We start from the raw sequence: 255,021 nt of genomic DNA on the forward strand, positions 1-255,021 counted from the left end.
ACCCACTCCACTGCGTTCCAGCCCGGGGCCCTAACAGCGGTTGCTGCCGCTGCTGGTCAGTGGGGTATCCAGACCGCAACACACTGACATAGGCTCACATTCAGTTGCAGCCGGACCGGGGTCGGCTATCCCCGGGCCACTTCCGTGATCCCCCTCAGATCCTACCTCGCTCGTCGCGCCGGGCTCAGGCCAGTCCACCTGCATGGGCTCCTCTGGGCCGGGGCTCGGTGGCAGGTCCGGTAGCTCTGCCGGGAAGTCAGGCCAACGGTCCTCAGGCGGCTCCTCTGGGTAGCAGCAGGGGCGGAGGGGTTCGGGTACAGTCTCACCCTCGGGGTTGGTGGGGTGAGGCTCCCAGGGATTCTCCCAGTAGCGGGCGTGAACGGGCTCCGGCGGCCCCTCCTCGTAGCGGGCCCGGGGTAGCTCAGGCCAGCTAGGGTCTTCGACGGTCTCCTGGCCGGGAGCTCCCGGCCGCACGTCTGCTCCCTGTGGTGGCTGGCCGCCGACTGAGCTCTGGCGGCCGGCCTTTATACTTCCTGTCCCGCCCCTTGACTTCCGGGGGGCGGGGACAGGGGGTGGTGGTCCCACCCACTCTGGTGCCGGCACGTGGGCTCCCTCTTCTGGACAGGAGGGGAGCCACACCGACTCACTACAGTGGACAATACCTACAGTTAATTATGTTACTGCTTGGACCTTTCTGCATCAAAGCACGGTATGTCCTGGTGTCACGCAGGTCACTGACAGCAGCGTTGGGTCTACGTGAATCATCTGACTTACAGTAGCGGCTGGGTGTGGTTTGGTGTGATGCTTTGCAGTTACCTTGAAGCTCTTCAAAATAATCCTGGGAGAACATCTGACTCGATGTGGTTTGTTACCGTGAGAGGCTGTGCCTCACTATTACCACTTCAAGTCCACTGTCCTGAATTTGGGCACCCGCTTGCCCTTCTCTCTGGGCACGTCTGCGCTGCGATCAGGTGTGTGACTACAGCCTGTGTGAGCTTCAATTGAGCTAGATCCAAAAGCAATAGCAGTGAGGCAGTGGCAGCGCAGGCACTGGACAACCCCATCTGGCACCCTGGGTCTCTACTCGAGGAGCTAGCCCAGGCTGCCGCGTGTTGTCCGTCAGCTTCACGGATAGTTTTGTTCAAGTGAGCTAGATCGAAGCTAGCTCTGGTAAGTCTACTCTTGCTGCAGAGTAGACGGACCCTCAGTGCAAAACCAATGCCAGAAAAAGCCTCGCAGGGGTTAAAATATATATACTTTGTCATGTATGCAATATCACCTGCCGAGACTGCCGCAAGACACAAGAACACCACGGAGCAGCTGCAGCAGCATTTCGTAGGCAGAGAGTTTAGAGATGACAAGGACAGATGCTGACCTCTGCGATCCCTGCACACACTCCCCACTGCAACCTGTGTGCAGGGAGAGCAGCCATCATTTCGTCTTAGCATTCTGAGACTCTGCAAAAGTCATGTTTATTATCTGTCACAGTGGATGCAGTTCCCGGTCTTGTGCAGAGGACCAGCGCAAGGCCCAGGCACCACTCACATCTCACTCAAGCCCTCCTACCTTCCAGTTCTGTGCATTCACCACTTGGCAATATTCCTTTATAAGCTTCTGTGCTTACTGTTAGCTGGGTGCAAACCCTCTCCTGAAACCCTGAATATGTTCTAAACGAAGTGAGTGAGTGGATCGGGAACTGATGCCATCCAGAAAAGGAAAAGATTGAGCTTCCCTGGGAAGGCCTGACTTGTAATATAAACAAATATCTTTCCATTATTATGTTTTTTGTTTTTTTTCTTAAGCCTTGCTCGTGTGTCCTATATTTTCTGGGGTAACCACCTGCGCCGCTTCTCTTCATCAAGGATCATTTAATTTGTTCTCAGATCATTGTCTACATTAATTGTCTTAAACAAGACTAACTTCATTTCACTTTAGTCCTTAGTGGCCTCACTAGGTTTTAATTACCTTTAGGTGGTTCCCTGTATAATCGCACATCAGCTTCATTAAAGATCACAATATGTTCATCTAATAGGTTTCCCATTAAAATCCAATGGGTTCCCATCAAAATGAGTTATGGGAACTGACAGAAAACCCACTAAAACACAATATCTTTAATTAAAGTAAATTAAACATTATCTGTGTCTATTACAGAGGACTCCAAACAAATGCCAAGATTTAAAAAATAATCTCACAAATCACTAAAACAGGAACTAGGGAGCGTCTACAGGAAAGAGGAAAGAGTCTTCACGTATTCCTCTGCTTCTGTAGCTTTGTCCCGTTAGACACACCAGTCCAGCCATCTTGACCTCATGGAACGAATTCTAACTGAGACAGGGTGGCTGAATTCTTTGGATCATGAATTCCATCAGGTGACTGTGCAAGATGGAATTAGTAAGGGTGGAATTCACCCCAGTGCCAGAGGCCTAGGCACCAGGCAGGTGTCACTTTAGCCCTCCTCCGAATGGCCCCAAGTGGAAGATATTAATATATTCAGTAGGTCTGATTGTCTACAGCCCTGCCCCGTATCTCGTCATTTCTGCTGCTGCACAGTGTCCTGTGCAGTGTGGGTACAACATGCTAGCCAGTCAGAATGCTCACATTGTGCATCGAGTTTGCACGAGGGTAAACCATCAGCTGAGAATCCGATGGGCTGCACTGCCTGATGGCCTCGCCGTGGGGCTGCTCTGCTGAGAGCACTGAGTGCAAAGGTTCCCGCACAGGACCAAGCTGGGGGAAGGGCTGTACTCCGGTGGTCGACTGGAAAATGCTGGAGGAACTGGTGTGTGCGCTGAGCTCTGGCAACAGCAGACGGTGCTGGTACGGCTGGGCCCTTTGTCTTGTGCAAACAGAATATAGCCATGTGAGCTTGCCAACGCTGAGAGGGGCAGGAAAGAAGATAGCAAGAAAGCCCTACTTTTATTCAAATAAATCATTGCCTTTGCACTAGAACAGAAAGCTGCTCTGTTTCCTCTGCTGAAATTCACTTCCCTCCTTGCTTGCTGCTGTAGCAGGCCACTCCCTTGCTTCCTGTTATCCCTTCAGAGTGTGCGTTTCCCCTCTCAAGCAGACTGAGTCCTTATCGCCCCCAGGTCCTGAGAAAGGGTTTGCTTTGGAAGTGGGTCACAGCGCCTGTGCCCTGAGGTAACTAGCTCACACAGGCCCCCGTGGACAAAGGAACACAGCAACCACCCATCTAACCTGTTCAGTACTCTGCAGCTGTGACGCTGAAATAGCTTCTGACCTCCTGGTTTTGGCTCTGTCCGCAGGACAGAGGGATATGCATGTCCATTAGTTGCACCCTTCCTCCATCTCATTTCATTTACTGTCAGAGATGGGCTTAAACTAGGGTGCTGGGATCACAGACGCTCTAGTGTTATGGGGGACAGGGCTCTGGATCTGGGACTGAATTCTGCCGCTTGGCCCATATCGGCTGTCTCGTGTCACGTCCATTGGTAGCTAGCGCCATGTCTGCAGCAGGAGTGAAGCTAGCGTAATGGTACCTTGGACACCTACTTTGCCTCTTCCCTCTGCAATTGGCTCCCCAAGCAGGGATGGTTCAGACCTGGGTTCCATTGTATCCAAATGGCCAGCATTTTGGAGGAAGGGAGGATGGAAGGTTCCGACCTGTCCCATCCCTGCTGCCTTTCGACAGGCGCTTTGTTTTTACAATGGGAAGTGGAATAAGCATGTTGGTGTATCTCCCTAGTATCTCACCCCCTGTTGCCCAAGAGTCCTGCTCTGGTCCCTTTTATCTACCTCCAAAAAAAGACTGAGATGAAAATCTCATAATTCTGTCTTCCAGACTCTTTCCTTTCATTCCAGGTTTGCACAGGGGAATTCAAGGTCTTGGGATCTTGCACCCTTCTGGCTATAATCTGAGTCAGGATAATGTGCCTCACCTGACCTGCGGGCATTAGCCTGATTCCACTGCCTGTTGTATACTGTGCAGCTAGTTTTTATGATGTCTATAAATTGTTCAGTATAAATCTGCACAGTATATTCAGCAAAAGGCACAAATGAGAAACCCCCGGGCTGGGCTAGTAGGACGTGCTGTAGGTTGTGGTGGTGGAGGGCAGGACTGGAATAGAGGCATGATGGAGGCAGGGGTGCTGAAAGCCATTGACCCAAAGTATAAATGCTGTGTATGATGGAAGCTGTGCATTCAGTTGCTGCTATTACTTCAAGCCACGGTGCACTGTAGTTCCAGTGCCCCTGGATGGAGGAGAGAACTGTGATGCATTATCAGAGCTGAGGGTGGGGAGAGAGCCTGTGCTATTCCTCACCCCCCTTCTTCCTCCACAATGAAAGGTCCCACCTCTTTTGCTTTGTCCTTTCCTCCCTTTTTTCACCCACACTGCAATATCCCCAGAGACAAGTTCTCTAGAGCGACTCAGCTTTGCTCCCCTGCAGAGCGTGGGCTCCTTCCTTGATGCCTTGTTTCATGGCCCTCTCACCTCAACCTCTGCTGCTCCCACCTGTATCTTTATCTTCCTTGCCACTTCCAACTGCATTGTATCTTCTTGAGTCATTTGTATGTGCTCTTCTCAGGTCCCAGGAGGTAGACGCCTCCCCAGCCCACCCGACTACCCTTTGGTGATTTGACAATCCCATCCTAAATAAGGATGGCTCTGAGCTGTGAAGTGATATCCCTGTTCCCCCTGATGCTATAAACAGCCTTCTGATTCCCAAGGCTGGAAAAGCCAGGTCTGATAGATGAAGTGTGACTTTGACTTGAACCTGATGATGGACAGTCCTCTACAACCTTTTAGGAAGCCGTGCTCAGCTGTGCACCAATGGCCTCCGCTCTGTTTGCTCCCATTGACTGACTCTGCTGCTCCTGCTACAACAAGCAGGACCACGGGGGGGGGGGGCAGTAAGAGGAAAAATCAAACTTCTCTAAATTCCTGTAAGTGAAACTGTGATGCTTCATGGCAACTCCACATTATTCCAAGTGTGTTTGCTATTTTCTCTGTTCTTCCTTTCTTAGGATTCCTGCCACCTTCATTACTGAGCTGAATATCACTAGGGCAGCATGACAAGAATCCAGAGAGGCACATTATTAGGACAGCCTTGTTCATACTGCTGTACGTTAGTGTGTGTTAACATTTCTGGGCTACATGGGTAGCAGATAGTGGCTTTTAAAAGTTATGAGGATGAGTGTGTGTGTGTGTGTGTGTGTGTGTGTGTGTAAAACATGTAATACACAATCACAAATTGTGGCCATTCAGGCAACCTCACCGGGGTGACTGTGCTACACAGCATGCCCTCTTGGAACTTCATGGTCACAGCAGATAGAGCACGGAGATCATCCTGCTGCCGAAGCACTGGTCCTTACTACATCAACTAGACCAGAATTCCTGTTACCTGATAGCAGTATAGTTCCCAGGCCACATGCTTAATCCGTTCCAATTCCAATCAGTAGAGGGCGGTGGCAACACTAACATAAAGTCAGAAAAGATGGGTTGCTGGTTTTCCATTTCTAGTGTCACTAAAGGGTTTTTGCAAATGCAACATCTCTGCAGCAAATAGGCAGTGGGAGTTCTTAAAATTAGGCGGAAACGTCGTACTCTGCAGATCTATTCACTGTGTAGCAGGGCAGTTCTTGTGGTTAAAGCATTGTCTTGGGTTTCAGAAGATCTAGGTTCAACTCCTGGCTTTGTCAGAATTTTTGTGTCACCTTACGCAAGTGGCATAAGGCCAGATTTTCAAAAAAGCTCAGCTCCCATTTAGATGCCCTAAGTTAAGCTTTCTGTGTTGCAGTTCCTCATGCATGTCTAGTTTCGTTTGCAAGCCCTTCAGGGTAGGGACTTTTTCTTTCTTGTCTCTGCGAAGTGCCAGGAAGGCTTTTGGGGGCTCACAAATAACTATAGAAAGGGGAATAATATGACTGGCATACTGCAACACTGGGATTTACTGCCCACTCATACTTCTAAAGGTCCCTCTGTGACAAGGGAAGATGAAGAAAAGTTTTTCAGGGCAGAAAAGTGTTGTTAGCATCTCACAAATAAACTAAAACTCAGAAAATTAGCAAATCTTCATAGTCCCATTTGTGTATCTAGAAATGAAGTAACTTTAAGAAACTTAATTTAATTATTGGTGAGAACATTTTTTTATCATAGTTTTCTTTTTAGCTGCTGGTGGTAATTTAACATTTGACTTGGCTCGGTGTTGCAAATATGTGTCTGACTTTAAAAATAACATAAAATTTAATTCTGGTCTCTGGCTCTTTAAAGTAAAATAAAAGAATCACCTCCTCCTCTCCCCACCAACTTTTATTTAGTGCTGCTGAAAGGTGCCAGACTGTCAATCCTGGAGAGCAGGTACAGTCTGGTTGAGGACAGGACAAACTTCCCCACATTTCCCTGCCAGAGCATCTCAACCCTGTTCTGGAAAGACCACCTCTAGGGACCAGGACATTCCTAGTCTGCTGCTCTGTACAGTGACTATGGTCAGACAAAATAGACGGCTCTTAGGGCCTGCTCTGAAGTCCAATAGAAAGGTTAAAAAGGGTTTGGATCAGGCTTGTGGTATCTCAGAGTGCTATCAGTCCTTTCATTTCTCATCTTAAGACAGGCCCTGCTTATTACTGTTATCATGTGTCTGGCTTTAGTATGCTGAAGGCCCCAGCCAATATCTTGGCCCTTGTGCTAGCCAGCCACGGCATGTACACAAACTAAGAAAGAGTCCCTGTCCCGGAAACCTTACAATCTAACAAGACAGCTCAGATGAAAGGAGGATGGGGACCTGGGGCTCAGCTAAGGTGACCAGATGACAAGAACAAAATATCAGGACACATGGGGGGAGAGGGGAGGGACCAAGCCAAAAAAAAAGAAAAGCCGGAGCACCGCGGGACAAACAACTGAATGTTGGGACAGTCCCGATTTTGTTGGGACGTCTAGTCACCCTAGGCCCAGCGATTTGAGGATACGTCTATGGGAAGGGGGGGAGACTACAAGCTCAAGGAGTCATACCCATGCTAGCTCTGACTGAGCTAGTGCACTAAAAATGGAGGATAGCCGCCCGCAGCGGTGGGATGGGCTCGCTGCCCCAAGCGTGTGCCTAGCATCTCAAATGGGTTCACACTGAGTGCAGCCAACCCTTCCTGCAGCTTCCCTCCTAGTCTTCGTGCATTAGCATAGTCAGAGCTAGCACCGTTCCAAAACCCCTTTCTTTAAAATACAGATCGGGTGACTTTACTTGCGGGGTCCGTGTACGTGGCTATTCCTATGAGTATTGAGTTTAACTGTCGGGGCACCCATAACTAACTGGAGTTATTTAAATCTAAATAAACCAATGAGGTCAGGCCTGTGAGGTGGGACGGTCCCAGAGGTCGGGCTGCAGCCTGAGCCAGAACATGGGCACTGCAATTAAAGGGTCCCTTAGCCCAAACCCCACCAGCTCAAAGGGTTTTTCATTGCACAGAGACATATCCTAAGAAATGGCAGCAGTTAGAAGGAACAAAGGCCGGCTTTTGAATTACACAAGCTGAGCCCTCCCCCTGCCCCAGCTTCCTCCTCACTCCCTGCACTCTGCATTGCCCCCTCCTCCACCCATCCCCACACTGCAGACGTTTCAGACTAATTTCTATTGCTTTGTTCTCCATTGGGTCACATTTTTGTTGACTGGCCACTTTTTCTTTTCACAAGTGCGTATGCTTGGCTTTCTGTCCAATTCTGCCACTTTTTATTAACTCTAACAAAATTTTAGGCAAGTGAACACCCTCTTTGAAAATACTTTGGGTAACTTAATATGATACTGTCTGAAAAATTCTGAAAACTTTCCAGGGCTTTGAGCAGAACACAGACTCTGGTAGTGTCAAAGAGAATTTTACAGTGCACGCAGCTGGGGTCTGCAGCTCCCATTACAGAGTCTGTCAGCGCAGAGCCATTCACAGCCATGTTCTCCTCTTTATCATTGGCTGTCTGTTCATAAGGATATTTGAATAGAAACAGGAGGAGAAACGGCTGCTGCTAAACTTCAAGGTATGGGACAATGCATTGACATCATGCAATTGCTTGCACCAGTCTGTCTTTCTGCGACTCGCCTCCTTATTCGAGCAAAATCCGTGCTGACCTGCCTGCGTTATTTTGTGTGCTTCGCTTTGAAATGCGGTGGGTTAAGCAGCTAGCAATCGTGAAAGTAACACTTGCCTCGTAACTGGCAAAAGGAGGCATAGGGCTCAAGGGGCAGATCCTCAGCTGCTGTAAACCTGTGCCACTTTGTTGACTTCAGTGGAACTGCCCTGTTTTATACCAGCTGTGGATCGACCCTGAATCTCACAGTAAGGCCAGAAAAGTGGCTCACAATGATCAGTTTCTGACTCGAGCTGGCTGCTCCCTCTGCACTGACTGTACTGCAAAGGGCTAGGTTGATTTTATTTGTTTGTAACGCATGTGAGTCCTGTGGGCCACTAGAGATGCAGGGGAGCATGCTGGCCTCTCTTCTGCCTCAACTGACAGAAGTGCCAGCTCAGATCCATGATGACTCTCTGGCTGGTGATGTGGAAGGCAGAAATGGCCCAGCTTGGTTTGACAAATCTCAGCAGGACAGGCAGCAAGAAAGACCATCACTGCCTGTAAACAGGGTGAAGCTGGTCGTGGAGTCAATAAGAGGGAAGAAAACTGAAACCCGCAATGCCATCCTCACAGCGCCGCTTTTCGGAGTAGAGCTCCTCCTCCGAGACTGTGCGCTCCCCACCACTCAGGGCAGGGCTGGGCAGCTTCTTAGAGATGCAGAGCACCAGCTGTTCCGTTGACTTTCACTGGAGCTCAGCATTTCTGAAAATCAGGCCCTAATGTCTGGTGTGACCCACACAACCCTACAGTGCCGGGTCCTGCTCTGTGGGGACCTGCACCACTTCAACATGGCTAAAACAAGCCATTTTTACCTTAGTGGGAAAACTGCATTGTCAGGAGAGAACAAGGAAGCAAACCAAATATACAGTGCTGAAAAGCACCAAATAGCAGGGAGCTGAGGGCAGCAAGGATTCATGACAGCTAGTTCAGACACTTGACCTGCCCATTATTTGCCTGAATGAAATAAACTGGAAAATGGGGATGAGGGGGTGAAAATAGCCAAGTATTGGTTGAAATAAATAAAAGGGGAAACACACACCACGTTGAATTGTGATGTAATACAATATCTATTGCCCAGGTGATCTGTACAGCAAACGTACATCTCAGACGCAGAGCCCCCAGCCCTGGGCTGCTGTGGAATCCTGAGCCACCTTGCATGCCAAGAGAACAGGCTGGAAGCCCAGATGTTGCTCAAGATAAGGCATAAAGATTTTTTGGTGGAAGAATGGACGAGTGTGGCTCTGACAAACAGTACATGAAAGATGAAAAAATTATCTTTATCAGTTGCTGGCAAGTTCCAAATTCTTCAGCTTTTCATAATTCATGGAAGTGCCAAGAATTGAGAGGAACAAAGGGTAGAAAAAAATGTCACTGATCCTGTAAACAATGAACTAGTTCAGAACATGCATTGATAGCTTAGTTCAGAATGTACAGCGCTGAGCCCCTGGACCCAGCCTGGGCAGGAAAGATCCTTTCCAAGGCCCGCCTCCTTTAGACTTTGGAGGGAAAAAAGAGTATTTTCTATATTTTAAAGGGACAAATGGCACATGGGGTGTGAGGAATATAAGGCCAAATTGGTGATACCTGTGGGTTTTTTAAAAAAAAGTTGTATATCAAATATTCATGGCTGTATCTATGAAATATAATTAAAAATAATTTGTGCTTTAGAAAGCAGCTCACATCTTTCCCTCTTGTTTGAGCCCTATGCGCAACACACACATTGGAAAACTAGTTTTTTTTTAAAGTATGGCTGAAGTACAAACATTCTGTCTTAAAGACTGAGGGTGTGTCTACACTGGCAGAGTTATAGCGCCGCTCAGAGAGCGCTGAAGGGAAACCACAGCTTTGTGTTCACACTGTCAGCTATCTGCATAATAATGTGTTCACACTTGTGACACTTGCAGTGGTATTCGGAGTGGTGCACTCTGGGGAGCTATCCCACAGAGCATCTCTTCCTCTTCTGCCGCTAAGAGTTGTGGGAAGGCGGAGGGGGTCGCGGGGCATCCTGGGTCCTGTCCCAATGCCCCGTGATGCATTGCTTCGCATCCCAGCAATCCCTGTGCTTCTGCCTGCATTTGGCACCATCTTTCAACAATTTGTGTACTGGGGGCTCTGCCTCCCTTCGGTCTGCAGGAATGGATCCCGCACTGTTGAGTGGCAATGGAATTATTCCTTAAACTACAAAAGCAAGAGGAGTTTGACATTGATCTCACCACGCGTAGTAGCTATGACACGAGATTGCTTGTGGCATTCACGGAGGTGCTGACCACGGTAGAATGCCACTTTTGGACTCTGGAAACAAGCACTGAGTGGTGGGATCACATCATCATGTACGTCTGGGATGCTAGTAGCGCCTGGAGCATGTCCACTTGGTGCTCCATAACTTTTAAGAGCCACTGTGGATTCGTTCTGGTGCTCCATGTTCTCCTTTCGGTCCCTCTTCTTGCTGTCCCGCCACTCCTTCAATTCTTGTTTTTTGGCCATGGAGTGCATCATGACATCATGTAGAAAGTCCTCTTCAGTTCTTCGTGGCTGCTTTCTAATTCTGTTCAGCCGGTGATAACAAACAGGGAGGCTTGGCTCCCAAGGTCATCTCTGTGAAGCCAAAATGCAACGTTTTGTGGAAGCTATATTGTTTGCAACACACAGACCACTGATTTGGTGATTTTAAACACAGCCACTATTCACATACACCTCTACCCCGATATAATGCGACCTGATATAACACGAATTCGGATATAATGCGGTAAAGTAGTGCTCCGGGGGGGCGGGGCTGCGTGCTCCGGCGGATCAAAGCAAGTTCAATATAACGCAGTTTCACCTATAACACGGTAAGATTTTTTTGGCTCCTGAGGACAGCGTTCTATTGGGATAGAGGTGTACTTGTCACTAACTGGCTGACCCCAGGCAAACACACAAACACCCCCAAAATGGTGAGTAACCTCAGGGGCAGGGAAAATCAGTGTTCCAGGACTGTTCTGTACACTGGGCACGTGACTCTTGGGGACAGCCAGCACTGTAGGGGGGGCCTTATAATCATTCCTGTCCCCACATTTTCCACAGGCTGTGTTCATTATGGAAGACATCTTGCTGCTAAGGTGAACAGGAAAGCAAGGGAGGGTCTTCTCCAAGACTGCGACTTCCACCCGGCTCTTATGCAGCTCGCCTGTGTGTAGCAATGGTTTCTTCCCACCCCTCCACACTCCCCCAGTGACGGCAGAGTGCCGCAGGAAAGTTACCCTTAATGGAGCAAGAAACAAAGCAGCTCTGCCTAAGAACCAGCGGCAGCGGATTGCCCCGTATCTCCGTGAGAGTTTCCTGGAGATCTGAGGCAGATTGACTCGCTCACTTCGTGGGAATCAGAATGCCGTTCCGCTCTGGGTCCCCCTCCACATCCTTGTCCAAGATTTCCTCCTCCTGGCTTGGTCCACCCTTGACTGGCATGCAAGCCACCGAAGTATCCACAGTGGCCTTCGCAGTGAAAGTGAGGTCACCACCGAGTGTTGCGTCCAGCTCTTTGTAGAACCGGCAGCTCATGGGCACGGCACTGGAGAGACCGTTTGTCTCCTGTGCCTTGTGGAAGGCATTCTGCAGCTCCTTCACTTTGACGCTGCACTGCAGTGTGTCCTGGTCATGGCCCCTTTCTGTCATGCATTGTGAAATCTGTCCATAGGTATCATAACTCCTACAGGTGGCGCGCAGCTGGGACTGGATGGCCTCGTCTCCCCAAATGCTGATGAGGTCCAGGAGCTCAGCATTGCTCCAAGCGGGGGGCCGCCTGGTGCGTGGAGCAGGCATGGTCACCTGGAATGATGTGCTGAGACCACTGCATGCGTCACCAAGCAAACAGGAAGGGGACTTCCAAAATTCCAAAGGAATTTAAGGGGTGGGGCTCACAGTCACCTGATGGCAGGGCAGTAGAGTTCAAACTGATGACCAGAGAGGCGAGAACAGGGATTGTGGGATACCTCCTGGAGGCCGATCGCAGCACTGTATTGACCACGGTTTCTACACTGGCACCGCGGTGCTGTAGCCCTGGCGCAGAAAGCTGTATGCCTCTCATCGGGGTAATTTTTACAGCGCTGCAATGGTGCATTTCTGCGCACTAAATGGCTTGGCAGTGTGTACACCTTGGGAGTTGCACTCCAGAAAACTGCTTTACTGTGTAGAAACTTGCCAATGTAGACAAGGCCCGAGACTGTGAAATCTCAGCCTAAGAATCCAATGTAGATAAATCCTGTGTGAGCTGAACATCAGTCTAAAGAGTAAGATGCAGAAGGAAGGCTATAACGCCTCATTATTACCTGCAGCATCCTATTTAACACTTCAATAGTTATGCACAGGACAGTCCCCACCACCAATGCCCCAGCTTCCTTGGAGACTGCTACATTGAAAGGTAGAAAATTTAACACTGAGAAAAGGAAATATTTTTTCATGTAACTCTCAATTAGTCTGTGGAACTCACTGTCACAAGATATTAGTGGGGCCAAAAGTTTAGCAGGATTCATAAAAGGATTGTATATTTATATGGATAATGAGACCATCCAGAACTACAATAATAAAGTTGGGATTTTTTTAAAGCAAAATTGTTTTGGAAGGGACATAACCCTCTTTCGTTTGATGCATAAGCCAATCTCCGGCTACTGGGAAAGAAATTTTCACTGTGGGCAGTTTATTGCATAGTTGCAAGGTTTGTTGCTCCTTCCTCTGAAACAGATGCTACTGGTGGCTGTGCGAGGCAAGATGCTGGAGTCGAGAAAGCCTTGTCTGATCTAGTACTGCAATTTCTATGTTCCTGGATACATACCTGCGGAGCAGAGATTTTCTCCCTTGTGGCGAGCATTGCTGCTTCTCACACATGGTGCTTCTGCCCCTGCCACTTGGTATTTTAATCCACATGTTTCTGGTAGAAAAGTATTAGGGAACCCCCCACCACAATACACCACAGGCGCAGTCCGCCATCCCCAAAGGAAAACAAGATTCACGTGGTACTTATTAATTTATATACTGCCTTAGGTGGAGCTATGAAAAACGAAACTCATCGGGTTATGTTACATGCTTGAAACTTACCCCAGGGTCACTGAAAGGTTCCCAAACATTCTGTGTGAGCCTGGGCCGACTGGAGTCGTGATGCTCAGCAATTATATAGCCCCATACATCTTCAAAGTGCTGCACCCGCATTACCCCAGTAAAACTGAACACCGCTTCTGGGAGGCTGGTAAGAGTTTTCTGCGTTTCATAGATTGGGCAAATAAGGCAGAGAGGTTAATGGGCTGACTCTGAGGTAGAAAGTCCATGGAAATGGTGGGAGCTCAGCAAGAGCTATCGATGCTCAGCACCTTTGAAAATCAGACCCTAAGTGGATTGCTCAAGACCAGTGACTCTCAAACTTTTGTACTGGTGACTCCTGTCACATAGCAAGCCTCTGAGTGCAACCCCCCTCCCCCCCCTTATAAATTAAAGACACTTTTTTATATATATATTTAACACCCACTTTTTTATACATTTAACACCATTATAAATGCTGGAGGCAAAGCAGGGTTTGGGGTGGAGGCTGACAGCTTGCAACCCCCCCCCATATAATAACCTCACAACCCCCTGAGGGGTCCTGACCTCCAGTTTGAAAACCCCTGCTCAAGACCATACCATGAAGTGGTGGTGGAGGTGGGACAGGCACGGAGGAAGAGGGGAGTGCCAGATGTTCCTATTCTGAAGGGACAGCACCTATCTTTCAACACTTTATACCCCTATGTGTATCCGTCTTCATAAAGTTCTCTTACCCCAGTGTATTCCTGTGACACTAAGAGATTTTACTTCCCAAGTACCCTTATTTATAGCTCTTTAGTGGTGCTAATGGCTTTGTCCTTCCTCATGATACAATGCACCCAAGACCTCTTTGCAAAAATTACCTTCTGGGAAAACATACCTGCTTAGGGTTTACTATATGCAACAAAACTGGGGAACAGTTTCAGCTGTTCCCTAGAGAGTGATAGGACTTGACTTTGTTGGTCAGCCCAGCTATGCAACCGTTGGGAAAAATTAAAGCATGGTACTTGCATGAAACCTCTGCAGTGTGGGACAGACCATCCATAGGGATATGTGATGCTAACGTCCACAATTGGCACCCTACTGAAAGTGCTCCAGCTCCTGCAGTGACATACCACTCAGTGCCACGGTGGCATGGGGAGAAGGAACAGATGTGAGATGGCATGGGTCACACTTTGTGGCAAGGCTCCACGTGGAAATAATTTATAAAGGGTGAATAAAGTATTAGTAGTTGTTTTAATAAGTGGTTAATCATTTATTATAGAGTGTACCAGGGCAATAGGTTGCATATAACCATTATAACAATCTATAAAAACTTCTTCTGATGTGTTTATAACCATCTAGAACACATACTATTCATGTCTGTAACAGGTGTATTACATGGGTTAATTATCAATCCTTCATAAGCCATGCATAAATGAAACCATAATCTAAAGTGTGACCATGGCATGTATGCAAAGTGCTTGTGATGCTGCACCAATGATGGGGAATACTTAAAAAAGCACCTCACTAACCCAGGGGCTCTCTCTGTGATGGCAGAATGATGCAGAGCCCCTCCTCATGGCTTTCAGTGGGTCCCCAATGCCTTAGACTCCCTGAACAGACCGGTCCGTTTTTAAATGTAGTCTGATTCAGCCTAACCACAGCCTGCAGCTCTGTGCTCCCGTGTGAGGTTTGTTAGCCCTACATCCAAAAGCAAATGGGCTCCATGTCTGTTCGTCCTTTAAAGGTCCGTGCGCTCAGAGTGATTCAAGCTTACCTCACTGTTAACACTAGTTGAACAAAAGCAGCTAAAGAAACCTCTGAGCATGACTCACTTTTTCTCATTCTCTGAATCTTGAAGTCACTTCTTAGAATTTGAAGATAGGCAGATACCATCACATCCCCATGATAATCTGTTGCAAACAGTGACATGAGTAATGTGCTAATTCCGTCACCCTGTGGTTTGAAGAGCCATCAGGGCTACTTACGGATCTGTGATTAGCGTAGGCAGGCATGAATGGCTGATGCAATCCCTTCCAGCTCTGGAGAGAGGTAGAAAACGGGGGATGCGAAGGGGAAGCCTAGCCTAAAAGGGCTCACCAATTCAGCTGTCAAAAGTTGGTTTGCAGAAGTTACTGGAGAGTTGACTTAATAAATGTTTCCCGGTACCTAGTCATCCTGTGCTCTCTCTGCTCAGCTACAAAGCTGTCAGGATGTAATGATTAAACAAAACAGTCCAGTTGCACTTAAAACCCCCCTCCAGTGGTACTTAGATTGAGGGGAGATTTTTATGTGAAGGGTTACATTTAATAATTAATGATTTCTTACCTCCTATCAGCTTGTTTCAGCTTTGGCTCAGGAAACCCGCTGAGGGCAGGTCCTGAATCGGAGCTCACCCAGTTTGACATTGGGCTATAAGTGACTTTGGGGGAGTCACTCCTGACTCACATTGGTGTGGGGGGCGGGATTAGACAGCTTTGAAGAGCCAGTGTGGAGTGCAGGCTTCCTGCTGATGCCATCCCTTACACAGGCTTTCTCCTCAGTCCTTCATGCTTCCCTGAAAGCAAAGTTTGCTGTAGGTCCAGACTAGTTTGTTTATTTTTGTAACTAATCGAGGGCTGGGGACGGGTGCCAGAGTGACAGCCCCATCCAAGGGAATGGCAGACACAATGCCACTTTGCCCCACAACTGCCCCACTAATGGGCCTTGGCCCCTCATCCTATTGGGCTGGGGGCACTAAAGGTCAGTCTCTGCCCCTTTGCAACTCTGGCGCAGGGAGGAGCTTGAGGATTCTGTAGGGCGCAGGAGGTCTTGCACAGCTGAAGAGCCTGTCCACATTGGGGAAATTTGCCCTAGTTTAACCACATCAAAAGGGCTGAACCAGTGCAAAGCAGGGCTTGCACTGGGTGCCATGAACTCTGGGAACTCTCTGGAGTAAGCTGCACAGATCCAAACCCTGCTTTCCACCAGTGCACCACATCTGCAGGAAGGGTTTGCACTGATGTGGCTGTGCTGGGGCAAATTCCCCAAATCCCAGCTGTCACAGAAACATCACGAATCGGGGCTGATGGAGAGGTGTGGGGGGGCAATGGAAGCCACAGAGAGGGGACTGATCAGAGCTCCAGAGCATGTGGAAAATCGGAGGCACTTTTTTTTTTTTTTTTTTTTTAAGAGCACCTTTTGCTAAAACCAAATCAAACAAGCCCAAACCACCCCTTCCTTGCTGGGTCTGTCTGGTGAATTATTTGTTAAATAAACCCATTGTGGTTGGGTCCCTTTGCCTTTTGTTGTTCTTGAGCTAATTGCCTTTGGAGGAACTAGCGATTTACACGACAGTGCTAATAAAGTGTGCACAACCTTATTTCGCAGAACACCAGGAAAATGTGCACTTTTTGTTTATAGGAGCTAAGGAGCCAGCGGCTCAGATTTGACACAGAAAAGGAACCTTCTTCCTTCCCAGAAAGTAGGAGGGGGGCTGTGAATAAATCTTGTGTGTCCCGAGAATGCAGCCCTGGCTTCAGGCCTTTGTCTGAGCAACCTCCCAGGCCTGGGGGCTGGCAAGAGCGAGTCTTGCTGATCAATCTGGGGGCCATCCAGCAAAAGCCTTTCCCTGGTTCTCCAAGTGTTTGCATTAGCTAAATGGTTCATTAGGGGAGCTGGAAAGTGCATTGTTTGTGCCTTCGGATATGCCACACGGAGGAGAAAACGGAAACATAAGCAGAAAAATGACCTCTTAATTTCACGCTCTCAGCTTTTCCTAGCTCTTGCCCAAGGATTTAGGTGCGAACGAGAAGCGCGGAGTTCCCCGTCGTCCCGTCTCGGAGTAACATTAAGTATCAATAATGGAAGTGCTTACTGATACCCTGTACAGTTCAACCCTTATCTTTTATTTATAGCTGACAAAGCTCCGAGAAGGAAAAAAATCATCATACTTTAAATAATGGAAGGTAGAGGTATTAAAACTACCCAGGCAGTTACAGTAGTTGCAAAAATGTCTCCCAGCAGACCTGAGTGTGCATACACCGACTGCATTTTTAATTTTTAAAACATATTTCTTTCAAAATTATTCGGCAGTGCAAGAGAGCCACTTTTATGGGGTGATAAATTACTGTAATAAAGTGCCTTTTGTCCAGACGTATGGGAAGGAAGCCACTGCAAGCAGCAGAGACAGGAGCTGGCCCCTGGAGACCTGAGACCTGTAAGCACAGGAGCGTGTTGATTTCTCTCGCATCACTTTCATTATTTTCAGGGCATCCTCTCGACTTTTTAATAGTGGTTTTGCTTTAGGTTAAGAATTCTATTTGGCTTTGATTTCTCTTTGTGTTCTAATGCAGCATCAGCCCTTTTGCAGTGGTCCCAAACAGAACAGAACTGCCCCCTCCCCTCAAGCCCAAGCCAGATGACATGGTGCCTTTCACCTGTGTGCAATTAAAATGCACTGATGAGATTCTTTTTTTTCCTTTGAAACTTTAGAAAGTTCTTGGAAATATCAACTGAGCAAGACCTCATGGGTAATAATTAAGGGCTGATTCTGCTCCCCCTGGAGTCAATGAGGTTTTTGTCACAGCTGCATCCATCTCCTTAGCTGTTGGTTCCATTTGTGTGCTCAATAATTTAACAAACAGACGGGAACCCCATGATTCTTCTTGCAACTCTGGCCCTAGCATTAGTAGAAACAGGACTGAAAAGATGCCTAGATTTTTTTGCTGGCCCTCTGCGCAGGGGTGAATTTCACATAAACATGCATAATGCAACTTTTACCCTTTGCCTCTCCCTTGTTTGTTTGTTTGTTTGTTTTGTTTTTGTTGTTCTGTAAATCCAAGCAGATTATTTTTAACCCCTGATCTTGTATAAACCCACACTCCTGCTCTGCATAAGATTCTTGTCCTCAAAGCTGTGGTGTTTGAACTTCACAGAATAAATAAAGTACACTTAATTGGGCCTATTATTTCCCTGCTATGGTGAAACCTTTCAGATCCGGCTTCAGCATCCCTGTGCCAATGAAAATACACGTGCCTAATTATTTCTATTTTTCAAAGAACCTCAAAGGCGGCTGATGAAAGGAACCTATTGCAAAAGCATATGGCAAATAGAGTGAAGTCACCTAATGTGCAGAGCGAGCGAGTGCTGATCTCTTCCTGCATGCTTTTCAGTGATGCCACGAGTCATCCTGAAATGGGGAGTCTTGTTGCAGTCTCAGATAAGAAGATTGCTGGGAAATAGCTGAGTTAATGTTACCAAGGGACTTCTAGGCCTTCAGGTTGGGAGAATAGCATCGAGTCACCCGGGATGTCAAAAAAATTTGAGTTTTCTTCTGCTGGAATCACAGTTTTGCAGAAAGGACAGACTATTATCCTGAATATCAATCTGTCTGTCTCTTCCTCCTCTTGGTTTCTAAAAAGTGGATTTCTGTGCTGGAGAATAATAATTATTATTAATTGTGTTTATCACGGTAGTGCCTAGGGACCGCTGAGAATAGGGCCTCAGGGTGCTAGGCACAGCACAAACCCAGGGTCATAGACAGTCTTTGTCCTGAAGAGCTTACAAACTAAATGGGGAGTTCTATTTATCTTGAGGACAGGATCAGAGCAGGTGGTAGCACTGTAAGGTCCCTCCCCACACACACCCACTCACCAGTGGGAATCATTTCTGACATAAGCACACACGAACTGGGTCAGACTAACGGTCCATCTAGCCCAGTATCTTGTCTCGGACAGTGGCTAGTGTCCTGCTTCGGAGAGAATAAACAGGATAGAGCAATTTGCTTGTCTGCTAGTTCCAGGTTCTGGCAGTTGGAGGTTTAGGGATACCTGGAGCATGGGGTTGCATCCCTGTTCATCTTGGCTAATAGGCATTGATGGACCTATTCTCCAGGAACTTATCTCATTCTTTTTGAACCCAGTTACACTTTTGGCCTTCACAGCATCCCATAGCTACAGGTTGACTTTATGTTGTGTGAAGAAGTACTTCCTTTTGGTTTAGTTTTAAACCTGCTGCTTGTTAATGTCATCGAGTGACCTTGAGTTTTCGTATTCTGTGAAGGGATAAATAACACTTTTTTTTTCTCCAGACCATTTATGATTTTATAGCCCTCTAGCATATCACAGTGTTTTTAATCTCTAGGTGTATGGAAGCTGTTCCATACCCCTAATAATTTTTGTTGCCTTTCTCTGCACCTTTTCCAATCCTAATATATCTTTTTTTGAGATGGGATGACCAGAATGCACACAGTATTAAAAGCATGGGCGTACCATGGATTTATATAGTGGCATTATGATATTTTCTGTCTTTATTATCTATCCATTTCCTAATGATTCCTAACATTCTGTTCGCTTTTTTGACTGCCGCTGCACACTGAACAGATGTTTTCCGAGAACTGTCCACGATGACGCCAAGATCTCTGAATGGATAACGGCTAATTTTAGAGACTATCATTTTGTATGTATAGTCAGGATTATTTTTTTTCCAATATGCATTATTTTGCACTTATCAACATTGAATTTCATCTGCTATTTTGTTGCTCAGTCACCCAGTTTTGTGAGATCCCTTTGTAAGCCTTTGCAGTCAGCACAGGGGCCGACTTCCCCTCTTCCCGGTGGGTGCTCGAATCCTGGCCCCGCCCCTGCCCCGCCCTCGCCCCCCCCCCATTCTACCCTTTCCCCAAAGCCCCTACCCCACCTCTTCCTCGCTTCCTCCCCCGAGTGCATTGCGTCCCTGCTCCTCCCCCTCCCTCCCAGAAAGTCCTAAGCGCTGCCAAACAGCTGTTAGGTGGCGGGCAGTTCGGAAGCGCTGGGAGGGAGGGGAAGGAGCGGGGACACGGCGCGCTCGGGGGGAGGAGGAGGGGGAAGCTTGGCGGAGCACTCACTAATTTTTCCCTGTGGGTGCTCCAGCCCCAGAGCACCCACGGAGTCGGTGCCCATGGCAGTCAGCATTGGACTTAACTGTCTTGAGTAATTTTGTATTGTATGCAAATTTTGCCACCTCACTGTTCACCCTTTTTCCCCCAGATCATTTATGAATATGTTCAACAGCACAGGTCCCACTACAGAGCCTTGGGGGACCCCACTATTTACCTCTCTCCGTGAAAACTGACTGTTTTATTTCTATCCTTTGTTTCTGTCTTTGAACTAGCTACTGATCCATGAGAAGCCCTTCCCTCTTATCCCATGACTGTTTAGTTTGCTTAACAATCTTTGGTGAAAGATCTTGTCGAAGGCTTTCTGAAAGTCTAAGTACACTATATCCACTGGATCACCCTTACCCAGATGCTTATTGACATCCTTCAAGAATTCTAATAGATTAAGGAGGCATGATTTCCCTTTACAAAAGCCATATTGACTTTTCCCCAACAGATTGTGTCTGTGTGTCTGATAATTTTGTGGTGTTGCTATTGTTTCAGCCCATTTTCCTGGTACTGAAGTTAGACTTCTGGCCTGTGAATGCCTTTGGAGCCTTTTTATATTAGCTACTCTACAGTCATCTGGTACAGAGGCTGATTTAAGAAATAGATTATATTTCCACAGTTAGTAGTTCTGCAGTTTCGTATTTGAGTTCCTTCAGAACCATTGGGTGAATAGCATCTGGTCCTGGTGACTTCTTATTGTTTAATTTATCAATTTGTTCCTAAACCACCTCAACTGACACATCAGTCCAGGACAGTTCCTCGTACTTGTCACCTAAAAAGAATGGATCAGGTGTGGGGCTCTCCCCATATCCTACCAGGACCACCTCTAGGGAGAAAAGGTGAGTTGGTTTGGATGTCCCTTCAGGTCTTAGACTCAGGTAGTTGTGCTTATGGATTTTGTGATGTGGACATTGAGCTGAGATTAATTTCTTTTCATAACTCTTGTTTTCGCTCTGTTTTGATGACAGATGTTGTTGTTATTGGAAGGAAAGAACTGAAGAACTGGTTTTCTCCGGTTAATAGTGGTTTGAAAATGATTCCCCTACTATTTTTATTATAGTAAGCTTTTACCATCCTCATGTTTCCTGCATCCAGAAATATTGTTCTTTATTATGCGCTGTGAATTATTGGTAATGACTTTCCCCAAGACAAAATCCTTTTGGATCATTACGGGCTAGGGACACATGCGCATACAGCCATGGATTCATTGACTTGATGGCCTGTAACAGCTCTGTCACTGATCAGTGAGCTGAGAAAGCTGTAAGTGTTCTGACATGACACTAAATGAACAGGAGTACTTGTGGCACCTTAGAGACTAACAAATTTATTAGAGCATAAGCTTTCGTGGGCTACAGCCCACTTCGTCGGATGCATATAGAGTGGAACATATATTGAGGAGATATATACACACATACAGAGAGCATGAACAGGTGGGAGTTGTCTTACCAACTCTGAGAGGCCAATTAAGTAAGTGGAAAAAAAAACTTTTGAAGTGATAATCAAGATAGCCCAGTACATGTCTGAAACCTGACATGACACTGTAGATTCTCTAAGCTTATACAAAATAGCCCCAGCCACCTTAGTACCAGAAACCATCACTTAAAACTGCCTCCTGCAAAGCAAACATGATGCACTCACCATTGCTCCGAAGAGGAGGAGATCCACTTCAGTGGCCTGGGGTTGTCACAGCCATTTAAGTTGCCCAGACAGACCCGTTCTCTGTTTGCACAGGGACTGAGGACGTTTCCACATGTAACTCACTGCTGTTAATGGGAGTGTCTGCACAGCCCCACGAGCAGGGAGGAGGGAACAAGTATTAGATCCCATGAGGTGCTGTGTGCTAGGCTGCCAGCCCCATCAGCAGGAGAGGAAGGTGTGATTTGGACCTCTCCACAATCTAAGCACCATTTCAGAGAGAGAAAAATGTCAGCCCACCTCTCTCCACGAACCCTGGAGATCCTCAGTGGTTCATGCCATTGCGCCTCCTGCTGCTGAGATGAACCCATCTTCTCTGAAGAACAGTGGTGCTCTCCAGGAGCTCTGCTACCTTGGCTTGCAGTGGATAATACATCTAATGGATTTCTTGAATTCACAGGGTTTGGTTCTAGGGCTGGACAAAATGATTCAGGTAAAATTAAGAACTGCTCCAATCCCTTGCCCAACTTTTTAACTGAACCACAAATCCCAACCTTGTGCTGAGGTTTTTTTTTGTTTGTTTGTTTTTGTTTGCAAACATTCGTCTAACAATTTACAAATGGACTGTGTTTCATTTTAATACATCTGTCCTTCCTGGATCGGTCCTAACTGGAAGCAGAAAATACCGGAAATCTAATGAGTTTTAGACCAGTTTTACTTGCCCAGTAAGGCTGGATTATATAGATGAGCATCAGTGTCTAATTAGACCAAAACCACACCAAATTTAGGCCCCAATTTTGCAAGGCACTTAAATGCTTCCTTTAAGAGCGCATAAGTCCCTCTGAAGAAAAGTGAAGTTAAGCACATGCCTAAATGCTTTGCTGAATAGATTTAAATGCCTGCTTAATGTTAAGCAGGTGCTTTACTGAATCAGGGCTTTAGTCCAGTTTCTTTAGAGTTATTTTGCTGTGAGTGCATTTTTTGTTTATGAATATAAACTAAAGCTGTAATGCTAATAAAGTTGAATGTTCCACATTTCTTTTCATTCTACATGGAGATGATGATGGCTTCTTTTGTATCTGAGATTTACATGCAGTTCCATATTTTAGCAGTGACACATAATTTACATGTGATTAGATCAAAGTATTTATTTCCACATGTTTTTAAACAACAAAATCTGATACCAAATCTGCCTATTTTCCCCACCTTTTAAGTGGATACAGAATATAAATATCAGCTTGGAGCAGCAGAAATTTCAAGAGATGTGAGTTTAAATGAGAGAGAGGCATATCTCTGCCATATCCTTTCAAATAGTACTGTCGTGGCTGGGGAGTGAAGGTGGTAATGTATTTAAGAAGTGTTTCCATGAAATATTTTATAAGTACAGTTCAAAATTCTTTTTTAAGTTAGGTAATCTGTCAAGGCTTTAAAATGTTAACAGAGGGGGGAAATTGCTTCAAAATTTTGACTGGCGCTAGCAGGAGATTGGGAGGGGATTCCTGCCATGAATTCATTGTGCTTCACACAGAATTTGTTCCAGAATCTTTTAGCCATGTCAAGAATTATTCCTAACTGGAGAAGATGAGCATGTGTTCTGAATTGTGCGGGGTATGGTATCAGAATGCTCATCTCTCTCATGCAAATTACCCCAAACTGCATGTCTTCCTATAATGGACCTTGCATTTCTTTGACCAAAAAAGACTGCCCATATGACAGTCCCTTTCATGCTCTAGAAAATCTCTGCTGTATTTGAGATTAGAGACACCAGGAAATTTTATCCAAGAATATTTTCTGAATAAATAAAAAAAGTGATTTAACTTTTTTCAATTAGGGGGCGGGGGAGGGGAAGGTTTTTTGTTTTCTAACCAGCTTAGCTTGGGACTGGGATTTTGGAAGAACAGAAACAGAGTCCCTCACTAATCCATTACAGGTTTTTATGCAAGGCAGGGACAGGACATTTTTGGAGTATTTACTTGAGGGGGGGTGCATGCGTGCCACAATACAACTACTGAGTCCTAGTATAGTAATTAACTCCCACTTTTAAAAAGTATACTTTCTTTAAAAAAGAAAAGAAAAAAGAACTCACAATAACAATAAGAACGAAATACAATGACCTCTCTTATTAATCAAGTTAACAGCCAGCCTGTGATCTCCCTTACTGCTGCTAGTGATAGTGAGAAGTTACTCGCACAGGGCAGCTCACTGAAGTTATTTGTGTGAGTAACTGCGTATCTGTGTGAGTACAAGGTTCACAGCCTGGCCCCCAGTTCTGTACTTTTCATCCTTCCACTTGACTGAGAGCATTCTCCTGAGGGGTGTTCTGAGGTCTCTTTATATTTTCTTTATTCAATTCCCATTTACTGAGTTCTGCGTGAATAAAACCTGGGCTGCCATAGCGGCTGCCTCACCTGGCTCCTTCATCTGGAAGAGCCGCTCCGTCACATGCTCAGCTACGACTGGCACAGATGGCTGAGTTGAGGGTGAATTTATTTTAGTTGGGTTTATTTTCTCCTTTCTCTGAGGGGGGCAGGGCTTCACGCGGCAGAGCACGACTGCCTCTGGTACATGGACACTCATTGCCGGGTGCCCTGAAACCAGCATCTTCATGGCTGCCTGGCAGCAGCTGGCATTTCAGGTGTAGCATTCTGTGTGACCCATGGAACTAAGAGCAATGTCCGGCTCCTACAGCTCTTCAACCTGCAGACCTGACCAAATCAATAGGATTTCTCTGAGCAGGTTTAGCCCCTTGAAGTGGAAATCCTTTCTCGGATTCAATGCAACTGTGACAGACATGGCAATGTCCTGTAATATCGTTGGGAGATCTTACTGTGTTAAGCTGATGTAATATCGTTGGGAGATCTTACTGTGTTAAGCTGATGTATCATTGTGGGCCAGGGCCTCTCTGTATTTCTACGGGAGAGGGTAACCATAGACCCTCAGAACAGCAAGAGGGTGATTAGGTAAATTCATTCAGTTGTATCCTCTCCAGAGAGGCACCGAGCACCTGCTGGGGAGGCTTGCCTTTGCTAGCTCAAACTGAATTCTCCAGCGGCCAAAGACAAAGAAAGGACTTCGGGATAAACCGCCTGAGTTTAAACTGACTCAGGGTCACCTTTCTGATCCAGCAAAGAGACAGGAACGTCTGTCCAAGGGGAGGGCCCCATTCCTTAGAGAAGGGTTGGAAGGATGGTCACCTGCCAGAGCCTTGTTGGAGTTGGGGTGATCTCTGGTAAGCTTAGTAGCATGCGTGTAGGTTCTTTTATTGTTTTTTCTCATGTTTTCTCTGTAATGCTTTCACCTTAAGAATAAATGTGCTTGCTTAGAAAGAGCTGTATGATAACTGTAGGCAATTATGCCGTTTCTAGCCTCTGAGAAAAGCAAAGCAGGCCTGATGTGCTGGGGAATTTGCAGTGTAGGCAGGGAACTGTGCAGCCTGGAGATCTCCCAGTCAGCAGGGAGTGGGGAATTAGAAGCCCTGGCTGGACCATGGTAGGGGAATACAGGTGCAGTTGCCATGAACATTGTGTGTGTGTGTGTGTGTGTGTGTACACGCACATGCACAAACTATATCGTATAGGTCATGTGCAGATCAGAGCTATTCCATGTTAAGTTGCAACTGAATTTAAACACTGAGATAGACCTAATTCACCCTTCTCAGAATTTCTGCCTTCATACAAAGAAATCAGATCTTCCATTTTCTGCCGGAGCAGATAATTAATTCTCCAGGGTAGGGATCAGGATTTGAGGAGGTCTCAAAGACAGGAACCCTACCCATGGAGGCATGAACAGCTGCACTGGCCATGCTGGTAGGGGATTCTCTTCAACTCACCCAGAAGATGAGATCTTTCCTCCTCTTAACCTTTTATCTATAGTGCAATTAGACGTGAGCGGAGCTGGCTGTGCTGGAAAAAAGTTTCTTTAACCTGGCGAGAACAACTTCTTAATTAGTAAGCCAATGGTGGGGAGAATGGTCTGAGTCTGAGCCAGGTGAGCAGAAGATGGTTCTACTCACCGTGATCAGCACGGACTCCACTCGATGCTCTGCTGAGATTGGATGCAGTGAGTGATCCTTTGGAAACAGCAACCAGGCAGATCTAGTGTTAACCGAAGTGCAGTTGCCTATTCATTGCTCTACAGTCCTGGAGTCAGCATCACAGACTGTAAGTTAGTCAGTCCCAAAAGAGGACGATGTCTATCTGGTACCACAGGCCTTACGTAAGTGGCAGACGTTCTCCCCTTGACACCAGCATTGTGTGCAATGTGTATCCGTCTGTTTGTCCGTGCTGGATAACCGAAGACAGTAGTTCTATTACCATCCTCAAGGGAGTTAGATGGATCGCAAGTCACCCTCCATTCTTTGTTTTCCGTCTTACACTGAAGTGTATTTGCTCAGTCTCTACTATATTAGTGTCTGAATCACTTGTGCTCTTAAACCATTGTGCTTTTTCTCTATCAATAGCTATACAAATTGGAAGGAAGGATTCTGCTTGAGAGTGGGGTCAGGACTGGCCTTACCAAGAGGCAAACTGAGGCGGCTGCCTCAGGTGCCAGACTGTGGGAGGGCACCACTAGGACCCAGAGTGTAGAAAATTGTCTGGTGCATATGGATTCTCTCTGCTCTAGATGCACAGAGATGGTGGAGTGCTGTGCTGGAGGAAGGAGGGCACAAGAGACGTAACAGGCAGGCAGGAGAAAAGGTGAGAGGGAATAACAGAAAGCGGCAGGAGCTGCAGGGAGAGAGAGGAGGAGGAGCCTCATATGCAGGGCCAGCTCCAGGCACCAGCAAAGGAAGCAGGTGCCCGGGGCGGCCGATAGAAAGAGGTGGCAGTTGGTCCGTTGTTGGGGCGGCACCTCCGGGTCTGTGGCGGCACTTCAGCAGCGGGTGCTTCACTCCCTCTTCCTCTTCGGCAGCACTTCAGTGGCTGCTCAATCGGGTTTTCCTTTTTTTCTTCTTCACCGCTTGGGGCGGCAAAAAAGCTGGAGCCAGCCCTGCTCTTATGTACCTCTTTAACACCCCCAGGAGCCTGGACTGATTCACACCAGCGTCTCAGGGAGCTTCCTGTTTTCTGCTGCTTCCCTGAACCCACCTGAGGAGAACAGGCAGTCAACTGAAGTAGTAGGAGCCAGTTAGGCCCTTAAGATGCTGATATCTTCCCTCACTCAGGCCCTGCTACCAGCCTGCTTATTTGTCCCCTTCAACTGAGTGTTGAGAGACACTATAGCTGGTGCAGAACAGCAGTCATGAGTGAAAGAAGAAAACGCCCCTCTGGGGCAGCATTCAGAAAAAGAAAGAAAGCAAAGGAAGCTTTTCTATCTAAGCAGGAAGGAGCTCTCCTGAGATACATAGACACAAATGTTCCCGGTGAGCCTTCCGGCCCCAGTGAGGATGTGAGTGGTGAGGAGATGCCTGATCTTCCAGTTAGTCAGAGTGCAGGTGACCTGGCAGCTACTGCAGGATCCATATCTCCATCTCAAATGGGTGTAACCATGCCCATTCCTGAAGAAAAATGTAGATCAGCGAAGAGTGTGGTGGAGGCTGCTGAGTTTAGTTCCTAACGTCTAGATGATCCAGGACTGTGGACCCACTTGAGCAGTAGCCTGAGGGACTTCCTTGTACTGCATGGGCCACAGCGACTGAAAAACTTCATGTTCCCCAAAGACAATGAAAATAGAAGTTTCCATCCAACACATTACTGGCATGAAATCTCCAATGATGCCATGGCCTCTCCACTTTGTCTTATGTACTCAAAAACCCAGAATGCTGCATACTGTTTTTGTTGCAAACTCTTCCAGTCTAATGTTCCAGCCACATTGGGTTCTACAGGAACAAAGGACTGGAAAAATCTGGCTAGAAATCTGGCATGCCATGAGAAGGCAGCAAATCACCAGAGAGCATTCAATACGTGGAAAGAGCTTGAGATGAGACTAAAGTTAAAGGTCATCATAGATGATCAGCATCAAGAGAAAATTGCATCAGAATCTCTTTACTGGCAGAATGTTCTGAAAAGGCTCATTGCCATTGTGAGAATGCTTGCTACCCAAAACCTAGCATTGTGTGGCACTTCAGATCACCTGTATGTGCCAAACAATGGAAACTTCCTTAAAACTGTGGAGCTGGTGGCTGAGTTTGATGCTGTACTCCAGGAGCATCTAAGAAGAGTCACCACCCAAGAAATGTACACACACCACTACCTTGGAAAAACCATTCAAAATGAGATCATACAGTTACTGGCAACAGAAGTCAAACAGAAGATTGTGTCAGATCTGAAGTCAGAAAGATATTACTCTGTTATTCTGGACTGCACACCTGACATCAGCCATACGGAATAAATGACTTTAATGGTGTGTTTTGTAACAACATCAGAACCTAGTGAAAATGTCCCTGCAATGGTGACTGTCAGAGAGCATTTTCTAGAATGTATTAACCTTGATGATACTACAGGAGCTGGTATGACAAATGTGCTTCTTAGAAAGCAGGAAGATATGGGAATTGCGATAGCTGATATGATAGCTGTATCAAGGCTACGATAATGGTGCCAACCTGAGAGGAAAGAACAGAGGCGTGCAGACACGGATCTGAGAGTTTAAACACTCGAGCTTTTTTTGTCCCATGCAGTTCTCATTCATTGAACTTGGTGGTCAGTGATGTAGCATCAGCTTCTAGTAAGGCTGCTGAATTTTTTTAATGTAATTCAAAGCATCTATGTATTTTTCTCTCCATCAACTCATCGATGGCAAATTTTGAAGCAACATCTGGGAACATCCTCTCTGACACTGAAACCACCGAGTGCCACACGATGGGAAAGTTGAGTGGAGATGATAAAGCCTATCAAACGCCAGATTGGGAAGATAGATGTTGCCATTATGGAGGATAATGCTATGACAGGAACTGTTCATGGGAGAACAGTGGCAGAGGGAAATGGAATCACCAGAAACATACATAATTTCAAATTTCTGTGTGGCTTAGTGTTGTGGCATGACATACTGTTTGAAATAAATGTTGTAAGGAAGAGACTCCAAGGTGTTGACCTTGATATATCTGGAGCAATGGAACAACTGGACAAAGCAAAGTCATACCTACAGTCTTACTGGTCAGATGAGGGATTTCAAAATGTTCTGAAGAGTGCACAGAAGTTGGCAGAGGAACTTCACACTGAAGCTATTTTCTCACCCATTCAAGAATACAAGAGTCACGAAGAAGAAGACATTTGATTACGAGGCATGGGATAATCCCATAAGAGACCCCAAACAACAATTCAAAGATGAATTCTTTAATCAGGTGCTAGATTGTGCAATACAGTCAGTTGAAGAACGTTTCATGCAGCTCAAGGAACACAGCAGTATATTTGGGATGTTGTATGATATTCCCAAACTCCTCACTATACCTGAAGAAGACCTCACCAGCAATGCAGGGCAGTAGAGACAGTGTTGACACATGATGACATGCGCGATATTGATGTGAGTGATTTAGGTGATGATCCTGCTGAAATGTATCTTGAAAGGGCTTTCAGTTCAACTTCAAAGGCTGTTCTGAAATATATGTGCACAAATAAGATGACCACCCTCTTTTCAAATGCTTTTGTTGCTCTGCGCATACTTCTCCACTGGCAACAGTTACGGGAAGTGTTAGAACGCCGCTTCTCCAAGCTGAAGTTAATTAAAACATATCTACGCTCCACAATGACACAGGAGAGGCTGGTCGGCCTTGCAACCATCTCAAAAGGGCATAAGATGTCCCAGAACTGTGGACCTTCAGGAAGCAGTTCAAATCTTTGCAACCAAGAAGGCACCGAAAGCACCACTTTGATTATTCAAACAGATAAAAATGTCAGTGTTTACTATGCAGACAAGAAAAGTTACATTTGCTGTTCAGGCGTTTGAAAGTTAAGTTTTACTTAAAATTTTTGAACATGGTGTTTTAAGTTGTCAGGTCTCCTTTATTGGGGTAGGTAGCAGAGCAGTACCATGAGAGGAGTAGAACAGGAAGAAGGCAGAATTGAGACCTTTCAAAGTTTTGGCCTAAGCGAGGAGGTCTGGAGGCATCATTTGAGCTCCCCGCCTTAGGTGCCAAAATGTTGTGGGCCGGCCCTGAGTGGGGTCAAGTTACAAGGAACCTGACTGGAACCTTCACAAATGAACCCACTCTGCTTCCTAGGCAACTATCAGTGTAACAGGCAGCAGAACTAAACCTGGGGCTGGAACATGGACTCTTCAGTAAAGGCAGGATCTAGAGGCCTTTGTCTGAGTCCCTGTGCTGAGCTTTCCTTTCTCCACATGGAAATAGCAGATGGGGTAGCTGCAAATGAGATAGATATTAATGAGAGTCAAATGTGTGTACCTTGCCTATTTGCTTGCAAAAATACTATCAAATGCAGGATGGTTTTAATAGATCTTATTCTTACCCCTGGAAAACAACAACCTTGGTGAGACTAGATCTGCCTCTAGAGTCCTAGAATGGAAGCAAAGAGAATATCAACAAAGAGAAAATCAGAAGAAATACATTGAGCCTCTTTGGCAGTCATGGCTGTGGAAGAAACATGGCAGTCACAAATCAGTCTGTGCCAAGATTTTCTTTGGTATAATAGCTGCTTTCTCGGCACACTTAAAAATCTGTGATCCTGCTGCCTTTGAAGCCAGGAGAGAATAGAATTTTTCCAGGAAAGAAATGTCATTTTCTTTTAGACTAGTCTTTAAAGCATATGGCTGATAAGGCAGCATTAGACAATTTCCACTTTCATGCTGTTCCCCACCCACTTTGCAGGGTGCAGTGGAAGTTATGAGGACATGCAGCATATGTGCAGAGACAGAAACAAATACCCCTTTGTTCGGGTTCTACTTGAAGTACATAGTGGCTCAGATCTAGCTCTGTGTAATAGAAAAGGGCACTGAGAGGATGGGAAAATTTCCTAATACTTGTGAGATGGGCTTTGGAGAGTCATGCCGCAGAAGCATTTCACTGTAACTTAACACAGTACAAAGTGTTACAACCAAGGGCCAATAATATTATCATCAATAAAGTGAGCCTGCCTCCTGGAAAGGCGCTGGCCTTGCAGGAAGGAGAAAGGGGGGCTACATCCACAGCTTGAAACAAGTTACAGAAATAACTGAAACTAGATAAACATCTCAAAGACCATGGCATCCATCTAAGATGCATCTACAACCCCCCCTTACTGTAGCATCTGAGTGCCTCACAGTCTTTAATGAAATACCAAAGTAATTAGCCAAAAATTTTGTATGAACCATGCTTTGACCTCTTGGTTAAAAATGGAAATGCATCTCTCTCATGCCCATCCCCAAGGTGTTGGAACAACTGAGGCAGATATATAAGATGTCACACCCTTTTGTGGCACACTGTAATAACCCTGGTGGCCATGGCATACAGCATATTTCCAGGATGAGGGGACTAGGGGAAAGGCTCAGGTTCTTGGGACTGGATACATCTGTTCTCACAAGAAAGGAAAATTAGGTTGATATCAGAACAATACATTTCTGTAACAGGAGCTTTGTGTGAATACCGCTACATGCACCAGAATGGCATTTTTATTATTATTATTTTTTTTTTTTGTGACCCATCAAGAAAAATCACAACCACAGTCAAGATTTTCATTCTGTTTGTTTGTTTTTGTTTTTTCCAGGCCTCAGACTCCTGCCCCCAGGTGGCAAAGCAGAGTTGCTGGCTTTCTGCCTGTGGTGAATTCACAGCTTTGCCCTAGGGCAGAAAGTCCTTGTTTTCACGAAGAGGAAGGGTGGCTTCCTCTGGCAGGTATGAACTGAGACTCCCCCTGGGTCAAGTCTGTGAAGAGCAGCAGTGGGCAAAAGCTATTGCCATGGGAAGGCTGTTCAGTGGCTTCTCTCCATGTTCACCAGGACCAGTGTGCTTCCTACATCACGAGATCCAGCCATCGCAATGGATAATCCCTGGCCCTTTGTGGGCAACTCAGCAGAGGTGACAGACTGACAGCTGATGAAGGCTGAACTCCACTCTGGCTCCTAGAGGTGGCCCCTCCAGCTCAGGGTTGAGTTTTGAGAGCTTGGCTTTCTTTCACCAGCCTCCCACCACCACCACTGTGCACTGCCTCCCTGTCTCCTGCTCCTCTCCCACCCTGCAACCTAGCCATGCTTTTGCTGTGCAAGGTACTAAGTCCTGCTGCAGTCTAAGGAGACTAGCTTTTTAGTTAATAATTTTTACACCCTTCTTTTCTGGGCATCTTTTTTACCTGTCAGAATAGTTGAAACATCCCAGTTCTAGAACGATAAACCCATCCGTGCTGGGGTTTATCAATGGCATTTCTGCGTAGGGTTAAAACCTTCATGCTGAACTGTTCTGAAACCTTGATTCATACAACCTGAATGGATGCCCTGTGAGGGCTCTCCCAGCTACTACCCTTAACTGAATGTAGACCCCTGTGGTCTGCAGGGCCCCAGGTCTCTGTACAGGGGGATTGTATTGGGAGGTGTTTTTTATCTGGTTCTATTGCTGGAACCTGAGGGGAGGAAGCAGGCCTGGTGTAGCTTCCCTAGACCTGCTGTGAACTGTGGAGGGCATGTGGGTGGACGGCCCCAAGTTGTCACTTACTTTGCATGTGCTTAAAGGGACACAGTCAGATTTAAAATCCCATTTCCAGTTTCACGATGACCATGTTCTTTAAGGCTAAAGCTTGGAGATTATTTGGCACACATGGTTTATTCAACAAACCTTGCCTCTCTATCTGTTCTCAATCAGATCACGGTTAATTAATTTGATATTTGGAGTGATTCATACAGTAATGAAGAGTTCTCAGTACAGGTTGTTTGCGGGCAGTGCACTGGGAGTATTTACATTCAAAGTTCAGGCTAGTTTGGCTTGACAAATAGGGCACTTGATATTGTTTCTCTTCTCTGACTGGACAAGCAGTGGCCTTTACGAGGCTGTAAATATTCTCCCAGGGTGGCTTAGGATTTGCTGATTTGTTACCATTCTTGCTAGTAAATGCAAATTCTGGAATAATCAATGAAGGCCAATGCAAGAGAGGTGTAAACACAGCCTCAGCAAATGCATTTCCATACGAATATTCCTGGAAGCAGGTTTTTAACACTTGTCCAGCTGTAGAACTGGTTCTGTCAAATAATGGCCTTTCTGTTTTATTCAAAGTTTGTCTCTTTTTTTTTTTTTCATTGAAAACTGAAAATTAATGTGGGTTGGTTTCAGTTTTCCTCAAAAAACTGGAAAATTTCCTTGAAATTTGTACATTTTTCTCCCTCCAAAAATGTTCACTGAAAATACTTACCATTTTCTAAACACCTCTGCCTAACTCTCCTTATGGCCAGACCTGCCACCATCAATACCACAGATCTACTAGCTTGGGGCGGGGAGGGGGAATGCGCTAGTAGCTTGTGTGGCTAGGTGACTGAGGTCTCAGAAGGCAGTAGCTGAGTGCTGTCTCTTTCCCTTTCTCTGTGATTTATATGTCCCCAGGGTCCTGACTAACCAAAGCTGTGTGTAACCAGCACCTCCTGGCTTGGAGCTAGTTATCTCATTGGAGAAGGAGCAATGTTATTTATTAACCCTTCTCCAGCACCTGAACTAAAACCTTCCAGTCAATCCAAGGAAGAAGAGGTGGGCTGGGTGTGGGAATAATGCTGAGTTTCCATATCGGCCAGTGCAGGTCAGGAGATTATGTTTTGGCAGAACAATAACAGTCATCTAAAGAAGAGGAAGAAGGCCAGGCCTGGAGATGGTAATGTTCAATTATCCTGTGCTGTCATAGCTCTCTACTGCTCTCTGGGCATGGGTCACCTTTTGCTGCCATTGTATTGCCTCAAAAGGTCCTGCCACCATTTGGTCACTACAAGCTGTCCTTGTGTGCCGTGCATTTGCTTAGTCCTGTGCCCAAGCTAGTTGTCATGGGGAACTGGGGCAGCCCCAGACTCCAGCTCTGTTGTAAATCTGATTAAATGATCAATCTCAAAGAATGAGTTTTACAGCCAGTCTGGACCTGCCAGTTGCAGCCTGTTGGGCAAATGTGCACCTGGGGAGGACTTAGGAGGGAATTGCATCTTCACAGACAAGGCCTCTCCTTGGAGAGGAGAGAGGGCCTTCTGTCACAGGCACTGCAGGTTTCTCTGGATTAACCAAAATTAAGATAGAAGGGCCTCTTGGCACCAGACGTTGGGGTCCTGTGTAGCCCCTGTGACATGGCCACCATCCCTCTCCAACACAACAGGCTTCAAGATAAAAGGCTGGATATGAGCTTTTCCCCTGCTCCGCAAGGAGAAATTCTGATCCTTATTGCTCCTCTTGGACTCAGGGTTCCAAGCACATCTCATTCCTTTCCTGCTGTCGTGGGATGGGATGTTTCCGTGGCTGGCACTGACAGGCTCTATCAGGGACTGAATTCTCTTCAGCTGCACATCCCAGCTTCCTAGAAGCCAGTGACTACCGTCCAGGGCGAGGGATCTCCACAGAATGAGGGGGAAGTCACAGGCAAGCAGCGGGGAAGAGGTGCCATGGAGTTAGGGGACTCAGACTATGATAGAGAGGGAGCTGCATGGGAACCCCACACACACTCGTTAGGTCCCATAAAGCCCAGAACAATATCTCAGGCAGCTCAACACCAACCAGGGGCTGAGCTCTGCTCCTTGTGATGCCCAGGCCTGGCACTGCTGACGCTCTTCCTGAAGCAGGGCACAGGGTGCTGGCTGTGTGTGGAAGCACCTCTGTATGCTTCCTCTGTTCTGTAGCTCTCTGATCTGGCTCTTGCATCCAAGCAGTGTGGAGGGGTGATCCTCCCACCCCCGTACTCCAGGAGGTCAGTTTGCCTCTTGGTGCTTCTTAGAGAAGCTGCTGATGTGGCGACTTGCCTTTTGCAAATCAGCTGAACTGCGACAGGGCTGCTAAAATAAGTAACGATTTCCTGAGACCGAACCAGATGTGGCCTGCACTGGTGAGTGAGTGTCTGCATCCTAGAAACCTGCTGTTGGGATTGTGCAAATGGGGCAACAGCCAGGGCTCTCGGGGCCCTGTAACAGCAGTTCCATTATCTGACACATTCATAGCCAACTCTTAGCCTCTCCCTTCCCCACCACTGGGACATGTGCTGTTTTAATGCCTCCAGCAAATTGGAATTAGCTTGGCTGTTTCAAAAGCCGTTCAAACAAAGGGCTGAGATTTTTCTCTGCTTTGTTCTGGTGCTGGTTTGGGTTGTTAAAAATTATACCCAGTGGATAGGAGCTGCCATGTTTGCAACTGCCTATGAAACTGCTCTGCATTTCTAGTAACTTCTTTTGGGAGGGTTGTTTTGAAACTGTACTGAGGCTTTCAGATAGATCTGGAAATGCACTAGTGGTCAACAGTTGTCTGAAGAACGTGCCTCCCCCAACACAATTAGGACAAGGACTCCAGCTACTCATTATGACTCAAGGTCTTCAGCTGTAGTTTCTACTAGCTTAATTCTAGGCTTTTTGTGCTTGGCTTTCAGAATATGTGTTTATTCTCCTTCTGTCTCTCCCCCTTTTATTGTAAATGCCTCTGTGTGTCACTCTAAAGCACAGATTCTTTATCAAGTTGAATAAAGACAGCACCGATGTCAGGGCATCTACCTGTGGAGAGGAATGTGGGCAATAAGGATTCAGAATGCATCTTCCCCAAACAGGCACTTGCTCTGCTCATGTTACTAGCTCAGGATGGAAGTGGGAGGTGAAAGTTGCCGATAAATCAAAGAGGGCGAATTCGCCCTGTCTTATTTCCAGCCTGCTGAATGTGTGAGTCTTTGCAGAGCTGGTAAAAAGGTTATTGCGTGGAGGATGGGACCTAACCGCAGTGTGACTAACAACTGGAAGTGTGTGCGCGCACACGTATACATAGGGTGACAGACCCAGACCAGTTGGGTGCAGGAGTCTGGTAGAAGGCAAATATACTGTCCACTGGATGAATAGTTTTGTGTTCCTGGAGTGACCAGAGCAGGGGCTGCCCTAGAGCAATCAGGAACCTGCTAGAACCAGTTAAGACGGGCAAGCTAATTAAGATACATGGAGCCAATTAAGAACTTACTAGAATCAATTATGGCAGGCAGGCTAATCAGGACACCTGGTTTAAAAAGGACCTCCCATCAGTTAGTGGGGGGTGTACAAGGAGCAGGGAGTTAGGTGTGTTGATGGAGGACTGAGGAGTGCAAGCATTATCAGGCTTCAGGAGGAAGATCCTGCGGTGAAGATCAAGAAGGTGCTGGGGGGAGGCCATGGGGTAGTAGCCCAGGGAGTTGTAGCTGTCTTGCAGCTGGTACAGGAGACGTTATAGACAGCTACTGTCCACAGGGTCCTGGGCTGGAACCCGCTGAGAGGGCGGGCCTGGGTTCCTCCCAACTCTCTATCTGACACAGGAGGAGTTGACCTGGTCTGTGAGGCACACCAGAGGGGAAGGTCTAATTTGGAAAGGAATCTGTCGTGTCCCCAACCCATTGGGTGGGACACAGAAACTGTGGGAATTGTTCTCCATTTTCCCCATGCTGGCCACTGCTGAGGTTAGCTGAGTAAATGGCAGGTTTGAACTTCTAGCAGAAGCGGCCAAACTGAAGGCTGCCGTGAATGTCTGGGGTAAGCAAATCCACCAGAAAGCATAGGACCCACCAAGGCAGAGGAGGACATTTGTCACAGTACATATGTGTGTACATGTACGCCCAATCAATTCATTGCACCCCAAACCCTACCCATCATGTTCCAAGATGAATAGTCTGTTAGGGTTCGTTCACACTGGGAGTTATTCCAGAATACTATTTTCTGATAAACTATTCCTGATTAATTCCCTGAGTGGATGCTCTTATTCTAGAATAAGGTCTGGTCTATACTACCCGCCTGAATCGGCTGGTAGAAATCGACCTCTCAGGGATCGATTTATCGCGTCCCGACGGGACGCGACAATCGATCCCCAAATCGGCGCTCTAACTCCACCAGCGGAGGTGGTAGTAAGCGCCGCCGACAAAAAGCGGCAGAAGTTGATTTTGCCGCCGTCCTCACAACGGGGTAAGTCGGCTGCAATACGTCGAATTCAGCTACGCTATTCACGTAGCTGAATTTGCGTATCTTAAATCGACTCCCCGCTGTAGTGTAGATGTACCCTAAGAGTGCCTTATTCTGAATTAGCTTAATCCACTTTGGGCACATCTTCACTACCCGCCGGATCGGCGGGTATCAATCGATCTATTGGGGATCGACTTATCACGTCTAGTGAAGATGCAATAAAATTGATCCCTGATCGCTCTGCCATCAACTCCGGAAATCCACCGCGGCAAGAGGTGGAAGCGGAGTCGATGGCGGAGCGGCAGCGGTTGACTCACCGCCGTCCTCACAGCCAGGTAAGTCGACCTAAAATACGCAACTTCAGCTACGCTATTCACGTAGCTGAAGTTGCGTATCTTAGGTCGACCTCTCCCTCCCCCCGGAGTGTAGACCTAGCCTTTGGCTGTGAATTAAACTAATGTGGAATAAGGTACTCTTATTCTGGAATAAGAGTTTCTGCACAGGGAGTTAATCAGGAATAAGTATTCTGCTTTAAATCCACATCCTACCTTAATCCAAACTAGCTTCTCAGTGTAAACAAACCCAGAATTTCCCCAGTTATAGACTGGTGTATCTCCACTGACTTCAAAGGAGTGACTCCTCATTCATAGGCTGGTGTCAGCAAGTAGCAAGCTAGGCCCACTGTAGTCACTGTCATAGCAGTTGTGCTCAGACAGACCTAGCAGGGAATTAATAAAAGGTATGACAACAGTTACATGAACTCCCCCAAGACATGTCTTGACAGCTGTCTTTACAAGAATTTGAAAAGTGTGTGTGAGAGGGTGCGCAGTATTAGGCAGACAGTAAGACTAATGGGGTGAAAATACAAAAAGGTGAATTTGGGCAAAAGATCAGGAAAGCAGAATGATGTGTTAGACCTTGAATCATCTCCCAAGGGAGTTGGCGGAAGCCCAAGTGTTCGGGACATACAACACTGGACTGGCCAAAGCAGTGGTGACGTTGCTGAGTGAATAATCTCTGTGCTGATCTAGCTACAGTGTCTATCCTGGGAGTAGGCTGGCGTTTCGTAGAGCGCCTTGCCATTCCAATCCATTCTGTTAAGAGCTATTCAGAGCTTTTCATTCTATATATTTAACACACATATTCAAAATTCAGGCTGTTCCATTCTTTTGTGATTGGTCAGATGAGTTGCAAGCTATTATGTCCCTAGATTGGATGAGTCTGTGAGCGATTTTGGTATAAAGACCTACGTGTGTAAATTAAAAATTGAGTTTGTGATGATACTGACTCCTGTGACTTTGAAATTTGCTTTCCTTGATCATTTCCCCCATAATACTCACTCAAATGTGCACAGAAAGTCAGCGCAATAGGAATGTGGCATAGCATGTCCCTCGCAGACCTATTGGGAAAGTCAAAGGGAATTGTTTGCGTTATTCTAAATGGTGAATATTTTGTGGGGTGCAATCCTGGACTGGTCCCTGTGGGCTAGACTGGATGGGACCATCTTCAGTGTCCAAAGTTCTATGAAGTTGTCTATCATAATGTAAGCCTCATGCTCACCTACTTCTGTGTGTTCTAGGTGTGCAAATTCTCCCCGGAATGCACCATCCAGGCCAGATGCACAAAGTGACCACGGACCTGTTTTCAAACTTCTTCACTGTGAAGAACACCTGCTCACAGCAGTCCCAGTTCCCATATAACTGTACTTCTCTGTCTCCCTATCTACCAAACACTCCTGCTGACCCTTCATGTTGCTGATTCTGGTGATGGTGAACATTCTGTCCCTGAAGGAATGCAGCCTCATTTCATTAGGCGAGCGAACAGTTGGCTTTCTGCGTGGTTAATTCTCGCATTTGCTAATCCCTTGGGATAAGGTAGAGGACCTGAGGCTAACATGGGCTGATTTGCCTGGTTTATTCACTGTCTTTGGAGGCTGCTGCCCATTTGTACTTCGCTTTGGGGCATCAGCAGGTCCCCTGCACTTCAATCCATTTGACCATACCAGTGCAGTGGAGAAAATGAACTGTTTCCTTTCTAGCCATTGAGTCCACAATGAGCAGCAAAAAAACAATCCAGAGGTTGCTTAAAGTATTTACTTTAAACACGCATAAATTATTTGGCTGCAATCCCATAGTAACTTGCTTTGGTTTGATATGCAAGAAAAGAAGAGTGAAAAGAAATACCCGAGTATTGCAATGGGCTAGTTTTAAAGAAAAGTGAATTGTTAAATGTAGAGTTAAATGCAATATCAGGAATATGTCTTGACTTTTGTTCAGATGCCAGTCTGGGGTATTTAATCTGATCTCATCCCTGACAGTAGCAAATTAATCCTGGAATCCTGAATGGTGAGCAGGTCCAACTGTTTTACTGCACCACCCACCCTGAGTGAAGAAGCAATAGACAAATAATAATAGTTACTTTCTTCAAGGCATATCAGTGATCCTGGTTCCACTGTATAGCTTTCAAAGATTAGTCTGAACTGAAAATCAAAGAAAAATAAAATATTGTAGGTCCCCAGGTTAGCACAGCACTTAAATTCAAGTCAGTGGGTCTAGAACATGTGCTTAAACTTAAGCTCAGGCTTAAGTGATTTACTGAAAAGGGATGGTTTGCTGAGTTGGGGCCTTTGTTTGCTTTTAACAGGAAGAGTTAACTCTGTTTTTTGGGCCGCCTCTTGCTAATTTCCCATTTAACAGCAGCACAGAAATCACAGGGAGGACTATGGAGATGGTATGTGTTCTCCCTGAGACCATCCTTAGACATCCCAAATAGTTCATCTGCAGGGTCCTCAGGAGGCCAGAGAATTCTGTTCAGTTACTAACAGTTATATTTTGCTTTTATCTCGTAGTCTGAAAGCATTTAGTACACACATTGATCTAGAAATCTGGCTGAAAATTTTGTCACGTCACCAGGAGAAGTTTTTCACACAGCATTTTAGTATTTTCACTTCCAGTCTTGGCTGAAATCAGAAAGAGCAAGGGTGAAAAGAAATTAAAAAAAAAAAAAAGTGGGGAGGGGGGGATAAAAAGCTGATAGAACTCTTTGTAACTCTGCATAGATTTTGGGCTGAGTTTGAGCTGAGTTGGGGCTAACATTCAGGTCATTTTAATTCTCCAGACCTTAAATTGAAACTCTAACCAGCAGGCTCCAACCTCTAAACCCTGGGCATGTGTCAGTTCAGTTTTCAAGTTTAAACAAGGTGGGTTCTTGGGTTCTCTCTCTGACTTGTCAAGGAAGACCTTAAACAAAGAAAATATTTTCTAATAACTTTTTGTATTAAAGTGACTCTCTTGAATCAGACTCCTAGCTTTCCCTGATGTAGCTTCTCAGGCTCTGTACTCCATTGCTAAACTACAAATAAACAAAATAAAATAAAAATAACGAGCTTGTTATAATCTCCACTGACAATCCTATGTCCTTCCCCTGCAGCTGTACAGGGCAAGGCTTGCTTTCCACTGTTCTCACAGTTTGCTCTCTCTATCCCTTGGATGACCTATTTCAAATGCTGTATTCTTTTTATTTTAGTGACTGGCCTGGAAATTGAATAGTTATAAATTGAAGCCAACTAGATATTTGTACCGTTTTTCTTACAAGCAGATCAGACTTCCAGGGGAACTTTACAGTGAACTGCAGACTTTCAAACTAATATTTTCAGCTGCAACTATCCTAAGGGCCAGATCCTCATCTGGTGTAAATCAGTGTGACTCCATTGGCCTCAAGGGTCTTACGCTGTTTTACTCATTCTGAGGATCTGACCCTGAAAATTGAACTTTGTCCAAGTCTACTATGCATCAAACACAGGCAAAGCAAATTCTATGTGGAGGGATTCAGCAGTGTGTCTATCCCAACAGCTATGCTTTGAAAGAGATTGACAAAGACTTCTCAGCCACCCCGAGTGAGGTTGAATCTTCTCCTCAGCACTGCGACTGGCCCAAAGGAGTCCCTGGGCAAACTGCAACCGCCACAATTATTGTCCTCCCTCCCCCTCAGGAACCGTCACGCAGGACTCAGAAATTTCATTCATTCATAATTTAGAGACTAGTTCCCACTGCAGCACTTTACATGCTCTACAAGTCCAACATGACCTCAGCTGTAAGTCTGGGAAACCCACTGATGCCAGTAGGGTTACTCTGTATTCACACCATTGCAGCTGAGATCTGGCTCTGACAAACTGAGTCTGATGTTAGTGTTACCGTCCCCTTTCTCAATGGGAAAGCTCAGGCAGAGAGGGGAGGCGGGAGGGGACTTGCCCAGAGGGAGCTAGTGGTAGATGCTGAACTGGAGCCCCTGGTTCCTACTGCACTCAGCCCACTTCTCTCACTCCGAGATGAGTGCAGAGTTCACTTTTTCCACCACTGAACATTTTTGCATACAACTGCCCTGCTGGGTTCTGACTTTGTAGCATAAGTGTCAATGCATCACGACGAGGGGTGCACTCGAGGGATTTCTGACTTTATTAGAAGTAGAGGAGGTGGGCGAGGGAATATCTTTTTATTGAGCCAACTTCTGTTCGTGGATGGGACAAGCTTTTGAGCAGGTCTGGAGAAGGTAACCAGAGCGTCCAAGCTAAATACAAGGTGGGACGGATTGTTAACTGTAACAGGGTCACAAGTTCTGTAGAAGACCACTCTAAATGAAATGGGCAATTAAAGGTTAGTAGGCAGGGTAGTATGTCACAAATTGTTGTAATGGACCACAAAACCAGTGTCTGTTAAATCCCTGGTTTTTAGAGTCCATCAGAATTATGAATTTAGGGGCCCTGGCTTGTATTTTGAAGGTGTTGTGTAGGTTTCCTTGGAGAATCAGGTCAGAGAGCTGAGATATGGAGTGGTCACTTCGTGAAAAGTGTTTGCCCCCAGGTGACATGGTGTTTTTTGTCTTTTATCATTTTTCTGTTTGAGTTCATTCAAGAGCATGGTGATTGTCTGGTTTCACCCACATAGCTGCTGTTGGGGCGTGAGATGCACTGGATGAGGTACACCACATGCTGTGATAGGTATGCATAGGACCCATGGATCTTAAAAGGTGTGTTGTGGGGGGTATTGAATACTGTAGCAGTGGGGCTATATCTGCAGGTCTAGTGCCACTTTGAGTGGATGTGTCCTGGGCTGTGCGGTGCTTGCTTCTGATGATAATTAGAAGTAGGAAGTCTTGGTAATCTCCTGAGTAATCTTGTTCTCCTGAGATCTCCTGCATAGGTCTGCAGATCTAAGAGGTTCAGATAGTTTTGGTTAAAATCTGTACTTCTCCTGAACCTTTGGGAATTCTCCAATCATTGGTTTAGAGGAAAATACCAAATGTTCCCCTTCCTCTGTCAAGGTCCCCTTTCCTGACTCTTCCAATTCGATGGCAAGTTTTCTGGGATTCTTTTTTTATGATCAAATCACAGTGCTCCCAGTTTAAAAAGATGAAACACTGAGCAAGCACAATAGGGCAGTGTTAGACTGGGGATTCCAGAGCATCCCATGGACAAGGGACTGACTAGAAAGAGAGTAGCTGTAGCATGAGCTGTGTTATTTGCAAGGCTCTTTTACTGATTCGTAGTTCTATACCGCAACCACTCTAATAGATACTGCAGGCCCAGGAGCACCGCCAGCTTTTCTGCCGCCCTAGGCGGCGGAAGGTCCTGCCCCGAAATGCCGCTCCCCACAGAGGCAGCGGAAGGTTCTGCTGCCGAAGTACTGCCGCGGTCACCGCCCCCAAACTGTAGCGCCCTAGGCAACCGCCTAGGTCGCCTAATGGGTTGCATCAGCCCTGTGCAGGCCGCCTTCTCATCCCAGCCTGCTGCAGATTTAGCCGTGCATTCTTACCTTTCCAATAAGGGGACCTGGGGGTGCACTGCAAAAGACTGTAAGAGGTGCCACTGTATTCCAGGCTGGATTCCTAAATGCCAGCAATAAAGCAAAGGGAGAAAAATTCACCCCAGAGCCCCTATACAGGTTGCAGGTACACAGTGAGCGTGGTTCCAATTTGACAAGTTTAGTGAATGATTAATTAGCCAGGAGAAACAGGGTGACACATGTGAATATTAGAGATCTAGAGAGGAAATTCTGAGGATCAAATTCACCTCTGTAAATAGAAATATCTCTATTACTGAAGGAGACAAGAAGGGAGCAGTGAAGCTCCTTGACTTCCCCAGACAGCCTCTAATGATACTTTCTGCAGTTTGCATCAATCCAGATTAGGCTTTGTGCTGACACAGACAGATCTTAACTAGGCTCTCATCCAATGGAGTTGCACATTGGCCTATTCCCTGCTTGTTCAGCTCCCGAGCTGGGCAGCATGCCTGCCACAGAATATCTGAAAATCTCTTTGATCGGCTAACCCTGCTCTTCCTGATTGCTCTGCCAAATGAGGGTTTCTTTTCACTATGATGAGGAGTGTGGCCATGATGAGGGTAGGCCGTGTGCAGGGGGAAGTGTTTTGGGTTTGTTACTTGAGTTATTCCAGGCATCAGTTTGTGGAGAAAGTGAACCAGCTTAGAGAAAGTTGCTCCTTTTTAGGAGGAGGACAGAATATTAAATAAACTCTCCAGATTTGGGCAATTTTATTAAATGATGTTTGTGCAGGTGGAAGGTGCCTGAGGGAAGCCCTAAGGAGTGAAATCCCTTGTTGATACAAAACGCACGGACTAAGAGAGAGGGCAGAGTTCAGCCCCACTCATTCCTTCACTTCTCTGCAGAGACCATCGGAAAGGTTCTCATTTAATGCTAGCTGTGGGGATGTGATGTGGGCACCTGTCTGCTAGGCCTCTGACCCTGCAATTAGCTGCATGTGGGTGCACTAGCAGTTGCAGGTTCAGGGTCTAGAACCAAGGCTGCAACCCCAGCTCATTTCCAGCAGACCTGGAAATACAGCTAAGAGATGGGACAATCTTTGGCCATGATTGCCCAAGCCTGGATTTGAACTCGCACACTAGGAGTGGAAGAATCCACACCTCATCAATGTCTGGGACTCTTGGAAGTACTCCAGGATTAAAATGTTTCCAGAATAGTGTGCACCCAAAAGGAATTTGAATTTACCCAGAGAGCCATTTTTTCCTTTTTTATCTTGATCATGCCAGCATCTCCTTCCTCTGCTGCTTTGAATTCTTGACTAGTTAAAAAAAATCTAAGAAGTTGACTGAGAGGTTCATTGGTTTCAACATTCACAGCTTTAATAAATAAACATGCTGCAAATCAACCATCCAGACAGGTTTTCAGTCTACCTGCCTCTCCATTTCTACCAGGACTTTCAATGGAAAATCTGTAACATCCTGCATATTATCCTCTCTGTGTTTGGGACAACTGAAGAGAAGATCTCTACTGAAAAATTCCTCCTAGCTTTTACCCAAGATCCATATACTGCCTGCATACAAACCTGCAGAGTTGTCATGCAGAAATGCTATGAAAATGGAAAGCTGCAGCGCTACTCTACAATGCATGCATTTAGCCTAGGCTGGTTTGGGAGGAATAGCCCAGCCTTTTGTTTTTAAGAAATATTCAGTGTTGCCCGTAGACAAGAGCAAACTCACCCAGTGCATTGGAGCATCTGGCTTTCTGGAGCAGTGCCTGGGTGCAGAAACCCAGTTGCTGCCAAGAGCAAACTTGTTTGAGTAGCTCTGAGTCATCCTGAAGGGGTGAATATTTAGGGTGAGATTTTTAAAGCTGCTTTGGGTGTCCAATTCCTTTAAGCAGCTTTGGAAATCTCAGCCTCAGTGTCAAGTGAATAATGAGTAAGATCTAAGGGGGCCACTTTAACCTGACCGGGAGTTTGCTGCCATCAGCACTAATTTCATTTTTATTAACTTTGGACTTGCTTCTACAATCCCTACTCATGCACCTAGTCTCATGGGCCTCAGTGGTGCCCTTTACATAAGGAAGCATTTCAAAATCCGCTCCTAAGTGTGGCTTGATAAAAAGTGAATAATGATCCAAGGGCAAATATGAGAAGGAGTAACATGATCAAAGATGTCATATGTCAGTCATGGTTTCCAGTATCTTTAGTGAATGGTAAAGCAGGGTAATTGATTTTTCCAGGCTGTGAGTGGCTAAAACCCTTCTCCCAGCCTACCTGGGTCTACACAGCAGTGAAAAGGTGCTCCGTAATTGCGATCCCTATGATGTACATACCGATGGGTGAAGCCTGATACTTGTTGAGAAGGCTCCAGCTTTTGAAGGATTCTGGGTTTGATTGTCATTCCAGACAAGTGTACCCTGACAGTCTTTCCTTTTTACAATAAATCAGAAGCAAAATGAATAAATTAGGTATTGAAGTTCCTTGTGGGCTTCATTGATGCGATTGCAGGTGGAAAAGACAGGTAACATAACCAGAGGGAATTGGTGTCAAACCTGCTCCTTACAGTCCCAGATTATGTCACCAATCAGCTGGTGAAATAGAGAGATTTCCCATGTATATTTAGTAAATCAACATGACAATGTCATATACAATCGGAGTTAATTAGGCAAACCCTCTTGCTGTGTGTACTGCACCTTATGCCTTAAAGGTAAAGAGGCTTCAGTCATTACTGCTGCTTTGTAAATGCCACTGGAAGCGGATTGGTTGCAGCCCCATGGAGAAAGGCACACAAGCCCACACGCAGTGCCTGTGGCTCAGATGAGATCTGGGGAAAGTACTTGGGATGTTCACTCATTGATAGTGAGGAGAATCATGATAGAAAATACTTTACCTGGAGTGTAGACAACCCCTTCTCCCCATGCACATTAGTGAGGTGTAGATCTCAGACACAGAGTCCCACTGCACCGAGGTATAGATCTCACACATATGTGCACTCTCTCCCCTCGCACTTTAACTGGGCTCTGCCTCTCCTTACCCTGGCACCGCTCCCAGGGGACAATGTTTGCCGTAAGAAAGCACTGTCATTTCCCCTTCGCTTTTTGCTCTCTGGCAGGGAGGATGGGCTGCTGCAGCCTGAAGTCTATGATGGATAAGACACAAGGACAGATGTGGATTCCCTGATTTTAAAAACTGACAGTTTTCAGCAGTAATTGCCTAATGCACACTGAGATGTTTGCCTAAAATGCTAATACTAATTGCCTGAGGCCTTGGCTACACTGGCGCTGTACAGCGCTGCAACTTGCTGTGCTCAGGGGTGTGAAAATGCCCCCCCCTTCCCCGAGTGCAGCGAGTACAGCGCTGTAAAGTGCCAGTGTAATCAGTGCCTGCAGTGCTGCACGCTCGCTCACAGCGCTGCAAGTTACTCCCCTCGGAGAGGTGGAGTACATGGTGGAGAGGTGGAGAGCGAGAGCTCTCATGCAGCGCTGGTGGCACGACTATGCTCACGCTTCACAGCAGTGCCGCGGCAGCGCTGTGAATTCCCAAGTGTAGCCAAGGCCTGAGATTAAAGGCCAGATTGTGACCAACACTTATCAGGGTGTGGTGAAGCATAGAAGGAGGCCCCAAACCACACTCCATATGCGCGCAATGTGTGGAGCAGCCACCATCCCTGCGTGCCTCTGTGCACCCCCAGCCGTGCTCCTCACTGCAGAGGACATGGAAAGGAGATGGTCCTGCCTCCTCCCCACTACACCGATTTGCAGGACCAGTGAGCTGCATATGGGGTAGCATCCACTGGAAGGGGGCAGCCTATGAGCCCTGCCTGGGCAGTGGGCTGCTTGGGGAAGGATTGTGCCTCCCTGAAGTCCTATACTTCCCCCAAGCTGCCTCTGGCGTAGTGCAGCTTCACATCACCACCCCCTCACCACCGGCATAGGTTTGGCTTGTAGTATTGGGGACTGTACTGTGGGATCCTGCAGTAATTTTATACAAGGGTGGATAGTAATTGCTGGAAGCCTCCTATTCCCAGTGATCAGTGCTCTCCTATTTTTTGGCATGTGTGTGTATTTTCTCAGGTCACAGACATAGGCAGGAATAACAATAATGCCTCCCGCTGATCTAGCAATGCCCATCTGCCAAGTGCTTTGTTAGCACAAAACAGTTGCTCATCCGAAGACCCGTGTCATCCCCACTTCATGGGTAGGGGAAAGTGAGTCACAGAACAGTTAAGTGACTTGCCCAAAGTCGCATAGCAACTCAATGGTAGAGCTGAGAATAGGACCCAGGAGTCCTGGATCCAGTTCCTTGGCTCTAACCATGAGTCTCTAATTCGCTATGACTCAATTGTCATCCACGGAGCAGACAGAGTCGGTAACAAAGGGTCTGTTTTTTTACCATAATCCCACTTAACAGAGACAATCCTATTGGGTCTCCAGACGAGAGGAATTGAGACTTTAGGTGTCAGAGTCTGAGGGCTCTGTCTGTGGGGGCGGGGTCGTTTTGGGGCTGTTGGGTGATCTCAGTGCAAGACTGGTCATTGTGCCCTAGGGCAGCACAGATTAAACCTGAACATGTATTTTTAAACTGAGCAGAGCTCTGGAGGCATAATACACAGCCTGGCCCTGGAAAGGAAACCAGCCCCAAGTCCCCGGGAGGAGGATTAGTCTGGCCATGACAACAGCATCAGTGAATCTCTGAGGGACACAGCCTGACAAGGCAGCTGAGGGCTGGGGCTGCCCTTCCCCTGGCAGCAATAGGGGCTACGAGGCTGCCAGCATTCAAATGTCTGACACGCATCACACTGCAGCTTCTGTATTCCCAGCCCGTGTGTCCCTGATCCCCAGCAGAGCCCAGTTAATACCTAATTAATAGGGCTCTTTCTAATGAACTAAGCCCGAACTGCCAACCACCCTGCCCTTTAATCTCTCTCCTACTCTGAGTGAAAGAGCTTGGCAGGTGTCACTCTGGTCCCCGCGCCACATGGCAGCACTGGCCCATGGCAGGTCCGTTCTGCCTGTACAGACCAGGGTCATTAACGGAGGCTGGAACAATTTGTGTAGTGGGGGTGCCGAGAGCCATTGAACCAAACCATAAACCCTGTATCTAATGGAAACCACTTCAAGTCAGGGGGGCTACAGCACAGCCTCCCCCCCCCACCCCGCACCTTAGTTCCAGCACCTATGGTCATTAACTCTCCTGGGCCTTATTCCCTCCTACTACTTTTACACCAGGGCAATTGCATGGAGTTAAATGGCCTAGCTTCTTATTTACAGCAGGGTGAGGGCAGCATCTCTTCAAACCCGCCTGGAAACCATCCCAGAAATCCCCACTCTGGGCATTAGGTATGAGAAGCTGAAAGCATCATTTAAACTAGCTTCCCCCCTCTACAGAGTATTACTGTGTTCTGTGTCGTGTGTCTCGGCGGGGCCTGAATAATGTGATGCGAGAACCGCCTGCCCTTCCTACGACTGAGACCAGAAGTTTCTTGGGTCATGCCTGACGAGCAGTATAACTGCTGTGAAATTCCAGGCTGGAAGGAGCCCATACTGCCCATGGCATGCCCACCTATACCTAGCCTGGCACAATGCAATCCCTGCTTCTCCTCCTTAGATATCTGCTGGGCACCCCTGGACTTGCCCTTCGCCCCCACATGTAGGGACAATCATTAAAAGCCAATCCTATTTGTATTAATCACACTTGGATAAATGCAAGATTTACAATCAGTTCAATATGTCTATAGTTGGGTTTGCCAGTTGTGCTTTCATGAAAGCTAGGAGGGGTGACCCTGCTGAGGTGGTATGATGGACGTGTGCCACTCTGGGCTCCCATCCTGTGAAGCCCCAGTCTATCTGGAGGGGGATGATTGAGAGGGCCAGGTCTCTGGTTTTAACTGCCTAGACCCTAGGTTACTGTAAACACAGCTGAAATGCTGACTTCAACCTTTTATTCTTATCTGCGAGATAAAATGAGTTGCAGGCCATTCCAAGTGTGGGCCTTCTGAATGAATTTCTTCATTGCCTCTTCACCGCAGAGGACACGGGGGAAACCCCACACCTGAGCCATTCTTTTTAGGTGGCAAGTCTGAGGAACTGTCACAAACTGACGTGTCAGTAGAGGAGGCTTTGGAACAAATCGATAAATTGGAACAGTAATAAGTCACCAAGACCAGATGGTATCACCCAAGGGTTCTGAAGGAACTCGTACATGAAACTGCAGCACTACTGACTGTAATATGTAACCTATCGCTTAAATCAGGCTCTGTCTACCAGATGACTGGAGTGTAGCTAAGGTGTAAACCTATTTTTTAAAAATGGCTCTGGGGATGATCCTAGCAATTAAAGGCTGGTAAGAATATTAGGAACCATTAGGAAAGGGATAGATGATAAACCAGAAAATATCATAATGCCACTATACAAATCCATGGTATGCCCACACCTTTAATACTGTGTGCAGTTCTGGTCACCCCATCTCAAAATATATATATATCGTGGGACTGTTTCACTTAGAAAAGAGATGATTAGTGGGGAGATATGTTAGAGGTCTATAAAATCATGAATGGTATGAGGGAAGTGTTATTTACCCCTTCACATAACACAAGAACTAGTGGTCACCCGATGAAATTAAGAGGTAGCAGGTTTAAAGCAAACAAAAAGAAGTACTTCTTCACACAACGCACAGTCAACCTGTGAAACTCATTGTCATAGGATGTTGTAAAGGCCAAAAGTATAACTGGGTTCAAAAAGAATTATATAAGTTCACGGAGGATAGGTCCATCAATGGCTATTAACACGGATGGTCAGGGATGCAACCCACGCACCGAGTGCCACTAAATCTCTACCTGCCAGTAGTTGGGACAAAACAATAGGGAACGTCCCTCCCTCAAAATTATCCTGTTCTGTTTATTTGCTCTGAAGCATCTGGCACTGGCCACTGTCGGAGACAGGATACTGGGCTAGATGGACCATTGGTCTGACCTAGTGGGACCTTTCTTATGTTCTTCTCTCTTCACTGCTGTTCCATTGGCTGGAGCCCTGCACCCAGAAGAGGCTGTATTTTACAGTGCTGAATGAATAAAGTTTGCAGTACTCTTTGGGTCTTTGGGGGGAAAGTGCACTCATGTAAATGGCAGACTGTTTTAATTATGTTCCCACCCAAAGCGTGTCACCTATATAGGGCACCCAGGGCAGGTGTGTGGGCCAGGATCAACAAGAACAACACAATGCACATTGCAAATCTTTGGGTGCACGTTCTTGGGCAGTGTTCTGTTCCCAAGCGTACCAATACATACCCACCATTATAGATCTCTTGTGCATCTAACATAGAGTGGCTCACCCCTTGGCAATGGTTTGGCTGGCACAATGACCAGACAGCAGCAAGCTTGTGTGACCTGAATTGTTATTTCTTTCATTGGGGCTCAATTCTGCAGACCCTAGACAGGCAAATCTCCAATTGGCTTGCAGGACTGCGGCCTGGGTATTTGGAATTTTCCTTTGGATGCCTGCCCCAAGGGGCCTCCTGAGGAATTCCCAGGGCCGAGAGCTTTAGGGAAGAGCAAACCTCCAGCTAACTGTTGGGAACCTGATTTGTGTGTGCATGTCTGGGTAGGCTTCTTTTTGGATGCATATAGGGTGTCCGTCTGCTCAGAGCTCTGATATTTATTCTGAGTATTGTGCCAATTGCAGACTCTCTTCCTTAGTGCCTGAGATGTCAAAATGAGAAATGGCCAGCTGAAATCTGAGTGTCTGACTGGATTAGAAATTCCCATTGTATACCATATCTCCTCCCCTCCTCAGCTTTATCTCAGTTAGCGAGAGGTCATGTATATGCAACGTGCCCAGCAGCCATAGTTGGCAAAGGCTTCTATAGAAATTGTAGCATATTGTGAGCACTATGAAATTTGGTTTCCAAGATCAGAGGAGCAGTAGGGAGATAGGGTTCAGAATGGGAGCAATTGGTTTGCTAGTTGTTGAGGTTCCCAACAGACAGCAGAAATTTCTCTCCTCCTTGTGGCCCACATGGCTGCAGGTAAAGATAGTTGGAGACCACAGGGTGCGTGCTGGAGCCAACTGTAACCTGATTGACCTGGCCTGCCATTAAAATTTCTTGCTCTATCTTTTCAAGCCAGAGAATACTGCTTCTCTGGGGGTGTATCATTGTTTGGTGGATCTGGAATAGGGTGACCAGATGTCCCGATTTTATAGGGACAGTCCCGATATTTGGGGCTTTTTCTTATATAGGCTCCTATTACCTCCCCCCCCACTCCCAGTCCCGATTTTTCACACTTGCTGTCTGGTTACCCTAATCTGGAACAATCTGAACAGGGGTTGCCCAGATCAATCCCTGTAATAGGATTCCTCTTTCCACTGTGCAAAATTAATACATTTGGTTGTTTCCTGATCTGTCTCTGACTGAACACAGCCCATAGAACACCCCTATAAAACTGATTAAATAAAATGGCTCCACTTCACACCATCACTGAAAAAGTCATTTCCTAGTAAGAGCAACAGGGTTCCTTTATGAATGGTGAATGCCCAGATCCTGGAATTTAGGTCGGACCATTGGTCCATCATCATCTTGATATCCTCTCACCTCCAACCATGGCCAGTGCCAGATTCTTCAGAAGTAGATAGAGAAACAGAACCCCAATGCACCTGGCCAGCTGCTCTATGGGGTGCAGGATGAACCCCCACCACTCATTAATTTAAACTGATCACTTCTACATCATAGCAGCTAAGAACTGGGAAAAAATAAATTGGCATTAAAGCATTTATTTGGAAGCAATTGAAAAAGGAACCAGGCCAGCTAGAAAGTAGAGGTCAGAAAATTAGCCCTGTTCCTCCTTTATAAAGCTCAATCTTAGCCCTTCAGAATCCTTCTGTTGTAGCTACTGTATTTATATAGGTGGCCTTTGATGGATGGTGGCATGTGATGTAGTAGACAGAATACAGGACTGGGAGGGAAAGAAGAGATTCCGAGTTTTAATCCTGGCTCTGACACTTACTCCTTTGGGACAAATTTTCAAAATCTGCTTCGCATTTTGCTCCTGCAGTTCTTCACCCACAACCAACCATGAATGCAAAGGCTAGAATCGAGGCACCTTGTGATACTTCCTTAGACCGTAAAACTCATGTGAGCAGGGACTGCCTCTTCCTTTATGTAGAAGTGGTACATAGCACACAGTAGCTGATACCATCCCACTACTGCTTATTATTATCACTAATCACCTCAGTCCCAGGGCACCTTATATTGGCAAAGAGCTAACCTGTTCCAGCTCCCACATCCCCGAGACTTGTTTTATTCCACTGGCTAAAATTCTTGTTTGTGTTTCCTTGGGAAGCATTAGGGGAATCAGGTAGGGGATGCTCCCAACTCAAAACATGGCTCCTGTATGAGAAAAAGAAAGACCTGAACAGGTACTTAGGTTGCATTTGTTACCGGGCGGAAAAGGGGAACCAGACCAAAGGCTTATTTATATCTGGGGAGATGAGACAGAATCAAGGCTGGAATTGTCAGGCCCCAGGGGCTCAAAGAGCTGGATATTTCAGGCCACTTTGGTCTGTTTATTAGAAGAACTCTGTACTCGTGACAGGTGTTGGCTCGACATCCCCGGAGACTGAATCTTCTTTCTCTCCACAGAGCAGATGGAGCAGAGGCCGCAGGAGTGCAAGCTTCCCCACCATGACCTGGCAATCAGGGACATCATTTCAGAAAAATTGTGGGGGGCAAGGTTGTGTCAGTATATGGAACATTATACGTGATTCTATTATAGTCTGCAAAATGAGGGAGGTGGCAAAAAGTGGATCATATAGAACCATGAAAAGTCTGGGGGGGAGAAACTGCCCCCCTTGTCCCATAGCATGTGATGCCCCTGCAGGCAATGTCCCTGAAACCAGAGGGGACCCATCTCTAGGGCTCAAAGGAATGTTCAGTGCCATGGGCCATTCAGGACTTTGCCTCAGTGCTCTAGCTGCCAGCAAAGGGCCCAATGAAATCACTGTACAATAAGAAAGATTGTTGTTTTAAGAATGTTTGTTTTGTAGAATTAGAGAATTAATTCAGTTGCCTTTGCCCAGTGTGGCAGGAATGAGGATTCTGACAGTCACATATACATTTGAATGCTTTGCACTCTTAATAATTTGGTCTCTGATGACAGCTCTTTGCCTTTCTCACTGTTATAATTTGGATGTTGCTGACTTCCCCCTTAGCACTCAGACTGTTTAAGCAGCATTTGTGGGGATGCCAGGAGCTGCTGAGTGGATAATGCATAGTGAGTGTCTGAGGAGGAGGATGTACTTGCGTTATCCTGTGCAATAATACAGAACGATAATACTACTTTGCATTTCCATATCTCCTTTCATCTGCTGAACTCTGAGTACTTTACAAGCACTAATTAAGCCTAACAACACCCTGAAAGATAGTTAAACATTATTAACCCCACTTTACAGATTGGGAAATTAAGGCACAGAGAGATTAAAGGACTTGCCCACGTCACTGTCAGTGCTGGAAAGAGAACTTAGGAATCCCGCTCCCCTAACCACCGTGTGCTGTAACCAGGAGATAGCTTGGCCTGCCCAGAGAGGAGAGGTACATTTTGAGGTTGAAAGAAGTATTGTATTGTAAATCATTGGGGGCTTGGTCTCTCTCTCTTTTGTAGAAAATTTGCCTGCAAAGCGCTCTCTTGAGGATTCCATCTACATTAACAAGGGCCCAGACCCCTCTTGACAATCACCTCTGAGTTAACTACTCAACACTGCAGAATACTGGTGGCTGTTAGGCACTAGTGGGTTTATCCCTGTGCCCGTTTTGCTCTGTCACTACATGCAGCCCAGGGGCTTCTGCAATGTGACCTGCAACCGCCATCCGGCTAAGAGGAAGATGCAAGCCATGTAGCCAAGGTGTCTGCATGATCTGTCTGAGGTGTCAGACAGGATCCTGGGGGATCCCTAAAGAGCAGTGTGTGGGATCCTGGGGGATTCCCTGGGGGTAAAGATAGGCCGAACTGCCAGTGTCAATCCTCACAGTTGGTAGCTAACAGCATATAACAGAAGACCCAAGTGTGAAATCTCTTCCCTGCAGACTCTGTTAGTAAAAGCAGGCAATCACAGAGCACAGGGAAGGGGCCCAGACCCCCACGGTGGGGATAGAGCTGGTAAGGTGCATTTGCTCAGAGTGTTTTAGAGCAGGAAGGAGGGGAGAGTCAATGACTCTGGCTCCAGCACTGAGGGGGGGGGGGGGGGGGGGGGGAAGGGTGAGCCAGGGGACTGGACTATTCTTCTCTTTTTTTCTGTCTTAACTACAGATCTGCCGGTTGTTGTTAACACACACAGATATCTCTCCTCCCCGCCCCCCCATCTTCAGGGGGATCTATTAGAGCGGATGGGGGGGGGGCTGAGGGTTTTCTCCTTTCTCACCTTCCCTTTGCTAGCTACTTCGGAGGAAGGTGGGGAATCTGACTGCCCTAGTTTCCTCCCAAATGAGTATCTCCGGTGACGCTAATTAAGCTTCCCCTTCGACTTGGAAATGCGGATGGCCTGGGCGTTGGTAAATTATACCACGCACCAGATGGGCTTTGCCCATCTCTCAAACCTCTAATTATTGTGTCCAGCCCCTGGAGAGACAGGACAGACCCCTGGGGAGTGAAACTGAGCAAGGGCTATCAGGAGCTCTAGCCCATTTCTGGGTAGCAGCCCTGAAATGTGGCTGCTTCTGCACAAGACGGGGAGCTGGCATGTGGCCTGAGCCCACGCCGTGCTCAGGAAAACCAAACACAGCCTGGGAGTTGTGCACAAAGGGGGCCACGCTCCGCTCTCCCACCAGTGCAGCCAAGCAGCTGGGTCTCTGCTCACTTCCCAAGCTCCCTGTATTCCACCCTGCTGGCGCCCTCTCTCTCACTCTTATTAATTGACATCAGAACTGCAGAATCTTTGTGCTGAGATTACAGAGAGTCATTCACACTAATGAACTCAATCCCGTGGAGTGTTGTCTTCTCTGCAAAAATAAGGGTTTGTGTCTCTTGTTTTGGGTCTTTGTCACACATTGTGTCCTGCGTTTGTGGCTTGAGAGCTATGCAGCTAAGGTCTAGAGAAAGGGCTACGCAGTCAGGGCCAGTTTTAGAGTTGCTCTGCCCAGTTGTGGTGGTGTTCACACCAGTACAAAGTCAGTGCAGAGCAACTACCCACTTAAAATGGCAGCATTTTACAGCTTGTTCTGCATTGATGCAAATGACTGCAGAGATGCAGGACAGCATTGAATCAGACCCCTGTTATCATAGGCCAGGACTACACTCAAAAGTGTTGCCAGCATAGGCACAGTTATACTGGCAAAAATCTTCAACTGTGTCTATGCTAGGACAGTTTTGCTGGCATAGCCATGGTGGCAAAGCTTTGAAGTGTAGACAAGGCTTAAGAGTGGGCTTCTGGCAGAGCTTTGCTAACTGCATCAAAGTGATGTAAAGTGATGGATGCAATGACAGTCAGCATGGATTTGTCAAAAACAAATGGTGTCAAACCAACCTGAGAGCTTTCTTTGACAGGGTAACAAGCCTTGGAGCTGGGGGGAAGCGGTAGATGTGGTATATCTTGACTTTAGTAAGGCTTTGGATGCTGTCTCGCATGACCTGCTCATAAACAAACTAGGGAAATGCAACCTAGATGGAGCTACTATAAGGTGGATGCAAAACAGGTTGGAAAACCGTTCCCAGAGAGTAGTTATCAGTGGTTCACAGTCATGCTGGAAGGGCATAACGAGTGGGGTCCTGCAGGGATCAGTTCTGGGTCCAGTTCTATTCAATATCTTCATCATTGATTTAGATAATGGCATAGAGAGTACGCTTATAAAGTTTGCGAACAATACCATGCTGGAAGGGGTTGCAAGTGCTTTGGAGGATAGGATTAAAATTCAAAATGATCTGGACAAACTGGAGAAATGGTCTGACGTAAATAGGATGAAATTCAATAAGGACAAATGCAAAGTACTCCAGTTAGGAAGGATCAATCATTTGCACACATACAAAATGGGAAATGACTGCCTAGGAAGGAGTACTGCGGAAAGGGATCTGGGGGTCATAGTGGATCACAAGCTAAATATGAGTCAACAGTGTAACACTGTTGCAAAAAAAGGTGAATATCATTCTGAGATGTATTAGCAGGAGTGTTGTGAGCAAGACACGAGAAGTCATTCTTCTGCTCTAGTCCGTGCCAATTAGCTCAACTGGAGTATTGTGTCCAGTTCTAGGCACCACATTTCAGGAAGGATGTGGACGAATTGGAGAGAATCCAGAGAAGAGCGACAAAAATGATTAAAGGTCTAGAAAACATGACCTATGAGGGAAGATTGAAAAAACTGGGTTTGTTTAGTCTGGAAAAGAGAAGATTGAGAGGGGACAGGATAACAGTTTTCAAGTGTGTAAAAGGTTGTTACAAGGAGGAGGGAGAAAAATTGTTTTTCTTAACCTCTGAGGATAGGACAAGAAACAATGGACTTAAATTGCAGCAAGGGAGGTTTAGGTTGGACATTAGGAAAAACTTCCTAACTGTCAGGGTGGTTAAGCACTGGAATAAATTGCCTAGGGAGGTTGTGGAATCTTCATCATTGGAGACTTTTAAGAGCAGGTTAGACAAACACCTGTCAGGGATGGTCTAGATAACACTTAGTCCTGCCATGAGTGCAGGGAACTGGACTAGCGACCTCTCGAGGTCCCTCCAGTTCTATGATTCTATGAGAGTGACCAAAGGAAAAGGTCTATCTTGCACGGGACTAGGACGAGACCAAGGAAGGAAGGGGTCCTCCCTCTCTCCAGACAGAGGTCTGAGGATCCCTCTATTGCTCCCCCCCCATATGACCCACATCCCCATGCTGTCACAGCACCTCCTTGATGCTGCTACCCCCAGCCCTGAGCTGGGAGAGCAGGACTGCGGTGGGGTCTAATGCAGGCTGAGCTTGTGTTGCCTCTGGGAGTCCAAACTGTGTCATCATTTCAGGCCGGGCAGAGTCCCTCTTGACCTCTTGCACCGGCAGCTCCATATGTGTGGCATTGGTTGGCCCCCACCTCAGAGCCACACCCCTCTCCTAAGTAGAGTCTGTCTCCATGCTCCCGTGGGACGCTCCAGCTACCTCCCTGTCCCCAGTCATGCTTACTCCACCTGCAGGCCACAGTGTAGAAGAGCCATTGTTCCACGGGGGCAATCTCTGTCTCCCAGCATAGAGTGAGTGACCTCTGCAGAAGCCATTATTCTTTGTGTTTATTGAGAAGAAACATCTGGGGCATGGGACCTTTCTTGGTTTTCTTGCTTACTTAAAAAAATCCCAAAGAACTCAAATGGAGTCCATGTAACATTTGGGCTGTGCCTGTGCCAACAGTAGGAATAGTGATGCCAGTGGAAATTGCAGACCAGCTAATGATGGCTGGGCTGGCCTAGGGGAGAGCTAAACACATGCATCTTTCTATCAGGAAGCCACGGGGTGCCAAGAGAGGTAATGCTTCCAGCTGTGCATATCAAAGGTGCATCATTTTGGGGACAGGGTCTCACCCAATGTCTTTTGCCCCCTTCCTCCAGGCCATGGCAGCCACTGCTAGATCACTGTTTGTTTATGCAAAGATTGAAAGAAAAAATACACCTCTCTGAGCTGGCTGCTTTGTGTAAGTCATGAATGATTTTCTGTCACTAGGTATCAAACTGTGGTTGAAAGGATTTCCAGTTGACATTTAGCAGTATTAAATTACAAAATAACCACAAGTCAGCCACTCAGTATGATATAAACAGTGGGATTTGACAGAGCTATTTCTGGCCTTGGGGACCAATTTACTCATTTTTACAGTCCCAACTCCAGTCATCCGCTGGTAACACACAGCGCCTTTTGGACATCGTCTATTCGGAATTAGAGACACATATGGCAGAGTGTAATTACCTATTTATTCTGTTGCTGAATCAGCAAACTGAGGCTAGTTAACATTGCAGCTCACAAGCCCCTTTCATAAACATGGGTCACAGTCGGATCAGTGCAAAATTAATGCAAATGAAAAAAAGAATTCCAATCAGAGAGGGAGCCAACAAAACCGGATGATTTAACGGGGGAGAAAAAGGACTTTCTGTGGTCTTTGTGAGTGTGAAATCTAAGCCCTGGTCTACACTAAAATTTAAATCATCCCAGCTACATTGCTCAGGGGTGTGAAAAATTCATAACTGATCTAACCCCAGTGTAGATACAGCTCAGTGGATGGGAGAATTCTTTCGTCAGCCTAGCTACCGCTGCTCAGGCAGATGGATTACCTACATCGATGGAAAGAGCATCTACGCTATGGCGCTACAGGGCATAGTTGCAGCGTGGTAGCTGTGCTGTTGTAGCACCCCGTAGGGTGAACATGCCCTATGGATACAGGGTACAATTCTGGGATAAGGGACCTGATTCATTGCACATGCCCACTGGTGTAAATCAGAAGTAGCACCTTGGAAATCAGAGGAGAGGAATGGCTGTAAACCTGGAGTAAGTGAGAGGAGAATTAGGCACGTTGGCTGAGGCAATGGCTCAGGAAATGGGAAGCAGATCTCAGCTCAGAGCTTTGCACCTTTGTGTGCTGCTATCCCCATTGGATCCAGTTTCCCCCTGCTTTTAAGATGGCCTTTGAAGTAAGTGGGAGATGCAATGGCTTACACCAGGGAGAGAGACAGTAGCTGGATGCTCAGAGGAGTGCATGAAGTGGTGCTGTCCCCTCCTCCCAACCTTTTCTAGTTTCCCCTGAGGGCCAGGCATGCAGGTTAGTGACTAGAGGCCGCAGGTGCTTTGCAGCTTCCCACAAAGCTGGAGCACTTAGTGGTTAGTAAGCGACAGAGCTTGGAGGGTGGGGAAAGTCACTCATGTGCTGGAGACTTAATAAAGTCTCCTGTCACTCACCCCCATCGCCCAAAGCCAGCAGCCTGCTGGCTCTGCCAGCCAACCAGCACTTTCAATGGGCTTGTCACTCAGACAGAGTGTCCAGGGCTGATACTCTCCACCTGCCCAAACAGCTGCAGGTGGGTTGGTGTTGTACGTGACACATGTGAAAGGGTTAATTTCCACAAGCCCTAACTGCTCCCAAAAGAAGCAAGGAGCAGGGTCCTGCCTTCTGGGTAAACCAGCCAATGGGAGTTTGTCCTGGTGATATAATGCTTGTATAACTTCTTCTCCTGCCAGGGAAGTTTGTGGGGGTGGAGTTTCTGTGGAACCAGACAGAACTGTTTTCCTGCTCTTCCCCTTGAGGTTGGTGCAATGATCTCTTACCCTGACACTTCTTGCTTGCCACCCCAAACAGAGCCAACCTTACTGGCCACTACCAGTTACTGACAAGCTCTCTTCCCCACTCCTCTCCTGCAGTACATTGCAGTTACAGAAATGCCTTGTGCTAAATAAATGGAGGCTATTGTACCAAAGGAAAACTCCATTGTGGAGGGGAGAGAACCTCAGCTGACACCTGATGGTTCCACTCAGTGAATGGGATGTGCCTGCACCCCACTTTTTTCAGGAAAGAGAACAAGACTTGACTCCACAATCCAGAGATCCCCCAGGAGCTGTACAGAGGCCTGGTGCCTCCCTACTGACTATGATGTGGTTGCCCCATCTCAAAAAAGATATATTGGAATTGGAAAAGGTTCAGAAAAGGGCAACAAAAATGATTAGGGGTATGGAACAGCTTCTGTATGAGGAGAGATTAATAAGACTGGGACTTTTCAGCTTTGAAAAGAGACAACTAAGGGGGGATATGATAGCGGTCTATAAAATCATGACTGGTGTGGAGACAGTAAATAAGGAAGTGTTATTTACTCCTTGACATGACACAAGAACTAGCGGTCACGCAATGAAATTAAGAGGCAGCAGGTTTAAAACAAACACAAGGAAGTATTTCTTCACATAATGCACGGTCAACCTGTGGAACTCCTTGCCAGAGGATGTTGGGAAGGCCAAGACTATAACAGGGTTCAAAAAAGAACTAGATAAATTCATGGAGGATAGCTCCATCAATGGCATCCCTAGCCTCTGTTTGCCAGAAGCTGGTAATGAGCAACAGGGGATGGATCACTTGATGATTCTCTGTTCTGTTCATTCCCTCTGGGGCACCTGGCATTGGCCACTGTCGGAAGACAGGATACTGGGCTGGATGGACCTTTGATCTGACCCAGTATGGCCGTTCTTATGTTCCTATGGGTTCCTGACCCTCTTCCAGTTCCCTGTCAATGCGGCTCTGCCTCTCCTTGCTTGAAGGACAATTGCATGGCATGTGGGAACTCCATGGGGTTGGTAAACGATTCCCTGCAGGGTTGGTGCGGGAAAGGCATGCAAACCCAGCTCCATTCCTGACTTGCCCTAGTCCACCCTCCTTTCTGTGCCTAGATCTCCAGCCTGGCAGAGGGCTTTTACTGAGCCTAGGGACAGTGCTCTTTCAGCACAGAGAGAGGTCTCAAAGGAAAGATCTGCCCCTGGGAGTTGCTATGCTGTGGGGAATCCCAGAGTTTATTTGCTCTCAACTTTAAGGTCTTCTAAAGAGTCGTCAGCTGAAATGTCTGATCTGAGGGAGCACTCGACCAGGAAGGGGCATGTGGCTAAGGGATATGTGACTGCCTGGGGCTTATATAAGAAGTGCTCTGTGGTTAGTCAGAGAGTGTTCTGTGTCAAAGCAAGACTTGTGATAGGCTCTCAGTAGCGGTTAGGTAGGAGACCTGGGAAGGAGCTTGGAGAAGGGATGAATGATGGGCCTGTAGGGAATGGCCCAAGGAAGTGATGTGCTGTGAGATGTCAAGTGGGGTGCACAGAGACTGTATTTTGAGGATCTCTGGGAGATCTGAAGAGCCTGGGTTCACTGACCATTGCCTGGAGGCGTATACAAAACCGTGTGCTGAGCTGGAAGGAGGATTCTGATTTTAGTTCATATTTTTATTAATGACTTGGCACAAAAAGTAGGAGCTAATGACACAAAGCGGGGAGGCATTGTCAATACAGAGGAGGATTGAAATATTACCCAGGAAGAACAAGGTGACTTTGAGGACTGGGATAATAGAAATGAGAGGAAATTTAAGAATACAATATGCAAGGTCATGCACTTAGGGACTAACAACAAGAATTTCTGCTACAAGCCCGAAGTTCTTCAGTAGGAAACAACAGATGAGAAGAAAGACAAGGGTGTATTTATTAGTCGATCACAGGGTGACTATGAGTATAACACGGCCTCCTTGGTCCTGCTTCTGTCTTGGTTGACAAACTAGGCAGAGACCCTTGTGCTGGTCCAACACTTTGTATAGTTTATTTATAAAGGAGTCCCACCACCTTCACAACATACATAGCACCTTTAAGAAGCGGGGGGAGGGGGGCTCTTTCTCTCCCTCTTAACACCTGCCTCCCCCCTCTTTACTTCCTTCCTGTGCCTATTTGTGGGCTCTGGCTAATGGCTTAATTAGCCTTTCTGCCCTGTCCCACCCACAAATTAGACACAGCTCTGCTTAGGCAGCTCCAATCTGCTTTGCCTGCTTGGAGCTGCTGTGAGTAGAGTGCTGACTCAGGCTTTCATACCTAGCACTCTGTCACAATGAGCCACCAGTGTGATGCAGCTGTGAAAAAGGCAAATGTGATACTAGGCTGTATCAGTTGAGGCATTTTCAGTAGAGAGGGGAAAGTACTAGTGCCATTGTACAAGGCATTGGTAAGACCTCATGTGGAATACCGTGTACAGTTTGAATCACCCATCTTCAAGAAAGATTAATTACTGGAACAGGTGCAGAGGAGGCTGCTAGGCTGATCAGGGGAATGGAGAGCATGTCTGATGAGAGGAGACTAAAAGAGCTTGGCTTGTTTAGCCTAGCAAAATGCAGGCTGAGAGGGACCTGATTGCTCTTTATAAATACGGGGGAATAAACACCAGGAGGAAAGAAGAGCTATGTAAGCTAGAGGACAAGCCGTGGCACAAGAACAAATGGGTATGAACTGGCTGTGACAGACTGACAGGATCCTGGACAAACCTTATGGAATTAAGATAAACTTTATGGAATTAAGTTAAACCTGACTGAGTTAAGTTTAATACTTTTGGGGTCCATTGTATTAAACATGCAATTCTGTATTGTGGAATTGTGTGTAACTCCTCTAGGAGGAGGGGGTGCTAATATAGTTCCTCCAATGATCAGCCCTTTGAAGCTACCATGGAGAGGTTCACATGTAGTAGTTCAAGCTGGTTTTTCCAGTGACCAATAGACAGAGATAGGATTTTTGGCTAAATAGCCTGGTTTTAAACAGGCTTAGGGCCGCCTTCTTGATCCAGCAAACAGACAGGACCCCTGGTCCATGGAGTGCCCCAATCCTTAATAGGGAATTACTAGCACTGCTGAGGGCCCCTAAGACTGTACTTGTTCTGAGCTGAAGCTGTGATGAACTTGAAACCACAAGGAAACCCCTTGGGTGGATTGCTCCTGCCAGAGCCCCTGTTTGCTTGGAGTGACCTTGGGTAAACTTATCCACATATGCATAGGTGCTTTTATTGTTTTTGAATGTTTTCTCTGCAGTGCTTTTGCCTTAGAATAAAATAGGCTTGCATAGGAAGTGCTGTGTGATAACTATACCTGTGGGCAGTCACACCCGTCAATGTCTCTGAAGAGAAAGCAAGCAGATCCACTTGAGCAGCCAGTCTCTGCTGGGAATAACACAGTGAAGGCAGGGAACTGTTCAGCCTGGAGATCTCCCGGTCAGAAAGGAGTGAGACGCAGGTCTCCACCCAAGAGAGGTGACAGGGTAGCTGGAAGCCTGAGTGTGGGTGCCCTGGCTGGATCCTGGAAGGGCAATGCAGGTGCAGTTGCCCTGATATGTCACACTGGCCATGAATGAATTCAGGCTGGTCTCTACCCTCAGAGGAGGGAGGTTCTGGAACAGCCTCCCAGTGGGAGTTGTGGGGGCAAACAACCTAACTAGTTTTAAGATAGAGCTTGATAAGTTTATGACTGGGATGATATACCAGCGACAGCAAGGGACTAGACTTGATGAGCTAGGAGATCCCTTCTCATCCCATGGCCCCTATGATTATAGAGCCACAGAGCCCAGGAAGGGCTGGGAAGATGGTTGAGCCTGGCATAGGCAAAGGGCTAGGGTGGTAGATTGTGTTTTCTGTTGTCCTTTCCTTCCCCTCCAGTCACTTCCCTGCATCAGATCTGCTGCAGGTTCCTGCCAGAGGAAAATTGCCATCCAGAGAAGGAAACTCAGCAAGTGGCCACCTCTCCAGCCGGGGGAGAGGCCTGCTGCTGTGATGGCCGCTCGACAATAAGGCAGCCTGGCAGCAGACCTGTTCTAGGGGAACCAATGCAGCCGGTTCATCTTTCTTCTCCTGCCCCCACCCCCATGTAGTGAACATCTTCAGAAGGCAGCAGAATGTGTTCCTGTCACAAGTTAGAAGCACAAAGTGCCCAGTGAAAATTTGGAGGGGACACTAGAGAGTATTTAGTAATAACCAGGGCAGGGTGTGCAGCCGTATAGACATTTGGTCACGCTAAACATATAGCAGTTGCTTTCCCACCAACTTTAGAGATATTATAGCTGCCACCATGATGTGCTTTATTCCTGAGGATCCTTAACTGGGACAGTCTATTCAGGGTGAAAGCAGGGCAGGGGCATGAGGCTACAATAATATTATTATTATTGAGTAATTCAGATGGAAGGTCAGGAATTGGCTTCTGTGTTGTATTCTCACCTCTGCCCCTTATTCAGCATGTCACCTGGGTCAAATGACTTCCCCTACTGCTCAGTGCCTTATTTTTCCCATTCGAAAAGTGGGGGTAACAACTACCCACTTCATAGGCGTGTGGATGTTTAACCTTTGTGACACACTTTAAGATCTTCACAGAAGGGCAACATCTGACTCTGAAATGAATGCAGCATCCTGCACTGGCTGAGACACAGCCCCATTGGCAGCCCCCACCAGGCCAGATGTGGGGAAGAGAGCCCTGCTGTCTGCCACAGGCATATTCATTCTCTCTCTCTCTCTCTCCAAAGCACCGGGCATCTGGTTTCAGTGTTCAGAGAGCTGGGATTTGACACTCATTAGCTGTGTAGCTGCACCTGTATTTCACAGTTGTCTGCAGACTATGGGGGAAACAGTATTAAATATTGTGACGTTGCACTCCATATGCTTTATGAAAATATGCTTATGAATGTGAATATATGTAACTGGAATATGCTTTATGCAAAGGGTCTCTTGTGAGGTATCATTACAAATCTTATAATCTACTGAGTGTGTTCATCCTGTTTGTTTGCGTGTATTATTTCTATGTTTGGAGTTAGGAGAATAAGATATAAACTTGTATTACTGATGTAAACATATTAAGTGGAAGCCATTAAGGGTGCTTCAGAATCAGTGAACTGTAAATGGCTCTGTTTACTTGCAAACCTTCCTGTGTACGTGTGGGCCAGCCCACGGGGAATGGAGTTTAGGGGGTCTCACAGGACATGTGACCATGTCACATGATACTGGAATCCATCTTAAATCTGTAAAAAGCAACAGAGGGTCCTGTGGCACCTTTAAGACTAACAGAAGTATTGGGAGCATAAGCTTTCGTGGGTAAGAACCCCACTTCTTCAGATGCAAGTAATGGAAATCTCCGGAGGCAAGTATAAATCAGTATGGAGAATGGAGTATTTATACTTGCCTCCGGAGATTTCCATTACTTGCATCTGAAGAAGTGAGGTTCTTACCCACGAAAGCTTATGCTCCCAATACTTCTGTTAGTTTTAAAGGTGCCACAGGACCCTCTGTTGCTTTTTACAGATTCAGACTAACACGACTACCCCTCTGCATCTTAAATCTGGTACTTTTAGGTGGGGACCTAGAGAGACAAAAGATTCCCGCCTTGTGTTAAAGCTATAAAAGGGGGTGGAGCAGGACAGAGGGGCGGTTAGTCATGAGACAGCCCCGAGTTACCACCTGAGATGTCTGCTGGAACTAACAAGGACTGTATCGGGGAAAGGGTTGGGCCCAGACTAGGAAGGAGTCTAGTCTGTGAACGAAGCTTATTGGAACATCTCTGGGAGTGAGATGTTACCTGTAATCAGTTTCTTAATGTATTAGGCTTAGACTGGCATGTTTTTGCTTTATTATGCTTTGGTGACTTACTTTGTTTGGTCTGTTATTACTTGAAACAACTTAAATCCTACTTTTTATACTTAATAAAATCACTTTTGTTTATTAATGAACCCAGAATAAGTGATTAATACCTGAGGGAGCAAACAGCTGTGCATCTCTCTCTATCAGTGTTATAGAGGATGGACAATTTATGAGTTTACCCTGTATACACTTCATACAGAGTAAAATGGATTTATTTGGGGGTTGGATCCCAGTAGGAGCTGAGTGTCTGGATGCTGGAGTCAGGTAACCTGCAGAGCTGTTTTCATTTAAAGCCTGCAGCTTTGGGGGCATGGCCTGCACCCTGGGTCTGTGTTGCAGCAGGCTAGAGTGTCTGACTCAACAAGGCACGGTTCTGGAAGCCCTAAGATGGCAGGGAACACGGGCTCAGGGGTAATTTCAGCACATCAGGTGACAGTCCCAAGGGGGTCTCTGTCACAAATATGTACAGTATTTCAAGAAAAATGACAAGTGCCAAAGAGCACTGAGTGTGTCCTGGGCCAGATGCTGCACAAAAGGAGCAGCAAAGGAGATTTCAAAGGTTGCCAGAGAAAATGTTCCAAGGAACGTGGCTGAAATACCTGTGCCAAGTCCTTATCTAATGTTCTGAGAAGTTTTCAGAGAAGGAGTGAAATTGTGAGAGTCTTTCAGCATCATATCTGAGCCTCTGGTCAGAATTCATCACCTGCCTAATGTACCTTCACTCAGACTGCATTTCCTGATAACAAACCTCCATCTGCTTTGCCAGCCAAAGGGCATCTTCTCCTAATCTGCCTCTACCTGCACCCCGCTTCGAGCGCTAGCCCTTTTATTTTAATCTCTGCTTTCTGGCTTCAGGTAACAATTCTGAAAATCTTATCCCAGGCCACCAGATAAAGATGGATTCTTAGAAATCAAATCCCACCTGTAGCATGACCTGGCTGTCTTCCCTTTCCATGGTACAATGGTGGCTGCTTCCTGTGATGGCCTGACTTTTGGCATGCTCCCAGAGAAGCAGTGGAGTATTGTAGAGGGATTGTCAGGCTCTTGGGATTAAGTATGGATCAGCATTTCCACCCTAACACCCTGTTTTCAGGGGGCATGTGTGGGATTATAACTTGGCCATATAAAATCTAATACAAAGCAACCTAAATCTGTTTCATGGCCAAAGCTGTTGAACCCCAGTAAAAGCTTTGGAAAATTCCATACAAGAAATCTTATTTTCCTATCCATTTACTTCCTTTGTTATGCATTTTTAAACTAAATAGATTGTTTAGAGCACTAGCATTTTCCCCTGAATGTATTAATTAACAATTAGAATCTACTCTACTGGCAGCAGAGGTAGGTATGTTACTGCAGGTCAAAAAACCAACTGTTTTCCCAAACAGCCTTATTTTTATTTCTGGTTTTCTCATGCAAACATTCTTAATATGCAGTTTAACAACAGCACTTGGCAACTTCTGAGAACTTTACGAAACGTACCTAACAAATGTTAGAGAAACAAAAACAAACAGGAAGCTGTTATAAAAGAAACAAAAATGTCGTTTTAGCCATAGAAGAAGTCTTTTCTAGGCCGCAACTAAACGCACACATTAACAGTGGTGCCAACAATCTTTAGGGGGACAGAGCTTTGCTTCAAAGTTTGCCACCAGAATTCAGGGAAATGTATTTTCTGATGAAGTTTAAGTTGGCAGGAGATGGGATCAAGGCAGTAAGATCACTCTGGAACGTGGTGATTATGAATTTATTAACAATTGTGAATTTATTAACAATCACTGCACTGCTAAATGAGTCATTTTAAAGTCAGCCCTCATCAATTGTTCCTTTCTAGAACACTGCTTTCCTCTCTCTAACCTAACCAGTGAAGTGTACTTTTATAGTGCAAACATCACCTTATCTTACATTGCAGCTGAACAGCTGTAGTTTGTTTTGCAGTTTTCTCAGCAGGGAAATCCAAGGTCATGCACTACACAAGTTAAAACACCAGCCAGAAAAGGAGATCACAGAATCCTATATCCAGACATCAATGGGAGGGGCTGCTGTCACAGCAGACTGGCATGTTACCAGAGGTGGCATGAACACAAAGGGAGGCAGCTGTGGGCTAGTGGATCACATGTGTGGCTGAGAGTCGGGAGGCCTGGGTTTTATTCTTGACTCTGCCACTGACTTGCTTGTGACTGTGGGGAGGTTCTAGTTTCCTATCTGTAAAATGGGGATAATGATACTTCACCTTTTTAAAGACCTACTGATGAAAAGCACTGAAGAGTAGAAGTATAACACAGCCATTCATTATCACAGTGGGCTATTTACCAAATAAGATAAGTTTCATTTATTTCCTAACTTTTTATGTAACAAAGTACCTAGATGAGGTATGATAAATATTAAAAACATACATGCAACTGAAAAAAGTTCTGTGATTCACCAAACAATCATCTAACCCAATTAACCTGCTTGTCTTGCTTTGCATGAGTATTTTTGTTGTGTCCAGACATACCTGATATGTCCAGGACCCAAATATTCCCAACTTGGATCCAATGGCTGGTCAGTCTTAAATAAAGGGATTTAAAATAAAAGTTCCATATTCAAAAGAAATTCCTCACCTTTTACCCCTTCTGATGACCAAAGACAACTGTAAACAGCAACAATGTACTTTTCATCATTTAAAGCTCTTTGTTTCTGTTTTGCAGTTCACTTGGTATGGGTAAATCAGCTGCCCAGTTTCACCTTCTGATTCTTGTCTGTTTGTCTTTCTGTGTCTCATCTGGGCACTATGTTGGGGTTTTCAAACTGCAGGGGGAAAGTGTTCATTGGTTTTATTTGATTTCATAACAATTTCTGTTGATAGGGAGTTTTGAAAAACACTGTTTCAAAAACATATAACCTTGGGGCTTAGTTGGTCAGTGCCTCTTTCTATGTTTAAACGGACACCTACTTTTCTGATGCTTTGGGGCTTTAAGCTCTCAGGTGAGTCTGATATCAACCCCCACCTTGAGCTCTGTATTTTTCTCCATTGTCTGGCTAGCCTCACATGCGGTGGGTTCTGGGCTGATATTCTATGATTTTCAAAACTGACTTGCATCTAATCATATCTTTTCTTTAATGAGGTAAACTGCAGATAATCTTATTTGACTATTGAACCATCCTGCTGCCATTTATAAACTGCACTTCTGTGAGTGAGGGTGGTCATGCACAAGAGACATTAGCATTAGGTCCAAACAGAACCTTACATCGGAACACGCCAAATTTCTGGGAGAGTTTGCATCTGGATTAAAACTTCGCAGAATAGCCCTTCTCTAATACACACTGTAGAAGCAGTATAACCAGGACACAGGCTGGCAAACACACATGCAGAATTTTGGTATTTTTATTTAATCTGTATGTATTTTCTTTTGGAGTTACTGGGAAACATGGATTGTACTAAATCAGCAAAAGGATGACTAGAACTTGTAAAGGTTTCATTTATCTAGCAGAATTTATACTTATTCTATGTTCTGTTGCTGGCATGTAACTCTAGATGCTGAAGAGTAACTCATCCTCTCTTCATCACCATCCAAACTGGGGTTTTCAAAATGCAGTGGTCTTGGTGGTTCAGGATGAGCTCTGAGAACTTGGAATGCTACTGAAAATAACAGAGTAGAAGGGTTATAATATAAATCAAATGTTTTCCCAGGCCTCTAGTACAGTATCTAACTCTGATTCTGTTTTCCTTCCTGACACTTGGTCTTTTCAGTTTGTTTTTGCTCTTAGTTCTGACAATTGTGGCATCATCCTTGTACCTCCTGTTTCCTTCCTGTTTGAGAGAGAGCCTTATATCCATGCAGCCTTTGAACCAGTGACACTAAGTCATTTCTCTTTTGTAGTTATTTGTAATCAGACAAGCAGAGACAGAGAAATTTTACAGTATCTTATGAGTGCCTAGACGGCACCTGGAACTACCTAACTGTTACAGATAGTACTAATGTTTATTGCAGAGGCAGGGCTATGGAACTAGGGTGACCAGATGTCCTGATTTTATAGGGACAGTCCCGATTTTGGGGTCTTTTTCTTATATAGGTTCTTATTACCCCCCCGTCCCGATTTTTCACACTTGCTGTCTGGTCACCCTATATGGGGCTGAGTCAGTATGAACGCAGAAGATTTCCAAAGAAACCTAAAACTTAATTAGAGTTGTAAGTTTCACTGAAACACACAGAGCAAAATCTTTCTTAATAAATGTTAATCTTCTAAATATCATCCATTTGAGTATCTGCCTACTTAAAGTGAACCTGCCACTTATTCCCTTGGTGGATATCTTTGAAACTATTATTACAACATCACTTTGTCTCTCGTAGAATCTGAGCAACAATTATGGACTTTTAAAATGAGCTTTTTGCTTGTTCAAGCCAAAAAGGAGAAAGTGGGTATAAATGATAGATTGGCCTGTATCGTTTTTGTGAGCTCATCAGTGTTTTTGTTTTGCTACTCCTCACAGACACACAACTTGCAAAAGCTACCTCCATAGTAACGAGAAAACAGCTAGATGGACTCCCTCGGAGGAATATAATGATAAAGTGAGGAACAGCTGAAAGGACCAGTGGCTGGTATGTAGTGCAGCAGACGTGCAAGTTCCAATTTTAGAAAACTACAACTGGGGGAGACTTGTTCACGTGCCGGCTTTAGCTGCTACTTTCCATGCACATAGTATGCAGAGCTAAGGAAGGTTTGTGGGAAAGATAACTTTACCACCTTCTGAGATGTGTAATAGGCTCTATTCTAGGCAATCGTACGTAAATAATCAGTACATTCATAGTGAGACAGTATAGCGTATACCTAGCAAATGTAGAATTTTTGGGATAGTCACAGTAAACATCTAAGCAAACTTCTAAACTTCTTTTAGTCTATACAGGGTGAGCAGCTCTGCCATGCCTCATTGGAAAGCTACAGTCTTCCTGGCTTTCTCCTTGAGGCTCCTGCCACTATCACACCGTCCATCTCCTGCTTATTTAAAAGATATATAATGAACATCTCTGAAAAATGAAGGGAGGGGGGGGTAGCTCCCTTTTATGGACACTCAGCCAATAGCTATAAAATTAGTAGTTGTTCTCTAATTGCTCTACCTGTAAAGGGTTAAAAAGTCTCACTGCAATGCATAAGTAAAAGGAAGTGAGTGGGCACCTGGCCAAAAGAACCAATGGGGAGGGCAAAACCTTTTTTAAAATTGAAAAAACACCCCCCCCCCCTTTGTCTGTCTGTCTAGTTGTTCTCCTGGAGAGAGGGGACAGGGCAGAGTTATGCTGTGAGAAGCTTGGGCCAGATATGAAAAATCATCAGTATCATACCTAGAAACTACTCCTCTAAAACCCCAAATATGTAAGTAGATCAGGAAATGTCTAGAAAGACGTGATTAGGTTTATCTCTTTCTGTTTCTTTATGGCTTGTGAACTCCTCTGTGCTAACTCCAAGTGTTTTGGTTTTGCTTGTAACCTTTAAGATGAACCTCAAGAAAGCTATTCTTGATGCTTAATCCTTGTAGTTATTTTTTTTTTAAACTAGCAAACCCACAGGAAGGAATTCCCAAGTGCGCCTTCCTGAGTTCTCAAAGAGGTTTTGCACTTGGGGGAGGCAGCATCTACCCATCCAAGGTCAGAGAGAAGCTGTAACCTTGGGAGTTTAATACAAGCCTGGACTGGCCAGTATTAATTTTTAGAATCCTTGCGGGCCCCCACCTTCTGCATTCGAAGTGCTAGAGTGGGGAATCAGCCTTGACAGCATCACTATCCATAGCCCCAGTGGTTTGATTTTTTTTTTTTTTTTTTGTGCACCCAAGGACAACCTCTGCTTCCTGCCCAGCCTCTGTCCTGCCTATAATCACTTTTCTTCTTTTTGAATCCTGTGCTTTACACTAAACTTAGCAAAAATACCCACCCCTTTAACCCAGATGTTAAGTGCTGCTCTGAAACAACAAATCTACAAAGTTTGGCATGGTTCCAAACTGCCTCTCACCCCTCTCTCCCTAGCCCTAGGTTGACAGGAGGAGCACTGAGGGATTTGTTACATCATCCCTGAGGAGAGCCTAGTGTTTATTTCTTGGTAAGCAGAACTGTGAATTGGCGCTGGGATACACAAGGTTCCAGCTCTTCCCTTGTTCTCTGTAGTCACTCTGGGCAGATTAAGGCTTTTGTGCTGTTTTACCACGGTCAGCGATCTGGCCGCTTGTATTCGCTGTACTTTACTCAATTAGTTGAGGGCATTTAACATGGATTTTTCATATTTGCATCACAAATTCTAAATGATCCATGAAAAGCAGCTGTTCAAAAACTCTTGAATTCATTATCCCCAGTGACTGGAGTGAAGGAACTCTGCCAGCCATTTGATTGGGGACCAGGCACAGTCAGTCTGATGGGAGCAACTGTTTGTATTGAAAAATAACTTATGTATATGGCATCTGCTTCCCATTTTTACTTTCCCTGCTACCTCTTCCATATTTGACTTTAAATGTACTGATAGCTGTAACACCAGGTCAGCAGCAAAAGGCCTTTGTTCTGACATCCAGGGGACTTCCATGGCTGAAATGGACATATGCAGTAATATTATTAGCTATCATCACAAAGCCATTTTGAGCTCAACCTCCTGTCTCCCCTTCTCCTGGACCTTCAATCTGGGCTGGTCGTTTGCTCTGGTCAGGAAGGTTGCCTAGTGGTTAAAACTGGAGTCCAGCCTTTTTCGTTCTATTCCCATCTTGTCACTGACTTGCTGTGTGACCTTGGCCAAATGATTTCCCTTCTCTCTGCCTCCATTTCCCTTTCTGCAAAATGGGGATAATGGGAGGAGGGGATTCCTCTTAGCTTCCAACAAGCGATTAATATACGACCTACTAGACAGCAGTAGTCGGGGATATAGCCCTGATAATCCTGCTTTTCATCATTGCCCTAGCAATGCCATTTCTTTTTCTTTTGGTAAAACATTAGCTCTTGGCTCGGTGTGTTCAGTCCACTAGATCACAAGACTGAGAGTGAAACCTCCTTAATTGTATAACTGACCCTGACACTACAGCCTTGACTAAAACAGGGGATAATAATATTTACTTACCTACCTGTAGAGGTGTTGGGAGGGTTAATTAGTAAATGTTAACATTTATGGAGCATTTTTGCAAAGTGTTCCTGTTGGAGGACATGCATTCCAAAATTAGAGAGCTCAGGGGACAAATGCAGAATTAAAACTTGAGTCGCTTAAACTCTCCTTTCCAAACTAAGCTGCAGTGGTTGTTCAGGCACGGTCTTTAATTAATATGGGGACTCACTCTTTCATACAGCTTCCTAGATGATTGGGTATAAGACAAAGATTTCCAGTAATTAGCTAAAGGAGAGAGAGAGAGAGAAACTCTTCTGATTTGAGATCCTGTTCCCATTCCTTTGGATTAGTTTCTCCTCCATGTTGCACTGAACCATGATGATGCACTGCAGAGATATATTCAGGGTTAGGAATCCGACATTACAAGGTTAGTTTTGACACTATGCCTGCAAATATATACATTTTTCTCTGTCTCCTGGCTGCTTTACCTTGATCTCAGAATCCTCTTTATTTTGTCCTTTTCTAAGAAGGTTGCGTGTGAAATGAATTCTGCACCAGAAGCCAGTACTCGAGGTCACAGTATCTGAGACTATTTCATAAGTTGTATCCTCACACTTCCCTGTTTAAAGAGCACTGGATTTTCTACATTTTCTTTTAAACAACCAGTCCCCCAGACCTCACGTCCTCCTTACCCAGCACCCAGACACACTTACTCCTGTGCACACACCATCTTCATATCCATACAGATATCCGCACATACCCCTTTACACCTGGATGAGCTCTTGCCACACACATACCATACTCAGCCTTCCCATACAACATTTGCTCATCCGCACAATGTACATGCATTGTACACCCTTCCATACCACCCATTTGCCCACAATGACAGCACACTCACTCTCCCATTCTCTTACCACAACACATGCTCACCTGCATGGACTTGACTACACAGCACATTTATCTTCTCCCTACACCCACGCTAGTGCACTCAAACCCAGTCTCACTCTCAACCTCCAGCCCAAGGCTTTCTGTGCAGAGAGTTTTCTTGGTGACTTTTAGAACCTCTCTTACAGTAATTGTGGGGCTGAGGGCCAGCAACTTGTCTTGCTTTCTCCTTTCCTTCCTTCCTTCTGCTCTGTGCAAGTGACAATCCAAACACAGTTGTTTATTTCTTTTGTTTCCACAGAATCCGATCTGTCTTCCTTAATGTTATGCAGCTTGGCACAAGCACTCCAGGTGGGATGAATCCACTTCAGTGCCCTGCTCACACCCTTGGCTGCTCCTTTTGCTAATGAACTGCAAACAATTGTGTTCCTCATGTTCAACCTTCACCCTGCCCGATGCATCCATAATCTAAATATAGGCCATAATTATTCCACTAGTGTCTCTAGACCCATTGAGAGGACTGACAGTGGCAGAGGTTAGGAGACCCTTTGCACCCGTAATATATTCCCTTAACCACTTCTCTGCCATTGGTTGTTACAATCACTGCAGCTACTAACAAACATCTGGGGTTTGTTCTTTACTATTCAAGATCTGTTTGCTCCATAGTCTTTTTGGTCCACATGTAACCAAACCACAGATTAGTCACTTTTCTTTACTCCAATGTGAACATTCCATTTGTATATTTGGCTGCACAATCAAATTACAAGTGCAGAAATGCTTCTTGTCAAGGCAGCAATCTATACCTCTAACTTCACCTGATGATAATGCCATTGCCTGATACAGTGAGTCCATGAATCAAATTGCTGGGCACGTGGCTTTTCCCAAAATAGAATGTCCTGAAAGTAGGAGTCAGTGTTCCATGTTTTAACATGGTTCTGTGGAACAAATAGTTGAATATGGGCATTTGACTTAGGGCTGCATAAGTGAATAGTGTGTGTGGGGGGACTAATCTGTGCTTTAAGTAATCTGATGCCAAATCATTTAGAGAATGTAAATTGAAGTGGAAAGATGCCACTCATGGCAGGAGGTCACCTGTCAGACATTCCCCAGTGGCGCTCACGAAAATTCTTGTGCAGGACTGCTAATAAATAAATCTCCCATTCTGCACTTCTACCACTCCTTCTATCTGAGGAACTCAAACACTAAGGATAATATTATAGCACTAACTGACCATTGATTTGAAGGGGTCACAAAATGGTCCTCAGTTAAGTGTCTTAATGCTCCATTGATGTGAATATTATCTCCATTTTACACACTGATAAGCTGAGGCACAGAGAATTTCAGTGACAAATCAATAGCTGAACTGTCATCTTGTCAGTATTTGTATTGCAGTAGCTCCCCGTGATCTCAACCATGAGCAGGGTCCCAGTGTGCTGGGTGAGCACAGAAGAGGCGTTTATAATTTAATTAACAAACCATAGAAGAGGACAGAGAAGGGTGGATGAGAATAGTTAGTGGAATCTTATGGTTGTTTAAGCCACCCATGTGCATAACGTGGTGGTCTTATATAATGTATGATAGCTAAATTGTTGCATTATCAGTCAGTGAGTGGAATGTCTTATTTGTACATTTCCTAGCGGACAGGAAAGTCCCGAACACAGGTCCTGAAGCTGTGGAGCACCGTAAATAGTTTATTGCAGTATGTTTATCAAACCACATGAATATACAGAGAGGGAGGAGCAAAATACAAGACTAGATCCTGTCCCACTGAAGTCACTAGCAAAACTCTAGCTGGGAAGTTACTGAACACAAAGTTTAGAAATGGGGTGGAAGTGTCTTTGTGGTTCCCCCCATGAATAAATGACCAAATTGGTGACAAGCATGATTCAGATACTTTAAAAAATGAAGGTGATATGTGAAAAACTGAAATAATAAATATTAAGAAGAGAGAGCAAGTTCCAGAAGAAAATCATTATGTGGACTAGCTCCTTTAGAAAATTCCCCCTTCAAAAGGGAGCTGGGGAAGAGAAGGTGTATGAATGGCAGCTTTTGGCAGGGTCACATTTGAAACATCTGGCTGTGAAAGATAGAAAACTCAGCCAATTCGTTTTGAATAACAGGCACTGCTCACCAAGACTGAGAGTAACTGTGCATTCCAATGAAACTCGCCTGAACACTTGGAAGTGATCACGGGAAGAAGAATGTCAGGGAAAAATGGGACGGGTTTAAGATTGTTAAAGTCAGAATTGGTCAATCTGGCTTCAATTTAAATTAAAAAAAAAATACACACATGGAGCTGCCAGAAACCAACCAATGCTTAGAAAATGAAAATTCCAGCATGGCTAAGCAAGGGGAGGCATTTAAGTATCATTAACAATCAGAGAGGCAAATAAACAAACAGGACCCAAATGAAGACAGTTCATTAGCAAAATATGATAGACTTTGGCAGGTCTTTACAAATGCTATAGTCAGCCAGTGGGAATGGATTGAATCGGACTAAGTGATGGGGTTTGAGTTGTAGATCTGTTCACCAAAGATTTGCAGCGTACTTTGGAAAGGGCCCTGAACAGACCTGACCAGTTTACCCTTCTTGGGCGAAATCGCATAGGAAAGGAATACTGAGCTATTGTGAAGACATTAACTGCTGGATGTCACATAAACCACAGCTCTAGCACAATAACTTGCACTGTTTTCCAGAGCTGGGTCTGAGATGTTCTGGGTTCAAGTTAACCCCAAGCTTGGGTGAGGGGGTTGGGCCTCATCTCTACGTATTGAGGACAAGGACACATAAGGCTTAAGTTTGCTATGACTTGCATCTCAAGCAACTCTACCGAAGTCAATGGAATCACATGGGGTGTGTGTTAGACTTTGTATCAATCTGTTCTAACCATTTCCTTTCCATGCATATTGATTAGGTGCAATTTGGTGCCTATATATTCTGGGTATAGTTTGTCACCACTCAAAAAATTCATATCATGCCAAAAACTAAGGTTGGAGGGTGACTGGATGGCTGCGATGATTAGTGATAGGACACAGCTTCACCGGTTCAGATCACTAGGGACAATGGGCCAGATCATGCCACTTAGGCACAGCCCAGAGTAAGGGGTAGCATGGAGGACCTGTGGGGAGGGGTGCTTGGATAAGCATTTTTCTGTGATATTGTCTGCCAAATGAACAGCACTCTTGTGAGAAAGTTAATGCTGACCCTTTCAGTTTCTTCCTCTGCCATACGAAATTCCTGATGGAGGGTTCTGGGAGAAGCAGACAATGGAGGGGTTGCTAGCCATGTAGCACCTACAAGAGTTGTGCTGCCAGGAAACCGAAGGGGACCGTTGACAGCAAAAGCCAGTATGAAGGCATAGGGCAGAGGTAGTTAACAGGTGAACTGCAGGCCAAATCTGGATGGCCAGATGCTTTTGAATGGACTGTGAAATCTTTTCGTATACTTATTAGTATAATTATTGTTATTGCAGTGTGAAAAATATTTCTCTGAAGTCTGGATCTTGACTATACCTTGACCAAGAAATTTGGACCTTGCCAAAAAATAACTGACTAGCCCGGGCATAGGGCCTCCATGGATACTGTAAAGAGGGATCTGCTGGCTTTAGTGTAGAGTTGTGGGCGGAAGGAAAGTGCATGAGTTTGGGGTGATCCATACATTCTTGATGTCTAGGCTTGATTAATGTAATGTTGAGTACCTAGGCCTGTAAGTGCTGACCTTAACAACACTGCAGGGATTCAGAACACAGCAGCCCATCTGGGCAGCAGCACAGGCTCATGGGAGTCAATCCCCTCAGTGCTCTGTTCTCTTCACTGGTTCCCTATTGAATGCTGGCTGAAATTCAAAGTTTGTCTTCAGAGCCCTCCATGGGACTGACACAAGTTACTGAAACTCCCTCACCCTCCATGAAATTAATAGGCAGCAGGAAGTATTTCTCCACACGCGTAAAGGGATGCTGTGAAGGCCAAAAGTATAACTGGATTCCAAAAAGAATGAGATCAGTTCATGGAGGATAGGTCCATCAGTGGCTATTAGCCAAGATGGTCAGGGATGCAATCCCATGCTCTGGGTGTCACTAAACCTCCAACAACTAGAAGCTGGGACTGGGCAACGGAATGGATCATTCCGTAAATGCCCTGTTCTCTTCAATCCCTCTGAAGTCCCTGGCCGTGGCCATGTGAGGCTACATGGACCATTAATCTGATCCAGTATGGCTGTTTTTATAGAATCATAGCCTCGTACAGCCAGCCTCAAGAGTGAAATCTGTGTGTGCAGGAGACCAAACTTTGTCTGTAACTGCCCCATCAATCTGAAACCCAACCCCAAAAAGAGATCAGTGTGCACAAACCTCTGTGCATGCAAAACCTCTTCTGCAGCCAGCCTTCCCACAATATCAGGACATGCGCACACAAGCCCACTCCATGCTGACTAGAGGAGAGTGAGCAAACTTATGTGTGCACTTCATAATGCTGGGTGGTGCTCAGATACACAGTGATGGAGGCCATAGAACACAGAGAGACAGATAGTCCTAATGCCACATTGAGAGGAACATGAAGAGCACAGGAAAGAGTTGCAGGTGAAATGTCCCCCTCATCCCCGTCCAGCTGTTGTACCTATGCTTTGCACATTGAACCTCCTGAGCTTCTGCTCAGGTGAAAGCACTTCTCCCTTTCCCTCTCTGCCTGATGGAAGTTCTGTATCACAGTTGCCAGCTCCCCTGGGTAGGGAAAAATAAGGCCCTCAGTATTTATTAATTTCCTATCCTAGGTTTTGTTTCCTTACTAAGAAAAAAGAATGAATAACAATGATTCATTAGGTCACTGAATCCTTTAAAATCCACAGTTGTTAAAGTGGAGGAAACAATGTTCAATCCTCTGTGTCTATCTGAGAAAACCCTCTTTCTTTCTCCAGACACTTTCTCTAGCATCTTTTCTTCTTTAAAAGAAAATGTCTTTCTTCTAAGCAATTAAACATTTAAAAAACGCCATTTTCCTCAATCATATTTTCCCATCTCCCCTTTCCTGGATGGCAATCACGTCCTCCAGCTCCCATGCTGGGAAGGATATTCTGCCACTGGTCACATCTGGTTCCCTGATGAGCTCCACAGGCAGCTGGACTGGAGTTGTTTTCTGGGTCAGATGACCTGTCTAGGTTGCCCTATCTTTCTGAACACCAATTCTTTCTGAATCCCTTTTGAGTCTAAGAATCTTTTATTTTTTTCAGCACTTTTATCTGCTTGAGAATAAACTTCTGCACAAATGCTCTTGAGATCAATATGCAGATCTTTATATGGTAAAAAAAGAGGTATTTCTTTGGGCAATCTGGTGGAGATTTTTTGTACTGACTTTTAGACTAGTCGCATACTGGTATGCATTCCTTTAGCATTAATGTTTCCTTTGGGACTCAAACCTTACAGAAATATGAGAATGGAGCATGTATGCAGAAGATATACTATGAAAGTAGCCTGCATGTACTGTGTGTGGAGAGGACATGCTGCAGCTTTATAACTAGAAAGGAGAATATGCAGTCGTCTTCTCGGTCAACTTTGACCAAAGCGTTCCTCCAAACGTTGTCTATTGTTTTCCTTTAGGGTTCAAAAAGCTTTTGTTGAAAATAACTCCTAGCAGGAAGTTTTCAAAGTATACTCTATTAAGAAGAAAACTAACAAATGAGAGAGCATGCATATATGATACATATGGTGAAATCCAGGGCCTATTTAAGTCAATGGAACCAGGATTTCACCAGTAATGGAGTAAGGATGAAGAAAACTATGACAATAGCGTTCAGAATAAACTTTAAAAATCAATCCACCAGACTGTATGTTGATTTAAAATCCTTAAGGATTACTGCCAGTTAACAATCGTGGGTGTGTGTGTGTGTGTGTGTGTGTGTGTGGGTGTGTGGTTTTTTTTTTTTTTTTTTTTTTTAACAAATCTCCTTGCTTGCATCATTTGAAACTGAAAGAAAAAAAAAATCAGATTTAATTTGTGGTCCACCATTTATGCTGTGTGTTTACTTTTTGCACTTTACTCAGTTTGGACAATGAAAATAGACTAGCTAGTTTCACTTCCTGTTTCACATGTGCTAGGGCAATGTTGGGTTGCAAATACTGTTTGCACTGCTGCATATTCCCTTTATTTTTAAAGAAGCACATAAATAGTGCTATTTGTTTTTATTAAAAAATATTTCCATTAGAACATATACAGAGAGAGCTTTATAAACATAAAGACTTGTTTGCATCCAAACATAAAATTGTTTTTGTTTAGGTTAAAAAAAGAAAATTAAGTTCTTCAGTTGGTTCTATTAATTTGTGCAAACCCTTCCTCCCCCCCCCCCCCCCGCCAAAAGCCTAAACTGTCCCTAGATCAACACATCATTGCACTGTGTACACAGTTAATCTGATCAAATGAAAATGGTTAATGAGACTTGTGAATGGCAACACTTTCATTGAAATGGATGTTCACAAAAATGTGTTGATTTAGAGACTTAAAAGCCTAACACTGCAATCCTTGGGCAGTCAGCACTTGCTCTGAATTAAAAGGAAGCTTTGGGTGTTCAGGCACACGGTTTTTAACCTTGCTGTGCAGAGCCAGGCTGCAGGATCCATTAATAACTTTGTTTTAAAATTGATTACATTTGACACACAAAACTTCCAGAAAAAATTATTGGATTTTTTCCTTTCATATTTGGGTTGTTCAGAAAGGAATTTCACATGGAACAATAATAATAATATATTAAACTAGGCACATCTCTGTCGAGACTTAATTGAGGAAATTAAATTTTCTTTTCTAATTGCATTCTGTTGGTAATCTAAAGTAATTCTGTCTGGTCTGTCTAATTCGGCAATAAAAGAGCCTGGATGTTGGAGCGGTGCACAAGAATGTAGCCCATGTTTAAAGGCTTCTTTACTGCCTAGAAGGACAGTAACTGAAAGCAGAATAACTAAAAACTTTCTGGTTTCATTTGATGTTACCCACTTAACAAGTCCTTACACCTCTGTCCATATGAAAAAGCCCATGCTCCACCAATCTTGGGAAAATTGAGTTTGGGTAAAAAAAATGGAATTAATTTTGTTTCACTCTAAGCACTTCCCTTATGTTTCAGATTTTGTACTGATGGACTGATGATATAATTTGCTTTAAAACCAGGTGGCCTCTTAGTTTCCATCTGGTGTGTCTATTACTCTGTCTCTAGTGAGAAGCATAGCATAGCTGTGCAAGCATCTGTACCCATGAGAGAAAACTCTTTACATTATCAAAAATGTTCAAGGAGATAGTATATACTCTTGCAACATCTTAAGTATCAGACATATTAGGGACTTGAGCCTCTGGAAGAGTCTTGTCTACATGTGCCCAAACTGACTACACAGCTGAGTTTACCTTACAGTTGTGGAAGAAACTTTCGCAACAAAACTCCAACCCAGTCAAATTCCCCTGGTCAAATGCAACAGAGGGTCCTGTGGCACCTTTGAGACTAACAGAAATTCCCCTGGTCAAATGGTTTCAGGTCCTACTGATGCAATTGCCTTCAAATTACACAAACCTTTTGCTATATCTTCTTGTCTCTGGATTCCAGAGATGGCATTGTTTTGGCAAAAAGTTTGCTTGAAACTAGGAATTTTAATTGATAAATTACTGAGTTTAAGCCAAGATTTGTCATGAAGTTTCAGATTAATGCAAAATAGAAACTTATCTTGGACCTTATGAAACCACACAAGTTAAACCTACAGGAAAAAATAACTTATTCTAACCAAAATGTGTCGGGTAACAGGTTCTACACAGAACTGATTTACATGCTGTGGTCAGACTGTCTGCAAAGAGAGGTGGCTCTTCTACAAATCTAATATGATATTCTATTTAGACTGTAATGTAAGAGAACATTGGTTTAGGAAGGAGGGCAGGGTTGTCTGTGTGGGGGGTATACAGTGCCTAGCGTAGTGGCACCCCAATCTCAGAGGCAGGCCTGTAGATACTACCTCAATGCAAATAATAAATAACAAATAGAAGATGTTATTGATAAAGTACCTTGGATATTGTGCATTGGGACTGTCCTCTCAAGCCAACTCTAGTCCAGTTGCAGGGTATCTAAAATAATTCTTAAACATAAGAGGTTTAAGGAACAGAGCAGGTGGGATATAACTGATAATTTTGTCACAAAGTGGGGGAGTTTGCTGTGTGCTGAATGTTCTGCCCCAGCCGTCTATCATCCTGTGTTAATAAACCAGTCTGGTTTGACTGGCCACATTGTCTGGTGTGTCAAATCCACATGCAGGGTAACAATAACATATGATGAGAAATACTCCTTTTTAGGAGAAAATACAAATGGAACCATTGGAGTGGAATCAAAGGTGAGAAATCAAGAATACGTTAAAACTGCCCCTTAGAGCTGTATAGTTACACCCAAGCCCCAAACAGTGCTCCTTTTGCGGCACTCCTTGAGAATTAAAGAGCTGCTTCAAAGTTACCCTTTGTCTGAATTTCACCATTAGACATACATGTGAGGAAGATGTGTTGAAATCAAACAGGAGTGGGTATTGTGGGAAAGATGGAAAACCCTGCCTAGCTGATGCATACATGTATCTATCACTAATGTTAAAAAGCATAATGCCATGTGTGACGGTTTATGGGATACCCAGGACTGAGAGTCAACCTCTTACCCCCGCCTCCAGTGTGAGGGAGTCTTGCTTGTGGTAACTGGGTGTTACTCCCTGACACTGCCAACTTGTTAGTCACTCAAGGATTTGCTGCTGGGCTATGCCAGCCTTGTCTTTGTCTTGCAGGTTAACAATAGGTTAGGGTTACCATACATCTGGATTTTCCCGGACATGTCCGGCTTTTTGGGCTTCAAATCTCCGTCTGGGGGGAAATCCCAAAAAGCCGGACATATCTGGGAAAATAGGGAGGGAAGGCCCGGCAGTGCTCGGCCGGGCCTGGGCCCGGGCCGGCGGTGCTCGGCAGGGGCTGGGGCCGGGAGCGTGGGGCCTGGGGCGGCGCGGTGCTCGGCTGGGGGCCGGGGGCGCGGGCACTTGGCTGGGGGCCAGCGCCCCAGGGCCCGAGCCGGGCAGGAGACGCTGGGGCCAGAGCCTCTTGGCCTGGGCCGGCCGGCCGCCGAAGGGAGCCGCTCGGCCAGGGGGGCTGGACTGGGCCGCGCTGCACCCTGCCCCAGCCCCAGCTTACCTGCTGCCTCCTCCCTGTTTCAGGCTTCCCGCGAACATTTGATTCATGAGAAGCGGGGGAGGGGGAGGAGCAGGGGGTGGAGCGTTCAGGGGAGGGGGCAGAGTTAGGGCGGGGCTGGGGGCGGGAAGGGGCAGAGTTGGGGCGGGGCCGGGGCCCCATGGGGTGTCCTCCTTTTTAAAAATTAAAATATGGTAACCCTACAATAGGTGAACCCCAATCCCCAAATCTCTTTGAATCATTCCTCTGTGATATCCAGCCTGACACTGGCTACTCACAGAAATCCCAAATCTTCTGCAACCGAAGGAAACAGTGTGACCCAGTTTAGTAGTTTTACATTAAATCACTGCTCCTGTTTAACTGTGAGCACTTATAAATTACTTACTTTCGTTTTATTAAGAAAGAATGGAGAGTTCTCTAGAAACAAGAGAGAGAAGACTGGTAGAAACTCATTTACAATACGAAACAAAATCATAAAGCGTGAACCTGGGTCTACACCTAAGTTACCTTTCCTATCTAATAAAGTAGTTTTCTCCTCAAAGTTCAGGCTGTTGCAGAGCTGGCTGGCTGGAATCAGGATCCAATTTTTCAGGAGAACCAGGATGTCTCCTCAGTGAAAGGATGTAGAGTATCTTTCCCCCTCCTCTGTTATACTGAAATAGTCTTTTGTCTTTATTCATAGACAGGGCAAACTGGTCTTCTGTAATGTTCCTTTTTTACCTCCAAGTGGCTTTGATTGTTTGCAGTTGTCTGATGGTTTTCCATTGATAGTCTTGGGAAGGAATAAGGCTAGACAACTGAGCCTTGCATTACCTCACTGACTAAACATGGCAGGATGACCGCTCCTTTTCGAATCGGCCATCATCAAGACTTTTTATCTTCTGGTGACAAACTTCTACTCCAAGTCCATAAAGTATACTTTCCATATAGTTACCTTAATATTACCTGTACATACATCTCACAATGATTGTCTTGATAGTCATAAGCTTTATGTAGATACCTTACATATTACTTTTTATGGGTAAATATACTGCAAGACATGTTTGGTGTAATGAATTTGTCAGCTCTGAGAGTTGTTTGCAAAGAATAGGGGACCGTTTGACACTTTAGGCCAAGTTTAAAACTAGAAACTTTTGCTGGTATAGCAATTTTGGTTAGGGGCATGATTGTGTTGCACCATTTCTATACCTGCAAAAGCCCTAGTCTAGATGTAGTTATATTGGCATAAAGTGCTTTTGCTGGTATAATTTATTTTGCTTATCAAACTTGTATAAGCTATACTAACAAAAGCATTTTTTTTGTCTGTGTAATTTGTATGCATGTGCCCTAGGAAGGTTTTTATAAGAATATACCTGTGTAACTATACCAGCAAACTGTTTTGAGTGTAAACTAGAATTTAGTTTACAAAAACATAATTTTACAAACAAAATGTATTTTTCACCATATAAACTGTTTGGCAAAGCTGGGTGAGAAGTATAAACAATGAAATCAGAGTAGTTAATTTCACTTCTATTTCTAGTTAATTTCACCTTTGGGTTCTCTTTCACTAGTAAAAAAAATGCTATCACATTTAGTTTTAAAATACAGCAGAGGGATGTTTAAATCTCTGCTTCTCTACAAACTAGTATTTTATTTTAAAAAAAAGAAGAAAAAAACATCATGGAAATATTTCTGTTCCTTGTGTTTTGAAAAATCATATTGAATGTATAGCAAAGCCCAAATTTTAGATTTGGACTAAGGCTCCAATCCTCAACCCACTTATTCAAGGCTTACTTTTATAAAACTAGTCCTGTTGACTTCAGTGGAACTACTTCCATTTGTCCTTAATGTTTAGTGCATGTGTGCTTGTAAGATGGAGCACCTCATTTGAGTGTCTTTTGAATGGACATTATGTACATACATCAATAGGAAAAGAAAAATGTAAATGTTGGGGAAAGAAATTCTAAATATATGACTTTGCCTTTGTTGCAACTAATTTCTAACCCTCTCACTATCACTGCTCATTTCCTGTTAAGCACAGAGGTGGAGGGGAATTTTATCTGGATCAGAAGGGGGAAACAAAAGGTATAAATTAACAAAATGACTAGGTACATATGTGCACCCTGTCCCTCTCAGGGGGAAAAGACGTGAGCATTGTCTCCTGACCTATAAATCATTTGAGAAAGTAATTTTCTGTGGGAGTAAAGGTGACGAGACTGTGATGGTGGTGGGAGGGCATTTCTAATTTTGTTTTCCACAGTACAGTTTTGCTGTTGCTATGACTCATCTTAGGATGTGGAAAAACCCACAAGTTAAAAACAGAAGTTAAACAAACTTGCAGGTAAATTTCTATTATTTATATCCGTAGTTCAGTATTCAGGTCCATTCTGGCAGAATTTAACTCTCCCTTGTAGAATTCCCACAGCCCGTAGGGCCCTAGCTGCTGTTAGCCCTAGGGCGGGAGCACCCACAGGCTTTGGGGTCCTGCTGTGTCAGGCGCTGTACAAACGCTGAGGGCTCAGGAGCTGTTCCCGCTTGTGGGCATGGCTCACGCAAGCCCCAGGACAGTCTCCTAGCCGGTCCCAGGCAGAGAGCTGGGGGGCCGGTACATCCCCCCCCCCTCGCGGAGGGCCTCCCCTTGCACCCCCGGTTCCCCCAGTGCCCCTCTGGGCGGCCTGTGCCCTCCCTGAGCGAAGCCTCAACAGGCTTGGCGCCGCCGTGCTCCCCCTCCTCGGGCCGGACCCCTTCGCGCCCCGGGGTGTCTGCCCGGGCTCCGGGCTCCCCGGGCCCGTGGGCTGGGGCGGGCGGAGCCGCCGGGGAGGGGGCGCGCCCCCGCCCTGCCCCCACCCCCAGCTCTGGGCCCGGGCCAGGCCGGCGCGCGCTCCCGGGCGGCAGGGCCTGCGTGGCAGCCGGGGTGGCGCGCGCCCGCGTAGGGGGAGGGAGCCGAGCAGGAGGCGCGGGCCCGGGTGGGGGCGTCGGGAGCGCGCGGCGAAGTTGTGTCCGGGACTCGCTGCCGCGGACTCGGAGCGGGGCTGCGGGACTCGCCGCAGGTAAGGGGCCGCCGCGCAGCCCGGGGCTCGTCCCCACGGCCCCTGCTCCCGGGGGGTCACCCTGACCCCGCGCGCCCGCGGCGGGGCCCTCCCGGGAGGCAACAAGTGTGTGAGGGGGTGTGTTCTGCTGTGTGTGTGCGTGTGGGGTGTGCTCGCTCTGTGTGTGCGCCGTGTGTGTGTGTGTGCGCGCGCGCGCGGGGGTGGTGTGTTCTCTGGGTGTGGGGGGTGGTGTGTGGTGTGCTCTGCGTGTGCGCCGTGTGTGTGGTGTGGTGTGCTCTGCGTGTGCGCCGTGTGTGTGGTGTGGTGTGCTCTACTCTGTGTGTGCGCCGTGTGTGTGTGTGTGGTGGTGTGCTGTGTGTGTGTGTGGGGGGGTGCTCTCTGAGTGTGGGGAGGTGGGGGTGGTGGTGTGCTCTCTGTGTGTGTGTGTGGGGGGTGTGTGCTCTGCTCTGGGTGGGTGGTGAACTGAGCCCCTGGGACCAGGCATGGGGGCTGGCCACTGTCCTGCCTGGGCCGGGCAAAGGCGTGTGGCACATGGGTTGGCCTGTGGGGGCCCGGGGAAGGCCGGTGGTAGGGCGCATGTGGACTGGCCACTGTCTTGCAGGGCCTTTGGGGAAGGCACATGGACTTGCTGTTGTTCTGCGGGGGCCGGGGAAGGTCCATGTCGCAGGAGAACAGGACTTGCTGGTCTCTCCTTTTGGGACACCTGTCTCTATTCTGTCCTTTTTTTTTTTTTTTAATGTATTTAGTGGCCAGGTTAGGGACCAGCTTGGGTGTAATGCTCAGGAACAGTATTCTGCAGTCATTCCCGCTGCCTAAACTTGCCTTCCTTCGTTCCCTTAGATGGTGTCTTTGTGTAGCATCCAAGCAGGGGTTTGTGGCATCATTAGGAGAAAAGGACTAGAGTCATAGAGTTAGACAAGGAAAAGTCCTCTGAGGACCTATTACTTCTTCCCACCCTCTACAGAGCTAGTGCAGGGATATTTCCTAATGTATATTTTTGTGCTTTGTTCATTCTAAATGTTCCAGGCAAATAGGACTTTAACCACTTCCTCTGGGAGACTAGTCCATAACAGACTAGATTGGACAATGGTTCTCAGCCCGAGGTCTGGGGTGCCCTGGGGGACCACGAGCAGGGGTCCGCTAAATAGGGACAGTGTTAGAATCGCTGGGGCCCAGGGCGGAAAGCAGAATCCCATTACAGGGCCTGAAACCCAGGGCTCTGAACCACATAATTAGGTGTTGAAGCCGAAGCCTGAGCAATGTAGCTTCACGGGGGCCCCTGTGGCGTGGGGCCTCAGGCAACTGCCCTGTTTGCTACCCCTTAATGCAGGCCCTGGCTTTTATATGCAGAAAAACAGTTGTTATGGCACAGGTGGGCCGTGGAGTTTTTATAGCATGTTGAGGGGGCCTTAGAAAGAAAAAGGTTGACACCCCCTGGACTAGAACTCACTGTCAAGAATAGCATCATAGTGTCACAGAGTAATGTGGACTGCGACTTGTGGACTGGGAGCATGTGGACATCAGTCTTAATGTAGCGGAAAGAAACAACGTAAATATGAGAGGCAGAGAGAGGAGGAGGAGATAAGTGATCTTTGAAGAAATTTGAGAAGTGTTGAGCGATAGTGCCACGGCTCCCTTTGGCCGTGTGACTTTCCCTGTTTATTGCAACTCTTGATTTTGGGACTAACCCATATCTGGACAAATCTGAGAAGAGTTGAAATGACACCAAAATGCAGTTTTTTCCTCTCTTGGATGGTTTGTTGATCTATAAGTGCTGTTAGGAAAGGTGTTATTAGACAACATTGCTTCTGGAGTTAAGCAAGGTTAAAATTACTTTAAAAATAGGGCTATTTGTGTGGTTTTATGTGGGTTGGTGTCAGGTTGCAGTTTTTTTTTTTTTTTTTTACATTAGAGATGGTGGTGCTGCCAGATACATATGCCTTAGCCAGTGATTCCCACATATTTCTATTCTGATCTGGAAGAGAGAAATCACCTCATGTAATAGGTCCTCTACTATCCTCTAAAACAGTGGTTCTCAACCAGGGGTATGTGTACCCCTGGGAAGTGCTCAGAGGTCTTCCAGAGGGTACATCAACTCATTTAGATATTTGCCTAGTTTTACAACAGGCTACATAAAAAGCACTAGTGAAGTCAGTACAAACTAAAATTTCATAGACAATGATTTGTTTATACTGCTCTGTGTACTATACACTGAAATGAAAGTACAATATTTATATTTCAATTGATTTATTTTATAATTATATGGTGGTAATGAGAAAGCAAGCAATTTTTCAGTAATAGCGTGCAGTGAGACTTTTGTATTTTTATGTCTGATTTTGTAAGTTTTTAAGTAAGGTGAAACTTGGGGGTACACAGGACAGATCAGACTCTTGAAAGGGGTACAGTAGTCTGGAAAGGTTGAGATCCACTGCTCTAAAAACCCTTACCTTCTCTATTGCCTTCTCTTCTGTGGGGTTGTGGGCCATGAATAGAGCTCTGCAATCACTGGTTAGTCTATGGACTCTAGTCTGAGATCTTCTCTACTGCCAGACACTTTCCATTTGGGGACTTTTCTGTTTATTGTTTTTTAACATTCTGCTGAACATTTTAAGGGAGGGGAACCTAACTAGTCTTAGAGTGCTTTATTTTATGTTGTTATTAAATGGCGTATAGTTTTTCTGGAATAAAATCAGTACATTTGGAGACACAAAATCTCTCTGTAGTTGGAATATTTGATTTGGGCTGAACAGTGAAATGCCATTTTCTTTAACATGTTCTTCAATCCAAAGTGTGATTTGCACTATTTTAGAATGATGAACAGCTTTCTAAACAACTCCATCTGTCTGTGTATTTTTATCAATGAGAGTTCTACGGTATTTCACAGAATAAATAATCTGATAGGAAATACTATGACAATTGAAAGTTCGGTGATGCAGATTCCTTATATGAACTTCTTCCTGTCCTCCCACTGTCTCCTTTAATATTTTATGAAGCAGTACAAGGAAACATTTAATGTATGTGACATTTACACTGTGTTGATATTTTGACATATTTCTTGACACTGAGTCAAACTTTTATTGTCAGAATAATTTTATTCCTGTGGATTTTCTGTCTAAGGACCAAGTTCTTTTCTGTTTGTGGAACTTGTTTTAGGCTAGGGCTGCTGTACTATTTCCTATGGCTTACATTTTAAAAATAATGGGGGATGGGTGGGGGACGCCTTCACTGTAATGGAAGAGAAGTATTTCCAGTGAGAAGTGAGATTTCAAAATGCATGTGATTTTTTTTTACAACCCAAGGAGGAACTCATTAGTACAAAATCAACATTTTTTCCTCTGTTTTAATAATCTCAGTTATGGGTACTAACATGCAAAAACAGTCATCCTCCTTCATCTCCATGAAAGAAATATAATTCAACTAAGGAGAAGAATTCCAGGAAAAGAATGTCAAAATAACTTGATTGTGGGTTTTGTTCTGGTTACAGTGTTCTAAACTGTTCAGTTTTTCATTAAAGTTTATGAAATTTCAGTTTTGTTTAGTTCTGTGAAAAGTGTGCAAAGTTAATAACAATTCAAAACCCCTATGCCCATGTCTGCCCTGGAAATTGAGTTTATTTATAAAACCTGCTTTTCCCCTCCTGCCTGACAGTCACTGTTCAGGTGTATGACACAAATGTATACTTTGTACTGAATACTTTGGGCCTAAATTGTCTTTTCTAAGCGCTCCCCATAAAGGAGGAAGAGCAGCAGTAGCTAATTATCTGAAACTTATGTTTGTGATTTACCTAACTAAGTCCTTTTTGGTTTTATTCAGAGATTATTGATGTCTTGAAAGGCTTTAAATGGAAGAAGAACGAGGAGTACTTGTGGCACCTTGGATATGCTCAAATTTATTTGAGCATAAGGTTTCATGGGCTAAAACCCACTTCGTCGGATGCATGCAGTGGAAAATACATCCGATGAAGTGGGTTTTAGCCCACGAAAGCTTATGCTCAAATAAATTTGTTAGTCTCTAAGGTGCCACAAGTACTACTCATTCTTTTTGCTGATACAGACTAACACTACCACTCTGAAACCTGTTTAAATGAAAAATATTTCTTGCACTGTGTGGTCTAGTCACATAAATTCTGAGCACCGGACTAAGAGCCAGAACCTCTTGATTCCGACTTTTCCTTCAACCTCTCCACCTCAATTTCCTCACCTGTAAAATGTGAATATTTCAGCTCCAAAATGTACTGTGAAGATTAATTAGGTGATATGCATATAGAACTTTGAAGATGGGAGGAGCCATAAGTGCTAAATATCTTTTACCTCAAGGCACCGAAAAAGTGATTTCAACAAGCAAACATAAAAAATCAGACGATGCAAACTAGAACAGTCAGCAGAGTAAATAGGGTAAGAAGTGAAAAATAGAAACATCTTCAATTTATGTTTAAAGCAAGAAAAGTCATCAGTGTGCATGTTGGAAGGGATGAGGGAGTTGCATTACACAAGAAAAACACAAGCAAAAGCTGAACAATGAATTACAGAGCTGTGGACATCAATGTAAGATCTAATACTGAGCAGCAAAACAGTCTTTAATGAAACAGTCTTTAGTTGGGGGACACAGCATCTCAGAAACCAGATTAGTCTTATAACTATATGTGTGATTTAAACATTTTCTAACTTACTGCTGTTAGATTTGCATGATGTGGAAGAAGCAGTTCATGGCTCTGACAGTTGTGAAATTTGGTTTCCTCTCTACCAGATCAGAAATCAATGGAAGTTCATTACAGAAAACAGGCTGGCTTTTAATATTTAAACAAACTTTCCTTTTTGCATTGTGGCTTATCACTAGGAGGTTACTCAACATGTTAAGGTCAAGATAAAAATCATGTATTAACATTCTTAACATCTTTAGAATTTTACATTGAATTTCAGTACATTGATTGTACTTCATAGAGAGAGAGAGAGGCATGATCGTGTGGTCTGAGCAGAGACTTAGGAGCCACTACTATTGAAGTCCAGTTCGATTTCTGACACACACTCCCCCTTTTGCCTTGGAAAACCATTTAACCTTTGTCTGTTTTCCCCATGTATATATGGAAGAAAATAATTCAGCGTTGCTTACCTACCTAATAGGGTGGTTTTGTTTAAAAAAGAAAAATTGCTTGTACAGCTCTTTGAAGATAAAGTTCTAAGTTTTTTTTTACCAAACATAGCAAATATGTTTAATAGTAATAAACTCTATTGTACATAAGTCTTTCATGCCAATATAAATTTCTGAAGTGGATGGATGTTTAAATGTGAGGTTAGTCGTGAGCACCATTGTTAGCATGTGGATCATTTTGGGAGTAAAGTGGATGTCACTAGCAGCTTTCAGCTTGTAGCTGCCAGTCATCTGGACACCATGTGTGTCTGCTTGTGAAACACTTTCAGCAAGAAACTTCATTCTTCTGCTTGGGATCTTAAAGGGGAGGACTTGTGAAAAACTCACCCGTCTGCTGCATAAATCAGGTGCTTCATAAGCTACAGGTTCCTATGGGACTAGTTTATTTAAAGACAGTAGCAAGGAATCTTAAAGAAACATTTTTGGGAATGCCCAGGGTGTTGATCCACTACTATCCATGTTTGATGGCATAAATGAACTCCAAATATTTAGATTGGTCAGAATCAAGTACTAGTATTGTGTCTGTTTGCCAGAGAAGCTGAATTTTTTTAAGGTCCAGTCGACCATTAGTTTAACTTCCCGACACTGTGTTTAGAGAGAAGTACTTTGGGTGTGATCTAGCGAGCTGATGTCTGCTTTAATAAGATCCTTAATTTAAAATTTAAACAAAAAAGTCAACATGGGGTAAACATCCGATTTTCTTTCTGTCTCTATGTGCAGTAACATCAAACACTAAAGATTTATATTTTACATAATGTTGATCCAAAGAACACCCAGATATTTTATCTTTGGTATGAAGGGTGGAATCTACATTTCTATTCAAGATTTCAAAAGGTTATGTGTTGTTAAACTGTGCAAAGCTCAGTTAATATATAAAGTGCATGGATTCTTTGGCTATGTCTACACGACAGCTTAGGTTGGTATGGCTTATGTCGCTCACAGGTGTGAATCAACCCCTCCCTCCCCCCCCAGTGACATAAGTTACACCAACATACGTGCTGGTCTGGACAGTGCTATGTCAGCGGACGAGCCTTTGGATAGAGCATCTTCACAGACATGGTGCAACAGTGCAGTATGTGTAGACAAGCCCTTTAATGTCCACGTGGAACAGAAACGTTTTTAAGGTCTCATCTGAAAGCTACATTGGAGGGTATGTTAAGAAGTTGCCCTTAAAAGATCAAGAGGCCTCCAATAGTCTTTGCTTCTGTAATTAATCCATTAAACTTTAACATGTTCTCTCCATACCACCATTCTATTTGCAAAGTTTATAGTACAAACGCACAATAATACTTAGTACATACTTGCTGCTATTCATTAGTAGATCTCAAAAGTGCTTGAGAAGGCTGGGTAAGCAACCCCAATTTACGGTTCGAGAAACAACAGCAAAGAGAGGTGAGGACCTGTCCAAGGTCACACGTGCTGGGAACAGAACTCAGAGTGCTGTCTTCCAGTCCAGTGCCCTTGTCTCTGGACCACACTGTTCATACAAGTTCTCAGAGGTCCCATTACAGACCCTTGTTATGAAAACAAATTAAGAAATAGTGAGATGAAAATACAATAAGTTTTGTAGATATTCATGTACCACTTGTCTTTAAAAGCCACCAGCTTTCTTCAGGAAACATTCAGGCTGCAAAAGCTGTATGGTTCTGCTGGGACTTTTTTGTTACACACCATATGTATTCAGCCAGAACTGTGTTGGGAAGCTTGCAAGTTTGTCTCCCCTTAGTCCTTGAGCAATAATGAGCCATTGGGATGATGCATGGAGGAATAACCAACATGGGAATGTTTAGGTTGGACTTCAGCAAGGAATTACTAACAATAAATTGTGGTAGTTTATGGAATGGTCTCTTCAAGGAAGATGTGAGATCACTATTGCAGGGTTGTTCAGACCTGGACTAGACAAGACATTAGAGCATTTTCTTTAGGGAGCAGTTGTTCACTGGCTGGAAATGATCTAATAGGTCTTTTCCATTTCTAAATAATTCTATGATTCAGGTTATATTTTGATATCTTTAATGGTAGAGACAGGTATTTTATTGGGTGTAGGAGTGGGGTATGTATTGAAATAGAGTGGTGGTGGTGGCCCAAATGATAAAGTTCCAGGCAGTTTATTAGTACATGACCTTTTGAAATCTTGAATACAAACGTAAATTAAAAACTGCTCTTAAAGCAAAACTCTACTGTGGCAGATTCTAATCCCTACATTTAAATTATAGAGTAAATCAATATTTGTTGAAAAGTGCCTTAAATAAAACATGTATAATAAACAGTAAATAGGAAGCTTCTGTTTTGATTCTTCTGTAGTGTAGGAAATGGGGAATGAATATCCTACTTGAATGCGTGGCAAAATAACTCTAAAAGTTGTAAGACAAGATTTCTTTAAAAGAAAAACTAAACCAACAGCTTCCTGATGTTAACTGTGGTTCAGACATGGCAGTTTGTATAGATACAAATCTTTATGTGGCTGAGCTGTTCTTTTTGTATCTTGACTTATTTTTACATGTGAATTGTTTTGGATCAAATTAAGATTACTTTACATTCTAACCTGGGCTGAGTAGTTAAACATCTGTATCTATGGTGCCACAGTTTTACATGCCTGAGAAATCTCTGGGGTTCAGTTTTGGTTTTCGAATACATTTTTTTAATGTCCAAAATAAACTAAAAGATCAATTTTCATATTTTTTAAAATGTAAAATAATTTCTAATGACAGTATTTAACATAGCCCACACCCTGCAATTAGAACTATCATGGCGTAGCACAACTACGTTAGAAATTGTATTTTATTAAGTGGGACAGATGTTTTTAAAGTTATTTATGCAATGTTTACTTTGGTTTGGTGCTACTTTAAGTGTCTGGTATCATCATAGATTCCAGCCAGTGAGCAGCTGCCTGTCACAGATGGGACAGAAAAAAATTTCCCCCTTGCTGCTTGTTTCCAAATAGGTTTTCATGCAAAACCAACAGTAATATAATGAAAGCATCTTAGTCAAATTCATATTTGCTATTATTTATTTAGGTAAGGCAGGCAACAGACCATTTCTAGGACAAAATATTGGTGAACTAAAATAAATTATTTACTGTCATTCTGATTAACCTTAAAGTGTCAGCAAATTTTTTTAGTACAAATCAGTCTGTACTAAGTCAGTAAATTAGTCAAAGCACACGTTAAATACTGAGTAAGACCTAGAAACTTTGTAAAATTGTTGCCATATGCTGGAAGTAAAATGTTTCTGCCTTGCAAGGCAGAGTGCATTACTTAATACATCTTTGTTAAGAAAGTGGATTTAGAAATACAGGTGACTTTATTTAATATTTATTTTGACACATTGACACATTGCCCAGAGCTGTTTAGAAAAAGTAATTCTTATTTGAAATGCAACTGGTGTCTCTACAGTGACGTTGTTACTGCATGTATTTAATATTTTTTCTTTCCATTCTTTTGCAGCACTTCTTGAATTATGTCTTATGATTTGGCTATGTTTTGCCCAAATGAAGATGATGCTGTGTTCTGTTTTTGTTTTATACAACAAGGTCAGATAGCCTGGAGAATTCTCGGGGAAATGTGTAGCAAATCCTTCTTTATTAACACTGACCCGTGCAGTAGAATGCAGACTTAAGAGGAGCAGATATGAAAATTGAGTATGTTCATGATTTTTTAGTTGGATCTCTTGCTCTGTTCAGCATTTTGAGATTGAATGTGAGAGCTCACGATGAAAAAAAATGGATAAATTATTTTATATTCATATTTTTAAAATTGAGTTAATGCACAGAACTGCATTAACTGAGTCTTAGATCATATGTTATAAAGTGATCTGATATGTTATTTTAATATTTGTGAATTAATACTACCTGACAACAGAAAATAGTGAAAATAGTTGTCAGATACTTGAACTAAACAAATTCACCAGTGTCATGAAATGCAGAAAATTGTAACATTTATTTTTTTAAAGGTTTAAATAATACTTGGCATATATGTCTACTTACTTACCAAGTTGGCGAGTTGTGGGCTGGAACCCAAGCAAGTTCACCCATAGCTGCTGCCTGTCACTGCCTGCCTCTGAGTCAGCAGCCTGCTCCTGGCTCAACTGGTGTAGGATGACTCAAGTTCCAGTTTTCTCTCTTTCCATAGAGCCAACTGTCCTCCTTGTGACCAGAGAGTAACTCTGTTCATTGAGTTTGAAGCCATAGTGGGAACTTAAAATTGAAGGACGAGAGAGTACTTTGGCTAGACTCTGTAACTGGTGATTCCTTTTTGGAATTTAAGCTAAAAAATGGATTGTAACAACACAGAAAATGGACATGGTTCATCAAAGAGGAAAACTGCCCTGCAGAGGATTTATAGAAAATTGGGTTTGTGCCCTCTTAGCTTCTGAGAGGTTTTTTTCCCTTCTGCTTCCTCCCACCCCAAATTAATAATAAATACGACTTGTTTTTTATTTAGAATGATCAGGAATATCACGTCCCTGGTTTTGCTGAAGGACTCTGGGAATCTCAGGATGTGTGTGTTTTGTGAGCTCTTAAAGGAATGAAACTATAGAGTTTTTAACATGGTTTCTCCCAAGTGTGTATCAGGAATTGGACTAAAATGGTTGTTAAAAACAAACACCAAAAGAAGTTTAACAGTCTGACTAAAAATGTCTTCCCTCTCCGCAGCTCTGCTTTCATTCTTTTGAGTGGTGATAATTTCACTAGTTCTTCAGACACCATAGAGTCTTCAAAGGGAAGTGAGACTTACGTTTCTAATGGAGAAAAGAAGCAGAAATATTATTTGTAACAATCTTTCAAGCTTTTTTATACAACATCAAGAGTCTGAAAATGAATAGCCTTATGTCTTTTCACTTGCAGGTCAGCTTTAATCAATTCGGAAAATCTAAAAGGTGGCTTTGAGCTATTACTTCACTAAGAACCAGTGCTGCCTTGTGTGGCAGGCTGTATATACTAAAGTCACTGCTTTGTAGTAAATATGTTCTCTGTGTTTTCATAATCATTGTACTTAGAGTAAGTGCTTCTTGGTGAGTATTAAAAATCTGTTAATCTGTATGGTTATTTATACAGAAATTTTTAACTCACTTGAACTCCCTACTTCCTTCACAGATCAGCTACTCAATTTATAGCATCTTGTCAGTTGAAAGAATGTTACCATCCAAGAGTAAACAGTTGGTACAAAAACAACGAGGAGTCCGGTGGCACCTTAAAGACTAACAGATTAATTTGGGCATAAGCTTTCGTGGGTAAAAAACCCACTTCTTCTCCATGCATCTGAAGAAGTGGGTTTTTTACCCATGAAAGCTTATGCCCAAAATAAATCTGTTAGTCTTCAAGGTGCCACCAGACTTCTCGTTGTTTTTGTGGATACAGACTAACACGGCTACTCCTCTGATGGTACAGTTCTCTACCTGTGTTTGCTTTAATTCTTGGAACACTAGGGAAAGCTGTTGCCTATTTTGTAACTTCTTGAGTGAGATTTATTTTAGTCTCTGCTTTGTTCTTTAAGGGGGGCTTTTATGATGATTTTTATTAACAGTTTTTGCTTGCACAAAAGCAGGAAAAGGGGAAAGGCAAGGGCAAGAAAAACAGCAGCAATTATATCAACAATCTCTGAAAAAGACCATTAATCATGTCACAACTGTTTCAACTTTTGCCATGTATGCATCGATTACAAAGCTTGAAAGAAGAAAATGGGTGAATTCAGTATTTGTTATAGGAAATGCTTCCCCTCGCCCTTTTCATCAGGATAAATCTTATAATGCTTCTATAGCCTTTAAAAAAAAAAAAAAGTTTGTCAGAACTCTTAAGGTTATCTTTTGGACACATGCTCATCTGTGGGAAGGTTTGGATTTTAATAGTTACGTAAAGGAAAGGATTGTTTGTTTCTACAGATGTTCTGTTGGACTATTATTAAATAGTGCTTTTTAATTAAAGTAAAAGCCCCTTCCAACTCTACAGGGTTTCAATATGCTTATTAAAAGAAGGGGTTAGAAATTGTGCCTAGACAGAGCTTTTTCTTAACGTTTCCAGCCTTTGCTGTTCGCCACTGCTGGTGCCATGGTGGGAATCCTAGTGGTAGGCAAGCTACTGGCTGGCCTTTTTTACTGCTGTCATCTTATTCTGCCCACAGTGTCTTTGGGAGAAGTAAGGACAAGCAGGAAACGTGTCACAGCAGTGGTTGCCAGTATCATGTCTACACTGGTGCGTCCACTGTTGCTATCTGTAGTGGAAGTACAATGGTAGGAAATTCTTAGAAAAGCATAGTGTAGGCAAGGCCAGAGAGGCTAAATACTTCAGTATTGAACTGTATTTCTTCAGTTATCTGGGAATGTTGAAGTGTAATCTTCTGGGTTTTCCTCTCTTTTATGCTTTTCTGTTATATCTGTAAGATGAAGCTTCTTCTGGCAAAAGCAGGTTTCAGCAACTGCAACGACTCTTTGAGGATCTAATAAGTCCCCCAAGGAGCAGGTGTTCTAGTTACACTTTCCTTTCCTCCCAGAGGAAAACTGTGATTCATTCTCATGGAGAAAAGCAACTCTTATAACATTTTGGGTAAAACATACTGTAGATCTTGGTTCTTAATGGAATTGTACTGTAACTTTTTGAAAGACAAAATCAGCCCTTTGGAATTGGCTGTGTTGTAAGTAAGTCGCACTGCAGTGTTGCCTTTAGTATAATTCTGTCTCTGCAGAAACCTTTATATTTTGTTTGCTTAGGCATTAAAAACCGGCAAATTGGTAATAAAGGAGTTTTTTATCTTCGGATCAGGTAATTCAGAATGACTATATTCATTGCTTCAGCACCATTTGCTCCATCAGTTATAGGAGCCAATGAAAAACAAGGAGATATTCCATCCCTGCTCTGATGTCATATCCGGGCAAAACTATCAGAGTATCTACAGTTCTGTAGGATTTTACATTTTTTAAAACAACGATGACATCTCATATGAATTTTGTGCTGGTGACAAATGCCAGATTGGCAGCCCTGCATACTGGAGTCCTCTATCCATAGGAGAAGCATATGTGGCATGAGCAGCAGTGCAGATTTCCCATAAGGCATCCTGCCAGTGTGTCTCAGTCTTACTTTGAGGGTCCACATGTGAGGGTGGCAGGAAAATTCATTGTCAGTATCACTTGACTTCTGGGAGAAATTGGCCCGCTAAGTATAGGCTGAAGGGAAGTTGGGTATAGTTCATTTGCATTTATAGAACAATACCTCCCCCTTCTATCCCCCTGCAAGAAAAAACTCAAACCCAAACCCACTCTTTCTGCATATGTATGTGTATGTAGAGTATTGCTGTAAAGTATATAAAAAGTTTCAGCTGGTTGGTTCAGTATTCTGATCACACCAATCTCCTCTGACCTAGACAAAGCAGTCACTTGCCTGTCCTGGTGTTTGGTTGACATTGGGGCACAATTGAGGGTTACCTGGCTGAAACTCCAAATAGATAAGAGTGAGGTGGTGTCAGTCGGTTGGGGGAAGCAACAGTAAGATGCAGTGAGGATAATATCTGCCATTTAGAGTGTGTCTGCTATTTGTTATTCAAGATTGTATCTAGTGGCCAGGTTAGTGCTCCTAGATCCCCAAGCAGCAGAAATGGCCTGGACAACTTTCTTTCAGGTATTTGTTGCCAAGAGGCTGCATTTGTTTAAACCTTGTTGATGTCATCTGTGTGTTTTCACCTTGACACTATTGCCACAGAGCGGGGCTACGTTTTTTTTTTTTTAAGTGAAGCTGGTGCAGAATTGCTGTGAGCTTATTACACAGGTACCTTGGCTCAGGCTACCAGGTGGTTTCCTGATCAACTTTTCACTTGGTTTCTATTTGAGGCATGGATCATCATAAGTTTGTAGAGTGACTACCACAGTGAGGCTAGGATCTCTAGAAGCTGCCACAATGCAAATAAATAATTTTAAAGCCCTGAGATTCTGGGCCTTATGTACTCTCTCCCCATGCTGTGCTGTCACATTTGAGATCAGCAAAGACGCTCAAACTGGAACTGCTTCAATATAACAATGAGGAACATGCTGGCAGAGTATTCTCTGTGAGGTCCCCTTGACTTTAGAACTCACTTCCCCTTTTCCTGCCTTGGTCTGAAATAGTCTGAATCTGTTGACTCGTGGCTCTGAGTTTCAGAAACCACATGGCTATGTAAAAATTTTTCCCACCCTTTCCCAATTAGTCACTTCTTTCCTGAAGTATCAGATATCCTACTTTTTTTTTTTTTTTGAGTGTAATGCTGACCATAAATGCATCTTTTTGAACTTAACTTTGTAATTCAGTGAGTTGAATTCTTTTAGCAAATACTGTATTGAGTGGGACTGGGAATTGGTTTGCATACGAGGCAGTATTGAGTGGGTGCCTCATATAATTTTTTGTTTTTTTTTAACAAAAGGAAAACTATTAGATGACATATCAGTAAGATTGTAAACTGGCTCATTTTCTTAGCTGCTCCATATGAAGTCTAGCAGGGAGTTAGGATTTCAGTTTCCAGCTAAGAGTTATGGTTTTAGTGAAGTTTTTCATGATAAGTTTCTTTGTGGGAAAGGATTTTTATAATATCTGTTTTTAAGATTTACCACAACACAATGTACCATACTGTAAAGCTATAGCTTGTTAGGTTATTAACTCAGTCATTTGATTTGTACCTCACAGCTATCAAGACCCAGCCCCAGGCAGCTGTGATTAATTGCATGATGATGTACTGGCCACATGTACAGTCTCTAGTACTGTACTTGAACCATTAGCAGTCAAATTGCTCCTCTGTTTATTTTTTAACAACTGAATTGAACTTCTCACTACTTGAAAGAGGCAATTAAAAAAAAGTACACTAAAAATGAAATATTTTGCTATGCTTCTCCACATACATTCTCTGCTTCACTTTTTTCTGTTAATAAGTGAAGATTTTTATTGATATACATCCTTCATTTTTAATTGATCCTTGCAATCCATTTAATTGATCCTTGCAATACCTCTGTAAGGTAAGGCAGTAGTAGTATCCCCATTTTACAGATGGGGAACTGAGGCACAGATAGAATAAGGCCTGGTTTACACCTAAAAATTAGATTGATCTAGCTACATTTTGTACCCTGTGTGATGTGGTTAAGTCAACCTAACCACGGCTGTATACACGCAGCTAGGTAAATGGAAAAATTATTCTGGTGGTAGAGGTGGGACTATATCCCAGATCTCTTTACTCCCCTGTCCAGTACATTTCCCCCAGGACCATTCTGACTCACAGATTGACTTTGGTTTACATACATGTATTGTGAGATATATATCATTTTAGAAAATGTTATTCTACACTTCATGTTGCTGTAAGCACTAGAATTAAAAACACACAAACAAACCAAAAAACAAAACCTTGAATGGGTACTTCATGAGTATGCATGGCTTTTGGAGAGAGTCAGCAGAATGGGTGAGTCTGTTTTCCAAAGCTGATGAAAGACAGCTTTGTCTGCATTCAGCATTTGAACCTACAATACTGTAGTCTGTGTCGCAATTGGGGAACATTTGCTGAAAGCAGGAAGTCTCAAGAGCTCCAGTCTGCTGAGTGATATGGACATACCCAGGATGCAGAAGTAGCTGAACTATGTGGTAAGATTGGGTCCATAGGAAGGAACATAGAATGATGCCTTACTACATCAAACCAGTGGTCCACCAAAACAGATCTCTGTTATGAAGACGTGTCTGGGTATGAATTTCACTTCAGTATAGTAAAGACCAATGATGAGGTTGTAAGATGAGTGGTATAAGGGTTGATTTTAGTCCTCCTGAAGGTTTGAACAACTGCATATAGGACTGATTTAATTTTTTATGCTTGATACTATAAACATAGGATTTTAATAGTTTAAAATTTAAAATTGAATAATCTTAACTTGCACAAAAGATAGAATGAGGGTCTCTGATATGATGTGGAAAGAAAGACTTGATGGAGTTAAAGTAGCACTGACTAATGGAATTGTGAAATAAGAGGATAAATAGATGAAACCTCCATTTTCATAGGGTCCAGTTTCTGAAATGCCAGCATATCTGAGTTTTGTATGCCCCATGGCAATCCTTGTGCTCTAGAGTGTTGAAAAGGCTAGGCCTGGATAGTTCTCTGTATGATACCTCTTCCTTTTCATGCTTGTGGATGACATGTTTGTCACGGGGGTGGCTTTTTTTCTGTTTTGACTGACAAATTATCTGTTAATCCAAGAAGAAAAATCAATGCAGAATAGAATGTGTTTTCACTGGTAGCTTCAGCAAATCTTGAATAAATGAGGCAATATTTTATGCAGTACTCCTAACCAGCTAGTAAATATTCTGACTTCAGTACTAAACATTTTCTATTTATCCTAATATCTCATTCTTTTGTCTGTGTGTTCCTCCTTTCTCATGCATTACTAAACATCTATAAATCACTGCAGTAATCCACATATTTATTTTGCGACTCTGTCTAGTGGTTAGAGTAGGGCATGGAGTCAGGACAGATCTGTTCTGTTCCCAGCTCTGACTCTCTCTATGACCTTGGGAAGGGTTATTTAATAGTTCTGTGCCTTACTTACCACTGTGTGTTTAATAATGCCTACCACACAGGAACATTAGAAAGTATATCTGTAAAACACTTGCAGATCCTTCAATGCATAGTATTGTATCTTGAGGGATAACCCAAGAATCTCCTTGGATGTCCAGACTTGAACCACGCAAGATATCTGATGTTGTGTAATTGTTTCCCATAAGCGTAAAAAGGTTCAGTTTCATCCTTCCTTGCAGAAGAATTAAGCTGGCTACATTGTTCAGTCTCTTCTATCAGTTACGGCTATTAGTCAAAAATAAATTAATAAATATAACAAAATTATTTGGAAAGAATTTCGCAAAAAAGTCACATTTGCTTTTGCACTATCAGATCCACTATTAAATTAATTTCATTGCAGGAAATTAAATAGGAAAAATAGTAAAACTGCCTCCAGGTGAAACCATTTTAGCACAAAGCTGGAGTTGCATCTACAAATAAGGTACCTGTATATGGCTTTTTGATCCATCAACTTTGTTAGAATTAAAGTATATGAAAATGTAGGACTAAAATCAATAAACTTAGAAAGAACAGGAGTACTTGTGGCACCTTAGAGACTAACAAATTTATTAGAGCATAAGCTTTCGTGGGCTACAGTCCACTTCTTTGGATGCATATAGAGTGGAACATATATTGAGGACATCCCCCCCACCCCTGCACAGGTGGGAGTTGTCTTACCAACTCCGAGAGGCCAATTAAGTAAGAGAAACAAACTTTTGAAGTGATAATCAAGTACTGGGCTATCTTGATTATCACTTCAAAAGTTTTTTTCTCTTACTTAATTGGCCTCTCAGAGTTGGTAAGACATCTCCCACCTGTTCATGCTCTCNCCACTCTATATGCATCCGAAGAAGTGCGCTGTAGCCCACGAAAGCTTATGCTCTAATAAATTTGTTAGTCTCTAAGGTGCCACAAGTACTCCTGTTCTTTTTGCGGATACAGACTAATACGGCTGCTACTCTGAAATAAACTTAGAAAATATGAGAGAGATTGGTCAGGAATTATTAGACATTCATTGATTAGATAATGACCAGTAAACATTTGGTGACTAAATAAGTTGACTTTAAATTAGTTGTTTATATCAGTTTTATTTTAAATTGGTTTGATTTGTTCCCCAGCTGTCACTACTCTTTAATTTTATCTTTGTCATCTTAGCACTTAGGCTATGTCTGAACCTGATTTTAAGTTGGGTTCATGTTTGTGACATGTTACTGGGTCAGTTTTCCCATTCATTCCTATGGTAGCTGTGCATACTTTTTCCATTAGGGCTAATGGGGGATGGATGCTTAAAACCTTCATGTTTTTGAAGACAGAATAGAACTTGTCAGTGGTAGAATTTTATAGAGAGACAGATTCTTTCTCTTGATAAGTGGTGTTGCTTTACTCAGGCATTTCACAGGTGTTAGCATGATTTGCAATGAGTACAGAGTTTTTAAATAAGGTAAATATTTAGGGCCTTTTTTGAAACAAACTGGTTGTTGTATTTATGCAAATGTGTAATAGCACGCAGCTGCCTGAAAATGGTGATGGATTGGTCCATGGTGTAATTTCTCAGGTGTGTTCAGGAGTATTATTGACAGAGATTGATAATGTCAAGAAGGTTATTGGAAAATTAACTTTCACTCAGTTGTCAGGGGAGAAGGTAGCTCAGTTTCTGATGTAATATGGCCATACAGGTAGTTACTGCAGAGAAGTGGCTGAACGTGGGTCATCTTGGAGGTATAAGATCTGCAGCGTTTGTAAGAGAAGGGACAAATGGCAGTGGGAATGTATAGCTATTGCCCTGGTGAGTAAAAACTCATTTTTCTGGATCCCTAAAATAATAAATATGTACCCCATGCTACAGAAAGTAGCAGTGATCTGAGATCAGTGCTTGTGTCTAGGCACAACTATCTTGGCAGTCAAAGGAGGTTGGGAAGGAAATGCCAGGGGTAGACAGGGTAGTCAAATCTTTTTGTTTGCCTGCCCCCCCTTTCTCCCCCCCCCCCCCCCCCCCCCCCGCAAAAATCAACATACGGGCATTACTGACTGACTCCACAGATAGTACGTAGCTTTGTGCTACTGTATTGAGAACATTTGTATTAGAATAATGCATAATTGTTGCATGTAGGGCAGAACATAACACAATATGCTGTTTGTCTGTTATGCATGCACATTTATTTATAATTTTCTTTAAAGGTTGATGATTCTCAGTTTCTTTGCAGAACATTATGTGCAGACCTTTCTGTAGAAAAATTTGACTTGATTAAAAAAAGACAGTCTTGTGAATCCTGAAGGAATTTGGGCATTTAGCCCAGGCAGGGGAGAGTCCCCTTCTCTGCAAGAACTTAAAGTTAACCCTAGTCATCAGTAGAAGTAGTAATAAAAGCCACTGTGCAGACTGCAGAAGGATCACCTTATAGTCTCTCTCTAAAAAGTATCAGTGTGTGACCCTTATTCTTTGAGAATAACTTGTCCATATGGGCAAGGAATTGTATTTACTTTAAGGCAACCTTATCATTCAAAGTGAAACACAACTGTTAATATAAAGTTAGCAAGAACCGTAATTAAAAACTGGTGCTGTCAGTTCCAGATGTGATGAGATGCTTTTGCAGAATATATAGGAAAATCGATTAACAATGATTTTATTCAGGAGATAGAACACATTTATAAATTAGTATACTCTTATTGACACACATTCTCAGGAAAAAAATGTCTCTAATTAGGTTTTTTTTATTTAAGGAGAAAAAAGTTTAATCTTTTTACACAGGCAAAAGTTTCTGCTTCCGTTTGGCTATTAGTTGCAGGATCCAGATGCTGCGAAAGCTATTCTTGCAATGTTAGCATCTGGCTGCTTTGCAAGTTTTGCATATGCTTTTATGAGGTGGTTTTGAAGTTGCATTTGGATTTGAATCACGTGATTCTTCAGACTGTCTGACTTGCATAATTCTCAACATCATTTCCTCTTACTTTTGATTATGAGAAATGTAAATACTTCAAGCTATTCTGGCTTATTTGAAGTTAAGTGCAAATATATTTTCTATTCCTGCCCTTAGCCTTTGGCAGAGTCCCTCTGCAGCAGGACAGGTACCCTGGCTCCTGGTTTCTCATCCCTTAGAATATTCATGTTATGGGGCCACAAACTGAGTCCATGGGCATAGTGATTAGATCAGGGAACTAAGAGTCAGGACTTCTCGGCTGTCTGTCCGTCTATGACATTGACTCACTGCCTGAGCTGTGGTACTTCTTTGTGCCTGAACACATCTGAGAAATTACAACAGTATTTCATAGGTGTGCTGTGAGGATTGCTTAATGTTTGTAAAGGGCTCTGAAATGGTTCATTTCAAAGGGGCTACACCCAGGCAAAAAAGGTATTGTTTATTAACACTAGACTTTTTTAGGAAGATGTCTTAGGGTTTAGTATTAATACTATTGTATTTATTGATATCAGCTGAGACATTTCATCTTAACAGTTCCTAGATTAAAGTTTTGGGAGAGATGGGGTAGAAATTGATGGAAGGTCCTCCTGTACACTGGAGCTGACTGCTCTTGTTGATTCTCTAGAGTCTGTGTTTGACCTGGGGAAGGTATATGAGGCCCATCTGTTTGCTGAGGCTTTTGCTTGAGAGTGCTAGTTGTATTTGGGTAAATGGTTAGGGATGTTGTGCTCTTTATGGTGGTAAACTGTAATTCTGGGGGTTGGTTTAGATACTGCACCTTTCATGGCAGTACGTGGCTAATACTGATTTCAGTTTTGTTTTAATGATATTAATGTGTCTAGCAGCCTATGCAACAAGGGCATGTTATATAAATAACATGTTTACAGCCTATATTTAATTCTTCTGTTAATCAGAAATGCACAAATTCTGAGAATGGTAACAGAAATGTGCTTATATAACTTGGCTTCAGGCTTGAAAGCTTTATTCTATTATAAATTAAAAGGTAAGCATGTTGTTGCATGCTTGGTAACCAAGACAATAAAATTCCAGATAGTTTTAATATGGGTGTATATTAGTTACAGTAGTAGCATGGGGTGTCTCCTGCTGCTGTTTCAAAGAATGTGAACATTTGTATAGTGGATATCTATATGGAGTTCAAGGTTGCACAGAAAAGCACTTGAAAGGCCCTGTCGTCTCAATTTATCTGTAATATATAGGTCCTTTAATTTAAAAAAAAGAAAGGGGAAAAAAAAAAAGCAAAGCAAGCTGTTTTGTAAAGTTGCCTGTGGATGATGTATTATGTTTACAATATTAAATCTCTTTCAGAGGAACTGATGTCATTTTAAATGCACTTGATGGCTACCCATGCTCACTGAATTTTAAATGTGCATATATCTATGTATCTACATGTCTTAAATATACATATACCCATTTGCGTGTGTGTGTCTGAGAACAGAATAGGAGGTAAGAATAGTATAGTTAGCCTGATGTGAAGGCACATTGATCTCTTGTCACATTGATTATGCTGTCATAACTATAAATCACTAAGTGTTCTTGGCACTGATCCTAGGATTCTTTAATGGGAGCCACGTGAAACAATCTTGTAATGAATGGTGTAAGCTACATTTAAAAACCATATTCAGGAGACTCTTTAAAAACAGTTATATCTTATTTCAGTTGGGCCCAAGTGCTAAGGAACTCATTTTGCAAGTGATTGAATTTTTTTTTTTTTTAAAAACGCATAAACACTTCCAAATCAAAACCTTCCTCCAAATCCATATTGTAAATGGCAATGGGGTAGGTGACCTACAAAAGAAAACGATGTTTTATAAGTCTTCTAGAGAAAAATAAGGGGAGCAAAAGGAAAGCGGTATAGGACAAAATACAGATCACTCTGCCTGAGGAATAGCCTAAATTAGCTTGAGTTAAAACTTTCACATGTGGTGAAGAAGGGTGTATGTGTTTGAGAGGAGAATAAGGACTAAAATACCAGGGGATATTTATTAGTAGAAACAATAGGCCCATTAATAAACAGAAATTAATAAGGATTCAGATATGGCAGAGATATTAAGCACCTTTTGTTTAAAGGAAGATTTTTTTTTTCTTTTTCTGAAGAAAAGTAGTTTGCGCAGTTTGGGGGCCATTCCCTTGGGATGCCATAAGGGTCTATGCTGGTGCGTGCCATGCTGGTTTGTGGCTTTAGTTTTAGTCCCCCCCCCAATGTAAATATAATTTATAGTGAGTGAATACTGTAGATGGAAAATGTGGACATGTACAAATTGGGTGGTCTGGATGATATGCATTTTAAGGGAGTTAGCCAACAAACTTTTCCAACTACTGATAACTCTTCTTGAAAAGTCGTAGTGAGCTGGTTTGGTACTGGAAGAGTGAAGAAAAGTAAACTGTATGACCAGTCTTCAAAAGAGAAAATGATCTGTTGCTGAAGCAATTGTAAGCAAAGGGTGATAATAAAGATCTGTATATTAGATTGTTGGGAGAGGTATAGGAGTGTATTGAAAGAATCAGTGCTGTATCCCACTTTGAACAAATGCAAGCTAATGTATATATGGGAAAAAGTAATCTGTAGCATAGATGTTCAATGGAAGGAAAAATTGGCATGCTGAAAAGAGTGATAATGGACTGTGAAATAGACATGAGTGAGTAATGAGATGGATAAATTCAAAGCAGAATTCGGTTGCATATTCCAAAGCATTCTGCCATGGAGGTGAGTGGCAATAGTTCCTCCCTTTCTGGCTCAGGTATGACTGCGTCTAAAAAACAGCATTTGGTCATGGGCATCTCATTACCAAAAGATGTGAAGATTCAGAGATAAGCAACAGAAAATAAGGGGGCTGGAGAAACAGACTTATTTCTGACGCATAAAAAGTGGCCTTTACATTGTCCCTGGCTGCTTATACAACACTTAAATAGAGAATGAGACTTATTGGCGAATGTTAATGACCATTACAATACTGTCACCCAACAAAGTAAATTAAAAAAAAAAAAAAAGAATATCAAAATCAGTCCCCACAGGCGGATGGCTCGGAGAAGTGATGGACCTTAATCTGTGACTATGAACTGGACAGCGGGGTCTTGGGCTCTGTTGGGCCAATAAGAGGAAAAAAAATCCAAAGGTAGGGGCCGTCCACTGACTATGTCCCGGCTCCAGGCCCCGTATGTTTAAATCTAAGGATTTTCAGCAAGTGTTTGCAAGCTGACTCACTCTGCTGTGGTGGCACGTATTGTAAGGAATGAGATGGCCTCTGGGGTAGGAAAGATTAAAATGTACAAAGCATTAAGAAAGCTAAATATACATAGCTTGATGGACATAAGTTTACAAATATTTGAATGATGTCATGAGGATGCTTTCCTTCCATTGTTTGTATCGTTTTCTTAATTGGTAAAATGAAGATGATGATAGTTATGTAACTACTACACAGGAGAGTGCTGAGGACTGGCAAGTTAAGTTTGTAAAATGTTTTGGATCTGAAGTACTTTTATTATTATTACTTTTAAAACGTGGTACTTGGTTTTTCCATAGTTCAAACAGTGATAAATAATGGAGAAAACGATGACAAACCATGCTCTTTTTTAGAAGCAGGTTGGGTTTCTTGGGGAGTTCTTCCAGCTACTACAATGTAGACTGTTCAGTAGTATTTCTGTTGAAAGATTAATCTCAGTGACTAATGTAAACCTTGAGCTGGGGGTGAAGAAGGATTTGGAACAAAGTGGGAAGTTTGCCGCAAGTATTTAAATATTGGCAAGTAACATTAGTTCTATTGACATCTGTAGTGAGTGGCTCTGAATAGCTGTAAGGGCAGTGCTTCAACGTGGCTTGCGTGGTTGTGGCTCTCCCAGCGCTCTAAAAACACCAGCTCCCCAGGTGCACAGTCTCCACTGGCGCTTTACAGCACTGAAACTTGCTACGCTCAGGGGGTGTTTTTTCACACCCCTGTGCGAGAGTCTTGCAGCACTGTAAATTGCCAGTGTAGACAAGTCTTAAGTTTGTTGACTTAATGTCATTTTTCCCCTAAGTATGGAACAGTGAATTACAATGGCTGTCACCATTTGTTTAATGAATATCCGTTTTTGACATAACAATATGAAAAAAGCTCCAGGATTTTCAGTTCTTTAACGAAAGTGTTCTCAGTTAATGAATTTTGATATCTTCAAGGAAACAGTGCTCAGCACTCTAGCTGTTGCAACTAGTAAAAACTACACAAAGTCTTAACACAACCTCATCTGCACCTGCTTTCAGGATAAATTATTCTAACATTCAGAAAATGGGATGTGTGTGACTAAAATACTAAAAAGACTTCAGTTCTTTGCTTCCAGTTAAGGGTCTGTCAGCTTTTCCATTATAAATCTTCTCTCTCTTTTTTCTTTTTTTTTTTTTAGGGGTTTATAACTTGCATGTAAAATTTTTGCTGAGGGCTGAGACTTGGCTTCTGCATTTCAGCCTGGCAGCAGATATTTACATATTCATTATTTTTCAGGTAGAAGAAAATTAAAGAAATATTTTTTTTCATTTAAATATTTCACCTTGCGATGTACATATGTAACTCTCATTAGAGGTAGTTACTTATTTAAGTGAGACTCCACTTGGAACAGTAAAGACTTAAAAACAAACAAAAACTTGACTAAGATCCCTTTCTGCACTTGTATAAATCTAAGGAAAGACTGAATTAAAAAAAAATTGCAGTGGATTAATTGATAGCTTTTGGGATTTAAAAATATGGCCCAGAAATTTTGAAAAGAAACTGTTGCTTTCAGTCAGGAACTGTGTTTCATAAGACATGTCACTACCAAACAATTACATGTTATAAAGACTGAATGAAAGCCTTGTTACTCTGGAGCAATGGTTCTCAACCAGGGGTCCAGGGCGCCCTGGCGGGCTGCGAGCAGGTTTCAGGGATTCACCAAGCAGAGCCAGCACTGGACTTGGCTAGGGCTCAGGGCAGAAAGCCGAAGCCCCCCCCGCATGAGGCTGAATCCCTGAGCCCCAAGCCCTGCCACCTGGAGCTGAAGCCCGAGGAACTTAGCTTCATGTGCCCCCTTGTGGCATGGGGCCACAGGCAGTTGTCCTGCTTGCTACCCCCTAACGCTATTCCTGGCTTTTATATGCAGAAAAACAGTTGTTGAGGCACAAGGGGGCGTGTGTGGAGTTTTTATAGGATGGTGGCGGGGGGCAGGGGGAAGCTCAGAAGGAAAAGGGTTGAGAATCCCTGCACTGGAACCATTTTGGTCTATTGGGTGAGTTCATCTGCTTTTCAGCCTTGTCACCACATATATTTACATTGACTATAATGATTGATGCCTTTTTTTGTTAGTTATTGGCTTCAGAATGCACACTTTAAAAACTTCTTCAACTTGAGAGATTGAGACAGTTGAATTTGCCATTCTAGTTCTTTAGAGCTTGTGCCTTTGGGGAATAATAAAACTCAATTAGACAATATATTAGCTGTAAATTTTAGGAACTGTATCCATGAACTAAGGGCATGGCTACTCTTGCAGATGTCGAGCGCCGTGAGTTAGACCTGCCTTCGGAGAGCGCAGTAGGGAAAGCGCTGCAGTCTGTCCACACTGACAGCTGCTTGCTCACTAGTGTAGCCACATTTGTGGCACTTGCAGCGGCATTGGGAGTGGTGCATTATGGGCAGCTATCCCAGCATGCAAGTGACTGCAGCGTGCTTTTCAAATGGTGGGGTGGGGTGGAGTGTGTTGTGTGTATGGGGGGGGAAAGAGAGTGGGGTTTTGGGGGCTGAGAGCATGTCAGGATGCTATCTTGTAAGTTCAGACAGCAGCAGGCTCCCCCCTCTCTCGCCTCTCTCTCTCTCTCTCACATACAGCATTCCACAGTAATCTGTCTCGGAGCACATAAGCAGCTGGCTGTCAGAAACGGAGCTTTCAAATGGCATATCCGCATTCCTACAGCAAGTTCAAAACAATGAGAAGAGCGGCCACTTGACTTAAGGGGATTATGTGACGTTTCCAGAGGCCGATCAGAGTGCAGTAATACAACACCTCGTCCACACTGGTGCTGCGGCGCTCCAGCGGGGGCGCAGCAAACGTTATTCCACTCACCGAGGTGGAGTACCAGCAGCGCTGTAGCCCCGGAGTCAGAGCGCTCTATGTGTCTTGCCAGTGTGGACAGGTAGTGAGCTAGGGCGCCTAGGGCTCCTTTATTGCGCTGTAATTCGCAAGTGTAGCCAAGCCCTAAGATCACCATGACACAATACTAACAGGCATATTGTAGGGAGACCCCAATAGCCTTTACACAATCTTCATACTGGTTAATAGTGTATCTCCTTGGGTTTTGCAGGTGTGCGTTATTCATGTTGAGTTGTGTTTTGGAAAGTACTGTATAACTTCCTCTGACATTGTTTTAGGTTGGGTTATTGCTATACCAGCAAGCCCCGTAGTGTAGATGCAGCCTACACCAATAGAAGGGTTTTTTCTGTTGGTGTAGGAACACCACCTGCCTGAACAATGTTAGCTATGTCAACGGAACCACTCTTCCGTTAACATAGTTGGGTCTATCCTGGGGGTTATGTTGGTATAGCTCTGTCACGGGTGTACTTTTTCACAACTCTGGTCAGCATAACCATGCCAGCATAACCTTCAAGTGTAGACCAAGCCCTAGATTTTCAAACTCTCAATTGATATGTGTGAGCTTCATGTTTGACAGTTTTTGCCTTGAATTCCCATGTCACTTTTTCTAGCTGCTAGTAAGAAAAAATGCATAGTCCCTGCTCTGAAGAGTTTATATTCTTTCTAATCCGTTTCTCATCACTGTGGTATAAAATCCACCTTTACATATGTGGTCTGATCTTAGTCTCTTTATGCAAAATGTTTGCTAAATTGTATTTTCTTACTAATTTCTTGCAAAATTCTCTCCTATCTAATGCATTTCAGTAGCATGTCTCAAGTTTTCTCCTTCAACGTCCCTATTAATAGTTCTTTAGTTTTGGCAGGTGTGTATTAAACGTTAACACTCTTTTTTTTTGGATGTTAAACTGCTATTTACTTATGGTAATTTCTAGTCATTTTAAGGTGACTGTCAAGAGAGAGATGAACTGAGGAGGAAAAATTTGTCAGGGATTTACAGTAAATACTCTCTGCTTTTGGAAATGCTGTCAGAAGTTTGTTTAGGTTCAAGTGAATTTTTGTAATGTGCCAGACAGAATCAGTCTGTTATAATGAACTGGTCGTGTACTTCCACCAACAAAAAGGGAGGGTGAGAAACCAAAGCCTGCTCAGGATTTCCTATCCCCTTGTAATACAGAAGGGGGGAGTATGCTGTTTAACCTAGCCTGTAATTAGGTTCTACATGGAAGCATATATTACTGTGCTTGCGTTGCCAAAGCACTTCAGTATGATAGATGAGATTTAAAGGTTGATCTGACTAAATTGCAATGAGAATACTAACGACAAAAATATTTCTGTTGTGAAATATTCCTACCAGACATCGTGGCTGTGGCATAAATGCTGTAAGATAATGGACAATAAAAGTCACTCGAAAATAATACTCTCCTAGGATTGGACTGCTTTCTCCACCGCACGTTCACTGAACCAGGGAGATAATGTAATCATAAGCCTAGACTATCATTTAAAAATATAGGTAATCTCATATAACATCTTGACAGATTTATTTTATGAGCAAGCCAGAGAGAGAACATTATTGGGCAGCAGAGAGGAAGAAAGTATTATCATTGTGGTAGTGGTTACTTTGTAAAATAGTTTGCATCACTTCACTCTTTCAGGAAGCCTACTATAAATGACACAGCACTCACTAGAGATTGGGGAACCCTGGCTCCCGTCTGTAAAATGTTTGATTTGTATGTCAGTCATTGACCGAAGAGCCTGTTCATCAGATACATGATATTAGAGCTTTTATTCACAATGAACTGTTGGATCCCTCTGTGAAAGCCACAGGATGACTGGGCAGGGGTTTGATAGGGCACCCACTTGAATGCGGACGAATCATGCACGGGTATCTGGAAGGATGTGTGTGATGGATTGTGCCACCTGATGTACGAGAATCGCACTGAGCCCGCCCGTTCCACCAGCCTGGGCTCCCTCACCCGGTCCTTCTGTGCCAGGCCCTCAAGCCTCCTCTAGCACGCACACACTGGTAGGGACACGCTCAGCTGCAGAAAGACACAGACACTGAAATCAGCTCTGCCATATTTATATCATAGCAATATCTCTATGAAGAATATGGGGCGTAGGGTCATAGTGTGAATCTTGATTGCTTATTTTGTTGCACTAGCTATTTTCATCCAAACATAGTTCTTTTGCCCCTTTCAGCCACCCAGGAATTGAGGGTGGGGAAGAAACATAGAGGGATATAGTAATCTGGAGAAAAAGTACATATGTGGGTGTATAGTCTATACACAGTATTAATATATTTTGCATTGCTATTCCACCCTCTATTTGATGATCTCAAACCACATGGCAGATGCAAAAGGCCACTTGGAACTTCTGTAAGGCAGGTCACTACTACCCTCATTTTACAGATGGGAATACTGAGACTCCATGGCCTTGTGGAAGTCACTTAGCTTCTGGGCTTCATTTTTCCCATCACCTCCAGTGTCAGAGTGCAAAGCCCCACTGTTTGTTTGTGGCAATGCTAAGGAAAGCAGTAGTGTATGTGGCTCATCTAATCTTTATAGGAGCATCCACCTCAACGGCCCTAATGATTAACAAAAGGCTTGTTATGCAGGGCCAGATGAGGACACTTTCTTTCTGTGGGACAGATGGGCACTACTACTCTGTGTAGTGTAATCCTTTCTTTGTCTCTTACCTATTAGGTCAGCTAACAATGGTTCATCTGTGGACATTTGGGTTTGCTGACACTCAGTAGTGTTGCGGGCAGCAAAAAGGACTGAATGCCAGCCATATGGCAAGCAGCTGGGTATGCCCGGTAATAAGATGGAGGTGTGCTGGCACAGGAAACAGGCATGTGTTGGGCGCAACTACTGCTGCTTCACTATCGCCTTGGGAGGTCTTCGGCGGCAGTCATACAGAGTATTCATCTGGGAGAGGATAATTTGGCTTCTGGTTGAGTTTTAGGCATCCAAAGGCACATGCTAATACCTGATTAAGCTGGCCGCAGCAGTTGCCAAGGCTGGTTTGGAGAGGAGCTGCACCTTGGGCATTAGGTGCATAAGAATCTGAACGCTGATGAGGTTCTGTTCCTTAATGTACATCTTGTAACTAATGATCTTGGGCTCCAGTATCAAGCACCCTGGGCTCTTCCGCCCTATGAAAGGCACCTGTCAGATACCTGCAGGGGATCATGGAAGCTTTTTTTTTTGGTCTGAGTGGAATATTTGAGTCAAAGGAGAAGAGCAAGAGGTAGATCTGTTTGGGAGATATAGTCCTGTAGAGGAGCTCCCAGGAGAACGTGAGCTTGTTGTACACTTGTGGAATGTGGGGTTCGTTTAACTTTAAATGAGGATAGGTGGTGAATTGGGATCCTGATTGACAGGTTGCTTTGGCTTGGGCAGATGGTAGTGGAGCTGACTGAAGACTAAGGGTACGTCTATACTTACCCGCTGGTTCGGCGGCAAGCAATCGATCTTCTGGGCGGAGTTGACGGGGGAGCCTGCCTGCTGCGTGTGGACCCGCGGTAAGTACCTTTAAGTTCAAACTAAGATACTTTGATGTTGTTCACGTAGCTGAAGTTGCGTATCTTAGTTCGAACTGGGGGCTTAGTGTGGACCAGCCCTAAGTTTCAGGAATAGTGTCACTGCATGGGATGTAAGTCGGCAGACTTTGGTTCTAGATCTGTGCGGTTCTAGCTATAAAAACTTTGGGTTTGTGTGGTTACAGTTCTTTATGCTCTTATGCTGATGATTTTTAATTGTTATTGATTTTACTTTGTTCATTTCACAAGTGTTAGTAAAGATGCAGCTGAGGTAGCAGATAAATTCATTTATTTCCAATCTAAGTCAAAGCCTGTTTTTCTTGTTTGTTCTTGTGTACGTTGTTTCTGGCTTTGTAAAAATTCCATTTTGCATGTGAATAGTGCTACAATATATAAATGAATAGATTGTAGTAGTAATAACTGTACTTCAGAATGACGACAGTGGGTGCTAGGATTTTTAGAGACTAGGACAGCAGTTATTTTCATAATTGTTTGATAGGGGAATTTCTTTTGTGGGTGAGTATGTTTGGAGTGTGCTCTGGCATGTATTTTCCTTTCAGGTCATGCCACTCCTTCAAATACAGGGACAAATATTAGACAAACTTATTCTAGTATGTGCGCTGAGAGAGGACCAGATTCCACATCATTTGAGGTTTGGGTGTATCACTGTATTTGGGATGTGTTCCTAAAGTAGTGGTGATGTGTGCACGCATGCACACATGTCAAAGGATAGTGAGTTGAAAGTTTGGTATCCTATATGTTTTCAGAGTGCTGTCTTCCTAGCTTTTGAGTTTATAACTTCAGATCTGTTGGTGGAAGGAAGGCAGCATTCTGCTGAGTTAATTGTTCTTTTCTGAAAATGTTTGTTTTTAAGTTGGGTTCAGCTCTGATTAACCATGTTTTATTTCCTTCCTTTGTTTCTAGTAAACTGTTTTCCCTACTGGTTCGGGTACAGGCCAACAATCCTGCACCAGTAACTCCACTGCAGATATTTAGGTAAGCAGCATATTCAGTCATACAAGACCTGCCAGTTTTTGTGTGGTTGTATGCTGTCCTGATGTCTGTCTTTTTTTTACAAAACTAAGTGCTTAATTGAGACAGTGTTGCTTCATTTATTTGTTATGTGCAGCTAAGTGCCAGCATTTTAATAACTGAAGCATGTCACTGGCTTGTTTGTTCATATGAGTTCTCCTCTTTATTTTCAGTAAGAGAAGTTTGTTGCTTGATTTTTGTAGATTTGGTGGGAATGCAGAGAGAGCGTCCCACTTACCAGCCTGTGTCCATTCTTGTGACATACCGAAGATTGCATATAAACAGCACAGCCAGTTTTGCTAATGTTGCTTAATCATAATTTGCAAGTTTTCTTCTTTTGTGTGCAAAAGAGGCCAGGTTATACTGCTTTCATAAAATCTTACATACCATAAACCTGTGGAACTTGCTGCTCCAAGATATTGCTAAGACAAATGATTGTGAATTTCAAAATTGATTAGACATTTATGCAATTGGACAAGCACCTGCAATTATACTAGTCTGGGACAAAATTATACAGGTGAACAGTTGTGCTTCAGGCCATATGGGACCACTGGTTGAGGTAAAGAAGAAACTTCCCTTTGTGGCATAGTATTATACAATTAGTTTGGCACAGGGTTACTTTCTTTCCTCTTTCCTAATAAATTTGTTAGTCTCTAAGGTGCCACAAGTACTCCTGTTCTTCTTTTTGCGGATACAGACTAACACGGCTGTTACTCTGAAACCTTTCTTTCCTCTGACACTTCTTGCATTGGCCACTGACTGAGGCACTGGCATGGATGGGTCATTTGGTCAATTCTGGCATGGCAGGAGGAGGAATACCTGACTGAACTGGTCACTTATTCTTTTCCTATATGATAGTTCTTGTGTTTCTGAACCCTTCAAAAGAAGCATCCCCATCATTTTTCCCTTATAGGAAAAGTGACAGTGCTAACTAATGACATCTTTATGCTTTATTGTTGTATGAAACTGACCAGGATTGGTATGCGGTATTGCTAGGTTCATTAGATTGGTTGGCCGTCAGCATCATTAAGAACTTACATGGTCACTTAGAATTTACCCCAAATACTGCAAGAATCAGAGCATGCCGTTAATAATTTTTACCCAGAATTCTCTTAAGTGCCATGCTTGAAAAAGCAGTGATGAAAGCTTTCCTCCCTACATTTCACTTTCTAGAAGCTGAGAAGATTAATATTCACTCTACAGTTACTCTGTGCTGCTTACAGGGAATGGAACCTCAACAATGACAATTCATACCTCACAATAAAAAGGAACCATATGTCCAAACATCCGAAGAAGTGGGCTGTAGCCCACGAAAGCTTATGCTCTAATAAATTTGTTAGTCTCTAAGGTGCCACAAGTACTCCTGTTCTTCTTTATGTCCAAATAGGAATTCTCAGAATAAATAATTGTCCAGAAGCAAAAATATTAATTTAAAATTTGATTTAAAAAAAAATAAAGATTGAGAGCCTGATTCCAACAGCTGGCTAACACTGGCTACAAAGGATCCCATGAATGACATGCATACTTTTGGAGAAAGACTGCCTCTACGTATATTGATTTTTGTGGCATATGACCTACTTGGATCTTGTGCATTTGAAATATTTAATGTGAACATTTGTAATTGCCTCAAATAGAAATTCAGCATTGGTTACTTTTTGTAACTTACTCTTCTCAGAGGTGATTGTGGTAACTTTCCTTTTTCATCCAGTTTGGGGAATGTGTGGCACACCTCTGTGCTATTTTAAAAATATATCTGTTTGCACTTCCCCAGCTGCAAGGTCCAAACAAGAACAGTCTTAGCTTCCTAAGTATCTTGGAAGTAACAATGAGAGAGCCCATCTCTTGAGTAATGAAAGTGCAGGGCTGGGACAAAGCAGAATGGAACGCTGCCAGCGTGTAGGGAGAGCTCATTCCAAGGCCTCTTGACTTGTTTCCTACTGTTGTCTTTGGCTGTTAAGCAGATGAAGAATTCTTCAAATATTCTTCTGGAACTATGTTTTTATTACCAAATGGGAAAAGGAAGTGAGAAGGAATTGGGAGTCTGATTAAATGATTTTGAATTCTGTTTTTTTATTAATGTTCTCTACTGTTGGTTTTGTGTACCTTTCGTATTCTGCTTAAACAGGACTTGACTAGATTTTTTCTGTCTGATTTCTTTGATGCTGTATTGTGCCAATGATAATGTATTAAAAGTTGACTAGAAAGCACTGGGTAAAATGAGTTTGTTGATCTCTGTCCAGTTGTCAGTGGAATCATGTATTCAAACTCACCATCACAGTGCACTAATTTTTGCAGTCTTGTTGTATGTCTCAAGAGAGGACAAGGTCTGAATATGCCATGGAAATGAAATGCTCCTATTACCCCGGATATAGTTCCTGCAAGTTAGAATTGAGGCACACTCTTGGAATTTACAAATCTTGGGGAAGCTTGAATTGCTGTTGCAGAGCTGAGAATAAATAGAAAAATTTTAGTTTTCAGGTCTGTTAATCTAGTGTACATTTATTTTGTGGTTCAGTTATAAACTGCTGTACAGCTTTGAATACAGGTGCTAGAGCTGGAATAGTTTTCTGGGTTATTTATCTTTGCAGGGATTAATTTAAAAAACACTCACTTTAGCAGGAGCACATTTGCTATGGAAATGTGAAAACTTAAAGGTGTATTTTACATTTTGGATGTCAGTGACTTAAGTATCCCTTTTAAGAAAACTACATGAATATACATACAATATAAATACATGATTGAAGATGGAGTGCATGCTCCATAAAATCAACATAATTATTCCTTCAGATTGAGTTTAGTCATATTTCAGAATGCTGTGCATCTACTGTGAGGGAATGGCGGCTATATTTTTGATGTATTGTGGAAAAAGTAGCAGAGTATGTGTACACTGCAGTTGAAGGTGTGATTTGCAGCTCAGGTAGGCACACTTGCACTAGCTTTAATCTGGCTAGAACGCTAAAAATAGCAATGAAGATGAGGCAGCACAAGCTTCAGCATGGGCCAGCAACATGACTGTACCCAGGGGATCAGGTAGGCATGTATGTCTGGTATTGAAGCCCATGCCACTGTGTCTTCACTGTGATTTTTAGTGTGCCAGCTAAATTAAAGCTAGCCGAGAGTATGTCTATCTGAGCTGAGATCATTCAACTGCAGTGTAGATTTACCTTCCATCTGACAAGTGTTTCCTTATTGTTAATAAACTGGGTAGTAATATTGGATCCAAGATCTAGCAGAATTCTGTTGTCCAGTGAAGGTCTTGGGTTTCTTGTAACTTAATTACCTTTCTTTGACCAATTTCTTTGGGTACAGATGGTGCCAAAATCCTCTTGATTGTTTACTTCCAACCTCAGTGGAACTTCTCTTCTTAAGATGTTGAATTTTAAAAAGTAAAGAGTCATTAAAGTATTATGCTGTGTTGATTAACAGTGATATACTGACATCTTTGTGACTCTGGAGGTATAAAAAGGTTAAAATCAGGTGAAGATTCTTACAATGCAGCCTGCATTTATTTCCTGCTTAGTATAGGAAGAGTGCTGCTTGCAGACAACAACAGGTCCCTGCATGCAGCACCCATACTGATTTGTACCGCCAAAATATAAGGTGCAAGACTGTAATAGCCCATGGACTTGAGTAATTCTGAAAAGAACAGTTAAGAGCGAGAGACTAAATTTTGAAGTGCTCCCTTACATTAAATCTTGGAAAATCATTATCCTAGTGCTGTTTAAAGTTTTGTGGTAATTACCTCTTAGGAGTTGGTGGGATAGTCTGCCCCTTATTGTGCATGTAACAGAGCCCGACTAGTTCCAGATTTAAATAACAAAGGTTTAAAAATGTATTAATTATATACGAAGAAGTTAGAATGACTGACTTGAGGTATCAATTGGTAATTCAGTCTTCAATATACTCATTAGCTACAAATTAACCTTTACACATGTAGCTTTTTTTAATCCATAAATTTCACTTTAAAGAGATCGGGCAGGGAAACTTCAGCCCAGAATGTGAGCGTTTCAAACAACTTTTTTGACTTGTTTGTTAGAAAAGTAGAAGCATCTGAAAATGGGGCTGAGAAGATGGGAGGTTGTAAGCAGTTTTGTAGCTTTAGCAGGCATTTCCAGTGTTCTCTACTACATTGTATTCATGTTTAAAAGTGCAACTGGAATACTGGCTTTAGTTACCTTTTTGCTGTTTTTATTTAAAGAGTCAAAAAACTTGAAAAATATGCAACAGTTTATTGTAGAGTTCTCTGCATACAATTCAGGAGCCTTTGCTGACATTAAAAAGTGCTTCTCCATTGTTAGCAGCAATCTGAAGGCCCTCTATCGGACCTCTTGCTGAGGATAAACTTGCCAGTCTACCTATAGTGTGAGTGTATGCCAATAAGAGCCTGGAATAGCAGAACTTCGAGCAGGACACTCTGTCCCTTAGGTGTCAGCAGGATCAGAGTTGGTGTCATGTGAGAAGAGCCATATCTCTTTTCAAAACTGATTTTATTCTTACTCCTTTATTTGCGTGCAGCTACAGTGCTTTAAGCAAACACTGGCCAAACCCTAGTACTCTGCCTAATAAACTCTTCTACATGCTTGTGGTAGCTATGCTATTCTCAGCTGTTCATTACTTTCCCATCGTCTAATCTCTCCTGGTAAGTGAACATACCTTGTGTTTCCTACAGCACTCGGAGAGTTATGGTTCTCTTAGAAATGCCTGAGTTTCATGTGATCTGCTGACTGGCTTGGCTTCTCAGATTTACAAATAACTTGATATCTTTTTGGACTTTACTCTGTTCCTAAGGCAGGCTAGGGTAGATGTGATGTAAGATCAGTGTTAGACTATGGATATGTATCAATGTTCGAGTATGGCAACTGGGACCTAATGCATTCCAGTATCTCCAATTTTTAAGTGTGAAACTTAATTGTCTTGGGTGGTAAGAGGCAAAAAGGGAATCTGTCAGTAAACTGTAGTCCATATCAGTATGTTCTCTGTGCATGTAGGATTTTTTATTATGCTTTCTTTTTAAATAAGAATCACTTATAAATCCTAATTATTTTAGGTCCCATGTTTTTAGAGAATTATAAATTTGACGGCTCTGACAGCAACACATAACACACAAATTACTTGGGGGTGTGTCTGAGAGTCCATATGTCTAGTGGATGGAGCACTGGACCAGGATTCAGGAGATCTGGGTTTTGTTCCCAGTTTGACCAGTGCCCATTGGGCCTCCTTGGGCAAGTCACCTTTCCCTCTCTGTGCCTTGATTTCCCCATCTTTAAAATGGGAATAATGACACTGACCTTTATAAAGGGCCTTGAGATCTACTGATGAAAAGTGCTATATAAGAAAGAAGTATTATTATTAAAAGGACTGTTTTTTTTAAACCCACCATGATCTTCCTTATCTGTGTTACTAATAAACCTACAGATTATTAAAAATGAAAAAATGTTAACATCTAATGTTACTTTTTCTGACTCATGCTGATTCTTTGTTCTCCTCTCCTCTTGGACAATGAAAACAAACTGAAGTTCATATTATGGTTTTTAAAACACTTTTATATTTAGACCAACCCAGAAGTGTTCAGCACTTTGTTTTTGGCAGGTACTGTACTATAGGGCTCTTACGATTCTTTGGTAGTGGGAACGTTTGTTTTATGATCTAGGTAGGGGCAGTTTGAACCAAAATGTTTGTCCAGGTGTGTGAGTAGATGAATGTTTGTCGCTTTTATAGCTTTCCTGGCTGGTAGATCAATACAACAGAAGCCTTGATGTTTTCCTCATGGAAGCCCCAACCTCTTTTCGTAATCAGATGGCCAGCACTGGGAAAACAGAAAAATGGTGTCAGGTTTCAGAATGAATCTGTAGCTTGTTCTGCTGCAATATGGAAAACTCAAAATTTGTTCCTGTGTTTTGTATGGCTAGTAGCATACATGTAGTATGGAAGTAGCATGATGTAGTCTCTGAGGGATAGGGGGAATAACCTAAAACTTTGCGCTCAAATGATGAGTGTTGGTTCTGAGCATTGGCACTGGAAGTTTTTAAATCATTTGTTTAATTCTCAATTTCATATACCTAAAAAGAAAGTGGATATTTTTAAAATGTCACCAAACATCCATGCGTTATGGTAGGTTGTGTTATACCCAACTAGCAAAATTCTGTCTGCTCTTAAGGCTCTTTAATGAATAGTACTGATAGAACAAAACACAACCTCCAATGCAAAATTTTTTCTGATGACTTGAGCTGTAGATGATCCCCCTCGTTTTCCAACCGTTGTAGTTTAAAGTAAAAGGAAGTCAGTGCCCAGATGCCCTTCGTGCATTAATACATAGCAAAGTTCCCTGTTTCGCTCAGTGCTTGCCAAGACTGCTGGAACAAAGGTTTCTGACAACATTCGTTTTGGACACTAGATGTTATCTTGTCACAGTTGTTATACTCTTGGAACAGTTATCAGACCAGCCACAAAGAGGTGACCCAATACTGGCACAGTACCTGAAACACAGATGGATGAATAACTAGGCATGTTATTTTACTAGCCGAAAACACTCTGTTCAAAGTCTTCTTGCATTTCCTGGGTCATTTAGTATTTAATGTGTAAATTCTGAAGAAATAGTTTGACGAGAAGCCTTGCTTTCAGGGCCAGAATCTGATACATCTACTTATATTGAGTAGTACTTCAATCCACACATACCCCTATTAACTATTCATGGGATTTTTTCATTTTGAATAAAGGTATCGGGATATGGTCCACATTCATTCCCTGTCTCTAGTCATTCTGACTATCTTGAATCTCTAAATATGATTCATTGTAACAGGATACATTTCACTGCTCCTCCTAGAAAGGCTATGGTGTATACCCACTTTTGTGCTTAAACAAAGATAACCTGGATCAGATATTCCTTTCCTTAAAGACATTTAATTTCCTTCAGCCCTTATTTCATTTACTAAGATGTTATGCAAGTTGTTTTCATGCTGCATGTGACGTGTGGAAATAGTATACCACGTCAGTGCCTCCGGCTCCTGTTTACATTGGATCTAGATGGTGCTTTCATATATACCAGAGATCCATTTGAGTAGGAATGAGGATCACTGTGTCCAACTAAGGGAGCAAACTGCTTCACACTGTTCAGCCAACAGGGGGATTTCACTTTTCCAGACAGAGTTGCTTTGATCTGACTTTGCGTTCTCAAAAAGTTATTGCACAAAGATTGGATTCCCAGCAGTTTACTTGTTAATTTGGCTGGTCTATAACATTCTCAGGGCTCTTTCATTCATGTCTTTTTCAGTCTTTTCCTTCCGAATACCCACAAACTTTTACTTAGGGTCTGGCTACACTTGCAGTGTTTTTGCACTGTAAGTTTCACTGGTGATAGGGAACCAGTGAAAGAAAAGTGCTGGTTTGTGTACTCAATTCCTCAGGCATCGGAGAGTGTTTCCACTAGCAGTCCTTCCATCACTGATGAGAGCAGCGCTCTAGGGTAGCTATCTCACAGTGCAGCTCTCTCGATAGGCCTTGTGGGAAGCCGGGGGTGAGTGGAAGGCATTCTGGGTCCCTGTTCAGTGCCCTGTGCTGCACTGCTTCATGTTCCGTGGTTTTAGCGCAAAAAAGGGACTTTTTGCGCTTTAAATGGCAAGTGTAGACATAGCCTTAGTCTTATTTGAAGTTGTAGAGGTATAAAAGTAATCCAGTCATACTTGAAACCACTTGATAATCCCCCACCCTTCTCTACAGATTTAAGATAAGCCCAGATGTGATGTCTTGAGGTGCAGGAATCTGAGTTGTGGTGTGGGTACTGGATTTCACTACTCCTTTCAGCAACCACATTACTGGCAGCTTAAATGCAAGTTAGATTTCCTTTTGTATTTTGACTCAGCACTTCAGGTTTATGACTGCAATACATTTTCAGTGCTAAAAAATGGGACACAATTTGTGTGGGATGAAGGGAAATTTTAGATTGAAAATGAGGGATAAGTGACAGTACGAATGAAATAAGAGATTGCAGGTTATTGGCTGCTGATAGAATAAGTTATCAGAGACTGCTCTGTTGGCAGCTGTTGTATACTCCTCCCCCCTTCAGTTCTGTAACTTCAGGAACCTCTATTGAGATGCTGTCTCTTGTAATTGCTGTAAGGGAAAAATGGAACAAATTTATCTGCAGTACTGTTCTTTTTTTCTCTTTGTTCCTTGGTCAGTGCGTTGGTGTCACCGTATTCTAACAGCAGCAGAGAGTCCTGTGGCACCTTATAGACTAACAGGCATATTGGAGCATGAGGATTCACCCACGAAAGCTCATGCTCCAATACGTCTGTTAGTCTATAAGGTGCCACAGGACTCTCTGCTGCTTTTACAGATCCAGACTAACACGGCTACCCCTCTGATACTTGTATTCTAACAGGTCTTCCACCTATTGCTTTCTCCAACACACCAACTTGTATGAAAAGAAAATTTTGGGGGGTGGTTGAATCTTAACCTTTCAGGTGACCGTAGGTCGTGGTGTAATGTCAGCCTTGGCATTTTGAGCCACTAACAGATGATGATCCTGAAGTCTTCCCTCAACCTATGTAATGTTTTAAATGGTGCCCACTCTGCAAACTGTATTGTTGGGGATGTAGAGCGCAGAGCTATAAGTCTGTATGCATAACAGCCACTGACCATTTTACTATTTCAAATGGCTTACAAAGTACAGGTTTTGTTTATGGAGTGTGATCGTAAGTTAGGCATGGTCTGACTGTTGAGAATTTGGATTTTATTTGTGTCACTGCAAATGAATTGGGCAAGTCACTTACATTCTTACTCCAATTTACCAATTTATTGAATGGGGATCATACTTAACTACCATACTTACAAACTGTGCAAAATATTAATAAATGTTGGTAGCAGTAGGTAAAATAACTTGGGCTTGGCAGAATAATTTTTTAGCTTGCACAGCTCAGCTAAGTTTGTAAACCGCCCCCTCCCATCCCCCCGCCGGAGAAATAAGGTTTATTCTGAGTTTACCAAGTGCATTGGAGTCCTTTTGAACACAAGTCATACTGGAAGTTTCAATTGTATTTTTGTGCTTGGAATATTTATTAATCTTTGTGGGAGAATCCAAGGAAGGCTAGATTCAACTTTCTTGGTAGAAGGAAAATTGGAAGATGATGACTAGAATTTAAGAAAAGCGAATATGATTTAAAATAATAAAAAACTAATATCTTACCGTTGCTTGTACTTTATCACATAGGCTTGAGCCTTTATTTTCAGTGTTCTGCTGGTCAAAATAAGGTTGGACAATTTTAAAAATCCTTCCAGACCCCTTGTATCGAAGTTAAACTGATTGCTCCATAATTCCTGGGGTCCTCTTTGTTCCCCTTTTAAAAGATAGGTACTGTGTTTGCCCTCCTCCAGTCTTCTGGGACCTCACCCAATCTCCACGAGTTTGCAAAGATGATTGCTAACAGTTCCAAGTTTTCTTCAGCCACTTCCTTAAGTACCCTAGGATGAATTTCATCAGACCCTGCCAACTTGAATGCATCTAACTTATTAAATATTTGTTAACCTGTTCTTTCTGTATTTTGGCCTGCATTCCTTCCTCCTAATTGTGCTGAGTATCTGGTTACAATTAACCTTTTTAGTGAAGACTGAAGCAATTCCTCACTTTTCTTGATCCCATCAGTTATTAGCTCTCATTTCCCAGTAAGGAGAGGTCCTATGCTTTCCTTTGTTTCTCATGCTCCTAAGAACTTCTTATTGCCTTTATGCCCTTTCTAGGTGTAACTCATTGTGTGCATTAGCCTTTCTGATTTTTCACTACATGCTTATGCTATTCTTTTGTACTCCTCCTTAGAAATTCATCCATGTTTCCACTCTTTATAGGATTCCTTTTTGATTTTCAGGTAAAGAGCTCCTGATGGAGCCATATTGGCCTCTTACTATTCTTCCTGTCTTTCCTTTGCATCGGGTTAGTTTGCAGTTGACTTTAATATTGTGTCCTTGAGAAACTGCTAGCTGTCTGAAATTTTTTCCCTTAGATTTTCTTCCCCGTGGACCTTATCTTGTTAAAGTCTGCTTTTTTTGAAGACCATTCTCCTTATTCTGCTACTCACTCCTTCGTCTCCTTAAAATCACGAAATCTATCATTTCGTGATCACTTTCACTCAATTTGTCTTCAGCTGCAGATTTGCAAGCAGTCCTCTCTGTACTCACTGGAAAGTTTGTGTCAAATGCCAGGGAAATTAAAGTCGCACATTACTACCAGGTCTTATGCTTTGGATATTTCTGTTGTTTGTTCTAGAACTGCCTCCTCCACCTCCTCTTCCTGATTTGGTGGTCTATAGTAGACCCCTATCATGACATCACCCCTATTTTTTACCACTTTTATCTTTACCCATAGACTTTCCACTGGTCTGCTCTTACCTCCTTCTAGACCTCAGAATGCATCACCGTCTCCCTTTTTATCCTGCCTGTTCTTCCTGAACAAGCTATACCCCTCTATACCAATATTCCAGGCATGAGACTTATTGCACCAAGTCTCATTGCCAATGAAGTCATAATTTAGCTTATGGTCTAATACTTCCAGTTCTTCCTCATATTACTTGCAGGTAAGTGGAAGTATGGCCTGAAGGAGAAGGCACTCATTTCACCAGGATGGTTACCCAGTTTTACACTTTATCACTAGAGGGAATGGTCAGATGGGGCCGGAGCCAGAATCTGCTGCTTAATCGCTGAGGTCTTATGAAATCAAAACCGAATGGTCCAAAAGAGCAACTTACTATTCTGTCTGCTAATTTATGAGAGAGACAAGATGGGTGAGGTGATATCTTTTATTGGACCAACTTCTGTTGGTGAGAGACACAAGCTTTTGAGCTACACAGAGCTCTTCTTCGTGCCTAGGAAATGTACTCAGACCTGAAGAAGAGCTCTGTGTAAGCTTAAAAGCATCTCTCTCTCACCAACAGAAGTTGGTCCAATAAAAGATATTACCTCACCCACCATGTCTCTCTAATATCCTGGGACCAACTCAGCTACAACAACACTGCTATATGGGAATCTTTGTGATGCGGCCCAACACTGTAGCATTTAATTTCAGAAAGGGGTACTACACAAAAATGAGGAGGTTAGTTAAACAGAAATTAAAGGATACAGCACCAAAAGTGAAATCTCTGCAAGCTGCGTGGAAACTTTTTAAAGACACCATAATAGAGGCTCAACTTAAATGTATACCCCAAATTAAAAAACATAGTAAGAAAACCAAAAAAGAGCCACAGTGGCTAAACAACAAAGTAGAAGAAGCAGTGAGAGGCCAAAAGGCATCCTTTAAAAGGTGGAAGTTAAATCCTAGTGAGGAAAATAGAAAGGTGCATAAATATTGGCAAATAAAGTGTAAAAATACGATTAGGAAGGTCAAAAAAGAATTTGAAGAACAGTTAGCCAAAGACTCAAAAAGTAATAGTTTTTTTTTTTTTTTTTTAAGTACATCAGAAGCAGGAAGCCTGCTAAACAACCACTGGATGATCAAGGTGCTAAAGGAGCACTCAAGGACGATAAGGCCATTGCGGAGAAACTAAAGAATTCTTGTCATTGGTTTTCATGGCTGAGGATGTGAGGGAGATTCCCAAACCTGAGCCACTCTTTTTAGGTGGCAGATCTGAGGAACTGTCCCAGATTGAGGTATCATTAGAGGAGGTTTTGGAACAAATTGATAAATTAAACAGCAATAAGTCACCAGGACCAGATTCACCCAAGAGTTCTGAAAGAACTCAAATGTGAAATTACGGAACTACTAACTGTAGTCTGTAACCTATCATTTAAATCAGCTTCTGTACCGGATGACTGGAGGATAGCTAAGGTGATGCCAATTTTTAAAAAGGGCTCCAGAGGTGATCCCAGCAATTACAGGCGTGTAAGCCTGACTTCAGTACCGGGCAAACTGATTGAAACTATAATAAAGAACAATATTGTCAGACATATAGATGAACATAATTTGTTGAGGAAGAGTCAACATGGTTTTAGTAAAGGGAAATCATGCCTCACCAATCTACTAGAATTCTTTGAGGAGGTCAACAAGCATGTGGACCAGGGGGATCCAGTGGATATAGTGTCCTTAAATTTTCAGAGAGCTTTTGATAAGGTCCCTCACCAAAGGCTCTTTCGCAAAGTAAGCTGCCACGGGATGAGAGGGAAGGTGTTCTCATGGATCAGTAACTGGTTAAAAGATAGGAAACAAAGGGTAGGTATAAATGGTCAGGTTTCAGAATGGAGAAAGGTAAATAGTGGTGTTCCCCAGTGGTCTGTTCTGGGACCAGTCCTGTTCGACATATTCATAAATGATCTGGAAAAAGGGGTAAACAGTGAGGTTGGAAAATTTGCAGATGATACAAAATTACTAAAGATAGTTAAGACCCAGGCAGACTGCCAAGAGCTACAAAAGGATCTCTCAAAATTTGGTGACTGGGCAACAAAATGGCAGATTCCATTTATCAACATTAAATTTCGAGTAATGCACAGTGGAAAGCATAATTCCAACTATAAATATAAAATGACAGGGTCTAAATTAGCTGTCCCATTGAAGAAAGAGATCTTGGAGTCATTGTGGATAGTTCTCTGAAAACATCCACTCAATGTGCAGCAGCAGTCAAAAAAGCGAACAGAATGCTGGGAATAATTAAGAAAGGGATAGATAATAGGACAGAAAATATCATGTTACCATTATATAAATCCATGGTACGCCCACATCTTGAAAACTGTGTGCAGATGTGGTCGCCCCATCTCAAAAAAGATATACTGGAATTGGAAAAGGGCAACAAAAATGATTAGAGGTATGGAACTGCTTCCGTATGAGGAGAGATTAATAAGACTGGGACTTTTCAGCTTGGAAAAGAGATGGCTAAGGGGAGATATGATTGAAGTCTATAAAATCATGACTGGTGTAGAGAAGGAAGTGGTGTTTACTACTTCTCATAACACAAGAACTGGGGTCACCAAATGAAATTAATAGGCAGCAGGTTTAAAACAAACACAAGGAAGTATTTCTTCACACAACACACAGTCAACCTGTGGAACTCCTTGCCAGACGATGTGGTGAAGGCCAAGACCATAACAGGGTTCAAAAAAGAACTAGATAAGTTCATGGAGATAGGTCCATCAATGGCTATTAGCCAGCATGGGCAGGAATGGTATCCCTAGCCTCTGTTTGCCAGAAGCTGGGAATGAGCAACAGGGGATGGATCACTTGATGATTACTTGTTCTGTTCATTCACTCTGGGGCACCTGGCACTGTCGACTGCCAGAAGACAGGATACTGGGCTAGATGGACCTTTGATCTAAACCAGTAGGGCCATTCTTATGTTCTTATACTTGAAGATGACACTGGAAAAATTTTCTTGGAATTCTTTGACACTTACAGAGTATCAGTAAATGTTATAAGTTATCTTCCTGATATGCTTGGAAAATAATTTTACTCCAAATGCAGCTGAAGCTTTAAAACCTAAAAGTTCTTCATTTTTGGCTCCATCAAATTCTTTTTCCATCAGATCGAAAATACAGCTCTTCTCCCTAAAGTAGTTAGTGAAGCTACTTGGAGCTCACACTTATTTTCCTTTAAATCTTTCCTCTTCTCCATTCAGACAATCACTGACATTGCAGCCTTCTTCTGTGCCGCTTGTTTGAGATTAACCCAAATCTTGCACTTGTCATGCTGCCAAAGATAAATTAAAATAAATAAAAACAGATAGTTGGCTTGTTCCTGCTTCCCAGCATCAGAAAAGGTGCTGAAGGGATAGTCTCTTAGGGTACATCTACACTACAGGGGGGAGTCGATTTAAGATACGCAAATTCAGCTACGTGAATAGCGTAGCTGAATTCGACGTATCGCAGCCGACTTACCCCGTTGTGAGGACGGCGGCAAAATCGACTTCTGCGGCTTTCTGTCAGCGGCGCTTACTACCACCTCCGCTGGTGGAGTAAGAGCGCCGATTCGGGGATCGATTGTCGCGTCCCAACGGGACGCGATATATCGATCCCCGAGAGGTCGATTTCTACCCGCCGATTCAGGCGGGTAGTATAGACCTAGCCTTAGAGGAGTAAAAAGGGATGCTTTGATCACTTGATCATTACCTGTTAGGTTCACTCCCTCTGGGGCACCTGGCATTGGCCACTGTCGTAGACAAGAAACTGGGCTAGATGACCTTTGGTCTGACCCAGTACGGCTGTTCTTATGATTTGGAAGAGGAACTGTCTGGTCAGGAAATGGGAGGTAGGGCTCAGAAAAACACCCGGGGTCCATTATTGCATCACTCTATATCTGCTAACCCTTGTTAAGGGCATCTGGAGGTTTGTACAGGCCATCATCAAGGTTATACATACCTCCAGAAAGAAAAAGAATTAAAAGCGCTTTAGATGGGGGATTTCACTTTTTTGTTTTATATAGATTCCACTGAATAGATATGGGTGGGATGGAGGACACCAACAAACCTATGCAGGCTCTGAATGTCGAAAGATATCAAAATACAGGCTCATTGGAGAACATTATTGGCTCACAATCAGTTTAATTCTGTATTTTTAAATTGACAAAAGTGCATGATTTGTTTGCAATTGATATGCCATCTGATTTAAAGAATTACTAGAGATGAGACCTATCGGATCTGTAATTCCTCCCAGTGCAAGATAGTGTGCCAGGAAGAACAGTTAAATATGATATGAAATACTTTCTTGAAGAAAGAGTTTTCTTTTACTTGCTCTTATTAATTTTTTTTAGTTCCTTTCTTTTATCAGTGAAAAAAGTGCTAACCTTTCTTATAGTATTCTTTTCTGTATGTATAATTGCACTTAGGCCATGTAGCTTTATTGGTGGCAGTGCCCAGCTATTGCTGCAAAATTAATTTATATTTGAACTCGTGAAAGCAAGCTCTTTTATGGGTAACATAAAGATAGAACATACACACATTAGCTGTTGTTGATATTCTGCTCAGTGTGAAAGCTTTCATGGAAATCAATGATGGTTATGATATCATGAGGCTTCCTCCCTTGCTGTTGTCTGTGGAGATCAGAATGTGCTTGACCCACTGCTTTCTGCATACACAAGCTGAAAGGACTCTGAGTAGTGTATTTGTGACATGCTTAGACTCTGGAAAACCTAAAAGGTCTTCATTTTTGGCTCCATCAAATTCTTTTTCCGTCAGATCAAAAATACAGCTCTTCTCCCTAAAGAAGTTAATGAAGCTTAGGCTGTGGTGGAAAATGAAGGATTCTTGCTTCAAGAGTTCTGTGCATTGGAACATCCACTGGAATGAAGGAGAGGAAAAGACTATCCTCTCTTTCTCTGTTTATGCACATACCCAGACAGACTCATATTGCAAATTCTTTCCACTTTCAATGTGTTGGATTGGTAACAGTGACATGGCTTTCTTTTTTTATTTCAACAGAATTCTAGGGCAAAGATTGGCATGTTACCATGGAAGGACAGCATAACCATCCACATCATCTAGGGGACCAGAACAACCCTCTCTGCAAAGTGCCAGGGCAGGAATATCAGCATGATCCTCAAGTAAGCACATTTGTCTCTTTAATCCCCCTTTTTTCTCCTTAAAGACCCCATGGAGTCCTTTTTTATAACTGTTTTTAAATGTTAAGATTAGTATAGTCTTTAAGGCATATCAATTTTTGGGCCAAACAGCTTGACAGTGTTGCTTCAAACCCATTTTTGATGATCAAAGGAGGAATGGGAAACATTTTCTATGGTATCTATAGCAAGTGTTTTGAAATTGGCTTATAAAAAGCTTATACTGATAGAATGCTGACTTTCTGTGTTGCTGCGATTCTTTAAAGGGAGGCCAAAGAAAAGAAGCTGTTTGAATTTTAATGATAAATATATTCTTTATTTATCTACTGGAATATTTTAATAGTGAATATTTTAATGATAATTACCAAATACAAGAAACAGGTCAGTCCAGATGAAATTGTATGCTCTCTTTCTATCTTCTGAGTCTCTGGGAGCATCGTTCCTTGATATTTTTTGTCTTCACAAACATGTTTCCCTGTATGATACTCTCCCTCTTGTAACTAACAGTCCACAAAAGGGGTAGGGGATAAAGATATCATTAGGTCTTATTTCCAGACTAACTGCAGATTTTCAGTTTAACCAAGAGATTATTTTTGTTGGTATGGCTTGGGGCTACCTCCCTCCTTGGAGGGTGTTTAAGGCTGCAGATATTATCAGAACAGTTAATTTTTACCTGCACAGTACCTAGTGCACTTAACAAAAAGCCTTAAAGGTAAAGAAGAGTGCTAGAAGTCTTGCTGGGAAGTTCGGGTGTTAATTTGCCACTTTAAGTATTGGATCCAGTGGTGGTTTGAGGTTCCTTGGACAGGAATAATTCATTAGGAAAGCTGTAGCAAAACATAGATACAAGATTCCAAAAACAATGAATATATTTTGTGTAGCGCTGCTTTGAAAATACATTGTATGGAGCACAGCCCCCTCTCCTAATGCAGCAATTTGTCATATTAAGTCATTTAATAATAATTGAATCCCCTTGATTAATCTCCTAGAATTAGCTAGTTGCATTTTGAGCAATTAGGGTTAATTACTGCCTCATTTGGCAGGGTAGAGCCCCTGTAATTATTTCATGAACAAGATTAGGAAGTGTTTTTAAGCAGCAGCTACGTTCATGGCATCGTGGAGCACATGTTAGAATTTGTAATGACATAGTTAAGTGTAATTAGTAGGTAATACTCTATGTTCTGCCGTTACCCTGATGCTGAGCAACCTCATTTTGCTGAATGGTCATTGTTCAGTGAAGATTTCCCTCTCTTCTGTTAGTATCTAAATTATATCAGTGGAGGTGTCTTGAGTATGTCAGCTGTTCTGAGGAAGATCCAGATTGGAAATTGGGGGTGGGGAAAAGAGCTCTTGCATCTTTACTCCTTTTTAATAGCCTTGGTGCTGAATAAACCAGAGAAACAGTGTTACTGAGAAGGTGAAATGTTAGTTTTAAACATAGTTTATTGTAAAAAGAAACACAATATAGTAACTTCTGAAGCAAAGATTATCACAACTTCCTTGTGTGTCAAGATGATGATGGTTTGTTTATTGTGGTATATCTGGTTTTTCATTTGGCATAAATGTAATTAGAGAGCTTCTTAGTTTTGTGGTATCTCTTATGTGGAAGGATCCCAAACTACATAATTCTGCACCATGAAATGCAACGATCCTAGTCTCTGAGGGTGTTAGTAATGCTAGCATGCTATGCTGTAGTTTAGGATGGAAGGGAGGGAAATGTTGGTTAAACATCTTTTATGAAAAGTGTTACGCACGGGGCTTCAATGTTTCTGCAGAGCAGGCGGTGTGTTGGCTTTTAAAGTCTCAGCAAAAAAAGGTGGGGGAGTGGGGAGAGTGAGAGAATAAACTAAATGGAATGGTTTCTTTTCTTCGGTCAAGGTTGTGCCTTCATCTGCAGACAGACCAGACCAGGAGTATACTCCTATCCCAAAGGCCTTTCCTAACAGTAGTTTTCACTCTTTGGTTGAAAAATGCTTTTAGCACTTTTCATCTTACAATTTCAAACACTTTACAAAAGCGTATTATTTCCATTTTACAGGTGGCAAAGTGGAGGGAATGGCTGTCCTAATGTGGCATAACAAGTCAGTGGCAGAGCTGGAAATAGAATTCCAGGGCCATTGACTTCCCATCCCCTTCTCCAATTACTAGACAACACTTCCATAAGAAGACTATGTGCTTTTATGCAGTGCCCTTCTACAGCTAATGCTGCCACTAAAGTGCTTCTGCACAGGTGGGGAAGTGGTATTTGCTTTTCTTAATACTACGTGAGCTGCAAGTACCAGCATAGCTTTCCAGTTGTAGCCTGATCTTTGCTGCTGCCTGCCTCGTGTATAGTTCACATTCTGGAGTATTTTTCTGTTATATAAAAATTTGGGGCTGTCGTAGTTGTACTCTGGTGGCTTGATATTTATTTTTTTTATAAGTTGCATATACAATAAAAAGGTATATAATTTCAACTTTAAGAGAGATAAATTGACTACGTGTCACAATTTGTTTCAAACTTGCCCCAGAAGGTTTGCAGTGCTAGTTTAGAACCATCCCTAGCTGCTCATCTGCAGTATTTATATTTAGTGTTTTAGTTAACCTTTTCCTTATGACTCACAATAGAACTTCATACTTAGAAGTTTTCTAATTAGAGTAAGTGAATATATATAGAGAGGAACTTATAAAATCACAGCAAGGATATCAGCCCAGCATTGTTCCTATGAAGTTTGTAAAAAGAAACAGTAATGTTCCTGACGGCAAGCTGGCAATCAGTGAAATACCCAGTTTATTTGTTTGCTCTGGGTCGCAGAGGAGTAAAGATTATGTGAAGTATGCAAAATACAGTTCTAAAAATGTAGCTTTTTCATCATTTTTATTGAGTGAAATTTGGTTTTATAAAAACAATAATGCAATCCAGTGTCTGTTCTCTGACCCTTATTTTTACAGTTCTCAGATACTAGGATTGCTCATAACTAATTTTGGTCACTACTGATTTAGATTGGATTCACTTAGCAGTGAAAGTCTCTGTCCCATTTACAATTCCCTGAGGCATCCAGCTTTTTATTCAGTTTCCCCTACTGAATATTGGCTTAGCCTACAAATTCAAAGTCAACATTTCTCTTTTCCCGTCGACTTTTTTCATTAGCCAGTACTAATTTTTCGCTGGTAGAGAAGATAACATTTCAAACTGGAGCCAAGTTGTTCATCAGACTTTGAATTGTAGCTAACAATTCAGATTCAGGATATCAGAGATTATCATACTGGTTTCTGAAACTATGAAGTCCAAAAACTGAGAGCTAACAGTCATCAGCTGCAGTCATTACCACAATAGCTGTCTGATACTTGAACAATAATTCACATTTACAAGCCCAGTATTTTCCTGTTCTAGTTGGTGGAGCTTAGAAACCCTACATAAACCAATTTATTCTTCTAGTGTATTTTTGTAAATCCACACCAGAAAAAGAATTTCAATCTCAAAATGAACATACATTTTTTTTCAGCAAGATTTTATTTTATGGATATGGATGTACAGTTTGACAGATCAAAAAGAGATTTGAATGATTGATGATGATAGTAAATCAGTCCTTTGAATACATATGCATTATACTGCATATGCTAAGGCTTCCCCATGTACCAACACAGATGTTTTTCAAAGGTGAAATTAGTTTATGGTAAATGTCATTCAGATGAAGCATGCACTTTAAAAGCATAGAAGCAGTTGCCTTAAAATTAATGATGCATTGCAAATATCAGAAAAAAGCTTACATCCAGCGTAAAGATAATTAAAATTCAGGTCAGAAGTCTATGACTTAGTCAGGCTAAATTTTTTAATGAGATTTCAGAAAATTAATTGGGCGAATGCTTTTTTGTTCTTTTACAAGAAATATTTAATTTCATGCTCCTACAGGGGAAAAATGTTTTTCTTGGTAACTAAAGATTGTAATGGCTAACTTTTTAACTATTTGTTAACCAATTTTTAAGAATCTTTAGGTAGGTCAGAAGTATTTTGAGCATTCTGTGCCTGGTTGCCACTAGTTCAGACTTATGGCAAGTGCTGACTTCCTTTCATGCCAATCAGGCTGGAATAAAACAACTGAACTTATTATTTATTAACATGAGCTTTTATTGTTTACACAGCAGGCAATTATCACAGGATATTTCCATCCTGTAGCCACACCCAGACTCAAATCTCTCCATGCCTCTGAGAAGCAGTCATAGAGCCACAACTCCATGTCATATTATTATTGTGCTGAGATTTTGCTGTCTAGTCTCGCATCCTACAGTGACCACATTGTTCTAGTCTCTGCCTGAAACTGCAGGTCAGCAGCAGCAGTGGCTGCTTCTCAGCCAGCTCTCAAAGCATTATGCAGTAGTTTTCAACAGTTAGCTTTTTAATAATAGTATGAATTGAATAGTAAAATGCATTGTCAGTCTCTCCAGAGACTGAAAAAGTCTATCTGCAGCACACTTCTCTCTCCCATGCCCCCAACACACTCTTCCTTCAAATTCTGAAGTAAAACCTTAGTTAGGTGCACATTTCAAAATTCTCCAAAAATTCTCCCCAAACCTTGTGGCTCTTTACGTCTGCTTGTTGATAGCTGCTGTCCTTCAGGAGAGGTTGAACAATTTTAATACTAGATGGAAGACATTTAGTGCTGGATGGAAGCACTGAAAGACATCTGCTGCACCTGTGCATTCTAAGATGTGTGTACACATGCATATTCAGAGAATGTTATTTACCACTGGTGCCTTCCACTTTGGTATTTGTTGCTATGACTTCCCCATCTCTGCAGTAGTTTTCTTGTGAAGAAAGGCACTGAAGGCTTGATAAGGAATAAGATCCATGTGTTGTACCCAATGGTTGGGAAATGTGACCATACAGAAAAAAGAACATATTTGTAAGAGCCCAGAGGCGTCTCTGTTCTATCTTGCACCCTATCTCGTAGAGTAACTTAACCTAGCCACTGAATATGAATGTATTAGAAAGTTGGCTTTTTCTTTGGAACTGAAGAGCCTTCTAAGTCTAGTTCTTTGTGTCAGTATAACAGAGCCTCCTTTGCTCTACTCCAAGCACTACTACAAAGGGGTAAATAGATAAATCTGTAAGTAGGAATCCATCTACCATCACCCTATCTGTCTGAACTGTTTTGCACTCTGACATGTATATAGGCTGAAATTCCTTAATAATTAAGGTTCATATCACTGCAGCTGATATAATTAGTCATCTTATTACATATGTCTCTGAGGAGTTTCTCTCTTAGGTTGTTTAGAATGTAAAACCTCATTAATTCTCCTATTTGGCAGGAAATCCCATTAACCACCACCATTTGGTGCCGAATGATCTGGTTAACTTCTCCTTTAAGCGTGTGAGGAAAGTTGCTTTTTTCCGTACTGTTCTCCCCTGACTTTGAGATTTGTTGTTTTTGTGTCAGCGGTTACAGTTCACAAGGAATGCGTCCTGCAGAGACGTTGCCCAATCTGATTCTTGGAATGATCTCTGGATTTCTCCTTAAAAATGAAGATCTGCTTTATTTGAATGAGGGTTATAGTTAAGCTTAATTTTTGTCCTGTTCTTTTACGGAACAGTAGAAAAAAATGCTACTTATTGTGTAGCTAAGGACAAAGCAGCCTTTGGCTCCAAATTATTTCTTCCCAGTTTAGATCCAGTCCTACCGCTGCTTTGGAATTTGTACTGTTCAGATTATTGAATTTCACACACACTCTGAACATTCAAAAAATGACTAAATACAAAGCTGCCCTGTCAATGTGTCTCAACCTCGCTCTGAAGGATCCACTGCTAGCTTCTGTCTCATATTCCTTCAAACACTGGCACCTGCACTCAGACTGCAGCACTCTTGGAAATGTGGAAGGCCCCCTAGGTAGGATTCATAGATTCATAGATTATAGGACTGGAAGGGACCTCGAGAGGTCATCGAGTCCAGTCCCCTGCCCGCATGGCAGGACCAAATACTGTCTAGACCATCCCTGATAGACATTTATCTAACCTACTCTTAAATATCTCCAGAGACGGAGATTCCACAACCTCCCTAGGCAATTTGTTCCAGTGTTTAACCACCCTGACAGTTAGGAACTTTTTCCTAATGTCCAACCTAGACCTCCCTTGCTGCAGTTTAAACCCATTGTTCCTGGTTCTATCCTTAGAGGCTAAGGTGAACAAGTTCTCTCCCTCCTCCTCATGACACCCTTTTAGATACCTGAAAACTGCTATCATGTCCCCTCTCAGTCTTCTCTTTTCCAAACTAAACAAACCCAGTTCTTTCAGCCTTCCTTCATAGGTCATGTTCTCAAGACCTTTAATCATTCTTGTTGCTCTTCTTTGGACCCTTTCCAATTTCTCGACATCTTTTTTAAAATGCGGTGCCCAGAACTGGACACAATACTCCAGCTGAGGCCTAACCAGAGCAGAGTAGAGCGGAAGAATGACTTCTCGTGTCTTGCTCACAACACACCTGTTAATGCATCCCAGAATCATGTTTGCTTTTTTTGCAACAGCATCACACTGTTGACTCATATTTAGCTTGTGGTCCACTATAACCCCTAGATCCCTTTCTGCCGTACTCCTTCCTAGACAGTCTTTTCCCATTCTGTATGTGTGAAATTGATTTTTCCTTCCTAAGTGGAGCACTTTGCATTTGTCTTTATTAAACTTCATCCTGTTTAACACAGACCATTTCTCCAATTTGTCCAGATCATTTTGAATTATGACCCTGTCCTCCAAAGTAGTTGCAATCCCTCCCAGTTTGGTATCATCCGCAAACTTAATAAGCGTACTTTCTATGCCAATATCTAAGTCGTTGATGAAGATATTGAACAGAGCCGGTCCCAAAACAGACCCCTGCGGAACCCCACTCGTTACGCCTTTCCAGCAGGATTGGGAACCATTAATAACAACTCTCTGAGTACGGTTATCCAGCCAGTTATGCACCCACCTTATAGTAGCCCCATCTAATTTGTATTTGCCTAGTTTATCGATAAGAATATCATGCGAGACCGTATCAAATGCCTTACTAAAGTCTAGGTATACCACATCCACCGCTTCACCCTTATCCACAAGGCTCGTTATCCTATCAAAGAAAGCTATCAGATTAGTTTGACATGATTTGTTCTTCACAAATCCATGCTGGCTGTTCCCTATCACCTTACCACCTTCCAAGTGTTTGCAGATGATTTCCTTAATTACTTGCTCCATTATCTTCCCTGGCACAGAAGTTAAACTAACTGGTCTGTAGTTACCTGGGTTGTTTTTATTTCCCTTTTTATAGATGGGCACTATATTTGCCCTTTTCCAGTCTTCTGGAATCTCTCCCGTCTCCCATGACTTTCCAAAGATAATAGCTAGAGGCTCAGATACCTCCTCTATTAGCTCCTTGAGTATTCTAGGATGCATTTCATCAGGCCCGGGTGACTTGCAGGCATCTAACTTTTCTAAGTGATTTTTAACTTGTTCTTTTTTTATTTTATCCGCTAAACCTACCCCCTTCCCATTAGCATTCACTATGTTAGGCATTCCTTCAGACTTCTCGGTGAAGACCGAAACAAAGAAGTCATTAAGCATCTCTGCCATTTCCAAGTTTCCTGTTACTGTTTCTCCCTCTTCACTAAGCAGTGGGCCTACCCTGTCTTTGGTCTTCCTCTTGCTTCTAATGTATTGATAAAAAGTCTTCTTGTTTCCTTTTATTCCCGTAGCTAGTTTGAGCTCATTTTGTGCCTTTGCCTTTCTAATCTTGCCCCTGCATTCCTGTGTTGTTTGCCTATATTCATCCTTTGTAATCTGTCCTAGTTTCCATTTTTTATATGACTCCTTTTTATTTTTTAGATCGTGCAAGATCTCGTGGTTAAGCCAAGGTGGTCTTTTGCCACATTTTCTATCTTTCCTAACCAGCGGAATAGCTTGCTTTTGGGCCCTTAATAGTGTCCCTTTGAAAAACTGCCAACTCTCCTCAGTTGTTTTTCCCCTCAGTCTTGATTCCCATGGGACTTTACCCATCAGCTCTCTGAGCTTCCCAAAATCTGCCTTCCTGAAATCCATTGTCTCTATTTTGCTGTTCTCCCTTCTACCCTTCCTTAGAATTGCAAACTCTATGATTTCATGATCACTTTCACCCAGGCTGCCTTCTACTTTCACATTCTCAACGAGTTCCTCCCTATTTGTTAAAATCAAGTCTAGAACAGCTTCCCCCCTAGTAGCTTTTTCAACCTTCTGAAATAAAAAGTTGTCCCCAATCCAGTCCAAGAATTTGTTGGATAGTCTGTGCCCCGCTGTGTTATTCTCCCAACATATATCCGGATAGTTGAAGTCCCCCATCACCACCAAATCTTGGGCTTTGGATGATTTTGTTAGTTGCTTGAAAAAAGCCTCATCCACTTCTTCCACCTGGTTAGGTGGCCTGTAGTAGACTCCTAGCAGGACATCTCCCTTGTTTTTTGCCCCTTTAAGCCTAACCCAGAGACTCTCAACACTTCCGTCTCCTATGTCCATCTCTACCTCAGTCCAAGTGTGTACATTTTTAATATATAAGGCAACACCTCCTCCCTTTTTCCCCTGTCTATCCTTCCTGAGCAAGCTGTACCCATCCACACCAACATTCCAATCATGTGTATTATCCCACCAAGTTTCAGTGATGCCAACAATGTCATAGTTGTATTTATTTATTAGCACTTCCAGTTCTTCCTGCTTATTCCCCATACTTCTCGCATTTGTATATACGCATCTAAGATACTGGTTTGATCTTTCCTCCCGGTTTTGTCCTGACTCTCCTTTCTCTCTGCCAATATAGCCCACACTCCCTCTCGTTTCCGACCCATCTCCCCGGTCTCCATGTTCCCCACTTACCTGTGGGCTTTGCTCACCTGTCCCCGTCGAACCTAGTTTAAAGCCCTCCTCACTAGGTTAGCCAGTCTGTGTCCGAATAGGGTCTTTCCTCTCCTCGAAAGGTGAACGCCATCTCTGCCTAGCAGTCCTTCCTCGAAAAGCATCCCGTGGTCTAGGAAGCCAAAGCCCTCCTGGCGACACCATCTTCGCAGCCAGGCATTCACCTCCATGATGCATCTGTCTCTGCCCGGGCCCCTACCTTTGACAGGAAGAATTGAAGAGAATACCACCTGCGCTCCAAACTCCTTCACCCGTACTCCCAGAGCCCTGTAGTCACTCTTGATCTGCTCAGTGTCACACCGCGCAGTATCATTTGTGCCCACATGGATGAGTAGCATGGGGTAGTAGTCAGAGGGCTGGATAATCCTCGACAATGCCTCCGTAACGTCTCGGATACGGGCCCCCGGCAGGCAGCATACCTCCCGAGATGAGATGTCAGGGCGACAGATGGGCGCCTCCGTCCCCCTCAGCAGAGAGTCTCCGACCACCACTACCCTACGTTTCCTATTTGCAGTGGTGGCAGCAGACCCTCCAGCCTTAGGGGTACGAGGCTTCTCCTCCTTTACTGTAGGGAGTGATTCCTTCTTTCCTGTGTCAAGAAGAGCATAACGGTTACCTATAACCACGGCAGGAGGGTTCGGAGCAAGGGTGGAGCACTGCCTGCTGCCAGAAGTAACCAGCTGCCAGTGTCCACCCTGAGCCATCTCCTCCTCCACCAGTGGTGTATCAGCAGTCCTGTGTACTGGGACAGCTACCTCAGCTGTCTCCACATGGACACTGTCGAGGAATTGCTCATGGATACGGATGCTCCTCAACCTAGCCACCTCCTCCTGTAGCTCTCCCACCTGCTGCCTGAGAGATTCCACCAGCAGGCACCTCTCACATTGGATGGTCCCCCCAGCCTGGATATCAGTAAGTGGAAATTGCAAGTTACAGTCTTTGCAAAACCACACCAGGATCTGGGTAGAGGCATCCATGCTTAGGCACTCTGTCTGGCTACAGGCACAGGTGGAGGAGACAGTAGCAGTGCTGGCACAGGTGTTGCGGGTCTTCCTAACCATCGTAAGCCTCCCTCTGTCAAACTCCCGTCTGCAGCCCCCTGTCAGCTGAAAGGGTTGTTTAAGCGAAAAGTTATGAATGTAGTTGCTTTATAGGTATTAAGGGGAATCAAGAGAAAACAGATGGAACCGGCAAGGGACCCTCGCCCCCTTCCTGCTCCCCTTCCAAACTCCCTTGCGAAACTCCCTGTTAGCAGCCCCTGGTCGCTTGTGCGCTGCTTTATAAAGCCCTGGCCTGTATGAATGCCCCGCCCACTGATTAAGGCTCAGCCACTTACCAGAGACTTCTAGCTTTCAAACCTTCCAACTGCCAGCCACAGCACACGGTCCTTCAAACAACCAAAACAAACAAACAGACTGACAAACACAAGCTCAGCTCACAGCAAGTAACCCTCAAACACAAACAAACACACACTACAGACAGTCACTTACCCCAAAAGGGTGCTGTATTGCTCCTCCTTCACCTGGAGGATATGTATGTTTGGTGGTGGTGGAAGGGTCAACTGAACTTACCTTTTAGTTTTACAGAATTGTACATTTGCAAATCTATCCACTTGTAATCCATGACTTGTACTTCTGCAGTTTTATCTATTCTTTGACAGCTTGCTGAACAGTATTGTTGGGGATTGAACTGAAAAGGACCTAGGAAAACATAGTTCCTCTTAAATAATGAAATTAGTGAAATGTATTTGTATAAGCATCAGAATAGGAGAGACATTTTCCTAGTTAGATATTTACCAGCCAAGTCAAATGTGTTCCTGTCCTTTGTATCAATAGTCAGAAGAATTACAGACACTGACAGAAGTCACCTTTAGCATTAGATATAAGAACAAATAGGAAGTGGTTAATTTTTAAATAGGCATAGGGAAAAATACACTATGCTAATCAATGGGGAGTTCCTTGCTATGGTTTGATCTGACCTGAGCATGCTCTTTGGTTCATGCTGTAATCTAACATCCTCTCCTATTTTATATGAAAACGCTGTTACTTTAATTAGGTCTGATAGGTTGTGATGGCAAATGCAAATCTAGGTCATTGCATATGTAAATGTGCAGCTGTAGTCTTGGCGGATGCCAGAACATATCAGCTGAGGTGTCCAGTCATCACCCAGTGTTAACTCCAGCATGGCAAACAGACCTTCTCTGCTAGCCATATTAAAAGTGGTTTTGGGGGGGAGAGGGGGGAGAGAAGGAAGAGAGAGAGAGAAACACCGCCCCTACTCCTGTCACTCTATTAGCATTATTTATTTTTCAAGTTAAGGAGTTGCTAGATATATTTCTTGGCATACACTTAAGCCAAGAGTGTTTTATATATAAATTAATATTTTAAATGCATATTTAGGGCGTGATAATTTATTAAAAGCAAATGGCTACTATTCATGTTAAACGTGGATCTCTTTCTGGCATTCAGGTGTCCATCATGTACTCCTGGGGGAATTCTGCACCACTGTGCATGCGAGAATTCATGTCTCCCGCAGATTTTTTAGCTTCCTCACGGACAAATGACTTTCTGGCAGGGAAGCAAAGGGAAGCTGCAAGAGCAGTCCCGCCCCACTCTTTAGCTGCGCAGGTACATCGTTTCAGGCACCCGGAGCAGTTGGCGGTGAGGTAAATCACCGCAGGGCTGGGGACGCCCCAGCCAGGGGCTCCTACCCTGAGCCGGGATCAGCTGCTAGTCCCAGCCGGGCTGGAGACAAGAGAGGACGGGACTTCCTCTTCCCTAGAGGCAGTGGCTGGGGCTGTGTCAGACCCCCCCCCCCCCCCCGAAACCTCCCCCAGCTGCTGGAAGCTCAGCAGCCTCCCCTGCTTCCTGCCCCCATCGTTCCTCAGCTGCAGGTGGAGCGGGCACTGTATGGGCAGCTGCTCCCTCACCCACCCAACCCCTGTGCATCCGGGCCTCCCATCCCCCGACCCCCCCACCAGACCTCGCCTAGTCCACCCAGAACCCTCCATACCCGAACCCCACCCCGTTCAATTTCAACCCCTGTATCTGGAGCCCCCTGCACTCAGACTCCCTGCCTCCAGACCACCCTCCAGTGAGCTCCTTGCACTCAAACCCCCACCCTGATGAGCCGCATCCGCTGCACCACCCTGAGCCCCCACCCCCAGCCCCCCCCCCCGATGAGCCCCCCTCCCCCAGCACCCAGACCCCCTTGCTGAGACCCTCACACCCCTCCACTGAGCCCCAGCCACTTTCACCTGGAAGCCCCTGCAGAGTCCCATTGCCCCTGCACCTGGGAACCCCGCCCCCCCCAGCCTCTGTGCATCCAGATCCCCCCACACCTAGACCCCCACACTGAGCTGCCTGCACCCACATTGTCCCACACAGAATCCTCTCACCCCACACCTGATTCTCCCACAATGAGCTCCTCCACACTTGGATCCTGCCTGGTTGAGCCTGCCTGCCCCACACCTGGTGCAGAGAGGCAGGGCCCCAGGGTGTTTCCGGGACAGGCCCAGGCCTTGTGCTGTGTCAGGGTTGGGTTCAGCCTTACCACTGAGTCTGTGTCCCCTGGGTGGGGAGGCTGTAGGATGATCTCCCACCTTTGTGCAGCCAGTGGCCTGTGCTCCCCACTGCCAGGCTGGAGTTTCTGCATTTATTTATTGACAAATAAAGCTTGCAGAATTTTAAAATATGTGCAGAATTTTTAATTTTTTGGTAGAGAATGCCCTCAGGAGTAATCATGTATATGACTAGGCACTGGCATGTGTGATGATTTAAAAGTTAGTGGGACACAAATTTGGTTTTGATCAGTTTCATAGTCTATGTAAATTTCAAACAGTGGGTTTGTGCAAACATAGCCCAATGCCTTGTAAGGACTGTATGTCCTATGGTAAGTTTAAATAATTCGCTGGAAATGCTGCCATTTGTTGCCTTAGTAGAGTGAAACCAAAATAGCAGATCAGCAGGCATGTTTCTAGCTGTACTTGATACCATTGTTGACATAAGCAAAGGCCATATTTTTTTACTAGGCTTGTATCTGTGGTAGGCACATATTGCCACGAAACTACAGCAATTCCTTCTGGTCATTCTGGTGCTGTGAAATACAGACCCCGTAATTATAAAAGTTCCTGCACAAACATCCAGTTCTTACTCAAGAGGTGCTGTGTCTGAGGAGGCACTTATTTACAATTGCAGCTTTTGATTGTTTCTTTAAATAAGCACTTTCTTGAGTGTTTAGACAGTGAGACACCTTTAGATTAGTCTTGTCCGTATTCAGTTAGTACAATGATTTGACTGTAACAAAGGATAGTAGAATGAATCCACCTTCATTGGAGTGCGTTTGTGTAGGGACAGAACAGGAGGGAAGCTTCCATAGTTCGATATTTACCAACCAAGTGATGCAAATATTTGTGGCCAAACCTGTGTATTCTCCTCTTCTTCTGAGTTAACCAATGAAGAAAAATGTAACTACTCAGAATCTGATTGAAATTCTATGGCGGGGCGGGCGAACTTTTTGGCCTTAGGGCCGCATCAGGTTTCGTAAATTGCATGGAGGGCCGGTTAGGGGAGGAGATCGTGGCCTGGTCCCCACCTCCTATCTGGTCCCCCTCCCCACCCCCGGGACATCTGCCCCATCCACACACCCCCACACCCTGTCTCCTGACTGCCCCCGGACTCCCGCTGCCCCATCCAACCCCCCTCTCATTCCTGACACCGCCCCGGGACCCCAGCCCCATCCAACCACCCCTTCTCCCTGTCCCCTGACTGCCCCCAGAACCCGTGCCCCTGACTGCCCCCTGCTGCCCCATCTAACTCCCCTCCTTCCTGACTGCCCTCCGGGACCCCTGCCCCCATTCAACCCCCTTTCTTCTCCCCCCCCCCCGACCACCATCCACACCCCCGCCCCCTGACCACCACCCCAAACTCCCCTGCCCTCTATCCAACCCCCCTGCTCCCTTACCGCGCTGCCACCACCACACAGCACAGAGACCGGGTCAGGGGAGGGGCTGGGGGCTAGCTTCCGGGGCCAGGAGCTTGGGGACCGGGCAGGACGGTCCCGCGGGCCAGATGTGGCCCGCGTGCCGTAGTTTGCCCACCCCTGCTCTATGGAGTAGAATTAGAATTCTCATACTATGATCCCATAGAAAATAAATTTAAAGAGTTGCCGTGGCTCTGGAATCTGAATGTTGGCTAGTATAGTTCACTCTATACAACCTCCCATTGCTCCTAATATTAGTAGAGATTTTTAGATTTATAATGCGTAACTGAAACAATACTTCATAGGATACTGAAGCAGCTGTTGCATAAATATTGTGTTACATATCTGACAAACCTTAGGCCAAAACTCTCTTCTCCAAACAGTATTGGTGAAAGTTCTACTGCTCTACAAGTGTAGAATATGCAGTGCAGCACTGTAGAGGAGAAACTTGCCCTGAATCATTGTTATAATTTTAATAGCAGTGCATTCTAACCTGTAAACATGATATGACACAGCAACATTCTTGATAAGACTGTTCATCTTATTGAATAAAACAAACATTTTGATCACAACCCACATGAGGAGTATGGTGGGAGAGCATACTGCGTTCCATAGAAGTACAAATTTTTGGGAAGGGAAAGAAATGAAGCCATAGAATATAAGGGTTAAAAGAAAACATACCCTGTAATTAGCTTCCGATTTCCACGTGACTGACCTTTTTTAACTAAATGCCAGTCGTTAATTAACCTAATTGTTTGTATAAATTATTGTACTTGAGTTAAAATTCTAATTGTGGTTTTTCAGCCCAGAGTAATAAAATCAGTTTCAGATAGTTTAGGTGTTCTGGGGGTGGAAAAATTCACCCTTGGCTTTGATGTTTCAAAAACAATTACTGAGAGTGTCACTTTATGAGAAGATGAGTGTTTTTGCTCTTTTAGGGCACTTAAACTGGGAAAGTTGATGAAGATGACCTGGAGTTAAATTCCCAACCATGTGCCTACTTGTATTAGGAGACTTTGACTGAACCTTATAGTATTGTGATATTTTCATCTTGACTAGAATTCGTAACCACGCATATGTATATTTCACAAATGGTGTAGTCTTTTGAGAATTATCCTAGATTTTAATGCTCATTTAGCAATCCCTGGAACGACTGATGGGGAAGGTAGTTTAGGTATGTATTAGAAGGTGTAGCAACAAAACATATTGCCAGCTACAAAGTGACATTGGGAAAAGGGGACAAAGGATGAAAGGACTGGATAGTCTTTCTGTATTATACAGAATTATATTTTGTATATCCTAGTCTTTAATACAACCTCTCCTTTCATCTTCCCTACAGCGCCAGTGGAATAGCATTCCGCTGTTTTGTTCTGTATTTGTCAAGGTGATGTAGTTCCTGAAAATGGTTTGACTTTGCTGTACAAACTGTAATGCTCAGCAGTCTCTTAGCTCAGGTATCTCAAAAATTCTAGCTGAGGAACATGGAGTTTTTACAATGTTTTGTGTGAGGAATATATGATCTTGGTCACAAAGCCTCTGCCAACAAGATATTTTCATTATTTTTGGTTATAGTTCAGAATTGGACAAACAGCTATAAACCTGAAAGGTTTTTAAAAAAATTTTTATTGTTAAGTTGTATATTTTAGTAACTTTTATTTCTGCCGATGTTGCAAAGAAGGAAGTGTAATCTGACTTGTCAACAAATATAAAGTCCAAAGAGATTCTATACTGCCATGAACATAGTGCTAGTGAGAGGTACTGGACTGATATGCGTTATTCACAGAAGAGGTTAGGCCATTGCAATAGTAGGTAGGACTGGCTTCTCAGTTTCCATATCCATATTTGAGGTATATTCAAATTGTGAGTATTATCATACCCATTTTACAGATGGATACATGAAGACAGAGGTTAACTGATTTAGTTAGTCACACAGTGAGTCAGTGGAATAAACTGGGAGTAGAACCCAAGCCCTGACTCTCTGCTTCCTCCTCCTAATTGCCTTCTTCAGTTATTCCACATAGGGCGGACAAATCCAGCTTCCATCTTGACCAGATTTGAGTTAATGTGTTTGTGCTGCCTAATCTTGATCCCTTGTGACCATTGCATCTAGGAATGGCTAGACACTTCCAGTATCACCAGTGTAAGAAGGATTGTCATTTCATACTACTTTTAATTTTCCTTTATTTTCAAATGTATCAAAATGTACAGTTTCCATAGCCTGTTCAATCCTGGGCACCTTTGCTGGGATTGTCAACTAGGGCCTCAATTGTAAATAATTTATATTTAAAGAATGAAAGTTTACAAAGGATTGATTTACAAACTGGTCTAATTTTTTTTATTTTGTTATAATAACTGAAAAATGGCTTAAGATATTGAAGCTTAAAAATACTGTACTTGGCATGCACAGCAACTTTTAGTCATTAATTTAGTTCTTAAACATTGATTAGCACTCATGTTAATTATAGAAGAGACCAGAATGGCTCTAGGGAGTAGTTCCTGGTCTGTGGCGTACATAATGCTTGTTATACGGTATATACCTGCCTAACCACATATTTACCTGTGATTGCTCAAAAGTAGGCTTCAATCTGTCCCTGGTGAAAATAATATGCAAAGTTGATTTGAGGGCAAGTAACTGGGGAGACAGCAGTTTGGGCCTAATTAGTTATTTACACGGGAGACCAGCACACTCTCTTTATTTCCTTTTTTCCTTATTTTAACAAACTAAACTAGATGCACTAGTAACATCAGTGGAATTAGACTGAAAATGAATATATTGACAGATAAATGTGTCCCTAGATCAATCGGCCTACGTTCAGTTCTTTGCACATCAGAAATAAGACCAAAAGTATTTGCATGTTTACAGTTTTAAACTTGCTTCTTTCTGTGCAATTGTTCTGTAATCATTAGGGTTAACTAATGTGCTCAGATTCATGTTCGGGTTTTCTATGGGTAATATTTTTAAATGGGTAATACACACAAATGCAGAAATGCATAAGAAGTGAAAATGTTTGCCAGTGTTATGGAATGCAAATTTTGTTGCTGCAGTTACTACGGAAAAATTTAAATTCTTGCATCCTCAAATGAAGTATTAGATAAGTTGACCGTTTTTATTTAATTTGACCTGAAAGTGTGTGTTGCTTATACCTATTGGCCTTTAAAACAATCTTGTCAACTATTTGGAGGATCTGTTTGTTTTAATATGTAGTTGATCCATTTGATTCCATGAACAATTTATTTTTGTAAACAGATACATTTTGTGGGACTTCATGGATCTATGCTGGGTTTTTTTTTAATGGCACTGAATATTCACTGTTCAGTACTCTGGTGCAAGGTGGTTTGAACTGTAAGTGGCCTGAAGCAGAAAGGGAGAGCTGTGATTGAAGAGAGAAATTCAGCCCATTTCCATAAAGTAGAGGGTTTTTGGCCTTCTGGCTTTTCATGCTCCCCTGTAGATTGCTTAGGTGCAATACTTACTGTGATTATCAAGTCATAGAAGGTGCTGTCTGTGAGTGAGAAAAGGAGAGGGATGGAGAAATACCTGCTCATGTTTTTGTCAGTTTGTCTAGTTCAATGGCTGTTTTTATTTCTTTTGAATAAGCAGAGGCATTTGACGTCATATCCATATCGCTGCACCTTGGCAGATTTTCAGATAGAGAAAAAGATTGGCCGTGGGCAATTCAGTGAAGTCTACAAAGCAACTTGCCTTCTGGACAGAAAAACCGTGGCGTTAAAGAAAGTTCAGGTGAGTGTTTAAAATTGGAGCTTATTGTATTGCAGGTAAAAGGAAGATTTCGGAGATTTCTGCTTACTTTGCACAGATGTTACAGGTGAAGTGTTTGCTTCCCCTTGAGAATTCTCTCACCGGTGGAAATAAACCGAAGAGCAGAAAGCTGTTTTGGAAGTCCTTTTGTCCTTAATTGCTGTCATAAACATTAGTTATTTTTGGCTCCCATATAGAGCAACACCTTTGAAAGGTTCAGTTTCATAAACACTAATTAAGAAGGATAAGGCCTATTTGAGGTATGTGAATACTATCATACCCATTTTACATATGGATACATGAAGACAGAAGTTAACTGATTTAGTTAGTCACTCAGTGAGTCAGTGGTATAAACTGGGAATAGAACCCAAGCCCTGACTCTCTGCTTCCTCCTCCTAATTGCCTTCTTCAGTTATTCCACATAGGGCGGACAAATCCAGCTTCCATCTTGACCAGATTTGAGTTAATGTGTTTGTGCTGCCTAATCTTGATCCCTTGTGACCATTGCATCTAGGAATGGCTAGACACTTCCAGTATCACCAGTGTAAAAAGGATTGTCATTTCATACTACTTTTAATTTTCCTTTATTTTTTTATTAGAATATGGCCATTTCATTTTTGATTGATAATATGTATAAAAACAAAGGTTTTAATGGGCATAGCCATAAAATTAAGGATCTGGCATCTTGACACGGACTATCGTATGAGAATATTGAGTGTGATGAAAGGCTGGATGACTGATAAGAGGCAGATGGTTGAGGACATAAAGTTAGAGATGGAAACGATGGCTCACTGCTCTTTTCATCTGTGTCATTCGTATCTAGAAGTAGAGGAGCAGCTGACATTATGAACAAAGATATTCAGTGGCCAGACTTTCATTGGTGGAACACAATTAAATAAAAAGAAATTAGTTTTCTTTCTACTATAATTAGTTATATTGTTTAAAACAAAATTCTGAAGATGCAGCACACAAATATATTACAAACTTGGATTAAAATACCATACAGTGTTCAGAACAGTGTTTTTCTTGAAGAAATTTGCCTTTAATCCTTCAACGTATCTTTTAAGTTCATATTACCAGTGACTTGCTCTCTGATTATTAGAGAATGAATATTAACGCTAATTACTCTTAATTAATGGATGGGAATCTGTGAGAGGAAGAACAATTCTGAATTGTTTAAAGAGAGAATAGAAATAAATATATATATTTTGTGACCTTAAAAAAACCAGTTACTTAGTTTAACACTGTTTACACATTGTGCGTGAAATATTTTATATATATAAAATATATATATATATAAAAAAAATATTTCACACACAATGTGTAAATAGTGTTAAACTAAGTAACTGTTTTTTTTAAGGTCACAAAATAGGCAAAACATCTACAAACTAAAATCTCATTTCCCCCACCATTTAGCATGTTGCCAAAAGGTGCTAATGTTAATTTTGCTGCTTCCTAGTTTGTAGTGGTTTTAAAACAAAGAATATGTCAACCAGATGCAAGTCTGGTGCCTGCAATAGGACACTTACATTCATTAAGTTAAGGAAGGGAAAGAAAACCAATGCTGGTTTAAAATGAGTAGAGCTTATCTGATTTCTTGCCTCATTATTATTATTATTATTATTATTAATTTAATATTTCACTTTTGTCTTGTGTTGAAGATATTTGAAATGATGGATGCCAAGGCCAGACAGGATTGCATTAAAGAAATTGACCTTTTGAAGGTAAGAATTTCTACAGTGGCTTATTTTTACTTTTTCATGTTTGAGAATATTTTGTTTTATGTCCGTGCAGGCAGATTACTATTTGTGTTGGGTGGCAAATCAAGTAAGATGACGTATATTTACAATTCCTGTCTGGAACTTTGCAGTGGACCTCTCTTTGGTTGCAGGGTGTTTTATCTAACTAGTTTCCATAGCAGTTTTGTGCAATACATGCCTTTTGGCCCACCTCTTGGTTCTTTGTAGTTTTCTGCCCTTTAGAGCTCTAGGGGTATCCATTCTGCTCCTTTTTGCCTTATTCACAAGTATCTCTTTTCTCCTCCACAGATCTTGCACACAGCATGGCAGGGGCATTAGCTGGGAGGTTTTTTTTTCTTAAAAGTGATTATGCATCACCTGCTGGCCAGGTTTTGGCCAGAGGGCATGTGCATTTCTATGTATTTGAGTCCACATGTCATGTGTGAACTGGGATTATTTAAGTGCTGACTATGTATGGGTTGTTTCCACAGTACACGCATCCCTCTTTTTCTCCACAGTAATAGAGGACTGAACAAATTTAAATATGCAACAGATACTGCATGCTATTTTGGTACAAGGAGACAGGCTCTGCCAGTAGGTGATGAACAAAATAAAGTTTGGAAATTGGTGGCAGGAGAGTATCAGTGCAACTTGCCCCTCCTGGCACTCCCGACGTTGGGAAGTGGTTCATTAATCAGTTAGTTTACACTCAATAGACTTTGCATGTAACCTCTGGTAAGAAAAACCCAGCTTCGGTTCCTGCAATTGGATCACACTGTTGTTGCTGTTCTTTCATGACAAGGATGAGTTTCATAGTTTGATTTGAGTTAATGTACAAGGGTCTACCTTTCCAAAGCACCTGCTGGCAGGGATGGATAACGGCTATCGGTGTGAGTTTGTGTATACACAAAGTGATGGCTAGAGGAGAACATCCCTCATTCGCTTCACGGTGGTAACAGCTGGAATTCATACAAGAGCTTATCCAACCGGAAGCCATCTTATTGCATCTCTCTTTACATATGCAAAATGGAATGTTAGTGTAGCAATAGGAATTAGCTCTTCTTCTGATGAATATCAGATATCATGATACTACAGTAGGTGAAAGTCTGGTCAGCCTGTGGCAGTTGTATGGTATGGACATATAGTTAGAATTATATCAAAGCTGTTTATGTGTGTGCATAGTCTACCTGCTAAAGAGTTTGTAATGAAAAAGAAAATAATGCCAAACTTACTGTTCACCAAGAGAATTTTGGATCCTGGCAATTCAGATGTGGAATCTTACAGAAAGATCATTTAGTTGTGGGGCACTGTCATATGTTTGCACTGGACTTATTCAGGACAGTATGTGCAAATTTATCAGAATCAAAGGTGAGTGAAAATAAAATATCCAAGATGACAAGGGCTCATAGACAGTCAATTATCATCCTAACCGTATGAGATGACCAGAGGCAACTCCAAATCTTCCTGTGTAAAGCTCACCAAGGAGCCAGATGTCAAGCTGTGAATACTGTACTGTCTGGGTTGTGAAAAGAGCAGTAAGAGATGGTATGATATGGTGGGATAATTAGCACTTCCCCATCTACTGTATTGCTTTTAAAATATATAATCAATTAAATATATATCTCTACATATAATTTCCTCCTTGACTCTTCTTGTTCTCCCAAGTATCTCTTGCTGTACATAGCGTCAACTGGCAGAACTGAAGGCCTGTTCCAAATCCCTTTGAGGTCAATGGGAGTTGGATCAGGCTGTAACTCAGCCAGCACGTTTAAGTTGGGCAGCTTTACAGGTTCAAGATCAAGCAAGTCATGGTGTGTCCTGAAGAACGTGACAGCTATCTTCCAAATAGCAGCAAATGGGCCACTCTTGTAAATCATAGGCCACAGTGTCTTAGTTTATGATTCTTCTTCCATAGCTGGGACTTCATCCCAGTAGTAAATTGGCTCTGGTTATACAAGTAGACTAGATTCATTACTAGTTCGTATTTTGTTTTTTTAAATTGAATTGATTTATTTGAAAATATTACCAACTCATATTCCACAGATGTATACATTACCCAAGATACATATTTTTATGAAGAAAAGGCTATTTTAGCTTGGAATCCATAGTAACTTATGCTAACATGTCACTTATCTTTATGGAAAACTTTAACTGCGTCATTTTTCCAGGTTTTTATTTTTTTTAGGATAATGTTAAATTTTACCTTAAGTATTTCTAAAGTTTTAGTAATCCTGCCAGGATAAATTAATATGTGTCTTTACTCACTCTAAGCCAGCTAGGAATGAGATTTTTCTGATGAAAGTCAGAGAGGTTGAAATCTCTGTTGTAGAGGGGTTGCCCACTCACTTAAGCCCAAAATGTAGCAGTTGATTTTTAAAAAAATGTTTACTCAAAAAAATAAATAAAATCTGTACCACTTTGAGGTTGGAAATTAATCTAGTCCAATTGATATTTTGTATCTGAATTGATTTTTCTGTCCATTTTACATTGAAACTTGTAGGAACAATGGGTAGGTATACCCTGCTTATGTGCAAATATACTAATAGGGCTCAGTGAATGTATTTTTGAAAAGTATTATAAGTATTTCAAATTAAACCTATTTTTTTCTTTAACATCAACCATTCTCCTTCAGCCTTCAAGCATTTCAGCATTGTACTTGTGTATGAGAAACAGGAAGTGAAACTGACTAGAAAAAAGTGAAGGTGGATATTTGATGATCACTCTCCTATCTGAATGAAATGCAGAACATACACAAATTGCATAAGTGGTGACAAATAAGAAACTTAAAATTTTTTCATTTTAAAAATCACAGCCTTAGTAATGCAGGAAATATCTTTTTAAATTATTTTTTTCCTTTTCAGGAGATGCTGTAGCCTCCAAGGTTTTTGCATTTTGATCCTTGTTTATTGCCCTATGACAACATACTTTGACTTGTGTTTTTTAGTTATTTGCTACATAAAACGACTGTGAATTGGGGAGCTTTAAGCATTACTGTCATAAGTCTCTCTCCTGTCTTGACAATATAAATTCCTGGTTGAAAAATGCAGTAAAGAATAATCGTGCTGTGCTATGAACAACCGTTGCTGGTTGAACACTTACATAGCCCCATCAAATAAGCTGGAGCTCAAAGTATGGTTTAAAAAGTCAGTTTGATAAATCATATTGTATTGCAAATGCACAAGGGATATATTAGTTGATACTGCCGATAGGGCACTTCTTTCAAATGTATATTAGTTTTCAAATGAAAGATCAAACAGAATATGACGGATTTTACCCACGATGTATATAAGTCAGTTTCTGAGAAACTGAACAAATCACAACTAAGAGTAATCAAAGTTCTAAATGTCAACTTGAGAAGCAGTTTTTAATGACATTGTACAGGTCAGCATTTTTTGATAATTTGATGCAGAGGCAAGTTATATTCCCAAAAGGCTGTGAGGCAGAGTTGTTCAAGGTTTTGTTTAGAGACTAGGGAGGATTTTAAGAGGCCAGCTTCAGTACATCTGTCAGTGTCAGCAACTGGAATGCATCTCACTCAGTGCTGTAAAGCTAATAACTTGTCAAATCAATATTTGCAACTCATCTCTTGTTAATTGATAGCTCCCATGCTGGCTGTTCTTACAGCTACGTATAAATAACTGAAGGCCATTTTACAGAGTCACAGAGGTGGTTCTTAGAAAAAGTAGTATTTCACATTTCAAAACTTGACATTGGTGTACTGTGCTTTCCAGTACAATTTGAGGATGGTGTAGTGGATGTTTCTACGCATAAGGCATTAGGCAGAGCGAGTCCATGTTCTGAGAGAGGAGTAAGGTTTTAACAGCGTGATTCCAGTTTATGTTGCAGAAGACATGTGATCTCCCTTGGCATGGCATGAAGAATTTCCCTGGAATTTTTTCTTTTAAACTTTTTTTTCAATTTTTAACGAAAACTGGCCATAATTGTTTTTATTAGATTAGTGTGCAATACATTCCAACAAAGTCAATACTATTTTTTAAATGAGTAACTTAACACACAATATCCATGTGAACACCCCAGCTCCCAATATAACAATATTATGTAAAAATGAATAAATTCTGTCCTTTAACTATTTTATTAGTTTTGAGAAAGGCAATTGTTCCTTTTATCTTAAATAAAAAGTTTAAAGTGTCTAAGGGTAATGGATTCAGCAAACTGCTTAAACATGTGCTAAGTCCAACTCAAGTCACTACTCATGGGTTTATTGATATATAATAAATGTCTAACTGTAATGTTTTATCTGGAGCTTAGCCAAGTAATCAGTTTGGATACTTATATTTGTGAATGTTGTCCCATGATATCTACTGTTGTACGCTAAGTTACCGCCTCACTCCAAAGTCTAGAATAATTTCTGTGTAAACTGCAAATTAAAACAATTTACCCAATTTTTTAATATACCAAGTTAGACTCCATACACTTTTTGTTGTTGAAGGAATCGGACAGGCTTGCTGCAGTGAATCTGTGTCAAAATGGTGCTTTGCCTCTGCTTGTTTTTGATCCAAAGTTCCTGTATGGCTACAGAAATAAATGTTGTTTTGTGCTTAGTACATTAATTGGAAAAACTTGTGCATTTGGGAGGTAATAAAAACTTCACTGGAACTGCAAAAAATAGAATACCCTGTCAAAAACCAGCCTAGTAAAAAGAGATGGTAAAATAGCTCAGTAATATGGCTGTAATCAGCAGCAGGGAGCCAACATGCTCGCTCATTTGGAGATGACTTGCTCTTCTGCATGCCTCTTGCTGACAGCATTGCTGTGCATACGCATCAGGCATTAACTGCCATCAAACTTTTAGGTTGCATTAAAGAAATGAGAAAATGTCAATAACCCGAGCTAGAGCATTTTGTGCTGTTTGTGCGTTTAAAGATTGGTGAGAATGAAGGTTATGCAGTTTCCTTCTGTCAAAAGATTAGAAATTTCAAGTAACCTCCCGCATAGCTTCCCTGCCACGTGCATGCACAAGCGTTGAGGGTACGGGGGGTGGAGAGGGGGGCAGGATCTCCGCTTCAGTCAAGTCTTTTATAAAACCAGTTTGACTTCACTGGATGTTCTGGGGTAGTGGGGTTCAGAGGTGTGGGGAATAAGGTGTCTTTTTTTTTGTTTTGTTTTTTTAACAAATCTTTTCTTCTTCTTTTTTTTTTTTTTTTTTAAACAAATTTAACATATACAATCTCCATATGTTGGTGGCTGGTCTGGTCTGGTCTGATGTGCTGGGTGGTGGAGTAAGGAACTTTGCCGGTTAGCTCTCTGGGAACAGCTTTAATGGACTAAAGGGATTGGTATTCAGCTCCTGCTGCTGGTAACAGAGATGAAAGGGGGAATCGTGGGAGACCCACCCACAAGGGTAGAGGTTAATCTCAACATAGATATATTTTTTAAAAAAAGTTTTAAGATATTAATCAAAAGACTAAGACATGGGTTGCTTGGAGAGAGTTCATGTGCCAAGTTTGCTGAGCCATCAGACACTACTGGGAGGCAAGTTCACAGACAAGCCTGGCAGGTCCTGGGAAGCCTGCAGAGGATGCCCCTCACACCAGTATTGGGTGGAGAGCAGTGTCTGCAGGGAACACCTGAACCTCTTCGGCTGGAAGGGCAGAAGATCAGCACACCTGAAGGAAGACATTTTTTAAAATATTCCGTTGAAATGTCTTGACTGTTTAGATTATTATTATTATTATTTTTTTAAGTTCAGCCTTGTGGGAATATTCTTCTCTTGATGCCTGCACATGAATCCCATTAACACTAATGTGAGTTAGTGTCCAGGCATTGCAAAGGAGAATCTATTGCCTAATGTGCATGCAGAGCAGAGTGATTAACATGGTGGGTTATAACAGTGTTTCTGTCGGCTCAGTAACCCGTGAAATAGACACACAGGAGTCACTACTGTCTGCTGGATGAAATGCCCATTTTTTATTTTTTAAATTTATTTTTATTGGACTTTAGGCTTACAAAATAGAGAAATGCAATTCAGAAAGAGGCAAAGAGAGAGAGAGTACAGAAATCAAGATACATACAGTATGTTCCAAGTAATTACAGTTGTCAGTTTTGTTAGGAGAATCAGACATTAAAATATTAAAACAGAAATTGTAATATGTTTTGTTTCTTAATTTAGTCCTGGGAATAATGCATAACAAGACCAGAAAACAAGAGAAAAATATTATAGTATATATTAGTGTACAAATCCTCTCATGCTGCACTTTATAAAAACAAAAGCTATTTAAATAAGTGAAATCTGGATTAACAATTATAACCCCCCCCCCCCCCCCCCCAAAAAAAAGCCAAAGCACTCAACTATGCAGAAAAGATGGTGAGCTTGTCTACCATAATGATGGGAATGCCCCTGAAATTCATCATTGTCCTGCCATAGAAATGGAATACAGGCAAGTGATAGCTCTTCTTTCAAGACATTTAGGGAACGGTAGGTAGAATCATATAAATGTAGGGCTGGAAGGGACCTCTGGAAGTCATCTAGTCTAGCCCCCCATGCTAAGGCAGGATTAACTGTATTTAAAGAATAATTTCCAGTTGAAACTCAGCAGAATCAGTGTCTCAGGTAATGTACACTTCCTCATGAATAATACTGCGCATGGAACAATATGGTGGCTTCCTTCTGCTGGGCCTGATGAATAGGGCTGGGGTCATGTGGAAACTACATTTTGTTGTCTTTTGGAAGCAGTGTCACCTACTTCCTTCAGGATTAGACAGAAACGATAATGATGCTTCCTATATTTCCAGACGCATGCATTGGGATTCTGTATTCCTTTCATTGTAGATGGATGCATCTCATGTATCAGTTCTCAAAGTTTTTGGAGAAGTTTTCCCATAACTTAGGGTACAGTATCAAAATTGTTTGGAAAGCCTAGAATCCACACATTTCCAGTCCACACTTGGCTTTTCAGAGTTTGTAATCTTTCCTTCTATTAAAGAGCTACTTTTGACTAGGTATTTTGTTAGTTAGGAGCTTCTCCTGCAGAATTGTCTACATATTAATCTTCAGTGTCAGGTATGCAAGAATTTCAAACAGCCAGCTTTTCTGATACTGATTCCATCTTTGCGTCCCAGAAGATGCAGATTTTTGTAAAACATGTAGGGCAAAATTGATTTCTGAAGGAGCCCACTTTCTCATGTGCTGTACTTTCTAAGGAACACAGTGGTGGCAGTGAACACATTAATGCTACAGGACAAGTGGTTCACATAGTAGCTCCATCTAGCCGCACATTTAACCCAAAATGATCTTGGTGGTAATTGGCATCACTCAAGTCAGTGGTAGTACTCACATGGATAAATGTGGGCACCTGCACAAGTGTTTGTAGGTTTGGCACCTTCTCTGTAGTGATCATAGCAAATCTTTAACTAATTGTGGCAAAATTAATATTTCACTAGGTTTATTCAATATCCTGTATAGGCAAAAAGGTCTGAAATGAGATCCAAGTTGCTCTTTTCGCCCTCCATGAGCTAAATAATAACTGTTTAAATCTGTAGTTGTTTTACTGTCTCTTCTGAAAAAGATCTGTACATTAAATTTTTTTAAAATAGTTATTAAATAGAAAAGGCTCTGAGTAAATACAAACACAGTAAAAGCCTAGGGTTAAATTAAAAAAAAAGGCAAGACTTTTTTTATATTAATAGATAAAACTGGGATTAGATATATACTTTTAAAATGGCAGGGGTTACTAAAGAAGCATAAATGTAAAAATAATTTGTAAATAAATGAAAAGACTAGGATTGAATATATTTTGAAAATGGTAAGGGTTAAAATTTTTAAAATAATGCTATGGGTTAAATACCCTAAAATAATAGGCAACGATTAAAAATATTTTTTTTAACAAATAGAAAAAGGGAAGGATATTGTAAAATGTAACAAACATTAGAAAAAGGCAAGATTTTCCATATTCTAGTGTTAATTATAAATCAACAGAAAAAAGCTAGGATTAAATGCAAAAATATAGACCTGATAGAGGCATTGGTCAAATTTTGTTTTTTAAATTAATCAAGATTTAACCATAAATATAGCTTTAAAAGAGAGAGCCAGAACTAACAAGCAGTATGTAATCTGTATGTTATAGTCCGGGGTAGTCAGTTATTTTTGGCAAGGTCCAAATTTTTGGTCAAGGTCAAGACTCCAGAGAAAAGAAATAAATAATAAAAAAACCAACAATGATAAGTAAATAAAAAAGATTTTGGGGTCCGTTCAAAAGTGTCTGGTGATCCAGATGTGGCCTGCGGTCCACCTGTTGACTACCCCCATTGTAGACCGACCCCTGCCCTTCGTAGTTTTTAGTGGCAGGGAGAATGTCTGCCTGTATGTTTGTAAAGCACCTAGCAAGATGGTACACTGATCCTGAATGGGGATTTGAAGCTCTACTATAACAAACATCTTAGTAGTGTGGTGGGGCTTGATATTAATTTAAAAAAATAAAAAATGAAATCCTGCTAATTGTAGCTCAGACCAAGTTTCCCCCAAGATCATGATTTTAAACCCTGATTATCTGAACATACAACAGAATAGACCATTTGGAACTAATTACTCCTTACAAAAGACTGCTTGGCTTTCTCTTTTGCCTGGTACGCATATGAGATATAATCTGAATTGTGTTTCACCACACATCCTTGTGTGTATATGGACACACAGCAAATGCCATAGCCTTGTCTTTTGTTAAGGACACTGCTGTGGAACAATTACAGGAATGAATACTGATGGGCAGTATATTTTGAGTCATTATTACTGAAGCACCTTTCATGTAATGTACATTCACTTTGCGTGCTCTCTCTCTCTCTCTCTCTCTGCAGCAACTGAACCACCCCAATATAATTAAGTATTTGGATTCTTTTATTGAAGACAATGAACTGAACATTGTCCTGGAACTGGCAGATGCAGGTGATCTCTCTCAGATGATTAAGGTAAGGACACACCAATTCTTGAGGCAAAATAGGGGTGTCACATTTATTCTGGAAGTTCAGGCGACAGATACAAGCAGATCTGTACTAGAAACTTGGGGCCTGATACCGCGCTTGCTTGCTTACATGCAGGAGGTCATTTCAATGAAAATTTCAACAAGCTCAAAACCAGAACTATTTCCTAATTGAAAACAAAAACAAACCAAAGAATAAACCCTACAAAGTGACATAATACAAGAAAATATAGAAAAACTTAAAAAAAAAAAAAAAAAAAAAAAAAAAGCATTGTGAATGCTTGGAATGGATGTTCACTAGAATTTTAGAGAATAAGTAAAAGTGATTTCCAATTCTGATTAAAAAATGTGAGGAATCATTTTAAGTCTGAAAATCTTATGGAAACTTGAAATGTGAGTTGTTCATTTGATAATTCCTTAAATATGTAAAATGAAAATACGACAAAAAGGAAAGGAGAAACGGGATCCGGTCAGTTCTCATGCTTTTTTATTTTTTAAATTAGTAGCATGAGGACTGATGACGTTGGTAATTTTTATTCTAGCTGATGTAACTTCAGAGATTTATTATGGAGAGCAAAAAAAAAGGCAAGTCAGGATACACGTCCTTCCAGTCTGCAATATTACTAGAGCCTTCCTTCTCTTTATTTTGTGTAACTTGTGAGCGTGGGAGATGGTGCTTTCTCGGAGTCTAGTGCATGGCTTCAGAATTTACTCTTGGAACACACCAGCCTTTACTGGCTGTGGAACAAAATTCAAAGCTAGCATATTTGTTGTAGCCTTCCTTCTCTCTCTACCTCTGTGTACATACAAGAACAAAAAGAAAGGGAAGGAGGAGGAAGGTGAACCTGGTGTGTTTGGCAAGAGGGGAAAAAAAGATTTTTAAGAGGGGAAATTCCTTTTGGGATTAGACACATTTCCCTAAAGGCTTCCTACTTGGAAGTTTTATACAGAGTCTCATGACCCCACTCAATTTTTCACAGGGATCTAACATATTAGTTCATCAGCCATTTACCATGTTTATGCCATTATTGTCTTTGGGCTTTTAATTAGAGCATGGAATATGAAAACTGGTTAAGAATGTATAGGTTCTTTTAGTGTGTCTGAAGGTTGTCCTGCACTTACTGTCACCCCTTGTGATCTTTCTGAATAGACATCTTTCTTTTGAGAATGTTTATAATCTTTGGCTTCTTCTGATTGGTAGAATCTCCCAGCCTGTCTTATCCTGCATTTCTCCTCCTCTCCCAATCTGTATTTTATTGCATTAGTGCCCTACTGGGGAAGGCACAAGTACGTTTTGAACTCACAAGAATTTCATTAGACTATGAATCTTACTCCTCCATTTGTGCTGGTTTGCTCTTTACTGCATTCTTGTTATAGTTTATTCTTGTCCTATGATCCTGAATATTCTTAAGGTTTTTTCCCCCCACTTCTCTCAAATCAGCTTTCTCTTTAACTGTCTGTCTCTGCTTTTTTCATGTTCTTTTGCTCCTTTTCCCCTTCCTGAGCTGCCTCTCTCTGACCTTTGTTTCCATAGTAGTTTTATGAAGGAAGATGGGCTTGCCCTCTCCCCCGGGAATTTAGGAGTCTTGAATGCCCTACGTGAACTGGGGTTCTCTACACTGTAGCCTTGCAGATCTATTTCCTCATCCATTCTAATTCTAAGCAATATCAGTATGGACCTGGATTCTGCCCTAGGACATGAAAGCCTTGCAAAACTTGCTTAAAAATTTACTAGCCCATTCAAAAAACCTACCTTTTTACCATGAGGATAGATAATGAAGAAAGAACAAATGTTTTGTCAAAAAACAGTATTCGCTCATAGCAAGTGGGTATGTATAATTTTGCAAGGCTGGTTTACCCGGTCTCTGATTGATAGGCACGTTTAATTATTGTAGGGTAACTAGCCACGTAGCTTGTCTGCTACATTTAAGACATTTCAAAAAGTATATTGACTTTCCTTCACAACAGGGATTTAGGATTGAGAAAATTTTCAAGTGTTTTCTCTTCTCTGATGTAGCTCTTAGGAATACTTGTATTGTTGGAACCAGCTTTAGTTAAGCTGTTATCACCTGCTTTTGTATTTTCTTTGACATGTTAATCTTTAGACATACATCCCCTGTGAGAACAGATGTGGTATATCATGTTTGTTAGCACTCTTAACCTTCTCTCCATATTTTACCTGTTTTTGCCATCATTATTCTGTAATTATCATAAATGAACACTTCGGAAAGTTCACCTCCTCCTTGTTGTCACAGCTAAAATACCTGATTAACAGATTTGTTTTCTCTGTCAGCTCAGCTATGAGGCACCAGGCCAAAGGCTGTCAAACCAGTTAGCCATTTAGCCCATAGTTAGTGGCTACATTTATAGTGCAGTGAAAATCTCCATTTCAGAGAAGGAATTTGCTTCATCAAGGGAAGTGGGGACTGGAAATAGACCTATGGTAGAGGGTTTTGGGGGGATGGCCTAAAGTTTTCAGCCATTGCTTTTATCCACAAACAGTTAATGCTGTTAACATCTATAAACCTGAATTCGCTGATGGTGACTCAAAGTATATGTGGATGGTAATGCTAGCGGCTAGTGTACCTCTCATACTGAAGACTGTTTCATGCAATGACCTGTGCTAAGGGAGATATTACTTCCTGAATAGGCTAACCTACAAAGAGCAGGGAGGAAGTCAGGCCCTTGAGGAGAGCTCATGATTATTGTTTCATCCTGCATATACGTTTAACATTACATTGTTGCTGTTTACTGGATGTTGCTCCTTCTCCCAAGAGACCCCAGAAAACATCCAGATTGATCAGAGGCTTTTCAGTACTTGCATTTAAAGATTTGAGGAAAGAAAAGAACCATTCTGAAAGCAAGTGTTGGGGGCAGTGACCATTAGGGTGACCAGACAGCAAATGTGAAAAATTGGGACGGGGGGGGGGGGTAATAGGAGCCTATATAAGAAAAAGCCCCCAAAATTGGGACTGTCCCTATAAAATCGGGACATCTGGTTACCCTAGTGACCGTGCTCCTGTGTAAATCTTTGAGTAGAGTTTGCTTAGTTGAAAAAAATAGTGCTTACACAATTTTAAAATATTATTGTATCTGATGAAGAAATTTCACATTTTGGCTAAATGAGCTTTTCATAAATATAATAAACACAAATGTACCATTCAGGATTGATAATTTCAGCTTTTAATATTTTTTACTTCCAGTTTGGTGTCTTTCTCTAAAAATTAATTTTGGTGATTCTAAGGGCAGGTCTACACTAGAAGCGCTACATTGGCACAGTTGCCCCGATGAAGCTGCACCGCTGTAGCGAGTCTGGTAAAGACATTCTGTGCTGACAGGAGAGCGCTCTCCTGTTGGCATAATTACTGCACCGCCATGAGAGGCAGAAGCTATGTTGGCGGGAGGGCATCTCCCGCTGACATTGCACTGGTGTGGCCAGCGCTTAGGTCGCTGTGACTTGCGTTGTTCAAGGGGGAGTCTTTTTCACACCTCTGAGTGACGGTAAGTTACATCGACTTAAGCGGTAGTGCAGATCTGCCCTTAGTTTGATAACTTGGACAAGACTGTGATGCTATAACTAGTAAATACTTTATGGACTTGCCTGTTTCCCGAAATAATTGTAAAAGGAAAGGGGCATTGATTCCTGCCCCGCCTCCCCATGATACAAATAGTGTATTTTCATTTGTGACAAACCTGTAGATAGAATTTTGATGTATGCAAAAATTAAATGCAAACAAGGATGAAAAATGGAAGAGTCTATTTACATGATAGTGTAGTTGGCATTGGGATCGTCATGATTACCAGCCTGCACCGTTGTAGAATAGGTGAGGAACTCTGGTTGTCTCTTTCATAGGATAGCAAACACCACTCGAGCAAAAAGCTAGAACCAGCTCTGCTTAGTGATCTTGTTGAGAAAATCCTCAGGCCAGAATATTATACTCAACCAGGTCCCTGTACTGAAACAAAAGGAACTGAATTTTGTAGTGGTTAAATAGAATCCAAATATTAATGGATAAAGTTGTTTGATTCCCCCTTCCTCTCTCCCCACCATCCCCCTTGTTTTAGACGTATGTTAGTCTTATGCTTCAGGGAGGCGGTAGGAACAGCAATAACAACACTCTGAAGGTGTGAGAGTGATAAAAACAGGGACTGTCTTTGTCATGTCCCTGTCGCCTGCATTATTTATGAGCTGTTATAAAGCTGATGTAACAGTGTGTTGCTGTATAACCCACTGGAGAATTTTGGCTTTCTGGTAAATGTCAGGCAAATCTTATTGGACATGACATTTAGAAAATTACCACTTGTGGTCTAACATATCTTCACTTAAATACTTTAATGAGAATTAAGCTAATATTCTGGTGTAAATAACACTTTATCCATCATCCTCCGCAGTTCTGCTGCACTCCACTCTTCGGTTTTGGTTTCAAACTGCTGCAAGCTGTCAGTTTTGCCTTTTGGCGAATTGCACAGTTACACCTTTTCACAGCTGATCTGCAAGCTACATTCTTGCCATGATTTGATTCAGATAACTTTCATATAAAATGCTGAATGTCACAACAGGCATCAGCTGTCTGTATCAAGAGGGACAAATACAAGATGGGCATCTTTCAACCAATCTAGCACCTTTATTCCTCCTCTTAAGATTTTTAGTAAAAATTCTTAGTTGTCTGATGTAAAACAAATATAATGGTAGAGCATCATAAGGGTGCACAACATCTTATCAGAAAAATCACAGGTGCCTGTCCAGAGGAGATCACTATATAATAAATTATACCTTACCTGGCAAAAGATGACAATAATAAACATTAAACAACTGAGGTTTATATGCATCTTATTGGTTCTGTAACTAAATGTATAAATAAAGAATTGGTTTAGTGCCTGGAGTGAGGGTCACTAAAGAGTGTCAAGTACTGGCCAGCAATGGAAAGTTAATCCAAAGAAGTGAGTTTTGAGAAAAGATGTAGAGGGCGAGGTGCATGGTTAGCGAGGATATTTCAGCAGTGTCTGCCCTGGATTATACTGGTGATAACTCAGTGCCTTGCTTTATTTACATCTTGGGGAATAGCACGTAAAACTACTCCAGAGAAGTATCGACAGTTTATGGCTGTGCTATGTGGTGGTGATGATTGTTTATTAATTTGTGTGTGTTCTAACAATGCTCAGAGGCCCAAAGGATTGGGACTCCATTGTACTATGTGCTATACAAAGCCGAGATAGGACAGTCTTTGTCCCAAAGAGCTTACAATCTCAATTTTTGCTTCCGTGTAATCTGTTTTTATTTTTGCTTTGAGACAGTTTGGCTTTCCCAAAGGTTATGTTTACGTGTGAACTCTTAGGGATATATTATTACATCGGAATTGGGGATACCCAGTTGATTCCATGGTAGTTTTGGGCGGCTGGGGGAAGAAAATGGAGGAATTGATTTTCTTTGTTAATAGACTGTACATTAATGATAAACATCTACAAGATGTTGTTTTTTTAAAAAAATCCTTTGTTACTTAAGGCAAAATACTCCAGACATTTGTTGTTTTGAGGCATTAAATATGTTTTGCAAGGTAATTAAGGAGATTAATGCTAATTATAATTGGTGTCCATTCAAAAATGTCAAACCTATTTAAGCATATTTTTCATAGTGGTTGTTAATTAGTGAATTGTATTGAAGTTTACATACACAGAGAAGGAGTTAAATGCTAATCAGAAGATGAGCCATGCCGCTGTTGATCTGGTGGACATGAGCAGTCAACAGCTGACTAACATGAGTCCAGGAGTGAGACAGATATTTTGCTTCTTCACTGATCTTTTATTTATTTCCTTCCACAGTATTTTAAAAAGCAGAAACGGTTAATCCCGGAAAGGACGGTGTGGAAATATTTTGTGCAGTTATGCAGTGCAGTCGAACACATGCACTCCCGCAGGGTGATGCACAGAGGTAACATTAATTCAGTCTCTTTTCACTGAATAATAATATAATGTTCCAATTAGTAAGCGCCCACATTCAAAAACAATTATGCTGATGTTCAGCCAGTGCATGTTTAGAGAGAGACTGGTGCTTGCGAGATGGATTTCTCCTTGTGTCTTTTGCCTCATTGTTAGAGGATTCAGTCCGAAGTGAGTAGAGTATTATGAAGATGAGCTGCTTTCTATTCCAGACACTGATATTAACTAGAAGTGTCAAACCTGCCATTACAAACGTGTCAGAAGTAAAATGCTGAGACTAGTGGATGCAGTGAATGCTAAGAAATAGTCTTAATTATATTTAGTACGACCTTAGAGAGAGTTAAGGGGAGTTTTTCTGTCTCATAAGCGGATTTGGGAATATTAATATAAATACGTTCCAAACTTTTTTATACCCCATTCTCAATGTTCATTAATTATTTTTCTAGCTCTTGTCTTAGAACTTTTCATCACTTTGGTCTCTATCCAAAAATTACTTTGCCCCTTATAGTACAAATGAAATGTTTTGTGAAGGACTTGACCCAGGAAGTGCAAATGCACCACAAAGGAGCAAATACCAATCTCGGCTGCTCATTAATTCCATTCCCTTTACAAGTGGCGAATGCCTCACTCAATTCGCCAGCAAAGGGAGAACTAGAATTCCGCTCCTACGTAGTTGCCTCTTGCAGCCTTCCAGGTATGCCTGATTTAGACTATAGTAAATGATAGTAGCCTGTCATGTACACAAGTCTACTATAATTCAGGGGAAAAGAGGATTCACTAGTGCACACCATGACTTGGGGTTTAGCTTGGGGAAACTGAGCTTCACTTACTTTGACTGTCTTATAAGCGGACAAAATATTTTGTATAAAACCCCCAGTGGTGTCCTGTCGGACAGGATGTGTTGGGCAGAGTGAGAGCTCTGCTTTGTGAATGAGATGCATACTCTGCTGGGTGGGTTAGCTACGTTATATTCCAAGTTTCTGGTTGTTTTTCTGAAGAGGGGCCTCTCCCTCTTCCCCCATTGACATTTTGCAGTTAATTTTCATTGCAAAGATGAGGGAAGCGTTAGAGTGAAGCGAAGGCAATTCAGAGCTTTCCTGCTTTGCTTTTAGGTTATTAGACTTGTGTAAAGCTAAATTGTGCATTTTTTTTTTTTTGTAAGGGTGGAAGGGGAGATCAGGGAAAGCTGTCTGAGACATCCTTAAAAAAAAACAAAAAACAAAAAAACACCAAAGTTCCTACTCTCTCCCTGATTAGAACCTGCTGTTCCAGTTTAGAATGATCTTTGCCTCAAATGTTGGACTTGAACAGTCACCTGTCAGACATTTCAGATTAAAAATGCATGGTGCTAACACACTGTTGGCTTATAATTTCTTTGAGTTTCCCCAAAATAGTTGCCTCATACAAAACTCTGCAGGGAGAGTGTTGCATCTTGTCCTAGCCCTGGAAGCCATCTTTGATTCAATGTAGGTATGAAGCACTGCAGGGGGCTTGCGTTATTTTTCCTTTATAAGACGTTAGGATGTTGAAGACATTGTAATCCACGTGGTAGAAACATTCTGCCTTCAGATTATGACATTTGTTTCGTTGTACGAGAGTCTCGGCAGGGCTCAATGTGCTAATGCCTGAGCCGAACCCTCTTGGAGTCAATAGAAAGAGCCCCATGGACTTTTGTTGGCTCTGGATCAGTCACATATCTAGATCCGTAGATGGTGATGTAATGAACGTGCCATATTTTAGAATGGAAAGATCACTCCATGACTTGAAATTTTGAAATCAAGGTTAGATTTTTTTCTAAAAGATATGCTCTTGTTTACTACAGCTGTTGGACTTGAAGCAGGAATTATATGTATGGAAATCCTATGGCCTGTGTCATGCAGGAGGTCAGACTGAATTATCACAATGGTTCCTTCCAGCCTTAAAAATCTTTTCACCAACATTTAAATAATCAGTCATTTTTAAAAATGAGAAAATTATTAAGTTAGGCTACTGAAGTGGATGGACCCTTGCTTGGCATGTTACCTGCGTGCTTGTAACTGCATGTTCTAGTCACAAGCTATTTCCAACCCATTGCAGTGTATTTCAGTGTGAAAGAGACACAAAAAAATCATGTTAATGTAACTTACAAACACATTTGTTACTTACCAGGGGACTGATATTCAGTGAGCAAGTTGATAATCAAAGGAAGTGAGTGGAAGAATGAATCATGTACAAGCCCATCCTAATTAGGTGACTTCCCTCTCATATCCTCAAAATGTACTGAGTGTAACATGGCTCCACCTTCATTAGGAGGGCCTTCCCTTTATTAAGCAACCAATTTTGTTGGGCCCTTGAGTGGCCATTTATGACAGAAGTCAGAACTGAAAATAGAATCCAAGTAACCTAGCCCCCCCTCTAACTTAACCATAACACCAGCCTTCCAACAGAACAAACGTGTTGCTAACATACGGTTTGCAAATTTGCATCTTAAGCCTGATACAAAAAATATAGAACTTCGATATAAAACACTGTCCCATTCACAAAATGTGGATCAGTTTTGGACATGTAGATCAACCTTTGATATAAGGGGAAAGTCAACCATAATAAATAGTTCTGTGTAAATGTGACATTTCCAAAGGGAAGCTGGACTTAAATATTTCTTTGATTTCCGTGAGTGAGAGAGGTTACCTCTTTTGTTATGCTGTTTTCCTACAACTTTTCCCTTGCTAATATTTCTGCTGCACTGAGAAGTATACTCAGGTTTTTTTTATGTAACTTGAAGTCTTAGAAGATTCAGCCTATCAAAGCTGTGCAGAAACATGGTTCTGATTGAGTCTCTCTTTTGTGCAGAAGAGGCTCCAGGCTATGTTTCCATTGCAGTATTACAACAGATAACCTTTTGTGGCTTTGACCTTTTCCTTGTCCCTTTTTGCAGACATAAAACCAGCCAACGTGTTTATAACAGCCACAGGAGTGGTGAAGCTGGGAGATCTTGGATTAGGCCGCTTTTTTAGTTCTAAAACCACTGCAGCACATTCCTTAGGTAAGATGGCATTTTTAGCCATTAAACACCCTTACATAATGTATCACTGTGAAGTTCAAAGTGATATCTGTCCTCTTAATGTGACAAAGGTTGGTTCAGCGGGTACCTCTGACATGTTTTCTATGATGCAAGTTTTAAGTGCTGTTTATATATATTGGGTTTCTTTATGCAAATTTTAAATAGTTTTTTTAAAATTTTTTAATTAAAACTCTCCATGACATTTTTTTCTGCAACGTTGTTCACTGTGGTAAGTATAATGGTTTCTGATATGTGACTAGGTTGTCATAGGCATCTTTCTTTATCTAAATAGCACATTTGAGTGTGTGATGCACTGTAGTTAGAGGATTAATAAACAATAAGATCCAAGATACCTTCTCCCTTTCCTTAATTTCTTTTTTGTGCTGATATCAACTGTTGCACCACCAACTTCTTTTGGTAATGTTGATCAGCTGACTCCCTCCAAGATGCCATTGCAATTGCTCTCTGAGAATGGGAAGTGTGTAAAAGCACATTTCCGTAGAAACCCTTGCAATTCACCAGTTCCAAACAAGGACGTTTTCTCAAACAACCACCATAACAGCTCAGAGCAACATAAAGCTCTTAGACCTGAGGTGAGTTTCAGGTGGTTTTCTGCTGTGCAATTACACGTCTTTCAAAATCGTCCGCTGTCCTTGTGTGGTGGCTTTGTTTCAGAATACTCCTGGTGGCATCTGCTGAAGTTCTGTCTTCAGGAATGATATCACAGTAAGCCTTCGTCCCCAGCAATGGTGAGGTGGGGTGTGTGGTATCTAATTTGATACATCTACTGGACAGATTTTAACAGCACTGTGACCGTCTAGTGGTCAGGCAATGGTAAAGGAGAGCAAAGTGGAAGACTTCAGTGTGTAGCAATGGCAGTTCTTTGTCTCTCTTAGGAAATAAATATACATTCTGTCTCCAGGGCTGTCAAGCTGGCACCTTTCTTCGGCCTAAAATTCACTTTATGAACAAAGTTTGCTTCTTAGGGAGGTTTTCTGTAGGCTCCTGATCTCCTCACGGGTTGATACTGCTATAAGATTTGTAGTTTTAGGATGCAGTTGCGGTAGAGTCTGTATAACTACTGTTTGTTGTTTCCAGCAGTGCTTACAATGTGCTAGATAGTTACTATATGTAAGACAACCTGCTTCCTGCCCCGAAGAGCTTACAGTGCTGAATATTCAAGCTTCTCTAAAGGACACGAAATCAATATTCCGCTAATTGCCCAGCAAACCCTTTTGGTTGGGGTTTTTCAGAGACATGAATCTGCAGTCTCTGTGTCAACAACCATTACTCTTATTCCAGTTAGATAATTTATGGAGCAACATTGGCTTCAGTGAGAGAGGGTTAATTGTCCTTTCTTTCCCATTTTGGTGATTCACTGCATTTGTAGTCAAAAGGGGAGGGGAGAAGGGATCTTGCTCTGTTATCTTGGCTAAGAAAATAGACCTGTTCAGTTATCTGGCTTGCTTGACAAATAAGAATCCTGGTCATGCTCTAGACATGATACTATATTGAAGGTTTGGCTAAATTGATCATTGACAGAACTACAGTGTTAATGTTCTCTGGGCACTAGTTTGAATTGTAGCTAATAGTGGCTAATATTGGCCTTAATTGGATCTTTTAAAATTGAATTGAACCCTGAAAAGGGGTGGGTGGGTGCATGTATGTGTGTGGTTAGATGAGGAGTGTTCAGAGTTCCACAGATGCAGCAGAAGAAACTACAATTTTTATCCCTTTTCATACAAGAATAACAAAAGTGGGTTTCACCCTCTTGCCATCAGGCTCATTATTTGAAAAACAGGTAAAGGGTTAAAGTGCTTTGAGCTCAGCAGCATGGTCAGTGGAAGGCACAAGATGCAAAGTGCACTATGGTCATTTAGGCTTCTCTTTGTCTTATCATAAGTTTTCAAGAGAGAACATTGATGGTATCTTCTACTTACGAGAGTTAGGTTGTTTTACTTGATAGTACTTAAAACCTGGTTTGCTACAGAGGTGAGAGGTTTTGAGGATCCATTCCCTTTGGAAGTAGTTCAGAAACATGTCTAATTACTGGGTTTAACCAGGCATTAAGTGTTTGCTACTGTAGCATGAAAACTGAGCCTAAAAGGGTCCAAGCTGATCCAGATTTAGGATGAGATGAAATGCACAACACACACTATTTTATTTAACAGAAAGTGTGTGATGACCTAGTTTGTGTGTACTGATTGTATGTAGATGTCTGTAATATGTATATGTAGCTCTTTAGACTGTACACACACACACACACACACACACACACACACACACACACACACACTTTATTTGAGCACTGTCAGTGTTTGGTGTGCTGTACAGATTATAACGGAAGACTCTGCCCCAAGGAGTTTATTGTGAATTAGACTGGCATACACTTACGGCATACAATACACTTGGTGAGTGGAAAGTAAAGTCCCAGTGTAGTGCAGATGTCATTTGTGTTGTAGTGTTACGCACATAGCCGTTCACATTAATGCATTGAAATAGTAAGTGGGAGAGTTGTATTTAGTACCATTGTAGGATTTCACTGCATTTTTCTTACTTCTCTGATTTCTTCAGTAGATGTTTTTGTGACACTGGGTTAGAAAGTGCTGAGATAGATAGATAGTGATGAGAGCCACAGTTCCTATGTAGATAGATAGATAGAACTTCTATACAGGATATATATATATATTTTTTACTCTTACAGTGAGAGGGAATTGGAAATTTAGAGCATAATTAATTGTTGTACCTTATTAATGAAATACCTTCTGCACTAAAATATAAATTGTTGCCTGGATACCATGTGACAGTTAATATACAAGTATCCGATAAGTGCTTTATCTCATCCAGTACTTATTTCAAACACTGATACTTCATATCAGTGGTGGAAAATTAATTTACTATGTTATTACAAAGATATTAGAATGATGAATAGAAATGGATATAAAATTAGCAAAGCAAACTATAATTACCTGTTATAAAAGGCAGCCCTACTAAAAATCAGACAGTAAGAGATGCAGTAGGAATTTTCAAAAACCTATGACAAATGTACACTTGTTCTCATTACCCAACAAACATCCTTAAATATCACTGTAATCACACACTTCTGTTTATTCCCCTATTTCCCCAATATGAATGGTGTGATTCCAACGTTTTCAAACAGTTCCTCTGTTTGAATAAAGCAACAAAGAGTCCTGTGGCACCTTAAAGACTAACAGATGTATTGGAGCATAAGCTTTCGTGGGTGAATACCCACTTTGTCAGACGCATGTGTTTTGAATATTCTGTTTGAATAATACACCTTTCTAGCGTATGCAAGATGATAAACAGCATGAATGTTTTTTTCTTAATATAAAGGGACTGTATATAAAATTTGATTTTTCATGTAAACTTTGTTACTGTGCATTATTTATAAAGCTCTAGATGGCTATATGGTTTGCTTCATACTGATACAAGATTTTAGTTCTTGAGAGCATAAAGTGTTTACTATTCCAGAGCATTTTTAACTGTCACCTCTTTTTAAGTAAAAGGTGTGATCATCTAAGAGAGGATGCTTCTTTTCTTTTCCTAGTCAATTATATCTCTATACTGTATTAACGTGTTCAAAAATACTCGAGTCTTATCTCACTAAAGAGCAAGTAGCTCTATTTAAGTTCTTTACCTTTAGTTCCCAAGGTCAGTTTGGACTACACAAGGTGTTGATTTCATTTCACTTTGTATTTGTGCCATTTCTCACATTCCGCAGAAGAGCCTAGCTTAAATTGCTACTACCTGCACTGAATCGACATTTATTTGGTAATCGTGTCACATACACCAGTGAGGCTTTTAAGCACACAGAAAAACAGAGATGACGTATGAACCTTTGTTGTTATAAAAAGATGTAATAGCAAGCGAGGTACTTCTAAAATGTATGTACTCAAAATATTAGGAGAGTTTTATTTTACTGTAAGATTTCAGTCTAGAATGTATTTATAAAAAGAGAAAAAAAATCCCCATCAGAGTAAGTTAAAATCACATCATCAGGAATGGGCAAAAATATGATCATGTCCAATAATTTGATTTTATCTAGTTTGACTGCTGTGCTTATTATATTAATAAGAATAAATTGGGGCTTGGAAACTGGCCGAACATGTAAACCAGGCTTGTGACCTTTATCAGAGCTCCTCTTTCTTAATTCAGAAAGCGCATGTAATAGGAGTTAAAGCTCCTCTGTGTGGATCCTGCCCTTCCTCCAAAGAAATAGCATCCCGAAAGCAAAATGAAAACCAATGTGAAAAGGTAAAATCCAGGTTTCCAGGGGGGAAAGAGCTGTTGACAGTGATGCTTGTTTCCAAATAAAAAGTACATTCTTACGTTCAAAAGATATTTTGTTTGGAGAAAAATAATATTTGGAGTAATAGCTGTTTTTACGTAATTGGCTAGATTTGTAGTTTTATAGCAGCAAGAAAGAGAGTCTGGTTTAAAAAGGTTTTTTTCATTTGGAAATTTACATTTTAGTAAGTGTGAATGATATTTTATATATATTTATATTTAAGGTAGCTAGATATACATAGATATGATCTTATACAGGCCTAGTCTGTGGTATCTGATACTTCCTGTAGCCATGTTGCCCTAGCAACCACCCTGAACCATAATTTCTAAGGCTGCTGACCCATGAATTGAACACGGCTTATGCAAATATATTCGTCTAATTTTTTTCTTTCTTTGTATTTCCTAATATCAGACTGGCATAAAAGGGCATTAGGCAGCACCACAACCCGTCTGACAGGTGTACTATCGGGCTGTGGCAGCGCAGCCGCCTCAATGTCAGAAATGGAAGCCATAATTAGAGCAAGGAACAGAATGAACGTCAAACGAATTACCAGGCAGCAGATCATATTTGTCAGGAAGGATTGCATACATAAAAATTAAGTGACAGTACACGCCGGGGTAATGAAAGAAAAATGAAAGATTTGCCCATACACAGCTCACAAGATACAAGCGAGTGTCTTGCTTGGAGCAACAGCAGGCTGCACGACAAATTATGTGGCTGGATTTTGAGGTTCCTGTTTCACCACTATAGTCTGCATTCGTAAAACGAGAGAAAGTGAGGTCCACTTCCTGATAGACAGACCTACAAAAACACATGAACAAACACACAGAAAAGTTGGATGCAGGCGGGTCCCACTTGGCCCTGACTGCAGTAAAACCAGCACCCTGTATGAATAAGGAAGGGAAGTGTATTGGATGAATGGTAAACCCCACAAATAAAATGGTGAAATCGACTTTTCCTGGATGGTTAGAGGAATAACCTGGGGGAACTTGTAGGGTACCACATATTCTGCTGCTGCTCTTTTCACTGTAGAGATCCCTTGTTCTCGAGGTCTATGTTATTGCAGGGAGCAGTCTTCACTGCTCAGTGCTTTACCTGAAATCTTCCACATTTTAAAGCAAACCCTTGCAGCTGAATTACTCGCTAAAGGATATTTTATTAGCTGCCATTGCCAGGTAGCTGTGCTGCCCTTCTGTCCTGTCCCCAGTTAAAGAAATTGCTCTCTCCCTCCCTGGATAAATCCCAGGTTTTAGCTGGAAAGGAGAATAGAGATGCATATAATTAAAACTTCCATTTATTAAGATTTTTTCCCCCAAAACGGAGAGAAACAGTCTCTGGTGAGTGGGATTTTTTTTAAAATTAATTTCTTTGGAGAAAATATTGCTTAACCATTTTCACGAAAAACAAAAATACATTCCAATTCTTTTGTTTATTGCAGTGCATGCATAATTACATTTAAAATCTTTCCTTTTGCTTAGGTGTTTCCCCTTTTTGTACCATATGGTACCCCTTTGACTCCCATTTCACTGCTAGGTACAAGAAGTTACTAAATTTAACCTAAAGCTTCCTGTCCAGTAACAAAAGTGAAATCAGATGTAACAAGTGGATTTGTGTTGTTTCCCACCCACGGTGCATAGCAGCTTCAGAGTTACAGTGGCTTTCTTCCAGCAAATAACTGGAATGGGCAGGGTTGCAGTTTTCCCGTACTATTTTTCCATATGCTGCTCTTTAAACTTGTCTTGAAACCCCGTTGTAAAGACCATGTTATACATTTCATCATTCCTTTTGTGAACTTCTCTGTGAGATGAGCAAAAAGAGGAATAAATCATCAGTGCATGGTATTCTGTCGTGCTTTGTTTAAAGCTGTTAAATAGGTCCCACAGCATAAGTTGGGACAGTTCTAAGAGAAGATTGTAAACAGCAGAATATGGTCAAATATTGACTAAAAATTCAACACTGAATTGATGTAGTTTTGGTTTCTTTTTAAATGCACCAAAACATTTACCTGGTACAATTAAATAGCTTATAGATAATTTCCATCAATGTTAAAATTGACTGCTTTTTTGTTAAATTAATTACTATATTTTTTTATTAGTGAAAATCCTGTGTCTGGTGGTATAATCCAAAATTGCAGGTTTGCATAAAAAAATTGGGGGAAAAAATATATGTTGACTTTTTTTTGCCAAATAGACTCAAATTTCCTCGTGTCAGAGCAGATTTTCCTTTTGGGAATACCACCATACATGTCAGACCTTCTCAAAACAGAACACACAAATAGCCATTGATCAGACTGCGTGTGGGTTGCTGAACACACATTCCTTCTGTGTTTTCTACTCTGCTAGAGGGCAACCAGGGAGTACCCCTTTTGTCTTGAGAAGATCTGGTGCACAAATACACTGGTCCCCATTGTTCTGCTTGCCAAGCCAGTGTGCCATTCCAAGCAGATTCATGGTGCATTTAGAACTGCAATGACTAGAAAAGGGGCCTCATTGAGAAACAAAGGACAGAGAAAACCTGTGCTTAAAATGTTAATGCCCATCTTTTCAGTGTTCTGAGCAAGTTTGTTCTTTCGGTATAAGCAGTAGGTATAGTATTTGTGGGATAAAATGCAAACTTGTAATCAAAGAGTTGTTGGTTAATTTATTGATATGGTTAGGGTTACCAGATAGCAACTGTGAAAAAACGGGATGGGAGTGGGGGGTAAGAGGCGCCTATATAAGAAAAAGTCCCCAAAAACAGGACTGTCCCTTTAAAAACAGGACAGCTGGTCACCCTAGTTATGGCTAATAGGTATAAATAGAGTACATAACAGATAAAAGGATTTTTGATTATTTGCAGTAGGTGGATTGTTCCTAATGGAATACTGTCTGTGTTGTATCACAACTCTTTCGAATCTACTTGTTGCATTAATCTCTCATAATTCCTTTTCTTATTTGCATGTAATCTTCTTGCTGTAGAAATAAGTAGATTTCAATCAAATCTTTCTTTAAGTTATTGGAATGGAATTTGTACTTCAGGGTGATACTTGAAGGAATTTAGAGGAAACTTCTTTCATGCTTTTGACCATTCTTTCACCTTTATCTTGCTTGTAAGAATCTGCATAGACTCTGCTATGGAGACAGCATGCTTGTCTCCTGTCAAAAATTCAGCAATCCTGCAGTAGTTCTACAACTAACGAATGAGTAAAGCAAGAGCAACCTAAAGTGCAATGCCGTCTCAATTTGACTTGATTGAGTCTCTCAAACTGTTGCTGGATTTTTCTTTTTCTTGTAACAGCAGAAGCTGCAATGCATCCAGTCTCAACTGAACACTTCCATTATTGCAGACCGGGCTTATCCGGAATGTTTGAGAATAGGAGACAATTGATGGGTGTTATAGTTTCTTAAGGTTTCCATAGATTACAAAGGACAAGGAATAGGTGAACTGTCTTAAGAGTTCAGTGCCTTTCAATAGGAAGATTAAGATTCTGTAAGTGTGCATCAAAGTATGAAAACTTTTGTTTTGGCATTTAGACCCTCATGTAGCAATGTTAATACTAAACTCCTCCTTAGGATCGCTGTAAATTCCCCTATGTAACAATTTACAGGTTTATCTTAAGAGATGAGTCACTTGAGCATTGTGGGTGCTGATTTCCTCTTTGAATTAGGGCCTTTGATTTTATTCGTACTAAGTAGATATTGTGCTTGAACCATATTAAAAAGTGGTTTTCTAACTCTGTGGTTATGACACTTCAATATGTGTCTTGCATATCAATGGCAAGACAACAGTCTTCAACATTTTAAATTATTTATTTGAAACATTTCTTAAACTAAGTTAGACCTGTGTGGCATCTGAGTTTTCTGAGGCCTGGTCTTCGCCTTTTCAAATGTAATGAGCATGTTTCAAAAACCACAAATATTTCAAAACATTGCAAAGTTTGTTTGGAGAGAAGTGGGAACATCTCTGGAATGAAGGAATGCTTTAATCAGTTTTACCCCTTGGAGGCCCATGTTGTGCTCTGATATTTCTTGGTTTGAAAGTGGGAATACTCTGTAAAGACACAATAAAGGTCAGAATTTGTTAGGTTCTTCTTTCATATTCAGAACTCTGTTCCCTGCTGGGAGAAAGCAAAGCGATAGATTCAGAAACACAGTTCAGTTCAGTTCAGTATTTCCTTGTCAAATTGCCTTTTAGTTTATATCACAGCCAGTTTGATTGACCAATTTCAAGTAGATACTTAAATTTCCTATATTTTTCAAAACCACATAAACCTCTAAAATATTTTAAAACCTCTGCACCCTTTTCAGTCTGACAGTCTGCCTGAAGGCAATGGGAGGGGTGGGTGAGAGAACATTGCCACAAGAGAGTAGAAGAATAGAGGGAGAACCCTAACAGTATAAATTAGATTTTGTCCTTGTTTCAGTTTGTGAGGAATCAGGAAACAGTTTCACAAGGAACTCTGATCCCTGAATACATTGTATTTGCACAGGAAAGAACTCTGATATAACCCAGCATATGAAAAGTTAAAACAAACAAAAACCTCACGTTAAAACCAAGAAGCCAGCAGTGATGATTTTAATAATGACAGAAAACGCCCCTCATGCTACCTTAAAGTGCTTTACAAGGATGGGTGAGCATTGTCACCTCCGTGTTACAGAAGGGGAAACCAAGGCATAGAAGTGACCTACCATTTGTCCCAAAGCGATTCAGTGGCAGAGTTGGGAAAAGAACCTAAGTCTTCCTATTCCCAGTTGGCTTCCATAATCTCTCACTCCCTGTTTGACTCAAAGAATATTTGAGAGGGAGGGAATATGAATCTTACATTTACAGTGCTGCCTTTGCCCATAATCTGCCTGCTGAAGAATCAACCTCTTCTTCACTTGGATGTTACAAATGACCCAGAGGTGTTCTGGTGTCCTGGCGTGGTTTAGCTGAAGCAAATACAGTACCTATGATAGAAGGAATAAGCATTGGTTTGATACCACTCAGGTATGGCAGTGTTCAAGAGAAGTGCTTAGACTTTCAGAAGTGGAATGGGAAGATGCTGACTTTAGTCATAAACCTCTGTACTGTTCTGTGCCCTTTATAACTTAAGAGGCATTACTCTACCAGCTGGTGATTAATATTGAATCTGAACAATATTTGGTATTTTCAGCAGGGCAAATGCCAAAGAAAGTTTCTGATTAATAGTCTCCGATTAGACTGTTCTTGTCAAATTGACTAATGTAATGCATTGGTGAGCCCTGGCTTATTAAAGTGGAAGTCTTGTGCAGTTTTCTAGAAGATGCTCATTACAGGAGATTCCCACATAATGTTGGACAGGCCATAAAGAGAATTGGGCTTGTCAGTCTTTTATCATGACACTTATTTAAAAATTAATGTATCATTTTTGAAATGCAGAGACCTGCTTGTTCGTATATTTGCTGACAACACTACAGTAATGATAGGTAAATGTGCAAGGTAGAGTTTATAGAATCGGCTCAGGCATGGGCTGCCCCACAAACCTATTTAATATAATGGAACAGCCTAATGCACAAAAATCAAATAAGGAATATGACGCATTCATCCGTATTATAAACACTGTCATTCTGCCTTGATCGAAGGTCGCTTTCAGGCATTATTCGAAACGACAATTTTAAATTGAACAAAGCCTTCCAAACAGACCCATGCTAACATGGAAGGCAAGGCCATAACTTTCAAGCCCACACACTGTTATTTACTGTGAGCTTGTTATGCAGTGACCCAGAACAACCGATTTCAAGAACACTTAAGGCTGGAGGCCACCAGTGGCACCAAAGCATTCTGACACACTGAGACTTATGGGAATAAGAGTATTAATGTTCTCCATGTTTATTCCTTCCATTGCATGTTCTGGAATTTACTCAGTTAATTACAGACAGTAACGGGGTAGCATTCTCTCTGGCTCCTTCCAGTATTGTAACTTTCTTGGCAGATCTGAGAAGAGGAGAAGCATAGAGAAGGCAGAGGTGGGGAAATGTCTTGTACATCAGTGTTCAGTGGAGAACTATGAAAACTCTTCACAACGATCTTCAGAGAGTGAATAACTTTGAGCTTCTGCTGCAGTTGCATGTTTTTAAACAGAAGAAATGTGTAAATGATGTGCGCCCAATGCAATTTTTTTTTTTTTTAAACAGAAAAAGTGTTCAGGAATTATGTAAAGTGCTCAGCTGGCCCACTGTGTTCATTTTACATGCAAATAGGAGGAGATCCATAGGAGGTCTGAGCTCTGTCGGCTTTCACAGTATTCTGTTGTCTCCCATTATGTCACTCCATGCAGTTCATTAAAAGGTTTAGTAACTAATGAGAGGGCTCCAGTCTATCCCATGTGCAGCAGCCTTTTACAGGAAGCTAAATCAGGCCAAAGCTGGGTCAAGGTCTATGTTGGACTATTCCTAGACTGAATATTAGTACTGGGTTAATAAGTGATGCTGTAATAGGGAGAGACTTGCAGATAGGCATGGAGATGTAATAATTTCTGAAAGTCACGTTCCCTCTCACACAATATGTACCTATGTTAAATTTGTGCAAATTAAGTTTCCAACTAGAGATGCATACCTCACTCAGATTCATGTAATTTCTTATTTGAATGAACCATAAATGCAAGCTAAGATTAAGAGATATGGGTAACTGGTTACTGGCCACTGCCAGAGGCAGAATACTAAACTGGAGGACCAAATGAGTGATCCAGTCAGGTACAGCAATCCTCCTTCCTATCAGAACTGTAATGAATTAATCCAATAATGTCATACATTTCACAATCATGCAGTAGGTTTTATTTCATTTTACTATTTTTATGTGAATCACACAGATCTGACAGCTCCTGCGTTGACAATATGCTTAGTATATTAAAGTACTCCTTGTGAATAGCCCAGTATTAAAATGGCTAGGGTTTGGCACTGGTAGACTTCGAGACTCACCACGCATTATGGGGAAGACTTGGGTTCGAGGCTACCCACGTGAATCTTGAAAGCAGCTGGGAGTGCTGTTTGGAGTTAGGTGCATACTGCATCATTCACAAACTCTTTCCTAATGGATGACCATCTCAAGGATGATCAAAACCTTGGGGTTGCAGGGGTCCATGCTGCAGCCATAGCTCCCAGACGAGGGTGGGAATCAATGTGTATGAGAGATAGGAAGGTAAAATGGAGATATGGGGTGGAAATGTAATGACCGTAGCTATGTACACATACAGATATCTCTGTTATGAGCAGGAATCCACCCTGGTGCCTTCAGCACCAAAGACTCAGACCTCTCCCATTTGTGCCCTAGGAGTTCACCATGGATGACCATGGCATCTGTATGCCTATGTAGCCATGCTTCTGCTAGAGAAGGGTTAGTGAAAGACTGACACACATTTGGATTACCCCATGTTCCTTCACACAGGATGAGGGGTGAATAATGAGAACCCCTTTTGCCCATATGACAGGAAATCGTCCATTCATGTTGTAGGACGTTCAAGTTTTACAAAATCAGATTATTTGGAAACTGATTACTTGGCTGATGGAGCGAGTCTGTATGTATAGAGCCAAATTGAAGGCAGTGAAATTAATCAGGTATGAATTTGGCCTAAATTGCCCAAGGGAAGGTTTTTACAAACTCAAAATGTAAGTAGATCTGATCACCTAACTAGAAAGATGTTCCTTCCTGGGAACCAGGTGAGTTATGAAAGTAATAGAAGATGTGAGCTAGAGGTTATGGGCTTGTGAAATGCATTGGCTATTTCAATAACCGAAAATATGCAAGAGATTGTAATTGGTCCGTAGCTGGAATAACTAGTTCTCACATTCCCAGCTTGTTTCAGTATAGCCTCAAGGTTGAGGAGGAAGGCTCTTCACACTAAAATCTGTTTCAGAGCAGCAGCCGTGTTAGTCTGTATCCACAAAAAGAACAGGAGTACTTGTGGCACCTTAGAAACTAACAAATTTATTAGAGCATAAGCTTTTGTGGGCTACTGCCGAAGAAGTGGGCTGTAGCCCACGAAAGCTTATGCTCTAATAAATTTGTTAGTCTCTAAGGTGCCACAAGTACTCCTGTTCTTTTTACTAAAATCTGTGTAATAAGAATCCAGGATTGTCACTCTGCAGCCTAGAATGTCTGATGAGTCAGTGTGAACTGATGGAATCAGCTACAAGCATGGCTGAGAACTATTTTTGTTTAGAATATTACCAGGTTCAGTCCTCACTGAGATTTGCGGTGTGTTACCATCCAGTTTTTAAAGTTCTCAGCCATTTTGACTTTATGAATTACAGTACACCCATGCGACAGAACAGGCTTTTAGTTATAGTAACGTATCTATCTATGTCAAGAGTCCTAGACTATTGTGATATCAGAGGTAACTCAATCAGCCATCACCCACTACAGCTAGTTTGCATGCAACAGTTTCATTGGTTGTATGAGGGAGAATGCTGAGATTACTTAGCCCAAGTGTGTGACAGCATGGGCTTTGAGCTACTAGTACTTGTTATAATTTGCTTCCACCCCTTTCATTTCCAACATTCACACTCACTCGTAGACCTTGTTTCTGTTTAATTTTGCATGGTCTAGCACCTGAAAGGCCCATTGACTTACACCTGCTCAAAAGCCTACAATTTATTTCCAGCCAGAGTTTTGAATGAAGAAATTGTGGATTTAACATGAGAGGCAATTTAACATTTGCCACTTTAAGGTCATTAGTAGAAGGTTAGATAGGAATGCCAAGATCCGAAAAAGAACAATTAACAGAGGGTTTGACAAGCAGAGAAAGAAAAAAAAGATAGTAACCGAACCCTGGATGTTTTTTATAAATGGAGTGTCCGAGGATTATTGGATGTAATTGAGGATACCAGGGTATCTTGTATTTTCAGTCCCACTAAGTTGATTTGGGATAAAAATGAGTTTCACTGGTACAAGGGATTTATTAGTCATTATTTCAAACTCCTGTCCAAAGATGCCCTGGCAAATTTAGCTTTAGAAAATACAAACTTTGGAAACAGAGTTGAAAGCTCATAGCTCCTAATATGATGGAGAACTGCAAAAGAGTTTTTAATTCTGGAATTTCATAGATCATCCTGGCTCTTTCAGAAAAGTTTTTGAATGCCTACTTTATTACTGCTGTTTCTCCACTGCAGCAAATGGTCTCTTGAGATCTCAAAGAGCTCGTTAGAGGAAAGGTATCTTATCATATTTGGAGCTGGTCTGTCAGACAGTTGGTTCAGTGTGTGTCAAGTGAACATATTCAATTGATATCCTGTCACAGGATTCCTGTTTTAGTAGCAAATGTTCATGACATCTAACTTGCGGCTTCATGTGCCGTTGAATGAACCAAGTGGAGAGTGATCATTTACCATTGTTCTATATAAGCAATACATTCCAAAAGTGCCCAGAAGGGTAGAAAAGAAGATTGTTTGTTTTCCTCAAAGTTCAAAAACCATAAAATTATCACAGTAATGCCTGTCTGTTCTTTATCTGATTTTTTGACCTTATTATGGTTCTAAAAAAGAATATTTCTTCCATAGTCTTTTGAAACCATTGCTTATTTCATAATTATACAAACTATCTCCAATGTGTGATTTGCCAGCTTTGCTAGAGCCATTGCTCTTCACAAAGGTAAATATCTGTACTTCATATAGATCAAACTCTGTTGCTCTTTAGAAAGATAATTCCTGTTTTGTTTTGTTTTTTTGCTTGCTTTATTACAGTGGGAACTCCATACTATATGTCCCCAGAAAGAATACATGAAAATGGCTATAACTTTAAATCTGATATCTGGTCTTTGGGCTGTTTATTGTATGAGGTAAGCATCTCTAACTTTTTCATCTTTGCATAAACAAACACATAATAAAAGAAAACAGGAATGAATTGAAGTAAACAGTTTAACTCAGTCCTGTTTACATCTGATTCCTGTGAAATCCTATAAAATCTTAGTCATCTTGAGTTCTTTTTGAGTATTTAAAAAAAAAAAAGATATTAAACAGATTTTATTCAAAGCTGGTTTAGTGAATCACAGTAAATGTTGGAGATACAGATAGAAGCTAGCCAATTTGTCTCATTCTTTACTCCTGTAAGCTGGGCAATGATTGGAAGAGCGTATTTAGACCTCTTTCCTAAGTACTCGGTTTGTTTTAAACACCGAACGTGTCATTTCAGTGTTATTTAATGTAAAGAGCAGTGAGTTCTGAAGAGTTGAAATACTTTGACCTTCCAGAGCTCTCGATGAAGAAAACGACTGTGATTTTTTTGAATGAATTTACTGTTCCCGCTGAGGATTTAGTTAGATTTTTTTTTAAAGTGTTTAAAGCCATGCAAAAGCATGTAAGAATATAGTTTTTCAAAGCAGAGATCCTTCGTGTGAACTACATGCAGTTTTACGTACTTCGGGTGTACTACATACTAGATATATGAAGCGTGAGAAGGAAGTTACTCTTGATACTATGATTGCGTAAGAACACTGCCATTCGATTTTTCAGGTGTTCAGAAAAATGATCAATTAATGGTATTTGAGATCCATACATTTTTTTTATTCATTTAAACAAATAGTAAGGTTACATTATAAATGTATGGGAACTGCTTTGGGCTCAAGTGAGGGTAGCCAAAATTTAGGAAGTATGTGGTACAACTTTTCCCCCCCAAAAATTTCAGTTAAGAGCCCACTATAATGTTAAACTTTAATTGAGTATAACCCAGGGCCACTTCAAAGCTTTGGATGCTTAAGTATTTTGGTTATTGTTTCCTGGTTAATTAAAGGATTGTCAAAATGAAATAATGTTCATCATTGCAACTTTTCACAATCGTGAAAAAAATCAAAATACAAATACCTGGCATAAACTGATCAGACACTACAACAACTCTAGCTAGGTTTCTGCATAAAGGAGACAAACCCTTTACAGCTCTTTTTTCTTAAAGATAATTTTATCTTAAAAGCAAACCAGGCAGGCCTCTGCCCCTCCAGAGTTAAGTGTTTGTCACTGTTTGTTTACTGCTGGGAAGAATATACTGGTCTAGCGTAGCTAAATGCTTGTTTAACAAGGTAATGTCCTATCATTAGTATATTACCAAGCCTGAGTCCTACAGCTCAATAGGAGTTGATTTATTTGTTGGCAGAATGTGAAAGTGCTGTGTGGTGTGCAGCTAGAGAGAGAAATATCGGTGCTGGGAAGCCAATGAAGTAAATCAATAAAATCCTGCTCGAGGGATTAAGCATCCGTTGGGAGTAGCGCAGCGCTGCTTGAGTCTAACAGCTCTGTGCTGCTTACCTGTGAGAACTCCAACATTGTCTGCTTCGATGCAATTATGGCTTTGGTATTTGTACCTAAAAACGTTCTGGGCCAAATGTATCTGCATATCGGTTTTTAGGTGCCTGTCGCGTGGGTATCTAAACACTGACCCATACCCACCTGAAGTGGTTTTTTCCATGGTAAAGAAAATGCAGATGCTCCATAGACTGCTAATGCATGTTTACCTGCTGCCCTGGGCAGGAGATGTGTCACAGAGTTTAGTTAATGGAAAAACAATAAGGCTGGATTTAGTACAAATGCAGTGAACGGCTGCAGTGAATGTAAAGGCCAAGGACTGGTCGTGGTGGTCTCTAAGCAAAGAGCTGCTGGACCTGCTGAGAAGTAGATTTGCTTGGACAGAGATGATAGTAGTGTATCATAACAGTGAGTTGTGTGTGAAATTCCATTAGGGATTAGAGGGGTGGGCCAAGGGGACACACAGGTCTGATGCTGTACACCACGGTCAATAGGGAGTTGCCAGACATTTGCCAAATAATGCAGACCACAGACAAAAAACATTCTGGCTGGACTGTTGTTGACGACTTAGATCCAGGAAGCAGATAATGTAGAAGGTAATTTCCTTGGCTGCTCCTCTCTCACAAATTGTCCTGCCAGTTTTTGGTCCCTCTCTGTGCCTTCTCATCCCCAGTTTGGTGCAGGAGGACCTTGTAAGGTAGCATGTGGGGCTGAGGGAAGTTGATTAGAAAGTTAGACTCCACTGCCAGAAAGGTGGAAGCAAATCTGGCAGAGCCATTTTGTCTCTAAAATCATTGTGAATAGTGCCTTTCAACTGGGGTTTGTACGGTGCAGACCGAAGGTCCAAAAGGAGATCTTACCTCGGAATCTGTGAGACAACCATACAAGAAAAGCAGTTGGGAAACTGAACACTTTTCCCCTCTATACAAATATTAATCAATCAATAAAATGGAGCTTTAAAACAGCACAAGCTCACTAAGGAAACCACTCCTGTCAGAGTTGGAGAATCCTGCAGATTGGCTCATAGCACCATTTCCATATCTATTTAGCCATGAGAACATAGGGGTGTGTTAGCATTTGTTTAAGAAATGTTAAGATGTGCCAAAAGCTGTCCTGCGCATGCTGCCTACTCGGGGCAATGTGGCCAGACGGGAAAGAGGGCTTTTAGCCTAATAAAAAAGCGCTGCTAACCAGTCTTCCCTCTAATGTTTCCCAGGCATGTGCGGAATTAATTTTGTTATGTGCACCAATGTGGAGGTGATGTGTGATATACTGGTGCATATAACAAAATTCATGCGGCAGGGGTGGGGGGGAGGGCTCTGGCTGGGGGTGCAGACTGGGGGGTGGGGCTGGGGATGACAGGCTCGGGGCTGGGGCAGACGGTTGGTGCAGGGTTAGGACTCCGGCTGGGTGGAGTGGGCTCTGGGGTGGGGCCGGGGATGAAGTGCTTGGGGTGCAGACTGCCCTGGGGCTACAGCGGGGAGAGAGGACTCCCCCCAGCACTCTCTCCCCACAGCAGCACCTGGGCTGGAGGGGAGAGGTGTCTGTCCCCGCTGCGGCAGCTCCAGGGCTGGGGCCGGCGGGATAGGCGCCTCTCCCCTGGCCACAGCAGGGCCGGGGCTAGGTTGGGGCCAGGGCGCCTCTCCCCCTGGGCCGAGGCTGGGCTGCGGCTGGCGGGGAGAGGCGCCTTTCCCCGCCTCAGCCCTAAGTGCCTGTGCGGCACTTAATAGATTGCTGCACGGCTGCGCAGCTTAGAGGGAACTTAAGTGCTAACACCAGTGTGTGATAGCCTCGTACTGGAAAAGGAGGAAAGCAGCAACTCGGTTCAAAGCTCTCATTATCACAAACAATTGTGGAAATGTACTCCAGCTGAGTGAAATGTTCCTGGGTCCATGCTTAAAATTCATGTGACCTCTAGGAAAGGAATACAAAGGACTTTGAATTAATTCAGAGTCCTAAAGCAATAGCAGCAACATATTTTTAACAGAGCGTAATTAACTATAGGAACAACTTATCACAAGTTGTGGTGGATTTCACTGGAAATTTTGAAATCAAGATTTAGATGTTTTTCTACAAGATGAGCTTTAATTCAAACAGAAATTAATTCAGGGATATCCTATGGCCGTGTTGTGCGGGAGATCGCACCAGATGAACACATTGGTCCCTTCTGGACTTATAGCCACTGAATCTACAAACCAATTAAAAAAGCCTGCTGCTTTACATGCATCTAAAGATTCTAGTAATATGCACAATGGAACTATAAAGTGTAGCGGTATCTAAAGGGTGTGTATGGTGTTTCCATCACCTGAAATGCATCCCAGAGACGACTCTTCATAGGTTTATTGTGAGGGAAACTTGGGCTTTTAAGAATTTATTTATTTATTTACATTAAATATAGCTGGAATTGTTCAGATTTGACCTGAAAGTGAGATTTCCAGTAAAAGCGTTGCTCAGTTGAAGCTTTGCTGCCTTTTATTTGCACCATTAGCCCTACCGGTGAGAAGAACAATATTGACAGTAACCCAAGGTAAATGCTGCTACCCCATCACTGATCAGTGTTCAAAGTGAGTTCTCAATCAGCCTGCTTTAAGTTTGTTCCCAGGTACGAGTTCTGCTGTAGAGAAGATCTCGGATTTTGTTTGGAGAGACGTATTTAGCCTTATGCTAAGATATAGTTTTGCTGCACAATAGGGTCCTCTCATGGCATAGTAGTCTAAGCGTCCTAGCATGCTAACTTACTTGGTAAAATAAATATGCTTTTGTGGTGGTAATAGTATAATCATGTGTGTGCAAGATGTGGCTTGAAAAGCATTTTTGTACTTGCTGTCTACATTGTCCACAACTTAAAGGGTTTCCTAAGTCTGACACTGCAAGAAATATTGGCCAGTTACCATTTGATTTCAGTGAATAAAAACAACAAAGAGTCTGGTGGCACCTTAAAGACTAACAGATTTATTTGGGCATAAGCTTTCGTGAGTAAAAACCTCACTTCTTCGGATGCATAGAGTGAAAGCTACAGATGCAGGCATTATATACTGACACATGGAGAGCAGGGAGTTACTTCACAAGTGGAGAACCAGTGTTGACAAGGCCAATTCAATCAGGGTGGATGTAGTCCACTCCCAATAATAGATGAGGAGGTGTCAATCCCAGGAGAGGAAAAGCTGCTTCTGTAGTGAGCCAGCCACTCCCAATCCCTATTCAAGCCCAGATTAATGGTGTTGAATTTGCAAATGAATTTTAGTTCTGCTGTTTCTCTTTGAAGTCTGTTTCTGAAGTTTTTTTGTTCAATGACAGTGACTTTTAAATCTGTGATAGAATGACCAGGGAGACTGAAGTGTTCACTTACTGGCTTGTGTATGTTACCATTCCTGATGTCCGATTTGTGTCCATTTATTCTTTTGCGGAGGGACTGTCCGGTTTGGCCAATGTACATGGCAGAGGGGCATTGCTGGCACATGATGGCATATATGACATTAGTGGATGTGCAGGTGAATGAGCCCCTGATGGTGTGGCTGATGTGGTTGGGTCCTCTGATGCTGTTGCCAGAGTAGATATGGGGACAGAGTAGGCAACGAGGTTTGCTACAGGGATAGGTTCCTGGGTTGGTGTTTCTGTGGTGTGGTGTGTAGTTGCTGGTGAGTATTTGCTTCAGGTTGGGGGGTTGTCTGTAAACGAGAACTGGCCTGCCTCCCAAGGTCTGTGAGAGTGAGGGATCATTTTCCAGGATAGGTTGTAGATCGTGGATAATGCGCTGGAGAGGTTTTAGCTGGGGGCTGTATGTGATGGCCAGTGGTGTTCTGTTATTGTCCTTGTTGGGCCTGTCCTGTAGTAGGTGATTTCTGGGTACCCGTCTTGCTCTGTCAATCTGTTTCCTCACTTCCCCAGGTGGGTATTGTAGTTTTACGAATGCTTGATAAAGATCTTGTAGGTGTTTGTCTCTGTCTGAGGGGTTGGAGAAAATTTGGTTGTATTTTAGGGCTTGGCTGTAGACAATGGATCGTATGATGTGTCTTGGATGGAAGCTGGAGGCATGTAGGTACGTATAGCGGTCAGTAGGTTTCCGGTATAGGGTGGGTGTTTATGTGACCATCACTTATTTGTACTGTAGTGTCCAGGAAGTGGATCTCTTGTGTGGACTGGTCCAGGCTGAGGTTGATGGTGGGGTGGAAATTGTTGAAGTCCAGGTGGAATTCTTCAAGGGCCTCCTTTCCGTGGGTCCATATGATGAAGATGTCATCAATGTAGCGCAAGTAGAGGAGGGGCACTAGGGGACGAGAGCTGAGGAAGCGTTGTTCTAAGTCAGCCATAAAAATGTTGGCATACTGTGGGGCCATGCGGGTACCCATAGCAGTGCCACTGACTTGAAGGTATAAGTTGTCCCCAAATCTGAAGTGGTTGTGGGTGAGGACAAAGTCACAAAGCTCAGCCACCAGGCTTGCTGTGGCCTCATCAGGGATACTGTTCCTGACAGCTTGTAGTCCATCCTCATGTGGAATATTGGTATAAAGTGTTTCTACATCCATGGTGGCCAGGATGGTGTTTTCAGGAAGAACGTCAATGCACTGTAGTTTCCTCAGGAAGTCGGTGGTGTCTCGAAGATAGCTGGGAGTGCTGGTAGCATAGGGTCTGAGGAGAGTGTCCAAATAGCCAGATAATCCTGCTGTCAGAGTACCAATGCCTGAGATGATGGGGCGTCCAGGGTTTCCGGGTTTATGGATCTTGGGTAGCAGATAGAATACCCCTGGTCGGGGTTCTGGGGGTGTGTCCATGTAGATTTGTTCCCGTACTGTAGCTGGGAGTTTCTTGAGCAGATGGTGTAGTTTCTTTTGGTATTCCTCAGTAGGATCAGAGGATAGTGGCCTGTAGAATGTGGTCTTGGAGAGTTGCCTGGCAGCCTCCTGTTCATAATCTGACCTGTTCATTATGACTACAGCACCTCCTTTGTCAGCCCCTTTGATGATAATGTCAGAGTTGTTTCTGAGGCTGTGGATGGCATTGCGTTCTGTACGGCTGAGGTTATGGGACAAGTGATGTTGTTTGTCCACAATTTCAGCCTGTGCACGTCTGCGGAAACACTCTATGTAGAGGTCCAGTCTGTCATTTCGACCATCAGGAGGAGTCCACGCAGAGTTGTTCTTCTTGTAGTGTTGGTAGGAAGGTTCCTGTGGGTCAGTGCACTGTTCAGTGGTGCGTTGAAAATATTCCTTGAGTCGGAGACGACGAAAGTAGGCTTCCAAATCACCGCAGAACTGTATCATGTTCGTGGGGATGGTGGGACAGAAAGAGAGTCCCCGAGATAGGACAGACTCTTCTGCTGGGCTAAGTGTGTGGTTGGAAAGATTGACAATGTTGTTAGATGAGTTGAGGGTACCATTGTTATAGCCCCCAGTGGCAGGTATTAGTTTAGATAGCTAAACCGAATTTAGATACCGAATTTGCTCCAACCCCTCAGACAGAGACAAACACCTACAAGATCTTTATCAAGCATTCGTAAAACTACAATACCCACCTGGGGAAGTGAGGAAACAGATTGACAGAGCAAGACGGGTACCCAGAAATCACCTACTACAGGACAGGCCCAACAAGGACAATAACAGAACACCACTGGCCATCACATACAGCCCCCAGCTAAAACCTCTCCAGCGCATTATCCACGATCTACAACCTATCCTGGAAAATGATCCCTCACTCTCACAGACCTTGGGAGGCAGGCCAGTTCTCGTTTACAGACAACCCCCCAACCTGAAGCAAATACTCACCAGCAACTACACACCACACCACAGAAACACCAACCCAGGAACCTATCCCTGTAGCAAACCTCGTTGCCTACTCTGTCCCCATATCTACTCTGGCAACAGCATCAGAGGACCCAACCACATCAGCCACACCATCAGGGGCTCATTCACCTGCACATCCACTAATGTCATATATGCCATCATGTGCCAGCAATGCCCCTCTGCCATGTACATTGGCCAAACCGGACAGTCCCTCCGCAAAAGAATAAATGGACACAAATCGGACATCAGGAATGGTAACATACACAAGCCAGTAAGTGAACACTTCAATCTCCCTGGTCATTCTATCACAGATTTAAAAGTCACTGTCATTGAACAAAAAAACTTCAGAAACAGACTTCAAAGAGAAACAGCAGAACTAAAATTCATTTGCAAATTCAACACCATTAATCTGGGCTTGAATAGGGATTGGGAGTGGCTGGCTCACTACAGAAGCAGCTTTTCCTCTCCTGGGATTGACACCTCCTCATCTATTATTGGGAGTGGACTACATCCACCCTGATTGAATTGGCCTTGTCAACACTGGTTCTCCACTTGTGAAGTAACTCCCTGCTCTCCATGTGTCAGTATATAATGCCTGCATCTGTAGCTTTCACTCTATGCATCCGAAGAAGTGAGGTTTTTACTCACGAAAGCTTATGCCCAAATAAATCTGTTAGTCTTTAAGGTGCCACCAGACTCTTTGTTGTTTTTGTAGATACAGACTAACACGGCTACCCCCTGATACTTGACAACATGCAAGGTAGTGAATAAAAAGTTATTCTTTTTAGACATTTTAAACTTTGTTTAGATTATTTGAAAAATCAAATCTATACATCTCTTTGAAGGATCTTTATTTTAGTCATGCCGATTTCTTGTAATAAAAAACTTTTTTTTTCCATTGGGATAAAAAGTGGAAAAATAATGATGCTTGGCTGGTTATGAATCATTTCTGATACCTCTTTTCAGACTTTATTTTGGAGATAAACTCGAGAGATTTAATGTACAAATTACCTTCAGAGACATGCATGTCAATTGGAATTCACTTGAGTAATATTGGGGGAGGGTGTTGTTATGTCATAGAGTACCATCTTACTGTGACATTTACAATCGCACATTGATTTTTATTAAATCTTCTCAAAATAATGGGAGGTGTCTTCATTCCCCACTTCCCTTGGAAATCTGTCATCCAGATAACTTCAGGGGGATAAAAATAAGTTCTCAGTTTCCAGAATGTAGCCACAAGCGATGGCTTTAGCACTTTTAACAAGATGATCAATTTAAACACTAACAGGATTTCATATTTTTTAAACCAGTCATGCGGTGTGGTGGTCAATTTTAAATGGAGATCCAGCCATTCTGCTGTAATTGTTCTAACCAAAATGTCAAAAGCAAACCCAAATGTGGCATCACAAACTGTTGTTAGCAATACATTTGGAATGCCTGGACTCACAGTCTTCCAGTTCGCATTCTTGGCCGTTTTAGTCAGAATTTATAAGGCATCTTCTTTTTCAGTTTTAATTTTCTATTTGCCAGTCTTGAAAAGAACATGAGCGTTGTGCTCATTTTTTGTTTTACTTTGCATATGACTATGTAAGGAGCTACGGACAGGGATTTTAATTGTAATTGAAAGATCTTCAGATTTCCAGGGATTATTGACTCTTTATTTAACTCTATGAGACCTATCTTGTATGCTTTTGGCTAGCGTTTTCCTGACTCACCTTTGTATTTGTAACACACAGATCATCACCGTCACTCAGAGAAACCATGGAATCGGTGCTCCCTTTTCTTATTTTAAATTACTGGTGTCAGTTTGCTCTTTGAAGATACTGTTTATCACTGATGACATTTAAGATTCTACAGTGTATACTGATAATTGGTGAAACTCCGAACCACAAAAACATACAAAATAGACACTGACTAAAGATTCTTACCTGTGTGCATCATGTGCACTTCTTATGTTCTCCCAGCCTGCAATTGCTGTTTGTTCACCAGGCATATCTAGCTGGCTGCTACAGGGGGACATGATGTTAGATTTCACTCTGCAAACATTCCTAACTACATGTTACACAAAGTAGCTACAGCTGGAAATCTACCAGAAAAGTGAAGCTGGGATTTTCAAAGGAGCTTGAGGGAACATCTATTGAATTTCAGAGTAATTTTAGGTACCTTGAAAATCCCACCTGAGTTGCCATATGTAAGCATGTTTGGACATCTGACATATGACACCGGTAAGAACTACCTGAAATATATTTACATTTGAAAATGCATCACTGTTTCTCTAAGTTGATAATGGAACTCTTTTCCATTAATGGCAAATTAGTGAGTAGTGTACCAATAAAAATTGTGGCTACAGTCCGACAAAATGTACTTAGTCCTTTTATTTTCCCAAGTATACTTTAATTTTAATTATTTGTCCTGCTCTGCTAATACATGGGACATATTTTGTATATTAGTGAACTCTTAGTAAAATGCACTGCACAATCCTGCTGTTTAAAAAAAAAAACACAAAAAACACCTGCTGGGAAGTAGAGTGAGTCCACCAGTTTTGTTGTGAGAATGATCTGGTTTGTGTATTGGTGAGGTTTGACTGAGTTAAAAACCTTCTATTAACTGCACAGAGCAAGGCCGAAAGCAATGTCTTCAAAACCTGATGTAATTCGTGTGCTGCACTTCTGTCCTCAAATCACTAATAATCTGTCAATGTATGTATCTAAACTGTAGAATTTCAGAGCAGAGTGTCTTGAGTTTTTTTTTTTTTTTTTTAAGTTCTGCTGGGAGCTTGCTGCGTGTGTCAGCAACAAGATGATATTCTTTGGATAGCTTTCACAGTGCATGATAATGAGAAAAAGACTAACAATTATCAAATAGCCCCTTATTAAAACCATAGTGAGAAGAGAAGCATCAACTTCAGCCGGCGTGAATATGAAAAGCTTGCCGTTTTGATGCAGCTTGCGGCAAAATGGTTTTAAAAAATCTTCTAAACAGAGTAGATAATATCAACAATTATCCAATAGCGCTTCATTAGGAGGAGGTATTACTCTGCTGTGTGGTGTGGCATGTGACAGTTAGTGACAGTGACAAGAAGCACTTGAACAACGTTATGGAGTAATAAGCAGATGGGGCACCGTGTGGGCTGCATGCTGAGGTGACATGCCTCTTGCTTACTGAGCCTCTCTGCAGCTCCTGGTTTTCCCTTTGAAGACAATTCTTATTAGTGCTATTGGTTCCCTAATATGTAAATGGCGAATTTCATTTGTTCCTGTTCCTGGAGACAGTTGTAACGGTGAACGGTCTTGGGCTTGCGCCTGTCATTGCCAGAACCTACTCTGGATCGTGGGCTTGTTGTTTTTGAATCGTGGTTTGAGAGAGAGAGCAAAAAGGTACTCAACTCACAATGTTTACTTTAAATAGGCATTATTTAGTCATGTCATATTTTGTAAGTGCACAAACACACGTCTCTTCATGGCTGCGGTACTGGGGCTCAGCATTTAAAGTTCATTTAGAGCTCTCAGTTAAGGACTTGCAGCATAAGTGATTTCCTCCCACAAAGATGCAATTTCTTTTTTGAGACCTAATTACATTTTATATATATATAAAAACTCTCCAAACACCATGTGTGTATCTTAGCTCCTCAAAAACCCCTCCATCGTGTTATCCTGGCTGCTTGAATCTTCCATTTATCTCCATGAAAAAAGGCATGTTTGAATAAATTGAGATATGGGGCTCATGAACCAAAGAAACTAAAATGAAAAAAATAAGCTGATAAGGAAAAGACACAGTAGCCTGGTTACAAAAGCTTTTTTGAATCCTCTTCCCTAAACAATACGCGGCTTTGCTTTATTAAAAAAATCAAGTGGAATGTTCCTATTTATAAGACTTTGAATTTTAGGTAGCAGCTTGTTGTCCAGAAAGCATCAATTTGCTCTTTACAGCAGTCCACTAAAATTTTAGCAGGCACAGAGAGCAAATATGCTGTGTTCTGAACAGGATTGTAACTGAAGTAGATTGAAACTGTAACATGCATCAAAGGCGAAAGGGCTTTTACTTTTAAAAGATTATAATTTTTATTATAGGTTATCATATTCCGCTTCATGCAATTGGCTTGGAGCAATAATTTTCCTGCAGCACTGAAATCCCATTTCCTTGGTTTAAGAAACATTGATATTTATAGTTTTTTTGGTGTACATCTAGAATCACTGCCCATCCACATTCACAGGGTCCCAAATGTAAGACATTTTAGGAAAAAATAATTACAGTGCTGGGGAAAAACATAGAAGCCTCTCCTGTGTAATGAGGGCCAGGAAAGTGTAATGAGTGTTCATTGATCATTTGAAGAAAGTGGTGGGAGGTGTTTGGTCTGTGAATCTCTGTTCTGCTCGACATGGGTGTTTTCTTTGGTTGCAAGAATTAGCACTCACCCCTTGGGGACACCAGGAAACCAATTTAGCTGCCTGAGACCTCTAGGTGTGTGTCCCTGCAGCATGGTAAACCAAAGTTCCAGCCTTCTGCATAGGGGACAGGCAGAGGTCTGACTTCACTGTGCAAACACCAAATCTCGTGCCTTTCATGTGGACGGGGCGCTCTGTGACTCGACGTACTTTGTGCGACTGCTGCTGCCCGACACAGCTTTTGTTTGCTTATGTCCACTGCATAGGGCTGATGAGGTAACGGCAGGTATGCTGTACATCTGGTAATAGGTGCTTGTCAGTGTACAAACTGATGTCTCAAAGAGCAACAGTATCTGTTTGTGTACACTGTCAGAGAGCAAGAATATCAATCATCTGCACTGTCACAGAGCAAAACTTGCTATTGCAAATCAGCAGGACTGGGAGCTACTAAACCCTTCACAGTTTAAAACTATCTTCCATTTTTCTCTACAGATGGCAGCTCTTCAGAGTCCTTTCTATGGAGATAAAATGAATCTGTTTTCTCTTTGCCAAAAGATAGAACAATGTGACTACCCCCCTCTTCCAGCTGAACATTATTCGGAAAAGGTAAGTTGGGCATATGATGCTCAGATTGGAAAGTGGTGACCAGTGAAGGTAAAATAACTGATCCCGGGGTGGGGCAGAGTGTGCGTGAAGACGGGGAGGTGTTTTGTGGACGTATCTGAAGTAGACCCTCCCCTCCACACACCTGAAAAGAATTGGGGACCTCTAGATTGGCATACAGCTGGCTAAAACACCTCTCACCATGGTATCCAAGCACCAGCAAAGTAAATAGAGCCCAATGGAGGGTCCTGTGGCACCTTTCAGACTAACAGAAGTATTGGGAGCATAAGCTTTCGTGGGTAAGAACCTGTGGCAAGTGGGCAAGTGGCTTGCATTTGAAGAAGTGGGGTTCTTACCCACGAAAGCTTATGCTCCCAATACTTCTGTTAGTCTTAAGGGTGCCAGAGGACCCTCTGTTGCTTTTTACAGATTCAGACTAACACGGCTACCCCTCTGAGACTAGAGCCCAATGGGGGACAAAAGGAAGTTTCCAATAATGAGGAGCGATCTGCTCTGGAGCACTCCTGCACTAGCAAAACACGACAAGGAAACCTGGGAAAACCTGTCACCTCTCCCTACATTAACATACCATAAAACAGTGTTTAAATTTAGCCTATAAAGTCCTCAGTTTGTTTAAATGTATAACAAGGGGAAAATGATACTAAAAGGAGGAAGGGAAGTGATTAGCCTAGTACAATAAGCATCCAAGCAGGAGCCATATGGAGGCTTTTTAACGTCTGGTTAATTTTATTGCGATGAAAGCAAGAGACGAGAAGCAGTGGTTGGACCGAGCTATATCACAGGTTGCTGCTGTGCATGCCCACCCCTTTGCCATTGTGCTTAAATCCAATTGCAGCCACCACGTTCGTTTGCAGTTGTGTGGCACTTTTTGCAATGTGGCCAAATGTCAGCTAGACTGAAGCCCACCAAATCCATTTCTTGTGGACCTAAATCAGACGGGAAACCAGGTCTCCTGATAAGTGTGTTAATCGCCCTGAAACAACTAGTTCTTTTCCTCCATTTCTTCTTTCAGAAATAGCTGCCTAGTATTTGAAAGGAAGTTGTTAAGGTACTTGAGAGTGTCCAACCAGTTTTTCAGTAGAAGCAGAGCTCCGTGCAGTGAGAGACCGGGTACAGGGGAAATAAAATCCAGGGCAGCTAGCAGACAGTCCACGTGTGTTCCAAGGTTCTTCCCCGGAAGGGGACTGTGATGATGCTCAGAACATCTTTGCTACCAGTTTGCACGACGGCTGCTAGTGTGCCTGGTAGAAATGGGAAGCAACAAACTAAATAGATGCAGCTGATGTAGAGAACTCAGCCTGTGTGTGTCTTTCCAGGGATTAGAGAAATATCCCCACCCAGTTTTACATACTCTTGAACTAGTTAGAGGTAACAGGATGCTGGAGGAAGGAAGGAGTTGGAATGTTCATAAAACAAAGGGGGTTGGAAATCAGTTTTGCATATTCAAAAAATGGGGCATCCATACAGTGACTAGCTCTAGTCCTCACCTCCCGTTTGTGTTTGTGGCATACGCCAATCTCCCTGTAAACGCTGTAGAAAGCGGACACAACAAAATAAATGAAACAGGGTTGAGAGCACTTTAATTGGCAACCAGTTCACTTGCACATCCTCTTAAGCTGCTGACATTTGGCTCCCAGGGAAAGGTACCATGCCAGATCTGTGCACAAAGCATTGGGAAACAGTACTAGACAAAACTGAGCAGCTGGGCTCTGGCTCCGGCTCCATTGCACACAGCAGCTTTTGTGAAATGAAGTGTGCACTTCTGGAAACGTCCAGTGTGTGCTGGTTGCAGGGTTATTTCTCCTCTGGATGGATGCAGCTCAGTCCCGTAATGTTAATGGGAGTCACAGGCCTGGAGGGGACAGACCCCTAAGCCTGCCAAGCCAGTAGACTTTTTCCCTTAATAAAGACTTGGATTGGCTGCAGGCACTGTTAGTGAAAGAGGTACGTGTGGGAGGTGTCAGTCACTGAGGGGAGACTGAACTCTTAGGGACATCCGATAATTTCACGTTACTCACCAGAATTTGAGCTTTTGTGTTTAAAGCGTGCCATTTCTCAAAGGACAGCATCTCTCCAGCTGGACTAGCATGGTGCTGTCTCCTTGAGCCTGCAGGCAGAGGCTCTGTCTGTGCTAGAGAGCTGAACCATTCCTAACTCGACCGGTGGGATAGAACCAGCTCTGACTCAAATGGTACACACCAGCCACTTCCATTTCAGTACCCTCTGGATACCTAACCCAAAGTGCCTTACGGAAGCAGTGGATTCTGGGAGGTTTCCAAAGGCACCACTGTACTAGGGTGACCATATGTCCCGATTTTTATAGGGACAGACCTGATTTTTTGGGGCTTTGTTTTATCTAGGCGCCTATTATCCCCCACCCCGTCCTGATTTTTCACACTTGCTGTCTGGTCACCCTACGCGGTAGTCAAAGCAAATGTGCAGTAAGATAAGAATGTACATGTGCAATCAGTTCCCCCACCTCTTCAGGTGAAGGATAACACACACATGCTGCTTTCTTTCAGAGCATCTGTTCTAAGCATTAACCTCCTACCCTGAGTTGTGAGTCAGCAAGTCTGTCACAAACAACTGGTTTATTTCTCAGTTGTCCTGCTGTGTGGGCAAGAAATATAGCCATAATGTCCTGACCATAACAGACTCTAAATGCTGGCCGTCTGGTGTGCACATACCTGGTAGGGTCTCGGCTTTAAGGGGCACTGTGTTCCTGAAGAGACACCAGAGCTTCTGGTTTTCACACAGTTTGCATTCTTGCTAAGCAACCAACTTTAAAAAAAAAAAAAAAAAAGTAAACTGTTCTAGAAAGTGCTGTTTTTCCAGACAGCCTTCATAAAGAGTCATTTCCATTTGCTGTGCTAGTGTAGCATGCACTTCATGATATGCCTGCTGGCAGTAGGAATTAGTGTAAGTTGACAGATGTGTTTCCTGTCTTTACAATTACTGTCTGTTTGCTTCCCTCTGGCACTGCTAAAGAGTGTGTGTGTAGTATAGTGATACAATCCAGGGTGAGAAGGATGGTTTAAAGCTCAAACGCACGAGGTCCCAGAGAACTAGACTACAGATGGTGTTCATACACTTAACTGAACGCTTGACGCAGCCTGAGAGAGGGCTAGCCCTTTGGCTCTGGCTTATTTCACTGTATTAGTTGCTGCTGTTACATGAAGCCATAAAGCTTAATTTTTTTAGCTGGAACATGAGTATAGTCTGAGCCGTGTTTGCTTTAGTTCTTACGGTCTGAAATACCCAAATGGTGACACTGTCCGAGTGAATGGCCAGGGGTGGGAGCACATGGACTTCCTAAACCACCCAAGCACACGGTGAAGATGGTTCAGGGAGCAGGCCACCGCAGTAGTCTATGGGAGAAATCTGCCGTCGAAGAGGCCTCAGACAGAGCTTGTTCTAGCAGTAATCATGGCGTCAGAGGACAAAATGGGTGACTTCGTCATTTTGTATTTGAATACACGCACTCTCCTTCCAGAGCGAATGGCTGTTCTACTCGCTCCGATTCAGCCTCAGAGAGTCATTTCTCGAGCCCGCTCTAACATTGTCACTGCCTGTTGGCCTGTGAGCAATATGAAAAAGCAGCCTGCGTCTCCTCACGCGCTGAGGGTACGAGCTGAGATGAGGCTGACTGGTCTCTCTTTTGCCTGTGCCACAGGGCTGAATGTTTCTCAGTCATCCTTGGGAGCTAATGGCAAAGCTCCCTTTTGCCTCTCTACTACCCATCTTGAAGCTAAGGTTGAGCTCTGCTAATGTGTTACACTGCAGGCTGATTCCTAATCCCATGAATCTCTCACTGACCGCATGCTCAGCTCCAGATAAAATGAATAGGCTTGAGTAGTTAGAGACAAGTGGCCTGCTTTAATAAAGCTCCTTAAAATGAATTGTGGCTTTTTAAAGCTGAGCCATCCAAATATTTTCTCTTGTCGTGATAGACTCCCTCCCTAAAACAAACAACTAGAAATGGCTACAGTTCTCTGAACATCCACTCCATGTGCAGCGGCAGTCAAAAAAAGCGAACAGAATGCTGGGAATCATTAAGAAAGGGATAGATAATAGGACAGAAAATATCATGTGGCCTCTATATAAATCCATGGTACGCCCACATCTTGAATACTGCGTGCAGATGTGGTCGCCCTATCTCAAAAAAGATATATTGGAATTGGAAAAGGTTCAGAAAAGGGCAACAAAAATGACTAGGGGTCTGTAACAGCTTCCATATGAGGAGAGATTAATAAGACTGGGATTTTTCAGCTTGGAAAAGAGACAGCTAATGGGAGATATGATTGAGGTCTATAAAATCATGACTGGTGTAGAGAAGGAAGTGTTGTTTACTACTTCTCATAACATAAGAACTAGGGGTCACCAAATGAAATTAATAGGCAGCAGGTTTAAAACAAACAAAAGGAAGTATTTCTTCACACAACGCACAGTCAACCTGTGGAACTCCTTGCCAGAGGATGTGGTGAAGGTCAAGACCATAACAGGGTTCAAAAAAGAACTAGATAAATTCATGGAGATAGGTCCATCAATGGCTATTAGCCAGGATGGGCAGGAATGGTGTCCCTAGCCTCTGTTTGCCAGAAGTTGGGAATGAGCGACAGGGGATGGATCACTTGATGATCAACTGTTCTGTTCATTCCATTTGGGGCACCTGGCACTGGCCACTGTCAGAAGACAGGATACTGGGCTAGATGGACTTTTGATCTGAGCCAGTAGGGCCATTCTTATGTTCCAACTCCGCAGTCTGTTTGCTGAAGAGAATTTGATCAAGTCATTTCAAACACTTATTTGTAAGTGATTATCGAGGCTTCATCTATGATCCACGTGTAGATAAGAATGGAAGTTATATATAGCTCTTGGCATGCTAGGATGGTTGTTGGAGAAAATCTTTGCCTCTCCATCATTCTGAATTCGAGCAGCATAATTTACCCTACCAAAAGGCAGCAGATTGATTTCACATAACTTTACATTGACTGCTTAGAATGTATTAAAATAATAAAGAGGTTGGCATCATCTGAGATTAGTAAAATACCATCCATTTTATAATTCAAGGTACAGGCACATGCTAAGACTTTGATGAGCTGTTATCAGATATAAACAGCATACACGTTTTTATCCCCAAAAGAGAGAGAGTCAAAGGGTCCATGGAGTTCATGGTAGACTTTACTCCTCATTTTAGTGAGAAGTGATCAGATACTGTGAGTTTATACTGTGGCCATAGGAGAGATGACAAAGCATAACATCCTCCTCTTTCCCTCCACCCCCCAATCGTAGGTAGTAAGGCTACATCAGTACCTGTAGTTGAATCAGTCTGTTTTGGCACTTTTCCCTTGTGGTGTGTCTCCCTTCTATAAACACGATCATTGTTCACCCTGTACTACTGTGCTGCCATTCCTTGTGTTGTAATCTGCGTCAGGCCCAGAAAGAATTGTCATTTTACAGGACGTAGCGCCATTCAGAAGTGAAAACCTCAATTGGGTGAATCCAGAAATGCAGCTGAAGCTGTGTGCTTGATGGCTGTACAGTCATGCTTTTAATTACCATTAAAATAATTGGCACTGTGGCTACTGGGAGGATGTGAGAAGATCAGAGGCTCAAGGCTTTCTCCCCCCATGCCTCGGGGGTACGAGCAGCTTTCAGTGTCTGTATAATTAAAAGCTACAATCTTTCATGTGTACAATAAAGAGGCTGGGGAGGTAGGGAGACTCTGGTCCTTCTGCATTTTATTACTTATAATCAGGGACCCATTTCTTTTCTCCATTAAGGTCCTGGAGTCAAGAGTGTCATTGTCACGCTGCTGTATCTCGCACAGCTAGTGCTCTATCTTGTGTCTAAGGATCTCAAAGTGCTTTTCAAAACTTAATTCAATCTTGAACTGGCTAACTGCCACTGATTTGCTGCTAGGATGGAATGCAGGATCATTATATAGACGGGTGTCCTGAATAGAACTTCCTTGAATTGAACTCCACAATTCACTTCCGTTTCTCCATCTTCACCAACAAGTCGTATCATGTGTCATCTCTGTCAGACTTGCAATTTGGGGCTCATTTTCTGTTCTTTCCTATGCTTTTCCCTTGCATCCAAATCCTGATCATGTCATTCTGTGCCGCCCCCCCTTATCTTTTCATATCCAGTTTGAGTTCCATGTCCTCACTGTTAAAGCTCAGTTCTACTCTGCTACTTCATCCCTACTGATGTTTCACCTACTCTGCCTGCCTTATTGAACCCTTCATCACCACCTCCTTCCCATTCATAATTCAGTGCCTCACCTCCTGTACACGGAGCAAACACTCACTCCTCCTTCAGGCACCTGCTCATTGTAGCCATCTTAGAATGTGTCTAAGAAGCCATTACTGAATGCACCAACTTGGTACAGAATATTAGACTTCGGTGCTATAAAGTTAATTGTCTAGTTAGTGACAAGTCATTTTACAGATAGGGAAACTGGACACACACACTTCCTGATTTGCCATGAACATAGCAGGTGGAAAAGAATTCAGGAGTTGACACTCCAGTCCACGGTTCTTTGCATTCAAATAGTCCCTTACCCTTTCCAAAAAGAAACAGGATGTTACATTGTATTTTCATGTGATTTTTTTTTTCCCTTCCTTTTCAGCTACGGGAACTGGTCAGCATGTGCATATACCCTGATCCAGATCAGAGACCTGACATTGGTTATGTGCACCAAATAGCAAAACAGATGCATGTTTGGACCTCCAGCACTTGAATCATCTGCAAACACTCTCTAAGAAAAGCCATCACAGCTTAGTCTTACTTGAATTTTTATTTCTCAGATGAAACCGACCGGTGCCTAGTCAAACTCAAGTGAGAGAGTTGAGCACTCGTAGCAAGATGCTCCATTATATCTGCAGGTTATTTGACAAGGACTCTTACCAGGTGGTCATGCTTTAAAGTGAAGATTCTATGAGGTATTGCAAGCATTTTTTTTTTAAAAGCCAATAACATGTTACAGATGTAGATCATTTAAGGGTCCTTTCTTAAAACTGTTGTGTGTAATCTAGAATAGATTATATTAACAGGGGTGTCTCATTGAGCCTTTGACACACCCCTTTATCTTAACTGTAATGTGAAATATTGAAATAATTCCTTCAGTGAAATCACTTTATACTAATGTAAGAATTGCAGTAGATTTTGTGTAATTTGTATAACTGCTACTTTGCCTCTTCTGCACATGGTTAATAGCAATTTCAGTTTTTAGTTCATATATTTTTAAAGCATTCAGCTATGTGTTTTATCCCCTCCTTTGCGAAAACAGGAAGGGGGGACATTTGTTTGAAGATTTTTTTTTATCTGAAAATGTAGAGTGAATATTTTGCTGATGCATTTCTCTGTTAACTTGGTTATAGACAATGAGGTGAGTCTAGCATATACCTGAAAAGCATTGCTTCTACAAGAAATGTATCTTTATAAATGTATTTTCCCCTTTGGCATTAATCTTGTTAGGCTAAAAGTCTATTATAAAACCAGTGTTACTCTAAGCCAATTCTATTTTGGGGACGATACTTTATCAAATCCGATGGTACTTTAGCCATTCATAAATAAAATGTAAGGAAAGCAGTGTTTTAAAAACTTGTTCAAACATAGTAACGATGTTATTTACATTTAGCATGAAATAAGACCAGTGCTTTGTGTAATTTTAAATAAGGTTCAGCCCATACCTATTTAACTGTGAAAGCTAATTTATAAAATGTGAATTTTTATAAGAAACTCAAGCTGATTTGAAGGAGATCTCTTGTTTAAAAGACTAATTTTTTTTTTAAAGACCTAAAATTTTTCAGTCAACTAAATTTTCATTGAATCAATGATTTGTTTCATTAGTGACAATGAAAAGTATTCACTGCTTTAGAAACCAAACGGGCGGATTCACGTTCAAGTGTTTCCATTTCACCTGACTGTTCAGGGGAACTGCTGCACTTAACAGTCTCAAAGGACAACACCAGGGGAACTAAACTTGTACTGTCATAGTGTTCCTTCTGTGTGAGGTAGAGTCCATTACTATCATGTATGTTTGTGGGTGGCAGTTGTTCGTGTTTAAATACAGCCTGTGACAGCTTACCCTTTAAAAAAAAATTTTTTTTAAAGGCCTTAGTCTCTTGGAAATAAAATTAGGGTAAGAGGGTTAAATACATGTATATGCTTTGAATGGATTTTTTAAACCTAATTCTCACTACTTAAAGGAAAACTGCAGTGCCCAGTTAAACTAGTCAAGATATTCATGGTTGTGAATGATGCTGGTATCATTTTTATGTAAGATGGCATCTTGCATCTACTTCCTGTTAGGAAGTCCAGGATATTCAACTCAGCATGAGAATGTAGGAGAGAGGCCAGAATGCTTCCTCCATTCCCAATGCTAACGTTCAGAAATGATCAAGAAGCCAGATTTATTATATTTAAATATAATAAAGATTGTCACCTTTGTACTGCAGGTTTCCTTTAAACTATAGTGGCAACTACACATTCATAGACATAGTTGTGCAATGCCTCTGTTGGTGTAATGTAGAATAAAAGTTCTTTGGCTGTCAAGAAGGCTCAAATTACTTGAGTGTTTTGATAAGTCTGGTCACTTCCTTGCTACATAAGATCTATTAGTGCTTATAAGTAAATGTATTTTAAAAGGTAAATTTTTGCAACTGTGCATTTTTAGATAAATAAAACCATGATTTACAAAATAAACAACTTCCTTTGTAAAAAACTATCTATATTTGAGTTCAGTGTTAAGGAATACAGTGTTTTGTTGCAAAATGACTTAAGTCTACAATTGTTCTTGTAAAGTGTTTTTATCCCCCAATATCTGTTTGATGCACAGTGTGAAACTGTCAACTTGTAAGGAAATGGACTAAATCTCAAAGTTACATCAGTTCTGCTGACAAATTCTGCCTTCTAAAAACAATGTCTAACCATTGTGCTGTTGTACAGGTTAGAGGCTACCCTGACTCTTTAGTAATGGGCTAATTTTTGAGGGAAATACAATGCATAGCTGCTGTTTTCTGTGTTAAAACAGAAGAGAGAGAGAAAAGCCACTGAACTTAGTGGTAGCAGGTTTTTCTGCTAGTCCTATCTTGACTACCCAAAGTACAGGTAGCAGCTGATTACTGACAATGGCGACATCCATTCACATGGGAATGGCCCAACTAGCTGAATGAGTTCTTCAGACCTCTGTTCTGTGACTCACGACCGTTCAGAGAAAGATCACACAGAGGGTAAGGGGTTTTTGTTTGGTTCTGTAGGTAAGGAATGGTAAATCAGCCAATCAGAGAAAACCAGAAAAAAACTCAACAAATTGGTCAGAACCCATTTATTTACTATAAATTGAGGATTTTCATGCAGGAAGGCTTCTAGTATAAACCAGCCATGGTTAACATGTAGTGTCACTACAGTTTAGTGTAATACTTCACGAAGTGTCCATTGTTTGTACTGTTTCATCCACCACTTCAAGTTCCAGGAGAGCCACATTTTCTGTGAGAACAGCTGTAGTTCCTTTTTCACACCTGTACTTACCATACCTGTTGAAAAGATAATCAATGAAAGTCACAGAGCAGCTCCCCAACATTAGATTCAACCCTAGCGAAATTCTCTTAACAATGGTTTTAAAGACAGCTTCTTTGATATTCACTTTAAGGAAGAGATGAATGGTAAGGTACAGGAATTCTCTCCTGGACTTACATGAACAAGTTCCAGCTCAGTCGCATATCCCATGCAGGTTTAACAGCGGAGCTGTGCAGCTCATACTATTCAAGTAGAACTACCGTGACTAAGTTTGGAGGATTGGCACTGTGCCTTTCCCTATTGTTCGCTTTAAAGAAAGGTGAATTTTTATTTCCATTCCACTAGTTCGGCAATGGTATATAAGATTACACAACCACATTACACCTTGTGTAAATATACATATTGCAAAATCTTTCAACTGCCTGCAGGGGCTGTGACTCACTGATTAGGCAATGCAGTGTGCTGGGGTGACTGCATGGTTAGCAGTTAAACTTTCAGCCTGTCTCTTACCCAACTAACTGCAAACACATTTGCTTACTTTGGAATTTCACCACCTCTGTGCCTTGAGTATTCCTAAAAGGTTCTGTCACTTCTCTGAGGCTAATTATGAAAACTGCACTGCAGAATCATACTTAAATAAGGTACAGTGGCTGTACTTAACTAATGTTTTGAAAGTTTAAGTTCAGGGAATTCAAATCCATCAGCTGTGGTTTTAAAGGAAGAAAGAGCAACAGCATAAAATGGTCTGTCACATTTGTAGTTTCACACACAATGTGGTGAAAGGAGGGCTATGGGGGGATCTCTCTTTTGCTGTGGCCTGTCAAACTAGGGAGCTGGAGAACATAAATAGCACAAAGTTCTAGGTGGTGAAAAGGTCAAGAGGGGGATGTTCCAGGGGAAAGGAGCATTGCTGACAACCTGCAACATTGGTTCCCCTAAATTCCTTATCTTTTTCCCTTTAGACTGAAGATTTTTGGTTGGGCCAAAGTTAACCATAGACAATTGATAGTCCCTCCCACAATTATTTACAAAAAAATCTCTACAAACTTCTCTGTTTTAAAGGAAATACTAGTGATCCAGAGAGTGGTTTAAAACCAGCAACCCCATGCACAGTCTGTTCTCCAAACATGGGTGAAGCCCTTCTTCTCTCTGAAGGCAGGAGCTAATGGTGGTAGACACTGAAAAAGCAGTATCAAAATATACTGGGAAGGGTCTGACTGAAATGTCTGGAATGTTAGGGAAAGAGTGGACAATATGCAGCATCAGAAATACTAACCTTTCGCCTTTTTTGTTGACCACATCATAAGGACGGAGAAAATCCAACTTGTTTTTGCTTATAACACAGAGATCTATGTTACTGCCGGAGCCCAGATCATTGAATATGCCAGCTGAGATGGCATCTCTCACAAGCTGTTTGGCTTCCTCTTCCTGGCGGGAAATAAAATAAAGCTTGTCTAGTTTACTACCTCCTGTAAATGGGGAAATTGTGCAGCACAGTGTAGTTAGATAGAAAAGTTCTTAAATTGTCATTTCATTTAAATAAAAGGGAAAACTAATCTAATGTACAGAAGGAGCGAAATTATGAATGATCAAATTAAGGGGCTACTTTCTAGAGGTTACTGAAGTGTGATTCAACAGGATCACTTGCCCTATTAACTGAGACAGTACTATCAGATGGAGATGTATATTTCTGTACATGCCCTAAGTAGTCTTAGAAGGATAAAGGTAGAAACACAGGCATCCTCTTTATAATACAGTATTGTGAATCTGAACAATGGTCAGCACTACCCAAAGGGCCAGCTTTCCTATCATTAGCGCCATCATCGGTACAGGTCAAACTGACATGTCAGCGTGAACAAATTTTAGAAACGAAAAACCTTAAACTATGAAGGGGAGAAACTGACGTTCATAATGATTTAGTAGCTTCCAGACCTTAAATACATACACGTACCCCTGTAATGCCCAGTGTAAAACACTTGCATACAAATTGCCTGGTAGTTTAGTTAAAGACTGCCTTGAGTAGAGACTATTTAATCATCCTCTATAGTAAGAAAATGATTTGTATGTTTTGTAACATAGCCAACTTGGAATGCAAAATTTATTCTGCTCATCTGAATAGCTGCATTACAGGGGAACTTTGATCTGCACTGCATCATAGCTAACTAATGTTTTCAGATGCCAGTGTAGTGCACGGGAGAAGAGTATTAAAAGAAACATTGAGAAACACAATTTGAAAATATAAAATTTATAGCAGGAATGGGAGTATGGCCACTTTTATATAAATCCAAGTAAAGTGTGTGTTTGTAAATTTTAAAATTTACTATTTGTAAATACTGATTGTTACAATGTTTCAATTTAAATAGACTAACTACTAATATGAAATGAACATGTAATACATTTATACTTTTGTCAATAGTACAGACACTACTGTGCAGTTTCATTAACTAGTTCAGAGTTAATGAAGCAGCAAAATTCTACTCAGCTCTAGACTAGGATATTCTAGGAAAGGAAAGATATGCTGCTTGTTTCAAGTCAGGGAAAACCTCTATCTAAAGAAAATTCCTATTATGGCTAAAATTATGCACTACTTTTTTAGTCCTGTATAAGTTTACAAATGTGTATTTGAGATACAAACATACCCCTTTGCATAGGATTTCTAATGCTCAAAGAGTTTGTTACTCTTTAAAGCATGCATATGTTCTTGAAATACACACCATACAGACACCTGGCTTATACAGTTTCTCAGAGGAAATTTGAATTGTTCTGTATTTAATGGAAATTACCTTTCAGAGAGACTGCAGTAAGTTCCATGCATCAGCCCAATGCTTGCCCAGTGCTCTAAGCAACAACCCCCTGCCCCAGAGAGTACATTACAATAAAATCTATTTAATTGTATACACAACTACAACACAACCCTTCATTGAATAACTCTGGTATAACTGGCCTCAAACTATGCATTGTGTACAGCAAGTTACAGCCTGAAAAGATTCGCATAATTGTAGCTTCGCTGTAGCAGAAAGGGAAAGCCTATTAGAGCTACATTAGCTCCCTCTACAGACTCAGCAAGGGAAAGAATTAGGTTTAATTTCAAATGCAACTCCTAACTGACAATCCCTGAGGAGATTCAGGGATGTTGCAAACAATTTTGGAAGCCATTAGGTATTGTGAGACAAAGGAGAAGCCGCAACTTCACATGGTAACTGAACATACTGCATTAAAATTGTATTGAGGTGACAAAGGTTATATTACTGGTAGAGTGGTTCATCAGCATGTTTCATATATATCCAGCAGGATCTGGAAAAGGCTCACAGTTGGAAAAAATGCAATCCCTAGCTGAAACTTAACAGATGTCTCATGGCTCACCACCTCTGCCATTCATGATCCCAAAACATCCCTGTAGCAACTACTTTAAAAGATAATAGTAGGAACGTTATATATAATGTTTCCTTATTCCGACCTGTTAGATCACATTTAACAAGCCAGCTCTCTTCAAATCACAACTTAGGACCCACTGTTCCCTCATGCTTCAGGGGGAAAAGAAAAGTAGACTAAATATCCACACACACACCATAACACCACAAGCGGCTGTCCTACTAATGCTCACTTATTTAGGAAAAGCCACATATAAATGTCAAATCCATAAATCACAACTCTGGGAACCAAAAGAGCAACTGATTGGCTTTAAAGTCAAAGAGATTTTTAAAAACCCATAAAAAAGATTCAGGTACGATTCCAAGACTGACAGTGGTCTCTGAAAGACCAAATGGTCCTCAGAAATTAGAGACAATCACTGAAGCCACTTCTAAAAGATGTTCCCTCATTTGGGCTGACTTTAAAATTGATTTTAAATTTTTTTGTTTTTGTTTTCTTCCATTCCAGGACTGGTCCCCTCTAATCACTCTAAACTGTAACTGGAAAGATTAAGCCACTCCAGACACTGTTGGGATGAGATGATGGAGCCTGGTTTTTGTTTAAAAATACCTGGAGGCTGCCTTGTTAATTATTGCTTGATGGCTGACCCTTGGAAATTGTTCACTCCCCCGCCACCCCCCATCCTCAGAAGTCATTCCTGGGGAGAGGAGAAGAGTTTGCAAGTGTCACCTGGGCAGCAAAAATTCATCTGACTATTGATAATCAGCTGGTAATGGATAGGTTTCTTGCCCAATACCAATTGTGGCATAAATTCAATGCTACTTGGTACAAATGGGCTGGATACACCAGTGTATTAAAAACAAAAAAACACCCAGATACTAAAATACCCACTCATGAGGAAGTGAGGCAAAACGTGATTTTTAGGTATTAAACACAATTTAATCTCCTGCAGCAATATATTAAACCTTAAGGCAGTAGTTCCCAAACTTTAACAACCTGTGAACCCCTTTCACTAAAATGTCAAGTCTCACAACCCTCTCCTAAAAATGAATATTTCTAGGGATTTTCTCCTTTACCGGAGTATAAATGATAAAAGCAATGCTCTTGGAAATATACAATTTGTTTTTATGACATGCTTATTACACACTGTTATGAAAACAGCAACACGCTTCCAAGACCTCACTTTTGTAGCTTGTATCACTTTGAATAAGCCTGTTATAAGACAAGATTCCATCAAGGAGTATCAGATGTGAAACAGCATGAAGGTATTTAAGAAGCCAACTCAAAGAGCTCCTCCTACACAAGCAATCAGGTCTTGAGCAGTCCAGGCAAACAGCGCACGTTACAAGAAAGCTTAAAGTTGCTTTTAAAATTATTATGAAGAACAAGACTAGCTGCCTATTTAATTTTAAAAACAGCAAAAAGTATCCACCTCCCTTTCCATTGCTTATAAAGAGTCTTGAAGTTTAAATCTCCTCATTGTGATAGGTATGCTTGCTTTTATCTGCTTAGCTCGTGGAAGTCCAGGGGCTCCTAGGGACAGCTCTGTCCACCATTAGGGAATTTTTTTCCTGAGAATCCCCTGTAACATTCACGAACCCTAGTTTGGGAACCACTGCCTTAAGGAAACCAAAGAAAGTACTATCTTCTCAATGGCCAAATAATACTTATAGTAATACATTATGTAAATTTATACTCATCAAGGGGAAAACATTACTTAGGACCCAATCTTGCAGGCTCTACTCTATCAGAACTTTTACATAAGTGCTGGTGCTAGGATTAACTTCAACTGGACTTTTGTCTGAGTAGCACTGCAGGATTGGGCTCTTTGGTGTGTAAATCTCACCATCTGAAGTTGCTATAATTAAACATCCAAGTATACTGTTATAACCCCCTCCCGCCCCCACTTTTATAATTTATTTCCAATGCATAAGATCAAGGAATGTTTTTAAAAAAATGATTATTCTCTGACTTGAATATAACACGTTAATTCAGACTTCAATTTCACAAAGCTGTACTAAAAACCAGGACTCTAATACACATATAGGGAAATTCCAAGTCACCGTTTTATCCTTCACTCACCAAGGTGGTGGTTAGTTATTGCAGACATGTCCAACCCTATGGCGACGTCAAGTTAAACATGATGTACAACCAAGGCACAATGGAGCAACTGAAATCTGAGTCTCCAAAGTTACCAGTTTTATCCAAGCTCTTAATAGTTCTTGTAGCAGTTTGAATATCTAACTTGCCATCATTAGAGATCGGGAATGCACTGGCACATTAGCTTTCAAAGCTGCTTTTGGTAAATGCAGCTCTGCTCACTTCATGTAAAGCCTTGAAACTTTTTTTTTTTTTTTTTTTAAACTCCCGCCCCAGGAAATACTGATCCTTAGGGGGTGTGTGCTTGTCCTAGATGTTTTCAGATTCAAGCGGCAGCTGCACAAGCGCCAGGATTCAAGTGCAGCTGAAGAGGATCCCCACAGTAGCTCAGCCACAATCATGTCTGTACCCAAGGCAGACTTTACATTCTCCAGTGACCCTCCATACAAGAGCTTGTTATTAGCAGTATTCATATTCTCACAGCTTAATTATGACATTGACCAAGAGGTCTGTACTCAGCCCCAGAAACAGTGCGCTTTCTTACTTCACTCCCATTTTATCAGACGAAATCTTTTAAAATAGATTCAACTGCACTTTGTGCAGATTCACCCAGGGGAACAAACCAGCAAAGCCACACAAAAAAATTTCGGCACATCGCTTCAGTGTTTTGGGGTAGTGAATGAGGGTTTTTTTCATTTGGTAAAAGAATAATTTCATTAATTAGAATCCTATGACAGGAACATTTTAGTACTGTCTATGGAAATGAACATAGTAAACCAAATAAAATTACACTTTTTTGGTTACCTGGAAGTTTACCACTATTTTAAATGAATCCTTTTGTACACGTTTTAAACAAACTCAAATGAAATTTAAACTAAGGAATACATTATAGGCCACAGGTTAAGGATAATGTATCCACTTTAGTTCTCTCTGGCAATAGATTAGGCCTTTTCTATTTGAATGTAAAAACTGTGCTGTTTTAAATCTTCCTTCAGCGTCACCTCAGTCTCTTGGGTAAAAAAGCATTTTTTTGTTTTTAAAATGCACCATGTGTGTCACTCTGTTAGCAAAATCTTCTTAAACCCAAAGTAACTGTTAGACCAAAACAGTCTCTATTTGGTAGATGCCTGTTATAATTAAGATCCTCTCAGAATATTAAATACTACAGGACCATAATTTGACCAGTCTATTTAATTAAATCTAACATGTAATTAAACAGCACCCAAATGTGACAAATATCTTTCCCAGCCTTTCATAATTTAAAAAGATGACCAAAATGCCCTTGTAAAAACGGGTTTAAAAAGCCTGTTCCTGTGTAGGGACCCTGCATACAAAGGAGTGAGATTTTATGGTCCGAAAATAGGGGGTTATAATGAAAGTGCTGACACAGTCTTAACTACAGTGGCATGAATGAGTCACTGTAATAATTAATCTGAAAAACCCCTAAAAGTTCAGAGTATATAAAAGGAGCACTTCCTACTTTATGGTTGGAAAGACCAAGTTAACTGGGAATATCATTCTCCCGGGTCTACACTGCTTCTTAAATGAGATTACAGTAAGAGTGATGTACTGTAATACAAGTCAGCTGTGACAAGCAGCACTTTATAGAGCTATCTGTTTGTCTCCATCACTACATCACACAATGTGTCCCAGGACTCCAATGTGCAACTCCATTTACCACTGCATGACAAATGGGCAGCACTTGTAAAAGGCACAAAGAGGTCCAGATCAGCCATGTAATGGTCACCACAGCTGTACCATAGTGCTTGAAGGGAACAAAACAGAACCCCAAGTTCATTAAACTGACCAGTAATGGATCTTTCAAAACGTGCCTTAGGAATACTACAGTAAAGGCTAAAATAAATAACTCAGCATGGAAGGCTAATCTAAAATGGTGTTTGATAAATTATTTATAACTTAGACAATTGTCTGCATTTAATATTGGAGCTACTAGTAGCATCTTTAAAAGATGATTTATGTGTTGTAATGCCATTAAACTTTATATTGGCCCACTGCTAGCTATAAAGTCTGCTGAGATTTAGAGAATGAGTTTTAAACTGTCACTGCAACATCATAGTAGATGGAGACTGTATTAAATCTTTACTTTAAACCTGCTATCTGGAGAGTTGCATTTTGTAGACACTCAAAAACTGATAGATTACCTCTCTACATCTGCTATAGTGCAAGTTCCAAATAGCAAGGATAAGGAACTTTTCCATATTACTCTTTTATATAGCTTGAATCGAATTTCTCTTCACACTTAAATGATTTTCAGATTTTGAATACAACCTTTTCTATGGAGCATGTTGTTTATGTCTACATCCAATTAATCCTATTTTTTGCTAAAAGCTTTTAAGAAAAATTGTATCACTTAAGCCTACTGCTGTCTCAAACAAATGCAGCTGTTTAGAGAATATTATTTCCCTGATGTTTTGGGAACTTGACAAGCAATTCATACAGGAGACCTCTTTTTTTTCTCCAACAGATTTATATATTGTACAGAGATTTTTTTTAATTAGTTATTTAGGTTATCACCAAACTGGAATGAATTCGTGTCTAGTAGATAACCAGCAATATCCTATTTTGATATTTAGCATATACATAAATAAGTAAAATGCTCTAACAAGTATAGCGTTTCATCACAAATCTGAAGAATCAGCATGCGGTACATTTATACTGGGTAGAAGAATTTTTGAAAATATCATGGTGATACTTTTGCACCGGGGTGAAATTTGTTCCATGTCCTTCCTGTACTGAAAAAGTAAAATATACAAACTACTTTAAGTGAGACTCTGAGGAGTGAGGAAGAGTATTGGGAGCCCAAGGACAGAGACATAGTAAAAAAATCTATAAGAAAGGCCTGGGAGTTAGGAAAACAATACCTCTTGAAGGACATAAGTGCCTACAGAAGGACAATTAGACTTTGGAAGTGTAATCAGCAGACTGCTATACGTGAAAGTGTGGCTATGCCTGTCTGCTGGGAGAAATTGTGTTGGAGATCAATATGGGACTGGAAGCAACACGAAAATCTTTTGGGAAAGTCCAAGGAGACAGTGGAACTAAGATGACAGCTCTGATGCAAAGCATTTTTACTAATTTTTTTAAAGAGAGGGTTGAAAGCCAACCATTTAGTCTGGAATGAATCTGTTTGGCTACATTTTAAACTTGAACTGAGGGGGAAGGTGCTGGGGTATAAAATCTTAATAGCTCAGACTGTTTGAAAGTCCCAATCACCGAGCTTCCCATCCGATGGAGTTTAGGTGATGCATGTCATAGGCAGATGAATGCTTTACAAATACAGAAAAATATTGTTATGAAGTTATTGTACTGGATCTCCGAATCAAAAGACTGTGCTTTGTTTTCATCTCACTTTGTTTAGGTAAAGTGAGTGCCTGTGAATGACCACTTGGGAATTGTTAAGTTTAATTGAACTGCACCTGGTGCTGACTGTGGGGAGTTATTGACATTGCCTTCACATCATGTTTTGTTGCCTTTTCTTTCCCCACCATCTTTTGTACATGCTCTAAAGGGTCATGAAGGAGCTGCTAGGGGTAGAGAGTGGAGAGAAACCCTATAGTTTCAACAGTGCAAGATGGGGCTATTGCTGAATAAGCACATCTGGAGCAGGTGGGAGTGGAAATGGGGCTTATTGAACACCTGAAAAAAACAAGCTCAACTTAGCACACAACTGATCACAGTCTGAAACGTTTAACAGAACGAGAGGTTCAAAGGGGAGATGTTCAAAGTGGCCTCAACAAGTGTAGAGGGATTCTGGAGACCAGACTCTAGGAGGTTAAGTTGCAGCTAAGAAATTAACAAAAGTAAAAAAGCAGAAGGCAAAGAGGATGTTAATTCTGAGACTGCACTAGGATGACTAGGGGAGTAAGGGGTTGGACCATAAAGTGATACAACATCCAGATATTCTGGAATACATCACTCTCATTGTAAATGAACGAGAAGAGGGACACTGTAAACAGCTCTGCTTGTCATGATTAGTCTAATGCCACAAAGACAGGCACGGGAGGAATGACAACAGAGCACAGAGGGGAAGTGGAATTTCTTTAAAGAGAATTACTGTAAATTTAATGTGAAAAAATACTGCACTCAAATCTGCTAGATTGGTTTAAAGTCAGAGCACATTAAAATAACTGTTAAAGTTACCATTAAAAGAGCAGTTGAAATAATTACAAAAAGCACATAGTAAGAAAGGAAAAGCAGCAGTGAAGAAAAGGTGGTCAGTGAAGCTCTTGAGACCATGAGATCTCTCACTGCAAGATTAGTTTGTGGACATGGGGGAAAAAACAAAGATTTAATGCATTTTCTGCTTCTGTATTCAAAATGGTGCTTACATGGGGCAGACAAGTGCCAGAAACAGTCATCAGTTTTCTAGAGTGTATAGAAGAAAGACTGAAGGAAATTAGGGTAATGCCAGAATAGATGATCAAGAAACTAGGACAGGTGAAAATACATATATTAGACTTCAATTACTATTGTAACTCTGTAGTTGTATAATTCAAAGATGGGGTGTTCACTGCCACTGGCAGCCCACAAAATCATTCCCAGAACTGAGGCCCACCTGCACAGGGATAAAGATGAAGCCTTCCAATCAGAGCTGAATTTCTCCCATACAGAATTCTGGAACTTTGTGGTTCGTGACGGCATGTGTTTTTCTTAGGGCAAGGGTCTTCTGAATCCACACAAGGGTTTTACTTAGCTGTAGTAGATAGACTTTAAAAAGTGTAGGACATAAAGAAACCTACAAACACTCCAGCTGACGGGAGAATAATGGTGAATGAAGAGATCAAACTAAGATTTTTCATATTTTGGATCAAGCTACTGCAACTATTGCTTTATTTTCCAATCCAGCTTGCAGCCTTTAATTAGGAACAAATCTGAAAAACTCCAAATTCTGAAGCATTACCACTTACATTGAGACTCCTTCCTACAAATCTGTGTATCTTGTTCACATACCCCACTGTGAAAATCTCTCCATTTTTGTTCAAAGCTCTGAGTGTAAGAAGCTCAAAAAAATGGTAATTATTAGACTTGGATTCCTTTGGAAAATTACTACTTATTGGAACGCTGGGTCACACGGTGTATTTGGAGCGATACATTTCTTATAAAATAAAAAGCTATCCTAGTTTTTCTGCAAGCTTTTAAAATTATTCTTGTCCTTTTTAGGGTTACCTGTTTTTTGTTTTTTTAACAACGTGTGTGGCTGTTTTTCAGCCTAGTCCTAGCCAACACTAACACTTCTCTCTCTGCTTAAGAAGATTAACATAGTCATTGCTGCTGGTTGATGTGGCTACTATCACCCATATCGTAAGTCACCACTATGACACACCAATTAACGTTTAGATATCCAAACACCTTTAAAAAGGGACACTGCCTTCCAATTTGGTTGGCTCACTTGGAAATCGCTCGGATCCAAATTCTACAGTATCTACTATAGAATTTATGTCACTGTCATCATGTTGATATATTAACACACAAGTCACTTCACCCCCCACCAGAGTGTACCTACTTCTAGAGTGAACACAGCATTTATTTAAAGGAACAGTACACTACAGCAATGAGGAATGACAGCCTATTTTGAAACTACCAGGCAAATATGGAGTAGACAGTAACTAACTACCCAAACTGGATCTGACCAGGGCATTGTGAACACAGCAGTTTAACCTTTAATATTAATGTCTTTGATTTTGTACATTTAAAAAAGATTGTGTTGTCTGATGTATGTTTTTGTATTATCTTGTACGTTATATATACCACGTAAACAAAATTTAAATATTTATACTATTTTAAACTTACCCTTTTCTACTGAGATCTTTTCTTCAATAAAATACACCTCTCAAAGTCCTTACTCTTCTTTGTAATTACAGTATTTTCGTGTTTCATTGGTACATACACTTGCAAGCCCAGACTCATCACTACCTCCCCCCGTCTGATCTTGTACACCACACAAGTATAATAAACCATGTTAATATTTCATACCAGTGTGAAATATGCTGGAGTATCAATTCAACATCTGCTGTCTTCAGGGTACTGGAGTCCCGCAGAGACACTTTCAATTTGTAATTGAGTTCTATACTGAATTAATCAGCAGTTTATCTTTTTTAGTAAAATAATATCTTCCCCACTAACCTGGATTTACATTAACAATTTATGCCAAATTACCTGCCAAAACAAAAACTTATAGGAACCAATGTTACTGAATAGTATCTTGGAATCGTATATTTCATTCCTTACATGAAGAATAGTACAATACATTGTTCCAGTGGTATGAAATCTTAAATTACAAGCCTTATCTTGAGTCTGTGGGGTTTCTGGCTGCTTCTATACTCACAATAACTATGAATTAACATGAGAACAGATTTAATCCATCACTTGTGATGTTCTGATATTCAGAGTTTTTAAGGAACAGATTCTCAGAATGAAATGGACTTGTTCCGCAGTAAAAGAGCTACCACACTAAAGACTTAGTTTGATAACCTGAAATCCTCAATCTGCCTAATATTACACCACCACCCTGTAGTGACATTTTGGATCTTAGCTACCGGGGAGTAGAGAGAAAAGCAAGCCAAGCACAGGAGTCATTTTAAGTAACTGTATGCCATTATACCCCGCAGGAACAAAGTCCAGCAAGGACACCTCTGCCTCAGGTGAAGCTCATCTCACGATCACCAAAAATGTTGAAGGATGAGGGTGAAGAAAGATCAACATTTTATTTTAAAAAGGAAAAGTCCTAGGCCCTCTTGTAACCCTTTTCCTCTTAAGTTTACCCAAATGCTTTATAAATCTTGTAAGTATTCACTCATTGGAAGGGTGTCTCCTCTCTCAGCCTAGTCTAAATTCTGCTCTGACCTTATTCCAATTCAATGTTCTTTGCTCATTAGGAAATTACACTCTGCCTTCAAGATTCTCACTCCAGGGGCAGCACTTAGGCATTGTACTATGTGAAATATTTCTCAATACATTTTCCCCGTTCCACAGTTACAGGAAACATACAAACTAAAACAATTTAGACTGGAACATCTGCTCCTGAGAATGCATCAAAAAATAATTATCTGCCCTACATCTATCCTATGTGTGGTAAAATGTTCTCTAACATTCAGCACAGTTTGTGAATACCTTGTCTACATTATTGCGTACAAACTTTGTGTTACCTCTGCAAAGGTAAGGAAATTGTTTCCTTTGCCATGCAGCAGGGTCCAATTTAAAGTAAAGAATGGATGAATTTAGACAAGATTCCTGTATCTGGAAACAGTCAGTATATAGAACAAAGAAGTGTTTTGGGTATCAGTGGTAACTCAGAAGGAAATCACCCTTAGGCAGTTTTATTATCTGACTTCCGTTTGGAAATTGTGCTTTGATAAATGAAAAGAGCATATATTAAGAACTCCTCTCCAGTAATCCCAGCCATTTAAGAGCATATCTCACTGCCAAGTAGTAGGATACATTTAAAATTAACTTCATATTTCCAGTTTTTCATAAGTTCCATAATGGAAATCAATTCTTCATGACAGTCCATGCAAGGAGTTAAGAACGGAACCTGTCCAATGTGTCAAACAGGAATTGAGTTAACATGTTTAAATAATTTTAGTTTAAAAGTAGGAAACAGCATGATATAACTCCTGAAAATAAGGTTTGTCTGACACTAGTCTGTGCAGAGATACACAGTTCCAAAGGATAGAGTAGTACAGTCACAATGGAAATACCAAATCTGTACTAACGTGAGCTCTAGCAATAAGAGGCAGTAAAGACGTTTACTAACAGCCTAATCTCCTGTCACTGTGTAATGAAATAAACAGGTACACAGGGCACACATTTTAAGCACTTCTTTTTGTGCAGGGAGTCAGATTTTTAATTTTGTTCTGTTTTGTTTACTTAAGCTCTGTTTGACACCAACAGGAATTCAAGTATCTCAGGCAGGCTCTTCAGCTTAACTCTGATAGTCTTGCTTGATCTCTATTGTCTGCCGTCTGAGTGCAGCCAAGAAACTTCCCAGCAAGTGGTCACCTTCCCATGGAGTCATTAAACCTCTGAATGTCAGCTGGTGGGATTAGCCGGCAGACTTCCACACCTGAGCCCTATGGCAGGGACACAGACGTTTTGATCAACCATCACTAATGAATACAGAATTCATATGCAGCTTGTCATTGCTCTTGAGCATCGAGTCACACAGATGCAATCGAAATAAGACTGATGAGACTACTACTGTTGATGAAGATTAGAGTTTTGACAGTCAAAAAATAACCCAGTATTATTGTCAGTAGTTAGTAAAAACAAATATTCAGCTACATATTGCTACACCCATGTTTTCCCCCTGTCCCCCAATAATGTTTAATGGAAGAACATGGAATGCTTTCACAACGGTGCGGAACTATGCCTTTTAAGTATTTTTATTTAAATAGAAAAAATTGCAGTAAAGCCCTCCTTCTTAGAATATCAATGACTTTGCATAAGCCCATTAAGACTCATCTGCCTTTGAGGAAGCTAATATCCCCTTCTTACAGATGGGGAAACTGATGCACAGAGCCATTGGCTTCCAGGAGTCTCAGTGATCAACAGCAGAGCCAGAAATAGCACCAAGGTCTCCTGTGGATTAACCAACAGTCCATGGTCTGCACTGTCCTGTACAGTAACACTCTTTTAAAGAAGGGGAATATGGTCAGGAGAATGGGTGGAAGGAAAAAAAGAGAAATTTTGTCCATGGGCTTCAGAAAGCTCTCCTTCCCCCTAGGTAAAATGTTTGTCTGCATTTACTACTCAAACAAATGTTAGACGATCAAAAATACTGCACGTTCTCATTTTTAGAATGATCCATTTCAAATTCAATTATTTAAATCCTGCATTTCCTCCCCACACACTTATTTTTCTATTTGCCCTCTGATCCTGAACACTTCACACATCTTTACTAAATTTCCCTGCAATCATGGTTTTCTATGACTTCTGCTGGTCATCTTTCCAGAGTCTCCTTATTTTGCCTTCTCTTTTTATTGGTTTGATGAAATATGGAAGACAAAGCAGAAGCATGAACAGCCTGTATCTTTGCTTAGTCAAACATGAAGCTTTTGTCAGGTGATTGAGAAATACAGGCGCACACAGCTGTATTTTAATCAAGTACCGTAATTTTCTTCCCTAAACCTACAAAAACTTCTCCTTCGTGAGAGGCAGCGTCAGTCACCAACATTTATATTATTAAAGGTCTTTTCCCCCCAAATATCACTAGGAATCCAATCTCCACAAGGATACAGACAACTCAAAAGCTCCAGCAGCTAATATTATAGGCAGAATTTATCCTAGTTCAGGATGGTTGCCATCTCTCTTGATATGGATTTTTGAACAGCACAAACCATTAATGTACTTAAAAAAACTGAATGTAGTTTAATACCCTGTGGTACTCCACAAAAAGGAAAAACTGACTAAGCTCACAACACCGTATTAGCTGTGCTGTTCTTCCACTTATATTATTTAAGGTAGATCTGTAGCTATCCACATGACAAATTAACATTGTTCTATAGCAGTCAGGTGCTTGGCATCACATTTTGAAACATCTACAGGCCTTCAGGGCTGAAAGTGTTCACTTCTTCAGCAATCTATAACAGTTCCTCTAGAGGCCAGCACTTGGTTCACAATGAAACATGACTCCATAAATCAGACTGCAGAAGTAGCACTTGTGTACGTCACTCTCCATCTTAGCAGTTTCGCTGAAGGATGTTGGGTAGAGATCACCTCTCAGCATTGCAACCAGAGAAAGACCATCACAGCCGGCATTGACAAAGCATGTGCTACTCAAAACTGAAGACACACTAAGTCTATGAAAAAAAAAACACATCCTGCTGGTGTTAGCATGCCTCAGGCAGTGGGAGAAGCTTCAGCAACTCATCTTCAAAAGGCAGAGAGCCAGGGCTCTAGAAACCTGCAAAAATTGGCTAAGCCTGCAGTCTTCATTTCTTTAAGTTGAGCATCTTCAAAGTCTACAATTCTAACTGTAGGGCACAGCAGCTGCCACTGCAGATTTGATCCTCTCCGCTTTTGGCAGCTCTCAACTTGAAATTCTAGCAAAAGAATTTTTCCAAGTTCCTATTATTGCCTGTCCTGGGTTTATAAATATTGTGCACTATCTGCTGTGGCATGGCTCTCCTGGGACGCCAGTGCATGCCAAAAGCATAACAGAATGAAAAACAGTTCCTGTTCTTCAAATAAATGCTAATTTTGTTAACTGTGCTCACACGATGTGTTTGGTGATCAGCTTCAATAGTACAGAATATATATCAGAGGGAAAAAAGCTGATTGTCTTTTCCAGCAGTATTCAGCTGCTACTTTCATTAAGGTTGTTTAATTAGATTCCAGATGCTAATTTGCAAGTCGATACCAGAGGGTGCAGGACAGTTTGCCTTTGAATCATTTTCTGTGATGTGATGGTCTTGCAGCACGCTACTACCTTTCAGTAGCCCTAGCAAGATAGTCTGACAATTAATGCAAAAGCAAGCAGGATTGATCTTGACAGAAAAATATGAATCTACTACCCAGTTTTAATGAATTAATCTCCAGGAATTTTAGATTTCTCACCATTGCAATGTGTTTTAGCAATTGACAATTTTTATGTCCATACCACATAATACAAAGATGGGCTGCACTGATAGGATTTTGTTTACTCCTTTCGATAGAACTATCGTTAATATTTACTTTGTTTTTTTTTTAATCTTGTTGAACTTCCCACTGTGTACAGTAACCTAATTTTCAGTGTTCAAAAATGTAGAATTAACAGTTAGACTTTTAACCTGTTAGCCATAGTAGAAAAGTGGAGAAGAATTTAAGTCTTAAAAAAAAGTCCAATTGAGTCTTCTCAGTTAGCTCTTAGCTATATTAGATTGTTCTGATGTGTTATATCACTATTTTAATTAGCAGAACACCCAATAAACATAAAACCAGTCTTAAATTATATGCTAGTCTTGAGACTACATATCAATTTCAATAAATTGATAGACTACATTTCTACATGCTTGATACAATAGTGAATTTCTCCTGCCATTTAAGGTTGTGTATGAAGCCAATTTAATTAGGCTGACCTTTTTAAGTAAAAAAATTAGAAGTTTACCAGTTTTTTGATGCTTTTAAAAAAAGCATGTTACACTCAAAAATGGCTTAAAAAAACAAGGATCTTGATAACTAATCGAAAATGAGATTTAAGGTTTTCTTTTCAAGATGGCGAAAAATTATGCTATTGAATTTTAAGAAGGGATTGTGCAGTAGCTATTGTTCCTAAGGATTTTAGGCCTTGTTGTCAATTTAGGCAGCACATGTTAAAAATACAGAGTTACACAGGAAACTGGACAGAGTCAAAAATGTGATGTGCCACTCTCACAATGGTTTGCCTTACACCGGCGGAGACTCAACCGTTACTTGATATTTAATGGATTTTTCTGTTAGTCGTACAACCTTCATGCTATTTAAATGAAGGAGTTTGAGTGCCTAATTGAAAATATTCCAAATTCTGACAACATTGCTTATGCATTTACACACTAAACAAAGTCCTGTCTCATGAGGTGCTCTCTGCAGCACAGCAGCTTTGCAATCTTGACCTTGTTTGTTATCAAAACTTAAACTATTTTAACAGAACTAGAACTACTTCATATGTAACGTTCTCGGAAGAGTCTCTCTAAGAGTAATTTGAAAAGTGATCCATTTATTGCCCATTGTGTAATCTTTTAACAAATTTAACTGGAGAAGCGCTCACTACTAATTTTTAATCAATTGTTAATCCACATGAAGTTACTCCATAAGAAAATTTAACAGAATAAACCAATGCACTTAAAATTGTAAATTTAAATAACTTCACATAGGAATTCAGTGGCGTTATGGGCTCACGCTGCTTAATACAATTGCATAAAGACTTAAGAAATTGGTCTATAGCAGAGATGCAACACAGATTAGTGAAACCTGAAGACATTATTGCAGTTACTCAACTTTCCGTTTTGCCACCATGTGATTCAGTTAAACACTAAATACCTTAAATAATGTTATAGCTATCTTTGATGTTCCAATGACAATTATGAAAAACTAAATGTTAATGTCATTTTTAATCTACTTCAAACTTTCAATTTTGTATTCAATTCTCATTTTTTTTCTTTAACATGTAGAATTATTAATCAATTGCAACTAGAAGAAGCAAGCATTCAAGGAAAGTTTGAAGAGATTAATATGGTTTAAAGGAGGCCTTGACACATTTTACCAGATATAGTCAGAGGAAGCGACTTAATTTTTAATTTTATTTTCATCAATAGTGTATCTACAGACAACTGTGGATTTTTCACCTTTTTAGGTAAACAGTTATTGAACAATAACTGGTTTTTAAAAATCCTCGTATATCTTATATTCTATATACGTGTGAAGAAATGCTATACATAAATAAAAACAATGCAATGGATGTGTTCATAAACCGATATAATGAGAATGGACCATCTTATTCTGGCACATAATGTATCAAAAACTTGATCATGGTACCACGGCGTACAGCCTTTACTCTTAAATTATTACGGTTGCATAGTAACATGCATTTATAGATTTTTCACGTTTGGTACAGACCATCAGCAAAATAACTTATAAATGTTCTGATATCTTTTAGGTAGATCCTGAAGATTGGAATACAGTTGTTATTCGAATGGCGACAGCCAACTTGAAATCCAGTCAGTTTCAAAAAATGCGTGAAAGGTAGTTTCAGGCACTGGCTTCTGCCAATTTTTGTGGTTTTATAATCACATTTTCCTTTCTTTAAAAGAATGTGAAAGACATACAATGAGGGGGGAGGATGAGGAAATGACTATACAGGGGAAAGAGTGAAACAGATTATACAGGGACTCTCATAAACCTAAAGTAAACCGTAAACAGAATTATTTCTCCTCTAATCTTTCACCTACATAATCATAGAAGCTTTTGTAAGAACCGATTAAAGAAATTACAGACAGAAGTATTGGGATTTGTAAGTTGGCTATGTCCATTTGAATTTTTTGACAGCTCTCCAATGAGCCAGCATACTATTGGGTGACATTGGGAGCAGGAAGGTTCCTTTTTAAAAAAAAAAAAAAAAAACAAAAACCTAAAGCAACATTCAATATTAGCATCAAAGCCATTCAATGTATGTCAGTGTTTTGAGAATTTCTGAAAGAAGAAATACTAAATTAAAAAACCCCAAAATATTCCTTACCTCCATGTCTGGTTTGAATTTATCTTCAAATACTGCCATTGCTGCCAATGATCCAGAACCTACGATAATAAAGTGAAGACATTTATTTCAATTTTGACGCAGCTGTAACATAACTGCTGAATTTCTGTAGAGTATTTTTAGAAGAAAACAAGAGAATGTCAATAAAACTGCAACACACCACAAACCTGACTTAAGCTCATTAAAATACTGACCCTTATTTTACCACATACCATTTAAACGTCTGTTCTCGTGACAGGTGACACTTACTTGAGTCCCAAATTTACCTCTAGTCCATACAGACTTGGTGTGGTCCTATTTTTATTAGTGTAAATTATTTACAGTAAAATGCTTTAGTATGAAAACAAGGTTATAGAAAGTGAGTTAAATGAATGCCAGAGTGTATATTTTCTGTCCCACTCCTGTGCCTTGCCAGGTTGCAGGGTGTAACACTAAATACCAAGACACTTAGAAAGAATAGATTGTTTTAACGAGCTGCCCTGGGATAGTCACCCTGACACATGGAGACAAGTGTACCAGCAATGGCAATAGCTGCTGCCACCAGGTTATGTTCCACATTTACTATCATCAGTTTATTAGGCAGCATTTATTTTGAGCCATTATTTTACTTTGTACTTTGAAGAGTAACAGGAAATAGACAAAATGACAAATTCGGAGCCAAGAATTTAATATCACATCTCCGATCCAGTCAAAGATTGCAACAGAACCCCGCTTTTCCTGAAGTAATGTAATTGCAGGCTTTGCCCATAAATATGCACTTCCTACCCAGGGACAAAAAGCAGCTCGGCACTATCTGAAATTTTAGACTTGCTTTGTTCAGAGAAGAGCGGCTCTTTAGGAAGACATCATCTTGTCTGTACACGGCCCTGACAATATTTCAGGACGCTCTACTTTTGGAGAGTGAATAAAGTTATCTACAATTTTTTACTCCAATTAAAGATTTTTTTGGCATTTATTACTTTGTAAAGTGTTTTGCATAGCACTCTCTGTTTAGCTGGGTCACACAGAAAGCTGTCTTTTCTATTTAAAATGATTTGTGGACATCACTTGACCAGCTCAATGGTTTAGCAAAAGAAAGAGACAGCGATTAAACCGTTTCAAATGAGGTGTCCTGCTGATTTTATCCAGTCTGCTGAATGTATAATGAAAAAGGAGAAGCTGACAGGGACACTGTTGAGGAAATACAGACTACCTTATTTGAACCATTTAAGGAGGTCCAATTATAGATCAAATTTAAAGGGTAGAAACAGCAGATTTACAGACACAAATCAATGAACATGGTAATCCCAATGAATATGACAGATATTCCTGTTACAGAATATTGCTGTGGTTGAGGATCATTACCTTTACAGTACCAAATACATCACATCTAAAAACAGTAGGATGCGCCAAGTGTGTACTTGTATTACAAGCAATGACTATTCATTTAGGCCTTGGAGCAATATGTGATTCCATTTTTTAACAGTTAAAACTGGAAACGAAAAGAATTTGAGGGACTGGCAGCAGCAGAACCATATAAACAGATGTTGTCAACAGACAAAACACCAAACAAAAGAAATTTCACTGACTCTCTAACCAAGGGCAAAATCACTTGTGTTCTGGAATAGATATGGGAGCCTGTGTATAAAGGAAGATGCAAAAACAAAGCTAGTCTAAGTGAAATTATATGGAAAAGCAATTCTAACTAGAGAGTTAAAGAGCCACATGGGGGATGCATCCCAAAACTATAAGTGCCTCCTTAATTCAGGTAAGGCCCTCTGCAAGCAGGATGGGAAGCCTACTGAAAATACTAGAAACCAGTATTTTAGAACTGCTTATACTAGGATCTAGGTATCTTTCACATGATTAACAGTACGACTGCACAAAATATAAAGTTTCCAGAATATAAGTGTAAAAGTAATTATTTCAAAGACAAGATTATTGTTCTTAAGTAATAACCACATAAGAGAAAAATTTATATTTCTTCATTGTCTAAAACTTCTGTTAATGCTCTCCCATTTTATATACCTTTCTTTTGTACACACACTTCTCTAAGAGCATCCACTGGTGTACATAAGAAGAGGACAGATAGCTTTTCCAACCATCCACTTATTCTACATAGCACTTGTGTTGTTCTCTCCTCATTAGAATGGTTTTTCCTTATGAGCAATAATCTCAAACGAAGCACAAATGGAATAGATGTAGTCTTCCACTCCACCAGTTGCTTGGTGAAAAGAGATCCCAAGGACAAAATCCTAAGTGAGTTTTTAAGTCCAAAAGGTTCAGAATACCAGGACAAGAACAACGCAAACTTTTAAAGAAAGGAAAGTCTCTAGTGTATAAAAAACGTATATAACATAATAAAACAATGTACAATTTAAATATGCCTTAGAGTTGCCCCTTATTTATACTGGTCAAGATAAAAAATAAGTATTAGATTTGAAATTCAAATTAAATAATGAATTTACTTTATCCCACACAAAAGGAAGCTTTCAAAGAGGTGCTGAAAGCCTGTTAAATTCTGAGACCTGTATTTTTACATTAGTTAAGCTACATACATCCACAAACAAAGGAGGTCTATGAAGGTGCTAACAAAACTAATAAAAATACAGAACAGAGCTTGGAGCAGGAGTGCAATGTTTCTCTACAAGTTCTGAATTGTACGTCTTGAGTTTGTAAATCCCGAGTATGTGTTTTATATTTACAATACAGCTTTATTGCCTCACATTTAAAGAAAAGTGCCCTGACAGGAGGCTTACTGCACAGCCCAACATTCTGTACAGGAACAGAGTTCAAGTCTTCTGAGGATTCATGGATTTTTGAATGATGGAGCTCAACAGGGATTTTGGGTAACATCTGAAATTTATAAATTGTATTTTTATGCTTATACTTGCAACCCAAGAATATGGATGCATTTTTAGAAGAGTAAGTAAATACATTTTATTATTCTGCATTCCTCTAATAATCCAAATAATCCACTACTTGACAACACTGATGTGAGGTACTTTGGAGAGTGAGCTTGATCCATTCACACTAAAATGTATATCAATTGAAACCGTTTGGCAAAAACGGCTTAAATTCTTGTGTACAAGATGATGAATTCAGCCTTTACATGAGATGTTTGGCTGTGTATACAGCTGCAGACCTGGCAGAATGCCAGCTGTGGACAGTTGCTTCCAAGTACAGCTGTAGAACTTCACTATCAAACACCAACTTCCCAGTGGCTGTCAAATGTATGATCCAAACAAATCCACAATGTTCCAGGTATTTTGGATGCCTTGGGAAAGTTATCTATTATGACTGGCAAGCAGGCAATAAAAATCCATGGAACTAAGTAAAAGCTGGACATTCGATTTTTCTCATTGCAATGCCCATTGAAATCATAGAAAAACCAAGGTCCTACGGGACTGTGGATAGCCTATTTGTATGTGGGAACCAAAACTGTTCTCTTATTTATGTATTCTATATCCACCGAACATTAATTTCTAACAAGCATGCAGAAAGATATTTTCTAACACTAATGCTTGAAGAGATGTAAAAATCCTAACATTGCAAAATAGAATCCATTACTGTCTATTAGTTAGGGAAAGAAACACAATTACTAAAAAAGAGACCAGGTAGGAGAAGTAGTATCATTAGTGGACCAATTTCTGACAAAATGAAAGTTATTACCTCACCCGCCTTGTGTTTCTCATATCCTGGAAGCAACAGGGCGACAACACTGCAAATTACTAGAAATTCTGATGAGAACTTTAAACAGGGGTCAAATTGGGCCAGTTCATAGCAACAGAGTGAACCAGTGCGCTTCTCTGGTGGCTGCCCCTGGTGCTTGAGATTCTAAGCTTTAATTTTTAAAAGTTTCTAGCCCTCGTATTTGAAAAATAACCTTCAAATGTGAAACAAATGTAACTGGTATAGTGATGTTTGCAAGTACCCTTAAACAATAGCTCTAACAGAGATGGGAACGGCACCTACTCAGCTCAATGTAATATTAATGCTACAGACTGTTGATCTTATCTTTAAGCTAGGTTAACCACTGATTAAAGTATGAAATTACGAGCCAATCATATTATAAACATCAGAACAATCTACTGGTAAGTGGCACAGGGGTGTAAAGGAAAACATCTCATTTTCTCTCCCATAAAACCGCGGTCTTTAAAGAATTAGAGACAGATTTTTCAAAAATTTTCAACACCCAGGAGCTGTCACTGGGGAAAGTTGTAAGTTGCTGGCAGATGAGTACTTTTAAAAGACTGCCTACTTCAAGCAGGTGCTCAAATGGCAGCTGCGATGGGGTGTCCACCCCACACTTGCCCTGAAGGGGTTAATGGAGGCCAGATGGGCCAATTAACCTATTAGGCTGAAGACTGAGAAGAGAGCCCTAATTAGGGGAAGCTCACCTGTGTGGGAACCACTGGGGTTTCTATAAAGCCAGGTAGGTAATCTGCAATCACTCCCTGGGAGAAGGGAGATATGTTTGGAGGCTATAGAGCCCATGTAGCCCATGGTTGGTCCCTGGGAGGAGGGAGTAGAAAGGCTGGCAAACCCCTGGGGGGGGATGCTGGCGTGGGAAGCAGCCCAGAGAGTAAGGGGCAAGGTTGGGGACTGAACAGACCTTGGCTGCATGTTCTAGGGTCCCTGGGTTGGAACCAAGAGTAGCAGGTAGGCCCAGGTTCCCCCACCCAGCACTGGGGAAGTGGCACTGGCAGGGCAGTGACGGGAAGCCTGGGTCACTGTGTAAGTGACAAACTGTGAAGGACTAAACCCCGGAAGGGAAAACGTACAGTGACCTGGACATAAGGTTGAGTCATGAAGAGGCAGCAGCAGCTTGTGAAGCGTGAAGGGGCTGCAGACCAGAAGAGAGAGACTGAGCAATGGTGTGCAACCGCGGGAAGGGGCATCAGCCTTGCAGAGCTAATCTCCAAATGGCCAGGAGGAGGCGCCATCCATGCGGTGAGTGGAATGCCCCATCACAGGAGTCATTGGACACAACTTCTTATGAAAATCTGGCCATAAAAACTAAAAGGACTAGGGGCACATTTCTAAATACACACTTAACACAATGGCACAAAGGGAAAACCAGCATCAGTTATATGTTTGCCAACTGTAACGGCAACTTGGATATGTGGAATTCATCTGGAAAGGTACTCCGACTTTATATAGATAGCATCCGATATAAAACACCAGCAGTTGAGATTCAACCTCACTGATTAATCAAAAGCATAGCTGTTCAATTATAATAATTAATATCTCAAAGCCACTGAAAGGATTAATAAAGCACTGTCATACTTGGTAATTCAATGAATTGTTTATTTAATCTCTAACTAATCTCACAGTCAACATAATAATCACATTACATATTTGCTTTAGGTATGTTTAACAGCATCTCTTTCCTCAGCTCAACACAGACACAAACACCTCTTCTTAAAAGTGATTTGAAAGCTGCATAATTACCATGCTTAATTAATAAAACAATCTTCTAATGAAGAACAAGTTTTTCAAAAGTGCATTATCTGATCCATTTTAAAGACCCACACACTTCCAGATATGTAGACATTAGAAGCACAGCTTCAGTCAGAAAGCTTCATTATATTAAACTAGTTTTTATTTCTATGATCAATTTAAGAACTGTAAAAACTCAGTAAATATCAAAAATACAAGAGTATAGCACTTCCAATGATCTGTCAGCCCTAAAACACAGTTAATCTTGCACATGTTTTCTGTAAGCATCATTTTAGGAAGATGCTTCTTAAAGAATTAGTAATTAACCTAACAACTAAACAAGTAACACTGTAAATTGCTAGACATGTTGAAACATACAAATAAAATTTTAAACTAAGATTTGAGAGGTTAAAATCTGTACTAAAATTTTTTATTCTGGTAATTAATATGGACATGTGACCTAACATTTGCGGTCAAAATAGATTAATTTTTAAAACTGCTTTATGGAATCTGGCATTCCATTAGAATCTGCCACTAGGTTAAGAAATAAGTGTATGGACTCTTGTTGTAATGGAATTTTATGCTAGAATCGCACTGTCCTTTACAAAAAGAACAGGAGTACTTGTGGGACCTTAGAGACTCTAAGGTGCACAAGTACTCCTGTTCTTTTTGCGGATACAGACTAACACGGCTGCTACTCTGAAAACTGTCCTTTACATAATTTAGGAGTTTTCAAATTGTCTTAGCAGTTACCTTTCATTTTAAAATTTTAGTATTTGCACTAAAAAAATCCAGATGTTGTAAGTGATTTCCCCCACGCCTCCCGTTTCATAATTAATTGCAATGGCTTTTTAAAATCAGCTTACTGGATCTTTTGTAGCAGAACTTTCACTGCAGAGAACTTCCTAGTGCTTAACAGCAGTCCATTTTCAGCTCCCAAGGACCTGTTTGCTACCTCAGTCTGCCACTCTGGAGGAGGTATTCAGCGTTGAGAGAGTAACATTTAGAACTTTCTAATCCATCAGTGTCAGGGCTCACTGACAAGGCACTTATTCACACACACTCATTGTTATTCAATTTGCTGCTCATTCTAGGTAAAAATTCAGTGCTCTCCACAGCCCCATCGATTGGGATCATTTTTCAATCTGGTTCCTGGCTCAGCGGCCTAGTCTCTCGGTGGTACTGCTTGCTCCGCAAGCCGACATTGCCAATGCATGAAGAGCTGATTTATGAATATAAAACAATGTTGGTACCAAGGGACTAAGTTCAGCCACTAGAGACCACTGGAATATATCTTACTGCTTCCGAAAGCTGAACTACAGACTTCAAGCAGTTTAATTTTATGCATGTATTTCATTATAAGTCTTGGCTAGAAGCTTTCCTAGACAAGACAAGCAATCAGACAATCTTGCATCGTTTGCTGAAATCCAAATTTGTCCTTTGTCAGCATAAACAGTTTAATTTGCTGCTTTCACTCCTGAATAAGCACTGAGTTTCTTTTAAACCCTTTGCAAAGGAAGACACTATTCATCCACAAAAGTACTTTCACCACTCACTACAGAAAAATCCATTTAGCCCTTATATAAAACGTACCAGTTAATTTGTACTAATTTGTCATTTGAAAACATTCTTTGGCGTTAAGTGTGACAACTTACATTTTTTTTTTAAATTAGGAGATAAACAAACAACAACAAAAAAAAACCCCTTAAGTTCCAGATGCATCTGTAAAGAGAAGGGTATAGCCATCTCCATTACAAATACTATGCACTTCTGACTGAACCAACCCCTATAAAATGGAACCGATTTGTAAACCATACAATGTACGTACCTGTTCTAGGTACTGAGCAACCAGCTGAAGCAGCGTAAACTTGGTTTCAAACACAAAGCATGCGAAGACAGATTCATACTGTGCCATTTTTCAAATACTGATAACTGTCTTTGGTTTGTAATGAGATATCAAAGTTCCAGCCTGTAACTCCAGCTTAGCCCCCATCAGCCATACAATTACCACTACTCTTGACTTTCTCTCTCTCCTGCTTAAAGGCAGCCCAGCCCAAACCAATCAAATCTACCATTTCCTGCCAAAAACCTTATATCCAACCACCACTTCTTTCTGCAGGTCACAACAGCACCGCAATCTCTAGATGTTATTTAAACATTGCTACTATACAAGCTTTAACCAAATTTATTTTAATTAAGCATGGAACCTGTCTGCACAATGTGGACTGGACAGGGGGTAGAAACCGCACATTTGGTGCTCATTATGGCAGGATACAGGATGTTCTTTGGATTACCTTTCGCTTATGCTTTGAAATAAACAAAAGATCTGGTACATCAGAAAATGAAACAAGTTTAAGCAAAAGAGAACTAAAATGGCTAGAACAGTATGTTTATTTTCTTTAGTCAGAATCTGTGACTCGTCTAGAGAAGTATCAGACTTGAATGCTTTTTAAAGCAAAAGTTCCAAAAGAAACCATATAGATAAAAGCAGATTGTATTCCTACACCACCGGTTCACTAATCAAGCACTACCTATTTGCATTATGAAGTAATTTATGGTTTTATATTTGGTAATGTATTGGTTTTAGAGCACATTATAAAATACAAAACCAAATTAATATTAATATTTTAATTCTATCAAGAGCTAGAGTAGATCATGACATCACATATAATACAACTGTTTCATTAATTTTATATGCTAAGTAAACAATTTACCAGTTTCTAAGGTAATGGCACCATCTATTGGTCTAATACCATTTTAGCAGAATATCTGTAAATTAATCAGAATTCACATTACAAACCACACAATCCTGTTAATTTACTGTTTTACTTTAACAACCTAAAAGGCATTTAAAACCCTAATTGCGAAAGGATGTGTGTTATAAATAGGGATGTGTTAGATGTTAGATTTTTTTTTAAATGCATTCTTTGTTTAATATATTAAATCAGTTCTTAAAGGCCATAGTCTTTCAAGCAATTACCTTGTAAATGGATGTGTATATATCTCAGGCACTAATGAGAAACCATTCTCAGTAACGTTTGAGAGAGGCATCAGAAGGAAAGCTTTTGTAAGTTGCCTAAAATCAGTTTATATAAAGGAGTTTAGAATGTATCTAGTTTTCACTCACATGGAAGAAAAACAAAATTAAAATTACACAAAAGTAATAATGAATTGTAGTGTTCTCATGATCACATTGAGAAAAATTTGGAGACACAAAGACACACTCTGCAGACACCAGAAATGTTTTTATAATCCAGTCAATAAAAGACATTCTTCTACCTGTGTTCTTCAGTTCTAACAAATTAAGTAGAATGGTACAATGCCAATAAAAATAGCCCTATTATTTCTGCGAATTCAGTAGAGAATAGCATGGGGGAGAGGAAAGAGGATGGCATGAGGGTCAAATGGATTGGTAAAGAGGAGCTCAATTAACCACAATCCCTAGTAAACATCCATTTTATTAGCCCATCTATTCACTAACGTGGCATTCTGCAGAATGGGCAAATTATAATTGAGAAACTGATGGATGCATATTAGGTGGTAGAGGGAGAGGCACGTTTTGGGGTAAATATCCTAAAGTGTTATAACACCTCATCCTGGACAGGGGTAACACCCCACACCTCCAGGGAAATATCAGTGAACCATTGATTTGGTTGTCCATGTTTTAGAGAAGCACTCTTTTGGCCACTGAGGTCTGAGTCCGCAGCAACAAAAAAGTCATCCCGTTTCCAGATACAGTTGTTGTGGAAGCCAATTTTAAGATATTCTAGCTAGATGGAAGTTTTTACTGAAAAGGTCCTTTAAAACTTTGAAGAATATGCCATTGAGTATTTTATATGATTGATCTGAGGAGTCTGACAAGAAAAGCCTGTGTAGAGGGCAATGAGTAACCTAATTTTAATTTCAGTTCAACTTTCTCCATTTGAAACTATCTTAGAATGACAGTAACCATACTAGAGACAAGGACAAATTTAAATATTGTAAATCGGGGTGTCAAACTCCTGGCCGGCAGGACAGATCAAGCCCACTCAATATATTTATGTGGCCTTACACATTACATTCAGATTCTGCAGAACCTACACTTCCATTTAAAAGAAAAGCCCTCAACCTCCAAAATAAGGCCAAGAATCAAACGATGCAAAGGTTGACTTCCTGAGTCTGCAGACAACCTGAAATAATGGCTCTAGCAATGTCAACATCCCCAGCCACATTAATTTCAGATGAGCATTAACTATATAGCCCAATCATGACACTGTACAAATAATTTGCATTTCATTACATATTTAAATTGCAGTCTGATAGACAATAAGGATGAAAACTTTTAGTTACTGGCTAGAAGCCATATTTTCTATATTTGAACTTTGTGCAAACCTCCTATTAACATTACTCGGTGTCTGGTGTGGGTGCAGGGGACTAAGTAGTCCTAAATTTATTCCACAGACCATAATTCAAAATAGAATTCAGCACTTCCCAAAGAATGAGTTTGACACTCCTGCTATAAATGCTCACTTAGGAGAAAGAATGGGTGAAATGCTGAGATTTCTGTGGCTTTACCTTCAACTACATTTCCATGCTATTTTCCTTCCCGTAACAACTACAAAGGTTATAGCCATTATGGCTCACCTGCAAGTCCCAGAGCTTGTTAAATACTACAGGATTCTGAACACAGGGGTCCTCTGGACATGTCTGAATAATTAAAAAATTGATCACTATACCTAGAGATAAAAATCTTATCTGGATGACTTGGATAGACATCTCAAGGCTTCCTTGACGGGGCATAATGTTTATTCTGTAAATTAGTATTCCCAGATTGTCAAATACCTTAGTTTCCAGATAACTGTTTCTTTAAAAATAATTCTAGTTGTATTAAAAACTTGTAGAGGATAAATTGGCAAGTTCACACTCTGTTTCACTTTTACCAATGCTCCTGCAAGAAGCATCACCAAGCCAAGAGCTGGAAATAAGCATTCATTTACAACTTGGAGGCTAAGTCTGCCTAACAAAGAAGAGTTAATTAATAGCGAATTAAGAGAACACTATCTACAAGGAATCTATTGAATAAGTTTTAAAATGATTCCTCTGATTAGCCAGGATGCAGTAACTGGAGTGGGGATATCAAGTAATCACAGTAATTTAAATGACCAAAAAAGTGACCATAGATGAGCACTCAGTATAGAAATGGTAATTGAGGGTCAATTTCTACTACCATGGCAGAATACACTTTGCTTGCATTACCTATTATTTGATTATATAATCCAGGTGGCCAGAGTGCATCTGAGTGCAAATCAGTAACTTTTATCAAGTAGCCCACACCCAAATTCACCTTTAAAAGAACACAGTTCAAATATATCTTCAATAGTCACACGTGTTATGTGGGGAAATAAAGATAACTGTGACTATACAGGGGAAATAATGGGGAAATAAAGCACTAGCAACTACACCAATAAACTAATTGAAAAATAGAGTTCTTCTCTCATCTATTTCAGATGCAGCAATCTGAAGTATTGTAACAGTACAGAATTTCCAGGCATACGGGTGAATTTTAAGTTGACAGTGTCCCTTTAACATGGCTAGAAGAGATAACAGGTTCCTGAGTGATATGCTCCCTTTTAATTTTCTCAGCTGAAAACGGTATCTCTTCCATATTAACGATGAGTGCTTGAAGTCACTGTCTAACTTTATGGAAGTCATGTGTGGCCCTCACATCACTACCACTGGCTGGTACAATCCTTTTGGGGCAAAAGTTTGGTTGCCCTTATAAGCATCTGAAGAGCCCAGATCTTGCCATCAGAGTACTTTTCTTCATAATTCCATTATTCAGGATTTTGCTTTAGCTTCTCTAATACTAAATAGTCATTTGTTGTAATTCCTACTATTTTAACAGTGGAATGTAACACAATATCTGTGACTGCCCTAAGTTCCCAAGTTGAATTGGAACATTCCATAGATGGCAGCATTTTTCACAAGCCTTTAGATTTTGAAGCATCACAGAATTCAGACTTGGATACCCGAGGAAGTTTTCATTTTACTTGACTGTTCAAGCATTTGTCTTCAGAGAAAGAGGTTAAATCAAAATAAGCAATATTAAATATAAAAAAAAGGGCATTCCTCCAGGTTCTTTTTAAAATATTCAGTTTTAGTTCAGACAAACGCAAACCTGAACTGTTACTACAGAAGAGCTATGCTTAGACATGAAGTGCAAACACTGGTTAAGAGAGAGAATGACAAGCTCCTCAGAACAGAGTCAATGAACAAAGGTTAGAGCAGAATATAGATTCTGTATTCTGTGATAACATAGTGCCCTCCTAGTACTCACTGGAGACATTTATATTTTGTTCAGCAACTGTATTTAAGGAGGTCTGAAAGTTAGAGGATGATACAATCAAGTTCCTTTTTATGGTTTGCACTGATGCTTTTTGCTAGTGAGCAAAACTGAGGAGTTGCAAGGGTAATAACCTCTGCACTTGCCTCCTACTTCTAGAATGGAGAGTCAAAGAATGGGACCAGTATTTTTTCTTTTTAAAAGAAAAGACTGGCACAATTCAGCCAAGGTGCACAATGATTTGTGTTCTGCAGCTGCAAAGACAACAGAGGATATCTAAGGGTATGTCTACGCTGCAATTCAACACCCATGGCTAACCCGTGCCTGCTGACATAGGCGCATGCAGCTTAGGCTATGGGGCTGTTTAACTGCAGTGTAGATATTCAGGCTTGGGCTGGAGCCCAGGCTCTGGGACTCCACGGGGAGGGGATGGTGGCAAAGCAGGGTGGGAGAGGGTCCCAGAGCCCAGGCCCAAAACCACAAATAGCCCTGTAGCCTTAGTCAGCTGACACAGGCCAGCCCTGGGTGTTTATCTGCAGCACAGACATACCCTAAAAGCCAGGAGGATGTACTCTAATGGCAAGGGCTGTCGATAGGTGGCCCAGATTTTCCTGGATTCCAATCATATCTGAGCAACTGCGTAATCGTAGGAAATTCATTTGACTCCACTATAGTACACCCCCCCCTCCAATAAATAAAACAGCTGTAAAACAGAAAAAGCAACAACTTCTCTGATAACCAGGTGCTGAACCAAGCAGGGCTTTTCTAGGCTTTGTAAAAAAGGATACAAGGACTGGATGGCAAAATGCCTATAAAATAAATATTTTGCTATACATCCCTTGAACTTTACTTCTATTTGGTCTCCAAGATGCAATGGTACTTGATTCTTAAAACTCAGGACACAAAATTGTTATTTTATAGTTCCCATTTTTAGTGTTGCATTCTTTAGTTCAAAATGAAATGAAATAGATAGAGGGTTTCTGACTTTCAATTTTTTTTCTTGGTATACTTCTCCCTCCCTCTCTAAAGCCATGGATTCTTGAGGGTGATCTTTCAGGTCTACAGGCCCCTCAAACATTCTGAGCACACAGGCACTGTCACTGGGTATGCACTGGCCATTTAAGGCAGACTGAAGATGAAGCATGACCCAATCCTGACTCAGTGTGGAACATGGGCCTTCTGGGAGATCTAGTCTCCAGAGGGATCCTGGGAATTGTAGGGTATTGAAATGCATGCTTTCTACCAAGAGAGATGGGGAAGCAGTCCAGGAGAGGGTATGGACAAGGGCTGGCACAGGCCTGGGAGAAGAGAGAGGAGTTCTGGGAAGGGGTAAAGCCTGAGAAGGAGAAAGCATGAGGTAATACAGTAATGATGTGGATAGCAGGCCTGCTGCTGGCACCTGTTTAGGGACCCACACTGGGGCTTCCAGCAAGGGTGGGAAGAAGTGCCCTGCTTCATTCTCTGTTATCAACAGGGTGAGAGTTGTGGTCCTGGGAAGGAACTGCTTAGACTGGGGAGGATCAAGAGACTGGTAATCTTTTGACAATGGGGTAGAAGACAGAGCTTGGAGAGGGCCAAAGAATGGCATTATATTTTGTTTGGACTTTTCTGGCTACCCTAGAACAGGGGTTCTCAAACTGGGGGTTGTGACCCCTCAGGGGATCGCAAGGTTATTAAGTGTGGGTTATGGGCTATCAGCCTCCACCCCCAAACTCTGCTCCATCTTCAGCATTTGTAATTGTGTTAAATATAAAAAACGTGTTTTTAATTTGGGGGGGGGGGGGGTCACACTCAGACTTGCTGTGTGAAAGGTCACCAGTACAAAATCTTGAGAACCAGTGCCCAAGAAGGAGAGAACATTTGCTTGGTCAGAGGGCTACATTACAAGAAACCCCCCACGCTCACCAACCTATCCACCAAAACCTCGAATCTCTGCACCAGCCAAAGGGAGACACTGACTCGTAAAGGGAAATGGAAGCCTGGATGATGGGATGCCAGACTAGGTAAGTGATCTTATTAGAGCCCAGCAAATCTGCGGATATCCGCTTTATATCCATAGCTGTGGATATCTGCTGACCGTGTTTGAGGATGGCGGATTGGATGCAGATACAAAGTTTGTATCCATGTAGGGCTCTACTTATTATAGACACTTTCAGTGTATGTTTTATAAAAGCCTATTAAGTCTTTGCTTTCATTTGGTCCTTGATACTTTATAAGATTTGATATTTAAATAGATACTGCACAAGGTAAGAGATGAGGAGCAGACAGCCAAGGAGTGAAAATCTATGGGGAAAGTGGGTTTCGAAGAGCAAGGATATTAGGTGCACACAAAGAGGGATTTTGTTCTAGGTGCAGAGCTGCATGAAAAAATGAGAAGTTATGATGGTCAGAGTGTGAGGAGATGTATGACATTTGAATAAAGTCGACTACACCAGCCTTACCGGTCATTTTCCCAATAACTAAACAGCTTAAAGTAATTATGAGGACTCATCTAAAATGCAATTAAATGTATATCATTCTCTTCAGACTACAGCGGTTGCAGAAAAATACTATAAAAGGGTGGAATATACAGCAGGATTGAAGCGTCTCAAAATGGTAACAGTTAAATGACTTGAGGTGGCAGTCTATAAGGCCAATTACTGACACCAGAACTTACAGTGAACACTAAAGGGAGGGACTGCTTGAGAATTTCTGTTCCTTACCATAGTCAGAAACTTACATTAAACAAACTTTTATCCTATCAAGACGCAGAAGGCTACACAGGGATCACTTCACTAACCACTGAAATGCAGCCACTTCTCTGGAGTGGAACACAATTGCTATTTTGCAGTGTAGAAACACTTCAAAGATTTCAGACACTGAGTGAGGCACGTTTACTCCACTGAAACCACCAGTGAAACAAACGTGAGAAAGAATGTAGTTACCCAAGCTGGAATTTGGGCAAGACAAGATTAGTAACCCAACTCTTACAAATAGAGCCATGGATTCTTTACTTCAAATGGCCAGTAAATAGGAAGAACAGTAGAGATTCTAGGCGTCAAGTCTGTTGTGGAATCCATGTAGCACATTATCTAACACCAGCTCTTCTACAACTCACCATATTTTTTTTGGCATGAGAATCTACAGAAGTGTTTTTGAAATGTAAAAAGGAAGGAACGGAACCATCAGTATCTTAGAGGCGCCTTCTTAATTCTGAACTCCTGACACCACTTATGAACCACAGAATTCAAATTTGTAAGAAATACAAGCACAAGCATTTCAGTTAGCAAGCAGTGTTGCAACACTCTTCTGAAGTAAAGCAACATTACTCACCCATAGTAACATAGGGCAATTTGTCAGTTGATCCATGGGGATAGATGCTGTAAAGGTGGGGTCCAGAGACATCTACTCCCCCTAAAACCAGAGCAGCACCAATGTAACCTTGATACCTGTTGAACAAAGTACAAACATGAATTTAGACATTGATAACACATGCATTCTAAAAATTAAAGTACTTTTTCATTATTATAACAGGTTATTATTATGAAAAAGGTTATTATATATTATTATAACAGGTTCATAGAATCATAGAATATCAGGTTGGAAGGGACCTCAAGAGGGCATCTAGTCCAACCCCCTGCTCAAAGCAGGACCAATTCCCAACTAAATCATCCCAGCCAGGGCTTTGTCAAGCCGGGCCTTAAAAATCTCCAAGGAAGGAGACTCCACCACCTCCCTAGGGAACGCATTCCAGTGCTTCACCACCCTCCTAGTGAAATAGTGTTTCCTAATATCCAACCTGGACCTCCCCCACTGCAACTTGAGACCAAGGTTGTTTCTCCATGCATATCTAAATGTATATCTTTCAAAAACGTGCCAGTCCTATTAGCCAATATTAAATACAGACCCCTTATTTGGTCTAGTTAATCTGTCCTTTTTAAAAACATCATTATACAAAGAAAATAACTGTTTGGCTACCTATCAGGAGCACTTTGCAAATGTTAGCAATATGTGATCATTTGAATTAAGAAAAATTAACTCTAGGGTATAGAAAGGTACTGTAGTATTAAACCGCCATCGCCTGAAACTGGAGAATTAAAATGTTCAGCTGCAGGAAATGTGCTGGATCTCTTGAATGGCACACTTGTTGTGCTAGAGCATTACTATCCTGTACACGCCCTTCTTTTTTTACTAGAAAGAGAAGCCAAAAAGTTAACTTTTCCAGGTCTTACTTGAAGTATCTTATTCCTGCATTTGAAACAGGTTTTTATTTTAATAGAAAGAGTTTTAAAATGTATGCCCTCCTCCACCTCCATTTTCAGTCTTTGGTTGGTCCAAATATCTGGATTGCTTTTAATGACTGTCACATGACAGCCCATTGGAACAGCCAAGCTGACCAACAGCAAGCTGCCAACCTGATGACCTGAATTAACTGTAACTCATCCCGACTCCAGAGCACTTGGTTACATGGAATGGTTTTTTGTTTGTTTTTTTCCCCCCCTTCTTCCATCCCAAACTTTAATTTTCTGGGAATTTTCCTGATTGCCGGAAACATTTATTTTTAATCACATGCACATACTTCATTCTTTCACCTTCCACCCAGACATAACTTACTTATGCAAAACACTGTATTAAAATAACATTAGCATGGCTAAAAAAGGGATGGAGAACATGCCCTCAGTCTCTTTAGCCTGGAAAAACTGGTAATGTGGATTAAATACCCACTCACATAAAACAATGCTTGATTCTGATGGCAAACCCATCAATTGAAACTATCTTAGGATGATTGCCCTACAATTTCAAAGTCAAACATCATATTTCCTTTGCATGTCTCCCTACCTCCCCTTCCCCAAACAATAACCAGAAAGTCTTTGGCATACTGGCCACATGGAAAATCTGAGGACACTAGCCTAAAGAAATAGTCAATATCAAAGTGACAATGGATGTATTTATTGAATTAATTTTAAATGAAATAAAAACACGTTTTAAATTTAAATGAAGATGCTGCAGAATTCCCGGTCATTGGCAAAATGGTTCCTCATACTCTGACTCCTTGCTGCATAATTTAGATCCAGTTTACTAGGGCTGATTGTACAGTTGTGAGGAAGGTTACAGCAAAGAGAGAAAACATTAAGATCCGGAAAGTTGTACTTAATAAATTTGTTTAGAAGAATGTAGCAAGTGTCAGTTGAGGGGACTGGACTATATAAGTCAAGAATAAGTTTCTATTAGTGGTGCTCTTTCAGAACCAGATCATTCAAAAACTCTCTCAGCAATAGATAATGCTACTAAAAATACAAACCTCAGCTATTAGACCCTTAACTAATTGTATCCTATGGTGTGTGTAAATACCTAATCTACCTTCGTATCTCCTTGCAAAGCTATATTTGAGAGGACAAAGTTGTAGAGGGAAATGGGAAATCCTAATGGTTTTGACGGACTTTGTATTTTCCTCTCCATCATCCCGCCTCTGCCTTCACTGTTTGGCTGGGATAAGCGATCCAAACAAATTGAGGGAACGTTGGACTAGCAGTAAAGGAGGGTCTAGTATTTTTGTTTGTTTTTCCAGTTTTGCCACTGCCTCTGACCTTGGATCAAGTTATTCAACTTCTGTCTTATTTTCCCCCATCTTTAAAATGGATACAACACTTAGCTACACTGTACCTCATAGGTGGAGGATGTTTAAATAGTGCTTGTAAAAATCTAAAAGCACAGTCTTGTGTCAAAGGACCCATGGGTGAAGGGTGCTTCTGAGGTGTCGTAGTATTATTGACTGCATAAAATTGTCGTATTCAATTGTCATCACTTCGTTGCAGTCCTCTGATATCAGACTGCGCTTTTAAATTCACCACATATAGTGAACAAAATGGAAAGATAACTCATTGTTTCTTTGTTTCTGTCTGACAAAGCAAAATGAACAAAAGTATATAAATATTTATCATAAAACTGCCATGCACTTTCTGACTTTGGGTCAGTGTCTGCAAGAAATTTGCAGTACTGTTAATATCTCTGTAAAAAACACAAACACTGATATTCACTTAAAGATCGAAACTACAGAAAGCTGCCCTTGAGTTAAAAGTAAAATTTCCAGCTTTAGTAAAATTCTCAATCTGATAGCATTGGCTTCACTTTTTAGCTGGTTATAAATCTGAAAGTAAATAGTGAAAATACACTTAGGTAACTCTGTCTTGGCTACAAAGGCTGTAAAATGTATTTCTGTAGTTTACCCTGAAGGAGGTTGTGTTCATTAATCACATTCCTTTAAGTTAAAAATGTATCTTCCAGTTATCCATGTCTCATAAACTGAAGCTTTATCCAGTACCAACATTTAAAAAATGTAAGAGTGAATTCATGGAGTTACCTGAAAAGCATCTGTTTGAGCATTCGGTTAGCTGTGACAACTCTCGGAAGCCGTCCAGTAGACAAGGAATGGAGCTCCAGATTGGAAGAGATCAGTTGAGTTGTCATGTCAGTGTCTGCAGCTGTTCCAGCACCACAACAACTGGAAAACATTTTTGGTAAGTTACCAAGTTAAAAACTCTTAAACATTGTATTTAATGAATGTCCCTCTTCTTTTAGTCGCTAGAAGTGGAACTGACTCTAACCTACCATGAAGTGTAAAATAGGTGGATACCAGCTATTCAGACAGATAAAATTACGATTACTTTATTTAATGTTAGATTTTCATTGTCTCCTCCCCTAGTTTGCTTTGATTTAATCAAATTTACGTAACTGTTATAGTTTCCTGACCCTTTTAGTATACAAAGGCCACTCACATGCATTCAGAGGTAATAGGCATTTTCTTTGACAGAAAGAAGTATTTCCAATAGCAACTGGAGGGTAGGATGTTTCACTGCTTCATATTTAGATACACTCCTGCAGTGTTTTTTCAACCCAAGCATTACAGTCTTATGCTCGTGCAGGAGAAAAAATTAAATTGACAAGATACTAAACATGAAACTAGCTAACCTATTTTCATTGTATGGCATGAATGACTACCAAAAGGAAACAAACTGCATTACTGGTGAAATTAACTACCATTTTAACGTTCTCATTTTTAATCTGAGGTATTAGCAATAAGGCGTACAGTTTACAAGAATCAACACTAAACTTACACTTAAACTTTACTTACTGTAAAACAGACAGTTTTAATACTTACTAGATATTAGGAGAAATGAAGTGTATTTTTGAACAGTTCTTGTCAGCAACAACCATCCCCTCAGTTGCTCTTGTATCTGCTCCAAGGACTATACCATCCTACAGAAAAGGTGAGATACTTAGGATCAAAACTTTTATAAGATTTAACATTATTTTACTGCTCACGTTACAGTAGTCTGTAACATGCAATGGCAATGAGCACTGTCACTGCCTGCAATTCTCACAATAATAATATACCCTCAGAGAGAGACAAAATGGTAAATACTGGGCTGTAGAAGAATTTGTAATTGACACAAGTTCCCGTAGCACCAAAAAGGCTCTGTCACCATCAAATATACAGCAATGTAACAGGAAAGGGCAAGCATACTAAACAGAGCTTGTGAGTGAAGAGAGCTGACAGAGTAAGTCAGCAGTGGACTGAATACAGTGTTCAGCTGAGGAAGATACTTTTGGCACTTTCCAGTAAGGTGACTCTGGCTAGAGGACCTTACTGGAAGAGGTAAGATTTCATGTTATTTTCCAACTAGTTTTCATATTGTGCGCATCACCACAGTATCTCTTGCCACCGGAAGGAACAGCCAACCCAGATTACAGGCCACCTGTTGCCACAGCAAGAGTGTGGAGTTTGAGTTTTAAAGTGCAGTGACACAAGAGACTAAAAATTACATTCTCTCTCTAACTTCCAGATAAAATATGCTCTATTTACAATTTAATGCATGATTATTCCTAAGCATGAGAACTGTACAGGCCATCTGGGACGTAATTCTGTTTTTCTTTATCATCAGAATTGAAGATTCTGCAAAGGAGATTTAGCTGACTGTTCTCCTGATAAACAGCAAGGGAAAATAGAATGCCACTCTCTCATGATGTATTCACTCCATAGTTCCACAAAGAACTTACGTGGGTCAACAAACAAAACTGGCAGAAACACACAAAGCAGAAGTCTCCCCCCATTCACTGAGGGCAAAAACCCCTTATGCAACAGCTGCTAACCCTGGAAGAGGTGAAGAGCTGAGTCCATTATAAATATCTTCCTGTGACTCTTAGCTGCTCTGCGTTATACTCGGATAGTACAGTGGCGGGTGCCCGAGGACCATGTGCCGTAGGGAGCGAGGTCAATGAGCAACCTAACCTCACCTTGAACACAACTCCAGCAATGGTGGTGCCTGTCTTCCGGGCTGTAGGGAGCCGAAGCCCCTTCTTAGTCAACTCTGCCTCTAGGAGTGCATTCCTGGAACAAGGGGAGGAGCAAAAGGGAGACTAAGGATATATGGCACCTTCACCAGCAAAGCTTTCATCTTCTTCCTACACCTCCCTCACCAATCGACTGAACTGCCCCATACCACCACCCCCCCCGCGCGCAAAACTGGCCCCGCCCCAGCCTGGCCCCCGCCGACCACGCCCCCTGCTAGCCTGGCCCCGCCCCCCACAACACCAACCCCACTCCCCTACTAGCCTGGCCCCGGCCCAGGCTGGGCCCCCTGGATGTGGGGGACGATGGGCCCCCCTCGGCTGTGCCAGGCGGGGCTGCCCCACCGCTCAGGCTCCGCAGGCCGGGCTCCCTGCGCGGCTTCCCCTGAGTCACGGCGCCGGCCCGCTCCCCCCTCTAATCGCCCCGGTCCCAGGCCCTGCCCTGGCCCCGGCCCTCACCGGGCGCAGTTCTCGAAGCCGAAGCCGCTGCTCGGAGCCTGGAGCACGGACACCGCCGCCATCTTCCCGCCGGGTGGTGCTGCCGGGGCGCCGCTGCGTGACTCAGCGAGCGCAGGACGCGGAACCGCTTCCGGGTCACCGCCTCGCCCCTCCCCCGCGCCTGGGAGAGCCCCCGCCCCCTGACCCGGAAGGGCTCCCGGCAGTCCCCTCCCCCCAGTCCCCCTCTCCCGGGCCCGAGCCTGCAGCAGACTCGGGACCTTGGCGCCCGGGCTCTAGTCCCGCCCTGGGGCCGGGCCGTTCGGGCAGCGCGAGCCGGGCTGTACACGCCACGCCGGGCCGGGCCGGGCCGGGGGGGGGCTAGGTGGCTGCTGCTTGTCGAGCGCGCAGGCGCCGCGGGGTCCCGTCCCCCCCTTGACGTTTTCTCCTCAGTCGCGAGGGCCAGAAACCGTCTTCCCCTTGGAGGCTGAGGGGAGAACCGTGACCCTGAGACTCGGGACAGCGTCAGTCCGGGCTCCGGGGCCTCTGGCTCTGAGCTGTTCAGCGCCGAGCGGCGGGGCTGGGGGGCGGCAGCTGGTGTCCATGAACTGGCTGTGATTTGTAAAGCGGTTTCCTTCGCCTCGTTCACATTCACTTTGTACAAAGACCCTCGTAAGGGCGGGCCCAGGAATAGTCACCGAAACAGCCAGTTTAAGCAGCTATTGCAGGAGGACACACGTTTGTCCTGTAATAATGTCTCTCTGCCCACACTCCGGAGTCTAGGAATTACACTCATCCATTAAGGAAACCGAGCTGAAAAACCTGGGGCACAGCCCGGGAACCATTGAAAGACTTGTCAGAAACAGACGGGGGAAGAGCTTCGTCACTGTCCTAAATGCCAGAGGCGTAATGGGAACATGAGGATGATGATGAAGGAAACAGACGCAGCTCATGTGGCTTGATTAACCAATCAAAACCTCTCATCTTTTGAATATCAAAGAGTCCCCGTGAAATATTCTCAAATGAGCTGCAGACCAACAGTGATGCACAGAAATTATTCCATGAATAATTTCAAATACATACATTTGAGACACACAGTCTGTTCATGGACAATGGAGGGGGGGAGCTAGAAGGGAGTACAGTAACTCCTCACTTAAAGTTGTCCTGGTTAACGTTGTTTCGTTGTTATGTTGCTGATCAATTAGGGAACATGCTCACTTAAAGTTGTGCAATGCTCCCTTCTAATGTCGTTTGGCAGCTGCCTGCTTTGTCCACTGCTTTCAGAAGAGCAGCCCGTTGGAGCTAGCTGGTGGGGGCTTGGAACCAGGATGAACCAGCAGCCCCCCATCAGCTCCCCTAAGTTCCCTGTGCTGCAGCGGCCCAGCAGGCTATCAATCGGCAGTTCAGCTGTCCCTCCCCCCACTGCCGTGTGCTGCTCCTGCCCTCTGCCTTGGAGCTGCTCTCAGAGACTCCTGCTTGCTGTGCAGGGGGAAAGGGGGGCTAATGTCAGGGTGTCCCCCTACTCCTGCACCCCACTTACCCCTTCTCCATATAGAACCAGGAGGGGACACAAATGGAGAGAGACAGAGAGAGCTTAGGGCAGCAGCTGCTGTCTCAACTTCCTGATCCACTTTAAGAGACAGTGCATTTAAGAGTGGGTCAGCTTACTTAAAGGGGCAGTGTGCATCTCGCGCTCTCTCTCCCACACACGAGGTGTGTGTCTGTCTCTGTCTGCTATGCTGTCTCCCCTCCCTCCTGTTTGTGCTGCCTTGATGAGAGGCTACATTAGCAACAATGTGTTAACCCTTGAGGGCTCAGCTGAGTGCTAGTTCATCATTTAGCAGTAAGGCATTCCCTGGGAAATATCCCTCCCTCTTCCATCCTCTAACTTCACCACCTCAACCAAGCTTCACAATCATCATAGCTGTGAACAGTATTAAATTGTTTGTTTAAAACATATACTGTGTGTATATCTATATAATATATAGTTTCTTGTCTGGTGAAAAAAATTTCCCTGGAACCTAACCCCCATTTACATTAATTCTTATGGGGAAATTGGATTCGCTTAACATCATTTCGCTTAAAGTCACATTTTTCAGGAACATAACTACAGTGTTAAGCGAGGAGTTACTGTAAAGGTGAAAGTTATTGAATACATTATTCATGAATTATTCTCCCAGCTCTAAAAACAAACCAACAACTATGGATGATAATAAGACATGTTCTGAAGAAATGTTGTCAGCTGAGGTGTATGCCTGACTATAGGTGTCGTATGCTACAGGCTAAGACCCTGATTCCTGCATGTGCTTAGCTTCACTACCATGAGTAGTCTCTTTAAAATCAATGGGATTGTTTATGGTAGGAAAATTAAGTACATGCATAAGCATTGTCAGGATTGGGACCTAACTTGCTGAAGTTGTAAACCTTACCATGGAGCCTGGTCCTATTGAGTTGGGAGCAGGATCAAGTGTGAAAGATCGTAGGTTATCTGGAGCTCTGTGTGCCCAGTGCATTCTGCTCTAAATGGGTGGAGAGTTGAAGGTTTCAGAGTGAAAGATAGATCCGGTAGCAAAGGGTTGCCACCACCATGTAAGGCCTTTCACAGTGAGGGAACCGAAGTAAAGGGACAAAAGAAGGGTGATTCTGGAGGTATACCAAAAGAAAAGTTGTTTTAAAAGACAAGGCAACACAATGTTCACGAATTGTGGATGTGCATTAATCCGGTTTCATGGGTGGTGCGTGACTCCACCATTTGGGGAGGCTGTACACACCCGGACTGTGGCCTCCCCCCGAGGCCTGCCCCCACTTAGCCTCCTCCCACAGAAGCCCTGCTGATGCTCCACCCCGCCCTCCCATTGGCCGGCCAGCCGGCTACTCACCTCTCATGTGCGCCTCCCATGCGGATGGAGCGGGGATGGGAAGAAGCGGAGCCTTGGGGGAAGAGGACAAGTGGGAGTGGGGCCTTGGGGTGGAGCGCAGGCAGGGCACCCACCCTTTTGATAGCAGTGCACTCCAAAGGTGGCGGGCCGGCTGTTTGGGGAGGCTTAGCCTCCCCTGGCCTGTTATACCCATCTCCTATGTCTGGTTTATTTGAATATACCTCCAAAAAAAGGATTTTGTTCACCATTTCTTGCCTCATCCTGCTATCCCCTGCTTCTCATCATCATCTGATCCTGTCTTTCACCCACTCTCACCTGCCTCTCACTTTGGTAAAGACTAAATTACTGGAGCTCTGGCCTCAGCAGCCCCCAGTTGCCACTTCCAAGGTGGGGAGGAAAACAACTGTGTCTGCATCGTTAAATTTGATAAATGTATGAGTGGGATTATATGAGGGGGTTGCCTGCAATAGCAGAGAACTGAACTGGATGACCCAAGAGGTCCCTTCCAGTCCTATGTCCTAGCTTCCTATTTATACAGAAAAGGAGAAGGGATCTATACATTTAAAAATCCTCACCCATATTAAAACAAAATACAGGAAAAGCCACAGGTAAAACCAAGAGAGAAATTTGAAATTGTAAAGGGAAACAAGCAATCAAAGGGGGCTAAGGAGATGCTTCTAGAGACAGTCAGTCCAACCTGTAAAATGAGAGCAAATAGCATAGGCACATGAAAACCATTGAGTAGAGTAAACTTGATTAAGTGTTAGATCCTGATCCTGCAAAAACTTGCATACACACTGTGAATCGTCTAATTAAAGTCAATGTAACTACTCAGTGCATAAAGTTAAGCAAGTCTTTGCCGATTCAAGGCTTAAGACTTCCAGGAAATTAACTCTATCCTAGTGATTACTTGTCTGATGCTGCTTTAACCAATCACCGCTGCTGAATTTCTGATACTGTTGTTGGTTTGGGAGAGAGCAGCTGCGGTTATTAATCCAGCTGGAATATATCAAGCAAAATAGCCTCCAAAGGCCTTTTGAAGAGGAGAGATGGTAGAGCAGTTTGTGAGACTATAGGGGGGTAGATAAAATACTATCCCCATCTGTTAATTTACATAGTTGTTGTCCCTGTATGGTTTTCTTTACTGGAGTTGCTGGGTGTTTGTTAGCAATAAGAGGTAGAAAATTGTGGAATGCTGAGGCTGTTATTTGGTGGGTAGAGCTTGGTCTTGTTTTTCCATGTTATGATTTTTATCATGTTGTCCTATAGGTAACTGTTCTCATTTGTTAAATTCAATTAACTTCTGTGTAAGTGTTTGGGAGAAATGCTTCCTGGCAATGAGACCTGATTAGAGAAAATGTACATGATATTCCTATCCTATGTGAGCTATGCACTAGTGTTCGTGGCTAGATATTTCTGCCCTATTGAGCTCATTTTAGCTCTGTGTGAAACAAAATATTCCAGTTGGTCAAAACTCCCTCAAAAGAATGTCTTTCTCTTGACAGAAGACAGTATCATTAGCTAATAGATTAATGTGACTTTGGAAGGCATTTCTTTTCAATAATGTTCCAAAACTTGTTTGTCTAGCTGGTTATTGGTCTGCTACTTACCAGAGTTGTTTTTGCTAGTCTGCAACTGCTATATGGTGAACGGTATTCAGTCAGGAAAGTAACTGGATGGGCTGGGCATTGGTAGCTGTACTTGTACTTAACACTCAGAATGTGTGCTGCAAACCTCAAGTGTTACTCTAAACCCTGTGAACTTTAAATTTTTATTTTTAGTAGGCATATAGAATAGAAACTATCCAGTATTCACGAGTATGAGTTATACAGGCCAATTTGTTGTGTGTTTGCCAATGTGATGCTGGATTAAGTCCTCTGATTTCTATGTCTGCAACAAGTGCTCTCTCATACCTCCCAAGGCTTGTGGTTATTGCTTCAATGGTTGCCACCTTTTTTTTTTTTTTCCCCTCCCCCAATCAGGGTGAGTGAAGAACTTACTGTTTAGCTTTTAAAACTATTGTTCTTCTTTCAACAGTACTCGCTAAGAGATGGCCTTTAAACTAGGAAGTGTTTAGAGCTCTCTGTGCTGTGTTGAATGTTTAAATATTAATCTTCATCTAAATGCAGCTGTGCACATGAGGCTATTAACATTTGATGAGGCACTTTACGTTATCTCTACCTGTTCAAAGTAGCAGCTGCATAGCTTCTGTAGAGCAGTGAAAAGAGAATAGTGTGGCTAAATGTGGTGATAGTCTTCTTGATGACATAGGAGAGACTTGCCACTTACTAGTATTTAGGACTGACGCTCCTGTACTTTCCTGGAGTTTTGGATGCGAAGGTGGTTTGAGACCCACACGCCCCTTCCAAACAGATGAGAGTGGGGGTGGGACATAAGAAATGTAACCTTGATCTGACTTTCCTAGAAAACTAAATCCATTCCACAAGGTTTGGATCTGGTATCCGTCTGTAACCCACTATGATAGACATGCTTAAAAGAAAACAATTACTCCCTGTTGTTGAGGGGGAAGGCTTGTTGAGTGTGTGAACTGACAAAGTGAGGATTGTAATGAGCGCCACTACATCACTCCTGCCTAGCGAGATGTCTAGATCAAGAATGAATTACTAAATTGTTACGTGAAATGAGTTTATTTACAAACCCAAAGACATGAGTGACAGTTCCTCCTTTTTGGCAGGAAATGAAGTATAAATCTTGCATGTCAGTCCAGGCCATTGCTGAAGTTTGCTTACTTAGAGTGTGTCCAGAGGAAGGTCTTCAAACGAATGGCCCGGGGCTTCACTGCAGCATGCAGAGTACTGCCTATAATTGGATGAACAGACTTTTACTGAGTGGGTCTGAATAACCCAAGTATTTCCTCCAGCCATGGGCTTTGAGCACCTACTGACTGACCACCTAGTCCTGTAGGAATTGAACTTCTAATGTGAAGCTGGAGTTAAGAACAAATCATTGGTTCCCCAAGAAATCTATTAAAGGTGACAGAGGGACCAGAGAGAGGAAGCAAAGAGGAATGCATTAGTCCATGTTCTGAAGCTAGAGGCACACTTGAACCCTAGGGGATACAAATGCTGGCATTGTTCTAATCTGAAGCTATAGGAAATATCTGCATGACCTAAACTAGTGGGGGAGAGAGAGAGTTGTGAAAAAACTTAGTTTGCCTCTCCTGCTAGATCAGGAAATATAGAATCTAGATTCTAGTCAAGATTTTGCTAGTGTCTTGTTACCTTTCTCTGCCTTAGTTCCCCCATATTTTAAATGAGTCATGCAATTTTATCTCACTCTAGGGTTGTGGGACACCACTAACGGCCCTTGTAAAACACCTTGAGGGCTTTGGGTGACTGATACTACTAAAAAGCAACAGAGGGTCCTGTGGCACCTTTAAGAGTAACAGAAGATGCATCTGAAGAAGTGAGGTTCTTACCCATGAAAGCTTATGCTCCCAATACTTCTGTTAGTCTTAAAGGTGCCACAGGACCCTCTGTTGCTTTTTACAGATTCAGACTAACACAGCTACTCCTCTGATACTTGATACTACTAAAAATCTAACTTTAGTTAGGAACTTTTTTTTTGTACTGACCTATCAGTGGCTCAATATGGCTTTTGCCATATTGAAAATGCAACCCTACTAGTACAAACAAACATAAATCATCCTCTTCCACACTCACACCCCCAAAACCAGGAAAGAGGAAGGGGAAATCCATTTCAGCCATGGATCTTATCCCTCAATGCACAAATCTCACCTCTTAGTTAATTTTCTCATGCCTCAAAAGCCTGGAATTAAGAAAGTATCTTAGCAAAATGTCCAGAAGACCAACAGGCTGAAATACTGACATCTATCTGTGCTTCTAAAACCTTACACAGATGAGAGTCAAAATGCTGCTTTTAGAAGCTTTGTTCTGGCACTCCCATATTCTTCTTCTTTCTTTCTTTGAGGAAAAGATCCTGGATTCAGTAATGCCTCTTGTGAGTTTTTGAAAGATTCGTTTTAGCTGAAAGGCTTGCTCACTGCATTTTGTGAGGCGTATTACAAGAGAGACCCTTCTTATAAATATTGCCCTAGGAGATGAGTGTGTTATCTGGCCAGTAGTCTCCAGGCCACACTCTTGGGTGAGCAAAGATGCAGTGACAAATGATGTCTGCATAACATGAGGTAGTGAAGGCTGGTCCATATGAACTATAATGAATCCTCCAGTCTATCTACTCTTCCAGTCCACTGATTGATAAAAGGAATGAAACTCCGTAGGTTTCAAGAAAGGACTGTGTGGAGAATGGGCCTGTAGAGATTTTCAGAACTGCCTAGGCACCTAACTGCCATTGACACCAATAAGAATTTGAGACTTCAAAACTCACTGAAGTGCTTGTTAATACTTGGCACTCTAGGGCTTGCCAACACACATCTGTTCGTGGTGGGGAGGGAGAACTTTTTTAAAATTCTGCACCCCCTGAAGCAGTATTTTGTGTGTGTGAGATTAATAGAAGATGCCTTGTTTGCCAGCATATAGTTGCCAACTCAGGTTCTGAACTGTAAAGCAAAAACTGCTCTTTCACCCCTACTCAGTAGTCTTTGTCAAACTTACAAGTAACTTTAAAAAAAAAGTGTCTAGGGAATCATATGGCGTTGCCAGGGTTACAGGTGGCTTTCTAATATGCTATGACTCTTCTTCTTGCAGAACAGAATTGGAAAAATGAGCAGCGCAGCAGCTCCTTCTCAACTGAAGTCTAAAGGAAGCCTACCCCAGGTTCTTTCCCCAGTGAAACTTCATTCTACCCTAGGTACTCAATCTCCAGGACACCACAGTATCAAGGTACTTACTAATGCTGAAATGAGCAGCCTTGGTTTGAATCCTGAAGATACGATGCCTTTTACACCAGAAGCCAGCCAAACATCTTGCAGACTCCTGCTGAACAGTACTCAAATCACAGACAGCCCAAGAATGAATGCAACATCTCAGGTGTCTGAACGAAGCTTGCATGTCTCTAATCTCTCTCCTATTTCTCTTGAAAAGAATGATAGAGCACCAACCCGTTTTTTAGATGAAAATGTGCAACCAAGAATGGAATGGATGAGCAAAACTGTCACACAATCTCTGTTTCCGCCACTGAAAAGGAAAGTACTTGTAGATGGGACAGAACAAAGTGAACAGGAAAAAACTGTGTCTATTAAAGTGCCTGTTTCAAAGAGGTGCAGCTTCCAAACTAGTATGTCTGATGATCCTCCTCTGATGATGAAACCAGAGACCAGCAAACATCTCAGGCGCTCTCCTGGCCAGATGTGTATTTTGGAAAATGGGCCAAAGGTGGCAAAGAGCAGGTTACCCCTCTCTGTCAAATACTTTGGTCCTTCTCCTCTCAACAGTGACCAGATAACTGAAACATTAGGCAGCAAAACTGCAAAGCCTTCAAAAGGTTCTGATGTCCCTGGAAAGGAAGCTGTTAAGAACACTGCAAATGTACAAAGCCCTGTACACCCTCATGGAACTCCTGTTAGGGATACTAGCCACTCATCTATGGATGGCCATGATGAGAACCTGAAAGAGTTGTGGGGGACATTCAGTGAAAGCCAAGTGGTTCAACCTTCTGGCAATGTGAGGCCAATGTCTGATGGTTCTTCAACCATGGATCTCTACTGTGAAAACAGGGGGAGCCGTGGCCATGTGAAAGAACAGTGGAGGACCTCTTCCAAAGGAGGCTCTTCTGGAGAGAGCAGTGCCATCAGTGTGGCAGTCAGGGTTAGGCCACTGACCCAAAGGTAACTTTCTAACAGTGCAGTGATCTAAGCCATGAGAGCGAAGAGTCATATACTGAGTTCCAGCATACAGCTAGAATTGCCCTTTCCTTTGCCCTTGCCCCATCTTCTTCCCCAGCCTGCCTCCAGTATGAACATCCAGTGTCCTGCCTATTGGTTCAGCTCCCCAGATAAAAACTGAGCAGTAGAACTTGAAACCACCTCAGACTCTCAATAAACAGGGGCCTAGTTATTGGCTCAGCTGTGCTCATCAGTAGCTCCTATTGAAGCCAGTATGATCAGACTGCAGATGTGCTGCTAATCCTCTTCCTCCTTCCATCATCTTCTCCTGGTATCTTTACAATTTCCATCTCTCAGTTTATTTTTGTTTTAATCCACAACTGTACTCTTGAAATGCCGATGGGCTCAAGTAGCATATTCCAGAGCTGAATTTTGAATGCCTGGGATTTTTGTTCAGCCCAATAGCAAAGAGTTACTTATCTTTACAATTTCAGAATCTGGCTTAGATTTCAAATGCCTCTAAATTTTGAGGGGGCAGTTGACTGAGAGTGGCCTTCTGTTTGGAATCAGACTTAACACTTTTTCTGATGACCTTTCTGGAGGCCATCAACAAGAGGAGCAGCCTGGATTCTGTTCCTTGTGCTGTATACTCGAACTAGACCAGTTGGTGTGCTGTCAGTGTGTACTGAGTAAAGGTACGTAGAAGTTATAGGATCCTGCCTACAGCTTTCTGACTCAACTTGATACCAGACTAGGTGGGACCTACTAGCTCCAACTCAAGAGTATAAAACTGTTTGAGTATTCTACTGAGGCAGAGAGAGCTGGGGGCAGGAGCAGAGTCGTAGCCCAGGTATAGCCAAGCACAAGATAAAGTTTGGGTTCAGAATATTAATTCTCACATGTCAGTAAAGGCAAAGCCTGAGAAGGTGGTACACTGGAACCATAGCCAATGTAGGCATTGTGCTAGGAGCAGGGTGGGTACTTCACCTAACTAAACACAATTTGTTGCACTGATTTATTGCATTTGAAATACAGCAGACTCAAACAAGCAGTTGGGTTCCAGCTGTGGCCATTCAAAGTAATTGTCTCTAAAATAAAAATGTTCTTTTTCTGACTTCACAGAGAACAGCAAGTTGGAACAAAATGTGTTGTGTCCCTTTCTGGAAAGGAAATACTGATACATCATCCTCCTACAAACAGGCAGCTGACTTTCTCCTATGACTATTGCTTTGGGTCTCAGAATCCAGAGGATAAGGGATATGCCAGTCAAGAAGTAGTGTACTGTCTGTTGGCCCAGCCACTCCTAGACAAAGTCTTTGAAGGTTACAATACTTGTTTATTTGCTTATGGACAAACTGGATCTGGGAAATCTTACACGTAAGAACTCTACTATAAATGTTGTAACTGCTATCTCCAGCCATCTGAGGCTTATTTTAGGCAACAAACTAAATCCAGCCACTTGATCAGAATCTGCCACTAAGTAATCCTTTTCTAGAAAAGTTTAATTTTCAAAACCTTAAGTGGTGAAACTCCTATAACTCAACCAAAGAGTCAAAAACTGTTTTAGAATGAAGCAAAATCATAAACTAATCTCTTGTAAAGACAGATAGTAACTGTCATAAATAACATCTTTCTAAACTAGATTTTCTAACAACTCTTTAGCCCATAGAATAGTGAGGGCAGTCAGAATGGAATTTAATAAGTATGTTGCATCTGTTTCCTGTCTCAAAGTGAAACACGATGGCTTTTTCTCATCTGTGGGGAGGACTTGTGACTTGGCCAGATGAAATCATTTTGCTATATTAAGGACTAGAGCAAAATTGAGTGTCCTCTTCTGACTAGGGTTTTCAGCACAACTAAACATGGGTCTCCTCTTCAACAGAATGACAGGCTATGCTGATGAGGTGGGCATAATTCCACGATTTTGCAAGGAAATATTCTGGAAAGTAAATCTGACTCAACAAGAGGAGGTAACACTTTGCGTAATGTTTTGTAGTAGGAAAGTCCCCAGTCTCTCCATTAGAGCTGTCCAAAAATTGGCCAGGGCACCTTATGGGATTGCCCCTCCGAAGAAGTGGGCAGTAGCCCATGAAAGCTTATGCTCTAATAAATTTGTTAGTCTCTAAGGTGCCCCAAGTACTCCTGTTCTTTTTGCGGATACAGACTAAAACGGCTGCTACTCTGAAACCTCTCTCCATTAATCTGGATGAAATGCTATCACGCCTATAAAACTGTTCTGTTTTTTAGTATCCGCTTCTCCCTGCTGAGGCTTGGATGAAGACAAAATGCATCAAAAAACAGTTTTCTGCCTTATGCTAATTTTAATCCTTCCATTTAAAAAAGACTGTTTCTAATAGGCCATGTTTCAGGTATATTGTAGGTAGGTCTATACTAATACTGTTGTGAAGGCTTGTCTTAGCTGTAATAGTTCTTCCTATTAGCTGAGTTGAAGATAGTGTTTGCGTCTGCACTAGTGACCATTGTAAGCTTTAAGCTTATGTAACCCTGTAAATGTGCACTGGGCTATATGGTATTAGGGCCTGGCAACACATATAATGTAACCTCGAGATGGCCAACTACGTAAAATGAGCTGCTCCATTCAGAATGCCCTGTGTTTGAAGGCTAAAATGGATTTTTGAATCCCTTCCCACTGCCAACCCCAGTGCTTGCAAGTGCATTCTTCTCCCTTATTCCAACAGGTGAAACATCGCATTGAGCTGAGTTACTTTGAGGTATACAATGAACGGATACATGATCTCTTAACATCCTCCAAAGATGCTAATGCCAAGAAGAAAGCTGTGAGTTTGGAAAATGTTACATATTTACCTGCAGTACTGAACCCCAGGTGTATGCCCCTCCTTGCTACAAAACCGGGGGCTTGATTCTTCCCTGATGTAACTTCATTGATTGTATGTGGCCTGGGCCATATTGGGCAAGCTTTGCCCTAGAGCTCTCGGGAGGAATTCTCCTTTCTGTTAGGGTCCCTTAGCCAGCCAAGGAGAATCCCCCTGGTGTGAGCACTGCATCAGGCCGCCATAGGCTGTCCTACACAGGTCCCCTCAAAGCTCAGTGTGAGGTGGGATCATAGTTCTCTGGGCTATGGAGAATCTGGGTCAGGACCAGGTTGGGGCAGGCCCAGCATGAGGTAGAGCTGCCATGACATACAACAACATTCTGTGCTCCCTAAGTTACACTAGGGGTTATTTCAGCCACCAATCTTCCAGAATCCTGAGGGCTCAAGGTGGCTTAAACCTTTATCCTCTTCCACCTGCCCCGTGCCTCCTGGAGGTGTCCCAGAGTCCCACCCTTAACTTCTGGGCAGGGGTGGGGGTAAAGGCAATGGTCCCAAACAACAAGCCTGTCCTGCTAATTGAGGGTGACTGGTTTAGTAGCAAAGTGTATCCATGTTTTGATGAGCTGATAGTAACTGTGGGCCACTTGGCAAGAGCCTGCCAGAGACCATGCTTATAGCTTGTTGGTTCCATCTGTCTCAGTTGTTCCAGTTTCCTAGACTAGTCAGGTGACCCCAGGAGGGTCTTCCTCCTGGACTCTATCTGAGCAATCACTAAAATTCAGCTTGGGATGAGTGTCCCTTCTTGGCAGATGCCTGGCATTCTTCTCATTGCAGCAAAAGTTATCCCTGTGGTCCTTAATGGGGGGTGGGAGGGATGGGGGTGGAGAAACATGCTTGGGAGTTCAAAGGCTTGTGAGTGGTGGTACTCAAGCACCTGCATGGGAGAATCACTCCCTGGATCCTGATGGTGGTCTTACTGCTGCATGCTGAAGCAGAGGCCCCACCTGGGACAGTTAATATGGGGATGGGGTAAGAAGCTGGAAGAGTCCATTGTAGTCAGAGCAGACACTACAGGCTTCATTGCTGGAGAGAGAATCCAGTGTGGGAGAAGGCAAGACTATTAAGATTTCTCCTTCAATCTTTGCTTGGCATTTTCTAGCATGATGCATCTAAATTCCCAAGGTGTCCACCTTTCATGCCTTGCTATTGCTTGTGTTAAAGAAGTAACCCTAATGTAATCCATCTCTCTCTCCCCTTCCCCCCCCCCCCCCAACACCCCGATATAGCTGAAAGTACGAGAACATCCAATCCTTGGTCCTTATGTAACTGGCCTTTCTACGTAAGTATGGTCTGTTAATTTTTTTTTTAGATGGTGAAATGGCACATCAGTCACCATCCTCCTGCCTCCAGAATGTATCTGGTACGATTGTCTTACTTTTAAAGAAACACTTCTGTTTAGGCAACAAACTCCAAGTTTATTGCATGCTCAGTTGTAAAAAAAATGAAGACTGACTCTACATTTAAACTACAAAAATAGCCCCATGGCAGAGAGTCTTGGCGTCCGGGTTAAGACTTAGGCTCACCCTATAGGGCTAAAAATATCCGTGTTAACGTTCCTGCTCGGGCTGGAGCCCAGGCTCTGAGACCTGCCCCTCTTGCTTGGTTTCTGAGCCCAAGCTCTGGCCAAAGCTGGAATGTCTCCACTACTATCCTGAGTCAGTTAGGCCAGGCTGTGAGACTTGTTGCTGTGTGTGTGCAGTGGAGGTCGGGGGGGGGGGGGGGGGGTTTG

At 41.9% G+C, this 255,021-nt stretch overlaps 3 protein-coding genes across 7 annotated transcripts in view; 2 read left to right on the forward strand and 1 right to left on the reverse strand.

Moving 5' to 3' along the window:
• Nucleotides 1–84,524: 84,524 nt before the first annotated feature.
• Nucleotides 84,525–201,795, forward strand: NEK6 (NIMA related kinase 6). Of its 5 annotated transcripts, XM_034793959.1 has the most exons (12): nucleotides 84,537–84,651; nucleotides 112,777–112,898; nucleotides 113,841–113,912; nucleotides 129,335–129,456; nucleotides 146,928–147,071; nucleotides 148,751–148,813; nucleotides 157,637–157,747; nucleotides 163,579–163,687; nucleotides 166,610–166,717; nucleotides 180,722–180,816; nucleotides 192,933–193,046; nucleotides 199,699–201,795. In XM_034793959.1, the coding sequence occupies exons 4-12, from the start codon at nucleotides 129,364–129,366 to the stop codon at nucleotides 199,807–199,809; spliced, it is 948 nt and encodes a 315-aa protein (XP_034649850.1). In that variant the 5' UTR covers nucleotides 84,537–84,651; nucleotides 112,777–112,898; nucleotides 113,841–113,912; nucleotides 129,335–129,363; the 3' UTR covers nucleotides 199,810–201,795. The 5 variants fall into 5 exon arrangements, with proteins under 5 accessions (XP_034649849.1, XP_034649852.1, XP_034649851.1 ...); XM_034793958.1 differs by lacking the exon at nucleotides 112,777–112,898 and having other exon boundaries at nucleotides 84,525–84,651; XM_034793961.1 differs by lacking the exon at nucleotides 112,777–112,898 and having other exon boundaries at nucleotides 84,525–84,651; nucleotides 146,931–147,071.
• Nucleotides 201,796–202,383: 588 nt separating this feature from the next.
• On the reverse strand, nucleotides 202,384–241,977 carry PSMB7 (proteasome 20S subunit beta 7). The gene is made up of 8 exons (XM_034751900.1): nucleotides 241,820–241,977; nucleotides 241,307–241,400; nucleotides 240,171–240,268; nucleotides 239,373–239,513; nucleotides 236,345–236,460; nucleotides 221,272–221,330; nucleotides 203,866–204,017; nucleotides 202,384–202,606 (listed from the first exon to the last, which is right to left on the reverse strand). The coding sequence occupies exons 1-8, from the start codon at nucleotides 241,879–241,881 to the stop codon at nucleotides 202,495–202,497; spliced, it is 834 nt and encodes a 277-aa protein (XP_034607791.1). The 5' UTR covers nucleotides 241,882–241,977; the 3' UTR covers nucleotides 202,384–202,494.
• A 6,226-nt stretch (nucleotides 241,978–248,203) lies between these two features.
• Nucleotides 248,204–255,021, forward strand: part of LOC117867160 (kinesin-like protein KIF14) — a 43,816-nt gene continuing 36,998 nt past the window's right edge. Inside the window, exons 1-5 of the mRNA XM_034751977.1 lie at nucleotides 248,204–250,441; nucleotides 251,561–251,815; nucleotides 252,321–252,408; nucleotides 253,138–253,236; nucleotides 254,519–254,571. Coding sequence (XP_034607868.1) covers nucleotides 249,378–250,441; nucleotides 251,561–251,815; nucleotides 252,321–252,408; nucleotides 253,138–253,236; nucleotides 254,519–254,571 — 1,559 coding nt within the window. The 5' untranslated portion in view covers nucleotides 248,204–249,377. The remainder of the gene's footprint in view (nucleotides 250,442–251,560; nucleotides 251,816–252,320; nucleotides 252,409–253,137; nucleotides 253,237–254,518; nucleotides 254,572–255,021) is intronic.

Source organism: Trachemys scripta, chromosome 17, assembly GCF_013100865.1.
Source record: "Trachemys scripta elegans isolate TJP31775 chromosome 17, CAS_Tse_1.0, whole genome shotgun sequence".
NCBI classification, from domain to species: domain Eukaryota; kingdom Metazoa; phylum Chordata; order Testudines; family Emydidae; genus Trachemys; species Trachemys scripta.

Coding starts and splice junctions, on each gene's coding strand:
- NEK6 (XM_034793958.1), top strand. CDS start 129,364: ATGGAAGGACAGCATAACCATCCACATCATCTAGGGGACCAGAACAAC. Junction 148,814..157,636: donor AAGAAATTGACCTTTTGAAG/GTAAGAATTTCT, acceptor CTCTCTCTGCAG/CAACTGAACCACCCCAATAT. Junction 180,817..192,932: donor TGGGCTGTTTATTGTATGAG/GTAAGCATCTCT, acceptor TTTTCTCTACAG/ATGGCAGCTCTTCAGAGTCC.
- PSMB7 (XM_034751900.1), bottom strand. CDS start 241,881: ATGGCGGCGGTGTCCGTGCTCCAGGCTCCGAGCAGCGGCTTCGGCTTC. Junction 236,461..239,372: donor CTCAAACAGATGCTTTTCAG/GTAACTCCATGA, acceptor TTTGTTCAACAG/GTATCAAGGTTACATTGGTG. Junction 204,018..221,271: donor AATTCAAACCAGACATGGAG/GTAAGGAATATT, acceptor ATTTCCCGCCAG/GAAGAGGAAGCCAAACAGCT.